At 39.8% G+C, this 288,358-nt stretch overlaps 2 protein-coding genes across 8 annotated transcripts in view; one reads left to right on the forward strand and one right to left on the reverse strand.

Moving 5' to 3' along the window:
* The first annotated feature begins 25,705 nt into the window (after positions 1-25,705).
* PAPPA2 (pappalysin 2) lies at positions 25,706-144,270 on the forward strand. The gene is made up of 22 exons (XM_075833075.1): positions 25,706-26,460; positions 53,564-54,620; positions 66,759-66,904; positions 69,388-69,681; positions 71,799-71,991; positions 72,845-72,966; positions 76,444-76,933; positions 80,441-80,569; positions 83,165-83,256; positions 83,347-83,537; positions 90,460-90,549; positions 93,464-93,599; positions 101,165-101,360; positions 101,632-101,770; positions 103,163-103,340; positions 109,269-109,482; positions 114,857-115,019; positions 129,634-129,766; positions 130,794-130,903; positions 133,035-133,106; positions 140,916-141,014; positions 143,746-144,270. Exons 1-22 carry the CDS (start codon positions 25,752-25,754, stop codon positions 143,893-143,895), a joined length of 5,103 nt encoding a protein of 1,700 aa, XP_075689190.1. The 5' UTR covers positions 25,706-25,751; the 3' UTR covers positions 143,896-144,270.
* Positions 144,271-163,128: 18,858 nt separating this feature from the next.
* The window catches only part of ASTN1 (astrotactin 1), a 348,098-nt gene continuing 222,868 nt past the window's right edge, over positions 163,129-288,358 (reverse strand). The window contains exons 6-24 of one of the 7 annotated variants that reach the window (XM_075833082.1): positions 251,617-251,748; positions 250,475-250,627; positions 249,498-249,665; positions 249,032-249,116; positions 247,729-247,803; positions 240,624-240,761; positions 240,058-240,208; positions 227,714-227,880; positions 220,987-221,181; positions 219,827-219,954; positions 208,957-209,061; positions 200,778-200,966; positions 190,602-190,873; positions 187,510-187,643; positions 184,452-184,615; positions 181,773-181,908; positions 181,139-181,239; positions 172,283-172,466; positions 163,129-169,580 (exon numbers count right to left, since the gene is read on the reverse strand). In XM_075833082.1, coding sequence (XP_075689197.1) covers positions 169,343-169,580; positions 172,283-172,466; positions 181,139-181,239; positions 181,773-181,908; positions 184,452-184,615; positions 187,510-187,643; positions 190,602-190,873; positions 200,778-200,966; positions 208,957-209,061; positions 219,827-219,954; positions 220,987-221,181; positions 227,714-227,880; positions 240,058-240,208; positions 240,624-240,761; positions 247,729-247,803; positions 249,032-249,116; positions 249,498-249,665; positions 250,475-250,627; positions 251,617-251,748 — 2,915 coding nt within the window. In that variant the 3' untranslated portion in view covers positions 163,129-169,342. The remainder of the gene's footprint in view (positions 169,581-172,282; positions 172,467-181,138; positions 181,240-181,772; positions 181,909-184,451; positions 184,616-187,509; positions 187,644-190,601; positions 190,874-200,777; positions 200,967-208,956; positions 209,062-219,826; positions 219,955-220,986; positions 221,182-227,713; positions 227,881-240,057; positions 240,209-240,623; positions 240,762-247,728; positions 247,804-249,031; positions 249,117-249,497; positions 249,666-250,474; positions 250,628-251,616; positions 251,749-288,358) is intronic. The other 6 variants (XM_075833076.1, XM_075833081.1, XM_075833080.1 and 3 more) reach the window with 6 other exon arrangements.

The following is a 288,358-nucleotide window of genomic DNA, read 5'->3' on the forward strand; positions in this document are numbered from 1 at the left end:
GAAAAAAGACTCAAAGAAGAGAGAGGAAAGAAAGAGGTATGTGAGCGAGAAGTAAGACAGGGAGAAGCCAGGCGGCGAGGAGCCTTCACCAGCCAAGCCCAGCAAAAAATTCTCAGGGGAGAGGAGAGAGAAGCACAGGGAGGCAAGCGGATAACATGCTGTGCAGGGAAGAGTCAGCGACGAAAAGGGAAAAAAACTGCAGCAGATATAGTGTCAGGATAGCAGAGGAGAATGGGAGTAATGAGTCTGATCATGTGCCCAATTACAGTATGCAGCTTTATATTCACGGCACTGGTGTGCCGTCATCTCCACTTCATTATTACACTGTAAAAAAAAAAAAAATGACTAATGTATACTGCAAAAAACAAAAACTATGCAAATGGATTTGCTTACTTATGTTTTTTGTTTAGGTTTATGTTTTTTGAGAGTTTTTAGTAATGGATCCTGCAAAAAAGTAAACAGTAAACTTTGGTAAACTTCAGATCTGTTTGAGACTCTCAGTGTATTATACTTCCGTCACAGGTTTCGAAATTTTTGACGACAATAGTAGCGTAGTCTGTAGCGCTATTACTGCTGTCAAAAATACTGGATACCTGATGGAAATCTGACTGATCCTATTATAAGGCAAAGGGTCTGCTGATCCCATTTGGAAACATATCCTGAGGCCGTCATGGTGGCTTTATGAATGGAAGCGATGATCGTAGTGGGAAAAGAGAATGACAGCTCTATTGATTTTTTTTAGGGTTAGAGGGGGAGTTCTTTGGCTGTTTACTATCAAACAATATACTGTACAAATGGATGCAGATATATATTATATTTGGATATGTCTGTCTGTTGGCTTCTATATTGGGAAAATAAAAGTTACCTTGCATAACTCAAAAGGCAGACATTTTTAGAGAAATATAGAATCCTATAAGAATGTTACTGTCAACATGTGCAGTACGGCATGTGCAGAGGCTTTCACTACCAAGTCTTCCGTTTGGGCCAAACGTGATGTGAACAGATCCTTAGGATAGGTTCACACCCGTGTTTGGGCTTTTTATTTCAATGGCAATGTTTGAAATGGTCTACCATATGTAGCCAGACATATACAGGACCTATAGAGTTGTATACCTCTGCCACTGGCTCCACTGATAAAAAAGAAACCATATACCACATTTTTTCCCGTATTAAAAAAATGCAGTCGACTACACTTTTCTATACAGTTGAGGCAAAGGTATAACGAAATATACAGGTCAGCGTGTTCTTTTAGTATACGTGTAACTAATGACAGCCTATGGGCGAAAATGCTGAACATTGACCCTAAACGTGGTGTGAGTAGACCCTTAGCTGTGCTGTAAATGGTATAACCCTATGTTTATAATGCCATTTATAGGGCACCTTTATTTGTTAACAATCAAGACGAATCGTAAAACTGATTGATGCATGTTTGTTTTTGTTTTTTTAATTCTGGTCATTAAATTAACAGACAAGTATAAAAAGACCTGATGATATAGATAAAATCCACGATAATCCATCAGTCCACTGAATGTAACGTAGACATTTTTTTTTTCTCATGTTATGTTATTTGACACCTGAAAAAACGAAGAAACAACTAAAAAAAAGAATGTCAATGGAATATATTCAAACTGAGGACAAAATGAAGTAAAACAACACCGTGTGGAGCAACATATGGCGGAACATGGAGCGCTATAACTCTTCTACAGTAGTAGTGAGCCACAGGGACTCTGTGTGCCTCTGTACAGCCTCCGTGCACATGGCATAGATGCTGTACAGTAGAATATTATACATACCCATACTACAGTCTATGTGACACCGTACGAGCTCCTTCGGGTGCCATATGTACAGAGCTATTCTCCCCTAGAAGCACTCTACATACGGCATGAAATGGCTCAATCATTTTGGTGTCGGATTTGTATGGAATTCAACAGGACATTCCTCTGAATGTCTCCATATGAAATCTGAGGCATACCGGGTCACTGTAAAGACCCCATGCACTTCTATAGGTGCTCTATTATACCTCTGTACAATAATATAACCGTGTGCACGAGGCCTTAAAATGACCCTCCAATTCTGAACTCTCCTGCACGATCTGATATTGAACTGAGGCAACTTTATGATGGCAAGAAAGTATTGTGCAAGGGTCGTATAAGTGAGAATGGGACCCGGGCATGATATTCTCCAAGTGTTGTCCGGTTGCCTCAGACGCTAGTGGATGTTGACGGCAGAGTTGCTGAGGTAACCGTACAACACTTGGAGAATATCACGCATTAGTCATGTTCTAACTATAGGACCTGTACATAATACTGTCTGGCTGTCGTACGATTGCCTCAAAAACTGTACCGCCCAGCGTGCCCTAGCTTCTCTCCACGGCCAATGTCAGATTGGACAGAAGATCAGATTAGGAGGGACACTTTAATGGGATATGTTAACTCATGAATTCCTTTTCACTAACATTTCACATGTGGCTGCGCTGTATTTAATGCCATGAAAATGCTGGATGTGAACAAGGTCCACAGGGCAAGCTAATAAAACAATAAAATGCTTTGAAGAAAAAGAAGACATCAGTATAAAAGGATAACAAGTCCTTCCTAAAATAAGCTCTGTCTTGTCAGCCGGCACTTGTCAACTGGTGGCTCTAATCCAGTCAGGTTTTTATCACCTGGATGATTGATGTTTGCTAAAGATCCATGTCTCAGATTATTGACTTGCACCCAGACTATGGAGACGTAAATTGGATTTACCTTAAAAAAGACGGCTATGTGGTTTACTCTGAGTGTTGGATATCTTTATTGCTTCTACATTTTACTGACATCTCCATTAAAATTGTATTTCTCCTGGACTTGAAAATGGTCCATGTATTTTAGAAATACAGATTTGAAGGACAGCCATTTAGTTTCTAGTTTCTCTAGGCTGGTATTGAGCTTAAAGGGGTTTTCCAGTTTTAAGTAAATCTTTGTATAACGGAAGCTCTGCAGCTAATATAATTATTTTAGTTCCTCAAAAATTAAAAAAAAAAAATGCTGCTTGCTGTCAGTGAACAGTGCACAAATCCATAGGCTAAATTCCTGAACCGATCTAAGGTTGGGTTCCCACAGTGCAGATTTTCTGCAGATTTTTCCTGCATATTGTAAGACAAAACTAGAATTAGATCCAGGAGAGCAGACCTATAAGATCTTTCTTTATATATTTCTTCTGTTTAGCTTACGTTCCTGGTTTTGGCTTAAAAAATTCATGCAAAATTTGCAGCAAATCTGTACTGTTGGAACCCAGCCTAATACTTTTTCTAATAGCCTCTTAGGCCACGTTCACACGTGGCTGAATTTTTCCGCTGCAAATGTTGGTGCAGATTCGGGGCAATTACGTAATGAATCTGCACCAACATTTGCATATTTGACAGGTAATTCAACAAAATTGGTATCGCTGCATCCGTAAAAGTTTGAACTATTGCAATATAGCATTATTTAACGTGCACGGTGAACGCCGTAAACAATAAAATAATCGCTGTTTTTTGGTCAACTTAGCTCTAAAAAAATTTTTTATAAAAAGTGATCAAAACGTCCTGCGTACCAAAAAATGGTACCAATAAAAATGACAGCTTGTCCCACAAAAATAAGCCCTCAGATCGCTCAATCGGTGAAAAAAATAAAAAAGTTATGGATCTCAGATTGTGGTGACACAAACATTTTTCTTTTTTAACAAAGAGTTTATTATCAATAAAAGTAGTAAAATATATAAAAAAAAACATATAAATTTGGTATCACTGTAATTGTATTGAGCCACAGAATAAAGATAAGTTGTCGTTTTTACCGCACGGTGGAAGCCGTAGAAACAAAACCCCAAAAACAATTGGGGAATCTCAGTTTTTTCCAACTTCAGCCCGCAAAGAATTTTTTTTCAGTTTCCCAGTACATTATATGGAAGTATAAATGGTACCAAAAGAAACTACAATTCGTCCCACAAAAAATAAGCCCTCACACCGCTCTATTGACGGAAAAATAAAAAAATTATGGCTCTTGGAATGCGGGGAGTGAAAAACGAAAATCAAAAATCAAAAAATGGCTTCGTCACGAAGGGGTTAAAGCAAAGTATATTAGAATGTTGTAAAAGAAGAGTATGTTCACACGCAAACGCAAAATACATCTCAAAATACGGAAAAACAGCTCCTGGATTTCAGACTTTTTTGCAAGTACTTGCGTTTTTCACGGCGTCTTTTACGGATGTCATTGGAGTCAATGAAAAACAGCTCCAAAAACGTCCCAAGAAGTGTCCTGCACTTCTTTGACGCGGGCGTATTTTTACGCGCCGTCTTTTGACTGCGACCCGTAAAATTACAACTCGTCTGAACAGAACATCGTAAAACCCATTGCAAGCAATGGAAAGATGTTTGCAGACATAATGGAGCCGGCTTTTCAGGCGTAATTCGAGGCGTAAAGCGCCAGAATTACGTCTGAAAATAGGCCGTGTGAACATACCCTTATAAATCCATTCGGCTGACATAGCTTGCTGGGAATTGTAGTGCAGAGTCACATGGTATGGGTCATGACACTGACCCGACAAGTCAAAACAAACAATTCAGTGAATCAGAAAATCCAAATGTATCTTTTCAGTTCACAGTAATTGCAGTTCTAATCCAGGTCGGAAATCTTCTGTGACACATAATTAGGAAGTTGCTTGTTATGTGGAAGAGCAGTGGTCTGTAACCTACGACCCAAAAACGGTTGTAAAACTACAACTCCTAACAAGTCCAGAAAGTTTATGTATATTAAGACATGCTGGGAGTTGTAGTCTTAACACAACTGGAGAGCAAGAAGCTGCAAACTACATTAAAAGTCTAGTTTATTGCTAATTATGGAACAGGAATCAGAGCAATATTTGGGTTCCTCAATTCTGTTGTATATCAGATCATATTGTGGATATAACACATGGATAACAGACCAACATTATCTACCGGAGCACAGTAAGACGTCCTTCACACGCAGAATTTATCTGGCAATTTAAGCTTCGGAAAAACATTCTAAAAACGCCAGCGTTATTAAAAGTAACGTGTTTCTTGTGGCATTTTTTATTTAGTGTCATTTTGTTAATGTTTTTTTATGGCTTTTTGGAGTTCCTATAGAGAAGCCTATGGGAAAACCTGCCAGAAAAAAACAGAAAACCCTGAGCTTGCTGCATTTGAAAGCAAACGCCACCGACCACAAAATTGCCACACAAACGCCACAAACCAGAATGTAGTTATATTTAGTGCATTTTATATTTCGCTACAGGCTTTAACGTAACATCTGGCTGCAGCAAGAAACCAAAAAATACTGTTAAAAATGGCATTGAAAAGTGCACAAAAATGCACTGTGTGTGAATCCAGCCTGAGGCAGGAGTCACACATGCAGTTTTGGTGGCAGTTTTTGATGCCAAAACCAGGAGTGGATCTAAAAAGAATAAAAAGTATAGAAAAAAATATATCCATTTCCCTTCTTTTGTATCCACTCCTGTGTTAGGCTCAAAAAACATAATAAAAAACTGCATGTGTGATTTCAGCATAAGGGCAAAGCCCCACGTGGCGGAATTGCTCTTGAATTCCGCTGCGGACACTCCGCAGCGTTAATCCGCAGCGGAGCCGTTTCTCCATTGCCTTCCACTTCTTTTTAGTAGGCTTAGTTTAGACGTGGCTGAAAATTCCGCTGCGGAGCATAGGCTGCGGTGCGGAATTTGGTGTCCGCAGCATACAATGGATGTTGCGGACCAGTGGCGGACTGGTTGCGGACTCATTGCGGAAGTTCTCCATTGACTTCAATGGAGATTCTAAATTCCGCAATGAAGTCCGCAGATGTCATGCACATGTTATGTGTGCTGCGGATGCATCTTGCTTTTTTGACATGACATTTCTTCATTCTGGCTGGACCTATGTATTTCTAGGTCTACAGCCAGACTGAGGAAGTCAATGGGGCTCCCGTAATTGCTAGGAGACGTCAGCAAATAGTCGCTGTCCAGGGTGCTGAAAGAGTTAAGCGATCGGCAGTAACTGTTTCTGCACCCTGGACAGTGACTACCGATCCCAATATACAGCAACCTGTCAAAAAAATAGAAGTTCATACTTACCGAGAACTCCCTGCTTCTGTCTCCAGTCCGGCTTCCCAGGATGACGTTTCAGTCTAAGTGACGGCTGCAGCCAATCACAGGCTGCAGCGGTCACATGGACTGCCGCGTCATCCAGGGAGGTCGGGCTGGATGCTGAAAGAGGGACGCGTCACCAAGACAACGGCCGGTAAGTATGAAATTCTTTTACTTTCACTAGGGAAAGTGCTGTCCCTTCTCTCTATCCTGCACTGATAGAGAGAAGGGAAGCACTTTTACCGCAGTACGCAGCAGCTAGTCCGCATCAATTTACTGCATATTTTGGGCAGATCCGCCGCAGAATCTGCAACGCAGATTCTGTGTGGCATTGATGCGGACAGCTGCGGAGGAAAACCGCCACGTGGGGCCATGCCCTAACAGAAGTCATACATTAAAGATCTCTAAGGCCTCATGCACACGACCGTAGCCATGTGCACGGCCGTGATTCTCGGGTCGGCCGGGGGCGGAGTGTCACCCACATCGCGGGCCGTGCACATTATTTCCTATGAGCCTGGACCGCAGAACACGGCCATCATAAGATTTGCCCGTTCTTTCTGCGGTCCGGGCTCCTGGGCCGTGCACGGACCGTGGAAACCACGGTCGTGTGCATGGGCCCATGGAAATGAATGGGGCCGCAATTCTCCCGTGGATTTTCGGGGGGAATTACTGCTGCAAAAGCACATTCGTGTGCATGAGGCCTAAATCTAGTACAAAGCCATTTATTCCAGGCTGCTATACAGTGTGCAAATAAGCATACCGTACAGTGCCTAATTATAAGCCCCATATAGTATGGTGCCCAAATAACAGTTCATACGTTGGCCACATAATACTTGCCTAAATAACAATACTCTAAAGTGCCGTCACCACCATTCACTGCAACAATTGTGTCTAAGTTTCAGTGCCACACAATATCTAAGCAAATAACAATATAAAGTTCTCAAATAATACCTTCATATAGTCCCCAAATAACAGCTCTATGCATGCCCCAGGTGCCAGGTCATCTGTGGCACTCCCTTCAGCTGTGGGACCACACAGGTGGCACACCCCTAAGGCCAGTCCTGTAAAAAGCTTATACAACTATTCAGTTATGGCTGAAAAAAAAAAAAGGAATCATGTGGTTCTAACGCAAGATAGGATATGGCTGCAGAAGCAAAGCACTAACTTCAATCTTAAGTCTAAATTTCACAATGGGATGGAAGTCAATTGTAAAAGATAATTTCCCAATGCTACAACTGCCATGGTGCTTAGGTTTTATACACATGCAGCATTTTTGCCATGGTATTTGCTGAAGATTTTCTACTTTTTTTTTGTTGTAACATCTATTGTATGGTGGCCTATTCTTATGAATGGGCGCCATGTAATACTACTTTTCCATGTAGCATATCCCTGTAGCCTTCCTTTTAAAAAAAGCTTGTGGTGTTGAGACAACCTCTTTAATTTAAAAAATTCTCCCACTGTTATATATTAGGAGATTCCACGCACACCAATTCTCTAAGGGTCTATACACACCGTGACCACGTCAATGGACTATGCTTGGATACATTTAGTTGGAAAACAAAAGTACTCGAAGTATGCTGTGATGTAGCTTCAGGACTATTGTGGCCAAATGTATGGCAAGAAATGGTCCGTGTGACATACTTTTGGCGGCTTAACATCTGGATATTGTTTCTTAACAGTATTGAACATCGATATTCAATACTGCAATAAAAATCAATGACAGACTTGTGTTACAGTTGCAAATGGTTTTAACATAAAGTCAAGCATAATTAAAAAATAAATAAAAAAATCCTACATTTATTTATCAACTGCATACCCCAAATGTGGTGTGAATAGAGCCATAGATAATCATTGTAACAGGTTGTGCCTTCCTACAAGACCTGTCAGAAGACATCAACTATTTATATTTGTTACATGTTTACATCCATACATTATTTCATTACATATATAAAGAACATATCTCAGTCCAGTCATAGACGCAACATGTAATTGAGCAAATTTTGGAAACATTAGATAGAGCATTAGCATTGATCTTTAAAAAAAAACAAAAAAAAAAAACATGCCTGAATTAATAAAGAGGGGGCCAAGTTTTAGACAAACTCTAAACATATTACATAGACATAATGGATGATCAAACACCCCAGTGTCCCCAGCGGGGGAAACATTTTTCACTTGGATCTGTCCTATAAGTTGAACTTAGAAGGGATGCCATGATTCTGGATAACCCATGTAAGTTTAAAGATGTATTAGGGTTTCAATCAATAAAAGTTATTCATTGTATATTTAAAAGATAGGAAATTTAGCACTATACTTGCTGTATCAATTCTTTGCAGTTTTCAAGATCTCTGCTTGCACTTCTTTGACAGGCACCTTCATTGGAAAAAAAAATATGTCCTGGTCTTGTGATGGACATACAGGTACACAGCATATTACAGGACAGTTATCAGAGCTGTCTCTTCCAATGAGCTGTGCTGCTATGTGATGATCTCATGACCAGAACAGATTTTCATACCTAAGTACACAAATGAGCTCTCCCTAGTGCCACCTATAGGTGACTACCCTGTAAGTCAATGTCCGACCCATTAAAGAGCCTTGTAATATGACTATTAATATTAGCCAAACCAGAAACACCCAACTGTAGACAGTGCTATTTCAGAACATTTACTTCTCATCAGTACAGTGTAGGGTTCTGGTTGGCTGGGTGAGATGCCGTCTGTGTGGCTCTTGGAAGGTACTGGTCCTCCATGCGGAAATCTATCTGGTGTGGGGAGCCTTACAGGCAATGCTCCCTGGGAAAAGGGTCAAATGAACTCTCCTCCAGAAGAGTGTCTCTCTTGTGCTACCTATAGGTTGCTACCCTGTAAGTCAATGTCTGACCCATTAAAGAGCTTTGAAACACAACTAGGAATATCAGCCAAACCAGAGGCACCCTTCTTTATACAGCACTGTTTCTGAGTTTTTTTCTCCTCATCAGTATAGAGTAGGGTTGCTGCATCAAAGGCATCTCACCCAGCCAACCATAACCCTATGCTTTGCTGATGAAGAGGAAAAACTCAGAAACAGTGGTGTCTACAGATGGGTGTTTCTGGATTGATATCCCTATTCTTGTTTCAAGGCTCTTTAATGTGCCGCACATTGACTTACCTACAGGTGGCACTAGAGAGACAGCTTTCTTCCTTCTGGTGCAGATCTAATTTGCATACCTTTTCCCTGGAGAGCATTGTCTGGAAGTGTCCCTACCCCACTGTCCGCAAGCAGAACCAGTACATTTCAAGAGTTTCAATTCCTCTGTCACTAAACAAGGACAGTTCCCAAGGAATAGGAAAGGCATTAAGTGAAAAAAAACAGGATTAATAATAATAATCTTTATTTATATATATATAGTGCCAACATATTCTGCAGCACTTTACCATTTAGAGGGAACATGAAATGACAATATCAGACATGACATAGTGACAAAGCTAATTTACAATTCAAATAAGAGGAGTGAGGACCCTGCTCGCAAGAGCTTACAATCTATGAGGATATAAGGGAGACACAAAATATAAAAAGTGCTTTTTTAGTACAATGGTCCAGCCATCTTTTATACACATGGGGTGGTACATAAAGCTGCATGAGCCGTCACCAGCCAGTATCTGTGTATGACAGACATGAAGTGTATTAGGGTGCAAGGAGTGTGGGGGGATATTGCTGAATGAGGTGGTTAAGTTCTCATGGCTAATGTAAAAGGGGGCCAGAGAAAGTAGTCAGATTAGGGAATGTTATAGGCCTGTTTAAAAAGATGTGTTTTCAGGGCACATTTAAATCTGTGCATATTGGGAATTAATCTGATTGTCAGGGGTAGCACATTCCAGAGGACTGGTGCAGCACGAGAAAAGTCTTGGAGACGGGAGTGGGAGGTTCGGATTATGGAGGATGTTAATCTAAGGTCATTGGCAGAACGTAGAGCATGGGTAGGGTGGTAGACAGAGATGAGGGAGGAGATGTAAGGAGGTGCAGCGCTGTGTAGAGCTTTGTGGGTGAGAATAATAAGCTTGAATTTAATTCTGAAGGGGATGAGCAACCAGTGCAGTGACTGGCAGACGGGTAGAAGCATTGGTATATTGGTCAAGTGCAGTGACTGGCAGAGGGTAGAGGCGTTGGTGTAGCGGTTGGTCAGAAAGATGAGCCTGGCTGCTGCATTAAGGATAGATTGGAGAGGGGAGAGAGTGATTAGTAATGAGTTACAGTAGTCAAGACGAGAGTGAATCAGAGCGACAGTGAGAGTTTTGGCTGTTTCCACAGTAAGAAAAGGGAGGATTCTGGAGATGTTTTTGAGGTGAAAGGGACAGGAGCGTGAAAGTGATTGAATGTGAGGAGTAAAGGAAAGATCATACATAACCCCAGGACAGCGGGCGTGCTGCCTAGGAGTTATGATAGTGATAGAGACAGCGGACGTGCTGCTTAGGAGTTATGGTAGTGCCACACACAGAGATACATGATGTTAGAGACAGCGGACAGACAATCACTGGTGTTCTGTATTAGAGCAGGGGTGATGTCATGGGAAGAGGTATATAATTGGGTGTCATCATGGAAGCCAAACCTGCTGATGGTTTGTCCCATAGGGGCTGTGTAGAGAGAGAAGAAGAGGAGTTTACCTAGGACTGATCCCTGAGGAACCCACAATAGCAAGAGGAAGAGGAGAAGAAGTAGAGACAGCAAATGACACACTGAACGAGCGGTCAGAGGGATAGGAGGAAAACCAAGAGAGAGCCACGTCCTGAAGGCCAATAGAGTGGAGAATATTAAGTAGGAGTTTGTGGTCTACAGTGTCAAAGACTGCAGAGAGATCCAGAAGAATCAGTAGAGATTAGATTAGATTTAGCTGCCAAGAGATCATTTGAGACTTTAGTGAGGGCAGTCTCTGTGGAGTGTAGAGTGCGGAAACCAGATTGTAAGGTGTCAAGAATGGAGTTAGCAGAGAGATAATGGATAAGGCGAGAATAGACCAAGCGTTCCAGGAGTTTGGAGATAAAGGGGAGATTAGAGACTGGTTGGTATTTAGCAGCGCTGGATGGGTCAAGAGTTGGTTTTTTCAGTAATGGGTTTATAATGGCATGTTTAAAAGAGGAGGGAAAGATTCCAGGAGAAAGAGAGAGGTTTCATATTTAATCAGGTGACTAGTGACAGCCAGGGAGAGGGACTGGATGAGGTGTGAGGGGATAGGATCACTAGGGCAGGTAGTAGGACGAGAAGAAGACAGTAACCTAGTGACGTCTTCTGTTATTGGGTCAAATGCTGAAAATGAAGATGAGGGAGTGCGGGAGGGAAGGGGATCGATGATACTGGGGGATTGGGAAGAATTGGGTGAAGACATTTATAAAAAAAATTCTAATATAAATAATTTTCAATTTGTTTATCAGAAGGACAAATAGTTATAGGGAGGTAAAGCAGGGACATGTAAAAATGCAAAAGTCCATTTTTTTCTGTCAACAGAAGATCTATTCAGATCTTCTTCAGATCTGTTCAAATATCTGTGTTTCCTTCATTGTGTTCAAGAGGTGATGGTTGCCATTACATCTCTTATAATGGTTGTTGTCACCCATCTTTCCCAGACTCTCGAATGGCAAACTTGCCTAGATCTGCCATTCAGGAGCCTGAAAAGCTTGGGAGAAAGTCCCTTAGAAAGCTATAAGGTACTGATTCTTTCGGCAGAGATCAAGCTGGTAATATAGGTAAGGTATCAGGCTGGTAAAATAGCTCACCCCTTTAAAGGAAAAAGTTCTCTCTCTAGTGCAACCTATAGGTGACTACCGTGTAAGTCAATGTGCAATCATTTTTTTGAGTTGTCAGCCGTAACTGCAACACTTTACTGCTGCCACTTTTGAAAAATAAAGAGGGAAGAAACTTTTATAACTAAGAAGTAGCTGAATTTCATTTTTAACAAGCTTAGGCTAGGTTCTCATCATATTTGGGCTCTATGTTCAGTGAGACCATTTGAAATCTTCTGCCGAGCCTTTACCCAAGACAGACGGCACTTTTCAATAGAGTTGTCATACAGTAATACAGACGTATATTGGCCAAGCGTATGCCAAAAGGGCACGCTTTTTGCAAATGTTTAGTTAATGATGGTCTAAAGGCACGTCAGATTGGGAGACATTCCTGCAGTATATGTTGAGCGTATAGCCCAAATGTGGTATGAATCTGGCCTGATACACTCATAGGACTTATTATATGTTAGTAAATATAAGTATAAGATGTATGTCTACATACAGGGGCTGTAGGGAAGGGGTTACATATAGGAATTTCAACATTTGGGACTTTGGTTCTGGGAATGACCCCATAATCAGGTGGGTTATCAGATAAACAGCATTGTTGGCAGTCCATTATTGGCTGCTGCAACAGTAACTTGGAATACAGAGAAAAGAAGTTTGCTGAATTATGCAACAAAACTGGAGAACTGAAGAAAGATATCAATAGAATCCAAAATTCATATCTATTATCATTTCTCTCGACACAGGCTTTACTTATAATGGGAAATGTTATAAGAATTAGACCTCCTGTACACAACAGAGCAATTCGCACTGAGCCTGTACAGAAGCACATGGGGTGCTTACATCTCCGTAGTACAGAACCATAAGACTACCAGTGTCACTGTATGATGCCTCGGTGTGACATTTTATTATGGAGGGACAGCTCTGGCAACTGATGGAAAATGGCACGAAAAAAAATCCTTTAAAATGAACACTCTGTATAAAAACTGAGGTATACAGAGATACAATATGGCACCCATAGACTTTTGTGGAAGTTGTAGTATGGCTCTGTACAACTCTTAGGTTATATGAAGCCTTATTATGCCTGTGTACATGAGGCCTTAGACTCAAGTAAACTGTGGAAATAATGGTTTTACCAGTCAGGGATTCAGCTACTGCCTATGATTAGTTGGAATGGGTAATCATTCATTTTTAGCGTAATAATTCTAATAATTTATTTTTAACACAGAATCTGTGTCCTCCAAACCTTGTGTTTATGTATTTAATAAACCCTGTGAGAAGATCATCCCTAAAATCCAAGGCTGCCAAACCATCCCCATTAAGTGTTTTTTCCACATATTCGAGAAACATCCATTGCGCTTCCATTAAAAACACGGTACACTGTGAGTGACGTAGTAAACAGCAGAGGTCCCATTAAAGGGAACTAAACTCCTAAAAAACTTTTGACATGTTGATCGGTGGAGTTCCAAGCAGTGAGATCCCCTACAATCGCTAAAACGAAGCGCTTGTGTGAGCGCTGTGCCACTTCGTTTCTGTTCAACTTTCCTTGGAAAGCCGAGTGAGCAGTGTACGGACTCATAGACTTTCTATTGAACCCGTATTGAGACTTTCTATTGAGTCTATCAGAAACGAAGCAGCACAGCGCTTCTGCCGCTTCGTTTTAGCTATCGGTGGGGGTCTCAGTGCTCTGACCCCCACCGATCAAAACTTCTGACATATCACTATGGCATGTCAAAAGTTTTTTAAAAGTTTAGTTACACTTTAAAGGTTGCTTCCATATGCCATATGTTCATATGCCAATCAATCTTCTTTGGCATTTTTGTCTCAATTTTTGTAAGGCTACTAAATTTTGTCGTGTGAGAGCCGTGTGCTAGGCAGCAATGACTTCTGTAAAATTTGCTGATTGCGACACCAAAAATGATAATTTTTATGGTGACGACACCGAAAATGATAATTTTTATGGTGACGACACCGAAAATGATAATTTTTATGGTGACAACACCAATCAAGATCAACGATAAATGATAGTTTTATTATATATTGCTGGTCATAGCTCGGAGACAAGTAAATTGTAAAGATGTTTGGCCAGATTAAATGAGTCCTTAGAAGTAGAGCTGCTGTGAATTTGTCCTAAGTCAATAATAATGCATTTTGCATGCTAATTTAACACTCGCTCTGAAATTCTATTTTGTTCGAGAATTTCTGTTTTTTTCTTCAATTTCTTTTCAAGTTCTATTTATTTTATTCCATTTTTACAACAATCATAATCCCCAGAATTATAAAACAATAAGAATCCAAAAGATGTTTTATACTGTATGCAGTTCTGCAATGAAAAGAAAAAAAGAAACCCAGTAGCAACAGGAAAGGATGGATTGGTTACAGTGTGGGCTCACGGACACAAGAATATTATGGCTCTGTGGATAAGCCAAGGACGGATTGAATCCCATTCTGTGAGATCAGGAAAGATATTTAGCTATAAATATATTGCTCATTCACAGAGCCATTTAATATACTGGTGTCCATTGACCATAAAGTGAATATTTCCCCTTTCAAATAGATACAGAAGTGCTTACGATATTGCATCCATAAGCAAGGGCTTTAACATGAACAGATTGACACTAATTATTGCAGTTTTGGATGGATGTATTCTATGCTTCCGATAAGCGGAATTTAAAGCTGCTTAGAGTGCTTGACCTTGTTAACTCAAATGAGAGATATTATAGACATACATTGGGTTAGGAGGTAGTGTAGTGGGTCATTGGTGAAAGATGAGGATTTACGATCAATTTTTTTTGCATTATAAATGATCCTTTGGGACGTGTTCACATGTGGCAGAAAATTCGTAAATCAATTTGCCATGTGTGAACATACCTTTACATGTCCAATTTCTGGGTCTTCTTGACTCCCCCCCAAAAAAAACTATGGCAAAAATGTATAATTGTATAAATGCCAAAAATGTATAATTCCCACTTTAGGCATTTATGGCATAATTAGAAGATATGCCATAAAGGTCTGATAGTTGGTGTCCCACCTCTGGCATCCTCAGCTATCAGTACACATGGCCCCCAAACCCATGCTCTACTAAGCCAGGTAGCCGCATCTAGACGTAGACTTAATGCAGAGGTGGACATGTTTGCGGCTCTCTCCATTGAAGTTTACGGGAGGTACAGAAAGAGCCAATGCAAGCGCAACTGTTTTTGCGGCCACCTCCGTGGCCTCTTGTCCATTCAGTGTACGTTTACTACCAGCCACCTTGCCTGGCGTAACAGGAGTCAGAAGATCAGACATAAATGTTTAAAGTTAGAAAACCCCTTTAAGTAAATATGATGGAAAGTAAATGTGACGTAGAACACTGTGCCGGCATCTTCTAACAGACGAAAGGAAGATGGTGCCATCACAGAATAAATCAAATTCTCATGGTCTCTTTCCCAGAATTATCTGCAATTTAAGACTTCCAATATTTTAGATTAGCACTGAGCAATTTAAGGAAAAAATCATAAAGAAAGTTAAAAGATGAAAACCAAGTCACTGTCTATATCCAGAATTTCAAAGAATGACACTAAACAAAAATATTTTAAATATCTCTCCCCATATTGCACACTGACCTTTTCAGAAATTAAGGTAGTGCTATTTCGAAATAATACTACAGGCCTCATGTAAGATGAACAGGCAATAATATTATTATACATTGTTTAGGTCTAAAAAATATTACACTCGCATTCACTCAAGAGCAGAGCCTCTTGTTTTTCAATGTTTTTTTTTTACTTGCGTTTTTGGGCCTTTTTTTTTTAATTTATGAAGTTATTTTTTACAGGAGTTTTCCTGCTTTTTAAAGTTCTATTAAGAAGCCTATAGAGAAAAACAAAAGAAAAATGTTATACCTGGAGAATTCAGCGTTTTTATAAAGCACCAATGGTTCCCAAAAACGCTTCAAAAAGTCCTCAAACCAAAACACTGTGTTCATAGACATTTTAAATGTTCTCTACAGTCTTCAAACTATCATCTGACTGCAAGTATATTAGCCCAAAAAAAAACAGCCAAAAAACTGAGAAAAAAGCCATGTACAGGGAGTATAGAGGATAAATGAGCAGGAAAAAAGCAGTGTAGTATGGAGTAACGGCGCCAGGCTCAGGAGGACAAGGAACGAGTTCACAGGTATATTTCATCAAGGTCATTTTTTATTTGAACGACGATGCGTTTCTGGACCGTTCCTTGTCCTCCTGAGCCTGGCGCCATTACTCGATACTACACTGCTTTTTTCCTGCTCATTTATCCTCTATATGCTCTGTACCCAGTACAAAGGAATCTACTACCGAGGTACCGCAGTGGGTGGCAGCCGGCAACCAACACCACTTCACTCCACGCGTAGCCTCGGAGGAGCGCCGTTGATCCCTCACCTTTTTCATCCCATTGTGCATTTACAGCGAGTGGCAGGGAGTCAGTACTGTCTGTAAATACTACAGGAAGTGGCAGGGAGGCAGCACTAATTGTGCTACATCATTTACAGGGAGTGGCCGGGAAGCAGTTCTATCTAAAAATACTATAGAACGTGACAGGGAGGCAGTACTATCTGTGCCTTCATCATTTACAGGGAATAGCAGGGATGCAGTACTATGTAAATACTACAGGGAGTTGCAGGGAGGCAGTACTATCTGTACCTACATAATTTACAGGGAGTGGCAGGGAGGCAGTTCTTTCGGTAAATTCTACAGAACGTGGCAGGGAGGCAGTACTATCTGTGCCTTCATCATTTACAGGGAATAGCAGGGATGCAGTACTATGTAAATAGTACAGGGAGTGACAGGGAGGCAATACTATCTGTACCTAGATAATTTACAGGGAGTGGCAGGGAGGCAGTTCTATCTGTATATACTACAGAACGTGGCAGGGAGGCAGTACTATCTGTGCCTTCATCATTTACAGGGAGAGACAGGGAGGCAGTAATATCTGTGAATACATCATCTAAATGGAGAGACAGGGAGGAAATACTATCTGGAAATACTAATTGTGCCTCCATATCCTTTTAGGTAAAATAATGCACTGCTCCTTTTAGCCACACGGCCACCACATTGCACTAAAACCTGAGCACAGAGATGATGGCCACCCTTCTGTTACACAGGCTGTTGCTATGCAATGGCCTCAAGCCCCCAGATATACATAATCTTATACACAAAAATAATAATGCAAAAAAGCTATGCAATTTAGGTAAATGTGAAAGAGATGAGTTATAGTGACCCAAACCCAACCAAGTAATTGAGTTTTTGTCTATTTTTCACCCGCAACTTTCCTCACGAATACATATATTTTCTATTTTACAAATGGTTAGTTCAATACAAAAAAAAAAATCAAAGGACGTCATCTCACTTTGAAATTAGGGTTAGAACATCAATCATTATATTGGGAAAACGAGGCAACCACAAGGGTCTGATACAAGAAGCCTCATTTTCTATTTAGGACATGAGCTGTAGTGATTTAAAGCAAGCGGTCATAGGCTAATGGCAGCCCGACTGTCCCACTATAGACCTCCCATTGACACTACACAGTCTGTGGCGGAATGCAGTAAATCCTGGAATAAGTGCTCCACACCAAGAAAAGCAACATCACCATGGCATTTTGGTCTTCATCATCGATGATAAAAACACAATTTAAGCAAATATATGTTGAGGTTGTCTATGCGCCAGCGTCCTGCTAATCTAAACAGCGGTGAAATAGAACCAGCTAAGTGTTAATTCCCACTTTTATTATGATCCACTTATAATATTCAATGACGAGCATTTAATAATGGAATAAAAAAAAAAGTCTACGAGAACAAAAAAAGAAAAATTTCCGATATTATACCGCATCAGTCATAACCTAATATTTTATAAATGCATGCGACGTTTATGGCTCCGATGCATAACGATCCATTAATGGTAATAAAAGAGAGCACGGTGGGCAGGGTACGGATAAGAAAGGGTGGACAGAGGAAGGGAAGAGAAAAGATAGGAGTGCTGAGGAGCAGAATGGGGATGTCAAAACAGAATTGCAAGACGAAGAAAACACTGAAATGTTTGAACATTTTTTGTTGTTCACTTTAAGCTGCCAAAAATTTGAAGTGGAGAGTGGTGAGCCGGGGAATGAAAGAGAGAAAGGGGTGGAGAGTAAGAGAGAGGGAGAGAAAGGAAGAGACAAGAGACTAAACAGCCCGTGATCTTGATGTGGAAATGATCAAACTTGTTATGAATGGATTAGTAGCAACAGCAGGAGAAGCTTCGCCGCCGGATAACACTGTGCCAATCTAGGTAATATAAGCACTTGCAAGCCTAGGTAAGAGCATGCTGCTGCTTTTATGAATGAGGTGATGTCCTCCCACGCACGCCTGACTGTCTGTGTCTGTGAACTGGTGACCCTGCATCTCTGTCCTATTTGGTGGCTCACCACCTTCTTCTTCTTTCTAACCCCCCCCCCAAACTTTAATTCTATGCCCCCCGTCCTTACCCTGATTGCTGAATTGACAATGTTTGGCAGAATAAAAGAACAGGTGTGCCCCTCAGGAAGACCTTTCACGGTCACGTTACCCTTTTTGTATGACAGATTAGAGTGCGAGCTCTTGCACACAACTTTTGCACTTTTTCTTTGAGATGCAAAGTGCATAATCAATCACTTATGAACTTCTGTGCCAGTGTGGAATGGGCAGGCGTTTGTAAATTGGCATAACCTACAAAGCAAGGTCTTAATCTTTATTCCACAAATATGAAATGACTACTGTGTTATCCTTTATTTTATTTCCATCAAACACATAATTGCTTCTGTTTGAATATACTTTTTCTTCTCCTCTCTGTTTGTTTTAGCAACACCTCCATGTGTCTGTCTTTTCCAGTATCTTTTTTTTTTTTTCTCTCTCTCACTCTCGTTACCTTTTTTTTTTTTTCTCCGGCAGGATGAATAAAGTAGTACAGTATGTGCAAACGTAAATCAGAGCTCAGAGTGGGGGTCTGTAGAGGGGCATGAAGATTTTATTTTTGTATTCGGTAACTGTGGTTTGTTCTTCACAGCACAGGCAGGTGTGAAAACAGACATGTTCTCTGGGATTTAAAAAAAAAAAAAAAAAAAGATCATCAAAACAAGTCGTGAGTGAACATAGTAAATTGTGACTAATTTAAGGCAAGCGAGAGCATTAGCTCATATGGATATGAAAAGCCCACCTGAATAGGGACCTGCTTCAGAGAGAGGGGGTTTCAAAGAGAGTGGGGAGGAGTCTGAAATTAAAAAGGGGAAAAAAAAGAAGAGCTCCTGATTATGAATAGGAGAAAGGGGAACAGAAAAAGGGGCGCCGGGAGGGGGCAGAGGGGAACACAAGAGGAAAACTGATATAAAAGGACAGAGGGATGTGGTCATAGAGGAGACAAGAGACCAAAAACAAGAGAGCTTGCAAGACGCTACCTAGCAGGAGTCCCAGGTAGGTGACTTGTAACTTGTGTGCAATATGATGCTGTAACTAATACGAGCCCAACAAAATCAGATGCACTGGCTGTTGAGTCATTTTCCAGATGAAGAGAACCAAGTATTGCTTATTCATTTGTATTCTGTCTGTACTGAGATCACTGGTGTTCACTCGGAAAGTGTTGAGAGTTTATCAATCAACTTGAAGGAACGTTCAAAATATTTTGATGACGGGTATGTAGAAAATATTCTTCCTGGCAGATATGAATACAATACTATTATAGGATTTCAGGGTAATTAGTCATGTCCTACAGTTGTATAGGATAAATGATAGATATAGAGATATGGGGGATGGGGATGGGGATGGAGATACGTCTCACACTTCTGGGTTCTGCTGAATGGATTTAAGTTCCCCAAAGATGTGTCTTTTTTAGGCAGTGAGAGGACAGGTTGGCATAAATAATCGTAGGACAATTTATAAAACTTCTCTATTGTAGTGAATGAATGTAGGTTACCTGAGACGTGTTTGAGAGTCCATGTTATTGGACAGGGTGACGTAAGTTACCAGTAAGACAGGACTATTATGACATAATTTTACAAAAATTATCAATTTTTTACGGCTGTATGTGATATTTGATAGACACAGAGGTGAGACGGATGGACAGGTGCCCCACACCTGCTGTAGTGAATGGATATAAGGTACTTGAGATTGTTAAATTGTTTTTAGTAATGATGAATAGAGGAAAGGTCAATGTAAGTGACCGGATAATGGACTCTGCTATACAATGGTGACTGTGCGGAGTTGTAATTTAGGAGACAACATGATAACTGAAGTGAGGATCAGTTATTAGTAAGATGGGACTTCTAGGATATAATTTGGAGTGGTGTCCTGCTCTGCTCTGAACTAGTGAATATGCTGAACCTACCTGAACTGTGTCTAAGTGTTTTATTAAAATATTAAAAAAACAGAGGATATGATGATTTAAAAAGACCAGGATATATTATATGGAACGGTGTACGGAAGGTGTCCTGCTCTGCTCTACTGAGTGTGTGGAAGCTACCGGAGATGTGTCCAGGAGTCTTTACTCAGGAGACAGCATTATAATGATGACACAGGAGACAGGTTGATGTCAGTGATCTAGTAGAGAAGTCATAGAGTAATGTAGGGAGAAGTTCTGTTCTACTGTTACATGTACTATGTTTTAGAGGAAACAAAGGAAATAGAGGACGGGTTATTAGAAGTGACCAGTTAGACGGGACATTATATGGACAAGTAATTGAGTGACCCATCTGCATTTTCTTAGAGAATATACTAAAGTTACTTGAGCTGTGCTTAAAAGTCAATATAATAGTGTAAGACGGGAAAGGCTGATGTAAGTGGTTGGTTAAATAGGGCATATGAAAGATATCGAGGGGGGCACCACTTGGGTGTTTACTTGTCAGACAACATAATAATAGTGGTATATAATCATTAAATGGAAAGGTTAAATGGGGTCAACAGACATAGCAGACATAAAGCTATAGGCGTAATGTGCATCTACTTCCATATCTACATTGCATATCCACATCGACAATGTTAAGGGATGTAGCTGTCTAAGAACAATGACTGATGCTTCAAACTTTAATTGGCTGTCAGCACAGTTACTGTAAAGCAGTGATCTCTAACCTGTCTGGAACATGCTGGGAGTTGTAGTTTTGCAACAGCTGGAGAGTCACAGATTGGAGAGCGCTGGTGTAAAGGGTAGGACAATGTTACTGTAGAAAAGGCATCATTTAATGAGAAGTAGATCAAGAGGACATAAAAACAATGCTGCAAATTCCTGAATGGAAGAGCTGTGAAATCATTCAGGAAAGTGTGAAGCAAATAACAAAACCATTATACTGTACAAGTAGCAGGAAAGTGAACACAAACCAAAGCTGAGTAATTGATCAGCGCGTCCATGAAACTGCTCGGAGTATTCTGTATCTCAACTGCTTGAGCATCCGAGCTGCCAACTTACGAAACTGGAAACTGTAGGATATCAGACAGTTGAGTAATGGGAGATTGTAGGCATCAAATAAACATTTCACTGTAAGGTCACAATATATATTATATGATGTATGTTGTATATATGATATGTTATATCAGAGGTGTAGCTAGGCTTTCCTCCACCTGGGGCACAATTTCAGATCAGTCTCAGCCCAGTATCTTAAAAACTTTGCAAAGGTAGAGTGACTTGTTGGCGACCCCCCTGGCACCCAGCACCCGGTGCACATGCCCAGTCTGCCCCCTATAGCTGCGCCCCTGGAAATATATTCATTAGAGATTTGTGTGCTTTTGTACTTCTTATACAAAAAGTTTGATCATACTCTAATGCAGTGATCTCCAACCAAGTTGTTGCAAAATGACAACTCCCAGCATGCTCTGACAGCTACAGGGCACTTGCTGGGTGTTGTAGTTTCTATTTTGTTTAAAAGGAAGCAATTGGGTATCCCACCTGTCGACCCCTCACCCCCCTTATACGCCTGGTGATCATGCCATACAATTATTTTGTCAAGGAAACCCCTTTAGTAACCATTTACACGGCAAAGCACAGAACCCCTATGTGGCACATGTATCCACTATGTTTCTGTATTACGGACCCATAGATGTTCAGTGTCTGCACTATCCCTCTCTCCAGCTTCCTTCCTGACTTGTCTTAGTAAATACTTGTATTCCCCATGTAATAATAATTCTGGAAACATACTTTCTTAGAACTCTACATTGTGCCGTTCCCCTGTTATTCCTCCTAGAAATGTATGAATAGATTAACATTTTGGTGCTACTATTCCCCTTGTCAGAGGGGTGTGTCCCCACAGAGTCTCGCTCTGTCAGCACTGATTGGACATTGTCAGTCTGTGTAGGGACACACCCCAAACTGGTAACACCCAGTTGTTAATTTATTCATTAATTTCTAGGATGAATAACAAAGGAACGGCACAACGTAGAGTTGTAAGAAAACATGCTCCAGAATTGATACTTCATGGGCAGTACAATTATTTACTAAAATAGGAGAGTTGACAGTATCTCTTTAACTCCTTGGCGACATCCAACATACTATTACAATGGATGTATGCCATCACAATACAGCGGCATGTACCGGCTGTTTAAAAACACCTGACACCCGCCTGCAATGGCTGGGATTGGAGATAACTCAGTTTCCAGTCATTTAATCCCTCAGATTCCGTGGTCAATAGGGACCACAGCATCTAAATGTGTAGAGGCAGAGGGAGGAGGCTCCCTCTGTCCCCTGTTCACCCCCCACAACGAAATTGCGGGTTGCCGATTGGACTGGCCATACACATTATATGTATGTCGGCTGAACATGTCAATTTTGGGGGTACTGGCAGACTATCTAATGCGTCTGACAGTGTCCTGACTCTTCCCCTACAGCAGATGTCGGGGAGAGAGGGGTCGGCATGTTGAATTTCAACATGCCGATCCATTTGTTCGTTTGGACATAAGCCGTCATTAGAGGAGTCTGACAGCAGATTTCTCCCTGAGAACACATGCACAGTCGACTGATTGTATGGAGGAGTCGTTAGGAATAGCTGTCGACCAAACGTTCTGAAGTGTATCTAAAGTGTATGGCCAGGTTTCCCAAAAGATTACAGCTTAAGGCCGGATTCACACGAGCGTGTCCGTTTTGCGCGTGCAAAAAAAGCGGCGTTTTGCGCGCGCAAAAGGTCCGTGTGTCAAATGATTTTCACGCAGCCGGCATCATTATGACACTCTGGTTTTATGTTTACAAACAGAAAAGCACGTGGTGCTTTTCTGTTTTCATGAATTCATTTTACAACTGTTGCGCGAATCACGTGTGGCACCCGGAAGTGCTTCCATGTGCCGAGCGCGATTTTCACGCACCCATTGTCTTCAATGGGTGCGTGCAGCGCGAAACACAGCCAAATATAGGACATGTCGTGCGTTTCACGCAGCGGACATACGCTGCATGAAATTCACTGATAGTCTGAACGGCCCCATTCAGTAACATAGGTCCGTGCGACGCACGTGAAAATCACGCACGTATCACGGACGTATTATACGTTTGTCTGAATAAGCCCTTACCATGCTAGTCCCATCAGGGGAACACTTTGTGGATCTTTTGAACAAGTAGGGATTGTCCAAAGCTGTGAACCCATTTCTGAAATGTTACAAAATATGTTAAAATGAAGGTCTACCGTAGGGATTAAAAAAACACCAAAATTCCTTTAATTCACCAATAATGGGACGGAATAGTTGCCGGATTTTCAATATTCTGGATTATGGAACGACATAAAACATTCACCTGTAAGGACATTAGGGCTACATGCACACGTTGTATATTTTGCTGAGGAAAATACGCATTAAAACCTGCAGCAATAGGCAGGACATTTTCAGGTAAAAACCGCACCAGATCTGCGTTCTTTGATGCGTTTCTCGTGCGGTTTTTACGTTTTGATGCGTAAATTGCGGCGTTTTCATGCTGCATATTTGGGTGTGATTTTCCTCTGCACTAGGCAGATAGAATTCACAAGCGGAAACGCAAGGTAAATTGCCATCCTGCGATTTTAAAATCTGCACTGCAGGTCAATATACGTGTGGGAAAATACTGCAGCGTGTACATGAGATTTCCTGTAATCTCATTGTCTATGCTGGTACTACCAATTATTACGCTGCGGTTTTGCCGCCCGCAAATATGCGCAGCAAAACCGCACGTAATACGCATTGTTTGCATTGACCTTATATGTATTCTGTCCAGAAGAATACGGTGCCGCACAGAGGCACCATAAAGCATCACATGGAGTACCAAGGGCAGATATATAGCCTGGGCAGCTGCGCAGGGGCCCGGGGGGGGGGGGGGGAGAGGGCCCACTCTAGTCACAGGTGGTGTTAAAACAATTCTCCTTTTTCTCTCGCCCCTTCCCCTGCACACGCTCTCTACGGTCTATCATAGATTACACAGATACTGCATCATCCCAGTCAGACAATTTTATTATTATCTCCTTTCCTGTCCTGGACCACCATGATATAACCATAAACCCCTTCACTTCCATAAACCACAAGGGATGTTATGACTATTCATCTGTTTTGCAGGGACATTTTTTCTCTTTAAATATGGGAAGATTGCAGGTATTGACAGGTATGCTGGTGAACAGTGGATCACATGCTATTTATGCACAGTTGGCCCCAGTTGTCTGCGTCCGCCCCTGCGGAGTGCCTACAGGTTTGGTGCAGGATCTGTGTACAAAACTTGCCTAAAGGTAAATGATTCTAGTTTTTCTTGAATGATTCTAGTTTTTTCTTCTGAACAAAATATTCTGTATGTCTCTAGATTCAAGCCTATATCTTTACTATAATCACATTACCATTCCTGTACCAGCTGGTGGCAATGATGCTTTATTCTTATCACAACTTTTTATGCATTAATTCAGTCTCCTTACTAGGTTTTCTCTTTTTATTTCCTATAGGGATTTGGAGCATCAGAGGTTCAGAAGAAAAGTGAAATCTGAGAAAATCCTGAGAAAATCTAACATTCTGGAGGACCACCCAGTCCAGCGGTCAACACTCCTGGTCCACCACTCAGTTCCTTTCATCTTTGACTTTTTTTTAGTACTTCTCAATAAGACTTCACACCAGCCAAACATTCATATGCAAGATCCCTATGCAAAATGTATCCAAATTCTCACATAAATGCATATACTTTATTATATCACAGGCAGTAATTTATTCGCCATCTTTGCTACATTTGGTTTTTGACTTCTTTCTCTGTTCGAAACACAGTACTTTCATGCTATTGGCTATGCATACCGCGTTACATACCGACTGTGTTCACATTACGTTCCTTTTGATCCTGTTGGTCCTGTAGCAATAGCATCTCTTTTTGCCACACAAACTGAAGAGAGGTGCTAAACAATTTTATAAATTCATGGATAAGAAATAGGGAAGACAAATTTTGCAAGAGATCTGTATGTGAAGTTTGAAAGGTGGAGAAATATGGATGTGGAGAGCATGTGTTAAACATATGCTACACGTGTCCGCTTAACATCTGGCCCTGGAACATATGTTAGGAATCTACTGGGGGATATAACATCACATTGACATCAGGCAAAAATCTTCATCCCTTAGCTCCTGCACTACGCAAAAAAACACAACAGGCTGCGAAAAGCAGAAAATGTAGAGAGGAAAAAGGGCAAGTAACTTGAAATAAGGGATGAAAACTGGACAGTCACCAAACAAGTTTATAATGAAACGAAGGCATGAATGTCCAACAGAGCAGAGGAACCAAGACCATATTCTACAACATGGAGGACAGTCCTACTTTTATTGATGCAAGTGAAGAAAAGCACCACAACCTAATAAAACAGGCGCACGTTGTATAAAGGTAGATGTATATGCTTTTCTATTGAAGTTGCTGTGGCCATTGTGTGTTCCTCCATCGTTTTAGGGGTGTTTGGGTGGTGAAGACCAAGATGCGATGCTTGAAGATACCTTTTTTGACCTTTTTCTTCTTGACATGTTGGGGAAGGCCGCATAGAGAAGACCCCGTTCTTCAATACAAGCAAGAACTGGTTTTGAGAGCGGAACGACTGAGGTTACTATCTATAAAAGATTCTTGTAGACTTGGTCAAGAAAGAAGAACCTTGGTTAATCTCCAACTCCGTCCTCGTGAAGTATACCCTAAACGAGAGTATTGGTTCAGGACAGTAGACAAGAGTGTGGAATGTCTATCAAGTGATGGATCAGATAATTGTAGATTAAAAATGAAAAACAGAGATAAAGGCAGTAATACAGCCAGTGACAGGTCAACTCAGTTAGAGGCTACCAATGACGGGAACATGATCCACAATAACAAATATAGACACCTTTTTGACATGTCCAGCAGACAGTCCCTCAAGCGAAGCACTAAAACTGTGTCGGAACATTTAGCTCCACTAAAAAGAAATAGAAGATACTCCAGAGATACAGAGTTAAGTCATTTGCAAAGGATATTATCAAATTACTCTGTACCCTTTTCACTACAAAAGAACAGTTCTGTTGAAGGCTCCATCTACTTTTCTGGTGCACACAACCGGTTGGTGCTAAATCCAGAAGCCGAGCAGCAAATACCTCGAGAAACTTTCACTGTAGAACTATGGGTGAAGCCAGAAGGAGGGCAAAATGGTCCAGCGGTCATAGCAAGTAAGATATAAATTTGTCTTTACATACAGTTTTGTAATCCTCAGATATTTGTACAAAGTTAAATATATAATGATGATGACACACATTATCGTCTTCTGTATACCCATAACTGCTAAAAAGAAATTACATGACCCTTATAGCAAAGGGGATGGTGTTTTTGATATTTTTATTCCTGTTATTATGTGTTATTATTATTACCATCCAGTGCCATAAAATAAAAACAAATTGGGAAAAGTCAATAATTATTAAATTAATTATTAATAATATTATCATCATTATATTACTATTACAATAATTGATGCAATAATAGTGTGAGTCACATTGTAAAAATGGTTAATAGTCGGGAATGGAAGCTGTATACTATATGATCGCGCTGTGTTGCTGGGCAGGGAAGGGGGAGAAGCTGTATGCTGATTGGACAGCGTCATACAGAAAATATTACACCGCCCAGAGTGAAAAGAAAGAGTCACCTCCCATTTGGCGAGCATAGCCAAATTAGCATATTTAGAGAAATGCTCATAACTTTGCAATGAATAAAAGTTTTTGAAAAAAAAATTACACTGTAGTTATCAGCATCATAGCGCCTATTAGATTAGTTAGGAGATAGGGCATTAATAAACTAGTTGCAGATCTTCTTTAAGGTTGTAAATAAGTCATTTTACTAACGAGTTTGTGAACTTCACCTTTTTAGCATCCTTTAGTTTTTAGGTCCAACATTCAATGCGGTTAATATCTTTATAGCAGTGTGATGCAGAACTCCAAATCCCCCGTATAAACGTAGAGTTAAATAATAACATTCTGGCTGCCGGCAGCTGCCACCAGGGGGAGTTTTAGTGCTTGTTGCAGACTGTTTTAGGATTGAGTTGAATGTATAACTTTTTAAAGAGGCTCTGTCACCAGATTTTCAAACCCCTATCTCGTATTGCAGCAGATCGGCGCTGCAATGTAGATTACAGTAACGTTTTTTTTTTTCAAAAACGAGCATTTTTGGCCAAGTTATGACCATTTTTATATTTATGCAAATGAGCCTTTCTTAAGTACAACTGGGCGTGTTTAAAGTTAAGTGCAAGTGGGCGTGTATTGTGTGTACATCTGGGCATTTTTACTTGTTTTACTAGCTGGGCGTTGTGAATAGAAGTGTATGATGCTGACGAATCAGCATCATTCACTTCTTTTCGTTAACACCCAGCTTCTGGCAGTGCACAGACACACAGCGTGTTCTCGAGAGATCACGCTGTGACGTCACTTCCTGCCCCAGGTCCGGCATCGTGTCGGACGAGCGAGGACACATCGGCACCAGGCGACAGAGGCTACAGTTGATTCTGCAGCAGCATCGGCATTTGCAGGTAAGTCGATGTAGCCTCTGTCGCCTGGTGCCGATGTGTCCTCGCTCGTCCGACACGATGCCGGACCTGGGGCAGGAAGTGACGTCACAGCGTGATCTCTCGAGAACACGCTGTGTGTCTGTGCACTGCCAGAAGCTGGGTGTTAACGAAGAGAAGTGGATGATGCTGATTCGTCAGCATCATACACTTCTATTCACAACGCCCAGCTAGTAAAACAAGTAAAAACGCCCAGATGTACACACATAATACACGCCCACTTGGACTTAACTTTAAACACGCCCAGTTGTACTTAAGAAAGGCTCATTTGCGTAAATATAAAAATGCTCATAACTTGGCCAAAAATGCTCGTTTTTGAAAAAAACAAAACGTTACTGTATTCTACATTGCAGCGCCGATCTGCTGCAATACGAGATAGGGGTTTGAAAATCTGGTGACAGAGCCTCTTTAAGCAGTCAGCTCCCCCTAGTGGCTGCTGCTGGCAGCCAGAACTTTATCATTCAACCGTATGGCTCAGATTTAAAATGTGATTTCCCCCAGTTTTCTAGCAGAAAAAATAGCAAATTTAGTTTTGTGCCCAAATTTTTTTATGAACATCACACATGTAGGTGTTCCCCTGCTTGGGCCTCCCCTTTGGTAGCCAGAACGTAAAGATGTGACTCCACATAGACATAGGCCAAAATGCGGCCAACCAATCATTTTCTGGATTTTGCATAAGTAAATTGGCTGATCAGGGAGTTCCTGGGGCCAGTGTAAAGTGGCAAATGATCAGCTGAATTCGGCCGATCATGCCATGCAGTTGTAGTTTCGGCCAGTCATGAACAAAATTTCCGAAACTGGCCGGTCACATTCTTTGCAGACAGCAGACTGCCATCGGCCATCTGTGAACGAATGTTCGCAGTAATTTAGCAACCGATGGTCGGCCAAAATGACCAAAGTTTACCATTTCAGCCGAATTTAATCACCCGCCAGCTTTAGAATTATCATTTAGTGAAGAGTTGTCCATATGGGACATCCCCTTTAAGTCCTAACCTAGAATAATAGATAATTCCCCCCAAAACATTTACTTATCTAACCGCTATTTAAGGTTATTTGAGTAGGAAATGGATCATTTTATTCTACTCGTGTTTTTTTGTGTTAAGGGACATGGTCAATGATCAATGTATATAAGCCCATGACCATTATTAATAATGTATTATCATCAGTTTCATGATTAAGTGTCCAATATTAAGTTGTATCTTATTGAACTGTAAATCTTTTCTACACACATAAAGGATGACTTTATCTCTGCTAACCATTCATAATTCATCCAAGGTATTTGAAAGTCACTCAATATAAAGCGTCTCTGTCAGGTCTAGGATAAGATAAACTGGAGATGCTGAGCTCGCGGATATATAGTTTTATATTATTTCATTAAAGGGAGTATCTCAAGATTAAATGTTATACCCCTAACCACGGGATAGGTGATAAAATGCTGACCGGTTGGGGCCGACCGCTGTGACGCCCACCAATCGCCAGAACGGTGATGCCGTTCCTCTGAATTAACAGAGCAGCAGGTTGCACATGCGCACTGCCGCTCCATTCACTGTCTATGAGACTGCCGGAGATAGTTGAGTACAGCTCTCGGCTATCTTTGGTAGTGACATAGAGAATGAATGGAACAGCTGGGCGCATGGATGACCTGCCGCTCCATTCATTCGGAGGAATGGGACCCCTGCTCTCATGATCTTTGGGGGTCCCAGCGGTTGGACTCCCACCAATCAGCATGTTATCCCCTATCAGCTGAGTTTACACAGGGCAGATACGCTGAGTAATAGCAGCAGCATATACGCCCTGTGCGCCGCAGGGAATTCCAGGTGAAAAGCGCACCAAAATGTGGTGCAGTTTTTCACCCGGAATGTCTGCTATGTAAAACTTTTCATCCCAGGAGACCGCTGCAGCCTGTGATTGGCTGCATCGGTCACATGGGATGAAACGTCATGGCTAACCCGTCGTAAAAAAACGCAACAACTGCTATTTGTTGCAGGATTTAGCTCCGCATTGAATTCAACTGGAATTCCCGCCATAAATAAGCAGCGTTTACGCAAAAACAATTGACATGCTGCGGAATAAATTTCCGCACCACAGGTCAATTTCTGAGTGTTTTTTCCGCTCAGTATTTACGCAGCGTGTGGATGTGATTTGTTCAATGAATCCACTTTGCTGCTACTGTGTTCTGCTGCGTTTCTTCCATCCGCAATTCCCATCCTGTTGTTAGGGGATAACATTTAATTTTGAGATAACACGTTTAAGTATTATCATGTAAAAAGCTGTTTAACTGCTGCCAGGACTCTCCCTGTATGAAAACTCATAGAGGAAAACCTGTCAGTCATTCTGTGTGTGTGTATGGGGGGTGGTCGTTCTACAGCTCCAGAAATGTCTTTTGTAACCCTTCTCACAGTTTTCTCATCATTTCTGGAATAGCCTTAATTTATAGGTTGGTGTCATTGTAGAAACTTTTTGGTGATTTCACTTTCATGGTAAGGCTCTATAATTAGTGAGGTTAAAGAGGCTCTGTCACCACATTATAAGTGCCCTATATTGTACATGATTTAATCGGTGCTGTAATGTAGATTACAGCAGTGTTTTATATTTAGAAAAACGATAATTTTTGACAGAATTATGACCTATATTAGCTTTATGCTAATGACTTTCATAATGAACAACTGGGTGTGTTTTACTTTTTGGCCAAGTGGGCGTTGTAGAGAGAAGTGTATGACGCTGACCAATCAGTGACCAATCAGCGTCATACATTTCTCTCCATTCATTTATATAGCACATAGCGATATAGCTATATCGCTATGTGCAGCCACATAAACACACTATAACATTACTGCAGTGTACTGACAATGAATATACATTACCTCCAGCCAGGACGTGATGTCTATTCAGAATTCTGACACTTCTGTAGCGTCTCTGTAATATTTACAGCAAGGCAAGCGTAATCTCGCGAGATTACGATGTAACCTGTCATTTCAAACGAGATTATGCTTGCCTTGCTGTAAATATAGGTGCACATTCACAGTTATCATTTGTAAGCACAATGAAGGGCATTGTCCTGTCAATGTGCCAACATGACATAATTAATATTGCTTCAGTGATAGAGAAGGTAATTGGACCAATAGATTACTTTTTACAGAACATCCCATAAACAAAATCATATTGTGTGATGTGAACCATATGGTTATGGAAAGCATACCACCACCCTTCTAGCACATGGCAATGGGGACACATATGTAGTGCTCCAAGCCAGTGAAGAAGCCACAACAAGGCTTGGATAGGTTTGCATATAGAACTCGGTCATAAAGTATCATGGTCCCTTTTTTAAGGATCATGATAAGACATTACAGGGAAGGTGTCATGATTTTTTGTAATTATATTGCTTTTTATATAATGTACACAAACATTTTTTTTATTTATGTTGTCACTTTCAACTTTTTAATGTATTCATACTTTTACTTCTCTAAGGGGGCTGCCATTTTTTTTCATCTCTATGTGTCGATTAAGGACACATACTAAGATGCTATACGGCACATACAATCCCATAGAGAACGCGAACGGGAGCCGTTCCATTCTCAGGAGCGTGCGCCGTCTGTGTGGGTACTGCACATGCGCAGTTCCCACACAGACCAGAACGAAGCTCGTTCGTAGAGCGAAATCCGGCGCCGTTTTCAGGTGGAACAGAAGCCGCTGCCGGACAGTAAGATGACGACTTTCGGCTGCGGCTTCCGGCAATATGTTCAACTAAGCGAAGGCGCAAGGAAGAGGAGCGTAGGCGGCAAAAAAAAAGGTTTAATTCGCGACACATTCCCTTTAACTCCTTCCCGACCGCCCACTGTCTTTTCACGTCAGGCGGTACAGGTCCACAGCCTACAACGACGTCTTTTGGCGTCGCTGTAGTTGAGGCTGATGAGCGTTCGTGTGAGCGCTCATCTTCTAAGCAGGAACTGTAACTAACAGCTCCTGATCCTAGAGAAGCCCCCTGAATACAGCTGGGGTCGGAAAACATTCGGACCCCAGCTGTTTAACCCTTTGATTGCCACGGTCCATGACCGCGGCATGATCAAAGGGAATTCCCCTCTTTGATCGCATCACCGGGATTCCGGTGATGCGATCAAACACCGGGGAATCCCTCTGCAGTCAGACCTGGGGACCTAGAAAGGACCCCAGGGCTGTCTGTTCTGTTTGCCTGCTGTTCGGGCACACTATGTGCTGCCCGATCAGCAGCCTGTGTCATAGTGACGCAGTGTAATGTATTAGCATACAGGAGTATACTAATACATTACAAGTAAAAAAAAAGTTAGAAATAAAGTTATCCCTTGAAGGGATTAAAAAAAAGTAACAAAAATTAAAAAATAAAAATTAAAAAAAAAGGTAGTTTTTTGCATAAAATACATTTTATTGCCCCTATACTAAATAAAAACAAAAAATTCTACACATATTAGGTATCAACACGACCGTAATAAACTTAAAAATTAATCTAACGGGTTATTTATCTTGAAACATGAACGGGATAAAAAATAATCAAGAAAAACAATGCCAAGAATCGCTTTTTCCTATATTCACGCCGTAAAAAAAAATTATTTTTTACCCCTAAGCTGTGGGGGAAAAAAATACTATTTCTCTTGCATAAAACAAGGCCTCATACAGCCACGTCAATGAAAAAATAAAAAAGTTATGGCTGCTGAAAGGCAGGGAGGCAAAAACAGAAAAATTTACCTAGTCATTAAGGTCTTTTCAGGCCCGGTCACTAAGGGGTTAAAGGTGGTTAGTCAGGATTTGAGAAAAGGGTCTCTTGTTTTTCCACGAACCAGCCTATCCATGGGCTGTTTCTGGTATTGCAGCTCAGTATAATCTACTTGAACGGGGATTACCTGCAGTACCAGACGTGGCAAATGGACAGGCTATTTCTGGAAAAGATTAGATCCTTTTTTCGAATTCTGAAAAACCTCTTTAAGGTGTGATTTTTTATTTTTTTTATTTGCCCCTGATACTATATTTGTACTTGAATACTGATTGTGTCCTTGTATAAATGTGCTCTGTATGACCACCGTACCAGCATTGCTCCGCAGAGAAGAATGATTCATGTAAATTGGCTGGTCCTCTTTATTATGGAAATTGTTGATTGGTAAAATACAGGTTAAATGTGCAAGGAATGGACTCTTGATTTTCAGATGGGAAAAGTTAAAAGGTGAGGCAGCCATTGCTATCATCAGTCTCATATGAGATCACACAAATGAGTTCCCTGGTACATCATTTTAATTCCAATTAGCTCTTTTACCTATTCTATGCATCATGTGGACTTATAATTTATTTTTTTAGGACTTTTCCTGATTAAAACAAGGACATATCCTTTGCTTCACAATGAATAATTCAGCAGCTATTGATCAAACTGCAAATGTTTCTGAGATATTTAATTCATAGGCTGATGTACTTTCTTGCATAAAAGCTCAAGAGCAACAGAATACAGCGCTTCACATAGACTGTAAGATGGTACTGCATACAAGCATGCTTTTTCACCACTTTATTTAAAGAGACAGACATACTTTGCTCAGACTGAGGCGGGGAAACTGCATCTCTGTTTAGGGATAGTGCCAGGGGTGTAACATCTTCCAAACCCCTTAATAAATGTATACCATTTATTATAGGCAAAGACAAAAGACGAATTTCCCTTTAGGAAGGGCAATAATTTGTATTTATTTAAAGGAAATGTTGCCTCAGTAAATGACCTACAAATCATTTTTTTTGTTAATTTTTTTTATTTTAAGTCATTCTCTCTATTATAAAAAATAATACTGAAAACTTGAAGTTCTCACTCTGGCCACTGAGCCTCACAATAGACTAACCCTTCCTGTTCTGTAGAGATCACTTCTCAGCAGTCATCTCATTATCATCACAGGCAAGATTACAATGACAGGTAGCGCCTACCGTATTTTTCGGACTATGAGACGCACCTGACTATAAGACACACCCAGGTTTTAGACAACAGAAAATAGGAAAAAAATATTTAATATTTTACTACTTTTACAAAGAAAAAACTTTTTGTTAAAAATAAATTTGTTCTGTTTCACCACATTCTGATAGCTATAACTTTTATAATTTTTGATCGATTGAGCGGTGTGAGGGCTTATTTTTTGCAGGACGAACTGTAGTTTTTATTGGCACTATTTTTTGGTACTTACAATTTTTTGATCACTTTTTATTTAATTTTTGTTAGCGCTAGAGTGACCAAAAAACAAAAGATTCTGGTGTTTTTAAATTAAATTTTTTATGCCGTTCACCGTGCGAGTTAAATAATGGTATATTCTAATAGTTCGGACTATTACGGACACAGCGATACCAATTTTTTTTCTTTTACATTGTGCTTGGGGAAAAATGGAAAAAGGTGTTTTTTTTTACGTTTAATATTTATAAAAAAAATTTACACTCCTGAAAATGTATCTAACTTTTTTTTTACACATTTTATTAGTTCCACTAAATGTCATAAATGTAATTTATGAAAAAAACGCTATAAATGCCGCGGTCGCTGTTCCTGGCCGTTAGAGCAGCGTGTCAGCTGTAAAACACAGCTGACACCTGCAGTGTATCGAGCGGGCTCAGTGCATGAGCCCGCTCCAAACATTATCCCCCCCCACTCCATGATGTTACGGCATGTCAGGGGTCGGGAAGGGGTTAAGTAACAAGCGGTCAGGGGACCTGGCGTTTCCGGGTCCCTTGACAGCCGACAATAAGACGCAGGGACTTTTTAGCAAGATTTATTCTTGCTAAAAACTGCGTCTAAGGGGGGATTCACACGAGCGTGATTTTCGTGCGTGCAGGCCGCATATTTTTCACGCGCCACGCACAGCCCTATAGAAGTCAATGGGGCAGTTCAAACAGTGCGTGATTTGTGCGCAGCGTTTGTTCGCTGCGTACAAAACGTGACAGGTTCAATATCTCCGCGTATTTCGCGCATCACGCACCCATTGAAGTCAATGGGTGCGTGAAAACCACGCAGGTCGCACGGAAGCACTTCCGTGCGAACCGACTGAAACAGCGCACCAGCTGTCAAAAGGATGAGTGTAAACAGAAAAGCACCACGTGCTTTTCTGTTTCCAAACATCCAAATGGAGTGTCTTTGAGATGAGCGAACCCGGACAATCGAACCGAACTTCACCGGGTTCGGCCGAACTCGTTTTGGCCGAACCCGGCAAAAAAAATTCCGGTACGCGACGTCAGGAGATAGTCACTGTCCAGGGTGCTGAAAGAGTTAAACTGTTTCAGCACCATGGACAGTGACTACCGATCCCAATAAACATGAACCTGTAAAAAAAAACGAAGTTCTGACTTACCGATAACTCCCGACTTCTTCCTCCAGTCTGACCTCCCGGGATGACAATTCAGTCCAAGTGACAGCTCCAGCCAATCACAGGCCAAGCACAGGCTGCAGCGGTCACATGGACTGCCGCGTCATCCAGGGAGGTGGGGCCAGATGTCGAGAGGCGCGCCACCAAGGACGCGTCACCAAGGCAACGGCCGGGAGAGAAGTTCTCGGTAAGTACAAACTTTTTCTTTTTTTTTAACAGGTTGCTCGATATTGTGTTCGGCATTCACTGTCGAGGGTGCTGAAAGAGTTACTGCCGATCAGTTAGCTCTTTCAGCACCTTGGACAGTGACGGGCGTCGACTAGCCTCATCTCTATGATGGCGGCTGCGCGAAAATCACGCAGCCGCGCATCATACACGGATGACACACGCAGCTGTCAAATGGTTTTTTGCGCGCGCAAAACGCAGCGTTGTTTGCGCGCGCAAAAACGCAACGTTCGTCTGAATCTGCCCTTATAGTCTGAAAAATACGGTATACATAGATAACGCAGGATCCACTATTGACAAGAGATGGACACAGCTCCCCTCCCACCCTGCACAATGACGTCTTCACTCATCACAGAGCATGCTTAGAAAACTCTCCCATAGAACTCAATGGGTCCCCTCCTGTTCACAGGTTTCTATAGTCCATGTGGCTACTGTAAAGCATATTTCCAATAGCCATTAAAAGCAGCTCAGGCAAGATGGCTGCCCCCATAATTAGTTACAGAAAATAGAATTGAAAAAATCTACAATAAAAAAATATAAACAGATTAAGAAAAAAACAATCATTTTTTTTTACAATTTGGTTTTCATTAGTAAAAAAATATAGGTGATACATTACCTTTAAAGAGACAGTAGCCCTGAAGTCTAATCTACATTTTAAAGGAATGTAATATAATTTTTTTCCATTTAAAGCTGATCTGTCACCTTAGTATGCTGCCCGATGTAAAAGCAGCAAATTACAGGTACAGGTTCGCTGTGCTGGTAGGCTAAATCTTAGAGAAAGATGTCCAGCTTCCTTTAAACTATTATGTAAAGCAGTACAGCAAATCAGTCTTCTTATGAGTCTCTTATATTCCTGAGCCTGGTGCTACCGTGCTACCCCCGCCTTCCCTTGCCCACCCCTGCCTGCCTTTCCCTACCCTCCTTCGGTTAATGCCCAGCTATTGGCCCATCAGCGCAGTAGACCTGTACTTTTTATAATCTGCTCTTTTTTAAGGTGATAGACCAGCTTTGATTAAATAATGCCCAAATAATGGAGTGTCCAAATATTTTACCCATATATTACTAACATATAGTCATTATACAGCGCTAAAATAACCATGTTGGAGGGTCATACTGTCCTTCACTTCTACAAAAAATGAGGTGAGGGTTTACAAGCACCAGGTACTGTGTGTTACCAGATGAGGGGTGTATGGTAGTTGCTATGGGGCTCTCTATTCTAGTAAGGTTCTGATTTGTCCTGGCGCAAACCGAGTCTTGCATAGATGACTATTCTCCTAAATGTACTCTACCGTTCAAAAGTTTAGGGTCACATAGAAATTTCCTTATTTTTGAAAGAAAAGCACCGTTTTTTTCAATGAAGATAACATTAAATTAATCAGAAATACACTCTATACATTGTTAATGTGCTAAATTACTATTCTAGCTGCAAACGTCTGGTTTTTAATGCAATATCTACATAGGTGTATAGAGGCCCATTTCCAGCAACCATCACTCCAGTGTTCTAATGGTACATTGTCTTTGCTAACTGTCTTAGAAGGCTAATGGATGATTAGAAAACACTTGAAGACCCTTGTGCAATTATGTTAGCACCGCTATAAACAGTTTTGCTGTTTAGAGGAGCTATAAAACTGACCTTCCTTTGAGCTAGTTGAGAATCTGGAGCATTACATTTGTGGGTTCGATTAAACTCTCCAAATGGCTAGAAAAAGAGAGCTTTCATGTGAAACTCGACAGTCTATTCTTGTTCTTAGAAATGAAGGCTATTCCATGTGAGAAATTGCCAAGAAACTGAAGATTTCCTACAACGGTGTGTACTACACCCTTCTGAGGACAGCACAAACAGGCTCTAACCAGAGTAGAAAGAGAAGTGGGAGGCCCCGCTGCACAACTGAGCAACAAGACAAGTACATTAGAGTCTCTAGTTTGAGAAATAGATGCCTCACAGGTCCTCAACTGGCAGCTTCATTAAATAGTACCCGCAAAACGCCAGTGTCAACGTCTACAGTGAAGAGGCGACTCCGGGATGCTGGCCTTCAGGGCAGAGTGGCAAAGAAAAAGCCATATCTGAGACTGGCTAATAAAAGGAAAAGATTAATATGGGCAAAAGCACACAGACATTGGGCAGAGGAAGATTGGAAAAAAGTGTTATGGACAGACGAATCGAAGTTTGAGGTGTTTGGATCACACAGAAGAACATTTGTGAGACGCAGAACAACTGAAAAGATGCTGGAAGAGTGCCTGACGCCATCTGTCAAGCATGGTGGAGGTAATGTGATGGTCTGGGGTTGCTTTGGTGCTGGTAAAGTGGGATATTTGTACAAGGTAAAAGGGATTTTGAATAAGGAAGGCTATCACTCCATTTTGCAACGCCATGCCATACCCTGTGGACAGCGCTTGATTGGAGCCAATTTCATCCTACAACAGGACAATGGCCCAAAGCACACCTCCAAATTATGCAAGAACTATTTAGGGAAGAAGCAGGCAGCTGGTATTCTATCTGTAATGGAGTGGCCAGCGCAGTCACCAGATCTCAACCCCATAGAGCTGTTGTGGGAGCAGCTTGACCGTATGGTACGCAAGAAGTGCCCATCAAGCCAATCCAACTTGTGGGAGGGGCTTCTGGAAGCATGGGGTGAAATTTCTCCCGATTACCTCAGCAAATTAACAGCTAGAATGCCAAAGGTCTGCAATGCTGTAATTGCTGCAAATGGAGCATTCTTTGACGAAAGCAAAGTTTGAAGGAGAAAATTATTATTTCAAATAAAAATCATTATTTCTAACCTTGTCAATGTCTTGACTATATTTTCTAGTCATTTTGCAACTCATTTGATAAATATAAGTGTGAGTGTTCATGGAAAACACAAAATTGTCTGGGTGACCCCAAACTTTTGAACGGTAGTGTATCTCCTGACATGTCATATAAACTTGTCAGAATATAACATCGGTGGGGATTTCAGCCACTGAAAAATCTTCCACACAAAACTCTTTTGCACTCAATGGTGATTTATGTTTGAGCGTGTACCCCTTTAACATAACCTTATCTGTTAGAGGCTACCAAACTAGTACTATTCTATCTGAAAAATATTGGGACCACTTTAGGTGCAAATTGGTGCTCACCTCTAGTTGCTTCTTGCAAATTGTTATTGTAGCTAAGGAGGGGATGCGTTTGGCAGTAGATGTAAATACTATATTTTTCCTGGTAACTCGGTAATGATTTCAATCTGCAATTTGGAACCACGCTCTTTATTCGTATGCACTTTCTGCAAATTCCAAACCATAAAATAAGGACCACATAGAGATAAATGATACTTGTGTTTTTCGTAAAACAGACCATTCCACTACATTCCACATACTTGCACAAATATGTTAAAAACAAAGTTAGATTATACCATTGTTATTAGGGTGATTATCTGTAAAGTTCTGGCAATTTCAAGCCCAGGCTGCTGAGTAATAGCGGTTGCGGGCTGCAGTAAACACATAGTTTGCTGTTTGTAAGTTGTAGAACTCGCGCACAACAAAAACCACATCCCTTGGCCTTAAGGCAGGTGCTAATTGACTTCGGAGATTGGTCAAACTGATCAAATAGCAAAAGTTCAGCTATTTGTTCGAGTCATTTCCATTCCGGCATATCAGGTTGTATCCTAATGTTTTTCAATTGATTACTATGTAAGAAATTCTGAAACCTGAGGCTTGACACATTAAATTTTTTTATGCAAAGCAATTAATTCTGATAGTATCCATGTATGATCACTGTGTATGAATGACCTGTAACAATCTATTCGATTGACGATAACTTCTGCCATTGTGATTGAAATGAATCTGACATTAAATATTTGTGTAATCAGTGGAAACCAATTGCAGTGATCACAGCATGTCAACTGGAGTCTTTTTCACTGATCACTCAGCATAGGAATGACTCCGGTCAATGGTAACATGGCCTGAACATGTTTATACAATTGCACTCATCATAATAATCAGATTGCAAGTCAGATCTTTGCTGAATTGTACTGTATAAACATGGTCGTAGGCCAATTTCAGATGACCATAATACGGCCGCATTTTAGGTCGCAACACCCAAACTCCACAAAGCTCTACTGAACCAAACTCATATCATCATAGGGTTCTATAGTAATGTAAGGTCAGTTCAGAACCACTAGGGGTCCAGGTGTCTGGAGAAATAATACAGACCCTAAAATTCATCCATATTATGGCTGTTGAATCTTAGATGCAGATCTAGCAGTCACTGCAGGGCCGTGGAGCCTGAGGAAACCCGAAAGCTCCTCTACTACTTAAAAATAAATTTTTATTATAAATGGCAAATGGTGGTTGGCGCCCTGTTACAGATTTTGCATTAGGACCCAGGAGCTTCAAGTTAAGCCTCTGAAACCGGCCTCAGTTCTAAAGGGGACCTGCTGCTAGGGGAAAAACCCGTAGAATAGGGAAACTCCATTTTTTAAAATAAAACAATGTTCTCATAGGACAATAAGAATTACCTTTCTGAATACGAATGTAGGATCTTAAAGGGGTTGCGTGGTTTCAGCAAATTAATGTTATTTTTTAAATATATTTAAAAGTTCTACAATTTTCCAATATACATTCTGTATCAATTCGTCGAGGTTTTCAAGATCTCTGCTTGCTTCCATTCAGTAGGAACATTCATTATTTACATCCAGTGGATAAAATTAGGTCCATTAACATATGATGAACACAGAGGCACTGGGCTCATTAGAATACGCAGTTCTGATACACATACTGTAACTGTAACGAGTCGTGCACCTGTGTGTCCATCACATGACCATAGACGCAATTTATCTGCTGGAAGTAATCAATAAATGTTCCTACTGAATAACAGCAAGCAAAGGTCTTAAAAACCATAACAAAGTAATACAGAAATTAAATTGGAAAATATATGTCATTAATGTGGTGAAACTGCACAACCCCTTTAAGCTACAGAAGTATGATTTCAAGGAAGGGGAGTTGCTTTTCTAGTATCTCTCAGAAGTCAGTCAGAAAAATGTTAGCCTACTTTGTGCAAAAAACATTCTCAAAAAGTTCAGTACACGCCATAAAGGCAGTCCACACCACTGCTCAGATGCCCTTGAATTAGGCAACTCAAGGTCAGATTCTCTATTCCAGAACTGTCACTTGCTGAAGGTCATTCTGGAGCCCCTTTCTTGGCTATGTCCCGAGATTGGCACTTTAAAACCACATAGACCTGAAATTGCTGCCAATCTAATTTTCTTCGTTGCAAGCAAAAGTTGTGCATGATAGCGAAGAAGAGCAAAGAGAATGCCCTGTTCCCAACCTCAATGTTTCAGTAGAGTTAAGGCCCTTTTACACCAGCCAATTCCAATTCGCTCGTTCCCGATAATTGCCCTGTGTAAACAGCGCAACGATCATCAGATGAACGAGTAAACGTTCAATCATCGGCTGATTGCATAACAAAACTATTATTGTTGTCGGCAGCACATCTTGGTGTGTAAACAGGGAGACGCTCTGCCGACATATTAGAAATGTATAGGGACGAGCAATCGGAGTAACGAGCGCTCGTCCCCATACTAGCGCCTTGTGAAAGGGGCAAACGAGCGCGGATCAATGAGCTGTCTCGTTGATCGGTGTTGGTTTACAAGGCCCACGTTGGCCCGTATAATATCACCCTTACTATAAAAACGAAAACAATAGATAGCAGATCTCTACTCCAGTTGATTTCCTAAGATACATTTTCTAGATATGAAAGGCGGCCACAACATCCCAAAGACCAATATTGTATACCACTGGAATAAAGCTGTACGTACTTTCCTAAGAAAAAATGGCCAACGTGCTCCAAAGAGGATCATAAACATCAGGTACATTTTATTGTTGAACTTTTTCGTCCATTGTTTCTATGGACATGCTATTAAACATTGTAAGCAAACCGCTCTTCACTTTTTGCAGCATTTGTGAATTGCAGATTTATCTGTTTGCCTTTTTTCATCACAGGAAAGACTTTGGCTCGGGACATATCTCTAGTCAGCACAAACAGTCTCAGTACAGCTCTAAATATATAAAAGGCTTTTCTGCTCAATAGCACATAACCCGCTAATAGCAGCTGAGCAGCCTCCAGTTAGAGGTATCAAGTATTTGTGTGTCATAAAGTGGCTGCAGTTTGTCATTACTCATTGAGGGATGAGGAAACCGCTTATTCCAATTCCCACTATTACAGAACAGCGGACTGTGTAAACGCGGAACACACATTTTTATCAATGACTTATTATTTATGAGTCAGGAGACTTGAACATTGATGCATTATAGTTCTTTTGTTCTATGTATAACATAATAACTTCCCTTATTGTGACGTATCCCACATCGGTGTCCAGGGGCGTAACTAAAGGGTGCTGGGCCACATACCACGCTTTTGAACCACCCCCCCCTCCCGGATCAGAACACAAACAGACCCCAGATAAGATATATATAAAAAAACAACAACTCCTCATTCCTCTTCACTTCTCTTGTCCTCTTGTCTTTTGGGCCCCTCTACATCAGGCCTGTGGATAGAGAGACTGTCACGGAGCCTGCAGAGGATGGTGTAAACCCACTTTTTCCACCAAGGGATTTGACATAGGGCTAAACCAGGGAGCAGAGTCTAAGGGGATCCCAGGTATTCACCCTTTAATCCCTATACAGGGATCTAAATTTAGTTGTGGGGGAACCCCAGGTCGCTACCCCCCAGAGTAGTGCCCCTTGGTGATGGCCAACGTAAACTGGCGTTTTACTAAAATTGGCAGATTATAATCAGGGTCTGGTATAGCAAAGATCAGAGCAGGTGGCAAACGGGCACTCACGGTCAGGGCAAGAGGTCAGGGCATGAGGCAGGGGCTCATCACGGGGTCACTAGCAAGAGGTCAGGGCAGGAGGCAGAGGCTCATCACGGGGTCACTAGCAAGAGGTCAGGGCAGGAGGCAGAGGCTCATCACGGGGTCACTAGCAAGAGGTCAAGGCAGGTGGCAGACAAGGATAGTCAAAGGTGCAGGCAAAGTGAAACAGGAAATCCAAACAAACGATCAGCAGGATATTAGTAGCAAGCTAGGATGAACCAGGCATGGTGTACAGAAAAAGAAGGATCGTTATACTTTAGTAAAACTGGGTGAATATTTTTGGAGTGTGCTGGCACTAGGCGCACTAGGTGCAGAAGGAGAGCATCGGCGGCATGGGAGGCCGCCAGAAGCAGAGATCATTGTAGAGCAGCCGCACCGGCAAGAAGCCAGAAGACGCCGGGACTTGGTAAGCATATGGTGGCGGGGAGCAGAGGCCATGACAGCTAGACTTTTCCTCTCCATAGAAAGTTGTCCCAACCAGTCCTTCAAGCTGTTTTAAAATGCCATAGCCCTGTAAATATTACCAGTAGTCCACAAGGGCATACAAACATACTGGCAAATACGATTGAGTATTCCCAGGACTGAAAATAGGGCAGCCAGGGGACCTAAATATGACAGCTAGAGTTAGTTTTATATTCATATCTGCCAGTGGGCCTAAACATTTTCTTTTGGCTACTTTATATGACTGAGCGGCACCTGAATGATGTTTTTCTTTTTTGTCTACCACATGTGTAGCATCAATTCTCAAACATGAGGCCAGCTGCGGGTTGGCAACGAGTGCACTTTAACTGAACTGATCTGTGCCTTTTACACAAAATTCTAATTTTACTTTACAACAGAAACTTTTGGAGCAAAATCACAATATTTGTCTAGTAATATTGCACGTCTGTTGACTCTGCTGGAATTTGCCAGAATTACATGAAAAAGTTGGATGGCTTTTCAGTATTCTTGGATAGATGAATATGGAAACAGAGAATGTTGACAGCAGTGGAGATCCTATAATAAGGCGGACCGAGGTACTTGTCTCAGGTAGCAGAAAATTGTAGGAAATTGACTTTAAAAAATAAATTTTCTCATTTCTATTGTTTGAATTAGTATTTTCTTCTCAGTAACTGAATGATCGATGGAACAGAAAGAAAATAGTTTCCTAGAATGAAATACTGAGAAGCAATGGTCTAACTAGGCAGCACTATAGTTTACAAAAGCAAGCAGAGATCTTCAGTTGCACATCCCTCCCAACATTTTACAGGGCCAGAAGGGGATACTTAAAGGGGTTGCCTATTTTGAACAGCCCCTTGCCATGTTGCAGATCTCCCTGTGACTAGATTATTGGTGGATTCCATCCCCATAATTAGATTGTTTGAGCGCTAGGACCCATATCAATCTCTAGAACAGGTGACCCCAGTCCTCTGTCCCTCATTACAGTGAACGAGCTGGCTGGGGAGGAACGGCGGACTTATGTGTCCTGTTCTAGCAATTTGGAGGGGGGGGGAGTCCAGTTTCAAACCTCCACTGATCTAAAATGTATCACCCATCCCACCAGTGATTGGTGCACTGCGCTAATTAGGTGTCTGACTGCAGGCGGTAGAGAGAAGAAGGGTTAACAGAGGATAGAATAAGACATAGGTACAATTTGCTCTTGGTTGGGATGGCCTCGTCTGAGCAGCATATAGTGTCAAGAATAGTGGGCTGGGGCCTCTTTGGCCTGCCGTCCTCCCAATATCCATATCGCTCATATAAAGAAAAAGTTAAAAATAAACAAAAGTACCCACTTAAAAGGAAAGAGAGCAGTGGACGAGGCCAGTGCAGTGAAAAGCAGCAGATGGGAGGTTCTGCGTGGGCGCATGCAGTGCGCGCTCATATGAATCTTGCATCCCTGTGTGCGGTCACATGCCGTCCAGGAGGGGGCTGGACAGGAATTCAACTCCACCAGGCCTATGGACGTTGCTAAGAGCGATAGCGCAGCATTCTTTAGAGCGGCAGGAAATTTGGTCTACCAAAAGTACAAGAGATTGCAAAGAATTAGTGATGACACCTTATGAGCAGGAACAATCATTTTTTATGACTGTGTAAGTCAGGAATTTGATTAAGCCATTCCCAGAATGTAATTTTTAAATTAAAAATGAAAACTTTTAAAAAACTTTTGACATGTTATAGTGACATGTCAGAAGTTTTGATTGGTGGGGGTCCGAGCACTGAGACCCCCACTGATCATCACTAAAACGAGGCGGCAGAAGCACTTGGGTGAGCGCGGTGCCTCTTAGTTTCTGATCGTGTTTTCTCGGAAAATCTACGAGCCCGCAAATTTGGAGGGAGTATGAGGGAGGGGGATCCATAACTGTTCTTCTCGCCTTCCTGCTACAATTCTTCTTCAGCTTTTAGTAAAACAATGAAACCTATTCAGCCTCATGTATACAAAAATACAGTAGTGTGTGATAAATATCACCAAGTTTTAAGTGGATGTGAACTGTATAGAAGTAATGATTGTCAACTATAAATATAATGGAACACTAAACCTACATTTACTACATCTGCTATGAACTTTGACACAATCTGTTATTCTCTGGTATCAGCCATTCCAGACTAGGGAGACGCTTACCGTAATGTTTTTTGAAATTCTCTGAAATCCATGATCACTACTTTATCTCACATATCTGGTCCTGAAAACCTGCAGGAACATTTACGCACATTACTCTTCTTTATACGCTTTGTATCTCAGTTTTAGTACTGCTTAATCCTTACTTTTATAGCAATACCCAACTTTAACCACTAGAGGGAATTATTGCTTTAAACATTCAGGTCTAAGAAATTCATATTTCCAGAAATTTGATTTTTTTCTTCTCCTTTTTTTAATAATATGGTAGCGCATATAGCCAGTAATGAAGCGCAGCCACTATTCTGGGACACCGATATCTATTACTTTGCTTTGACCTTTTCACTCATTCTAATTATGCATAAAAATTGACACAAGTCCCTGGCTTGTTAGGGCATCATACTAATGCCACTGCCAGCCGGGTCCGGTGGGCTTCTTGCTCTGTGGAAGTGAACATTTGGGGGAAGCTCTTGAAGATTCTGCCATATTGTGGCTTTCATTGTACAGGCAATAATATTTGTCATTGTCTAACATAATCCAGGCTCTTCAATAGGTGATGCTGTTATTTTAGAGAAGACCTCTAGGGGGCAGTATTAGTACTCTTTTGTGTTCATTTTATTTTGTGTTCTCAGGGTTTCTTTTACTGCACATCAGTTTTAGAAGAACTGTGACTTATGTCTAATAGGTATTAGGGCTCAGGATTTTCAATCAGGTTTGTAAGATATACAATTTGTATTGTGGCCATATGTGGTGTGCAGAATAACCACAAAAACTGCTTTTCAAGGTAAATCAACAGTTTGTATGAAATTAAAGGAACGCACAATGTAAGATGAAGCTGCCCCAGGTGGAGAGGAATAATGTCTCCTTCTATGCCCAGCACATTACGGCTTTTTTACTGTAAAATACTGAGCTATACAATATTTAAAGGAGTTTTTCTTACAGTGAAATGCATGTCAGCGCTGTCAGATCCAGACAAACAGCAGCCGCAGATTGTACGGTACTATAGAAGCCTCCTGAGTTTTCCATCCACATGCCAGTATACAGTACATGGAGCCTGTGCTCTGTATGGTGCCGCCGTACAACAATGCTTCTAGGGTGCAATATGTCTGTGATGTGGCTCTCCATGGATCATGGACCCTACGCTGAAGGCATATGGAGGTGCAGTATGGCCTCATAGATTTCTATAAGTACCGTGCTACAGTGTGCATGAGGCCTAACGCCCACTGAAGTTTTAAGTTATTTTAAATGACCATTAATGTTGTATTGCACGTGTGTGTTAGGACATTTTAACTGGAAATACCTTCTAAATTCATCCGTGCCCCAGTGTATAGGACCGGTGCAGCAGCAACTATACAATATAAGCTTTGCTATAATTGTTCTTGTATATAGCTGTATCTTCCTGTTTGATTCTCAGTATCTATCTATCTATCTATCTATCTATCTATCTATCTATCTATCTATCTATCTATCTATCTATCTATCTATCTATCTATCTATCTATCTATCTATCTGTCTGTCTGTCTGTCTATCTAGCGATCGATCGATCTATCTATCTATCTATCTATCTATCTATCTATCTATCTATCTATCTATCTATCTATCTATCTATCTATCTATCTATCATCTATCTATCTATCTATCTATCTATCTATCTATGTATCTATCTATCTATCTGTCTGTCTGTCTGTCTGTCTGTCTGTCTGTCTAGCGAGCGATCGATCGATCGATCGATCGATCGATCTATCTATCTATCTATCTATCTATCTATCTATCTATCTATCTATCTATCTATCTATCTATCTATCTATCTATCTATCATCTATCTATCTATTATCGATCGATCGATCTATCATCTATCTATCTATCTATCTATCTATCTATCTATCTATCTATCTATCTATCTATCTATCTATCTATCTATCTATCTATCTATCTATCTATCTATCTATCTATCATCTATCTATCTATCTATCTATCTATCTATCTATCTATCTATCTATCTATCTATCTATCTATCTATCTATCTATCTATCTATCTATCTATCATCTATCTATCTATCTATCTATCTATCTATCTATCTATCTATCTATCTATCTATCTATCTATCTATCTATCTATCTATCTATCTATCTATCTATCTATCTATCTATCTACAAAAAGTCTAATTAAAAGTTTTTGTAAATGAAGAGTGACAACCAATATCACTGGCCAGTTCAGCTCCCATGGGAGATGTCATCCAGCTATTCTAGACTTCTAAAAGGCAAATCTGCCTCATCCTATGTGGTTTCCATTTGAATTGTACAGCATTGAATTGTGAATTACACATGGTTACACCTCAAGCATTTTGCATAGTGTAAATATCATCCATAATAGATTAATAGGCTGGCTAGGATAAGGAATTTATTGGGCAGCTGAGGCAGAATAAATTCTAACACCCAAATATTTAATTTATATTGCTGAGCTGATGGCATTTGCAGTTGCCAGGGGTGTTTTTTCTGCATAGCAGATACATTTTGTCTTCATCTATGAGGATAAATAGACTGCATCCCACTATAATTCTCATAACACATCTATAATTTAGAGTAGTATTCAAACCTAGTCATATATATGCTACCCCTTGTCCCAAACTCCATGACCCCTTTTAAATCCTTGAAAAAAAATATACAAATCGTACATAGAGTTCCTTTTATCTGTTATTAACAGGACTGGCTGATTACATATACTGGACTACTAGACAGACATAAAAAAATGATATAACATGATCCAGGTACCAGTTTTTTAGTACTTTGTAGGACCCCTTTTTACATTGCCTCAGTACAGGCCAAAGAAGTGCTTCATTGAGTTCAAGTAGCAGAAACATCCCAACATCAGCTACTCGGAGGAGACAACAGGAGTCAGGACTTCATGGTAGATTTGTGCAAAAAAAAACAAAAACGACTACTGATGGAGAGAAATTAGAATAGGAGATTTGCATGGGCAAGGAAGACAGGCAGTGGACGTCAGATCAGTGGAAATCCAATCTTTCGTCCATTTTTAGTCCCAAAAGCCATCTTCTTAAGATCCAGGGAAAGTGAGCAGATGATGTCTGCATGTATGGCTCCCTCCATGAAGCATGTGTGAGGAGCTGTAATGGTGGGGGAGCTTTGCTAGTGACACTTGCAGATTTATTTAGAATTTCTGGTTTGTGTTTAGGGCCTGTTCTCTCCTGCGTTCAGTGTTTCCATTGCTCTCCTCTGTCAGAGGAGCAGAACAACAAAAATAACGGAAGCGCCGATTCTGTTGCATGACGGACACCATCAGCGCCCAACGGATCCCATTGACTTCATGATCTCCATCATTTTATCAAAAACAATATGCTGCGCTATTGCTTCTGGTATTTTGGGTCAGATCTACAATAGAGGCCCCTAACGAAACCTACAACGCAGATGTGAGCAGGCCCTTACCAGGCCATTATGTGGCCCTCATATTCACCTTAATCCAATTGGGATAGTGTTGGATGTGTTGGACAAGACAGTTAATAAAAATCAGCAGGTGCTCAGCATACATGGGTACTCCTTATACATTTTTGGAAGAGCACCCCAAGTGGCCACCTCATGAAGTTGGTTGAGAGAATACCAAGATTCTGAAATGCTGTCATCAAGACAATTGGCCATCCTTTTCCACGAAATCCCATAGGCGCTCGAGATCTGGTGATTGGAGGACACTAAACTCGTGTTGATGGAACAAGCTTGAGATGTTGTCCGCTTTGTGACATAACTTCTTATCCTGCTGGAAGTCGGAGATAGAAGAAGTAGACAGACTGACAGTAAAGGAATTCACGAGTTCAGTATCAATACTCAGATAGTCTGCGACATTTAAACATAATTGGTATTAAGCGGCCTAAGCTGTAACAAGAAAACATGTCCCACACCATTACACCACCACCAGCCTGAACTATCGACACAAGGCTAAAGGGATATTGAACCAATCTGGCCGTTCTCTACTGACTTCTCATATTAACAAGATGAAAACTTCTGTTCACTGGATGTGCTCACTATTCTCAAGAGCAGCGGTCCCCAACCTTTTATACCTCGTGAGCCACAATCAAATTTGAGCGATGTCCGGGAGCCACATTTAAGTAAAAATTTTAATATATTAAACGTAGAGAAACATAAAATCAGGAAATTTCAATTTCCAGGTAAATATTTTCGTTTGAAATTTGACACACTGATATTCCACTATTCAAATTTACGCTTTCCTGGGGATAGGACATGTCTGTAATATTGTTAATGTGGATGTTATAATGTATCAGGAGCATATGGTTACAACCTAGGGCTCCTTACAGTAGGGGGTTGCGAGTCATATGTGGCTCCCAAGCTACAGGTTGGGGACCACTGCTCTAGGCTTATTCTAAATGTATCTTTTATAATAATGTCGTTTATGCCAAAATCTAAGTTTACCATATGAGTAGTGCAGCAAAAGTCAAGATTCATCAGACTGGGCAACATTTTTCCAGTCTTCAACTACCCAATTTTGTTAAGCCTGTGCCCACTGTAGCTTCAGTATTCGGATCTTAGCTGTCAGGATCCATCTATCTGCATCTCATCCCCTTCAAAGTTGTAATTATTTTGTGCCACTATTATAACACATAGTTATTTGGGTCAGTGTTGCCTTCATATCAAAATGACCCAGTCAGGCCACTTAGCTATTACTTCTCTGCAGCTATACCTGTATGTGTGCTAATACGTAGAATATTCCCATAAACTGAATGTCCTCTATTATCTGCTCCAAGTGACCTTTTCTCTATGGTATTTTGTTGTGTTGTTTTTGTAGAAAAATATAGACAAATATTTCCGTAAACGTCACTATTAATTTTAATAGGATTTTTTTTCTGATGGAAAATTCCAACAGTTATTTTCAGCTCTATCAGATTTCAGTTGTTTCGGTGACCAGGATCATGCTGTCTGGTGTGGAAAGACAACCGTTTTTTCCTTACCATTAATGTTCCTAGTACTTCTTGGGCTTTCTTTTTTTCATGAATTTTATTTTTTTCGTAATGGGATTATAAATAGAAGCCTTGATGGAAAGTTCTTAAAAATGTACAGTCAAATTTGTACAATGTAGCCACGATTAGGCTGGCACAATTTAAGCAATGGGAAAAATAATACAGTTTTAATTTCACTCAGCCTTAAAGGGAACCTGTCACCAGAATTTCACCTATTAAACCAGCAATACCAGGTGGTAGTGGGTGAAACATCATTTCTATGTAACCTATAATTGTCTTCTAAGTTGCTCTGTACCTTTAGTATTCAGTTTTTTAGTGTTCCTGCACCGTATGCTAATGAGCATAAAAGAGTCATATCTTCGTTCGAAAAGTGTCATATCTTCATTCCTCAAGCCTTTCCAAATTAACTCCGTCTGGGAAGAGGAACGAACGAGACTACCGGATTATTGCCATAAAAGGTGCAAAATCTTTGCAGACCGTTATTTACGGTCGGAGGAGGAGTTTAGAAGAGAAATAACGGCAATTAACTTTTGATAGCAGCAGCCAGAGAGGGGTGAGTAGAGTTCAATTGGTGAAATGCTGGTGACAGGTTCCCTTTAAGTTTGAGTGAGTCGCAGGTTCTGTTAGATATAAGAGAATTGCTGTAAATCCTTAAAGTGTAGCTAAAGTTTGACAAACTTCTGACATGTCATAGTGACATGTCAGAAGTTTGGATTGGTGGGGGTCCGAGCACTGGGACCCCCACCAATCGCTAGAATGATGCAGCTGAACCACTTGTGTGAGCACTCAGCCGCTTCGTGTCTGTTCGAGTTTTTCCAGAGAGCCGATGTATCGGAGAATGGGCTCATAGACTTTCTATAGAGTCCGTACACTGATACATTTATTTCTAGAAACAGCCGAACAGGCACGAAGCGGCTGAGCGCTCACACGAGCGCTTCAGCTGCTTCGTTTTAGCGATTGGTGGGGGTTTCAGTGCTCGTACCCCCACCAATCCAAACTTCTGACATGTCACTATGACATGTCAGAAGTTTGTCAAACGTTTAGCTGCACTTTAATCAGGTGTGAGGTACTTCGGGAGGGACCAATAAGATAATCCTGCCTATTGCAGTTTATATGGGAGTATCTAATGTCCTCGAGACTGGCAGTAGAGGTTGTGGTGGTTGCTCATTTTCCTCTACCTTGTACATTAGGCAGTTTAAAGAGTCAGTGGGAAAAGCTTGTACTGTACTTAGGAGAAAAAAACAAGTCATTAGTAGAAAGGTGATGTTCTTTTACTTAGCTACAAAATGTATCATATCCAAATTAGCTTTATTAGTTTTAATAATTTCTCCGCAATAAAAGGGTTTTAGCTGTTCATGTCTTAAAGATTAGTAGAGAACTCGGCAGCTTTTCATGAAAGTCTGTAATAAATAAAAATATTCTCCTATAATTACAGAGGACTTAGATCAGTAAATTGCTGGAAACAGGGAAAGTAATGACCAGATAACGGTGAAAAGAAAGTTCTGTAACCAATAGAAAACACATTTACATTGATTTAGTAATCCTATATTCTACTAGGGAAGTTTGATGTAGAATCCCACTTACTGCCATCAGTTACATCATTTTTAAAACTACTATCCGATACAAAAATGTACAATTTCCGCTATATGTTCTTTCGTCAATAAGATGGCATGCAGAAGCCTTTGTATTTCTCACACGTTAGGTAAGAGGATGACTGGTATACCCTATGTTACATTTTGTTTTCTAAGCAGAATATTTGACTGTGTATGTTTCAGTCAGGGGGTCAACACAATAATGGCCAATAGGGCCCCTTACAGACAGTGAATAAACAGACTCTCAAACCTAACCTCTTTCTTTTACACTTTTAAGACCCTACAGTGTGCCAATATTGGGTAGGAGTTGTAAAACCCAGCTAAAGAAGAATGGTTCATCAAAATATGACATATTATTTTTTCCAAATGGCTATTCATAAAAAAAAATATTGAAATATTCAATTTTCACACTGGCCAATAGAGCACACAAAATAGGCTGATATTTCCTGTTTTCTTTAGCACACTAGTCAGCTTTGCAGTATAGAATGGGACACGATGAGCAGAGTCATATTTTATTATAAGTAGAGGGTGAAAGAGTCAAAGGGAATGTCTCATTTATTAATTAAATGTAAGTCTGTAAAAGAGAAATAATATGTTTATCATTTTGTGCTTTTTATTTTTAAAAACTTTCCTAGGGTGACCATATTGGAAACACCCCCCCCCCATTCCTCTATTATCTGGTATAGACAGTACAGTGGGGTATATGTGCTGAAATTAATGGGAGTCAATTAACAGAGGAATGTTTTAGAATATTACAGTCTCCAGTGGTGGAGTGATGGAGTAGCACTCCCCCAAAGACCAGGGAGTAACAGGGGAGAAGCAGAACGCCTCCAAACATCTGCCCAATGGGAAATACAGCGTTCTGATTTGACAAGGTGTTTTTTTACGCGGCCGTTTTTCAAAAGAAGTGCATGTCACTTCTTGAGCCGTTTTTGGAGCCGTTTTTAATTGACTCCATAGAAAAACAGCTCCAAAAATGGCCATAAATAACGCAGCAAAAAACGTGAGTTGCTAAAAAAACGGTTGAAAACAGCTCCGTATTTTCAGACGTTTTTAATTTTGTGTGTGCACATACCCTAAGGGTTTAGGAGGTGTAGTTATGGTCAGCCTAGCCAGCCCTGCCCTCTTACAGCTCCCGATCACAAAAACAGCCAAGACTATTCTGTTTCTGACTTAGTCATGCTTTAGTGTAAATTTTCCCTTTTTTTTTTGATAAATTTTTTAGAAAAAATGCAAATTATCGCAGCTAGGAAAAATCGATAAAACTTTCTTTGGAAGCGCTTTATTATTCTTAGGCTGATTATACACATTAGATTAAAATCAGCAGTACCCGATGATTTCAGATCATCCGGAGAAAGAGGAATCGGCATGTTGGGTTTTAACCAATCTAATCTTTAATCTATCTATCTATCTATCTATCTATCTATCTATCTATCTATCTATCTATCTATCTATCTATCTATCTATCTATCTATCTATATCTGACACTAGAAGTAACCATAGAGTTTCAAAAGGTGTATGGCAAGTTACGCATGTTCATGGATATTGATATGTATATCACTCTTTTAGCCAGTAAGTGATATTTTGCACTTATAATACATCTTTCTCCACAATCTCTATGTATGTCATATTTAATTTGTTAATTGTACTTGTCTGTATACCCTAAGGTTGTGAAAACTTTTACTTCTGCCTTAATTATAAAGGAAAGGTGATGTAGAATTAAAAAAAAAATCTACTTTAAAAAGTCAATTGTCATGCCGTTTTGACTTGTTAGGAACATGTTTATCAAAATCAGCAGATTGAAATAGTGTCTTTTTTTTTTGTTAATTGCAAAATGCACTTTTATTACAATGTGTTAATGAGGTCCTTGAGAAACTAATGATACTATGAATCCTGGAGACTACCTGCAAGTTCATGATAATTGCAATTCACAGTGAAGAAAGCTTTTTCTAGTCATTGGGACAAAAATCATATTGGCTTTATTACACAGCCATCTCTTACCTGCTCTCAGATGGTTATGGGTGAAGGTGATTTTCCTTCATCATGACCAATATTAATGGATTTAAAGCCAACGATGGATTTTGTAAGTTCCTTACCCATTCTCTCTCTTTTATTTCCTCTACCAGGCATGTTTGATAATTGCTCTCATGTAGCAAGTGACCGTGGCTGGTCTATTGGAATACGGCCAGCTGTACCAGATGCAAAGAGAGATGCACGTTTCTACTTCTCACTCCGAACTGACCGCTCTCAGAGTGCCACGGTCTTGATGTCTCCCCATCGCTACAAGCCTGGTACCTGGACTCACCTTGCTGCCATTTATGATGGACAAGAAATTTTGCTCTACATTGATGGTTCTCAGGTTTCTAGCGCAAAAGGTCAATTGGGTCCCCTTCATAGTCCATTTATTTCATTATGTAGATCCCTTATGCTTGGAGGAGACAACTCAGATATTGGTAACTACTACCGGGGTCATCTTTTCTCCTTACGCCTGTGGTCAGAGGTTAGAACTCAACATCAGTTAAGATTAGAAACCTTGAGGAGATCCTCTAAAACTTTACCACTGAAGCAAAGTCGCTCAAAACTGTCCGGTAATATATGGAGTTTATATAAAGATGGAGTACATCCAGAAGTTATACCAGGTCTTATGCCAGAAAAGGAAATCATCTCCACCATTTCACTCCCTCCTTGTGGTAGAACACTTTGTGATTCGCCTGATGTGACTACTGGGTATAGCAGGCCGGGAGTAAAATGGGAAAAAGTAGTCCATTACCGGGTGGTAAACGTGTGTGAAAATGATGGATCCAGACCCTTGGTAAGCACTGAACAGGTTCAGAGACAGCATGAGGGCTTGTCCAATGCTTACAGTCAACATGGCATCCATTGGCAACTTAATGTAGTAGAGATTCATAATTCCAGCTTACGAAATCGAGTAGTATTACCTGGATGTGAACCAGGCAGAGTTGGCAATGATCAGTGTGACCCTGAATGTAAACATCCCCTTACTGGCTATGACGGTGGAGATTGTGGTTTCTTCAGGCCTTGTAGTTCCAGTAAGAAGGGTGATGGGGTGTGCCACCTTGAATGCAACACAGCAAGGGATGACTATGATGATGGAGACTGTTGTCCAAGCAAAGAATCTGGAAATAGTGCAAAGACATGCTTTGATCCTGATGCAAGGGGAAGGTAAGGAATAGTTATAATCTTACTTTGGTTGGTTTATTTATTTATTTTTGGTTGGTTTATTTATTTATTTTATTTATTTATTTTCATATCATTTTCACATAATTATTTAAAAATGTTTAGAACTTGTATTTCGCATTCTACAGGGTGGGCCATTTATATGGATACACCTAAATAAAATGGGAATGGTTGGTGATATTAACTTCCTGTTTGTGGCACATTAGTATATGGGAGGGGGGAAACTTTTCAAGCTGGGTGTTGACCATGGCGGCCATTTTGAAGTCGGCCATTTTGTATCCAACTTTAGTTTTTTCAATGGGAAGAGGGTCATGTGACACATCAAACTTATCGAGAATTTCACAAGAAAAACAATGGTGTGCTTGGTTTTAACATTACTTTATTCTTTCATGAGTTATTTATGTCATTATGGGTGTCTTGTCTGAGCATTCCTAGATGAACAGTTTCCTGGAAAGTGGATTGGTCGTCGTGGGCCAGTTGAATGGCCCCCTAGGTCTCCCGATCTGACCCCCTTAGACTTTTATCTTTGGGGTCATCTGAAGGCAATTGTCTATGCTGTGAAGATACGAGATGTGCAGCAACTGAAACTACGGATACTGGAAGCCTGTGCTAGCATTTCTTCTGCGGTGTTGCTATCAGAGTGTGAAGAGTGGGAGAAGAGGGTTGCATTGACAATCCAACACAATGGGCAGCACTTTGAACACATTTTATAAGTGGTCAGAAACTTGTAAATAACTCATGAAAGAATAAAGTAACGTTAAAACCAAGCACACCATTGTTTTTCTTGTGAAATTCTCGATGAGTTTGATGTGTCACATGACCCTCTTCCCATTGAAAAAACTAAAGTTGGATACAAAATGGCCGACTTCAAAATGGCCACCATGGTCAACACCCAGCTTGAAAAGTTTCCCCCCTCCCATATACTAATGTGCCACAAACAGGAAGTTAATATCACCAACCATTCCCATTTTATTTAGGTGTATCCATATAAATGGCCCACCCTGTAAATCATGTTTACATGTGACCTATATCATGCATCTAAAATGTTTTTGTGTTATGGGTGAATGTGAAGACTCTTTTAGAAACTTCTTTTATAGTGGACTTTCTATGTATCTGCAGACTTGTAACATGTTGCTCATCGACAGGTAAACCTTCAGGGTTTTAACTATTTACATCGATGTGCAGTATATCTGCTTAAGGCTCCTTCAAGCAAGATGCAGGTGTTGTTGATGGCAAGTCTGCAGATCTATTCTTGCTGTCAAAAACAGGACTGGCCTTGCTGACGGACCCCATTATAAGTCAGTGGGATCATTCAGAACTCATTAGGATCTATTTAAAAACAGATCTATGACACCTACTGTATCATGGCTCCACTAAGAATGACAGTAGAGTTAACAAGCCTTATGTGTAGTTTTGCGTAGTAAAAAGATATTTCTACAATGAAAAAGTAATTACAAATATACCAATTACATATAGATACTAATAATAGCAAATACAACATCACAATAAATAATAATAATAATAATTATTATTATTATTATTATAATTTTTCAGTACACGGCACCTGATGGCAATTGCTAACCCCTTAAAGACCAGGCCAATTTGAGTTTTTCATTTTTGTTTTTACCTTCCTGCCTTCCAAAAGCCATAACTTTTCTATTTCTGCGTCGCCATAGACATATGAGGTCTTATTTTTTTGTGGGACAAGTTTATGTTTTTTATGGCACCATTTATTGTACTGCATAATGTAATGGGAATCTGAAAAAAAAATTTGTGGGGTGAAATGGGCAAAAAACAGCAATTACACCAATTTTTGGGGGTTTTGTTTTTACGGCGTCCATCAGGCGGTAAAAACTATATATTCACCTTATTCTAAAGGTTATTATGGTTACGGCAATACCAAATTTATATGTTTTGTTTTATGTTTGACTACTTTTAGAAAATTAAAACTACATGCTCCTTGTGTCGCCATAACTTTTTTATTTTTCCATCAATTTGGAGGGCTTTCATTTTGCGGGTCGAGCTGTGGTTTTCACCGATACCATTGTGGGGTACATGCAACTTTTTGATCACTTTTTATTCCTTTTTTTTGAAGAGCTAAGGCGACCAAAAAACAGCAATTTGCATGTTTTATTTATATTTTTTTACGTCGTTCACCGAGCGGGTTGAATAATGCTATATTGTGATAGTTTGGACTTTTACGGACACGGCTATACCAGTTATGTTAACTTTTAGTTTTTTTCAACATTGCATTAGGCAAAAAATGAAAAAAGTTTTTTTTTGAACTTTTAATTTTATTTTTTTTGGAACATTATAAAAATCTTTATTTAACAGTTTTTTTACTTTTTTTGTTATTAGTCCCCATAAGAGACTTGAAGCAGCGATCATTGGATCGCTTGCATGATATACTGCAATACTAATGTATTGCAGTATATCATGATTCTGACAGTCTCCTTTGAAGCCCTGCTGGAGGCAGTGCTTCAAAGGAGTACAAAGATGGCAGACCTGGGGGCCTTTATTAGGCCCCCAGGCTGCCATAACAACCACTGTAAATGGGCGATCGTGCCGCCGGGGGGAGGGGGCGATGGCATGTTTGAGGGTGGTGCCCCACTGAGTCTAACAATTTAAATGCTGCGGTCGAAATTGACCGCGGCATTTAAGGTGTTAAACGGGCGGAAGAATCCCAAGATCTCTTTGTTTTCGGGATCTGTAGGGAGAAGACCAAAATTGCACCATTCGACATGCTCTGCCCATGTCACAGTTAACAAGACTCAGAATGCTGCAACAAAATAAACAATTAACCCTAATATTGTGTAGGTCTTCTTTGTGCCACCAAAACAGATCTGACCCATCAAGGCATGGGCTACTCAAGAGCTCTAAAGGTGTCCTGTGGTATCTGGCACTAAAACATTAGCAGCAGATTCTTTAAGTCATGTAATTTGCAATGCGGGGCCTTCATGGATCGTACTTGTTTTTCCAGCACATCCCACAGATGCTCGATCGGATTGAGATTTGGGGAAGTTGGAGGCCAAGGCAACACCTTGAACTCCTTATCATGTTCCTCAAATTAACCCTGAACAAGTTTTGCAGTGTGGCCGTTCGCATTATCCTGCTTAAAGAGGGCATTTCCATTAAGTGATACATTACCATGAAGGGATGTACTTGGTCTGCAACAATATTTAGGAAGGTGATACATGTCAAAGTAAGGGTATGTTCACACGAAAACGCAAAATACGTCTGAAAATACGGAGCTGTTTTCAGGCGAAAACAGCTCTTGATTTTCAGACGTTTTTTAACAACTCGCGTTTTTTGCGGCGTATTTTACGGACGTTATTGGTGCTGTTTTTCAATGGAGTCAATTAAAAATGGCTCCAAAAACATCCTAAGAAGTGTCCTGCACGTCTTTGACGCGGGCGTCTTTTAACGCGCCATCTTTTGACAGTGACGCGTAAAATTACACCTCGTGGGAACAGAACACCATAAAACCCATTTCAAGCAATGGGCAGATGTTTGTAGGCGTAATGGAGCCGTTTTTTTCAGGCGTAATTCGAGGCATAAAACGCCCGAATTACGTCTGAAACAACTGCATGTGAACATACCATTATAGCCACGTGAATGCCAGGACACAAGGTTTCTCAGCAGAACATTGCCCAGAGTATCACACTGCCTTCTCCCATAGTGCATCCTGGTGCCATCTTTTCCCCAGGTAAGTGATGCACACTCACCTGGCCGACCACATGATGTAAAAGAAAACGTGATTTATAAGACCAGGCCACCTTCCTTTATTGCTTTATGGTCCAGTTCTGATTCTCACATGAGCATTGCAGACACTTTTGACAGTGGACAGGGGTCAGCATGAGCATTCTGACCGGTCTGCGGCTTCACAATCCCAAAAACAGCAAGCTGCAATGCACTGTGTGCTCCGACAACTTTCTATCATAGCCAGCAATTTGTGCTACAGTAGCTCTTCTGTGGGATCGGACCAGAAGGTCATGTGCATCATTTAGCCTTCGGTGCCCATGACCCAGTCACCGATTTAGAGGTTGTTCTTTCTTGGACCACCCTATAAGACCTGGCATTTTGGAGATGCTCTGACCTAGTCGTCTAGCATTCATAATTGAAAGGTGCCATTGTAACGAGATAATCAGTGTTATTCAGTTCAGCTGTCAATTGTTTTAATGTTATGGCTGGACGGCGTATATATATATATATATATATATATATACTGTCCAGAGTAGATGAACACAGCACTCCAATGCTATAACAAATCAGGCCATGTGCACGTTACCTGGGGGTGAATCAATTCCCCAAAATCCAATAGAGAAAGATATAGAGCGCAGTAACGGCACCAGGACTTCAAGGTAGATGAAAGCAAAAGTGGATTTATTTCACCTCAACACAGCAACGTTTCGGTTCAACAGGAACCTTTTGAACCGAAACGTTGCTGTGTTGAGGTGAAATAAATCCACTTTTGCTTTCATCTACCTTGAAGTCCTGGTGCCGTTACTGCGCTCTATATCTTTCTCTATATATATATATATATACACATATATATATACACATATATATATATATATATATATATATATATATATATATATATATATATATATATATATATATATATATACAGTGAAGGAAATAAGTATTTGATCCCTTGCTGATTTTGTAAGTTTGCCCACTGTCAAAGACATGAACAGTCTAGAATTTTTAGGCTAGGTTAATTTTACCAGTGAGAGATAGATTATGTAAAAAAATAAATAAAAAAATCACATTGTCAAAATTATATATATTTATTTGCATTGTGCACAGAGAAATAAGTATTTGATCCCTTTGACAAACAAGACTTAATACTTGGTGGCAAAACCCTTGTTGGCAAGCACAGCAGTCAGACATTTTTAGTAGTTGATGATGAGGTTTGCACACATGTTAGATGGAATTTTGGCCCACTCCTCTTTGCAGATCATCTGTAAATCATTAATATTTCTAGGCTGTCGCTTGGCAACTCGGATCTTCAGCTCCCTCCATAAGTTTTCGATGGGATTAAGGTCTGGAGACTGGCTAGGCCACTCCATGACCTAAATGTGCTTCTTTTTGAGCCACTCCTTTGTTGCCTTGGCTGTATGTTTCGGGTAATTGTCGTGCTGGAAGACCCAGCCACGAGCCATTATTAATGTCCTGGTGGAGGGAAGGAGGTTGTCACTCAAGATTTGACGGTACATGGCTCCATCCATTCTCCCATTGATGCGGTGAAGTAGTCCTGTGCCCTTAGCAGAGAAACACCCCCAAAACATAATGTTTCCACCTCCATGCTTGACAGTGGGGACGGTGTTCTTTGGGTCATAGGCAGCATTTCTCTTCCTCCAAACACGGCGAGTTGAGTTAATGCCAAGAGCTCAATTTTAGTCTCATCTGACCACAGCACCTTCTCCCAATCACTCTCAGAATCATCCAGATGTTCATTTGAAAACTTCAGATGGGCCTGTACATGTGCCTTCTTGAGCAGGGGGACCTTGCGGGCACTGCAGGATTTTAATCCATTATGGCGTACTGTGTTACCAATGGTTTTCTTGGTGACTGTGGTTCCAGCTGCCTTGAGATCATTAACAAGTTCCCCCCGTGTAGTTTTCGGCTGAGCTCTCACCTTCCTCAGGATCAAGGATACCCCACGAGGTGAGATTTTGCATGGAGCCCCAGATCGATGTCGATTGACAGTCATTTTGTATGTCTTCCATTTTCTTATTATTGCACCAACAGTTGTCTCCTTCTCACCCAGCATCTTACTTATGGTTTTGTAGCCCATTCCAGCCTTGTGCAGGTCTATGATCTTGTCCCTGACATCCTTAGAAAGCTCTTTGGTCTTGCCCATGTTGTAGAGGTTAGAGTCAGACTGATTAATTGAGTCTGTGGACAGGATTCTTTTATACAGGTGACCATGTAAGAGCTGTCTTTAATGCAGGCACCAAGTTGATTTGGAGCGTGTAACTGGTCTGGAGGAGGCTGAACTCTTAATGGTTGGTAGGGGATCAAATACTTATTTCTCTGTGCACAATGCAAATAAATATATATAATTTTGACTATGTGATTTTCTTTTTTTTTTTTTTATATAATCTCTCTCTCACTGGTAAAATTAACCTAGCCTAAAAATTCTAGACTGTTCATGACTTTGACAGTGGGCAAACTTACAAAATCAGCAAGGGATCAAATACTTATTTCCTCCACTGTATATATATATATATATGTGTGTGTGTGTGTGTGTGTGTGTGTGTGTGTGTGTGTGTGTGTATAGAAGGGACTGAAAATCTAGGATTGCTTTGGCTGTTTAAGTCTTTTGTGTGCTAACAGGATAAAAATCCAAGTAGCAACTACCGAGGAATTTTTAAGGCTGATATTCTCCTATTCGTTTTTTCTTTTCCCATTGAAAAAGGTGCCAGGATGATGTTGCACTGACTTACCAGGTAGAGTTGTGTAATACAATTTGAAACAGCCCCCCTGTTTGGCTTTACATTCTCAGGATTTTGCATAAGGGAGAACAGCCCGATTTTGATACAATTCTTAAACCTAGAGAAAGTTTTCGCTTCTTTCTAGATAATGTCTAAAATGTCTATTATTTAGAAAATGTATTACAAATTGCATAATCCCTCACTATGTGTAAGAGAAAATCTTATGACCATAACATAATACAACAATAATCCTGAATAGGATTTGAGAAGATAAAAACCTATGCTCACTTGCCCTCCCTATAGGTCATTTTACATTGAAAAGTCCATGCATGTGTTCTTGTATCCGATATTAACTGAAAGTTCTACCGAATAGCTGAATTTTGATATGTTGTATTAGTAACGCAGCTCGTTCATTGTTCCTGCCATACAAATAAAGATAAACATATACACATAAAAGAGATCTAAACAAACAATTTGTATTGCTAATTTACACACATTTTAACCGAATCTCAATGCATGAAATGAATATACACTATATGACAAATATGCTGACGCTTTGTTTTTTCTTTCTTTGCCGGATGCTATTTCATTGACTTTCCCATCTATTAAATTTAAGGCATTTATTAATTCAGCTGAACCAAGAAATAAATGAATCAAGTCAGCAATAGTTTTCTAGCCAATTGCAATGAATTTAGCAAGTTTGGAATAACAATGAGCCACCTGACTAGGGATGAGTTAAGGCGTTAATGACATTGACCGGCAAATCATTAATTTCTAATATTTTGCCAATAGAATACATATTGAGAAAGAATTCAGTACTGGATCTTAAAGGGGCTCTCTAAGAAAATATAAATATTGCAAGGAGAACATTAGAAGTTCTCTAATGTTATTATACAATTTTCTTCGAAACAGACAGATTTGGTGCATAGAACTCTATGGAAAAATCACATCGCAGCTTTTCTGGAATTTTAAATAAACCTCCACCCTCTCAAGTCTTATCGGGTATTGAGTATGCAAAATCTGCATATAATGTATGTGACATGAGTTTTTTGACAATTATGGCACCTTTCCTGTTCAAAGTAGACAGACATTGTGTCATGCTCTGCCCCTAGCTCTGTTCCATGCTTTTTTTTTTTTTTTAATGTATGCTATGTTTTATATATTCTAAAGGGAAAATGCATGGCACACTGTGCTTTGTGCCTGGTATGAATGCCACAGAGAAAGATGGTATAACAGACAGATATGAGCCAACCTCTCCCATAGGTTTTGGAAATGTGGGCAGTGTCGGACTAGGGTTCCTTAAGCCCACCAGCGGAAATTATACATTGAGCCCACACTCCATCTATATAGAATCTGTGTACATCCACTTTTAACCTAATTTTACACTTTTCTGTTATCTTTACACACACACACACACACACACACACACACACACACACACACACACACACACACACACACACACACACACGGCAATAAGGTCTTATAGGTGACTTGTGAATAAATCCATATGAAACAGACCCTAGTGGGAAGTGATTGACTCCAAAGTCAGCTCCAAATTGAGTTGTCGTCTCCTGGACCTTTAAGATCCATTATTGTGTCAGAGCAAGGGTCCAACTCTGGTGCTCTGGTGGACCAGTCTTATCCCAATTGGGGGGGGGGGATCCTGATATAGGTGAGACTTGTCGGGATAAGGAGAAAGACCTACCATTTAAATCTTTAGAAGTCATTGGAGATTAGACAAATCTATGCAAGGATTGTCACTGAGCAGTTAAACTCAGATCCTTCTCTTTTACATCTGGTGAAAAAGAGCTTCCAATATTTTATGGATATAATTAAAAATAAAACTCTTTCCTACAGACACAAATTAATAATATTCTAGCGATAGAGCAGAGGCGGAATCCATGTAACTAAAGTACTCAGAGCTGAATTGATTTAAAGAACAGCTATGCTAATATGAAATGTTTCTTTTGTTTGAAAATGCTATTTGAAATCCATCTATGTGTTATAAGTTTTGTTCAAAATCTAGGTAATGTCACAAAATATGCATCTGGTACTCAGTTTGCCAGGCTGGCAAAGATGGCTCCAGGAAGTCTGCTCTTTGGTCCACAGGGTTGTGGTAGGATTAAGGTTTGGGTTAGATCCCAGTGCTCTTCTTGCAATTCCCTGGAAGGAGCAAAAACCAGCATCCAAAGGAATTTTGTAAAATAAAAATGTGACCAAATTCTAATACCACTACAGTTCTACTGACCCTCAAATCCACATCAGACCTCCTGGAGCCTCCTCACCTGGCATCGTCCTTTACACACAACCAAGCAATGCAAAATCTTAGGCTTTAAAGGAAATGAGGTTCCCCAAACCCAACATTAGGCAAAATGCCATTGTAATGTGTAATATATTATTATTTTGTAACATAAATATGAATAAATATCTAAACACTATGTTACACAACGATAATAATGTGCTGTAGCCTGTTATGGACAACAGTAAAGGAAAAAAACTTCTACAAATTGGATTCTGTCCACAAAAGGAAAAATCTATGTCAAACAATTATTTATGCATCAAATAAAGTTTTTCTGTGCAAAAGTCTGGAATGAAAACTCAGTTTTAGGAAATGAAAAATCAGTTTCTGATTTTTGCAATTTTTTTTAAAATGTTTTCCTCAATGGTGATTACCCATGGTAGATGTGTCAGGGGTGTCCTCTCTTTTGGAGATATCTTTGTCAGTCATATTAGTTAACTCTAGCCTCAGTCAGATAGCACTGAGTTGTCATACAATAACACCAGCTCCATGTCTATAAGGCTGGGTTCACACGACCTATTTTCAGACGTAAACGAGGTGTATTATGCCTCTTTTTACGTCTGAAAATAGGGCTACAATACGTCGGCAAACATCTGCCCATTCATTTGAATGGGTTTGCCGACGTACTGTGCAGACGACCTGTCATTTACGCGTCGTCGTTTGACAGCTGTCAAACGACGACGCGTAAATTGACTGCCTCGTCAAAGAAGTGCAGGGCACTTCTTTGGACGTTTTTGGAGCCGTTTTCTCATAGACTCCAATGAAAACAGCTAAAAAAACGCAGTGAAAACGCAGCGAAAAATGCAGCGAAAAACGCGAGTTGCTCAAAAAACGTCTGAAAATCAGGGGCTGTTTTCCCTTGAAAACAGCTCCGTATTTTCAGAAGTTTTTGGTCACTACGTGTGCACATACCCTAAGGCTGGGTTCACACGAGCACATTAACGTCCGTAATGGACGGACGTATTTCGGGCGGAAGTCCCGGACCGAACTCACTGCAGGGAGCCGGGCTCCTAGCATCATAGTTATGTACGACGCTAGGAGTCCCTGCCTCTCCGTGGAACTACTGTCCCGTACTGAAAACATGATTACAGTACGGGACAGTTGTCCGGCAGAGAGGCAGGGACTCCTAGCATCGTACATAACTATGATGCTAGGAGCCCGGCTCCCCGCACTTAGTTCGGTCCGGGACTTCCGCCCGAAATACGTCCGTCCATTACGGACGTTAATGTGCTCGTGTGAACCCAGCCGTACAGGAATGACTCTGCGCGGTCCTCAAAGGTTTTGGGGGAGTTTCTTATGAGAACATGGCCAAAGTACATAGATAATCAAAACAGGGGATTTAAATGAAAGCAAAGTTTCAATTGCTATAAAGATATAGTAAAAAAATAATCAATGAAGATTTTTTTAACCTATTTTGATCAAAAAACAAAAAACAAAAAACAAAGTAGTGTTTAATGATTGACTTTAACCCCTTCCCCCTGCTTACATTCTGGGCCCTAATGACCAAGCCATTTTTTACGTTTTTCCATCGTCACATTCCAAGAGCTATAACTTTTTTATTTTTGCATCGACATAGGTGTATAAGGTCTTGTTTTTTGCGGGACAAGTTGTACTTTTTAAAAGCACCATTTTGGGGTACATATTATTTATTCATTAACTTTTAATAACTTTTTTTTGGGGGGATAGAAGAAATTTTGCCACTCTTTTTTTGCGTCCTCAATCTACGTCGTTTACCGTGTGGAATAAATAACACAATAACTTTATTCAGCGGGTTGTTACAATTGCAAAGATACCAAATTTGTATAGATTTTGTATGTTTTACTACTTACACAGTAAAAACACTTTTTTTTCAAAATTATTTGTTTTTGTGTCTCCATATTTGAAGAGCCAAAACTTTTTTATTGTTCCGCCGATGCAGTTGTATGAGGGCTTTTTTTTTTGCGGGACGACTTGTAGTTTTTATTGGTACCATTTTAGAGTAGATGTGACTTTTTGATCACTTTTTATCACATTTTTTTAAAGTCAGGATTAACAAAAAACAGCAATTTTTCCATTGTTTTTAATTATATTTTATACGGCGTTCACCGTGTGGGTTAAATAATGTAACAGCTTTATAGTCGGGGTCGTTACGGACACGGCGATACCAAATATTATCAACAGTTTTCAATGACAACCAGCAGAATTGTGAATGCAGCTCTGGACTATAATGCAGGCTGTTATTCAGAATCAGTGCAAAATAAGTAAAGTAATGCATTTATAAACTTGCTGAATTTTTTATGTAGATTATATCTGTATGTTAACTGTAATATGGTGAACACACCCTTTAAGTTTATAACCAGTTGGTTCATATAACCCTTTAAAGTAAACTGTGTATATAGGTCTCACTAATAGCGATAAGTCTGCAGGTTATGCTGAAAATTAGGTTTTTATTTCTTAAAGGGGTTGTCTAGTTTATATAAGAAAACATTTTCATATACCCTATTAGGGAATTGTGAGTTAATAAAGGGAGTCCTTTGTTCAGGATTCTCGTCTCTTGGCCAGAGCAGAGAGCAGTTATCTCCAGTGTGAGTGCCTCTCACACTGGAGGACTTGTCCTGCATTACACTGACAACTCATTTATTTTAATGCGCACTGTGCAATGCTTGTTTTTTCCTGTGGTGGTGCTGCAGAGAAATTGAACACTTACTGCCAGGATCAACAAAGATTGTAGTTGATCGCTAGGGGTTCTAACAGGCAGACACTCTATGATCAGCTATATGTCAAGGCATCCTTCTAACAAGTGGACAACCCCTTGAAGTGAATGATTATGATAATATTATATTAGGGAATTTCTATTAATGCAGTTCCCTAGTAATATATTCTTTAAAATAGCTCAAAAGGTGGACCTTCACATTATTCCAAGCCACTGATCTAGAAAAATTATAAACCTAACTGAAAATGGCTTCATTCCATTGTTTTCGGGTAACGTTCTGCACCCTTTGTAACATAGGATGTAAATGAGAATTTTTAATAAATAAGACTTTTTTTTTTGTGTGTATTCAATAGTGAACAGACCTTAGTTTCAGCACTCAGCCTCCTGTTCCCTGGATGGCTGTATTCGTCCTAATTGTATGCCTTTTTGCATCACTTCACTGCATTTCTTTTGCTCTACTGCTTCCCTTTTTAGCAAATTTATTATTGAAAAATGTCACCATATTGACTGTTCTGCTAGCCTACGTTGTTACCGTTATGACTTGATTTAATTTGAGAGATTGTCACTAGATCTTGTGATACTAATAAACTTAAAGTTTCTTAATTGCCGACTAAATAAAACTGTTCTATAGAGACAACTTTCGTTTAATGACCATTTGCTCCATCTTCTCTTTTGCATCCTAATAGGGCATATATGAGTGTAAAGGAACTGAGAGATGCCTTGCAGTTGAACAGCACCTTGTTCCTGAATATTTTCTTTGCTGGTTCTGCAGGGGATGAGCTAGCTGGAGCTGCAACTTGGCCATGGGACAAAGATGCCCTTGGTTTTCAAGGTGAATGGTGGTAATAATTTATACAAGTGGTTGACACTGGTTATCTTATGCAGCCCTGAAAATGCATATTGTCTGCTCTCCTACCTCTCCTGACATAGTAATGTCGTCCAAACGGTATTGTAGCGATTGATGGTCTTTTTAATAGTTGATTAGATATCCAGACTCTTAGTTCACATTCATAACATAAAACACAACAGCTACTGTAATGGAAAAAGCAGGTTCCCAGTTTACTGCAGGACCCCATGCCGTCCAGCAGGACAAACCACCTGTTGATTTAGGGTCCTGATTGAGGAGCAGATATGGATGAGCGACGACTTAGTGAGTCATTTGCGTTCCAAAGACGGTTTATTACACGTGACAATAGTTGCTAAAGATTTTCACTGTTCAGCCGTTACTGCGATCGTTGCTCGTTTGCCCACGCCTCATTTTTTAACTACTAGCGACTGGAAGCTTTCTGAATAGACGAGGGGATGTGGCGGCAACGAATGATAATCTTTCACTTAGGTAAATGTGGCTGATCCATGGAGACCCAGTGATTTATTGTTCCACGTTCAATCGTTGCACGCAATTACCTCTTTCATTCGAATGATTATACAAAAATGTGTATGATAATTGATCCCATCTAACAGGGCCTTTAAGATTGTCCCAACCACAAAATCACACTTTAGTGTTGGACTAGGGTTCCTTGAGCCCACCTGAGAAAATCATTCAGAGGGCCTATCATCCATACCCAGAGAACACATGTATTATAAACTTTGCTGTTATCATTCAATGCACAGGACAATAAGGTTGAATAAGTTCTATAAGAAATCAGCTCTGAAGTAAGCACCAAATGTCAGAGGCAAAGCCCATCAGAGGATCCTCTGTTGGGTCAGTCCAACCGTAGTCAAGTTGCACCAATTGAACTCCTGTGCTTAAAGGAGTTTTCCAGTTTCAAATATCCTATTAAATATAACTGAGTTTATAGGGTGTTCCCTGTTCAGGATTCTCATCTCTTGAGCAGAATAGAGAGCGGTTACAAATGTCTCTCCCTGGAGGACCTGTCCTGCATTACACAGACAACCTATTGATTGGAATGGGCACTGTGTAATTCTAAATTTCTCCTTTAAATTAAAAGCTGCTTGGACCTTTTCCATATTGTGCATTCTGAACCATGATTTTTAATATGAAATTAAATTACAATTTAATCATAGGGTTCAAGAGATATTTCGGTTCACACAAATAGAGCATCTATTGTCCATAGTTACCAGTCATATATATTTGTTTGCTTTAAATCATGGTTTTTCCGGCTCCAACTCAGTGTATATATCAGTTTGCTAGTCTGGTGTGCATTACCAAGCCTTTCATCGGATGTTAATTTAGCCGGGCTCCTTCTTTTAAGTGCCAGACATATTAATTACATAGCAATCGCTTTATGCAACTTTGTTCCTTCTTATTTTAAATAAAAAGTAACAGAAACTTCTTGGCAGGCAAGATAACAGCCAAAACAAAACACTGTTTCTTTAAGTAATGGGTAAATTTCATCCTATAATAAGTAATGGTTTTCTAAGTGCCTGCTGATTTATTTCTTTGTATTATTCAGTCTTCTTTTGGAAATGTCCCTATTTAAATTATAGACACGCTATTTAATTTCACACTTCTAAAAAAACACTGACTCTGTAATTACAGCTGGAAGGGAAGTTACTGGAATATGACCAGATCAGTGGACAATGTAGAGCCAATTTAATTACATCAAGAGGGATGGATGCTCGAGACATTAAGCATTTCATTGTGGTTAAAAGTCGCTTTGTATTGCACTAAATGACCATCAGGATGCTTCAGGTTTAAAGCACATGAAGCTTCAATGTCATATGTAGTGTCCCTATCTATATTTATTAGAAAACTGGTCAGTTCTATCCTACTCTGCAATTTGTGACTGTACTGTCAAGGGAAGAAGTTGCATACAAATTTTCTTGTAGAACTTTGTTCATTTACTTCTCCACTATATGTTATTTTAGTCTTCAGGGCTTGGCTACCTAGGGTCTGATTGACCCACCAGAGTCCCAAAGGATCATCTGGTGACCACTGGTTTTGACACATTAATGTGCCCCAAAAGTCGAACAGAAGACAATTCAATTTGGATATAACTTTGTCCACTTGCCACTAGGGTCAATGCCCTTTGGTTTGATCCAAAAATAACCTTAAAGATATATAACCTAAATAAGACCTTATTGGTGATATGTCCTGTGTGTTCAATGATAATAACAGAATGTATGATGCATCTAAAAGGGGGCATCTACATGTTCTGCCTAGATGTGGTATTGGCCCCATTTCCTCTGGTGTGCCCCAGTCTGACAGTGACCACCTATGTTCTTGGTTAGCTTTTAAGAGATCAATTTCTTTGCCGCAAGGGGTAAAAGGTTGCATAACTCCCAATATCACTGATGGTTGACAGTGTAGCCTTCAGAAAAAGCAAAAAAATAAACTCCCATTGTTTTTTGCAGGAGGGATAGTCTTGAACCCATCTTATTACGGAATGCCAGGCCACACTAACACAATGATTCACGAGGTGGGTCATGCCCTGGGACTTTACCATGTGTTTAAAGGAGTCAGTGAACGGGAATCTTGTGATGACCCCTGCAGTGAAACTGAACCTTCCATGGAAACCGGAGACCTCTGTGCAGACACTGCACCTACACCGAAAAATAAGCTTTGCCGTGATCCTGACCCGACAAATGACACCTGCGGACCAATGTTTTACACTGAAACTCCTTATAACAACTACATGAGCTACACGGGTGAGACTGCTGACAATATTTTCATATTTAACTTTAATATATTTCATGATGTTCGTGATGTATAGGTAAATAAATCAGATTCTAGCTTTAGTATCCCCTCATAGGTGAACATCTAGAAGGTAACATGGAAAGCTTACATGGAGCCAGGTTTATCTGTTTCTTGCTGTGGAAAAATCTCAGAAAACCTGTAGGGATAAGAGGGGGGGGGGGGGCGGTCGACTAATTGGGAGCCCCCACTATTACCCAGAACAAAGAGCCCCGGCAAATAACAGCTTCATCTCTGAAGTAAGAGCAATCATGTATTACATGGTTTCCCTTTCATTTGAATGGGCACCATGTAATAACACAATCCTCCTGCAGAAGCCGACTGCAGCATCGTACTCCACTCTCCGCACCCTGATAACAGGTCAATCACCACTTGCAATAGAGTTTGTCTAGATTAACTTTTTTCCAAGGTCTCAGTTTCAATACATTTTGCATTAAACTGGATCCATAGGCGAAAACATTGAAAATGAATACAAAGCTTAAAACAAATAATGCTGCCACTTTTATATACTATGTCATTGAACTATATGACATTTTCATAGATTCAGTGACACATTATACAATAAAAATGCTTTCATTACAGATTCCCATTAGTGATACACAACAAGCAATAATGGTTTTCATTACCTCACTGAGCTATTTTAATTTGCCATGCTGTGTTATTTAGATATTACTGAATTCAGGCTTTCTGCCACCCTAGTTTCTCGGCCCCATAGTCTTATATTTTGGGACAGAACAGCGTTCCTGCTGTGTTTTAGAATTGTATTTTCTATAGATGTATTAAATTAGTGCTGTACTTACATGATGGAGGCCTTATATATAAAATATGTTAACATTATGCTCATAGCGTGAGAGCTATAAAAAGTGGAGCCATGAAATATAGATTTTGGTGAGTTTCGCAGAATAAGCCTTTAATTTCACATATGGTGTTCAGACCACCGACCGTTCCTCTCTGTCGTATCATAATTCTTATAATCAACCCACATGGTTGGTGGAAATGAACTCACCACGGACATATTTCATGGCAGGCTGACCTAGTTATTATGAGTGATTATGCTATATGTCTATCTTTATGTTTCCCATATGCTCAAGTGCCTCTATCATTTAAAGGGGCTGATCCGGGACTAAACAATAGGGCTAACTGTAACATATTTCTGAAATTTAGTTCCTTAAGCCCAGATTTCGGAGTGTGCTCTCTACAGAATGTATGTCTGTGTGTTTGCCTACACATGCATGTCTATATAGTGATGTTATGGACAAGTTGCTTACATAGACGTTAATGTATTCACCTAATGGATAGAGACAATGTATGGCCATATCTCCATACCTCCAAACGCTGGGGGCCCCAAATTCTTGATTTCAGTATTGAAGTGACTCAAGGAGTGGCTATACAGAAGTATATGGACTCTTTGTGTTAAAGGAAATCAGACCTATTGTTTATTCATAGACAATTCCTTTAAGCGCCCTTTGACATTTCATGGAGGAATCAGAAGGTTCATCAAATTAGAAATAATAAAAGAGAAAACGGATTTAAAATCTATAGGAACCAATTTCTGTTCTCTCTTCTTGTCTGAGCGGACCTTGCCGTGACATACAGTACAATTCCATTCCATCTCTAGGTCTGTTGTGGTACTGAATTAGCAGATCTTCTGAATTGTTGTTGGTCATAATGCAGGAATTTTAGGCTTCCAGGTTCAGGATGTTAGTCCTCCAGTAGTCCACAAAGATTTGTCAAAAGCAAATCTATATTTAATTGATTTTCGGCTTGGACATAAAAATAGTACTGACAAAAATCAGGTCACCTTTCATTTCCAAGACTGTGTTAGAATAAGAGCTGGAATCTGAGGGGCTGCTGTGGGCCACCTCCACTTTTTTTCTAAACTGCTTTTATACATGAGGCCAAGTATGTTCCAGCAAACCATTGGATTACAATATTAATATGGATAACAGATAATACTAAATTGTGTTTCTTTTCTCATTTATTAAAAATTGAGCAAAGTGTACAGTTAATTCTAGAACTTGAACTTACTAATGACTGCGTATCCTCACTATCTCTTCCAATTTAATATCAGATGATGACTGTGCCAACAGCTTTACTCCAAACCAGGTTGCCCGGATGCACTGTTACCTTGATCTAAAATATCAAGGATGGACTCGATTTCACAAGCCTTCACCTGTTCCTTTGGCCCCGATAGTAATTAAACAGGGTCCAGACTTTCTCACCATTCAGTGGCTGCCTCCTATCAGCGGGGAACTGTATGAAAGGTAATAGAAATCATGCAATGGAATAAATTGTTCCACAAATCCACTCAGAAATTGGTTCTGTATAATAAGCATATAACAGCATGAAATCCTATAGTTTATTACAGTTTAATATCTTCTGCATCAATACAATGGTCAAATTGTACAGTCGGTCAGTATGTCGTGGTGGCCATGGCTTGGATGCAACCAATCAGAATAGCAAAGAACACAGAAGGAAATAGCATTATAATAACTTAAATATATAACTGTATAATAAATATATTTATTTGTGATCGATATTATTAACGGATGGCGAGTATCCCTTTGAGGGCCATTACAAACGTGACAAAAATGCTCCATTGAAGCTCATTGGCATCAGTGATACATTTCAAAAAATGTGGAGCATTGGAACAATGTTATATTCTATAAAGTGGCATATATAGAAGAGAGAAGGCCCTATAAATAAGATAAATGATGTTCCTCTATTATGACACCATGCTCCGCCAGCCAAGACAGAAGAACCTGGTGTTTATTTCTACTCTACACCCTTTCTATGAACCTTGAGCAATTAACCCACCCCATTGTTTTATAACAATGTCCTGTCCAGGTTTGTTGACACTCATTAGTAAAGTGACCAACTAGGGCTAGGATCTCTCGCTACAAGGGGTCCATAGCAGACACATGGTCTGCCTCTATAGTATGTAGGCCCATGCTCAGGTAGAAGGGGCAGTGGAATTCACCCAGCAAACATAAAGTCCCCTCCTAATGTCATAGATGCAACTTGGACTTCAGATCATTTTATTAGAGGCTTTTACTTAGTGGACCCTAATACCTCCTCCCAATTCATAAACTCAACATCTTCTTTTCATTTCTGCAGGGATTCAGGATCTATTTGTGAGTCCTGTACAGCTGATGGGTCTTTTAAGCAGTATGCACATCAGGCCTCTTCACCCCGTGCCTGTGACAACTCTGGGTACTGGACTCCGGAAGAGGCAGTGGGTTTGTATTTTGCATACTTTTACTATGCCAGATTGGCAGTGTTAAAATTAGTTTATATTCATAGTGAGGTCTTCTTTTAAGAAGTTTAGTAATAGGAATGTAGAACAAAAATATCTGTAAATTTTAACATCTTCTCACTGAGTTTCACACACTGTTGCTCCACTCCATGATTTAACTAAAGGGTAATATCCTAAACTGCTAAAAGTGTAGAAGTATGAAGAGAAATGTACAAGTAGTTTGAGAGTTTAGCCCTAGAGGTATTACATATTTAAGACAAATGAGAAGCAACAGATGATTCCTACCGCAGAATTGATTGCAGGTTCCAAATAAATTCAGTCTAATACTGAGGCCTACTTTGGGCCATGGGCCATTCTTAACAGGAACTTTCTCAAAATTATGTTGTTTGTTGTACAAAATGTATAATAGGGCATGTTGGAAAAGTTGGTGACAGTCAACAGCTGTGGTCTGTCAACTGCCCAAACACTTCCATTATGTTGGTCATCAACTTATTTTGTTGCGTGCCAATCATGTAGGGTGGTTGAACCATGTATGACCATCTTTTCAATGTTAATATTTTTGGTTTAGTGAAAACAGGAAGGAGCCGATAAAAAAGACTCTTCTTGGATCTTCCCTGTACCTTACTTCACTAGGTTTCCCTTGTTTAAAGGGGTATTCCCACCTATGACATTTATGGCGTATCCTGTGGATATGCCATAAATGTCTGACAGATGCGGGTCCCAGCTCTTGGACCCACACCTGTTTCCAGAAGTCCCACCTTGACCGCTACATCCAGATGGAGAATGAATGGAGAGTTGGCCACACATGAGCGCGGCTCTCTCCGTTCTATTCTATGGGAGTTATGGTAACAGTTGAGCATGCTTGCCTCCAGAGAAATTAATGGAAATACCTGCACGTATGAGTTGCCACCTCTCCATCTCAATTCATTGTCTGTCTAGATGAGGCAGCCGTCATCTGCCTCACCAGGCAGGACAGGGGTTGGATGATCCTGTGGATATTCCATGGATGTCTTAGGTGGAAATAGTAAAGCAAGGTCCAAGCAAGAACCAAGAAAAGTCTTTTTTATCTGCTACATTCTGTTTTGACTAAGTAAAAAAAAATAGATAATTGAATAATGTTCATATGTGATTTTACTATGCTACATGATTAGCAAGTGACTAGATAACTTGATGACCAACACAAATAAAGTGTTTGTGCAATTGGAAGACCACAGCTCAGCAAACTCATATGACCCCCGACCTTTCTGGTGAGGCAGAAGCCGGTCGCCGCATCCAGATGGAGATGGAATGGTGAGATGGCCATGCATATGCCCAGCTATCTTCATTAATTTCTCTGGTAGTTAGGCCACCATGGTCAGCTGTTACTGTAACTCTAATAGAGCAGAATAAAGAGGGCCACACTAATGCGTGGGACTTCTAGAGATAGGTGCGGGTTCCAGAGTTGGGACCTGCAACTGTCAGAAATTTATGGCATATACTTTGGATAAGCCATAAATGTCGTAGGTAACAATACCCCTTTAAAGGCTGCTGAACTACTCTGGTGTTTTTAATATATACCAGGGAACTAAAGAGGGATCTAAGCACTTATATTTGCATAGTATTACCTATCTATTAATAAATCTTGCCTGCATCTTATTAAATCCACTGTGTTATATCTCTAGGTTACCAGCTTGAGCAATGTATCTGAGGTCTCACAGTTTACAGTATCCATTACCCCAATAGAAAATAATAAAAAGTACTAAGGGAATAATACTGAGATTCATTTGACAGGCTAAGTTTCCAGGAAATCTGACTCATTGGGTGGATTATAGAGCAGTGTATTTGCTTTCCAATAACATTTCCATTAAATGTCATATTTATTATTGTTTTGGCTTTCCATGCTGTTTTGTTTCTCGGGTGATGTACTATTGTAGCTCATTTAGAGGACAATTATTTTTCTTAGTGTTTATACCATTGAGACAGGTTTCAAAATAGGTAGAGAAGGCCGCTGACCTCTCATCCATGACAGTTGATCTTAAGAATGGGGACAATCCAAAGAGATAGAATGGCTGCATGGTTACAATATTAATCTGAAAGCCCCTGTGGGTGCTCTATTCTGCCAACATTCTTGGTGGTCTATTGCAGTGAAAGAGTTGAGTATTACATTCCTGGTGGTCTAGGGCAGTGAAAAGATTAAGAATAACACCTCTGGTGATCTAGGGCAGTAAAAGGTTTAAGGATAACATCCCTACTGCTCTTTTGCAATAAAAGTTTTAAGGATAACATCCCTGGTGGTCTAGGGCAGTAAAAATTTTGAGGATAACATCCCTGGTGATCTAGGGCAGTGAAAGGGTTGACAATACCATTCATGGTGGTCTAGGACAGAGACGGGGTTGCTGATAACATTCCTAGTGGTCTGGGGTTGTGTAGTAGAGGGGTTAATATTGTGGTCAACATAGAAAGCTGAGAGCCCCTGTGGGTGCTCTATTCTGCCAACATTCCCACAACATACACCTTGATGGTCTAGTGCAGTGAAAGATTTGAGGATTACATCCCTGGTGGTCTAGGGCAGTGAAAAGATTGAGAATAACATCCCTGGTGGTCTAGGGCAGTAAAAGGTTTAAGGATAATATCCCTGGTGGTCTAGGGCAATAAAAGGTTTGAGGATAACATCCCTGTTGGTCTAGCGCAGTAAAAGGTTTGAGGATAACATCCCTGGTGGTCTAGCACAGTAAAAGGTTTGAGGATACCATCCCTGGTGGTCTAGCGCAGTAAAAGGTTTGAGGATAACATCACTGCCCTAGGTCACTAGGGACGGGGTTGATGATAACATCCCTGGTTGTCTAGGGTAGTGCAGTGAAGGGGTTAACTACCTGTACTAGAGGCTGCAGGATGATGCAGTATCTGTGTAATATAAGACATAACTATGGAGAGTGTGAGCAGGTGTATGAGACGAGAGAATCAGGATACTTTATTTGAAACCCCCTGTGGCCAGAGGGGGCATCACTGGTATGGAGAAACCGTGGGATAACTGAATGCGTTTTCTGCTTGTAGTTTTGGCACTATAGCTGTAGCTTTGATAATTTCCTAACCATGCAGTACGACATTGGTCATTTGCTGTTTTTCAGGAATTCTGATGACTTCTCAGAGTTGACCATGAGAAACAATGAACAAAATTCACCCAATAAAAAAAATCTATTCGGTCAATGTGCCACCAGTGTGGGTGAAGGTATCTCCAAATAACATACACAACTAAAACAATATATGTAAAATAAATATTATTATCCCTCTAGCATATTAGGTTTAGTAGACATCTTTGTCTAGTTCATCTGTAACAAGTTTTCCCAGTAAATGTTAATAAGTCCAAATATCAATTTAGATGAGCTACAAATGTCCAGTGTTCATACTGTGTGTATAACTGAGAGTCGACAATGTATTAAGAGAGGACTTATGTTCACAGAGTTCTGTATTTTTTATCCAGGCCCCCCTGATGTGGACCAGCCTTGCCAGCCAAGCTTACAGGCATGGAGTCCCGAAATTCACTTGTTTACCAATATGTCTGTCCCGTGTACTGAGCCTCATGGATGTATGCTGGATCTCCATTTCTTAAAACCGGTTCGACCTCAGTCCCTTACCATATGGATAACGTACTTGTCCCCTAACTTACCTAACTCCTTATCAGATATTGAATTAGTAACAGAACATAATGAATCGTTACATCTGGGAAGTATGGAAGCCTTTTGTGATACTCCGTTGACCATAAGACTGACCACTGATCAAAAAGTTTCAAGAGTCCGTGTATATACGTTTGATGCAAGCATGGAGATAGATGCAGCCCTCCTTGTGTCCATGCCTCATGATCCTCTTTGCTCATCCTGCAGACCTGTGAATTATAAAATAGCCAGGAACCCTCCTTTTCTGATAGATTCCCAAGTTACAAAGACCCAAACACAGCGCACCTTCACGGACACGTGAGTAGAACCAATGATAATCGCTTAGTACTGACCTGCCTCTTAATTATGTATTTTTTGCATTCGTATGCACCACTGGTATATACCAAGAGAAGAAAAGTGTTCCGTGGAGTCCTGGTCACATTGGAGGAAGCAGTGGCTACTGGTAACTCTCTTCTTTCCTGTGACTTTGCCTGCACAGTATAAATGTAGCAGTGTCAAGGGTATACGTGCCATAGAACCATCAATGCGTCTACTATGAGGCCACACAAGTAAGAGCATGTTCCAGGTTGGTCTTGTCCCTGTATTAAAGGGTGGTGAGAACCTACAGAGGGATGAGGTCTTAAAAGGTGCTGCAATGTTAGCAAACAAGAAAGCTAAAAATGTATTGTAATGAGTCATGAAATTAGGATGGGGCATCAGGACCTCTGGTCGCAGATGGTTAGGTGTATGGTGGTGTTATGCAGAACTGGAAAGAGCCCTAATTTTTATTTGTGCTATGGGTCCCCCATCCTCTATGTACTCCACTGAACAGGGCTACACATGTCATATAACTCTGGGACTGCTTTGCTGCCATAGTGATATCTAATAACACATAGTAATGTAATGATCAAGTAATAGATATATGTGATGATCAAGAAATATATAGATAAACCAAACTTTGTAGGCACACTGCAGGCAAAATATGTACACTGTATTATGCCGACTGTAGAGCCTTAGGGGAAGGGCATGACCCAAAGAACACCAATGAGAGAAACCTTGTGTCATGCACCGCCCCCTCAGAACCTGCTCAACAGTCTTGCCTGGATTCTTCCTTTAAAGGGAACCTGTCAGTGACTTTATGCTGCTCACCCTGAGGGCAGCATAAAGTTGTGACGGATACGCTGATTTCAGCGATGGTTTAGTGTTTTTAGAGAACTTACATTTTGAATGCTTCAGCGCGATGCGAGCATTGGGGGAAAGGAGTCCGGTATATTCATGAGCTGCCGCTCTCTCCGCAGATGATTAACAGCTTCCTTCCTATTACTGTGCATAGCGAGAAATCTGTCAATTATCAAGCAGCTGGGCAGGAGGAGCGCCAGAAAAGGAGTACGCAGGACTCCTCCCTCCCAGTGCTCGCATCGTGCTGCAACATTTAGAATGTAAGTTCTTCTAAATCACTAAACTATCAGGCATGCGCGACAGACCGCTGAAAGAGACGGCAGCATAAAGTCAGTGACAGGCTCAATATAATGTTTTTACTTCTTATTTTAAATTAGTATTATTATGGTCTCAATATATTTTTGGGGAATTTTTATGCCTCCTGGTACAGCCCAGGACCTCGAGTTTAAATGAACACTTTTGGGTAATTGGGACTTCAGAAAGGGTCCAACTAATTTGGCCACCATTGCACATATTGCCATTAGTGCTTTTAGCTTTCTGTTAGTCTTGCCACCCCCTCTTCAAATTTTATGCACATGCACAGGTCATCTTATCTTTAACACTCTGTGCTTCTGTTGGTGTGCTGTCATTAACAGTTTAATGCTCTGGTTGGGCAAATATTTACCTACTTAATCTCCTGTACATCCGTGTGTAAACAGGTATGGAGGATGAATACATTAGGGGTCTGACCACAGACATTCGCAACTGCGGAGGGTTAGCACATCAGACTCGTAGAACATATGACAGAGATAAATTCCAGCCCATTATTAGACTGATGTGAATGACTAATGCGTCTGTGTGTGAGGAATAGTGTAGGACACAGTGGGTGGGGATCGGTGATGAAGATAATAAGTCATTATCCTTGAAACTAATGAACCATACTGAATGTGGGTGGTATATTTTTTAAGATAATTTCTGTGATTAATTTCACTTTAAACTAGTAATTGTATTTTTCTTAACTAATGTGGTAACTCCTGACGGAAGATTGAATCTCAGAAAATGTGAGCTCCGTAAAATACCTTTTGCAATTTCATGAAAATATACCTTGGTGCGTCGACATTTAATGGAAGTGAAAGCTTAGGGTCACTTGAGGTGAGCCTACAGGAATACATTAAGGAAATTCCTAAAATAACAATTCCCTATTGTGGTGTTATTATTGGAATTTAGTTGTTGGGCTAGTACTAGTGGATCCTTCGGTGTGCCCATGCTCTGACACAATAATGGGCTCCTGAGGTTCAGTAGAATCAACCACAGTTGGATCTGACTATGTAGGGTCAATTTCTAGTGGGTTGCAAATAACCTATTAGGCCTATTGATGATAAATCCTGCAGGGGCAATGATAACAGCAAAGTGTAGGATGTAATTAAAAATAGATAGGTGAGTCCTTAGAATAATTTTCTCTGGTGGGCCCAAGGACCCCAATCCTGATACTGCTCCCAAGTTACTTCCAGTAGTATAACAAAGCTCTTGGGGAAATGAATGTGTACAGTAGAAATGCGCAAAATGTCCTTGAATGAACCCCCCTTAAGGTCCTCTTACTCGACCTGACATGACCCGTGTAAACAAGCGCCGGTCAACAAGACAGCTTGTTGATCGGCGCTCGTTTGCTCCTTTCACAAGAAGCAATGAATGGAGACAAGCGAACGTTACTAGGATCGCTCGTCCTCATACATTTCTATCATGTCAGCAGCGCATCTCCCTGTATACACAGGGAGATGCGCTGCCGACAACAATAATATTTATTGGTACATAAATTATACGATCAGCCAATGAACGAGCATTTACTCGTTCATTGGCTGATCGTTGCCCTGTTTGCCCTGATATGAACGCTTGTTTGCCTGATAATTGGCCCGTGTAAAAGGGCCTTAAGACTATGGTGCAGAATTACTAATACTGTCGAAGTTTTAGACAGCGTAACCTTAGACAGGGAATTCAGACAATACGCCAAATTTATCAAAGTGGCACTGGTTATATGATAAATTGAGTGCATCTTGCTACAAATAGACACTGCTCTCTTCCTTATACCACCTATTAGTTGGGTTAGATTACGCCAGTTTTTATGCCAAAAGTTTGCCACATTTTTGGTGCACAGTCTTGCATTTAAACCGCGCCTATCCCTGAGAGAACACGCACTTCTCTGCTAAGCCCTTGTAGGGCATGTTGAGAAAAGTGTATATAAATATGGTATGCCGGAATTCTGGCTCAATTTGAATAGTAAATTGGCAATTGGCCTATTATTTACTTCTACGGGATGAAATTCAGTCCTGGTCACATGATGGTCACACTGCAACGAGTAGTGCACCTGTGTGTCCATGACATGGCCAGGAAAGATTTTTATCCCCTGGAAGTAAACAATCAAGGTTCCTATTGAATACCAGCAAGCAGAGATCTTTTCAAACCATGAGGAATGTATATAGAAAGGTTATTATAAAATAGCATAACGTAGCAGTAAGCTTTCTCAACACTTTAGGACACAGATACTGTTGAAAAGATAGATATGTAACGTGGCTATTTTGAGGTTGTGGTATTTGAATAATGGCATTTTGGCATTATCCTTTTAAAATCACAGTCTTTATGTTAACCTATGTGTTCCTGTCTTCTCTGCAGGGAGGTGAAAATGGGCCATAAATATCAATACCAGGTCCACGTGGTTGGTGGGACCTCAATAGGAGAACCTTCCCCTGTGCTGACTCACATACATGGCGCTCCGTTTTGTGGAGATGGAGAAGTTAATGAGTAAGTAGTTATATTTAAAGGGTAAAATAACCTCACATTTCACTTATGTTTTGCCAGGGGTAAGGAGAACCCAGGACCAGAGGCATAAATATAGGGAATGTAGAGACTGTGGTTGTACCCGGGCCTTGGAGCCTAAGGGGTCCCCATATGAGGAGATCATTATTATAAATTACGCATAAGAGTTGGGGGGCTCTTACAGGTAATGCACTGGAGCTTAGGAGCTTCAAGTTAAAGGGGAACTAAACTTTAAAAAAAATAATTGACATGCCATAGTGACATGTCAGAAGTTTTGATCGGTGGGGGTGTGAGTATTGAGACCCCCACTGATCGCCAAAATGAAGTGGCAGAATTGCTCAGATGAGCGCTGTGCTGCTTCGTTTCTGATTGTCTTTCTTTGGAAAGCAGAGTAAGCAGTGCATGGACTCATAGACTTTCTATTGAGCCCATCGGTAGGGATCTCAGTGCTCGGATCCCACCGATCAAAACTTCTGACATGTGACAGTGATGTCTCAAAAGTTTTTTAAAAATTTAGTTACCCTTTAAATCTCTACCATGGGCTATAAATCTTTTAAATGGTTTCATGTTTTTGCCCAATTCATTTGCTGATGTGTGATCCTTGAAGTGATATGTGAGCATGGGCAGCGCTTCTCTATCTACAGGAATGTTGTAGTTGCCTTCAAAGTCACTATAAAACATCACTATAATGGTCACCTTAAATTTACATATTTTTACAAATCTCTATTATCCTTTTTAATCTTCAGTACTGGACTATTATATTATCATTTATATTGCTATCCAAGGTGCCTTTCATTATGCCTTGACTTTGTGGAATATATTTGCTAGTTCTTACCTGAATATATTCTCAATAAACTACTACTGGTAGAAGTAGACATGAGTACTTGGCTCTTGGCTCTTTAGAGATTATGTCTTCCCCTGTTCTGTGGCTCCCATAACTCACCATAAATACTACTGATGACCCTATCCGAGATCACAATCCAATAAGATGTTATAATGAAAAATTAACTTAGAGTTCTCCAGGATTTTAAAACGTCTATCATTAAGACAAAATAACACTTAAAGAGAACCTGTCACCTCGTCTGGCTTTTATATTTTAGTAAATAATTTTATACTCCATGAAATAACAATTCTGGAAAATCTTTTCTTAGAACTCTGTGTTGTTATTCTTCATGGAAATTTTTGAATTAATTGACAACTGGGTGTTACTATTCCCCTTCTCAAAGGGGCGTTTCCCCACATAGTCTCACTGTGTCAGCACTGATTGGTCAGTGTCAGTCTGTGTAGAGACACACCCCCAACTGGTAACACCCAGTTGTCAATTACTTCATAAATTTCTAGGAGGAAAAAAACAGTGGAACGGCACAACGTAGAGTTCTATGAAAATATTCCCCAAAATTGTTCTTTCAAGGGGAATAAAAATATTTACTATATACAGACATGTCAGGAGAGGTGACAGGTCCTCTTTAAAACCTTCGGGGGTGGGGGTTATTAAGAATAACGCTTCATATGCACGTCTAAGTATAAAGAAAGATTGAGTAAAATGGGCCTAATTTATTAAATTAGGTGCATCTCTGTCCGTCCTTGCCCCAGAAAGGGAAATCTACGCCACAGATTATCTGACCTTTAATTTGATTTGTCCCCATATTTTATGCCAGTTTCTGGTGTAGATTATGATTAATGTGTCTGACTACAAGTGGCAATGCCCCCTTTTGTTAAGTGCGACCCACTTTTAAGAAAAGTGCCGCGAACGGTGGAAAGGGCACAAAACTTGCAATTTTTACAATAAATTGCGACTTTTGTGCCATTTGCAACTTTTTTACGCCAGTAAACTAACATAGAAAAGTTAATTTATTCCCCCTTATATGTTTTGTTAGCACTCTGGAAATTACTGACTTCCTTTAGCATTAAAGGTATCCCTATTTAGCCCTTTTGCTGAATTAAAGAGGCATCACTATACAACTCCTGATTGGCAGATTGTAGGGTGATTGCCCCAAAAAGGGCATCCCAACCTCACCCTATCCTTATCAGTTCATGCAACGCAGAATTTTAGATGCGGTGAAAAATCTGCCCTGTCAACATAGTCTAAGACTCCCTATGATTTACTTAATAAAGTAACATTTAATTGCCTATACTCCAAGGCATTCCACCATTCTCGAAAACGGTAATCTAGGTTCATCAAGGAGACTGGTATGAGACAAGCATGATATATCGGGTGCAAGTGGCACTGGTCGATGAGTCCAAAATTGCTCTTATACGATTTAGCATGGAAACTTTCCAATATACATTGTACTCTGTTGGAATTTAATAATTATCTATGTCAATTGTAAGAGTATTTTTGTTATTATTTTTAATACCAGCAACATTTTTGGTTCTGAAAAATTTTCTTTCTCCTTCAGTCTCCTACCATAAAAAAAAAACAAAAACATATTTGTCGATTTATGCCTATAAATCATTTAATAAACATATAGTTTACAAATAAAACTTATAGTGGGAAGATATGAACTGCCACATTTATGAGACCTTTACGGGCCCACAATCATCTCAAAGTTTCTGCTCTTGTCCATATTATGACTTCAGGGAACTCGGAGAAGAATGTGATGATGGCGCAATGCAAAATGGTGATGGCTGTTCTCAAAAGTGTCAACTGGAAGAAAATTATATTTGCAGAGGTTCGTACTGTGCATTGTACATGCAAACAAACATTTTGCTTTCTGAGACTTCGCCAGCTGCTTTATTGACATGGTGTTTTGTATTGGCAGGAAGGCCTAGTCTTTGTTACATATCCCATGAAGACAATGATTTTCTTGATGAAGGGATAGAAATGTCTGCTGATTGTAATGAGTTCACATCTCAGAGATACAATGATCAGTGGGCTTCTCATGCTGCTACTTCGCATGAAGACCTAAGGAAGTGTCCAGTTTCTGCAGTGATTGGAGAACCCATACAAAAGGTAATACTCCTTGCTGTAGAGTCAAATTATGGAATCCCCAAAACTAGTCCCACTTTTAGGCCTCATGAACTCTACCATATTAAGGATCTGGGTTGTTTATATCCATAATACGGCATGCATAGACTGCTATGGGCCCATAAAATACATTAAAGGCTATGTACAACTTTGAATGGATTTTTTTTTTAATTAAATAAAAAAATTGTTAGTTTTTAGGCACTTTTCTAATTGATTTTTATTAAAAAAATATGTATCTTGTATACATAGAAGTATTATCGTTCCCTCTCAGCCGATTCCATCAGTTCATCTGAACTGAAAGCTCGGCTGAGAACAGGTCCTGCTTGTCTCTGATACACAGGATCCACCTAATATAGATCACATCTACACTACCATTTAAAAGTTTGGGGTCACCCAGACAATTTTGTGTTTTCCATGAAAACTCACACTTATATTTATCAAATGAGTTGCAAAATTACTAGAAAATATAGTCAAGACATTGACCAGGTTAGAAATAATGATTTTTATTTGAAATAATAATTTTCTCCTTCAAACTTTGCTTTCGTCAAAGAATGCTCCATTTGAAGCAATTACAGCATTGCAGACCTTTGGCATTCTAGCTGTTAATTTGCTGAGGTAATCGGGAGAAATTTCACCCCATGCTCCAAGAAGCCCCTCCCACAAGTTGGATTGGCTTGATGGGCACTTCTTGCGTACCATACGGTCAAGCTGCTCCCACAACAGCTGTATGGGGTTGAGATCTGGTGACTGCGCTGGCCACTCCATTACAGATAGAATACCAGCTGCCTGCTTCTTCCCTAAATAGTTCTTGCATAATTTGGAGGTGTGCTTTGGGTCATTGTCCTGTTGTAGGATGAAATTGGCTCCAATCAAGCGTTGTCCACAGGGTATGGCATGGCGTTGCAAAATGGAGTAATAGCCTTCCTTATTCAAAATCCCTTTTACCTTGTACAAATCTCCCACTTTACCAGCACCAAAGCAACCCCAGACCATCACATTACCTCCACCATGCTTGACAGATGGCGTCAGGCACTCTTCCAGCATCTTTTCAGTTGTTCTGCGTCTCACAAATGTTCTTCTGTGTGATCCAAACACCTCAAACTTCGATTCGTCTGTCCATAACACTTTTTTCCAATCTTCCTCTGTCCAATGTCTGTGTGCTTTTGCCCATATTAATCTTTTCCTTTTATTAGCCAGTCTCAGATATGGCTTTTTCTTTGCCACTCTGCCCTGAAGGCCAGCATCCCGGAGTCGCCTCTTCACTGTAGACGTTGACACTGGCGTTTTGCGGGTACTATTTAATGAAGCTGCCAGTTGAGGACCTGTGAGGCATCTATTTCTCAAACTAGAGACTCTAATGTACTTGTCTTGTTGCTCAGTTGTGCAGCGGGGCCTCCCACTTCTCTTTCTACTCTGGTTAGAGCCTGTTTATGCTGTCCTCTGAAGGGAGTAGTACACACCGTTGTAGGAAATCTTCAGTTTCTTGGCAATTTCTCGCATGGAATAGCCTTAATTTCTAAGAACAAGAATAGACTGTCGAGTTACACATGAAAGCTCTCTTTTTCTAGCCATTTTGAGCGTTTAATCGAACCCACAAATGTAATGCTCCAGATTCTCAACTAGCTCAAAGGAAGGTCCGTTTTATAGCTCCTTTAAACAGCAAAACTGTTTACAGCGGTGCTAACATAATTGCACAAGGGATTTCAAGTGTTTTTTCTAATCATCCATTAGCCTTCTAAGACAGTTAGCAAACACAATGTACCATTAGAACACTGGAGTGATGGTTGCTGGAAATGGGCCTCTATACACCTATGTAGATATTGCTTTAAAAACCAGACATTTGCAGGTAGAATAGTCATTTAGCACATTAACAATGTATGGAGTGTATTTCTGATTAATTTAATGTTATCTTCATTGAAAAAAACGGTGCTTTTCTTTCAAAAATAAGGAAATTTCTAAGTGACCCTAAACTTTTGAATGGTAGTGTAAGTTCATCACATAGAAGTACACATCAAGTACATAGAAGCTATATCGTAAAAAGTAAAAACATTTTTTAATAAAAGTCAATTATAAAAGTGTTTGAAAAGACAAAAATATTTGATTCATAAAAGCAAAATCCATTTAAAAGTGTACATAGCCTTTAAAGAGGACTTCACCTCTCCTGACTTGTATATTTTAGTAAATACTTGTATTCCTCATGAAACAACAATTCTGTAACATCTTTTCTTAAAACTCTACATTGTGCAATTCCTCTATTATTCCTGTTAGAAACTTCTAGGAGGAATAACAGAGGAATGGCATAACGCAGAGTTCTAAGAAAATATCTTCCAGAATTGTTGTTTCCTGAGGAATACAAGTATTTACTAAAATATACATTTTAGGAGAGGTAACCGATCCCCTTTAATGTGGATCCTATTTTATACAGAAGCACAGAGAGGTTATTTTCTCATGGATTAATACAGATTACGGAATACATGAGAAAAAGAAAGCATGTTCCAAGGCATGCTATATCATAGAGGCGGTACACAGAGTGCCTACGAATTATAAAATACGGACCCGGTGGTACCATAGTGTGTCTGTGCAAATAGCATGAGCCCTTAACTTGCAATTCACCTACAGAAAAAAAATTCAGTAGCCTTAGAAAAATTGATCATACACATGAAGGGTCAGTAATAAAACGGTAGTAGAGGGATGGTAATAAATATCCGTAGGGATAGTGTCCATGGACACGTCAAAGCCTGGAATTACAGGCTTTAGTAAAGTGTTCCAAATATTAGAATATCAGGTTGAAACCATGAAACCTAAATTGCTTGAATTTTGGTTGAACATTGGTTGTCATCAAATTTGGAAATTTACATTATGTAAAACTGCTAAAGGGAATAGCACCGTACCTGATATGAATGTGTCTTGAAATAAATAATAAAACATGAAGATGAACATCGCGTCCGATTCAACACACGCGGGGTACAAACCACATAAAGGCTGAATAGTCGAAATAAGACGTAAAAGCAGCTCACCAGCGAGTAGGACTTATTACAATATTTATCTATAAAGTTAAACAGCTTCCATGGAAAATATTTTCAAGCTGTCACAGATGTAAAATCTTTCATGTTTTCACAGATTTTGAGGTAATGGCATTGAATGTGTTTGAACATTCTGGTTCATTTGTGTAGGTCACCCATGGAGATGTTCCTACTGCGATCTGTAGCATCTTTCATCAAATTACGGTAAAGACGTTGGTGCCCAGCTAGGAACTTCAAATACTTTCATGCGTCCACCAAACTTACTTGATTGTCTGTAATTTTGTGACACAATTGATTTAATAGAACCATATTTGCTGCATACGGTATATCGACCTCCAGGAAAAAACTTTGACGGCTGTGGGTGAATGCAGCAATAATATCACTGATCGTGAAAACCTAAAGTAAAATAAACGAGTAGACACAGAGTAGATGCTGATTCTGGAAATCTAGGCGTGCGGGTTCCTTCTTTATTAGTTTGACTGGTTCCCTTCCAGCTGTGTGTATGCTAGCAATTTATTTAGCGGCGATACGGCAATTGTTGAGTTGCACTTTTCAAAGGAAGGTAAAATAATGTTGATAAAGCACGCTAGCATATAACGGGACCATTTCCATACTCTACACTTTAGGTTGGCGATGCAGTCACTCAGCGATATTTAGCAAGTAACATATACTGTCACGTTTTAGTTGATCACATACAGGCTTAGTTTACAATAGTAATGTAATAATTATTTCTCCCTTCTGTATTTTTATTTTTTTTGCTATTGGGAAAAGTTTACAGATTTTTTTACTTTTTTAGGCTGGAATTAATTTTCATTTTTTGTTAAAAAACGGTGGACAGGATGGTGGATGCCTGTAACCCTAGTGTGAACTGAACCTAAATTATATATTAAAATATCAATCATTTCTACCCCTGATGATAACGCTATACTACAGGCCCATGTACATGTCTGTACTACAGATCCATGTTTATAGATCTGAATTTCGGCCTCTGATCTTATACCAAGGCACATTTAAGTTTTTTCTTATTTTTTCATATGAAAAAATAATGGCCTTTCATGTTCTATTACATGCAATACTTCAGAAGTATTCTACCCTAGAATCATTGCTTCTATGGGAAAATATGATGCCATACAACATCACATGGAGTGCCTATGGCTCTGTAATACAAACCCATAGGGACTACCGGTGCTACTGTACCGGGTCCATGCAAACAACAAAGACATATATATGAGCCCTTCAGGTATGGACAAACATACAATATATGGGCCCCTTGCTCTCTAATAGCCCATCATAGAGCAACTCTCTTATGTCTCTTTAATAATCCACCAGTAGTTGTGAGGCGTTAAATCCATTCCTTTAAATGTAATCTAATAGACAGCAGGAATCTGCTCTTAAAGAGGACTTGTCACCTCTTCTGACATGTCTGTTTTAGTAAATTATTGTATCCCCTATGAATTAACAAATATGGAGCATCTTTTCTTAGAACTCTGTGTTGTACCATTCCAATGTTATTCCTCCTAGAAGTATATGAATAAATTGATAACTGGGTGTTACCATTCCCCTTGCCAAAGGGGCATGTCCCTACACAGTCTGAGACTGTGAGCACTGATTGGACAATGTCAGACTGTTGGGGACACACCCCCAACTGGTAACATCCAACTGTCAATCCATTCATACATTTTTAGGAGGAATAACAGAGGAACGGCACAAAAAAGATTTATTAGAAAAGATGCTCCAGAATTGTTATTTCATGGGGAATACAATTATTACTAAAACAGACATGTCAGGACAGAGGACAGGTTCTCTTAATGGTAGCAGTGGGCCCCCTACCCACTGGGCCCCTGTGGAGCTGCACAAGTTGCAGATATGCTATGTCCTCCTTAAACTAGAATTGAACAAATAATAAAAAAAATTCTGTACTTTAGTTAAATGGTGCAAGTATTCAGTGAAACAAAAACTCGTCAGAAAAGTGTCAAAAAGATTTTCTTTAATTAAATTGAATAAGAATGGCCAAATCCTCTGCCATTTTCATGACCAACCGAAATTCAAGTAATAGAAATTCCATGATTTCAACCTGATTTGGTTGGCCATTAAAATGTCAGAGGATTTGGCCATTCTTATTCAATTTAATTAAAGAAAATCTTTTTGACGCTTTCTGACGTGTTTGTGTTAATTGGAAACCACATAATTCATAGATAAAATCGAAAGACAAACTACAAATAAAAAAACCCAAATAAAGCATAACAAACGCTTATCGCCCATGTCTTGTATATGTGACAGCTCTTCGTTGCTGTCACAAGTTTTTCCATGTTTGCAGCACTTCTCCACACTACATTTTAATGTGACTTCACAGTACATTGATTGAATTCTTCTGAGGCAGCCCACAGATCACTACATTCTGTATGGCACTGCAAACTATGACTTCTTAAGTCGTTAGATGGTCTATTTGTGCAGAATTCCAAGGACCCCTGTAGAGAATTCATGTTTGGCCTCTTTATTCTGCATTCTTCTTCCCTAATTATTTTCATTGCATGCATATAAGCGCTGTTTAAGTCGTAAGTTGGACTTATTTTATCCCATTATGATTGAAACTATATGAATGCTGAGGTGATCAGTGTCTAATAGGTAATTATAGTCAATGCCATGTAGTCAAGCATGCCAAAAAGCACCCAGAACAATACCCTATATAACACCAAATACCTACTCCAAATAAACAGGATAACCTAAAAGTAGGAGCATTCCATTTTTCTAAGTTGTATTTAACACTTCAGCTTTCAAGATGGTGGACAGGGTAGGGTAGTGTGCGTAATTGGTAAACCTATTGGTCCTATGCATATTAGTAATGATTAAATTAATCTTACTTCAGCATCATTCAAATATTTGGTTGGCTCCTGTCTTGCTTTCTTACAGGGGTTATCCGGGATGTGAACAGTTTTTATTAGGGGCTGCAAATGAAATAAATCAGTAAAGAAATTCTTATCCTTGTCCTTGGCGATCCAGCGCTGTCACTCTGGCAGCATTCCCAGTGGTTGTTTACATGCACATAGCATGTAACTACTGCAGCCAATCAGCGGGGCTCAATGGTGACCAATCGTATTTGTGGCATAATGGCAGAAATATAACATATGGCCACTGAGCCAACTGATTGGCCACAACGGTCACATACTTTGTGCATGTAAACAAACACCGGGACTGACAGTCCTGGATTACCAGGGGCAAGGATAGGTAAGTATAGCTTTTTTGGTTTATTTACTTAATTTTCAGCCCCTAATAAAAAAATTCACATCCCAGATATACATAGCGGGAGATTTTTCAAAAGTAGGGAAATGTTGAGGAGTTACATAGTAACCAATCAAAATCCAGATCTCATTTTTTAGGGGAAAATTAAAACCACAAACTGATTGGCTACTGTGGGAAATATGGTTACTTTTCCCTTGTACTATGCTTGATAAATATCTATCTATATTACAATCCCAGGTATCATAATGGTGGGGGGGAGGGACCCCACTTGTAGAACAATATAACAATATTTCCTAAGTTATCAACATCCCCACGTTGTCCAGATTCTGTCCTAGAAACATTGCATAATGTAATATTCACACATAAACTGGCTGCAGTTCTATTATTCTAATTATTTGGGTTTTGTAAATGAATATTTATTCAACGGGATAATTTAAAATGCTAAATATCTACGGTTGGTAAACATGTTTTGATGGATAGTTTAGCACACCATGGTCCATCGCCAGATAATACAGCTTATTATGTGCTTGGATGCTTTGTACAAAATTGAAGTGTCCCTGGAAAAAAAATGTCTAAACTATTGGCAATTGAGGTGGAAAAAAAGAAGATTATTTTTCTAGACGTGTCTTGTATTTTGTTTGTAGAATTGCCTGCCGTTCAACATGGTACCTGGAAATCAGATGCTTTCATGGGTTCCCTGTAATGTGTTTCCTGAACAGACTGTATGGTTAAAGGTAATATAAGTCTTCAAAACTGTGGCAACAATTATAACTTTTTTATTTACTATTTTTTTTTACCATATTAATCAGATATTTTAAAATATAACATATAATCTGGTAATCTGGTGATCTAGAAGTCCTGCTAATCCATCGTTGGGCATAAATAGTCCCACTACCAAATTACCAAGACATTTTCTTATGGTCCAGCATTTTTCCTGGGAGGAGATGGGTGAAAAGAACTCATCAGCCTCCATTCTTTCCTGTGCGGCAGTAGTTTAGCTGAGTTGAGTGTCAGACCTAAAGAAAAGTGAGTTAAAGAGGCTCTGTCACCGCATTATAAGTGCCCTGTCTCTTATATAAGGAGATCGGGGCTGTAATGTAGGTGACAGTAATGCTTTTTATTTAATAAAACGATCTATTTTCACCACTTTATTAGCGATTTTAGATTTATACTAATGAGTTGCTTAATGCCCAAGTGGGCGTGTTTTTACTTTAGACCAAGTGGGCGTTGTACAGAGGAGTGTATGTCGCTGACCAATCAGCGTCATGCACTCCTCTCCATTCATTTAGTCAGCGCATAGGGATCCTGCTAGATCCTTATGTGCTGTCTTATACGAACACATTAACAATACTGAAGTGTTTAGACAGTGAATAGACATTCCACGGGATGTCTATTCACAATCTCTGCACTTCGTTACTGTTTCTGTGGTAGTTACAGCAGAGCAAAGCGTAATCTCGTTATAACCTGTCATCTACAGCGTAATCTCGCGAGATTACGCTTGCTCTGCTGTAAATACTACGGAAACAGTAACAAAGTGCAGAGATTGTGAATAGACATCCCGTGGAGTGTCTATTCACTGTCTAAACACTTCAGTATCGTTAATGTTTTAGTATAAGACAGCACATAGCGATCTAACAGGATCCCTATGCGCTGACTAAATGAGTGGAGGGGAGTGCATGACGCTGATTGGTCACTGATTGGTCACTGATTGGTCAGCGTCATACACTCCTCTGTACAACTCCCACTTGGTGTAAAGTAAAAATACACCCACTTGGGCATTAAGCAACTCATTAGTATAAATCTAAAATCGCTAATAAAGTGGTGAAAACAGATCGTTTTTTTTAAATAAAAAGCATTACTGTCACCTACATTACAGCCCCGATCTCCTTATATAGGAGATAGGGCACTTATAATGTGGTGACAGAGCCTCTTTAAGACAGTATTGAGGACCTAAGAGAATATTTTCTTCCTTGTGTCTCCAGAGGTGGTGGATTATTAGAATTGCACTTTAAATACAGATGAAGCAGAGCTGGGTTTGTTGTTTTTTTTAGAATCTAATGTGATATCACAATGATTCGTAGTTTTCTATAGAAGATCTAATAGTGACCAAAAGAAAAGTTGATCTCAGGTTCCTGATTGGCTCTGTGAAGCTCTGTGTAATCGAATGAGATCACAGGATCCTACGCTCATTTCTCAGCTATCCTCGGACAGGACATTGCTAAATGTTAGGAACTAACATAGATGGGGAAAAAAAGCTGAGACCCCTCACTTATTTCCAGAATGAAAAGGGGATGTCTTGCTCATTAATATGAAATCTTCTGAAATTGGTCCGGGATGTCCATAATAACATAAAATCCTAGACACAGCAATACTTGAAAGTATTACTAATGTGAGATAAGCACCATTAAAAATTAACAAATATCATAGTTTCATTGAGAAGATAATCTGTCAACAATTTTACCCCAATGAAATACTCATATTGTAGTGTACAGTTCCTGTACACATTGCTAGGGATAACTCCTTTCCATTTTACACATTACAGATTATCAGAACCCCACACATTTTCAACCAATGCACATTATTCTTACCAGAGTCCCAGGCAGCGATAAGTTTGTCATGTCCACATTTAAGCCAATTCCATGGCAAAAAAATAATGCTACTTATTATTCGTTTGGATAAAAAGCTACATATGGCTAGGCAATAATAATTTGCATTAGCAGAATAAAACTTCATAAAGTAAATGTCTACCCTTGGACCTTATCTAAGAAGGTAGAAAATTCTGAGCTGATTTATTTTATAATAAAAATTTGTAGAAGTTGGAGCTCAACTTTTCAGATAGAGCTCCAAATCTCCTGCATAGCCAAAGAGTTTAAAGATACATTTCTAACTAACTGCAACCACCACTAGGGGGCGCTCAGAAGTTTCCTGCCTAGTACTTACACATTATCTTTTAACTCTATGGGGGACACTTACTTAGTCTGGTGTTTCATATACAAGTCTAAAAACAAAATAAATATGGCAAATCTTTGGCTGTCCGTACGCTAGTGTAAATTTGTGGCATAATTTATGCCAATATCTGGTGTAAATTATGGTAAATCTGTTAAACCAACAGTTACCCAACCCCTTGTCTCGCTACTTTGGAAAAGTGGCAAGAGAAACAGAAAATAAACAGCAAAAAAAGTCACAAATTATAGTCCAAATATAGTGTATGCCATAATTTGTGACTTTTCAATGCCAGAATTATGGTGCAACATTAGTAATAAGTTTCCCCCTATGTCTATTCAGGAGATTTGGAGCTCCGTATAAGTAAAACGGAGCTCCGACTGCTATAAAGATATATTAAGAAATCATGTTGAGCCTTAACATTGACATGGTGTTAAAAGGTGGACATTCACTGTACAGTGTTCCCCAGCATTGTGCAGAGGACCTGTGTACTCCCCTATGTTTATTCACAGAGGAACTAGTAATAACGGTCCACTTTAATGCCGGTGTCATACAGTAAAGCTTCATTCACTTGTTACAGTTAGATCTGGACTTTCCTAACTGTGTGACAGATGTCATTTTACGTTATCAACCTGGTATATGAACAGATTGTGACTCTCCATGTGTTAAATGTTAACTTCTCCATATTTATCCGCCCTCGCTTAGGTTAGCTTTGATAAACACAGTCTTGCAGATTCATTCCTCGTTTACCTCTCCACTGATGGCGACCTTCCTAACAGCGCCCCGAAGGCCACAGTCACTGCTCATCTGACAGATGTGACAGGACACAACCATTCGCTTGGTGAGTAAAGTGGATATAAAGATTTTTTTTTTTTTCAATACTAGCACTGTATTATAGAAATATATATTGTAAATTGCATTAAATTTACTGACTTTCAGTAAAACAAATTGAATCAAGGTGGTACATGCCATAGATGATGCACGTGTAGCTTCCATGGGGCCATTAGAGAGAGGACGCCTTTGCCTTGGTTGTCCCAATCCCTTTGCTACTGGGTGGCGAGATGCTATGCAATACGCTCCTCTCCAGAGGAATTACATACTAACCAAAAAATGGGGTAGGGCGTCAGCCCAAGGGTCGCGGAAAACTGTTATTCACATCACGTTGGCTCCTGCGGTGAGTCCCAAAAGGTGGCCTTGTCTAGTTGCTAAACCTCCTCTCCAGCGACTGGATGAAATAATTAAAATGTAATAGATTTCATATAGTATCATACAGAATAGGGCATATTATAAAGCAGCAGGTATAATAAGCAACTTGAGTATTTCATGTATCTGCAGTCATCAAAAGATAACTATACTGTGTAATAAATATATATCCTTCCCCTTTAATACAACAGTGCACATATATAATAACTGTCCAAAATCTGGATATATAAATGCCGTAGTAATGGATAACTCCAAGCTTACAATGTAAGACATAAGATTGTCACGTAGCAATCTCCCGGGCTCTGCACGTTCTGCATGTCATAGGTGTTATCATATGATCTCACCGGTATTTTTAATGATTAAGTCATGCCATCTGGTGTTTTTTTTTTTTGCTTCATTAGTGTCACGTTAGTTATTACTTAACAACTCGTGAAGGTATTTATAGATATAAAAGCAATAACAAAACACTGTGTCATTGTCAGTGAATCGCTAACATGGGGGAGACATCTGGATCGGGCTTCAAGTCACAATCACGTGGTGAACATATGGACAAAGTTTCTTATGTTATCACCCTATAAATGCTTATTCACCCAATGTTCAAGCAACGTTTCACCTTCCCATTGAAAATATTATCAAGGATTTTTTTTAAACTTATTTGGAGTGCTGCCTCCTTCCTTGGATTATGACTTTATAACTTGAAGGGGACTTGGTCAAAACTCTTTGAGGCTAGCACCCGCCATGTTTTGGATCTTATTACAGTGCCATATGTATAAAAACTGGTGCACTCAACAGCAACCAACTAGAACCTTGGTTTCTATCACCACGACATCCGCTTTGAGCCTATACCAACTTTTATACATTATGAGAATTTCCTTTAGAAAGGACAATTATAAACTGATTTAAAGGATAAAGAGGATTAAAGAGGTTTTCCCATGAAAGACATTTATGACATATCCACATTATATGTCATAAATGTCAGATAGATGCGGGTCCCACCTCTGGGACCTTCACCTATTTCTAGAACGGGGTCCCCTAATCTCTATTCTAGCTTTTTATGCTCAAGCTGACTCCCAGACACTTCCTTATTACATGGTTGGGACATGGTCAGGAGTTACAGAAACAGCGTAACTCGCTGAGCTCTGCTGTTTCCATAACTCCCATAGTAGTGAATCGCAGTGACGGAAGCAGTGTAGCATGCGAGCTACGCTGTTTCTGTAACTACTATTCAGTTCTATGTTATGGAAACAGCGTAGCTCAGCGAGTTAGGCAGTTTCAGTAACTCCCGACCATGTAATCAGTAGGTGGCCGGGAGGCAGCGTGAGCACAAAAAGCTAGAACAGGATTTAGGGGACCCCGTTCTAGAGATAGGTGAGGGTCCCAGATGTGGAACCCGCATCTATCTTACATTTATGACATATCCTGTGGATATGTCATAAATGTCCTTCATGGGAACCCCTTTAAGGATAACAAGAAAGACAACCAGGAACAAGATGGATGGATGCAACCACTGTAGCAGAATTGGGTTATAACATGGGAAAATGGACTGTTTCCTTAGGACCTACACTATTTAGAGGCCTCCGCCACCATATCTCCACCCTTTCTCCACTATGCATGCCATGGCAGGGGCTGTGATATAGTTTAGGCAGTGGGTAATTTGGCATTGTATTGCATTAATTATGTAGACCATTATTAGGCAGAGTATGGTGATATTATTTTGGTAACATTATGGTACTATATTTCTCCATGTCCCCTTCCAAGAAAATGGCAGGTGTTCTGGCAAGAAAGATTTTCATCCAGCTTTGAATAGCATGCACAGACATCATGAACACACCATTGATAAGATACAACATCCAAGCAGCAGACAAGACATTGTAAAGGAAGACTAACCCCAGAAGTTGACACCAAGGGGATTGTATCGTTAAGACAACTCCTTGTATTGCTGAACCCCTGACATAAGCTAACTGAATGTGGTCTTGATGTTATGGTCGCGTGTGGTCAGGGATTATGTTAGCTTGAGCTGCTTTGAAAATGCCCAATTTCCTATCATGGCTGAATAGAGGACCTGTCAGGGTTATTCAGTTTGTTTTATAATAGTCTATAATCCAGACCTCAGGTTATTATCACATTGTTCCCTCAGCTAAAGGAAGTATTATGTTTCTCATCAGAGAAGTGGATCCTCAAAGCTGTAATCGGTTTAGCGCTGCCTTGACTGGAGTGCAGTCTAAGGAATTCCCCGTTTTACACCCTAAACTCCCGCAAGGAGGTATGGACTTTCCCAGGTTGTGGTACCCGGGGTAGTCACCGATGAGACAGAACCGTAGTCAATAGTCATTCCAGGAGTTGATACCAGGAGTAGAACCACAGGAACCAAGCGACAAATCCATGGCAAGACAGGAGCTTAATCCAGGAACAAGGCCGAGGTCAAGGTCAAGTCAAATAGCATTAGGATCAATAGCCCCAAAAAGGTGTGGGCATGACAGGCTGATTCCCCTTTAAATAGGCCGCAGGCCTGACGTCCTCAGCGGGTGCCAGTTGCTCCAGTAACCAGAAGTTTCCAGCCGTGGTGAAAAGGATAGCTGCGGCCGGATCCCACAGGACTGCGTATCTATATGGGACCACAGGAGGAGGCATCTGGTTTCCTAGAAACCAGCGTGTTCATTGATATGAGCCACGGCCGCTCGGTGGAACTCGTCGCTGGTGCCAGACGAAATGAGTAACAGGAAGTAAACCCAATAATAACATATTTTTGTTAGTTAAAGGGGTTGCCCGCTTTGAGAATCCCTAATTGTTAGAAAGGGCCATTAGCAATAAGCAGAGAACATATTGTTTCCCTGCTTGGACCCCCAGCGTTCAGCTGTTATCTGTGGGGAAACCAGGCAATGAGCGTTCAATTTCCCAAAAGAGCCACTACAGGGGAAATTAAGCATTACACAGTCCCTATTCATATCAATGGGTTGTTAGTGTAATGCAGGACAGGCCAGATCCTCCCAACCGAGAGACGCTCTTTGTAACTGTTCTCCACTCCACTGGCCAACAGATGAAGATCATGAACAACCCCTTTAAGCAATTCCATAATATATAAAAGTATAGGATGAGAGTTGCCCTACATTGTAATACAGAACAGGACAATAATCTAATTTTCTCATTCCTTTCTCAAGTGATCAGTGTATTGGTTTTCAGATGGAAATGTCTAAGTGCAGTTGAATTCTTGACCTTACATGGGATGGGTAGTTTTGTGGTATGTTATAGTACAAAGCATTATCCTCTCTGGAATAAATATTTCAAGTTCTTCCACTGGCAACAGCCTTGATGTAGTCTGAAGATGATTATATAACAGACATTTAAGCTTGCAGAATTTTTAGAAATTGTAGAATTTGAAGATAATGAACTGAACTGGAAGCTAAAAGCTTTATTTAAGTGATAGCATTGCCAATGTATTATAGGGATGATTTAAATGGTAAAAGGTTTCTCTATGTGCCAATAAAGATATTCAAATGTTCCTAAACCTCCTTCTGCTTAGTAAAACTGAACAGTAAGGCACATAACTTGCTCGTTTATTAACAAGGTAAAGGTTCAAGGTCAACTGGCCAACCAGAGAACCAGAGGATCTTCTGGTAGGCCCAGGGTCTTACATGATGGAGGGGCCAATCACAACAGGGTCATGAGGCCCAGCTAAGGCCTATCTCAACTGAAGATGATGGCTGAAAGGATAGCTGACTTCTGGGAATTACGATTTTTTTTTTTTATACTAATAACATATTAATTTTTTATGAAGATGGTCAGTATTTACTATGCACTTAATAGTGGGCATATATTTGGTCTGTACAGTTGGAGTCAGAATGATTTTTTCGCCAAAAATGGATAGATTAGGTTATGGTAGAATAAATTAGTGATTGATGAAGAGGGTGAAACATTTATATTTTTTGAACCACAACATGTAGACAGCCTCCCCAGCCCTGCTTTGTGTTATCAGTATATCCTAAATCAGGAATTATCAAAACTGTCCATAAGGAATCCCCATAGGCCATGTCTTGAGGACTTTTTTAAAAGGGTATTCCAAACTAAGACATTTATGGCATATCAACAGGATACGCCATAAATATCTGATAGATGCAGGTCCTAGCTCTAGAACCTATATCGAGAACAGGGATCACCTCGTCCCTGTTTTGCCTGGTGTGACAGCCGCAAGCTACAGATTCAAGGCAGGGACTAGTAGAGAGGAGGCTGCACATGCTCTATCTATTCTGTTGTATGGAAGTTACGGAAACAGCCTCGCAGTGTAACTCTACACCAGACCCTGCCTGGAAGCTGCGGCCAGCGGCTGCTGCAGCAGGTGGTACCGGACCAGAGCTGGTACCCGCAACTATCAGACATTATGGCATATCCTGTGGATATCCCATAAATGTCTAAGTTCGAAATACCCTTTTAATGTTACACTGGTAATTTAATTAGTTTCACTAAATTAATAAATAACATTTGTGTTTTTTCTATGGGAAATCCTCAGATTAGACTAGACCTGATGGGGCTCCTTGTTTGGAAAGATTGTTCTAAATTAATATCTTCTCTCTGTCTTATTACAGCTGATGATGCCACTTACTTTGATTATGGGCAGTGGCGTACCTACCATAGAGGTAGATGCCGCCACTCCTATGGGGCGAGAGGGAGGGAACCCACATTTTCGCTTGAAGACACATTTGCATTTACCTGCAGATGCCACTAGGAGGCGCTCACTGCATACAGATTTATACAGCTACCATTGAAAACTAGCTGTACAAATCCATATGCAGTTAGCTCCGCTAGTTAGAAAAAAGGGTCTGTTTTGTTTACAGAAACAGCACCACACCATACAGCATGTCCGCTGGCTTTTTGGCATTGCAGCTCACCCTATTCAAGTGAATCAAACTGAGCTAGAGCCAGCGGAAATGTTTCTGGTAAAAAACATTTTGGTCAATTCTTGGACAACTTTAATAAAGGTGTAATGCATTTGGTGGAACTTTTAGTAGGGAATTATGCTTATTCTGAGTTTTGCTTTGTTGTTGATTTCTATGTATGCCCCTGCCATACAGATTGGCGGTACCCCTCCCAACAAGCTTTTAAGATTTCTGGGCATGCTGCGACTTATACTGTCTATTGCTTACTAAATAGCAAATTGTTCTTTTCATGCGGATCTCTTATAAAGTGCATTTTTTATATCTCCTGTGTACAACAAGAGGTTAATAGTTCCAGTGCAGTTAAATGGTTTTCCTAATTGCTGACATGTTTAGCAGATAAGGTCAGAAATATCATCTCAGTTCTGTTATTCTCTTACCTGTCACATATAGTCTTTGCTTACCGTTCTTTATGAGTAATTATTTGTCATTTTTGCCTCTTGATATCACTGTGTCTTACATTACAGAAATGAAATCAATGTCATGAGATTACGCAATAAATCATATTGTATTCATTGAACAGATGACATAACTTTAGCATGCACTTGATTTACCAAAATACAAAACTAGAAATACAGACTCTTAGACGAATTAGACGAAATGCATGTTACCGTCGAATAAAGTAAAGGACCTTTTACCTGGGCCAATGATCGACAAACAATCGTATGGTTTATGCAGCAATAAATATAGTTGTCGGCAGCACATCTCTACGTGTAAACAGGGGATGTGCTGCCAACATGATGGAAATGTATGGACCGATCGCTCATCCCCATACATAACCAATCATTGCTCCTGCTGTCTCATTGATCGGCGCTCGTGCTGACGGCCCATATTGGCCAGTGTAAAACGACCTTAAAAAGTGCTCGATGAGGATGATAATTTATGTAGGAAAAGCTTGTCCTAGTATATTTATTTGACTTGTTCTGGGACAGGTACAAATTTGTCAATTTTTAGATAGGAGTTGTTTTGCTGGTAAAACATTGAATTCCTTAAATCCTGCTTGATAGTCCAGAAAGTCTGATAACCCAGCACTTTTCACCATGAAACTGCAATATAATATTGAATTTCATAAAACCAGAAGCCGAAGATTGAGCAGAGACAACTAATTATTAAAAACCTCTGATTAAAAAATTTGCTGTAATTAATAAAAAACACGGGGGCATTACCATGGAATGATATCAGGAAAATGGGGGTGACATCTTCTCGCCAATGAGTATTATACAAAATAAAGGAACCTGTTTGATCCTGAAACACATTGTGATGAATATATAAAAAAATGTTTAATCGAGAGAAGCTTCCTCTCTGTGTTTCTTCCATTTTAAGTGGTCAGCACTGAGGACTGTTAATCTACTCATTGAGTTAATAGAGGGGGAGCCTCTCTTGGTCTGGGTGGAGAGTTGTTACAGGAGCGTCTCTCACTCTGGAGGACCTGTCCTGTCCTGCATTAAACAGACAACCCATTGATTTGAATGGGCACTGTGTAATGCTTAATTTTCCCTGTGGTGGCGCTGCAGGGAAACTGAACACTTACTGCCAGGATTTCCCACAGATTACAGATGATCGCCGGTGTTGCCAGTAGGGGACAAACTTTCTGATCAGCGTACTGTCAGAGGATACTTATAAACTGTAGGCATTGACCAAAGTGGAGAACCCTTTTAAATAACCTGTAATGCTGGTGCTGACATCTTTCTGTACCATTGTATTGGTTATTTAAAACTACATTGAGGATCAAATGAGGAGAGAACATGGAAAAATTTAACTGATTACAGGAGTTATAAAAGTAATAGCAATTCGAAGACAAGTCTGTATTATTTTCATTGTGTATATTCTCGGAAAATGATCACTCAAAGCACTTGCAAAGCACTTCCCAGAGGTGGGGAATGGGAGTGAATGCACTGCAGGTATACAAAAGTGCTCATATAACATCATCAGAACAAAAGTATACGCTCTGCGTGGAGGCCTTATTTCTGCTGCTGTAAAATGACCCTTCAGAATCAGAGGTCACCTGCACAAGAAAATAACAAACGTTTGCCTTTAAATTTGCTTTCTACATCAAAAATAATAACTTGCAAGGCAAACGCTTCAATTATACGTATTCTGTATTTAATGCTTTTCATATTTTTGCCATTGATAACAACATTATTCTCAGCATTACAGATCCCGATCCTTTCTCCATTTAAATATAAAACCCCAGCATGTATATTCCGGCACTTTGATATCCTCATATCCCATAGAACAACCAGCTAAAGCCGTTATCACTTCTGTGTTTTCCTAGGAACCCACCAACTTTTATGTCAGAATAATCCTGTGTTCTTGAGATGTCCCAAAAGTCCATTGTACAGAGCGGTGTCTCTCACATTGACATTCTCCTCCCCACTCATTGGGGTTCATGGAGTGGCACTTAGGTCCCCAGTTAGCATCAGCGACTCATCTATGGGGGGAAATCAGCATCCCATTGGAAAGAATTGCAGGTAATTGTTGAATTGCTATAATGTGTATATATAAGACTCTATTCACATTAGTATCGCGGCTTCCGTTCTTAGAGGAGCCATGACAGCTATACTGAGTCCTATGTTGAAGTAGACCTACTATTGCTGACAGATCTCATTGACTTGTAATGGGGTCCGCCAAGTTTCCATCTGGGTTCCGGTATTTTTGGCGGCCAGATTAGATATAGAATAGTTATTTATTTGGAAATGGTACCTTAGTCATGTCATTTATGGTGTCCATTTAATTCACTAGCTCATGCCCTGCTCTGCATGTGGTACATGGGACGACCCATTGTTCCACAGATCTGGATGGAGAAACCTTGTGTTTGGTGACATGTCATGAGGGCTACGTTCTCCATACAGTCAGTAAGACCGGACATAACATCTTACAGGTAAGAAAGAACCTCAGGTAAGAATCATCTACAAAATGGAGAATTGCAGTTAGGCAGAAGATCTAGATTAAATTCCCTTGTGTCCTTTTAAAATATAGGGGATAATGCGTTTCTCTTATTAAGATACTGAATTATCAGACGCTGATGTTACAGGGGAGGGTCAGCCTCTGTTCCCAAATAATACTTCCTGCCCATGAACTTTGACAGCTCCATTTGATCATAGGGATACTGGGACTCATAGCAGTCAATCAAAATTCAACTTTGTTGAATCCAATGATTTTGTAATCCAATGTCCCTACAGTGCTATGAAAAAAAGTATATTATTATTTCTGATGTCCTATTATAGCATACAGTATGTAATGCAAGGGGTGCAGGGACAGTACCTAATAAATGCAGTTCAGCAAACAGGGGTGAGCTAAAATTCTGCACCAGCAAATACCGATATTCTGGGGGGTAGTTAGTTTTTTATCACGTAGGTAATATGAGTGTTTGTTCCTTAAAGGGGTATTGCCAACTATGATATTTATGGCATATCCACATATCTAGAACGGGGCACCCTGACCCCCCAAACTACCTTCTGTCGCTGGGCTCCAGCTACTGAATTACGAGGTAGCCGGCCTTTCCGGTAAAGGCTGAGCACATTTAGCTGGGCTGTTTCCAGAACTCACAAATAAGTGAATGGGAGTTATGGAAACAGCATACGGTTTTATAGATCTGTAACTAGACTTTTAACGCGTTAAACTCATTGTGAGAAAAAACTGTAACTTGACTTTTTCAATGGTTTTCAATGGCTTAAGTGATAAGTTCTCATGCTACAGCAAGTTATCAGAGCCGAGATAAGGATTGCTGCATCTATAGCACAGTGAGTTCTGCAAACAGCGTAGCTCAGCCAGAGCCCAGCGAGAGCGGCAGAAAGTAAGACGGGTCAAGAGGCCCCTTCTTGAGATAGGTCCCGTCTGTTGGATATGCCATAAATGTCCGAGATGAGAATACTCATTAAAATGCATTTATAATTCAAATTCTGTGTCAAGTTTTAGGGTGCCCATACAGATAGCCGCTGTGCTGCATTAGTATGCCACGCAGCCGAGATCCACGTGGCAAAACGCATGGTTTCAGAACATGAAAGCCTTGAGATTATTTTGGTCTCCACTGCTATTTGTATAAAATTTGCCACTGCCAGCTGCATGGCCCCAAGCTGCTTTGTATGCTACCCTGATAGTTATGCCCATGCAAGCACACTATAAACATTTCAGGTCTGTTTGATGTCAGAGTTGATGCCAAGGAATTATACTTTAGATTTACAATGGGTATAGATGATTGTTATCATAATTCTGTTTTCATGATTACTATACTTATCTTTACTTAAGCGTTATGTTATTTTAATATTTATAGCAGGGTGCTTCTTTAAAGTGCTTGGCCGGGCACTGGAACCTAAGTGTAACGTGTGAGTTTTTGGATTGTGGACCTCCTCCTCCATCACTGGTATTCCATGCTAGTTTCTTCTGTCCAGACGGAATGGGTCTAGGAAACCGTTGCTTCTTCACTTGTCTTCATCCTGCCAAGTTCCGAGGTACATATCTACAGCTTCAATGAAATTGTATTTCTAATCAGATGGTCATTCCAGTAATCATTTATTGGGTTGATATTGTAAATCAGACAGTTATGCAACTAATATCGTTCCAGAAATTGTTTTCACCTTGTAGCTAAATAAAATCTTGCTACTCCACATAATGAGATTTGTCCCTCTCATCAGTGTCACACATGCAGTGATATCGCTGACTACATTGGAAAAACCTTTGTACAGTTCTGGTGATGATGGATCTCAAGAGTTTGATTTTTGCTAGGAACTGATACTTTTAGCCGGAATGTAATGAATGGGAACTCGGCAGTTTTCGTCATTCCCGTAGAATTTTAATAGAGCGGCCGCTCCACTCAATGTCCACCTTTCTGCAGTAGAGCAGTGAGGAGAAACCAGAGTTCGCACGATTGGTGGGGGTTCCAGCGATGGGGCCCCTATTGATCAGAAAATGATCACCGTGCCTGTGAATAGCTCATAATTTATGATTCTGGAAAAAACTCCTTAAGACTGGCGTTCACACGTCAGTTTCTTAATATTAAGAGCACTGGAATAAAATGCGCCTAATTTCGAATCTCTGGATGTCCGTGAGCCAAAAAAGGCAATCTACTTTTTAAGTGTGGCAGAGGCAACATAAAAAAGTTACAAACAATTGCACAAATATGACATGGGCTACAATTCGCGACTTTTTTACGCCATAATATTGGCGTATAATCATTAATATATTCCCCTTATGTGTTAACCAACCTATATAGGGTCTACTCGGAAAATGACAGATAGTCACAGGTAGCAATACTACAAGAAGTTTCTACTCTAGCTCTACCTTGCATCCAGAGTAGTATAATGGCAGGGCCAGATCTCTCTTTAGGACAAGGACACCAATACCCATAGGCAGAGGAATCTTGTTAGCACAATCATTTGTAGCTCTGTTATTTATACCCTGTGTGGCCCTAAAATTTGCTCCCTGTATTGCCCTGGTATTTGCACCCTGTATGGGTCTGTTATTTGCACTTTGTGTAACCTTGAAGCACCTGGACCCGATGCAAGATCTGTAACAGGGTTCTTATCCACCATGTGCCATTTATAATGCTGTTGCCTTCTCTTGGCAGAGGGGCCTTTGGGCCCTTTTTAGGCACCATCGCCTAGGTCTTACTCCTACCTCTGTACGAGTAACTTGTTAGATAGACTAGTTAAAAGCTTGTCAGAAAGAATCATAAAAATGTCAATAAGAAAATTTAATTTAAGATTTCATAGATACTTCAGGTTATATGGTTGGGTTTCCACGTCGCACCTGCACCTTGTTACAATTCATCCAGTGTTATACAGAATCTGCTATCATGTTCTTGGGTTGAACTACTGGGTTATATGTCGGGTCTGATGCCAACCAGACCAAAAGCCCATACCTATTAATGCACCATTTTGCATTCAAAGTACTAAACATATAAACATACTGTATGAATAACAGATCCATCAACAGCAGCTTTTCCATGGTTTCTAAATATCAGCAGGACACTTTTTCTTAACCATAGAAAGAATAGAAAACAACCAAAATAATGAAGATACATTACAAATGTGCTGGATTTACATATGGTGTTTTATATTGTATTCAATATTAATAGAAGGTTATATGGTTGGGTTTCCACGTCGCACCTGCACCTTGTTACAATTCATCCAGTGTTATACAGAATCTGCTATCATGTTCTTGGGTTGAACTACTGGGTTATATTTTGGGTCTGATGCCAACCAGACCAAAAGCCCATACCTATCAATGCACCATTTTGCATTCAAAGTACTAAACATATAAACATACTGTATGAATAACAGATCCATCAACAGCAGCTTTTCCATGGTTTCTAAATATCAGCAGGACACTTTTTCTAAACCATAGAAAGAATAGAAAACAACCAAAATAATGAAGATAAATTACAAATGTGCTGGATTTACATATGGTGTTTTATATTGTATTCAATATTAATAGAAGGTGGAGCATCAATTTTTTTAAAGAGGTCATATAAGTTGAACTGACCTGAATAGCGCTGTCTCCCTGATTCCAGCGTGTTTTTTTTCCCTGGACCACCCTGTTCCAGAGATACAGCCCACTGTTGTGTTCCTTCTATGCTAATTTACTGTAGTTAGCCAACAGGGCGTGAACTACCCTCAAGCTGCCTTGTGCTGATTGGTCAGCATCAGAGGCAGGGAAGTTAGCACCACCCCATTGGCTAACTACAGCAAATTAGGATGTAGGCAGCCAACAAAACAGTGGTTCATATCTCTGGAACGGGGGGTCCAAGAAAAAAAGAAAATCTGGGAGACAGCGCTATTCAGGTCAGTTAACCAGTTCAACTTATATGACCTTGTGACAGGTCCTCTTTATGTGTTCTGTTCATTTGTACATTCATTTCTGACTCCACCACACCAGTGTTACTTTGAAAAATAATATTTACAAAAGCTACAGCTCCGGGGCCATTGAATGTAATTTGGAGCAGTGAGGTTGCAGCACCATTTTGCAGCCTGTAGATGGTACTTTTGTTATTAGTGTGTAAAAATATTTGATTACTTTTTGAAAAATATCTCCAGTGACAGTAATGGAATGCAGCATCTACTATATGTTATGACAGTGTACTGTATTTAATCAGTGACATTTCTGCAAAACAATGGCAATTTATTTTACGACTTTCAAAACAAGCATTATCCACCCTGGAGTTCTTGCCTGGTAATGATCACAAAGATCGCCGTTACACAAGTGACATTATATTTAAGGATAATTTCCTGTAGCCTCCAGGATCACGAAATGCTGGTATACTTATTTTAATGTAACTTACATAAAAATATAATTGCTTACCTGCTTCTTCTAGAATCATGGTTTAGAAAAAGATCCAAGACACATCTGCTACCTGATTCATATCGGGTCTCCGGGGTCTTCTGCACCTCTTCTATAGTGTATACAGCACTACTGCTCTAAACAATCATCAATTATTTGTTTCTCATGGAAATTTAAAAAAACATTCGTTATATAATACAAACTACATCCTTTTCTTTATGGAAAATGAATTAATGGAAAACTCAATCGTAAGTGAAGAAGGTTTCATTGACCTCTGAACTTCCATGTTTGAGATTAATTGGAGGTTTCTCCTCTGATGATTCCTTCTTGCCTGATGTAATTTGCTTTTTTATGGACGACCTCTTCAAACTTCAGTGGTGTGTGCAGGACTTTCTTGTGGAGGTTGCTATTCATAGATTGGCAGGGCAAGGAAGAAATTCAGCAAAGTCCTAGAAGCCTGTCCACTTTCTCTGGCTTGGCGCACCTGAAACCGAGCAAGATGAGATGCTAGACAGCACATGCAGCCAATCACAACATAGCCTGCATTAGTCATTACTGCCACCTGTTTGGTGCCAGTTAAAGGGAATGTGTCATCAGATAATGACTTATTGTTTAAAGCAAGTTTTTATGCTAAACATATATATTTTTTCAAAAAGAATCCTAAAATCTTCCAGTTTCCACTCTGGCTACTGAGCCTCATAATAGACTGATCCTTCCTGTTCTGTAGAGATCACTTCTCAGCCGTCATCTCATTATCATTACAGGCAGAATTACAATGACGTGTAACACCTATATATAGATAACACAAGATCCACCATTGACAATAAGTGATGGACATCTCCCTCCTCCCCCTCCCTGCACAATAACCTCTACACAGGTCACAGAGCACGCCTAGAAAACTCTCCCATAGAAATCAATGGGTTCCCTCCTGTTTACAGGATTCTATGGTCCATGTGGCTTCTGTAAAGCATATCTCTAAATGCTCTTAATAGCAGCTCAAGCAAGATGGCTGCTCCCATAATCATGTACAAAAAGTAGAATACAAAAAGTCTGCAATCAGAAAATGAAAAATAAATACAGATTAGATAAAAAAAGATTATGTTTCACTATCTGTTTTTTTTATTAGTAAAAAAAAAAATCTAGGTGAAACATTCCCTTTAAAATTGTTTGTGCCCTGTAAAAAGTATTCACAGTTTGTTTGTAACTTGCCTATGTATGACTGTCAATGACCATTGGAAACCACTTGTTATATTGAGTCTTCCTTCTTTGGTCTCAAACTATATCTATCCAGGGATTTTAACACTGGCGAACCAACTTGCCCCAAAGTCCAGCAGAGTAGCAAGACTCAAACCAAATTGCCATTCCTTTATACAAGGAGGTAAAAAATGTAGCAGGAAATAAAGAGATGGACACTTTATGGGATGATGTTGTCTGTACTAACAAAAAGTAATATTGGGCCGTATAAACGAGTTCCGATCAACGATCGTTGATCGGTGCTCGTTTGATCCTTTCACACGGAGCAATAATTGCTTATGTATGGGGATGAGCGCTCGTTACTCGTTACTCTCATCGCTCGTCCCCATAAATTTTCATCATGTCGGCAGTGCATCTCCCTGTATACACAGGGAGATGTGCTGCCGACAACGATAATATTTAATTCTGCATAAAAAACAGATCAGCCAATAAATGAGAATTTTGTCGTTCATCGACTGATCGTTGACCTGATTACACATATCAACATTCGGGAACGAGCGTTCATATGAACGCTCGTTTGCCCGATCACTGGCCCATGCAATAGGACCTTAAGGGTCCTCTTAATCTTCAGTTGATTAATGGAATTTTCTTTTCATGCTTTATATAGTTTTTTTTGTATATTAGTTATTCATAATAATATATATGAAGAAATTGAAGTTTGAGCTATAGGATGTATGCCAGATAGGTCACCTGAATGTGCAAATCGAAACTTGTAAAATGAGAAAATAATAATATTTCATTTCTATTAGTACCTCTTATATCATTAATAATATTTACAGACATACCAACTATTACTAAATTCTAGTGCTTAAACTTACTGAGGGGAAGATTACAGATATCTAAACATTATCATTTCTATAGGCTCAGTGCCAAATGTTTTCTGTTCTATTAAAGAAAACAACATACAAAAATAACATATTCTCAGCAATTTAACGTGTTACTATAGATACCTGAATAATGTAAGTATGCAGAAATATATTCAGTCCACTAGAGAAATGTAGATACTTATACATTTGTATATGTATCTTATAGGCACTGGGCATGAATAAATCCTAAAGTATCATCGTTCATTATCTATGGGTCATCATGGTGTCTCAGTGGTTAACACTGTTGCTTTGAAGGTCTGGAGCAGGATAACATCTGCTTAGATTCTGCATGTTCTTGCCCTATTTATATGGGTTTTCTCTAGATACTCCAGATTCCTCCCATACTCCATTATAATTGACCCCATATATGAATTAATACATTCTCTGTGAAACACTACAGAATAGGTTAAAATGGCTATAAAAATAGAAAATTACTAAATGACACCTGATTCTACATATTTTATTTGTGAAAAGAAGAAATTGGATCTTTAGCAGTAAGGAATGCAAAAACAGATACAAAAAATTCTTAACAAATGCAATTAACTGCTTTTTATTTAAGACCCTCATCTATTATTAGCTAAAACAGCTATAAAGAGTATCCCTCTGTTGGGAGGACCTGGCATGTGCATTACATGGACAGCCGATTGATTTAACGGAAAATGCTTAATTTCCCTTGTGGTGGCGCTGCAGGGGAACTGAACACTTGCTGTCGGGTTCCCCACATATTGGGTCCCAGCAGCAAGGCACCCCGTGATCAGCTTATCTTTGGAGGACTCCTCTAACATAAAGGGATTGTCCAAAGCAGACAATCCCTTTAAGGCTTAAGGAATACAAGGGCCACCATCCCTCTATGTCTGCTTCATGATAAAACACCAGAGCCTGACTTTTATTTTAAGAAAATCAAACTTTTGTATATTACATTATGTAACACTTATAAATATTGGTTGAACTAAAAGTTGATTTCTCTTCCCTGGGTTGAAGGCATGAGCCAGTTAGTGACGTGCATGTGGGATGGCCATTGGTCTCTTCCTGAAGGATATTGCAAGATTGAGTGTGATGGTCCACCAGCCATAGCCAATGCCAGACTACTCACTCCACGCTGCAATCTGGATAACCATGACGTGGGGTCAACGTGCAGGTACAGATGTAAGCTGGGCTATCACGTAGCAGAAGTTTCAGAAAGACGGCCAAGAAGGTTTGTGATAAAAAAAATAATCTTATAATTTAGTAATTTTTTGCATTTGTACTGTACTGTATTTGCAAAATGTAACATTTATATTACTGTAACAATTATGAAATTATATTCTTATCCTAAATGCTTCTCACCTTCAGCTGTCACATCTACACTCCTCATAAAAGTAACAGTTCCCGGTTACTTCTCATCTGTACCACCAACTGTTAGATCTCATGACTGAGAACACATTAACACGTACAGGATGAACATTTCTAAATCAGATGTTTTACCCATTCCCTCTATAGACTATGGAAATAATTCATCATGCCACCCACCTCTCAAGCCCACATATGTATGTGTAATTTTTTGCTCTCTATTGTCACATTTGCAAAATGTATAACTTTCTAGGTACATTCAAAGCACAAAACTAAAACAATATAGTTTCCCCACTTCCTATCCCACAATAGCTACTGGAACTTTATTATGCAATACTTTTCTATAACCACTAGGGGCTTAGTCACCTACTGATATCCAACAAGGTCAAGTTAGACTAGATTAAAGGATTGTGAAAAGACTATGAAATCCGCACAGAAATGAACTGAATAATTTATTGACTGACATACAACACCCCTATGTGGCTATAATAAATGCCCAAAGGGGTGATGACAAAGTTTTACCACAAATGCTATTATCAGATTCACTCTCTTTAGCTATGGGCAGTTGCACACTTAGAGAAAAGGGGACCCCATAACACAGATAAAAATGAGGCCCCTTTTAGGATCTGATTGACAACCCCAAACTAACCCACTGTGATAGGAAGTCCTGTTGCCCCATCCAATTTTAATGACCTTTGCCCTTCCTTGCCTGCTAACATTACAACACCTGTAGATGTCCCTGTGCAGGTTCTCACCACCTACTAAAATAGGGACAAGTCAAACCTGGAATAGGCCCCCTCTCTCCAGGGGTCCATTGCTACACATGGACTCAGGGCCGATTCTAGCTTTTCTGCTGCCTGAGGCGAAGATTGAAACGGAGCCCCCAGATCTTGATTGACATCCCCATGGCTGTTCTACATCACTAGCAGCCTCACAAAAAAATCATTCTACCCATTATCTCGCTGCAGATTACTACAGTACTGATTAGAGGCAGAATAAACATTTACATTAAGTGACTCACAGGTGACATCTCCATCCGATCCAGACCTCTATGATGTATTCTCCCTGCCACAGCTCATTTCTGCAGTTTTCCGCTTAGCTGTCTTCAGCTTCTCATTTTTCAAACATTTCTGCACCTATAAACGAAGATAAAATTCTCATAGTGCCGCACACAACACGCCTAAATATAATAGCGCCATACACTGCACCTCTAAATATAGTAGTGCCTTACACTGTGTCCCTGATTATAATAGCAACATACACTGTGTCCCTGATTATAATAGCAACATACACTGTGTCCCTGATAATAATAGCACCATACACTTTGTCCTACACACACACACACACGTACGTACGTACGTACGTACGTACGTACGTACGTACGTACGTACGCACGCACGCACGCACGCACGCACGCACGCACGCACACACACACACACACACACACACACCCTGCCCCTTGTAGATAGTGCCCCCTGTGGACAGTGCCCCCATAGAGCTCCCTGTAGACAGTGCCCCCTGTAGATCCCCCTGTAGACAGTGCCCTACATAGAGCCCCCTGTGGACAGTGCCCCACATAGAGCGCACTGTAGACAGTGCCCCACATACATAGTGTCCCCTATAGAGCCTCCTGTAGATACTGCCCCCAGAGAGCTTCCTGTAGACAGTTCCCCACGTAGTGCCCCGTGTAGACAGTGCCCCCATAGAGCTCCCTGTAGACAGTGCCCCACGTAGAGCCCCCTGTAGACAGTGCCCCACATAGAGCCCCCTGTAGACATTGCCCTACATAGAGCCCCCTGTAGACAGTGCCCTACATAGAGCCCCCTGTAGACAGTGCCCCACATAGAGCCCAATGTAGACAGTGCCCCACATACATAGTGTCCCCTATAGAGCCTCCTGTAGATACTGCCCCCATAGAGCCCCTGTAGATAGTGCACCCTGTATATAGTGCCCAACATAGATCCCCCTGTAGAGAGTAGCCTCTGTAGATAGTGCTCCACATATAGCCCCCACATATAGCCATCCCTATAGATAGTGCCCCACCTATAGCCCCCACATACAGCCCCCTGTAGATAATGCTCCACATATAGCCCCCACATACACCCCCCATAGGTAGTGCTCCACACATAGCCCCCACATACAGCCGCCCCCATAGGTAGTGCTCCACATATAGCCCCTCACACTTTTAACAGAAAAACACAAACTTTACATACTCACCTAAACCCGCTCCTGTGCTGTCCTCTACTGGTCTGCTCTCTTCTGAGCAGGTCTGCTGGGGCTGACCGAAGGCATTGCATCGTTGAAAGGTGCTGATTGGCAGGCTGCCTTGCCCTGTCTATAAACGGCGCAACCACATGATGACTTAAGACTTAAGTCATTGAAGGGCGCTGAATAGCGGGGCACGGAACGTTTAGCACTTATGCATGTAATTGTATCTGCATCCAAGAGACGCAGGTACAATTATAGTGCAGGAGGGTGTGGTGGTGACTGGTTTTTAGTGGCGCCGCCACCCCCTCAGAGAGGCAGCAGGCCACTGCCTGAGGCGAGATGCTTATCTCGTCTCATGGATGGTGCGGCCCCGCATGGCCTGCCTATATGGTACGTACGCCCTTGGTTATGGAAGCATTCCAATAAAAATCTGCATGATAGGTTGCCAGGCAGGTCTCTCAGAAAGGACGTCACTATAGACTGCTTGTGGCTAGCTTCAAAGCTGCAAGGGATTTTATATTGCTTGTAGCTCTATTTGTTATAAAAATCTGAAACAAAGACCCACATCTATTAAGCAGTGTTTGCCAGGCTTTGGTGAACACTGTGCCACTAAAATGTCACATGTGTTGCTTGCCAAATTTTTGCAAGCGGAAAAAAAAAAGGATATCACCAAAGGAGATGTAGTTTAGATCACGTTTATTATGTGGAGTAGGAGGAATTGTCGCAAATTTTTGTGCCATTCTAAGCCTGGTCATAGCAGGCATAGATTTAATTTTCTCACTGTCAGGCAGTAAAAAATATTTCAGATGTAGTAAGAGGCGCTGCGACTTTTACCAATTTTGCGAAAATCGACAGTCTCAGTAAATGTGGGTCACAGAGTTTACTTTTTAATACCTCAAGATATACAGCATGGAGTTCATATGTTCTTTTATTTGTATGGGCTTTCTCTGACTCAAACATACTGTACATATTGTTCTTGTAGCTTAGTTGGCTCCCATAAGTGAGTCCTTGTACACCAGCAGATTTTCACCAGCACATTTCAAGCGGGTGCCAATCGATGATGCAGCACATTGATCGTCTCTTGTTTAGTTCCATTAACATGGAGCAACAATTCTACTGTAAGTGGACGAACGAGACTGCATCACTGTCAGCAGTACATACCTTGCCTACACAAGATTTTTACTGCCGCATAAAATATGCAATAAGCCAACAAACGAGCGTCCCTTTTTCGGATCATTGGCCAGTGTGAAAGCACCTTTATAGTGGCTGTCTCCAGGTAAAAGTTACCTCTACTAATGGGTGATGCAGTTGAATCTCCACAATTTTGTGCAGATATGGTGGGATCCCAAACGGTATTGTAAAAAGGCTGAAGGTGTGTAAAGATATATGCCACCGTCACCCCCCCCAAAGGAAAAGATTGCTGTTGGTCCCCTATTGTGAAGTATATTATATATACACATACTGTTATGTTAATATTACTATGTTATTTTTTGTCTACCAAGTTTCCCATGCCACCTTCCATAAAATATACCTATTGTATAATAAGAACGGCGGTCCTTCCAGTAATAGATATAATAAAAACTTTATTTGCACAATTACAATACAAAAGGTAAAAATCCATAGTGAGTAGAGTCCTGGGAGTTACTTTCTACATTCTGTATTTTTGTGTTGTATTGTGGTCGGATAAAGTCTATTTATATTTATTACTGAAAGGCGTATGATGCTCATCATTGTTTTCTATGATGTTAGTAGTAGAATAATGGCTGCCTTAATGTAGATTTTGGAAAGCATTTTCAGCAGTAGCTGGTGTAGATAAGAGGAAAGTAAGTAAACATTTCCCAATGGTGTCCAAATATACCCACGGGAATTCTCCATCATTCTACATATTCAATTTAGTGTAGTAAACCCTCAACATCTTAATGGCCTGAGGTCTCTAGATTTTGAGATCTCAGGGGGTCTCAATGTCTGCTTCTTCTCAATCATGACACATACATGACTTATTAGTCACCCACATCTTATGCTTGAGAGCAAGCATGTCAAGAAAACCCCTGCATCTCCACATTCGGTGATCCTTGGTAAATAAGCGGTGGGAGTCGGAAGTGTTAGATCGCTCCGATCTAAGAAACAGGAATCACAGACTGCTCCAGAAATGGAGACTAAATATTGTATGTAACTTCTTCATGTAAAATAGTTAGATCAATGTAATTATTGTCCAAAATATTTAGGAAATAATGAACCATGGATTTGTTTGATCTTTTTCCAGCAATACAATCTACTATAGGTCTAGAGAAAGTTAAACAGGTCATACACATTAGATAAAAGAGGGATCTGCCAGCAATCAAATCTGTATACAGGCAGTCCGACTGTATTGTGATGTCTGGTACAGTTGGAAAAAAGGATCGTCATGTTGGATTTCAAAATGGCTGAACCTATGTTCTCCCCAGGAGATAAGCGTAGCCAGAGGTGTCAGTCTGTCTGTAGCTTATCTCTCCTGGGGCAGGTAGCTGTTGACTGACAGCTCAGGTGTATGGGCAGCAATATAAAGGGGTTTTACCGTTGGATCTACTTTAATAGATTATACAATCACATTGTAAACTATTCTCTAATATGCATCTGTTACAAAAAAAAATAAAAAAATGGCATTGGAGCTAAATAGAATTTTTTTATTATTGTACACTAGAGATGAGCAAATAGATTATACACGAACATGGCCACTGATGGTGGGCATGTGACCAGGCGCGTCCATCATCGGCCTCTATTGCCGTGCCACATAATGCTATTTCTCACACATTTGTAAAAAAAATATAAATTGACCAACCCGAAAGGGGTTGGATACAGTCCTAGAAGTCAATGTCAGACACCAGTTTTCAGGGCAATCGTCTCAATTAGGATTCGCAGCAAATTTATTCAGACAGGATTGAATCTGACGGACGATATGGTCGAATCGGACCCAAAATAAATTTTGGCAAATTCGCTCATCTCAAATGTACACATCTATTAAACTTTGGATTCTTTTCTTATTTGATTTGCAGGAAGTTCCTGAAAATACACTGTCGGCAGACAGGACTATGGGCAACTGGCCGATGTATTCCTATTACGTGTGAACCATTGCCTCTCATCCTCCGGGGAATGTACAACTGTACCCGCGGTGTGGAGGTGGACAGCAAGTGTACACTGCACTGCAGATCTTATACAGTATGATTCACGGGATTTTCTTCTACTACGTTTTTTATTTTCTATATGCCGAAGCAGCGTGTTTCTGCTTTGTGTGGCAGTAATGTAAATTTACAATTGTAGTTTATTAACATCTTAGCGAAATTAATGATTTGCATATGATAACTAACAATTAATTTAGCATGGTACTGATTTTAATAAGCTTCTATCTTCTCCAAGTCGCATATGCTAATACTTGATGATTATATTCACAGTCTCTATGCCACTGATTTAGGCAGAACAAAGATACACCCACATGGCATCTCATTGGCATACACATACTCTCACTACAAAGTGCCTGAAAATGAATGTTCAAGCATGAATACACATATTATGCCATAAGACTGGTTATACAATTGTATTTTTGAACATATTTTGAATAATTGTAAGTTTAATGCTCCTGAACAGGAAAATATTAGGTAACTAGTAAAACAATTCAGATTAAAAATTGTAACAGGGTTTACTTCGAAGCATACCAACACCACAGCCAGATTCTAGTATGAACAAACAGGAAAATTATACAGGGCCTACACAATTTAGGGGCCACTAGCACATGTAATCCTCTATAAGCCTTACTGTCTGACAGCTTGTTGCACACTTACATGGTACCACTTGCTGTATTATTTGGCTTGCGTGGCTCTAACATATATGCACTGTATGGCAGTATTATCTATACACTATATGGCTACGTGGGCAGTATTGTGGCAGTATAATTCCCCATTTAAATACCCTATTATTGCATTTATCTTTTATAGTGAGGGGCATCTCTCAAACATTTGACAGTTAAAATCTTTATATGGATCTGTTCACATCTCGTTTTTGCTTTCCGTCAAAAGTATAAACGTCAGGCGTTGCCATAGAGAATGAATGGACCGGCAGTGCGCATGATCGACCTGCCGCTCGGTTCAAACTTGGGGTTCGGACAACTTCGGGCTCCCTGTTCTGGTAAACGGTGGGGGTCCGAGCTGTCGGCCACCCACAGATCAGCAAGTTACCCCTTACCCTACTGATAGGGAGTAACTTGTTGTAACCGGAATACCCCTTTAACATTAAGATTTTGCTTGGGAGCCCCTGTTCTTGGAAGTGTTGACCACTTAAGACCAAAGCACCTTTATTGTGTAGACGATACAAGAGTTGTGCCTATTACGCAACTAATCCAGGTGAGCAGAGGGGCTTCTACCATTATTGAAATAAAGGGGTTGTCCAGGCACGGGACGGTTTTTAAAATTAATGTTCCATTCACTTGAATAGGAGCAGAGCTGCAGTTACCCAGCACGGCCGCTATACTGTGACCAGAGTCTCTTGCTTCCGACACCGACCACTGCATAACATTCAGGGAACATCTGATCAGTGCGGGGTCCAGGGGTCGGACCCCCGCCGATCATTTACTGTTGACCTATCCTATGTAAAATGGCCCTGTACCCGGGCTACGCTTATATTCCTATGTAGTGCTCTGCTTCTTTCTTTAAGTCCCAGTTTTAGTTTTTCTATTCTAGGGCATCCAACAAAGAAACAGACGAGCAAGTGCTCCTATAGCAACTACGATTTTGGATTGGGCAGCAACCTAAATGTGCGCTCCGTATATTAACTGAGCATCGCCCTCTCAAGCAGGCAGCATCAAACCATCAATTAATATACAGGGAATGCCTTTTTTTTGCGACATCTTGAATAGGAATTGTCCTGGCGACAGATTTCTCTTAACTTCCAAATTCATATTCTGCTTACCTGACAAAAATCACAATTTTAAATAATGTTGGATCAGTTTTCATCGATTTGTTGGATTATATCCATCTACTTTGGTACTGCGGATTTATAAATGATAAAAGTGAAATGTATTGGATAAGGAAAAGTTTTGCAATGTTTTAATATGCTTTGTGAATAGATTTCTCATAGGTTTTTTTGTTGTTTTTTTGGTACTGTCCTTTATTGAAATGTCAAGATTTTAGAAAACAATTTGTAAAAGAAAAAAAGTTATACATTGACTTCATAATAAGGACAATCCTTAAAGGGACATGATCATCAATTTCTGGCCTATACTGAGAACCTTTTGTTTCATTGTATTGCAACAGTAATGAAATTTCCTACAGGAATTCATATAAATAACGATACACAATTCCGTTTGCAACTAAGCATAAAATAGGTTTTTAAGATATCTGTTTGTAGTAATTGCATGGAAATTATTGTTGTTTGCGTTTAAATGCTGAAAATCTGTCCTGGTCATGTGTTGGTCACAAAGGGGCACGGATGTAAGGCCAGTTTCACACGAGTGTAGCATAGGGACCTATGATGCTACCCACCGTTCTGTCATTTGGGACTTGTGGCCAAAATACTGGCACGGAGGTGTGAAACTGACCTAATTACATTTGCAGGTTTTGTTTAGGCTTTTTTATGTAGTTTTTGAAGGCAAGCCAAGAGTGGATACAAATAAGAGAGGAAGTAGTATCGGCCTTTATATTTGCTCTCTCTTTATGAACCACACCTGGTTTTGGCTTCCAAAACTGCATAAAAAAACATGAACAAACATGAACAAAACCTGCAAGTGTGAATACAGCTTAAGGGCTTGTTTACACGAGCGTGTTATTCGTCCGTGCAACGCACGTGATTTTCACGCGTGTCGTACGGACATATATATGGGGCCGTGCAGACAGTCCGTGAATTTTGTGCAACGTGAGTCCGTTGCAAAAAACTCACGACCTGTTCTATATTTGTGCGCTGTTCGCGCATCACGCACCCATTGAAGTCAATGGGTGCGTGAAAACCACGCATGTCACACGGAAGCACTTCCGTGTGAACAGCGTGATTCGCGCAACAGCAGTGAAAAGGATGAATGAAAACAGAAAAGCACCACGTGCTTTTCTGTTTACAAACATCCAAACGGAGTGTCATAATGATGGCGGCTGCGCGAAAATCACGCAGACGAGCATCATATGGTGATGACACATGGAGCTGTTAAGTGCCTTTTGCGCACGCAAAACGGCGCGTTTTTTGCGTGTGCAAAACGCACACGCTCGTGTAAATCAGGCCTTACTGTAACAAGCTATGACAGATAATTACATGACTAAAACAGGTTCTCATCCTTTAGAATTAAAAAATGAAGGTTTCTATTCAATTACTACAAACGGTAGAAGGTAAAATGCAGGAATGCAACTGGCGCTACCACCATCGTGTAGATGAATAAATGGACATTTATTCAAACATACAATGGTGTCAAGGCTGGTCGGACATCTAAATCAGGTAAATATAAAAATAATAGCTTTGTATTTAAACCACAGATCCGACAGTAAACCGGAAATTACATATTTTCGTTTGTAACAGTCAAATGTAACAAATAGTTTCATATAGATTATATAAATACATATGCTAAACAAAACATCACATCAAATAAAATAAAATGAAATGAAATAAAATAAAAAAATATAATGAAATAATAATCACATTACAAGTATAGCAAGTGCATAGGAGGAACGGGATATAGGATGTCATGTATCGCTCCATCTATAAACACATACATACATATTAACCATATATAAAAAGCCTGTCTTAAAACATTAAAATGTATGTATACACTTTATACACTCAAATATATCACCTAATTGTGAAGTGCTCTGATTTATATATCCTATATTATTGTACTCTGGTGTTCTTCATCGTTTCGTTAAAGGGAATGTGACGTTTAGTTAAACAATTAGTGTATAGGTGATTAAACATTTTTCTAATTTTTTTAATTTTTTTCACGAGTCAGGAAATATTATAAATTAGATTCTAATTTATAATATTTCCCAGTGCTGGTCACTAGATGGAGCAATTCCCAAAATTGCAGCATTGCATGTGGTAAAGCAACCACATTGGTTTATGCTGCAAAATTTGAGAAAACTCACTCGCTCTAGTGAGCTCTCAGAATCCCCCCACCTTTATCCTGGCTAGTGCCGGGAGAAACGAGGGGATTGAACGGTCAAACCTCCTACACTGTGTGTCGCCATTTTTTGAGCTAACACACAGTGTAGTAGGTTTACATACACTAGTAAACACACAGTAAAACACTTACATACACAGAAATAACTTACCTGCTCCAGTCGCCGCCGCTCCCTCCGGTCCGTCCGCTCCGTCTGCTACCGCCGCTCCAAGTGCACAAGTCCGGAAGCCGCGACCGGAAGTAGTAATCTTACTGTCCGGCCGCGACTTCCGGTCTACAGGAAAATGGCGCCGGACGGCGCACAGTTCAACTTGGACTGTGTGGGAGCGGCGCATGCGCCGTTCCCACACAGACGTCGTACAGCATAGTGGATGGAACGGGCCCCGTTCGCAATCACTATGGGACTGTAGCTGCCGTATTCCATGTCTGTATGTGTCGTTAATCGACACATACAGAAATGGAAAAAAAAATGGCAGCCCCCATAGGGAAGAAAAAGTGAAAAAATAAAAAAAAGTAAAACACAAACACACAAATAAATATAAAAGTTTTTAATAAAACACTAAAATCAAACTGATGTAAAAATACAAGTTTATGGTGACGAGAGGAGGGAGCAGAGAGAGAGAGAGAGAGAGAGAGAAAGAGAAAGACTCCGGCATGCTGCCAATACAAGTCTATGGAGAGGGGAGGATGGAGAAGTGAGACAAAAAAAAAAAAAGACACAGATATGCTGCCCATTAAAGTCTAAGGAGAGGGGAGGGGGAGCAGGAGCAGAGTAAGAAATATAGAGACAGATGTGCTGTAGCTTCCTGTTAAGTGTTACTCTCTCACTCCAGTGCTGGATTCTCAGCTGCACTGCTCATTACTGCTGTATAAGAAATATATATATATATATATATATATATATATATATATATATATATATATATGTTTGTGTGTGATAGATAGAGATGGGAGAGCAAGATTCTCCTCTTCTATGTGTGCAGTGTATAGAAGACTTGATAGCCGTTATTCCTCGCCTACTAGATCAGAAACAACTGCGAATTAGAGATAGATCCTGCAGAGGGGAAACTGCTAAAAAGATGCCAGATGCAAATCATATAATGTCCAGAAATAGTGTTATTCCTTGTGTACACACATATGACAGCTTTTTCTGAAAAGTCACCTGAAAAGTTAGGTAAAAGTTAAACATGATACAGATGTAGTAGAGCTGAATATGTCAATTGGCATGACAACTGGTTCCATAAGTTATCACAGTTTTCAAATGAAATCGGTTCATCTGCTATATCTATATACATATCTGGAAATGCTTATGGGATTTCCAGGAGTCATGTCTAACCTTGAAGTTTAGTGTCAGATGCGTGTAGTACAGCTCATCTTTAATGTTATCCTTTTGCTGAGAAAACAGCTTAGCTCTAATACATTGACACTATAACCCCACCACGCAGCTAACTTAATATTCTCTGCCCTCTCTCTCTCTCGAGTAGTTTACGTTAAATAGGGATGAGTTCTATGGCCCCTGGGTTTTGCAATTCTGCAGGTGCAGAAAATAGAATAATACAAAATGTATTATTTTCCCAAATTGCTCATCCAGCACAAAATATAACTTTTTTCTTATTTGGAAAAGTATATTTTGATGGAGTCTTCCATGTACAGCAAAATTTAAAAATAGCAGTGGCAAAAATGCAAGAGTGATATTCTCGTGCTCGGGTAATAAAACTAATTTTGATTGTGTGCAGATATAGTCACTTTTCATTTTAACAGTGAAACATAATTAACACCTAATTAAGTTGATTATCTGTGACAGTGATGAGAGTGCTGGAATAAATTTGTTTTTCACACCTTTGCTAGAAGTGCTTAGTTCACAATGTGCTGAACGAGAATTTTAATTGAACTTTGTGTCCCTTGTCTGTTTTAAAACGATCAGTCATTTAAATCTTTTAAATTGGATTACAAGAGGTACAGATTCACAAAAGAAAGTCTAGCACACCATTCAGCATATGGACCTTCCTTTTTTCATCAACTCGCAAAAGCGCCTAGACTTCAGATCTTCTTCCCTTTATTCTTTCATTAAAGTAGTAGTCCACCTTCCAATGACCTTCAGTATTAGCTGGTATATGCACTACTGCAACTTCTGCTGAATGCATTACATTACATTGCGCTGGTTTCCTTCAATGTTTGTTGAATGAGTCTGTACCTTAGGCAGAAATAATTACTTTCTAAGCTCAAAGTAGATTTTGGGTTACAATGATATCCTTTGTAAAATGGGCCATACGTATAAGTAGAACTGTTAACTATATGACATATTCATCCTTCAACACTGTTTTGCTTTTAAAATTTGAATAAGTTCAAATTTCTGCGCTGTTTAATTTTTTAATATATCTTTATACAAATCTGAGCTCCGATTTTTTTTAATGCAGAGCTTCAAGTCCCCTGCATAGATATAGAGTCAAATGCTAAAATTCTTGCTGCCTGCATCCACCACTAGGGGGAGCTTAGGAACTTACTGCATGCTGTTTTATTATTGAGTTGAATGTTGCGTGCAGTAAGCCTCTAAGCTCCCTCTAGGGGTGGATACAGGCAGAACAAAGTTTTATTATTTACTTCTATAGGGAAAGCTTATCAACCTATCTACGCTGGTTTTCTGTCGTGGAAAAGTCGCAAAAAGGCCCCAAAGTAGCAATTACTGTTAAGAATTGCTACATCTGGGCCTTTTCCACTGCCCTCACAACTTTTTAGAAAAGGAGCGTAGTTTATAAGGGGCTGGGTCATCGTAGCCCATCTAATTTATTATAATTTACGCTATTAAACTAGCATAAAGTATAGCGGAAATGTATGCCGGTTCCTAGCTGGTATAGATTTAACTCTATTGGGCATAGAAAGCTAAATGACAGTGCCATGTTCCCGTACCTTGCCACCCCGACGATCAGACAACCCCCCATCAGATTATCCCCCTAATCGGACAATAAAAAAAATAAATGTATACTCACCTCACTCCTCCACTTCTTCCCTCCAAATCCCCTCAAGCTCCCACAGAATGCCGCAGGTCATACAAGGCAGTAACACTGGGCAGCGTCAGGACATGGTATGTGACGCAGCACTCAGGATGTTTAGCACTAATTCGCATATGAGGCCCCGGTGCTACTCGGCCTCAGGACCTTGTATTAGCTGTGGCCGGTAGTAAGAACCTAAAGGGACCCAGTGGGGAGGAGTGGTGAGGTGCATATACATCTTATGTCCGATAGGAGGGGAGGGGAATGGATGGCGCATGGCAGTTAGACAATTCCATATATGAATCTGACAGAAAAAGGACTTGTGGCATGCTCCATTGAATGCTATATTACGGAGGTATTCTCCACAAGAAGTAACATGGCAGCACACATGGGGCACCTATGACTTTGTACTGTGCAGCTGCAGGGTATATATTATTCCATATAAATCATCCTAAAAATAACCATTAAAGGGGTTTTCCCTGAATGGACAACTATCACCTATCCACAAAATAAGTGATAATTGCCTGATTGCTATGGGACCCCCACCAATCATGAGAATGTGGGTCCCAAACTCCCTGTTACACCTCACTGCACCTCCTGCAAAGAGGAGGAGCTGGAATAAAGCAGCGGTCAAGCATGCACCCGCCGCTTCATTCAATGTCTTTCAGACTGACGGAAACAGTGCTGTACTCAGCTGTTTCCGTCATTCCTATAGAACTTGAATAGAGTGGCAGCACCATTTCATTTAATGTTCTCCAATTGCGCTCTAGCAGGGAGGAGGAACAGTGGGTTCGGGACCTTTGTTCTGGCAATTGGTGGGGTTTCAAGCGATGGGGCACCCAACAACTAGACAATTAAGATAGGTGATAATTATCGATCCTGGTACAACCCTTTAAATATTCATCTGTTGTCTATGTTACAGCTAGTCTAATCATTTTTGCATGTTGCCCATACTATCTCAATGCTTCTGCCTTCTTTACTCTCTACCTAAGAATCTTAGACATCATGCACGCGACCATTTCCATTTTGCGGACTGCAAAACAAGGATTCTAATGACTTCCGTGTGCTGTCTGTTTTTTTTTTGTAGACCCATACACTAGAATGGGTGAGACGGACCGCATGGAACTGCAAAAAAAAAAATGGATGTGTGCATGGCCCCATAGAAATAAATGGTTCAGTATACTATCCGCAAAAAAACGAATAGGACACCTCAGAAAACAACAGTCATGTTCATGAGCCCTTATACTGTAGATGATAGGTTCTTACCTTATTTTTCTCTAACCTTCTGCTACCAGACTAATTCCGTTTATTACAATATTGTATCTAAACTTGACATTACTGAGTGATCTACATTATGATGAGATCCTGGGTATTACACTAACATAATTAGATTTATGTTTACTACATTATCTCACAAGCTCTAGCTATAATAGTCTAGACTATTGTAAAGTGTCATAGTATAATGTCATAATCAAATAACCAATTCATTGAAGTGTTGGGTTAACAGTCCCGCTGGCTGACTCTTCAGGGGGTTTTACATTGGCCAATTATCGGGCAGACAATAGTTCATAGAACGCTCGTTCCCGATAATTGTCCTGTGTAAACAGGGCACCGATCAGCATATGAACGAGCAAACGCTTGTTCATCTGCTGATCGTATTGTTTTAAAAAAGTTAATTATTATCGTTGTCGGAAGCACATCTCCCTATGTAAACAGGGAGACGCACTGCCGACATGATAATAATGTATGGGGACCAGCGATCGGAGTAACGACCGCTCGTCCCAATCCATAGCTCTGTGTGACAGGAGCAAACGAGCGCCGATCAACAATGTCTCATTGAACAGCGCGCGCTGCACCGGCCAAAATCGGCCAGTGTAATAGGGCCTTTCGGGTACCTCTTGTGTATTCGCACTGCCCTGTTTTGTACTTGGTACAATCTTAGTATCTATACATTATGCTCTCTCCCACTTTGCACTTGTATTGAATGTATCCAGCATATCTAGTGAGATGTCATCTTAGTCATCCTACAGGAGCCTCCAGCCTTTTCGAGTATTGTCATATGGCAGGCAACACAACTCTATTAGACGTAGAGGCTGAATCAGTTATCTAGTCGCTCATCTAGTGTTACTTTGGAGTGTAGAGGGTAGACGTCCTCCTTTCCACGTGAGAGCACTTACAATATGGTGTAGGAGACCACTGCTCAGTTGCTGCCATACAAGAGCTCCCATAGGATTTCATATAATTGCAGATAATGGTCTGTTGGTATGTGGCGTAATTGATTCTATCTAATGTGCATCTCTGTCCCTTTTGTTTCTAGGGCTTACTTTGTGTCTTTCTTTCTGAAATTATATCAAATCATTTTGTCATGATTTAGATATTTTTTATATTTAAATATGAATATTATTCCGTTTTCCATAGACGTATACAGCACATACTATAAATACAAAGTTTACTGATGATAGTCCTGCTAAAGCATAGATAAAATGAGTGTCCTCATCATATATTGTCCTAGACAATCTGGAAATTATCGTGTTGCTAGATTACCGGATGTTAGTATTAATAACTACAATTAAGTTCCATGAGACTTACGGAAACAGCGTAGCTCAGCGAGTTACGCTGTTAACGTAACTCACGACCATATAACATTTTTCGTGGTCGGAATTTAACTCATTCAACCGCAACACACAAATTTATTAAGACTGGCATTTCATATGCCAGTCTTAGGGGGGAGTTTTATACGACAGTCTTAATATGAAGAGCACTGGCGTAAAATGTGCCTAATTTATTAACAGGCGCGTGCATCTTAATAAATACAGTGCATATGTGGCTGTCTATGCACTAAAAAGAGAACACTGCGCCGGGCACGAGCTGGCGTAGATTTGCACTGCAATTTAAGTCAGCAAGCTAGCGGGAAAAAGAAGCCTCCTGCGCGATCTTTGGGCAGTTTCCGCCCAAACCTCCCATTGAAGTCAACGAGAGGTGGAATCTTCCTGCCGACGGCAGGAATAGTTCCGCGGCGGATTTCGTGCAGGACCCGCAACGCAAAATTCACCATGTGAACTGACCCTAACAGATCATGTCCTTTATTTACCTATCATTGCTCATCATTTCAGTCCCTTTTCAAGCCTCTGGGTAGCCACAGGGTCACACAAAGATGGATGAATAAGGGATGACATTATTGTTTACTTGGCTAGCGATGCGCCGGTTCCTTCTGAGCCTACATTGATTAGAAAATAAGGGAGAACTCTTCTACATTGTGCTAGTAATGCTTACATGACTGCCTGCATGGGGGTTAACAATTCGATCCATTCATTTCCATGAAGCTATAATAATATGGTAAGAAATTGAATTTTAAATAGAAATATGGTGGCATAATAATGTATCCTGAGGCACAACTCTACGCAAGAGTATTATACGAATAACTGGAGATCTGCTTTAAGTACTCTATCATGTAAAGGTGTCCTTCAGTATGCCGAGGGTTATGTATCTGTAGAATGTAAACTAAACATAACCATAAAATCAGCTGAGCCCACTGTTGTCTCTGCACAAATAGACAGCGCTAATACAAGAAATTATAATGGGACCAATTAAACACAGGACACAACTGAACTGATTTAATCTCTCCGCCTGTGTTTCCCTCTGGCAGCATATTGATTCCTGGCTACGTGTTTGGAATCCAGTAGGGATGCATTTAAACTGTGTTTTATTTCATGTATTTATATCTCTATTGTGAGGTGGAAGAAAATAACGCTGTGCTGGGTAAGCCATTAGATCATCCCATCTGCGTGAGTAAAATCCATCGAATATTGATGAGTGACAGATCGTGGAGGAGTCATGTGGACTTTACACGTCTCTATGTGCAGGAAGTGATACTGCTTCCTGTTGTGAAAGTATTTTTAATAAAACTTTCGATCTGCCAGGGAGCGTGATTCCCTTGTATGTCTTACCATGGCGTATTGATATTTGGCAGCTGCACTGTGGATTACATTGAATTCCGCTGCTAGAGTCAATCATCTTACTAAACGCTCTGCTCCACCAGTTCTTGTAAGACACATAGGTGATTACCACCCTCAGTGCATACCCTTAAGTTTGAGGATCTTTTTATGTAATGTAGGACTTACACTTTGTTTACTTACAATTATAATGAAGCCATGACAGCTATGCCGGATCCGTTCTGCAAAAAGTATACGGACTGATCCGGACCGACTCCATAGCTGCAAACTACACTATTTTTGCCTGGTAGACTTGCAAAAACACGGGTGTGAAAAGAGTCTTAGAGGGGAGTGATACAATAAAGGAGTTATCCTATGAGGATACGTCCTATTAGGGCATAGGGATTTTAACGGGGTGTTCTCGCATTACATGGTACACCCGGTGCATCCTTGCATTACATGGATGACCATTCATTTCAATGGCTGGCATGTAATGCTAAATTTCCCCAGTAGCGGCCACTGCTGGGTATATGTGTGGCTGACAGCAGCCTTCCCCGACGATAATGATCACTGACGATTATCTTCATGAGACAACCCCTTTAGGTTCACAGATGCCAAATCATGTATCCATAGCTAGGAATGGGTGCATATGGGTGAATATATAGTTCTTATATTAAAATGAATGGAATCTTTAAGAGGAGGCGTTTACATGGCTAGCGCTTGGGTGTCTCAGTTATGTAGAAAGAGCATCTTGAGACCACAAACTGCTGTTCAAATGAAATGCAGCAGACTTAGAGCATGTTCAGACATGGCGGGTTTGCTGCGGTGTTCACCTGCGGAGAGGCTGCAATGAAAATCCACAGCAGACTTTTTTTTTCTCATTGGTTTCTATAGCTTTTTAGTTAACTTAGCGCAGATGCTGCAGAAAACAGCAGTGCGGAAACTTGCTTGCGGTGCAGAATTTACATTCCACAGCATGCACGTTCTGTTACGGAGAAGCAGCGGATTTTCACTGCAGATTTCAGCCTATGCAATGCAAAGGTTGAAATCTGCGCCAAGCCTGCTGCAAAATCGGCCACGTCAGGACGAACCTTAGAATATGCAAATTTAGCATCAGAACTGTTACGTAATTGCCGTTAATTTTCAGCAAAAACGTAAGCGTAAACTTAGGCAGATACAAAATGTGCCAAATTTATCACAGTGGTGCATGCTGCATGATCATTTTGGTGCATCTTACATTAACTGTTAGACACTTTTCACTTCCTTATACCACATTTGATTTGGCTTATTATCCGCTCTAATTTTGTGTTAGCTATTTAGTGCATTTGTGGCGCATATTGGCACACATCAGCCATACCCCTTTCTGGCAATCTACGTGACTTTCCCACTAAGCTGTGCCCTTTTTACCGAACACTTTTAAAAAGTAACTAGCGAGGAGCAAGCATCGAAACTGCCAAACTGCGCTAATTTGTGTCAAAATGTGGCAAATTTTTTGACACTTTCTAGACCCAGACACAGTAGTAAATCCGCTCCAATGTATCAGTTTTGCAGTGTTGCATTTCCTACCTGCCGATGTACGTGCATCCCCCATATATGAACTACAGACAATCTCGTATAATCAATGTTATTGGTTAAATACAATTATAATGTGCAGATTTTAATCCTATATTGGTGAGTATGTAAGAATTTGAAGGTGGTCATATTCAAACAAAAAAAAAACAAAAGAAAAACGTCCAATTTAGGTATATTTTTCTGGAAGAACGCTAATACACTTCCTAAATGAGTATGACCTGCTAATTGGAAGCTAATTTTTCCGAAGATTGCGTTTGATCTTCTCATGACAGGAAACCAGTAGGTGGTTTCTGCAAGTGTAAAAGCTTCAGATCACACTTCGTTCAATGAGCCATTAAAAACCTTCAATGTGGCAGTTTTAATCATATGATCTAAATGATTAATAAACATTATTGATATAAAATGGTTCTAATGGAAATATAAACAGACATATTGGTCTAGTAATGAAGGTCAGCAGGAGACTGGTGTATGCAGCAGGGCACAGAGATCTGCATCTCTCCGCTGTCTGACTGTCACATCTAGTGATGGCGCGTCTTTGACGTGGACCACTTAATAACAGCGGGAGGGAGGTGTTCAAAAGGATATGATTTTAATATAACAGTTTTAGCACTCAAGTGTCACCACTGCTTGACATATCTGAACCGTGGGATAATTTGGTGCTGTTTTATCATCCTGTCAACTAAAGGAAGTGGAGAGTTATATGAAATGATATTGATGTTTATACAGTTCAAATTCTACTTTTTTTGCTTCATAAATGATATTACTGAGCAGACAACGTGGCAGAAATGTGGTTTACTTCCAGATGTAATATTACATCTTTTTTAAGAAGTATTAGGCAAATGTATCTAAAGTTTGATATAGATATAGAATGAAGATGGAATTAACAAACAAATAATACTGCCACACAGTGCCCAAATAATATCAAAATCCAGTACCCGGTATAGAAAAAAAAGCACAGCTTATATCGCCATACAGTGCTGAAGTAAAACAGTGCCCAGATAAATAGTGGATCTGGTGCCTATAAAAATAGTGCCTGATAGTGCCATATAGTAACCAGATAAATAGTGCATCCATGATAAAGCACACATCACACATTCAGATATTTTATTAAGTATGTCTTTTACATGTTTCAAACTGTTTTAGACTTATTAGGGTATGTTCACACGGCCTATTTTCAGCCATTTTTCGGGACGTAAAATGCCCGAGAAATGGCTGAAAAAACGGAAGCAGAATGCCTACAAACATCCGCCCATTGATTTCAATGGGAAATACAGCGTTCTGTTCCAACGGGGCGTTATTTAATGCATCATTTTCAAAGAACAGCGCGTAAAAAAAAATACGTAAAAAGAAGTGCATGTCACTTCTTGAGACGGTTTTGGAGCCGTTTTTCATTGCCTCAATAGAAAAACAGCTCCAAAAACGCCACAAAAAAGCAAGTTGCTTAAAAAATGGCTGAAAATCAGAGGCTGTTTTCGCTTGAAAACAGCTCCGTATTTTCAGCCATTTTTTGTTAAGCGTGTGAACATAGCCTTAGTATTTCCACGAAAAAAAGTATTCACTTATAGATACATGAGCTTTCATCTTGGCTCTGGGTGTAGCCTACAATTTGCATTCCTGGAAGACTCTGTTACAGAATGATAGCAATGAGAGATTCAGATGCAACTCCAGAAAGACATTCTATAGAAACGGGATGACTTTGATTGTATGGTGCAATTATACAGGAACAATGTGAAAGTATGGGTATACCAGGCAATGTATCCCGAATCTATTAAGAAACTGTAAGCTCATTAGCCGAGCACACTCCTTTATAACTATGTATGTTTCTTAACTGCATGTGTCTTGCCAATCACGGCTAAAGGGAACCACTGGTTACCACGGTAAATCACTTTGAAGTCCAAACTTTTTTCCTTGCTACAACAACTTTTTCTAATGCATGCTTTACCTTCCTCCCTTTAACAGGGAGTCAAATCTCACAGAGGGATGAGACATTAACCCTAAACCAGGCCATATATAGTGTTCCGAATCGGACTAAATTTGAGCACCCTCTCATATTTGGGGTGTCAGGTTTTATTAGATTTAGATATTCGTGCTGGATGTACCACTGTATATATCTTGGATGCCTTTGTGTTGTTTGTTATTTTGCAGTGCAACAGCTTTGATAAATGTCCTAAACTATATATGTTATTCAGGTATCTACAGTATGCAGCAAAGATGGCACCTGGACAGAAAAACTGAGCCTCTGCAAGGATCTAACAGGGACATGTCCTCCACCTCCAGAAGTCAATGGTATCCACTACATATGTGACCATGGACATGCAATTGGTAAGGTCAGAGGCGTAAAAAGGATTTTCCCAAGGAGAGGGGGTTTAAAAATATTTATTATGAATCTTTGGCCGGACTCGAAGTGTTGTGCAAACTGCACTACCCCCTCATCCCCTACTACAGGAGGCCGTGCAGAGGACGTGGCTGCCGGTGATTGAGGAGAAAGGTTCCCAGTATCTTCTTTTGTGGAAGAGTAGGGATCCGTTCTCCCCAAATACCGGCAGCCACGTCCTCTGCTCAGCCCTCCTGCCCTCCCTGTCCTAGTGCCACCGTGCTGGGCTGGAACACTTAATAACAGTAGTAGTTAGCAAGTGTTCTCTCCCAGCACCAAGACTGGCAGAGCAGACTATGTACAGTGCAGAAGACTCAGATCAGCAGAGGACGTGAATGCCGGTGCTCAGAGAGAAAAGCTCAGCAGAATCTTCTGTAGTGTACAAAGCCTATAAATAATACAGTCATACACTTACCATGTAATACCACCAAACAAGGGCAAGATAATGCCTCAACAGCATGACCACACGTTACCACCGCATAGTGATTGGGTAATACCACCATACTGTTACTGAAAAAAAAACACTATACAAAGACCAATATAACCACCATACAGTGACCATATAGAGGTAGTTACCAATTCTACAAAGGCACTTTGCAGAGGACGCGGATTCAGTTGAAAGGGACACTAAGAGGGTAGTTTTAACTGTGTAATCCCCTTGCGTACCCCCCTGGGTGAGGTGATCTTTAGATGTTCACACTATACAGGGAGGACATTCACAGTTTCTCTGCACAAGCCTTATTAGTATATTATTCTTAGAAAGTTGACTCATGTTTAGTATCACGCTCTTATATCTTTCTTGTAACATGGTAAATGTGCGTCAGAGTCACTTCTGTTGCCAGAGCTCAAATCAAAGAATAACACGCCTTTGCAAATATGAATCACTGTTTTCTTCTTCCCTGTCCTTTTTTTATTATCAGTTTTGATTTAATAGCCCAAAAAAATTGAAAATATTTTGGTATCATTTTTCTACAGGGGCTAACTGCACAGCCTATTGTAACTACCCACCAAATGACCCAGTAATTCTACCCAAGAACATGACAGCAGATTCTGTAGAACACTGGATGAATCCTAACAAGGTTCAGGTATGATGTGGACGCCTGCCAAGATAATCTATGAAATCTCAAATTTGATTTTCCCACTGACACTTTTTAAGATTCCTTATAGTAAGAATTTAACTAGCCTTAATTCTGGGGCATAGCTATAGTAAGGCAGAGATAGAAGTAAGACCCAGGCCCTAGTGCCTAAAGGGGGCCCAAAAGCCCCTCTGCCATGTGGAGACACAAGCAATAAAATGGCACATGGTAGGAGGTGGGCCCTGTTACAGATCTTGCACTGGGGTCCAGGAGCTTCAATTAATACTATATGTCATGAATACTAATTATAAGCATTAAAGAGAATCTGGCATGGGGCATCTATTGAATGTTTTACTTATCCCCTTAATGACCGCCCATTCGCCTTTTTACGGTGGTCATTAGAGGCACTTATGCCACAGCGCAGCCTTTACATGGCGATGTGTCATAAGCCCAGCACGGGTGCCCCGTGCTAGTTAGAGTGGGTGTCTGGCTATCTAAAGACAGCCAGGCTCCTGCTCTCTGGCCCGGGATCAGAGTTACTGATTCTGGCTTTATAACCCCTTAGATGCCACGGTCAATAGCTGCCTCTGTCACCCCATCAGTACTCCCAGTCCATCAGTACTCCCATGATGTGATCGTGGCGCACCAATGGTTTTCATTGTAGCCGGGGTGCTATTAAAGGCCTCTAGGTCTGCCCCCAGTGTACGCCAGGGCCCTATAGAATGCCTGTCAGTTTTACACAGAAGTATTGCAGTGTAAAATAAAGTGATCAAGAATCGCATAGGCAAGGTCCTATAGTGGGACATAAAAAAAGAAAAATTTGATTAATAAAGTTAATAATAAATAAAAAAAATTATAAGTAAAAAACGCCTTTTCCCCTTACTTTATGCTTTGTTATGAAAAAAAGTAAAAAAAAACTACACATACTTGGTATTGCTGCATCTGTAACTACCTGAACAATAAATCCGTTACATTATTTAACCCGCACTGTGAGCAACATAAACAAAATAAAAAACAATGACAGAACTCCTGTTTTATGTACATCCTGCCTTTGAAAAAATACAATAAAAAGCGATAAAAAGTCGTCTGTAAGCCAAAATGGTACCAACAAAAACTATAAGTCGTCCTGCAAAAAATAAGACCGGTTCAGCTACATCGGTGGAAAAATAGAACAAAAAGTTATGGTTCTTAGTATATTGCGACACAAAAACAAATACTTTTAAAAATAAGTGTTTTTATTGTGAAAGTACTAAAGCATAAATAACTATATAAATTTACTATCGCCATAATCGTAGCGACCCGCAGAATAAATTTTTTGTTATTTATACCACACGATAAATGGTGTAAATTTAAGACACAAACAAGTTAATAAAAGTTCATCAATAAATTATATGTACCCCAAAATGGTGTCATTAAACAATACAAATTGTCCCACAAAAAATAAGGACTCACACGGCTATATGTATGGAAAAATAAAGTAATGGCTTTTGAAATGCGAGGATCAAAAAAATGAAAAACTGCGTTCCGTCATTAAGACTTAAAATAGACTGGAAACTAAAGGGTTAAACAGTGCATTCAAAACTTAAAGAGGAAGAGGGTCGGAGTTGTCACTGTATGAACCTGCTCGTACAATCAACCAAGAGGGATTTTCTGATTGGTGCAGTTTCACCTATAGACAAAGGCAAAACCTGAAGATTTTGGGCACCAATGAAAAAATATTAAATAGGGTCCCACCTACCATGTTCCATATATAATACTGGTGTCTTCTTATGAGCTAGAGGGTCCTTTGGGTCTCCTCAAGCACCAGGTCCTGGGTGTGACTATCTCTGCAATCCCTATAGATTTGCCCCTGCCTATAGGCATTGTTCTTAGGTAGGACATCTAAGGGAGGGCCTAAATAAAAAAAGGACTATCCCTTAGAAGATCCCCTTTAAGTAACTGTCCAGTTTACCTCAGCTAGAACTTGCCATTAGGTGATCTCTACGTTTTAAACGTATACTATGATTGTGGTTATATGGCATATTCATGGTTAAAAACTAGTATGTCTATCTCAAAACACCATTTTTTTAACAAAAAGATTGTAGAGTGTAAGTGGAGATCTGATTCTAAACTTATAACTATTTTTCCTTTTTATTGTCAGGATATTATGTGCACAGGAATTCTTCGGTGGTACCCAGAGCCTTCTACTTTGCACTGTATCCCATCCTGTGAGGTAAGTCTGCTATATTTCAACCACCATTGTATAAATATCAATGTACTCTGTAATTCTGAAGGATATAATCATAATCTTGAAATATATATTAACCTTCACATAACATGAGGTTTTTATACTTTTTTTTAACCAAGTCAAATTTCCCCTTTTTAATGCTATAGCGTAGATCAGATCATCGCTACTTTAGCTAGAACTGGAATTAGTAATAGAATTACTGGTAGAGGTTGTGGCAACTCTCACGATCTTACCTGAGGACAGGGAGTGGATCTACTATCCATCAGACTAGCTATCGGATTTAACTAGGGCTAAACTGGAGGGATTTAGCATTTTTTACTTTAAAATGCCCCTCACGAGGATTTGGACTTTGCACAGGGAACCCCAACTGGTTGTGTTCTCGGAGTAGTCTCTAATAGCAACTACTGATGGCTCACAGATGATGTACAGACGTGAGGTACAAAATCTCAGAACTGGCAGAGTTCAATCAGTACGGGTACATAATTACCCGTCAGTGCGTCAATAAAAAGACAATTCAAATATAGCAAACAATAATCACAAGGTGGAGGTGGAAAACTCAGATTTAAATAGGCAGACATGCTCAACCATTGGCTTAGCAGAAACTATTTGCTACACGCTGGTCATTTAGGAGAACGGGTGAAGCGAGCACCCATCCCTATAACAGCCAGTACATGGCCATCGCAGTGGTGGCCGAGAGCAAAGAGAGGGACATTAGTCACGTGGCAAGGTAAGCGGCTGGAGTCCCGTTCCAATATCACTTGCAATACTGGAAACTAACAATGAGTACTGGTATGTGAGAGCCCTTTACAAATATAGCGGACCACTATTTGGTCAGTTCAGACATTTATCCTGTCATTCAACTCTCGGTATAAGAACCAGCTGTTATGACCATCTATAATGTATATGTAATTGCTAATTTAGTATATTCCAAATTGTGTTTTGATTTTTATTGATGTCTTTACTGAAGACATACTATATTGACAATGACTATACCAAATTAGAAAGCTTCATTCAGGACCAAGGCTAATGAAGAATAAACAAAATAACAGATTTAGCAGCCTAGAAAATATTGGGACTTTTATGAATAATAAAATATTATGCTTCCCAAGCCAAGAATCGGAATAAAAGCCACATATATTGCTTTTTAATGTAGATTTCCTCAAAGGTAGTATGGCCATGCCTGAAGTACTCTGGTTAGGTCAAGGTGAGGTTGTCCTCCACTGCTACAGTGACTTCAATCCTTCTGGACACTGGCACTATGAATAGATCATGGGCATTTAGGTGCAATCTTCTAATATAATATGTGGACAGCTTTGTAGTGAGCAAAGGTTGTGTTTGGGGTAAATGATGTTGACTTAAGGTGGGAAAGCTTAAAGGAAAACGTAATGGATATTCTGTAAGGAGTCCAGGGATATGCTTTATTCTATTCTATTACTATTCATATATTCCATTGCTGATAGTAATGGTAGTTTGTAATCAACTACATTTATCACAACTGTATGACAAGTACACTTCAAGGAGCTTCAAGCTACCTTCACCATTAAAGGGAATCATCAGAAACTAACATATTATTTAAGTCAGGTTTTTTACGAAATATATATTTTTAAAATATATTTAGTAGTATTTTTTCTATTGTATATAAAAAACATTGCAGTTTTTATACTGGTCATTGGAGCACACACAATAGGCATAAATGTCCTATTTCCTGCAGCCTACGTTTCAATTTTGCTGTGTAGACAGGGATAGGGTCAGCAGAGTCATCTCATTGTCATTACAGAATGTTGGTTTAATGAAAGATTGCTGTTCTATTTTAATGCTGGTGGCCTAGAAAAAGGTAATAAGGTATATATACGTAAGAAAACAAAACAGGGAATCTGTTGCAAAATTCACATTTTACATGTGGATTTTGCTGCGGATTTGCCACGGATTACACCCTATATATTGCAAAGTGTGAAATGTGCAATTAAACATTTTTTTAAATTCCATCCACATGTATTTTACTGTAAATTGCTGCAGATTGTGTTGTGGAATCATTCACTGCAAATCTGCAGCAATTCCACAGGGTGTTAATTCACCGTAAGCTTCTGTATGCAGCTCCCCTGTTACTCTCTGGTCTTTCGGGAAGGGCGGCATCATGTAATCTCTTCCTGGAAACTATATTGGTCTATTAAAGGGTAACTAAACTTTCAGAAAACTTCTGACATGTCATAGTGACATATATGGATGTTCAGATAGCACCAGCACTGGGGGGAGGGGGTGCACGGATAACCCGAATCTGTATATGAAAAAAGTATCCGGCACACAAATTGGAGTAAAACTAATATTTTTAGTTTTATTATTAATCTTAGATGCCAGTGGCAGAGTGCAACGTTTCGGTCTAAACGACCTTCTTCAGGCTCTGTGCCGTGCTGGGGATGGGAAAACGTGTGCTTTGCTTTTTAGAAGTGGCTGGCCGCATGTGTTTGCATGTGTCATGTCATAGTGACATGTCGGAAGTTTTGATCAGTGGGGGTGCGAGCACTGAGACCCCCACGGATTGCTAAATCGAATATGTAGCATCGCTCGGGTGAGCGCTGAGCTGATTAGTTTCTGATCGGCTACTTTCGGAAAGCCGATGTAACAGTGTATGGGCCCATAGACTTTCTATTGAGTCCGTACATCGATACATCAGGCGTTCAGAAACCAAGCAGCTCAGTACTCACCCGAGCGCTTCTGCAACTTTGTTTTAGCGATCGGTGGGGTCTCAGTGCTCAAACCCCCACCGATAAAAACTTCTGACATGTCACTATGACATGTCAGAAGTTTTCTGAAAGTTTAGTTACCCTTTAAAGCTTTACTGACCATCACCTCCCATTCACTGCAGCTACCATAAAGCAGCTGCCAGTGAGATATTCTTTTAAAATAAATAGCTCTTATACAGACTTATCTCTAATTACTTCAACTAAAATTAAACACATGAGACGTTCCCATTAACTAAGTAACTAGAGGAAGTGCCACTATTGGAAATTTCAATACTACTTTTTAGAAATACTACTTCCTCCCATACAACACACACAGATTGGAATTATCTTAATCTCAGCCAACAATTATCCACTGTACTATAGGCTGCCAGTATAAGAGAAAATTACTTATTTTTTTCGAAAAATCATCTGTAGTTTTCCCTCGAACAATCTTCTCTAAGCCGACACATGCTCTGTCTGCTTTATTAGCATTAAATTTCTTTTTAATATTTTCATGTAGGATTTATGTTTTGTTAATTCGGGCAAAATGAGATCACCACAAAGTCTTTTGTTTTTGTGCTCTTGAAGCTGCTGAACTCGAAAAATCCTCTGCGCTGACAAAGATGAGACTTTCTGGCAGTAATACAGCTTTGAAAGTACGAAGCCATATGTCAGCTCAACTGACGGGTTTATAAGCACATGTTCTGGGATTTACTAAGTGTCAATGACTTGCGTGGCAATTTATTTCCAAATCAGGGTGTGATATCTCTCATTAGTGCCTGGTGAATCTGCTCCGTGGAGAGTGATTTACTTCTGCAAGGAGATCGAATGATCTTTGAAAAGGAAATTAAACACAACCATCTTTTTTAAGTAAAATCTTGCAACATTTTCAAAGAATATAAATTCCTGTGAAATAGAGCACATTAGGTGAAATTTTGGTTGGGGGATCATTTGATTTTGACTAGTGCCATATATAATGTTTTATGTTCATTGTTTTGCAAGAGTATGGGACATATTAAAATATTTTAAATCATAATTAGGGAACTTTATGTCTGGCTCATCTGTAACTTAGTTCTTTTTTAAATGTCAGTTAGTAATCATGTTGGACCGAGGTTGTCAAGTGGAATATAAGCTGCAGACACCTGTCTAGGTCATATTGTTATTGATGGTGCCTGATCAAACGGCCAACGATGCAAATAGCAAATTCACTCACATAAGTTATATGGAGGTTCATACAGAAAGGGAGATGGTCAGCTAGACAGGGGTAGGATTAAGACGATTGACTGAGAGCGCCAATGTCATGAGTAACCTGCTGGACTAAGGGATTGAATGGAGTTAGTAACCAAACAACAATGATAACTATATGAGAAGCTGATGAGATCTGTATAACATGGGCTACCTTATTATTCCCTAAAACCAATGCAAAACAACAAGCTTTCTCAAGTGTTTCCATAGCTTCTATGGGCTAAAATGTAGAGAGACACGTACATGCATGGCCACCTCTCTATTTAGTTTCTGCTTGAATGTACTCACTGCCAACCTCCTCAACGTGAATAAAACGTGAGCCAGGCGACTCCCATTCTCCCAATCGGTGGAGGACCAAAAGTGGGACCTTCCCCTGTTAGACATTTATATTATATCCTATGGGTATGCCATAGAGGTCTAAGGTGGCAAAATGCCTTTTAATGAGATCCAGATATGGGGCTGTTCTAAATTTGGCTAGTCCATAACTCGAGTGGGAGAGCAAGATCAGATGTTTTAAATATGAAATACAGAAAGGGAAGATCAGACCTGCTGCCCGTGGAGAATTTCTTGGAAAAAGACAGTATATTGAAGAAATGCTAGTTATGTAGCTTACTACATATTTGTGCACAATATAACTCGAATGTGGAGCAACACTTTAAAGGGGTTTAGCAATTCATTTTTATATACAGTATATTATTGGGAAATTCTCAGTTTACACAAGGGATTGTCTGTACAGGATCCTCATCTCTTGACCAGAGTGGACAACAGTTACAAAGCACATCTCACTCTGGAGGACCTGTCCTGCTCTGCATTACAGAAATTACCTATTGAAGGAATAGACACTATGTAATGCTTCAATCTCCCTGTGGTGGCACTGCAGGAAAATTTAGCACTTACTGCCCTGTTTCCCCACAGAGTACAGCTGATTGATGGAGGTCCCAGCAGGGGGGGACACTTGAGATCTGCTTATTATCAAGGGACCCTTCTAACAGGTAGGGATAGTCTAAAGCGGGCAAACCGTTTAGAGGAGGTTTTCTCATTTTAGGAATTTATTGCATATTCACAGAATATCTCATAGGTGAAGTTTCCGTTAACTGAGGTGGTCACATCCCGGAGGCAACTGAATGGAGACATGGCTGAACATGTTTGCGACTCTCTCAGTTTATGTTTATGGATGTTATGGAAAAAAATAGCAAGATTGCAGGGGACCCATCAACACCAATTTTCTAAGAATCGATAAGTTTGCAAATTCTGCCAATACGTGAGGATCCTAGAGTTGGGAACCTCACCTAGCAGACATTCTTGGCGTATCCTGTGGAAATGCCATAAATGTCTAAGGTTGGAAACCCCCTTTAAAGTGGGTCTCCAATTATATTTGGTATAATAAGAAACCATCATTTCCAGAATGTGTTTTTTACACTACATGTAGACTTGAGTACTTTCTTATATCAAACTACAGAGACTTTTAAATGTTCACTTGGAATATTTTATGCGTAAGTAATTTTCCTTTAGTACTGCACTAATCTCAGTAAAGAAATTTAATTGTAGAACTGGTGATAAAAGAATTTTTGTTTGGAAACTGCTTGTGTTCTTGCTGGTACAACCATATTTTTTTTGCATCTGTAGCCTGAAGCAGAATCAACTTGTTCCATTGCAAATGATCTTGCGTGAGCTGCACACAAATGTGATTTATTAACTTCATTAATGCATTTTCTATTCAGATCAGTTCCTACTAGTTTAACATCTTTAATTTCTGAATCTTTTGTATGTTCAACAACATTTTTCAGTATTGTACATTTATAGATATATATTGTATCTGCTGTTCAATAAATATCCAAACTATATGGCCGTGTTAATAGTTTATGAAGCTTTTATCAGCATTATTATTTTATTACAGAATACGTATGCTTTTCAAAGTACTTTGGCTGAAATATTAGGAAATTACATTATATGTAGTCAAATAAATAATTATTAGTTGAATCACGCATGCTGCAAGCAAGAATGACCCGAACAAATGCCAGAAAAAGAATTCTAATCGTTTCTATGCAGCCAGTAAACTGACTATAGACTGTGTTTCAAGCGTCTATAGACCCAATCTCATTGGCAGATTATAGCCACTCTAAGAAGAGGTATATAGTTTGCTTGATGTGCGCTGAAGGCTTTCTTGCTCTATGTAAGGGCCGGTTCACATCAGCGTTCACTTTCCGTTCAGGGGTTCCGTCGGAGGTTTCCATCGTGGAACCCTGCAACGGAAACTCAAACGGAAACCACAGCTTCTGTTTACATCACCATTGATATCAATGGTGACAGAAACATTGCTAATGGTTTCCGTTTGTCACCGTTCTGGCAGGTTTAAGTTTTTTCGACGGAATCAATAGCGCAGTATACAATATACATTTTATTAAAAGATAGATTAAAAAACAGAATTAGATAAGGATATAGTAACAACTCTAAACCGGTATACACTCGAGTTGTACAGGAGGCCTCTGAGGAAAACTTTAGTGAAACACGTGTTGAGGTGGCCGGTCACAATCCGTACACATTCCCTTGGTAAGCCACCATCTTACTTTCTTTCACTTTTAAGCTACCACTGTCTAAAAAAACTTTGTTGTACTCACCCATTAAATAGCGGAAATAGTGATTTTTACATAAATCTAAACCTAGCCGTTGTCACTGTGTATATATTACGATATTTTGCTATTTTTGGTCATTGACTGGGTATTTTCTCATGCCTATACTACAGCTCATTCATTTGTTGGCGCACAATAGTTCTCTCACTTGTGATTTTTCTTACCTAGGTATGTATAGACATCCACATGTCTGTAGGTGGACATAAATATATATAGTTCATTTGGGGGCTACCAATATGTATTTCCCATTTTTCTGGGTCAGCATCAGTATTTTTGCATCATCACCTTCTTTCATTCTTTCATGTTATACATACATCAAGATGACTGATTCATAGAGATTTTACAGTATTGACGTTGTACAACTAGAGTGTATACAGGTTTAGAGTTGTTACTATATCCTTATGTAATTCTGTTTTTTAATCTATCTAATAAAATTTATATTTTAAATGAATAAAAACTTGTTTTTCATGCATTTGAGGGCTATATGACTTCTATTTTTCCAGTAGGTATACATATATATATATATATATATATATATATATATATACATGAAGTTGTTTGGAACCACTCTCTAATAATTTTGGACCATTGTCTAAGTAATTAAAAATAGCATTTTACAGATTTTTCCTCTGAATATCTATACTTTAGACCACTTCCAAATAATTATAGTAATTTATATCAGACATACAGTACATCTTACAATTGGAGCTTTCTCTGCTAAAGTACTGTCTCTTTTTGGGACCCAGGACCCTGGTGAGGTCTCTGAATACATTATGTTGTCCAGCTAATGTTTTCGGCTGCAAAGTCTCCTGTTATCTCTATAAAAACAGATTGCGGTGCGCAGAGCATTGGGTCTTACCACATCCAGCTTTTTACCTTCCCTCTGACAAGCAATTTGGATTTTCCTATTGTTTGTACACTATGTAAATGTCTGTGTTCAGTTTTGAATTCTTTTCTTTTCTACAAGATGACATAACAGATGATGAAGCTCTTATTCTGCTTACAGTGTCTCACATTTATCCCCCTACACATCAGGAATGTATCTAATAGACAAAGCATTTCATCTTAACAATTTTCTGCGAGTAATGGAAAAAAAATATTCTTCCCTCTATACCCTGAGAGTCAAAGCTGTAAAGGTTACGTACTTTCTATTGATTTCCTTGGTGTATTGTGGTGACTGACTCTGTGTTCCTGTGTAGCCCTTTCAAGCAGATGGCTGGTGTGACACAATTAATAACCGAGCGTATTGTCAGTATGACGGAGGGGACTGCTGCGCCTCTACTTTGTCCTCACACAAGGTAAGGAAACAATTCAACTAGCAGGTCATTTCCTATTCCACAATGTACCCTTTCTGTATGCACACAATTGTATCATTCTGGCACAATTGCCTTTCAGCTGGTAGAAAATGAAAATATTTTTTTCTGTTAGAGATATGTAGAATTGGGATTGCAGGCCATTTTTATGAGCAACAGTGATGTAGTTAATTCTGTATAGAGAAAAGCCGCCATTTTTTGGGTTGGGCCGGTATTCGTTCACTCGTCTATTATAATGCTAATAACGTTTCCAGTGTATAAATAAACCATCAGGATATTATTTTTGTACAATGGAATAACTGAAAAAGGTATTCAGTACTATCACATTGTGCAGTGGTTCTATGATATGCCATCCTAATGGTACAATGATGGAAATATGCAAGATGGAGCTATATCACCATACAAAGAAATGCTTTATTTTTGTAGCTAATACAGTTCCTATATGGCAGTGTTTCCCAATCAGTCACTCATGAGCCAAATGTGACTCTTAGCTTTCCTGGCTGTGGCTTCCAGGCTTTTGGCAAGTACAGGTACTATCGTGCCTCAATGGCTGTAGCAAATTTGTTAGGGTCCTTTTATACAGCCCGACATGGGCCGTGTAAACAAGTGCCGATCAACGAGACAGCTCGTTGCTCGGCGCTCATTTGCTCCTTTCACACGCAGCAATGATTGCTTATGTATAGGGATGAGCGATCGTTACTCTGATCGCTCGTTCCAATACATTTTCATAATGTTGGCAGCGCATCTCCCTGATTACACAGAGAGATGTGCTGCCAACATTGATGATTTTTAATTCTTATTAAAAGAACAGATTAGCCGAGCGTTTGCTCGTTCATCAGCTGATCGTTGCCCTGATTACACGGGACAATGATCGGGAATGAGCGTTCAAATGAACACTCGTTTGCTCAATCATAGGCACTTGGTAATAGGTAATAGGTCATAGGTAATAGGGCCTTAAGTTAGTAATAAAGTTCTTTCAAAGGGGTCAAGGATCTTCAGCCTATACTTCTACAAATAAGTTGACTTTACCAGGGAGCTGTCGTACTATAAATGTAATAGAGAAAGTTATCAAATGGTGGATATATTTAAAAAATGTCTGAATCCATCTAATGGAAGGTAAATTTCAAAGGCTATTGTTAAATGTAACAATTGAGGCCACCTCTTTTTCAAATGAAGCCACCCTTTAATCAACTGATTGGCCATGGGTTAGGCTTCTTTAACCCCCGTAGATCAGCTGTTATGGCCTGGGGAACCTCAGGCAGCCACTAATTTCCACTTTAATGGCCTCTACAGTAAATGTAGCAATACATATGCTCATTCAAATTAAGGTGAGTCTGATAGAGCGAGAGCCTCCTCACTGTTGACAATGAGAAGCTACAATGGCTTCTACATACAATGGCAGAAGTATTTGGTGATACTATCATACAGTACTTGTATCAGGGTTAATTTGGCCCACTAGAGTACCAGAGTATCCTTTGGTGAACTAAGCAGAAGACAACCCAATTTAGAGCTCACATTGGAGCCAATCACTTGCCACTAGGTTACATTTCTTATGGGTTGATTCACAACTAACCTATTAGACCTTATTGATCCGTCCTGTATGTGCAATAATAACAATAATGACTTGCACTGCAGTTAAAAGTAGACGTGCACATGTTCTGTATAGATGGAGGATGGCTCCTCACTCCTCAGAATCATTTTCTCTGGTGGGCCCAAGTTACCCAGGTCCACCACTGACCTCTATATATAAAGGCATCTTCATCATTATATTATATATAGTCCTACTTAGACTTAAAGGAACAGTGTCACCACAATTTTTTTTTTTAATATGTTAAAGATGTTAGTGCTTTATTAAAAACGTTTGGATTAATTAGTGTGTTTGTGTGTTACTTTTTTTTATTTTTACACTTTTTCTTCCCTATGGGGGCTGCCATTTTTTTTTCCATTTCTGTATGTGTCGATTAACGACACATACAGACATGGAATACGGCAGCTCCAGTCCCATAGGGACTGCGAACGGGGCCCGTTCCATCCACTATCATGTTCGCCGCTGTGTGGAAACGGCGCATGCGCCGCTCCCACACAGTTCAATTTGAAATGCGCGCCGTCCGGCGCCATTTTCCTGTGGACCGGAAGTCGCGGCCGGACAGTAATATTACTACTTCCGGTCGCGGCTTCCGGACTTGTGCACATGGAGCAACGGCAGCAGACGGAGCGGATGGACCGGAGTGAGCGGCGGCGACTGGAGCAGGTAAGGGATTTCTATGTATGTTCGTGTTTCAGTGTGTTTTACTACTGTATGTAAACCTACTACACTGTGTGTTAGCTCAAAAAATGGCGACACACAGTGTAGGAGGTGAGACCGTTCAAACCCCTCGTTTCTCCCGGCACTAGCCAGGATAAAGGAGGGGAGGATTCTGAGAGCTCACTAGAGCGAGGGATTTTTACCCAATTTTGCAGCATAAAGCAATGTGGTTGCTTTACCACATGCAATGCTGCAATTTTGGGAATGGCTCCATCTAGTGACCAGCAATGGAAAATATTATAAATTAGAATCCAATTGAATCCAATTTATAATATTTTCTGACTCGTGAAAAAAATAAATAAAATTAGAACAATGTTTAATCACCTACACACTAATTGTTTAACTAAAAAAACAAAAACATGTTTTGCTGGCAACACATTCCCTTTAATGTCCTACTGTTCCCTGCTGCAGGGCCAAGTCATTCCTTTTGGGGCCGAGTGCGAGAAGGATGAGTGTACATGTCGTGACCCAGAAGCTGTGGAGAACAGATCTCAAAGAACTAACTGGTCTGCGCTCCCTCCACCAGAAATTGGGGAGATATTGCATCCACCCCCGACTTGATGAACCTTTAGTAAAAAAAAATTCATGGTCAACAGTTGTGTCTTCATCAATGCCTCCTACCAACACAGAGGGATTGCGCTACTAAAACATTTCAAACAGATCCATACATCAAGATGACCGGATAGAACATGGAAGCGGAAATGGGAGTTTAGAGCATGTGTTCTCGTTATCCTTACCTCCATCTGTTATTTACTAAATGTAGACTGATATTCCAGAGCACTTTTATTCATTGCATTCCGTCATCTGCCCATTCAGTATAAACTAAGACGTAGTAATCAAAGGCAGATATCATACCATAAGTGTCTGAGTATTTTGTCCAATCATTTGCATGACCAAAGTATGTTGTGTATATTGGATTTCTATTGGATTAGCAATTGTCAGTATCTCTGCAGTCCAAGGTATTTTATAAGATTATAATATATGAATAAATACACAGATATTAATATAGATCTGTTTGTTATATATATATTTTTGTTGGTCTTTATTATCATTGCATGTTAAAGGAGCTTTGTACCTTTGTGGAGATTCTTGTGGTTGGTTCCTAGCAGCTGTGATCACATGCACTGTTAACAATTGTTAAAAGTAGATCATTAAAGCCTATTGATTAGTAGTCATAACAGTAATACCACAATGCAGGCTAATAGTATGACGCAACCATGAGATTATTGAGTGGAGATGACATTATTGTGCATTCTGAGAGGCAGATTATTAGTATTGCTCCAGGTATGGTCTTGAAATCTTATTTGTTTTCTTTTCAAAAGTCCTTTTTAACAATGGAATCATATAGTGGTATGTTATACACATCAAATATAACATACCTTTTACAAAGTACACAAATATTCCAAAAAGATCACAAGGAATTGGTGCCACCGGTAGAATACGTGTAACAAGTATGTGTCAACAAATGGACAACAGTACCCAGTGGATGCAATGGGATATCATTAGGTAACATTGTAAGAGCTTGAGGGTATGTTCACACGGCAGCGTCCATTACGGCTGAAATTACGGTGCTGTTTTAGCTCCGTAATTTCAGCCGTAAAGGCACGTGCAGGCGTCTTTCGCTGCGTCAATTACGGACGTAATTGGAGCTGTTTTTCCATGGAGTCAATGGAAAACGGCTCCATTTACGTCTGAAGAAGTGACAGGCAAAGTGAAAATTACCGTCGGCACACAACATCGCAAAGCCCATTCAAATGAATGGGCAGATGTTTGCCGACGCTTTTGGGCTGCATTTTCGGACGGAATTCGGGGCTAAAACGCCCGAATTACGTCTGTAAATAGTGTGTGTGAACCCAGCCTGAAAGTAAATATGAATACATCTGAAAGTAGAATCAAACCTTATGTAACTATATAAAGATGGGGAGGAAGATCCAACTTGGAATGGAATAAATATCTCTGGTAGTGAAGTGATATTAATCCAGAACCACTCACTAGTCACCTCTAGTGAAAATGCGGTTTCTATTGATGGCTGCTTTTTACAAGGATTGAGAACCAGTAATGTTTATCTTTTGTTCTATATAGTTGGCATCTTAAATGTTTTTGTAACTTGTGGATGCTTACCCTTTCCTATTTTACTAGTCTTAAGTTACATCATGTTGTTGTTTTTTTTCCAAAGTAGCATTAAAAAAATTCTGCTAGTTTCCAGTTAGCTCTCAGGTCGCAGAACCTGGAATCTCTCAGCACCTCCTTGCTCCTCTCAGTTCAATGTCTATATAGATAAAGTGGTATTACATGGCCCGACGTGGGCAGTGTGAACGAGCACCGAGCAAGTAGACAGCTCGTTGATCGGCGCTCGTTTGCTCCTTTCACAAGAAGCTAGTATGCGGGCAAGCGCTCGCTCCCATCGCTCATCGCCATATATTTCTATCATGTCGGCAGCACATAGGGAAATGTCTTTTCCGACAAAGATAATATTTTCGGTATTTAAAACGATACAATGAGCCGATGAACGAGCGTTTGCTCATGAATCGGCTGATCGCTCCCCTGTTTACATAGGACAATTATCGGGAATGAGCGTTCTGTCAACACTCATTTGCCCAATAATTGGCCGCTGTAAAAGGGCCTTTAGAGAAGATGTAGTGTTTACCACAAGCAACAAAAAATAATACACTATATTCTCTTCGCTGTCCTGCAACAAGCTGACTGATTCTATGCAACAAGCAGCAAGATCCTCAGTGCCATCTAGGATGTGAGTGGGGTATCATATATTGACAAAAGCCACCCACAACTTGAATGCTGTCATTCCGGAGATCAAATACTTTACTAGGCTGCAAGTAAGACCTGTACAGGTAGCATAGGAAATACTACAAGTGCCTTTCACTTCAGCTGTATTATTTGTTATACTGCCTATATAGTGGTCCATGCTACTCTTTTGTCATTTAGCCATGGCCAGCAGAGGCTACGGTCGTGGCTTATTAGACAGTAGGTAATCTCTGAATTGGCCCCATTTAAGTAAGTAAAACCTTAGGGAGATATAGAACTGTATGAGACTGGCTAAAAGTCAATTTTTCAGGGTTTTTTTGCCCGTAATTTGGCTTCATTAAATTCGTTTTGCAGCTTTTACTGCTTATATAGTCATTTTTTGTACTATAGTGATTTTTACTATTTTTTACTTGTGTTCTTTTAGCCTGATATTTATATTATCAAACAGAGTTGCTTATTTTTTGCTCTTGAAGACGAAACAACTACATCTGCACTCTTTACATTGGATATAGCTTTCCTAAAGGGGAATCACTTTTTATAAATCCTTTTTTTTATTCTTAAAATATACAATAAAGTGGTAAATATTCATGTACTAATTGAGAATATAAAATAAATTTTTAATATATTGCTTTTTATTAGGTGCAATTACTACATCTATAGCCCCTATAATTTCACCCCTGGGATTCTTACATGGACAAATTTTTTTCCGTTACAACCAAATTCCCAAATGTAAAAACAATACAAAAGCTTAGAAAGAAAAAGAAAAAATGACCTAAAAAAATGTACAAGACATAACTTCAAATATTCCAATTAAAGGAAACCCTTGCAAAGAAATTGAAGGACTTACAATACTGACGAGACTAGACATTTTTATTTCTTGGGTTTATCATAAAGAATATGTTAATAACATTTTGCATCTTTTCAACTAAAATCTAATTTTATCAGCAATTATAGTTTATAATTTAAAATTGTTGATCTACATCAAAGCAAAGCAAGTATCAGTCCTATCAATTAAAGATGAAAAATGCATGTGTACTATCTTTAACTAGACTAATAGATAATCCGTGTTTTCTGATGTATCAGCATTATTTCCAATAATTATTACTTTATGAGAAATGCATTCCCAAATCTTAGGTAAAGTTATTTCAGAAAACAAACATAATTGTTACCTCAATGGGATAAAATTTGAGGAAGAGGAAAACATTGAAAGATGTAGGACAAGAATTGCATACAAATTGCCACTTACATTTTAAAGAGCGTCTGTCTCCAAAATACTCCTGTTCTATGTTTTTACACAAATCATGTTAGAATAATATAATAAATATTATCTGCCCCATGAAAAAGTTATTATCTTCATATAACTCAGACTATGATCCTCCTGAATATTATCTGTGTATTTTGATCAAAATGGCTGCTCATGAATATTTGTTGGCATTCTGCTCTTATAGAATACATAATTTAGCAGCTTTCTCTACAAGATGACAGCTGATTGGCATGTCCTGTGACCTCCTATTCATGTCTGGGGATGTGATTGGATGGTGATTATAAATGTGGATGTGATTGGTCAAATCCATGACTGAAGCTTTGACCTTTAGATTCATTCAGAGACAAGAAATCTCCTTAGCCCGGGTTCCCGCGGTTCAGATATGCTGCGTGAAAATCACGCCGCGTGTCCGACCTGGAAGATTGTGGTAACTCTTCACTGCGCGTAGTCCGGCCACCTACGATGACGTTGCAGGCCATGTGACGCTGCAGCCTGTGATTTGGCTGCAGCGGTCACATGGCATGAAATGTCATCCCAGGAGGTCGGACCTCGGGAAGAAGGAGAAGGTTCTGGGTAAGAAGGATTATTTTTTTGTTTTACGGAATTGCAATTTTTGCGGCGTAATCGTTGTGATTACACCGCAAAAGCGACAACACTTGGCTTTGTGTTGCGAGTTTTGCATCCCCATTGAATTCAATGGGGGAAACCTGCAACAGAAAATAAACAAAAACGCAGCATAAGTTGACGTGCTGCGGAAATAAATACTGCACCGCAGGTCACTTTATTAATATTTACGTTGCGTTTTTTCCCGCAGAGTGGGCATGAAATTTTCTAAATCTCATCCACTTTGCTGCTACTGTAAATGCTACGGAATTTCTGCACACGACTCCGTTATGGAAATTCCGCGGCGTTTACGCTACATGGGAACCCGGCCGTATACTCATTCGTAGTAAAATTTTCTGAGAAAATCAACAAGACACTGAAAATAGCAAGAGACTTAATTTCATAGAATCCTTCCATGAGAATATATTGTAAAATACACTGACAGATTACTATAAAATTCTTCTAGTGCTTTGTGAACAGTTCATCTTTCAAGCTACAAGAGTGGCACCATTTCATGTCAACGAATGTCTAAAACTGGATTACGATAACCTAAGCTTATGCCCCAACCGTTCATTCATGTATAAATTCACGCTACAATGATTTCATATTAAACCACTTAGAATTAGTTTTTGGTAGCAATATATGGTAGCAATTTATACATGTATATTTGTATCATGGGGGGGGGGGGGTAAGCCACGAGACTACTTTGGGTCTCGTAGAAGGGAACAGCTCAGTTGGCCCTATGACTTTTCCCTTTGACATTATGATTTATGAAGCCACACAAAGCTCAATCTCTCCATAGGGCACCACACAATTAGCAAACAATGGATGGGAAGTGGGGTGGGAGAACAAGCTCTGGGTCTCATGAGGATAGCCTTCAGTAAGAGTTGGCCCCACATTAATTAAAATAAATGGATATGCATATAGATCTCTTTAGATGTAGGTGGGAAGTGGGTACTATTTAAATTCCTTTTTCCATATAGATGGGACATATCCTTGGATGATCATTATATAGTCTATGAGAGCTACACAAACAGCCAATTAGGCTTACATGGCTATTTCTCTATCCAGATAGACTTGAATGAAGGGAGCATGTGAATGGGAGGCCAGCTATCTAGTCTCCTCCTTCCCTCTCTTCTCGACTTAAAGGTGTTCAACAAAGGGCATTGTACCCACTTTCTAGTGATGAAAATGTCCCAGCAGTTCGACGCCCACCCATCAGCTGATAGTTTTAGGAATAGCGGAAATCTTTCTGTACAGGTATTCATGTCAATCACTTTTTCAACAAATTAACAATTCATTTTGATGAAATGCAAATTTATTCGTGTACAAGTTGTGCAAAGGGGAATATTTTCATGATAACAGAGAATTATTCATGTGACATAGTAATACTGTTTAGCAAAACCCATGTGTAGCAGATCTTGCCTAAAGAGAACAAGCACTTTTATAGGTCGTAATGTGGTAATTCATATATTACAGAAGGAACTTTACTATAGTTTATTATATAGTATATTTATTTAAAGGGAATGTGTTGCCAGCAAAACATGTTTTTTTTTTTAGTTAAACAATTAGTGTGTAGGTGATTAAACATTGTTCTAATTTTTTATTTTTTTTCACAAGTCAGGAAATATTATAAATTGGATTCATTTTATAATATTTCCCAGCACTGGTCACTAGATGGAGCCATTCCCAAAATTGCAGCATTGCATGTGGTAAAGCAACCACATTGCTTTATGCTGCAAAATTGGGTAAAAATCCCTCGCTCTAGTGAGCTCTCAGAATCCCCCCTCCTTTATCCTGGCTAGTGCCGGGAGAAACGAGGGGTTTGAACGGTCTAACCTCCTACACTGTGTGTCGCCATTTTTTGAGCAAACACACAGTGTAGAAGGTTTACATACAGTAGTAAACACACACTGAAACACGAACATACATAGAAATAACTTACCTGCTCCAGTCGCCGCCGCTCCCTCCGGTCCATCCGCTCCGTCTGCTGCCGCTGCTCCATGTGCACAAGTCCGGAAGCCGCGACCGGAAGTAGTAATCTTACTGTTCGGCCGCGACTTCCGGTCCACAGGAAAATGGCGCCGGACGGTGCGCATTTCAAATTGAACTGTGTGGGAGCGGCGCATGTGCCGTTCCCACACAGCGGCATACACGATAGTGGATGGAACGGGCCCCGTTCGCAGTCCCTATGGGACTGGAGCTGCCGTATTCCATGTCTGTATGTGTCGTTAATCGACACATACAGAAATGGAAAAAAAAATGGCAGCCCCCATAGGGAAGAAAAAGTGTAAAAATAAAAAAAAGTAACACACAAACACACAAATTAATCCAAACGTTTTTAATAAAGCACTAACATCTTTAACATATTAAAATAAAAATTTGGGTGACACTGTTCCTTTAAGGGAGAAACTATTACCTTTCATTTTTTCTCTTTATCAGTAACTTGTATCAGCCTTATATTTTTTTAACCATTTTGTTTTCAATAAAATCTATAACAGTATTTTCTACACCAGTAGCACACATGAAATGAGTGGCACCATTGTAAATATACAAATGTGCAGACTCACAAAAACACTTGTCCTGCCAAGCTTCTTCTCTAGTGCACACCCAGTCATTGAATGCATCCAAAAAAATTAGCCAACATTGCAAATCATCCTGACGAAACTTATTTTCTGTTTGTGTCTCCATGGTTACAGACTACAAACAAACCCTCCGTAGTCAGATTTTGCAGTCATGCTCCATGCCTTGTTCCTTGATAACATACATTTTATAGGTTGTCAAGAAGTAGGGGACAGATTGGAGGGAGTGTGACTACAGTATCAGACTACACAGGGTTTGAAGTTCATAATTAATGAGACACAAAGGTCTGCACAGGAGCTGTGTACCCAAACGGTCTAAAAAAAATTTTTAGCAGGACTATTTGCAAAGCTCCTTTTTTATTTTTATTTTTTTATGTTAGATGCGTTGGAACAAAAGGAAAACTTTTTCAAAAGGTGGATATATCCTTTAAAGCCTTATGGGGATGTTTAGCAATGAAAGTATATGCTGTCCATGTCTCATAAGTCTGAGAAAGCTAATAATAAAAAAAAAGAAAAATAAACAAAAATAAAAGGGAAAGGAGTACTTTAAATTTGTCTTTTCTTTCTATGTAAAGTAAACTGTGATGTCATTAATAACATTGATGATGAACAACACAAAATTCATCGTCTCTCCATAACCTGAGAAGTCATTGTTCTATAGGTGAAAAATATGTGCACATAACACATCCCATCAGACTGCAAAAGTAAGGCTTCGTTCACATCTGCACAAGGGTCCCATTCCGTCAGAACTTTCCGTCGCAACGGGACCCTGACTGACACAAACGGAAACGAGAGGTTTCCGTCTCCATCCCTATTGATTTCAATGGTGACGGATCCGGTGCCAGTGGTTTCCATTTGTCTCAGTTGTGCCGGGGTTCCATCGTTTTGATGAAATCAATAGAGTAGTCGACTACAGAACCCTTGCACAACTGAGACAAACGGAAACCATTGGCACCGGATCCGTCACCATTGAAATCAATGGTGATGGAAACAGAAACCTCTGGTTTCCATATGTGTCAGTCAGGGTCCTGTTCCGACGGAAAGCTGAGACGGAACGGGACCCTAGCACAGATGTGAACGAAGCCTAACATGCATAAAAGAACACAGATTGTTAAAGAAAGCCAATTACCATCTAGAGATAAAAAGATGTTGGACAGATTGTCATGATGACAGGTTTACTAAGGTAATACTGTATCAGTAGCTGACTTATCTAGCTTTACGGGAAATATTTTATCATCTACCATTGAGTTTAACAGTAGCTGTACCCGAACTACATATTTATGAAAATGATGCATAGAAAATGCTGTCCCCTGTAGCCCATAGTCATGTCATTTCTAAGTAACAGTAAACAATTTGACAGGATTCTTAGAAATGCCCCTACTGCCAATCTAGAGCTTGACTGCAGAAAATTAGTCCATTGAAATGGAGCTGTATACAGTAAGTGTTAAAGTTCAGCCTAGCGGAAGCTAGAATTTTATCAGTTTACTCTGTCTCCATAAGGAATTTGTATAAATCTGTATAGGAAAACCAGAACTCCTCAAGCTAGCCATACATTTTAATTGTCAGTAGATCTAATGTGTATTGGGCAGCCAACCTAGGAAACACGAATTGTTGGGTTTTGTTACCCTGGGAGGTAAGCAGCAACAGAGGGGTTTGGTAGCCACTTATTGCCCATCCCCTATTGCAGTAAGCAAGCATGTTTATGGTGAAGATGACTCTCATTCAGCAAACATCTGAAGTATATGTCAATGTAATGACCTTTAAAGTTTCACCTTTAAATGGACACTAATATTTCAAACAATTTATGCTAATCTAGTAGTATACCGGAATTAAATCAACTTTGTAATTTACTTACTGTTAAAATTTAGTTGTTTTATCAATGCAAATTCTGTGTGAAGTTACTGCCACTAGGTGTCTCGCTTCCTTTAATCTGTTGTTCACCCCCTGTTATCAAGCAAAGTCTGTCCCTGGTTACAGAGCAGAGGAGACGGACTACAGGAATTGGGAATGTTTCACTTCACTGCCTCCCTACACAAGTCTATGGAGAAGGGAGGGGTGAGCAGGGGGAGGGAGCAGAGAGAAAGCGAGTCAGCAAACACACACGCTGCATATAAGTCTATGGAAAGGGGAGGATGAAGCAGGAGCAGAGTGAGAAATTCACAGGCTGCTGGTAAGATTTCTATGTCACCCCAGTGCTGGATTCTTAGCTACACTCTCATTGCTGTATAATCTCTTCCATGCTGCTTCTGCTTTTATATATATATATATATATATATATATATATATATATATATATGTTTGTAAAGCAAAAAATCAGGGGTACTTTATTACTCTCTGTGCACTGGGGGGGGGGGTAATAAAGCACCCCTGATTTTCTCACTTGAATCTACGGAGTGCTGCTTATTTTTTGCTTTCTATATACACGGGGTGTTGGTCTGTTCCCCAGGGCTTTGCACCCAAATACTGCTTGTGCTGCTGGACTTTTGATTGTCTGTATGTATATATATATATAAAATAGATAGAGATAGGAGTGCAGGATTCTCCTCTTCTATGTGTGCAGTGTATAAAAGACATGACAGCTTTTAGGCTTCACCCGCTAGCTCAGAGACAACTGAGAACTAGAGCTAGATCCTGTAGGGGGGAAAACTGCTAAATAATTCAGAATACAAGTCATATAATGGCCAGAAATTGTGTTATTCCTCATGTACACACATATTCAGCTTATTCTGAAAAGTCACCTGAAAGTTAGGTATGATTTAAGCTAATACGCCAATTGTTTAATTACCCTAACTGTCAGATGTTGGATACCCTACACAGGAAATCAGCCCCCCAGTGACATTAAGGATTGGAAGTTGCAAATATCACAATGTACCACACATTTTATTTGAAGCAGAGAAGACTTTCAAGGAAAGAATTATCCCTGCCCAATGCACATCTTCACTATTCGTCCTACAATGTGATGGCCTAAACCATTATTGTGGGAATTTTCCTAAACAGACAGTGGTCATATACCAAAATAGGTTTAGCATGTCTGTACACAATTTAACAAAATGCATGTTTGCATACTATGGAGAGAATTTATTAAAGGGGTTATCCAGGATGGGGGCTGTTTTTTATACTGATGACCTATCCCCAGAACCCCGCACCGACCAGATATTATGCAGGGACGGTGCTGGAAGCTGATGGCTCCAACCAGGGTATAGCGGCCGTGCTGGGTTACTGCAGCTCTGCTTTTACTCAAGTGACTCCGCTGTCCAGTGTTCGGAGCCATCTGTTTCCGGCCCCGACCCTGAATGGCTGACCCGGCCTGGAGGAAGCCAGTACAGCTGTTCGGTGCGGGGTCAGGGTGTCGGACCACCACCGATCATATACTGATGACCTATCCTGTGGATAGGTCATCAGTATAAAAAACAGCCCTCAGGCTGGACAATCCCTTTAGGACTGGTGTTTAATACGCCAGTATTAATAGGAAACAAGCCGGAGTAAGATACAACAAATTTATTAAGAGGCGCATGCATCTTCAGCTGTCCATGCACCTCTGAAAATGAGGGGTGTAATCTGTCATAAATGGTAAAATTAGTTATATGACCCAGGTAGGTGGACACCTTATTTGAAAAAGAAAAAAAAAAGAAAATAAATCACCTAAATGGCAGATGTAATTGATGATGAAGGGGATGGGAGGAGTAATGCGGGTATGTGTATATTAATGTGACTTCTAATCTTTAAGTACGTGAGTTAGCACATAACAACCCACAATTGGCTATTCTGTCATGGAACCTTCATTAAGATATTTCCTCCTTTGTTTCATTACTTGACACCAGAGCCCAAACGTCTTAAATTTTCAGTAAACAGCCATAAAGAGAGATGCAGTTTATTGCTTCTAAACATGAAAATCCACCAGAGATTTGAATACCTCATCATTTTAAATATCCATAAGAGCATGAAGTATTCCGATATTTATTTACAGTTTATCAAATATACAGGGAATATCATACACTTTTATAGAGTAATCATAAAACAATCAGGATCATTTTTTTTTAACATAATACGCCAACAATAAACATTAGAAACAATATCGAAGGGTAAAAAGCCTCACAAATTATTGGCAGAGTATTCAATTGAGCTCAGATCTTAAGGCAGCAATTAATTAGAAAGAAAGGCCTGCTTTTTTTTTCCATAAACAGCACAACTTTTGTCTATGGGTTGTGTATGGTATTGCAGCTCTGCCCCAATCACTTGAAGCAGACCCTTTTTTCTAATCCTTTGAAACTACTATTGTATGTAGGATCAGCCACCATCTACCTGCTACCTGATCATAATACAAAGTATAAAAATGGAAAACTTGTCAAAGTTCCCAGCGCTATCCCCCATTAACGTCATATACTCGGAGAGGAAGCTTTTATGTTCTGTCACATGGCTGATTCTTTGCAGAGGTTTGATGTTATCCATGGCAGCCTGTCAAATCCAATACTCTGAAATCTTAAACTATAGCTAGAGTAGAAAAAAATCATATGCTGTTATAGTAAGTTGTCATTTTTTTACTATTACAGTCAAGGCTACTGTCAACTACATAGTATAAAGGCTGAATATCCCTAATACTGCACATAAAAGATATTCTTATACGGACTATAAGAATCTAAGTGTATATATCCTTATAGAAAAATTATTATTTTCTACTCCTCTGGTAGTAATAGATTGCATTTTATGCCAGTGTTGGACTGAATCACCAGGGGCTGACAAGAAGAAACGATTGAGGGTCCACATGTATCATTAACTCTTCTGTTATTATGCTACCTAAATTAAAGCAACCCAAATAATTGGAAAGCACCATTGGCAGCTTCAGATAGGGTTGAAGGGTTGTTCCCTATAGGGCCTCATGGACCCTTTAGTGGCTGAGACACATTATCATGTCATTCTCTGGTCAATCTAAATCTCTTTCTTATGCAAAAAGATGTTGGCAACTTGTTGGGAACAGGAAGGCCAGTGAGTAGATTTTACTTAAGACCTGTCCTGTGAGCCGAACTTAGGACTTCATAATCAACAATAGTATATAGCACATCTTATGGCTTGGATGATGTACTGCAACCAATGATGGATATTCTGATTTTGCAAATGTGTGGAATAAAATGGTTATGTATTTTCTAAGAAATAATTACGTTTTACTAATAAATTCTTGGATAATCAACACAATAAGTATTAATGTGAATTATTTTGTAAGGCCAATCTTGTTACAACCTGGGGAAACTAATTAATTTGTATGTTCATAGTTAGACTCTCCTTAAGTGGGCTTCACTGTATTCAAGTCACTTCATTATGTTGTAATTAGTATATACTTAATTATAAACTGGTGGCAGACATGCGGATTTAACAGCATTGGTATTTCAAATACAACAATTCAGAAACATTAATTGGATTTGACTGTAAATGCTGTTTTAAAATGCGGATATATCTGTTTAATGGGATTGTCCTCTTTACACAAGATTACCTTTAAAAAAAAGAAGTAATCAGTTGTAATCTGTGGGGCAATCCCTCTTCATTTGTTCAATTTTCCTGCAGCACCACCTCACAGGAAATGAAAAATCACATATGAAATCGATGGAAGGTTCGTGTATTGCATGGACATGCCGAGGACTCCAGAGTGAACAATGCCATTGGTAGCCACTCTCTGGCTTGGCTAATAGATGGGGGCACTGCACAGGGAATTCCCCTCTATTAACTAAAAATTTCCTAATAGAGTATTTGAAAATAAATATATATGTTTTTCAACACAGACAACCCCTTTTTGGGTTTAAGGCCAGCAGTGAATATTTGTATATATATATATATATATATATATATATATATATATATATATATATAATTTTTTTTTCTCCTTTATATTTTATATATATATATATCTATATATATATAATATCTAAAAAATAAATTATATATATATATATATATATATATATATATATATATATATATATACACACAATTTCACCACAGGTAAGTTTACTGTTTTTCTCTATATGTTACTCCTGTGTCAACATGCATTTTGGTTAACTATTTTACCATATAACAAGTACTTAAGTTTACCAGTGAATGGCCGAGGTATGTGAATATTTTTGTACCTTGGTCATGAATAAATAGGTAAAGTGGAGCAAAATTATTTCTCCAGTCACATAGGCATTCATTTATATATAAAGGCTTACGGAAATGTACAAAAGAATTTGCTGATAGAGAGAAGGTGAGTACTAAGATTCTGAAGTGTATCACAATAGCCATAGGAAATTGGTATGGAAGTTTGACATAAGCAAAACCTATAGTTTCCCTGCTGGCTGGGAAATGGCACTGCACATTTGTCATTAAAGTAATACTAATGAACAAAATGCAAATAGAAAAAAATATCCAGCACTTTCTCCTCTATAAGCTTGCTTTACTTTGCTCCTATTTAATCTCATATTACAATTAGTACTGAAAAATGTATAAAATAATTACCTGTGCTTCAAGAGATCAGCAATTTACCTCTCCTTCTTTCAATCCTCTGTCTGGCTATAAGACAACTGTCTGTAGCAGGAACCTCCCCCTCTGCTCTGACTGCAGTAGGTAACAAGGACTGTTAAAGCCCTGCCCATTTGCTTAGCTCTAATCCCTCCACCATTAACAACAATGGAAGTGTTCTCCGCAGGATCTCTACGAGACAGCTTGTTTCAAGATCATGCAGAAAATCCTGCAAACTGGCAATCACTGGATACCCATTTATATCCTGTTTACTTTTATCGTTCATTTCTAAATTTAGTGTTCCTTTAAATAACTTTCATATGAATGTTCATGGCTGGGACACCCTCTTTTTCAGTATTCATTAGACAGCCTGTAACTTGTAATACTGCTCCAGCTGAATTATTAATAAACTCCATACTTCTAAAAGATATATATATAAATAATAAAATTTTCTTCCTTTTTTTAAAATAATAATAATAAAATATTTCCTATAAATACAATAAAGCAGCCTACAGTTGTAAATGATCAAAATGATTCCTCCAATATATTTATTGACACTAATATTTAATCTTTTTCACAATGTTCAAACTTGAAGGAGAATGTAACATTTATTTGCACCAGATTTTGTTGAGGATGTCCGGTCACTAGATTCTCAAGATTGTAGGTTAACATTTGTTTGAGCATTTTAATCTGATCATACACTCTAGATCAATGGTTCTCAATGGACCTAAGCAAAGAACCTCCATATCAAATAAATAACATCAAAGTACATCAAAGGTCTATTGTCATATACTGTGCTGCACCTATCAAAAGCACAGCCTCAGGACACTCTGAACACCGCTAGCACATGACCACATACCACAAGTTGAAAAATAACTTGCAGTTTGTGCCCTCTGTAGATAGTGCCACACAACCCCCCTCCCAGGTAATGCCACACAGCCCCCCCCCCAGGTAATGCCACACAGCTCCCCCTCCCACTAATGGTGAAGGAATCAAGTTGGGCAGTGCAAGGAAGTTTTTTGGAGAGTGAAATATCAAGAGCAATCCCACTCAAAACTCGATTCTCATTTTTTTTTTTTAACTCCTAATTTAATCTTGTTAGAAATAAAAAATAGTCTCTGATCATTCTGTATTTCTGTTATGTTTTAGTGTGTGTTATTTCACCCCCTGTATGGTGCAGCTCTTCTTACCAGCTATAATTACTTTGATACCTACATTCACTTCTAAATATTCCATCTATGAAACTGCCTTGTTGTCAGTATAATTTTTTACTATCATTTTACTATTTGGTCTCTAATTCTCTGTTATTCCAATTTAAGTTATGTTTTTTTATGTTTGCTGCAAATTTTTCAAAACATATTTCTATTCATTTCTACATTTCCATTTGAAAAAAGTTTGGATTCTGTTCACGATTTCACAAATGTTTGTTTTGCTGAAGAACTCAAGTGCATTTTTAATGGCATCTACATAGAGAAAAATATGATTGCAAAGGAATAATCTTGCAAATTTCAGGCTTCCTCTAGCATGGACAAACGACTAAAATCCATCCGCTTTATTTTACGCCAACATATGAAAGCTTTGTAATCTGCACACAATGCTCCTAAAAGCTTCTTTTAAGTAGAATGAGCTGCATTGCATGGTATATATAGTTATTTATACCTGACTAATGTGTATAATCAGAGGTACACATGCAATTTTATTAGTGGTACTGAACTACTCCACTAGAGATGAATGAATAGATGTATCAAACTATTGGGTTGTTATTCAGTATCATATGAGCATATTATTTGTATAAGAACTCAATCAGATAAACAGTTAGATACCTACCAAGTATCCCCTCTTGAACTGCATAAAGACAAACAAATATTGAGGTATACTGACGATAGGACATTTTTCCTACACAGGCAGCGGTGACCGGAAGTAATGGTGGCACGTATTAATTTGTACCCCCGCCTCACCACAAGAGTCTGAGGATCAAACATGTTTTGTACTGACCATGACTTCTTTTGCTAAGCAACAACCCCAACATATTCAGTCGCTCCTTAATTTGAAGCATTCTGTAAGGAATAGTCACAATAGAAAGTCGGGTTACCCTTTAATTCAGCAATGCAGTCAAATCTTTTACTATACAAGCCAAATTTGCGGAAAGAAGATCAAGCATGATTGAAAGGTGGCTTACACTCAGGGGCACAAATATAATGGGCACTGTATTTGCAGTCGCGTCTGGGTCCTGAAGGCGCCTTAAAGGTCCTTCTGCCCCATTTCTGGAGACCTTTACTATTAAATATGTGTTATTTCAGGGTACTATTACAGATTTCGAATTGGGATCCAGGAACTTCAAGCTACGCCACTGCTTACATTATATTCTTGAGTTTCATACCCCTTAAGCCGATTTCAATCGGCTCTGTGGTGGAGCCATATCGAAAACAGAATCTTGCTTTAAGAAAGGATGGGTTAAATATTATAGGATAGGATTTAACCCCATTCTGGCGCTAAATACTGTATATGACTCCTGCATGGATCCTTAATAAGCTCATGTAAAAGCAGCCTTATAGTGAAACCCCTTCTCACTTTTACCAACATCACTGAGTAGTTACAATCCTGCCTTATATGCACTTTTCAAACTATTTACCAGCTATGATTCTTCTTTCACCTGCAAAATATAGTTGTGGGTGTATAGCATTTGAGTATAAGATGAATTAATTATCTGAATGGAACACATTTCTATATATCTAGCATTAAGAAAGAAAAACACAAAGAGATGATGACAAACATTATTAAATACCAATTAAATACTGCTAACCATAGTAATTATTTAATCTAAAATCATCTTGTCGTTCTTCTTCAAATTTGTTTTTAGAATAATCTAATTATAGTAAATTATGGAGAAAAGATTGGCTTAAGGACTAAAGAGTTCCTATTCTCCGTTCTTAACTCAGTGACAATTCAGTCTTGAGTTTAAGACTTGTGTAATCTGAGACAGACTGGTTGCTAGGGAGATGTGATGCCTGACAAACTGTCTCAAATGGCAGCTGTCAAAAATCTATTCAGTTGAGGTATCTCTTTGGTGTCCCATATTACAGCCTGTTTTCAAGCTGTTCTATGTACCGTTTTTTTCGGACTATAAGACGCAGTTTTTAGCAAGAATAAATCATAAATAAAGGTCAGATAGAAGCGGGTTCCACCTCTGGAACCAGCACCTATCTCTAGAACAGGGCCCCCTAAACCCCGTTCTAGCTTACTCGCTCCACTGTCTCCCGGCCGCTTCCTGGTTAGGTGGTCGGGAGTTACGGAAACAGCCGAGTGCTCGCTGAGCTATGCGGTTTCCGTAACTACCATAGAAGTGAATGGGAGTAACGTTAACAGCGTAGCACTGCGAGCTATGCTGTTTCTGGAACTCGGCAGCTCAGAAAACAGCGTACATGGTCGAGTTACGGAAACAGCGTAACTCGTTGAGCAACGCTGTTTCCGGAATTCCCATAGAACTGAATAGTAGTTACAGAAACAGCGTAGCATGCTACGCTGCTTCTGTAACTGCCATTCACTACTATGGGAGTTGCGAAAAAAGCATAGCTCAGCGAGTTACGCTATTTCCATAACTCATCCATGTAGTGCAGTGTATTGTACCAGCGATCTAATGATCGCTGGTTCAAGTCCTCTAGGGGAACTAATAAAAGGTGGAAAAAAAAGTTAGATACATTTTTAGGAGTGTAAAAAAAATATTAAAAGTTAAAAAAAAAAAACTTTTCCCATTTTTCTCCAAGCACAATGTAAAAAAATAAAAAAAAAGGAATGAAATAAAAAGTGCTAGAAAAAAATCGTATGTACCAAAAAATGCCTCTCAATGTGTTGAAACAGAACAAATTATTTTTTTTAACACCAGTTTTTGCTTTGTAAAACTAATAAAAGTAGTAAAATCTGATTTTTTTTTCCTATTTTCTGCTGTCTAAAACCTGGGTGCGTCTTATAGTCGGAAAAATACGGTAGTTTGGGTCTTTATGGTGTACATATATTACTTCTTTGTTACAAACAACCCCTTCTTCAATTATGATTACTATAATCATTCTATAAACATTGCCATGATATCGGTAGATTCTTAGTTTTCAGTTTATAATGTAGAATATTTCAAGTAAATAATATGACTAATTCTGACTCTAGTTAATAGCTTATTTTATTATGTCTAGTGTGTTTAAATATATGACTGCTTCTTTGCTTAATACGCTGGAATAAAGTACAGCTGATTTTTCAAAAAAAATTTCAGTATAAGTTGTGGTGGGCTATTTAAACTTTTATTCAGTTTTAATTAGCATATATGTCATTAACCTTTGATTTTGAGTACAAAATTTTTTTTTTACTCTAGAGAAATCTTGACACATGTAATGAAACATATCAAGTAGTAGAAAAACTAAATTAAAGAGGCTCTGTCACCAGATTTTGCAACCCCTATCTGCTATTGCAGCAGATAGGCGCTGCAATGTAGATTACAGTAACGTTTTTATTTTTAAAAAACGAGCATTTTTGGCCAAGTTATGACCATTTTTGTAGTTATGCAAATGAGGCTTGCAAAAGTCCAAGTGGGTGTGTTTAAAAGTAAAAGTCCAAGTGGGCGTGTATTATGTGCGTACATCGGGGCGTGTTTACTTCTTTTACTAGCTGGGCGTTCTGAAGAGAAGTATCATCCACTTCTCTTCAGAACGCCCAGCTTCTGCCAGATCACGCGGTGACGTCACTCACAGGTCCTGCATCGTGTCAGATGAGCGAGGACACATCGGCACCAGAGGCTACAGTTGATTCTGCAGCAGCATCGGTGTTTGCAGGTAAATAGCTACATCGACTTACCTGCTAACGCCGATGCTGCTGCAGAATCAACTGAAGCCTCTGGTGCCGATGTGTCCTCGCTCGTCTGACACGATGAAGGACCTGTGAGTGACGTCACAGCGTGATCTGGCAGAAGCTGGGCGTTCTGAAGAGAAGTGGATGATACTTCTCTTCAGAACGCCCAGCTAGTAAAAGTAGTTTAAACGCCCCGATGTACGCACATAATATACGCCCACTTGGACTTTTACATTTAAACACACCCACTTGGACTTTTGCAAGCCTCATTTGCATAACTACAAAAATGGTCATAACTTGGCTAAAAACGCTCGTTTTTTAAAAATAAAAACGTTACTCTTATCTACATTGCAGCGCCTATCTGCTGCAATAGCAGATAGGGGTTGCAAAATCTGGTGACAGAGCCTCTTTAAGTGAGGGAAACCTTGGAGAAATTTTAACACTCATTCAAGCACGAGTGCTATAAATCTTTTTCCAACCTTTACCCATATGGTTTATTCCATTACCGTTATCCAATGACCAATGAACCTTATAGAGGATAGTTTTAATTTTTTTGATTGAAAATGGAATACAAAGTCAGAAGGGTTAATGTGATAGTGTGGTTACAATGTATTTGTAAGGACGGGCAAGAAGTAATATCTGATGTTTAACGCAGAAGACCTACATAAATTGATAATATTACAATCTCCATGAATAGGTTCACTGTGTCTCCAGGCTAACATCTCTTTTGGATTGGAGGAAAGACTATTATAGGTAAATAAAATAATAAAAGAGTTGAGTATAAGTATGATAATAAGCTGATCACAATGTGCCCCCCTGCTGGCACCCAAGTGATCAGCTGTAATCCACGGGAAACTTGGCAGCAAGTGTTCAATCGTCCTGCAGTGCCACAACAGGTGAAATGAAGCATTACACATTGCCCATGCAAATCAATGAGTTGTCTGAGTAATGCAGGACCGGAAAGGTCCTCCAGAGTGACAAAGACTCTCTATAACCACTCTCCATCTATATCTCTACGCTCAATCCACTCTCTATAACCACCCCTTCTAATAACTGAGAATTTCCTAATAGGATACATGCACCTGGGATTTCTAAACTAGACAACCCCTTTCACCTCACATTAGTGTAGTCATCATGCTATGACTGCCTATTTCTATATAAAAACATTAGAAAAATGTATGTTACAGCCAAAAGAACATGTTAACAGAATTTTTTATTGCACATGCAATTGTACTTTTTTAATCTAGTAAATAATTACAAGTCAAATAAATTCAGGTAATGTAAAAATACACATGATTGATCTAAAATGATATTAAAATATTTAAATAATAAATTCAGGTCATTTAAAAATACACATGATTGATCTAAAATGGTATTCAAATATTTATATGTAGTGAAAAGTCCAAAACATCCAGATCTTTATTTTTCTGCTGTTAAATATAATGGCAATTAAAATAAGTTTTCTGCAAAAAATAAATTAATTTAGGTGTATGACTGCAAAATGGGAAAATCTTATTTTTTTTGTTATATTCACCTTAGGGATTACTTTCCATTCCATTGCCGCAACTACCAACCTGTCCTTGCCTGTGGCTGTTTACTCCTGCACTCGATGTGTTTGTATGCATACACGTTATTGCAGTGGACTGCGATTGGACACTGTGGCAGGTGATATGCTGTCGGGATGGATGACATTATCCCGTACAGGAGTAAAAAGCTACAGGTGGGAATGTGCGGGGAACAGAGTCGAAGCCCTAAGGTGACTATATGGACATTTTGTTTAATTTTCCCATTTTGCAGCTTAGATGTTAATTTCAATTTTCCTGATTAACCTATTTAATCTTTATAAACAAAAAGGTGCAACAAGTAGTTAAAAGAATCATGTGACTTTCCCTGACCGTGTGACCGCTAATAAATAGTTTCTTTATCACAGTGTAGTTCTCTGATGTAAGAACAGAACTTCCAATATGAAACACTCCTTTGGAACACAAAACAGTGGGTATGAAATAAAAAAATAGCAAAATAATTGGTAAAGTAAAACCTGGGATATTTAACCCGTCAGTTTTTATCAATTTATTTTTTTTTATGTTACTGAGACACTGGCGATATACAGTAATTTGGAATTAACAAATATGTGCAATTTATAGGCACCTTACATATTTAAGAAAGCTAAAAATTTAATTCTGAAATTAACTCAAATTTGAAGATACAAATGTGTCGACCTTTACTTTTTCTTGATTTGCATTAAGTCATACAATTTGTCATAATACATATTCAATTCAATCTCCCGCCATTCAGTAAAAAATCATTTATGTAAGGCTCTGTTCATACTTGCATCATAATTTCCATTTTTGTAGGAGCCATGGTGATCAGTTATGACGGATATGTTTTTTTTTCTCCGTTGGCGTTCATATAATGGATCAGTCATGTTTCCGTATCAGTTTTCGTGTTTTTTTTTTTTGCTGACTACAATACTGCAGCATGCTACGCTATCCTGACCCTCAAAAAGCAACTGAAGCCTGACGGAAAAGAACTAACAGAGCACATACACTAGTTTTTAACAAGGGAGTCTACGGGCGATGGATGGCCGGCGCATGCCTCTGATGGATGCCATTTGTAGGCAAACCATTGCTCATAACCCCAATGTTAAAAAAAAATGTTTAGGTTTGACGTATATACATTTTTAATGAATAGTTGTGACAAATACGTCTTTTTGACATGGGAGTCTATAGGCGATGAATGGTATCCGTCAAAGTTTTATGTTTTATTTTACATCTTTGTTTCACATCTCGCGCCATATTTCTTCAGTTATGTCGGATTTAGATAGAAAGTAAAGGGATTCTCAGGCGAATTTATAATGATGGACTCTATTTAGGATAGTTCATCAATATCAGATCGGTGGGGTTCGACTCTTGCATGCCCACCAATCTGCTGATGGATGGGGCCCGGCATTCGTCATCATGGCCTTTTCACAGTTTACAGACACAGCACCATACACATTCGTAGCAGCTGTACCTGGGATTGAAGTTCTGGTGCCATTCAACTGAATAGGACTGAGCTGCAATCTAAGGCGCAGCCTCTACGGATATGTACAACGCTGTGCCTGGTAAACACTGAAGAGGCCACGCCGTTCAATCAGCCGATCAACGGGGATCCTGGGAGTCAGACCCCCACCGATCTGATATTGATGACTTATCCTAAGGATAGGTTATAAACCCCTTTAAGAATTGACACATCTGTATGTTTAAATTACCTAAACCCTATTTACTATTGCCTATTTTGCTTAATATTTTGCATTAGTATTTGTAAGCCAAAGCCAGGAATGGGTCTAAACATGGAAGAGGTGCCAATCTTTCTATTATACTTTTTGTTTGTGTAGGTTAAACTCCTGGTTTTGATGCAAAATACTGAGCAAAATACCCAAGTGTGAATAAGACTTTAGACAGATTCTCTCACTATATATTGAGTATTGCCAGTGGAGCTGTCATTGTAGACCCAATTAGGTCCCTCTAACATTTTAGAAGAATATTTACAGGAGTGATGATCATCTTGATCCCATATGCAATGCAATTGAATGCAGCATTATACTGTATATGACCAGGTATCAAGATTGGTGAGTCTAGCCAAAGATAGAATGTTGTCTAGGTATCAAAGGAAGTTATTTCTCAACACTGTTTCATTGGTAGATTTCCATAAGGAGCGTTATAGAGCGCAACCAATCACAATAAAATGTTTGTACAGTTTATACATTAAGAAACATTCGATTGGTTGAATTTTACAAACAGTCAACACATTTCTCAAAAATGTCTATTACCATGCTATATTTGAACGAAATATTATGCAATCGAGCATGTTCACAAACAGAAATCTTAATTGAAGAAGCTATGATTAAAGGTTGGTTGACCTAGGTAAGCTGAATTGTTTTGAAGAAAATGTCCCCATGAAAGCAATTGGAAATATGATTTTATTCACACTAGCATCATGGCATGCTATGATAGTTCTGACGGACCCTTTGGGTAATAAATCTTAACAGATCCTCTTAACTTGGTTCTGTCTGTATTTTCATCAGGGTTTTGTTTTTTTACTGGAAAGATATTGCAGAAGACTACACTATTCTGGCCATTGAAAAGCAACAGTAACCCGACAGAATGGACCCTAAAGGCAGAGTGAACAGAGCCATTCAAATTATAGAAAAGTTTATGGTGGGACACTAAATTTAAAGTGGCCCCTGACTAAATTGCAGCATTTATTATATTGCAGGTAGTGGCCGGTCTTTACATGTAATAATGCAATATGCTAATGTTTTTTTTTAGTATAAAAATGAATTAGAAACAAAATGTGTGTATGACTAAGCCATTGAGAAGCACCAAATTCACATACTGTAATTTGCTTACCCCAATTCAAAGACCAGAATATTGATTGTCAACTCTGTGGCCGTAAGATGGCATGTGTCATTGTGTAAGTACCGTAGATCCTTCTAGTACAGGACAGTATACAATATTTTCCATTGCTAACTACAATACTCTTTCATTTGTTATTAACAGCCATGGTTTGTATTTTTGAAAGGGTTAAACAATTTATAAATTTATGATAAAATATGATTTATGAACTGAGGTGTAAAACAGCAGATGAGAACGATGGATACTACACCGCCGTCACCTCCTCACCCAATTAATTAAAGTTTAAGAAATACGTGTTTCCTCTGAGCTCTTCTCCGAGACTGCACTGCTTGTAATTTCCCTTATTTGCTACAAAACAGTGTAAAGTAAAAAATTAAATGTCGTTTTTGGCAGGATGATTCGGTTTCCGGATAACTTCATCTTCAGAAAAATAGTTTTTTTTACTTGACATCTATTGACAAGCAACTGCTGATCCCGGTTTTGGTTCAGCTCATTATACCTGCTGTTCTCATTAATGGCCCAAGGAAAGGGCTCTTCACATTTTATTGACTAAAAGATCTTGTACTTTAGTTCTATGAAACGAATGTGCTAACTAATATTTGAACCCAAAAGACCAGGAGTTAAAGTGAATCTTAAGATCACTGACATGTCAATTGAAAAACCATCGTAAATAAAATAGATTTTTTGGCTTTCATTTATCTTTTCTTTAAAAAAAAAATTATTCTAAATGGTCCAAAAAGAATGATGCATGTTACCTACATATGCTATATAGTTGTTCTGTTTAGTGTGTCTTGAAGAAGCCATAAATACTGTGCGTTAACTCCACAGCTACCTTCTGTGCTTTTTGCATAACTTGCATGTATTATATAAGCAAATTGGAAATGTTAGATTAATATATCCATGGTATAAAATATACTAAACTCTCAATTAAAACTTCAAGACTAACTGAGGCCTCATACACATGACCGTGTTCGGTCCGTGATATACGAACCGCATGTTGGCCGCATTTCCGGATCCGAACACAGTTCAATTAGCCAGGCTCCTAGCATCATAGTTATGTATGACGCTGTGAGTCACTGACTCACCACGGGACTACTGTCCCGTACTACGAACATATTTCAGTATGGGCAATATTCCCATGAGGAGGCAGGGACACCTTGCGTCATACATAACTATGATGCGAGGAGCCCGGCTCCCTGAACTGTGTTCGGTCCGGGAAATGCAGCCGACATGCGATCCATATATGACGGATTGAACACGGTCGTGCATGATGCCTTATATAAAGTTGAAAATTATTGAATTTCTTTCTGAAATCCACTAACTTACTAATGAATGTTTTATCACTTTATTAATATTTTTTAAAGATATACTTGACCACACATGGTGCAATCTTATTCTTTAAAGTAAACATCAGAGTAATCCCCATTTCTTCTTATATGATGATTAAGTAAATAAAATAGATTGCTAATCTTCACTACTACAAGCTGACTTAATTTCTTTTGGATGTAAAAAGTGCAGAGGGGCAAATGGACATTATTGCTTGAAGTGGGGAAAGTGTAATATATTGAACTACTGAAATAAATGATGGGTGATGAATGGTTGGTTCTGAATTCCATTGGTGATGTGTTGATAGAAGTGTTGGTCCGTAATTATAGGAGGTAAAATAATTTATTTGGAGGACACACTGAGAAGTAAAAGAGAGCAACACATAATACTAGTGGTAGGAAACATATGTAGGTGAAATGCCAAACAATTGTTTGGAGAGAAAATAAAGAACAAGGGCAACAATGAAGCCACTGGTAATGATAAACTTGCAAGGCTTGGACATTTTAAAAGGATTTATTTTTTAAAGAAAATGTCATGACAAATGAAAAGAAAGAACAGTAAGGTATTTAGAGGAAAACCAGCATACCAAAGACTTGAATAAATGATGGAAATGTAACCATGAGTGGGGTGAATGGTTCTGAATGAAAAGACACAAAAGATATACTAAAACTTCACAATCCTATAGTGTCGCTGTAATAATCGAATCATGTATACAGAATGGACGCTGTTAACTTTTTTACCAACTCAGTGTCCCATGGAATATACAATAAAGTTGAACCTCACTAAAAGTGACATGTTTGACACTGGCCGAAGAGAAATTAACTATTCACATAACTCCTCTTGGCTTTAAGGTCCTGGTCTCTTGAGATCATAAAAAAAATATATACAAACTCATTTTGATAGAAAACAAAAAGTTAATTGTAAAAAAGGCCTTTCTTGTTCATGTCAAATTATTGAGTGGAAAAGGGACTTGGACCTTCTTCCTGGGTTAAAGCTACTACTGAACCAGTTGTTGCAGTTGTGCAGCTGGAAGACACCGATAAATAGACCAAACCCTTCAAGAATCAGGCACAGTGTGATCAGCTCTGCTGCTACTAGGCTCTTTTTAAGAGAGAGAAAAAAATCAGAGCTTCAACAAGGTTAGAGTTACTGAACACATGAAGAGAACTCTCAATGTGTAATTATCCTTTGTTCTCACTTGTAGGAATTGTATGGGAAAGAAGGGGTTCATTTTATAATTTAAAGAGTTGGACATTCTTAAACAAGCAGAACACTTACTCTTGCTACCAACGTACCATAGAAAAAAAACATTTCCATTGGTTTGGTAAATTTTGGTAAACATTGGACAGATCTCATGGCATAATGGGGTAAACATCTTCATAACATAGAGCCTGAGTTACATCATTGTTGACATTGTTTTGTCCATGACATTGGGTGCAGTACATTAGGCCATTACATAATATACAACGGGGGGCGTGGGGAGGGGGGTCTGGGATTCCGGTATTATGCTTGCTTTGTGTTTAGTGCACCATGACTGAGGAGGTCATGACATCTCTTGCCATGCTCATACATCCAGAAACTAACAAGTGGCAGTCAATAATGTTGTCCAGTTTAATTTCTGTTGTAAGATCAGAACTTGACTCAGGACTAGTTGATCAACAAGTCTTTTTTTGTACAATTACGAATTCAGCTTGCTTTTATTCGAAGCACAATCCTTTCCTGAGTCCTGGTACCGGACGGAGCACCAGTGACTTTCAGTTGTCTTTGCTGTCTCCATAATCATTGCTCAGCACTATAAGTATTTGTTCCTCACAGTTCTTCCTCAGATCTCTACTAAGTTCAGTCCAGTTCATTGCATTAGGTTTGGGCTCACTGTAACGACAGGCTAGGTAGCGCAGTGAAGAGCGCCGTAAGCTGATTTTTGGCTCCCCTAGGAGATAGCTGCATCGTGGACTCAAGGCTTCTAGCTGAGATAACACCAGACCAGCTTTCCTGCAAAAGGGGCAAGAAGTATGACAAATATTCTTTGTACAGCATATGTTTTATTTTATTTAAAATTATTTTGATGAGTTAAACGGTCAAAGAAGTGCTAAGTAAACCTGAGGTACTGCTATAAGATTAGTATAGACATTCTGCGAATGTATCTATGTGGTTCAGCTGTACTGTAGGCTCATATAGTTCCAACATGAACCAACAGATACAGTGAACAATAAATTCATTACACCATGTATATGATATAATTGTAGTATATATCACTCTAATTTGCAGCATTACAATTGAGAAAGATCTTGTTTTAAAGAGGCTCTGTCACATTATAAGTGCCCTACCTTCCACATAATGTGAGCAGAGCTGTAATGTAGATTACAACAGTGTTTTTTATTTAGAAAAACGATAACTTTTGACGGAGTTATGACCTATATTAGATTTATGCTAATGACTTTATTAATGCCCAACAGGGCGTGTTTTTACTTTTTAACCAAGTGCGCGTTGTGGAGAGAAGTGTATGACGCTGACCAATCAGTGTCATACACTTCTCTCCATTCAATTACTCTGCACATAGTGATCTTGCTGGATCATGATGTGCAGTCACATACTCACACATTAACTTTACTGAAGTGTCTTGACAGTAAATAGACATCACCTCCAGCCAGGACGCAATGTCTATTCACAATCCCGACACTTCGGTAATGTTTGTGTGGGACTTACAGCACAGCAAGCATGACCTCGCGAGATCACATTGTAAATGACAGCTTACAGCGAGATCACGTTTGCTGTGCTGTAAGTCCCACACAAACTTTAGCGAAGTGTCGGGATTGTGAATAGACATCGCTTCCTGGCTGGAAGTGATGTCTATTTACTGTCAAGACGCTTCAGTAACGTTAATGTGTGAGTAAGTGACAGCACATAGTGATCTAGCAAGATCGCTATGTGCTGAGTACATGAATGGAGAGAAGTGTATGACGCTGATTGGTCAGCGTCATACACTTCTCTCCACAACGCCCACTTGGTCAAAAAGTAATAACATGCCTAGTTGGGTATTAAGAAAGTAATTAGCATAAAGCTAAAATAGGTCAAAATTGATTGTTTTTCTAAATAAAAAACACTGCTGTGATCTACATTACAGTGCCGATCACATTATGTACAAGATAGGGAACTTATAATGTGGTGACACAGCCTCTTTAAAAAGAGACATTCTTATACTCACATATGCACTTGCAAATTTACAGATTTGCCATGCAAATTATAGTAAAAGGTCACAAAAAAACAACAAACACAAAGCACCACAACATGTAATAATTACACAATTACTATCATTCACTAATGAATAGAAAAAAACTGTTCATGGAATCACCAGTTGGCATATTGGTGAATTTCACTTATTTCCTATCAAGGAAATGCATTTTCCCAATTAAAGACAATGGAGCTCAGATAGAAAGCCATTTAAGCCATCATTGTGTTAAAAGGAGCAAATACTGCCCCAAAACAGAACATTTGCCAATAGACAGATTAGCAAAATTGGTAATTTTCAGCCCTCATTTCTGCTCTACAGATAAACATAAAAACAAATATTCAGAAGACAAGGAAGAAATTTAATGTTTTTTTTTTAAGTCAATGGAACGGTTTACACAAACTTAGATAACCTATTGCCAATAGGCTACCTTATATTTAAATGTTGATACTTAACCCCTTAAAGGAGTTTTCTCATTATGATCATTTACCACCTTTCCCTAGGATAGCTGATAAATGTCTGATCAGTGGGGTCTCCGACCACTGGGAACTCCACCGATTCTGAGAACAGAGGTCCCGAAGTACCCTATGTGAAAGGAGCAATACTGTGCATGCTCAGCCACCGATCCATTTACTATCTATGGGGCTGCCTCTGGATCGGAAGGGGTCCCAGCAGTGGGACGCCCACTGATCAAATATTTATCACCTATCCTGTGGATGGGTGATAAATTATAATTTTGAGAAAACCCAGGATGTGGCCTATATTGGCCTTCAGGACGCATATATTTTTATTAGTTTTTCTCATTCCAAAAGCCATAATTTTTTCATTTTTCCATTTCTTTACCCGCATGTGAACTTATTTTTTATGGGAGGAGTTTTATTTTTTGATGCCACTATTTTGGGCTACATATAATGTTTTGTATAACTTGTATTATTTTTTTGGGGAGGGGTAGAATAAAAAAACAGTGATTCCAATGTTGTTTTTTGTGTTTACCGTGCTGTATAAATACTATGTTAGGGCCTGTTCACATCAGCGTTGGGCTTCCGTTCATAGGTTCTGTTAGACCTTCCTGTCAGAGGAACCCATGAATGGAAAGCCAGTTTGCATTACCATTGATTTCAATGCTAATGCTTCAGTTTCAAATGGTTTCCGTCTGTTTACGTTCCGTAAGGTATCCGTTTTCTTAGTGGAAACAATAGCGCAGTCGACTGCGCTGCTAAACTGCGAAGTTGCTTGGAGCAAAATGCCCTTCACAGATCGCCTTCCTTATGGCTCTCTTACTGGTAGTGAACCCATTTCTCTAGTGGATTGTGATCAACTAGTAATTTTGAAGTTTGGGGACCATTATTGTAGTAATTATTTAACCAAGCCAAAAATATCTTTGTCCTTCCATCAAAAAATTCACTCTGCCAATTTAAGGTCGTACACCCACACAAGGAAGCTTAAACTTTAATGAAAATAATACCTGGGCCCAAGTTCATCTTCACAACGCCAAGTAAACTCCCCAAAACTTTGAAAGTGTTGGTTGTAGTGGAATCGTACACGGTGTAGACTGGGCGACCCCAGTTCCAGCAAGGTGCTGTATGCTGTCTGCTGCTCCTTACCGCTGGTGTAGCCATTGAAAAGGTTGTAGATTTTATCAGCCACCTCTGGGTTGGAGTAAAGTTTAAAAAAAAAAGTTTAAATTACTAGCTAATTTTCACTGCAATGACCAAGTTGTATCCTACATTACTCAGATTAGCCCTTAATTCTCACATTTATTCCCAAACTCATTGTATTTTTAATGGCAGAATTTAAAATACAACACAGAATATTCAGGAGATTCACTGAGACACAACAATAACCCATTGTAAGTGTTCTCTATCATCTTTAACAGTTTATTAACTTCAGTCTTAATTATATTTAATTGGTTTGCCGTAGAAGCTAAACTGCAGGAATTGCTGTAACAAATATCACTGAATATACAAAATATAACAGTTAAGGTCATGTAACTCAACAAAGAACTTTGCAGCAATTTATTACATTTAATTAATTAGAATTACCAAGAAATTTGATCTCGGTTTCTAGAATGTTCTTTTGGAGATTTCATGAGCCGAAACTAGTTCTGTTCTGGGCATTTAAGTTTCTTTTTCTTTTTTTACTGTTTTTATACTGAAGATCTGGAAGCAACAGAATTATTGAAGAGCCTGGTAAGCATTTCAGCAGTAGTGAAGTCCATTGATGTACAAATCAAGGGCTCATGCACAAGGCAATGCCATGTGCACAGATCCTGTACAGTGGCACATAGAGTAGATATGGACCAGTAGGGACTCCGTGTGATACTGTATGGTGCCACTGTAATATTTCCACATTTCCATAATAGGGCATGGAATGCAGTATGGTAAAAAAATTATAATTGTGAATTCTCACGGAACGCGGCCTATAGAATTTACAGATTCTCACGGTACAGTTTGGGCTCATAGAATTCTTTACCAACACGGATAGGATTCATACACATGGATCTGTAATATGGCCGAAACAACTTTTGTATTAGCAAACTTTTATTTTTTGCCACTACTATTTCTTGTTTACTCTCCCAACTGAAGTTCTGCAAATATAAGTGATTTTATCTAACTTGATTCTCTAAATATATGTGTAAAGGAAGACATATAGCCATCCAACCAAGGTATAACTAGAACTCAAGCCAAATTGTCATCTTCTCATTTTGCCAGTATAACACCATATATCATTTGGCAGCTTCTTTCTTGATTGTTTTATTTGTTCTTTATGTTGCATGTACTTCAATATGTTTTCCTTGTCTATCTAAACTGTTTCGTAAACATTAAGATTATAACTTTGCGTGAAGGTGGCCGTAGATAAAATTCTGCGAGTTAGACAAAGAATGGTTGGATAGATAATTGGTCCTTTTATGGTGGAAAAAAAAAAAGAATTTGGACCTTTAAAAATCTATTGGCCATTCTCAGACTTTTTTCTTGGTAGCTAATTATTCAGCAATACAGAAGGTATGTGATTCAAGAATGAACATTACAATACTGAAACTTTCATTACACCACGGGATATGTGTATTTACAGCCATCTAAAGTAAGAAAATACATAAAAACTAACAGAAAGTATAAAAAAATTTAAGTTATTTGCATTGCTAGTGGTGATAGCTTAATCTTATCCCTAAACAACATGAGACAGACCCTTTAACAATACCATGAAGGGAACAGGAATATGCACTTTCCAAATGCCATAGTGATAGACCACAATTGAATAAGTTAATATTTAAAAGTCTCAGTGTGAAAATATGGTACCAATTCTAAAAAGCTTTTCCTGAAACAATAAAAAACATTCTACTTTGTGTTACATGAATTTTTGACTACTTTATTTAATCCTGATCTCCCTGTAACAGGGAATGAACAGAGGGGGAGGATGTGGGCTACAAAATCTCTCCTGGGTGCCAAAGCTAATCTCACTATAACACATCAATCAACTTCTTTTTACTTCTCAGATTCGTCTTATATTTCGTGATGCATTTTATATGTTTTTTTTTCTTTTAACACAGTCTACCTCTTAATTTATTTACAACACAGTGCATTTCGTTATGAAATATGCAGAAGATGGAAGGAAGCTTATCATAGTTCTAAGTAAACATACTAACTTATATCTCAGTAAGAGGAAGACAAACACAAACATAAAAGAACCAGAGTACTGAGCTTAATATAATCCAATGCATAAGTATAACGAAAGTACAGTCATTCCCCTAGGTATCATTGTCGTTTTCTATCTATATGAAAAAAATCACACGACTATCCAAAATGGTTTTTATTCTGCAATTAAAAAAGCATATATATAATATCATAAAATATATGTCAAAGTCCTATTAACGCATTTTGTCACATGCGTAACTTGAATCTGCTAAGTCCCAATGAAAAATCTAACTAACAGCGCCCTCCTATGTGACAAGTATTAGACTGGTATAAAAATTGTTCAATACAGCACTTACGTCCAGTATAATATAGAAAAATATTGACTGGTCCAAGATTTAGAACATAGTGACTGTCACGATCTGTGGGTGTGTGGACCCACAGGGCCGCACCGCCGTAGCGGGATAGTAGCTGGCCAAACAACAGTGTACCAAGTCAATATATATATATAGTCTAAGCACAAGGGTACCTGTGATAGTCCAGACAGTAGTAACCGCTAAGCACGGACGGGACCCTGGCAGCAGGTGATGCAAAACGTGGCAGAGGACACCAGGCATGGTGTAACACAGCAGGCATAATAGGCAGCACAACACGACTCCACACTAGAGATGGCCCAGGAACAAGATACAGGATACGGGTAGTAGGGCACGGGAACACAGGGAATAGGAATACAACTACAGGACCATTTGCAAGACTAACAGAGGAATACAGACAACCCTCGGGTAAGGAGTAAAAGGGAAGAGCCCTTCTTATAGTCCATGGTGCTCATCGGCTAATTACTGATGATTTACATGTGCGCGCAGTGGCCCTTTAAGACCGGGAGCGAGAGTGCAAGCGCACCCTACAGGACACAGCAGGGTGGAGCCGAAGTGAGCGCTGCAGTCTCCTGGGGAGGAGATGGGAAACAAGTCCATGGCTGTCGAGGGGTGAGTAATCCTGATGTTCCGCGGCCATGGATGTAACAGTATCCCCCCTCTTAAGCCCCCTCTTCTTGGGACCAGAGCGAGAGAGGAACTACTTAATGAGGGTAGGGGCATTGAGGTTCTCTTCTGGCTCCCAGGAACTCTCCTCTGGACCAAACCCTTTCCAATCCATCAAATAAAAAGTCCTTCCTCCTACTCTCTTGAAGTCCAGGATCTCCTTTACTTCAAACACATCGGAAGAACCTGCTGGGAGCAACTAGAGAGCTATGAGTTTTAGTGTAGCAGTTCAGGACCACAGGCTTCAGGAGGGACACATGAAAAAGTTTGGGATTGTGAGGGTAGGCGGCAGCCGAAGCTTATAGGAGACTGGGTTCATTTGATGCAGGATCTCAAAAGGTCAGAGGAACCTGGGAGCAAATTTGTATGAAGGCATCTTCAGACAGATATTTCTTGAGGACAGCCAAACTTTGGTAACCGGAACATACTGAGGCGGCTCTCTTCTTCTTGTATCCGCCTTTCGTTTCATGCGATCGACTGCCAGCAGAATAGAGGAACAGGTCTGTTGCCAGATTTGCAGAAAGTCCCCAAATGCAGAGTCGGCTGCGGGTACCTGAGATGTAGCCGCCACAGGAAGAGGGATTTGTGGATGTAGGCCATAGACAATGAAGAACGGTGTGGAAGTGGTGGACTCACTGGAGTGGTTGTTATGCAAGAGCTTGGCCCATGGAAGAAGCTGTACCCAGTCATCCTGCTGCATGGAGATGAAGTGGCGAAGATAATTCTCCATGATCTGGTTAATCCTCTCGACTTGACCATTGGACTGGGGGTGATAGGCTGAGGAAAAGTCGAACCTCACATCCAGGAGTTTACAGAGGGCTCTCCAGAATCTTGAGATAAATTGAACCCCCCCCCCCCCCGATCAGGCACGATATAAAGAGGCAAGCCATGCAAGCTGAAGAAGTGCTGAATAAAGAGATTTGCCAGGCGAGGATCAGAAGGTAAACTGGTCAGCGGGATAAAATGTGCAATCTTCGAAAACCGGTCCACCACCACCCAGACAGTATTGCATCCTACTGAGGGGGGGGGGGGGGTCGGTCTGTGACAAACTTCATTGCAATGTGCTGCCAAGGGGTATTGAGTACAGGCAGAGGCTGAAGAAAAGCGGCAGGTTCGGAGTGAGCAACATTGTTAGAAGCACACACAGTGCAGGAAGAGAAAAAGTCCACAATATCTTTGGGCAGCATGGGCCACCAGAAATGACGAGTTATCAGGTCTTGAGTCTTGCGAACACTAGCGTGCCCCACCAGTTTGGAGCTGTGTCCCCAGCGGAGAATTCTTCTCCTATTTGCCACCCGAACAAAAGTCCTCCCCGGAGGGATGTCTCTAACTTGCAAAGGATTGGCAGAACAAGTCTTTGATACTTTGAGGGGACTCCACAGTGTCCTGCGTTTCAAATGACCTGGACAGGACATCGGTCTTCACATTTTTGTCAGTGGGACGGTAGTGGAGCACAAATTGGAAACGGATGAAGAACAGCGACCACCTGGCTTGACGGGTGTTTAGCCGTTGTGCCGACTGGAGATAGGTGAGGTTCTTATGGTCGAGGTATATCAGGATAGAGTGAGCTGCGCCCTCGAGCAGATGTCTCCACTCCTCCAGAGCCAATTTGATGACCAGTAACTCCTGATCCCCAATAGAGTAATTGCGCTCTGCGGAGGAAAAAAGTCTCTAGTAATAGCCACATAGTACTGCCTTTCCTTTGATTCCTCTCTAAAACAGAAGTGCATCTGCACCAACAGAGGAAGCGTCCACCTCCAACGAGAACTGTCGAGACACGTCAGGATGATGGAGGATCGAGGCTGAAGTGAACGCATTCTTGAGGCTATTGAATGCTGATTCTGCCTCTGGAGTCCTCACCTTGACGTTCATACATTTCTTAGTAAGGGTAGAGATGAGGGCCGTCAGTGAAGAGAAATTTGAGATAAACTGCCGGTAAAAGTTAGCGAATCCCCAAAAATTCTGTATGGCCCGCAGGCCCTGGCCACTCCAGGATGTACTTTACTTCCTCAGGGTCCATCTTGAGACGCTGATCCGAGATGATGTAGCCCAAGAAGGGCAAAGAATTTTTTCCAAAAGTACATTTCTCCAACTTGGCATACAGGCGATTCTCCCTTAATCGCAGCAGGACTTGACAGACATGCCTTCGATGTGTCGTCGAATCTGGGGAGAAGATCAAAATGTCATCAAGATAGACTACAACACAGACATATAGGAGATCTTGGAAGATATCATTGACAAATTCTTGGAAGACCGCGGGAGCGTTACACAAGCTGAAGGGCATCACCAGATATTCATAGTGCTCATCTCGAGTGTTAAATGCCGTCTTCCACTCGTCACCTTGACGGATTCGGATAAGGTTGTAGGCCCAACACAAGTCTAGTTTAGAGAAGATCTTGTCTCCTCGTATACGATCAAATAATTAAGAGATCAGTGGTAAAGGGTATGTGTTTTTGACCGTGATCTGGTTGAGACCACGGTAGTCAATGCGTGGTCGAAGAGATCCGTCTGTTTTCTTTACGAAGAAGAACCCGGCGCTGGCCGGGGAGGAGGATTTTCGTATGAAACCCCTCTCCAGATTCTCCTTGATAAAGGCTGACATGGACTGGGTCTCTGGCAAGGAGAGGGGCTATACACATCCGCGGGGAGGTGAAGCATCAGGAACCAGTTCAATCGGACAGTAATACGCCCGGTGTGGGGAAGTATCTCAGCCTCCTTCATGCCAAAGACATCCACAAACTGTGAAAAATTAGTAGGTAGTCCTGTCAATGACTGAGGCATTGGAGACTGAACAGGATGAACCTGTAACAGGCAGCGGTGGAGACATTTGGAGCCCCACTGGAGAACCTCTCTGGATTCCAGTCCAAGACTGGGGCATGAAGCCGGAGCCAGGGCAGGCCCAGCAACACCGGATTGATGGCTTTGGGCAAGAGGAGAAATTGAATCTGCCCGGCATGAAGTGCTCCCACTTGGAGCTTCAGTGGCTTGGTCTTGGACACGATGGGTTCGGGCAGAGGAAGACCGTTCACCGAGGCAACAGCCAGGGGTGTCTCCAAGGGAGCCATCGGAAATTGGAGCTGATCCACTACGTCCTGTTGGATGAAGTTTGCCGCGGATCCGGAGTCCAGTTTGGCAGAGACCCGGTGTGTCACCGGACACTATGGTCACGGGAATGGCCAATTTTGGAGAGAGTCTTTTAGCGCTGTTCCGCCCAAGGTTGTCTCTCCAACCAAATCTAGGCACTGGAGTTTTCTGTGTTTTGGGGGCACAGACACACAAAATGGCCTCCGACAGACAGAGACCCGAAGTGCGTCTGCGTTGTTTCTCTTGGACAGACAATTTGAGGCGGTCTATTTGCATAGGCTCCTCAGGTGGAGCAGCTGATGAGGATTAATAGGGGTTGCTGGAATGTAGGATTGAGCCTAGGAAGTCTTCTGGCCTGGCGAACCTCTTGAGACCGTTCCTGAAGCTGCATGTCAATCCGGGTAACTAGAAGAATGAGGTCATCTAGGTTAGAAGGCAGATCTCGAGCGGCAAGCTCGTCCTTGATATCATAGAATAGCCCCTGCCAGAATGTGGCCACCAAGGCGTCGTTGTTCCAGGTCAGCTCTGCCGCTAGGGTACGGAACTGAATGGCGTACTCGCCCACAGATGTGTCTCCTTGGTGCAGGGTCAGCAAGGATGCAGCTGCTGAAGAGACCCGTCCAGTTTCCTCAAATACTGTCCGAAAAGTTTGAAGGAAATACTGCAAGTCACGGATCTCTGGTCCTTGACGTTCCCAGATGGGATTTGCCCATGCCAGGGCCTTGCCAGTAAGGGTATGGATGCGATCTTAGCGCCATCAGAAGGAAATGCTCTGGCATGTAGGCTGAAGTGGATCTGGCACTGGTTCATAAATCCCCTGCAGGCCCTCGCGTCTCCGTCATAACGAGGCGGTAGTGGCAGTGGGAATCGGAAGTCGGTACTGCCATTGACAGGAGGTGTAGCAGGAGGAACAGCCGGAGCAACAGGAACAGGTGCTGTGGCGACTACAGCTTGCGCATCCAGCCGATGTGCAATGGAATTCACCGGCAGGAGTTGGTCCTGTCGTGACCGAAGGTCACGTATGTCTGCCTGCATGGCTTTTGACGTCATCCTGGTCTTGGGTTGGTCAGCGGTGTCCATGGCCTGAGCGTACTGTCACGATCTGTGGGTGTGTGGACCCACCGGGCCACACCTCCATAGCGGGATAGCAGCTGGCCAAACAACAGTGTACCAAGTCAATATATATATAGTCCAAGCACAAGGGTACCTGTGATAGTCCAGACAGTAGTAATGGTTAGGCACAGATGGGACTGTGGCAGCAGATGATGCAAAACGTGGTGGAGGACACCAGACGTGGTGTAACACAGCAGGCATGATAGGCAGCACAACACGACTCCACACTAGAGATGGCACAGGAACAAATACAGCACAGGATACAGGATACGGGTAGTAGGGCACGGGAACACAGCGAACAGGATACGACTACGGGACCATTTGCAAGACTATCAGAGGAATACAAACAACGCTCAGGCAAGGAGTAAGGCCCTTTAAGGCAGAGCGGACTGGAAGTGAGCACTGGCGTCTCCTGGGGAGGAGATGGAGACCAGCGCTCACAAGTCCATGGCTGTGGCCGTCGAAGGGTGAGTAATCCCGATGGTCTGCGGCCGTGGATGTAACAGTGAATTTTCAGCCCTTTAGAAAAAGATTTGAAAAAGCTCTGACAACCATATGGGCCGAAATGTTGTTATGGTTTAGATGTTGGAAAAATAATTATATTTCTAGAATATACCGGACATGAGTGCTGCAGTCAACAGTTATTGGGGTATTATAGGCCTGGAAAGGGATTTTTCTGCAAGTGACGAGTGCTGCTCCATGAACTTTATTTTGTTATATATTATACTGGTGTCATCTTATGCGGCAGAGACACCTTTGGGCCCCCCTCAGGTGCCAGAACTCAGGGGCAACTGCTACCACTGCACCAGCTATAACTATGCCTCTGCCTACAGCTCCATTGGTTGGATATGTATACTGTGGCTACCAGTGATCCAAACTATACCAGCTGTGATCAACTTATACGCATGTACTGCCAAGCAATAAATACTGTACCTTGGGCTTGGTAATGATGGAACTATTTATGACTGTCAAATATCAGAAGACAAACATTATATCCTTAAATAAAAATCAACAGTAAATATAGATCTTGAGTTGTCCTCAAGTTTTTGTAAAGTTATTAAAAATTCTATCCAGTTAAATCTTCATTTTTGCTGTATATACTGCGTTACAACCTGCAGAGCAAATAGGCCTATTTACGAGGTATACATCCCTTGCCCCCAAATCCCTCTAGGAAAGCTAGTTAACACCCAAACCTTACCCAGAAACTAATATAACTAAGATCTTATCAATGCAGTGTGCACATGGAGTATCTTTTAGTCTATGTTATGTGAAGCACCACTTGTAGTGGGGAATTACTGTTCACTTAAGAGCAGAATTATGAATGCAGCTCTGGAACATAACACAGCATCAGTACAAAATTAATAAAATAAAGTATTTACAAAGTTATTTAACTTTTTTTTTATAACCCATAAAACTATGTTGAACATATACTGTAAATATCCCCATTCTCTTTACCTTGTGACTTTATATCATCCACCTCTGGACAGGGCATTCGCACAGTCACATGACTCGGCTCAGATCGTCTGCCTGTGTTATCAACTCCCCATAATGAGAACCTAATCAAACCAGGAGACAACACTATTTTATTTTAATCAATGCACAAGACATGCTGCAAGATTTCTTAAGTCTGGGAATAAGAGGGGTTAAGCTACAAAACCTGTCTATGATGAAGACTGCAAATTATATTACCAACTACAATTTATAGAGCGGAACCCCGAGGCAGGGTGCAAAGCTTATCATACTTTGGCCAAACTAAGATCTCAACTTGAATCGATATTACCAAAGATGATTAAATGGGAGTAATATGAAAAGATTAATTTACCAAACCGGGGTTATTAACAGGCCCATAAGTCCTAAGGCAACAGCATGTCACCTGTTAAATAATGCGGGCACTATTAATAGCAAAATCTATTAACCTTTTTTTCCCACAATGCTCCATAATAATTCACTTCACTGATTCACTTCACTAATGTTAAAGATGGTCAATTTAAATGAAAATAGCATCAGAGCACTTTAACCGGCAGAGTCTGACTCCATTATATCCCTGATAATCAAATAACAGTGTGGAGCAGCGGAGGATAGCTCTCACGTGTAAGAAGTGTCAGACTCCAGGCAGCGGATGACAATCGATATAACGGAGGAATGTTTGTCGGGTACTTGGGCTGGCATCACACAGGGAGATTTTGCTCCTGAGATTATATCTTCCGCGAAACTTAGCACAGTATCTGATGATGGAAATGATAGGGAAAAATAAGAAAATTAGGGAATAATTGGTACAATAATAAAGTGATGTAATTATGTAAGAACACTGTATAAAGTGCAGAACTACTTCACATCAATAGAACAGAATCTATTTCTGATTTCAATAGTATAGATGAAATAAAGAGCATTGGTGCCAGCAATGTTGTTATTTTTGGGACTGTACAACTCGGACCACAAAAGGGTGAAGTTTTAGCAAATTTGAATTAAATGAGGGTTTCTGGTAGGTTTGTGGGCATTCCTGTACAAGACAGAGCTTACAAATGTCCCACGGTTTGGAATTTAAATATTATTAAGTATAAATGTTGTTTCAATTCACTGAATTAGGGTGGCTTCAGACATGGAAGACTTTTTTAGTTACGTGTGGATTTTGTAGAATTTGCAGAATGCCCTGAACTCCATGTCGATTTTTTCTTCTATGCATGGGTGGGGTTTTTAAAACCCCATTTACATTCATTATACTGTAAATTATTTGTGGGTTTTCGGTGCCGAATCCACACCCAAAATCTGTGACAATTCCGTTACATCTGAACTCACCCTTATAGTGTCATTTTAAAAGTATAAGTAAAAATTGGTCTTGAAGGAGAAATTTTATCAATATTTTACAGTGAATTTGCTATTGGTCCATGTATCCATATTGTCACTCGTACAAATTGACACATTGCTTAGAACTTTTGCTTTGGTTGTCAGTCTGTACATGGCATTCCTCAAAATGTCACCTGATGCTTAATGAAAAGGTGTATGATACTGTATGAAACTCTCATACATGAAGTGGCTATGACAAGTCTAGTCTGCCATATGGCACATATCTTTGATCAATTGTCCAAATTAAAAGGATTACCTACACTCATGTACATAGAAAGGGGAAGCTCTCATTATGGTAATGGACGGGTTTTGCCACCCAGGACAGAAGGTTGTGGTGCTTGTGTGCACTCCATGCCCCTATCCAGTGTAAGATGTGCCCAGGAAGAGACTGCCAATAACAGCTGCCATGTTGTTTGCCAGTTAACATGTTGTCTTAGGTATGTGATAAGCTGATTATTGTCAGGAGAGAAGAGTAGACCTGATGGACTGTGTTATGTAACATTATACTGTATAAATTGGGTTGTTGTTGCAGACAGGCGGTTGTAGGCAGTTTGTGACATGGCGCTTGGGAAATAACCACCCTTGCGCGCCATGTTACCCTGAGAGAAATAGAGTACTATATTAGGATATGCCATAGTTCTTCATACAGGCAGCGAGTGGCTCGGTCGTTACATGAGAGGGGTGAAGTAATTGAGCCAATAAAACCAGGTGGGTTTCCCGCCCAGGTTTGTTGAGCTCTAGTGTTGTACCAGACCTCCTCAACTGGCAAAGGGTTCCGTGTTCCTTCCCCTTTCCTAGATCCACTTCGTACAACTATTTGTACTTCTACACGTTCTTCTAGACAAGAGTGGTGCAGGGCGCTGGGCCTTTAAATATGTGGGGCAAGACCTCACTTGCACCATCACCTTACACCATGACCCTTTGATCAATTTCCTACGACATTGTTTGCTAACAGAGCCAGAAACATAGGGTAGGTTGTCACAATAGGAATCAGTGTTGTTTGCTGCCATTGGGGCAATTTTTTGTAACTAAATAAAGGTGAGACAAAAAACTCTGTCTAGGGCACTCACCAACCATATACACTGAGGGAAAATTGATTTCAGAAGGCGCGGAGGTAGGATTTCACATATACAGGCCGACTCCACAGTTGTATGTTGATCATAAATACACTACATTTGTATCCTGAATGAAAAAGAGGTGCCCCAGAAGAAGTTGTGAATAGGTGAACCCAGAGTTGGGCTGTACTCAGCATGCCACATGTTTTATTATCAGAGTTATAATATACAAATGGCTTGTGATATTGTTTGCGAGTATATGGAAAAAATAACCCTTTCCTTATTCAAACGGCTAGAAGGTGTCTGCACTATATTGTCTTTTCCATCTAAAATACAGGGCTATTACAGGTAGTGAATTTGTGATCAACGTGAAACTATGTGGTTGCCGGTGTATGTGAAAAGTTACTGAATAGGAGTGGACACCTTTGCAGCTTCCAAAATCCACCCCCCCATATATATATATATATATATATGTGGTGAGTGACATTGATGGAGTTTATTGTCTTACCTTTATTTCTAGTGTTCAGCCATGGAGTTGCCTATTTGACAAGTTGGTGAATTAGTCTCCATTAGTCTCTAGTTTCTTAGTATCCATTTGGCTCCATTGAGGACAGATTACTGCTAATATTATATTAAGACATTCTCTTATAGCCTGTACAGAAAGGCTGATCAGCAGCAACCTAGCATTTACACATTTAAAAAAATAAACTAGCCATAAACTGACCACAATTTCACCTCATTGCTTAGTGGGATACACTTAGTTTTTAAGTGCTTTACTGAAATGGCCAAATAAAGCTACCAAGCAATATATATTAACAACAATAGTTATCTAAAATTCATGTTATTTACTGGGAAAGAGCTCTTCTCACCATCATTGTTACCTGCTTCCATTTTGGAATGGTCAAGTTTGTCAGAAACCTTCTCCTGGCTGATGAGGTAGTCTACTATCCGTGCTCCGATAGGGGATTCGTAATGCATCCAGTCGAGCACCAGGAGGGAACTGCTGGGCTCCTGCAGCATAGACAGATGTAACCTGTGAGGATATGAAAGAGGGTCTTCAAGACTTAAAGAATAAAAATAAATGAATAATCCACCGATAACTAATGAGAAAGTACAGCCATAGTGTGGTATATCTCATACATGCTATATTGTATACAGGAGAAACAATGTTGGCTACTTTTTGTATATATTACATGTTTGTGCATTTAACTTAACAATACTTATACGATTATATTTTAATAGTCAGTGACTAAATGTGCTGGATGCCTATTTTAACACAACCCAAGGTATCTTATAACTTTACTTTGATCACGTCCTTTTTGGATCAAGTTATCAGTGGTAGGGCTTGAAACTGTACAATCAAAAGGCATTACACTTTTTATTCAACTCCCATCAAACCTAGTGAGGCAGCCTTTGGCTTCCGCATCCAGGTGGAGAATCAAAGTGCGGCTCTCTCCATTGATTCCTATGGTAGTTATGCAAACAACCGTGCAAGTGGACGCCTCACCAAGTGGGATGGGGTTCGGATGACCCCCATTCTGGATATATAGGAGCAGGTCCCATTACTGGGACACGAATCTATCAGAAATTGATGGCATATTCCGTGGATATGTTATCAATGTCTTAGATAGGAATACCCCTTGAGGTTGTGCTTCTGGACAACAAAAAAAATATTAGAATGGAGAGTAAAGAGTACATACAGTAGTAGATAGAATGGTTCAGGATCGAACAATAACTTGGACTCCATCCCACAACTTGTGTGTCTTTAATGTCTTGCAAATACTTTGCAAAGCAAACATTAAAGCAATTTTTTTTTATTTTTAAAAAGTGGGCCATACACAGTGATACATCTCACTGACAACTATGGTCGATAAGATATCTCCCAGCTCCCATCTCCCCTATGCTATTGGAACCACCAGTGACAAGAAAATCCAATCTTCCCATTTTCTATAAGAAATCTATGGAGACTTCCTTTTGATCAATATTCAGCGCTTTTAATCATTAAAGCAGCTGATATTAGGCTATACTCAGCACAGTTATTGGCCCCGTGTATATTGAATACTGTAGGGTAATTCTAATTCAATCCACTGCTCAGCCTAACAGTGTCAGGGTAGAAGCATGGAACAAGAATGCATAGAGCTACTTTACACACCATTCATAATAGGTTAATGTTTAGTGTTTCACTGTAATAGACCCAGCTTTTCACCTTCTCCAAAAAAATAAATACTATTTAAGTCAATTGCATTTAAGGGATAGCCCCATTTAAGACGATGGCAGCTAAAATATGGATCCAAAACATTGTTTGGTGAATAAACTTATACAAGCAAACATGCTTATCTCTAAGGGTGTACTTCTCAGATAACCAAGATCCACTTTAATTAGGAGAATGTTAAGGGTTAGACCTCATACACATGGCAGCATTAAAGGAGTCTTCTGAGACTTTGATATTGATGACCTTTTCTTAGGATAGGTCTTCGGTTTCAGATCATTGGTGGACCGACTCCCGGTACTCCCACTGATCAGCTAATTGAAGTGGACAAGGCACTCCATTGAATGCTGCGGCCCTTGAATGCTTACCAGGCACAGCTACATACATTCAGAAGTGGCTGTGCCCGGTACTGCAGCTCTTTGCAGCGCAGTTCCATTCAAATGAATGGGTCCCAGCTGCAGTACTAGGTATAGCCACTACCAAATATACAGAGCTGTACCCTGTAAGCATTGAAGAAGCCGCAGCGCTTACCAAGCCACCTCAGCCTCTTCATTAATCTGATCGGTGGGGTACCGGGAGTCGGATCCCCACCCATCTAATATCGATGACCTATCCTAGGGAGAATGCCTTTAAGGATTTGTGTCATATAGCTCTGTAATACAGCACCCATTGAAAATCTTTAGCTGCCTCCAATTTCATACAGAGTATTTTTTTTTCAAAGTTTCATATGAAATCTGAATAAATTGGTATGTGTTGACTTTTTACCCTAAGTTTATGCACTAGAGGTATCAGCATGTCCTGTCATTAGATCTAAAGAAAATCTGATTTCTTACTTCTCCAGTCACTTTACTGAAGACTCCTTGTAGTTCCATTTTTTATTGACTTATCATATTTGTAATGATTTGCGCTTATGAATCATTGGCACAACCCTATAGATCAGATTATCGAGCAGCTAGAGAGCTTTATAGCACATGAAACATACAGAGGGTACACGCGCTGCACACATCTTACAAAATTGGTTTAGCAAGCTGTGATCCATAACTTAATAAAAAGAAAATTATTACTCATATCCCACAAAGCTCAGAGATGTGTGAAACAGAACATGAGACTGGGAACTGTGGAGACATAATTATCAATAAAATATGTTTTATTGCATCATATAAAAGATTAGACAGCAACAAACAATATCCTGTTAGGGAGACAAGAATTGTAACTCGCCAGCATGGAGGATGACGGTAATCAGAGAAAGGTGCCATGAAGGATGGATACAGAACTCACCAAAAAATATGCAAGAACTCACTCTCCAGGTTTTATACTGGACGAAGTTGCTATCATCAGCTCATTTCCCATGCAACGGACTCTACAGGGAAAATGTAACATTACATGTGGCCATCAAAATACGGCTCTCCTTGTAAATATATGTGGACCAAGTCCGCCAGAGCTGAAGCTGCTGATCTGGCTCGTAGAGGTAGGTCCCAAATAGGGGACCCTCTTCTATAATGCCCAAATGCTCTGATAACCCATATGTCCAAATAGATTTGCCAAAAATTAAGCTGATTGGGCTCCTGGAGAATCATTGGAAATTTTTTAAAGGTTTGCTGATCTCATAAGTATGAGAGAAGAAGGAGATATGTAAAAATGGACATATTGCATGCATGACAGTACAACGTGATAGAATGTAACAAAAAGATCCAGAAGTCTAGAACTTAGAACCTTACATTGGTTGTGGTAGAGGGGCACAGGTCGGAAGTCCATCTACGCCAAATGCTGTGGAGTCACATCGACACCAGTCCTCAATCACATCACCACGGCCTGAGCACCAAAGAGAGCTGAGCACCGCTTCCTGCAGCAACTGAGAGACAGACAGACAGACAGCTGAGCACAGAATCCTGCAGTAACAGAAAGACAGACGGACAGCTGAGCACAGAATCCTGCAGGAACAGAAGGACAGACAGCTGAGCACTGACCCTGAACAGCAGGATGGAGACACACAAGCAACCTAACATGTAAAAATCAGTGGGTAATCCAGCATTGCAATAATTATCTCATCATAGAACCTACTATTTATAATGACATATAGACAGATCTGCTACACTGATAAGTAAGGCAGTATGCAGACCTACAGTTACATAGATGCTGATAATGCAGTATAGACAGCATCAGTATAGACGGCTTGTTAGAGGACACAGCTCTGATACACATACTGTAACTGTAACGAGCTGTGCACCTGTGTGTCCCTCACATGACCATGGACAGAATTTTATCCACTGGAAGTAAACAATGAATGTTCCTACTGAATAACAACAAGCAGAGATCTTGAAAAACGTGAGGAATTAATACAGAAATCATATTGGAAAACGGTAAAACCTTTAATTATATATGTATATATATATATATATATATATATATATATATATAAAGAAAGAAAATTTGCAGCACTCCAATGTGAAAAAAAATGGTGGTTTATTCAATCCAAGAACAACAGCAACGTTTCAATCCTACAATAGGATCTTTATCAAGCCAAATAATATGATAATATGATAAAGATCCTATTGTAGGATTGAAACGTTGCTGTTGTTCTTGGATTGAATAAACCACCATTTTTTTTCACATTGGAGTGCTGCAAATTTTCTTTCTTTATATACTACTACACGTCCGAGGATCGGGACGTTTTGCTAGGCACCTGATCGATCGATTCTGTGTGAGTGCTGCTGCTTTCATGTTTGCTATATATATATATATATATATATATATATATATATATATATATATATATATATATATATATATATATATATATATATATATAAAAATAACATTAATTTGCTGAAAGTGGACAACCCCTTTAATAATTCTAAATGGCTGGTCTATACGTGCCCTGTAGATTTCTATAGACATGGCCTGTATGACACAATTATCCTTTTATTTAATTTGCCTGGTATATAATAATTGTATTACTGTTGCATACAGGACTATGAGTTAATAAGCCATATTATAGCGGCATCAGTCACGCTATTTGAGCAATGTTTTTCTATTTTTCAGTTATTATCAGTTCAATCAAAGAGGCTTGTTTTAAATAAGTTAAGGGCATGAAATGAGTTTATGTATTTGATAATATAAAGTCTACAGTGCAATGTAAGCATATCAAGAAGTCGTGTGCTTGAATAAAAGCACGGAGCTGAACTCTTTTTTCGTGGGGCGTAAATTATTCTTTATATGAATAAGTTGGTTTTGAAAAAAACATTTAAACATTTAATAATTTCTAGGTTACAATAAGATCAAGGATAAGATGTATTCAAGAGCATTACTAAAACAAGAATAAAAACCTTGTTAAATTGTGCTGTTTGTACACTGGTTTTTAATAATTTTCTATCAAGCTTTTTTAATTTTTTAGATTCAATTCGCCAATGATTCATTTGGGTTGGGCTGCCTTTATTTTTGCAGTTCTATTACATCGGCAGTCATTGGCATAACTACCATGGCAAGATAAAGCCTAGCACTGTACTCTCCGCTGCACCCCTTCATAGCTTTACTGGGTGAAATGATAAATGATAAAATTCTCTCTTCTATATATATATATGCACACACACACACACACACACACACACACACACACATTTACACACACTGTATACAACACACAAAAAGCACACACACATAAATATATAGTTATCTTTTTTGTTTATTTACAAATCACACAAAAAGCACACTGTAGATAAATAAATATAGTGTGTGCTTTTTGTGTTTTTGTGTATATATGTGTGTATATTTATACATACATACATACATATATATATATATATATATATATATATATATAAAAACTAAATAAACCTAAATAAATATATATATATATATATATATATATATATATATATATATATATATATATATATATAGGGGTTTCATAGCAAAGATGGTGAATACATATGCACTCACAACTTTTTTTTTTAACAAGATTTTTTTTTTTCATTCTACTGTAACAATTGGGATTCTTTTGTCATATCCATAACATAAAATCTAATGTACAATCCATTTTATTTCCAGGTTATAATGCAACAAAGTAGAAAAAAAAAACCAAGGGAGGCATGTGTGAATACTTTCGCAAGGCACTATATATATATATATATATATATATATATATATATACACACACAGCTTTCGTTCCTTTAGTATGACTCTTGATTCTTGTTTCTTCTTTTTTTTTCTTAATATTTTGCAGTTGTGGCCCATGCTGGGATTTGTTATGGGGTCTTATGATTTTTGGGTATTCCCCTAACAGCAGTTATGGCAACTGTCTACGTTGGGCCCATACAAAACGACTTGTTAAAGGCTATGTACCCGCTGACACTGAACCCGTCAGTGCCGATGACCTGACAGATACAGGTTTCAGTGCTAGATACAGCTGCTCTGTATATAGGATACAAAGCAGCTGTATCTCAAAAAGTAAAAATAATTTTTAATAAAAAGTATTTTGAAAGTTGCACCAATCACATTGATAGACATTTTTGTTAAGAAAAAAAGCAACAAAGATTTCAAATGTGTACATAGCCTTTAAGGAGTTATACTACCGTATATACACTCTTTAGCCAAGTGAGCATTCCAATTATACCCTGCAGGGTCAGATCGGATTTCATATTCCCCATGTAGCCCCCAGACCTGCTTGTGGTAAACCATCCAGTCTGCTGATGTACTAGCTTGTAAACTGTAGGGATTTGATGAGATGTCTGCTTTTATATCACTAAACCATGGCAGCTAAAATCAAATATGTCAAAACTGTAGCTTTTTTTTTCCACTAAAAGCACCTTACCTGCTGGGTTACATTGTTGCTTGTGACCAGCTCATATATCGGGACTGCCTTTGTGACTTCTAGAAGAACAGGTTCAGGTGGAGCATCAGGGCTAGAAGTAACATGGCACAGCTGGCAATAAGAGGAGCACCGTCCACGACTTTGACACTCCATGCGCAAACCTTGAATTAGCCGCCTGGTGCCAGTATCAAGAAGACTATTGATGTATTCAGGGAATGTCAGCACTTTTGGTTCTCTCTCTCTTTCTTCTGACTCATCTGATGGTGTATTTCCTGTGAAAAGAGAGTCTATGGGAGATACGGAAACAGCTGAGTGAGGAAAAGACAAAGTCTGGGGGTCAGGCACCCTCGTTTTCGGGATTATAGGGGTTTACAAGAGATAGACCCAACAGACATCCATGGCATATTCAATACATCTGCTATGAAGTTACTTAATGTACATTAGTTACATGCCGTTTGCCCCATATTAGGGAGATAATGTCCTACCCAACTGCAAATATGGCAATAAGAGTAAAACCCTGGATCAACGTCCCATCTCGAAAATCTAATACCCTCTCTGGAATCTAGTACCCTCTCCGGAATCTAGTACCCTCTCCGGAATCTAGTACCCTCTCCGGAGTCTAGTACCCTCTCCAAAATCTAGCAACCTCTCCGGAATCTAGCATCCTCTCCGGAATCTAGTACCCTCTCCGGAATCTTGTACCCTCTCTGGAATCTAGTACACTCTGCGGAATCTAGTACCCTCTCCAAAATCTAGTACCCCCTCCGGAATCTAGTACCCTCTCCAAAATCTAGTCCTCTCTCCAGAATCTAGTACACTCTCTGAAATCTAGTACTTTCTGTAGACTCTAGTGCCCTCTCCAGAACCTAGTACCCTCTCCGGAATCTAGTACCCTCTCCAGAATCTAGTGCCCTCTCCGGAATCTAGTACCCTCTCCAAAATCTAGTACCCTCTCCGGAATCTAGTATTCTCTCCAGAATCTAGTCATCTCTCCAGAATCTAGTACCCTCTCCAGAATCTGGTACCCTCTCTGGAATCTAGTACCCTCTCCAGAATCTAGTACCCTCTCCAGAACCTAGTACCTTCTCCAGAATCTAGTACCCTCTCCAGAACCTAGTGCCTTCTCCAGAATCTAGTACCCTCTCCAGAATCTAGTGCCCTCTCCAGAATCTAGTACCCTCTCCAAAATCTAGTACCCTCTCCAAAATCTAGTACCCTCTCTGGAATCTAGTATCCTCTCTGGAATCTAGTATCCTCTCCAGAATCTAGTCATCTCTCCAGAATCTAGTACCCTCTCTGGAATCTAGTACCCTCTCCAGAATCTGGTACCCTCTCCAGAATCTAGTACCCTCTCCAGAATCTAGTACCTTCTCCAGAATCTAGTACCAGCTCTGGAATCTAGTACCATCTCCAGAATCGAGTACCCTCTCTGAAATCTAGTACCTTCTACAGAATCTGGTACCCTGGCCATACAAAGGTAAATGTATCCCCAATGGTAGCTCTTGTTATTATACACAGCCCAAGTTTTCCCTGATTCCAGGTATAATATGAGAAGTATGACCATACCAAAATAATCCTCTACAGTATATTTTTGCAGATGTAAAAGGAACATAATATAACATAGTATATTACAAGCCACATTATAATGGGGTGAACAGCAGAACATAATTTGAAGGCACATTGTTTTTGGTGCTCTTAACACATCTGAGGAGTAACGAATCACACATGCAAATAAACTGCTGACATTCTAGTCAAAAATGAACCAGACAGATGCACAATATGGGAACTTGTGTTTTGAGCTCTGTCTGTGTTGGAAACTGTAAGATGTGAGAGCTCTCACGGCTGGATCGTAGGATTGAGATAGATATTACACCTTAGCAGTGCTGAGGCTAAATAACCACAAGACTTTAGAAAGCAACACTTTCCATCTTGTTAAAGATTACACAGCTTGTTCTGTACTTTGTTGTTTTTTCGTCTTTTTATGTGTGGAAATGTACAGTGTGAAGAATAGACATTCTGGAATTCGAACTGTGTATAGATTGTATTAAAAAGTATAATAATTACATTTTATGCCAATTACTAAACGTGTAAATTTTCCTCACAACATTATACAGAAGGTCCCAGCGTGAAGAATAGATGCATTTTGGTCATGGACCACATCTCCTTCCTCCCCAGATGTGCAGCACTGCACTGACTTGTCCATAATAAAGCTGGTGATGGGCGCATGTAGAGAAGGGGCATGATTGGCAGAAGATGGCTTTTGGGTAGCGGTAGAAGCTGCTGGTTCACCATGAATGGGGGACAAGTTTTTTAAAATTTTGCTATAGGGCTCTTCCAACCAGATTACATGCCTTCTAAAATCTGTATCCCCATTCGCAGAACAATTTTAAGCCTTTTCCCCGATCCACCCAAGAATGGCTATAAAACATCCTGCAAACACACACTTTGATATAAAAATCTGCATCAGCCCCATCTATTTTGCAACCAGTTTGGTACAGTTGGGCGGTATGAGATTACAACTGGTATTTTTCGAAGGTACAATAGCAAATGAAAGAGAATGAAAATAAATGTGATAGGTGGCTATGGTAAGCTTTTTAACTTTCCCATGTATTGCATTTCACTGTGAACCCTAAAAACTTTCTATTGTGCTATACAAGTACCTCAAAGTACGCCTCTTTCCTCTCATTATCTCCAACATTCAAAACTGGAAAATAGATAAAACCTCCCCAACGCACTACCCCTAAAACTAGCAATGTGGAGCTCTGGGCCCACTATACACATAATTTTCGTTATCAATTTTATTAACACCTACATTTTTTAGGGTAAGTCATAGAGCTTTCCTTAGAGAAGACCTGTCACCTCTCCTGACATGACGGTTTTAGTTAATAATTGTATTCCACATAAAAAAAACTTCTGGAGCATATTTTCTTTAAACTCTACATTGTGTCGTTCCTCTGTTATTCCTCCTCCAAATTAATGAATACACTGACAATTAGGTGTTATCAGTTGGGGGTGTGTCCTTACACAGACTGACAATGTCCAATCAGTGCTGACAGTGTGACTGTGTAGGGATACGCCCTTTAATAAGGGAAATGGTAACACCCAGTTGTCAAATTATTCATTAATTTCTGAGAGAAATAACAGAGGAACAGCACAACGCAAAGTTCTAAGAAAAGAATCTCCAGAATTGTTGTTTTAAGGGGAATATAAATATTTACTAAAATAGATTTGTTAGGAGTGGTGACAGGTCCTCTTGCCTTATATTTAGACACCCCTATCGGTGCATCAGGTGGCACTGCTACTGCAGGAGATGCCTCCATCAGTGACTCAGCCTCATATGGACCCCATCAGTGCCTGCCACATGTGCCCCATAAGTACCAAACACAGATATCACTAGAAGAACACCTCAGTTACAGTGAAGGGACCAGGGGGAAGGCCATCTTTAATTCGGGCGCTTGATACAGCTGAATTAAAGAAAATCGGTAAAAGCAGTACCAGGATTTTTGCCTATCAATACCGCCAAAACATTGCAACCCGAGGGAATGCAAATTCCATATTTCATTTTTTCAGTGCAATTAAGAAAGTAAAAGCTGAACCCTGATTAGTTTCTGTGGGCAATCAGGTCGTCTTGTCTGAGATATTCTTGATAAATGAGATCTAGTATTTGCAAATCACCACATAGAATCTATAATTGAGTCTTGCACCGCAGACAGTATTTTACTATCATGTCATTTGCTTCGTCATATTTCCCAGCCATCTATTTTACTTATGGGAAAGTTCCTAAAATAAATGTGTGTAGTTGACTTTGTCAGTATCGCTAAATCAGATCAGTTACATATTTGGAGAGAATTTACTGCCACAACTAATAAAGAGCAGATCCATCTCTTAGACATCTCTTTAGTATGCACAGGGAGCTGTCTTTTACTGATACTTATAATAGGAATAGCATTGTACACATTGTACCCACAGAGGTTTATCCATAGGACTCTTTACAATAGTCAGAGACGGAGCTTTGTCAATGGTGCCACATCATCTGATATCAGGATTAATGAGACAGGGCATCTTAGATACAGCTAAGTGCAGACAATCCCGGAGTGACAGTGCATTCACAATTACTGGCTCCTAAAACGTAGCTCAGAGATCTATCAAGGGCTCCACTCCAGAGTATGAGCTCAGAGCTTTACATAGTCCTTAAAATAACGCGAACCTGGAAGGAAACAAATGTAATATATACAATTGTATATAAAAATCTGTACACTGCTTCTCCTTATACAAAAACAGAAATCAGCAGACAAGGGGCCTCCTTAACCCCAAGTGATGAGCCTATTTTGGACCTTAATCCCTTAAATCCAAGCCATTTTTTTTATTTTTCATTTTCGTTTCGCACTCCCCGCCTTCTATGAGCCATTTTTAATTATTTTTCCGTCAACGGAGTGGTGTGAGGGCTTGTTTTTTTTCAGGAGAAATTGTAGTTTCAATTGGCAACATTTAAAGTACCATATAAAGTGCTGGGAAACTGAAAAAAAAATCTATGTGGGATGAAATTGGAAAACTATGATTCCTCCATTTTCTTTTGGGTTTCGTTTTTACATCTTTCACCGTGTGGTAAAAATGACCCATATAATTAATTAAATGGTCAATACGATTACGGCGATGCCAAATTTATATAGGTTTTTTTACATTTTCACTCATTTGACAAAGAAAAAACAATTTGTTAGAAAAAAGAAATATATTTTTTCCACATTCTGAAAGCCATAACTTTTTTATTTTTTGTCAATTGAGCAGTGCGAAGGCTAATTTTTTGCGACATGAGCTGTGGTTCTTACTGGTACCATTGTTCGGTACATACGACTTTATGATCAATTTTTATTACATATTTTTCACCTCTAAGTTGACCAAAAAACAGCAATTCTAGCATTTTATATTTTTCATTTTTACAGTGTTCACCGTGCATATTAAATAATAATATATTGTAATAGCTCAGACTTTTACGGATGCAGCCATACCAATTTTGTTTATTTTTTATTTTTTACATTACTTCAAAGGAAAAATGGGAAAAGTTTTTTTTTTTACACATTCTACTAGTCCCCCTAGGGGACTTGAACCAGTGATTGTTAGATTGCTGGTGCAAAACACTGCAATACTAATGTATTGCACTGTATAGTCATTTTTACAGGCTTCTATTAATCCCTGCCACAAACCTCAGGCACGGCTTAACAGAGGCAGTGTGAAGGCAGTCCTTGGGGCCTTCATTAGCCCCCTGAGCTGACATGACAACCATCTGCACCCCACGATCGCGTTGTGGCGGCGCCGATGAGCTGTCAGAGGGGGCCGCCCCCTCTATATAACTCCTCAGATGCTGTGGTCGCTATTGATCGCAGCATTTGAGGGGTTAAATGGGATTGCTGTTCCTGGCCGTTGGTGCCGGGTGTCAGCTGTAACACACAGCTGACACCCCCAGCGTATGGAGTGGGTTTAGCACGTGATCCATAGTTCTCCCCCTGCCCCATGATGTGCACTTACGTCATGGTGCGTGAAGGGGTTAATGACCAAGCAAATTTTGTTTAGTTTTTTCATCAACGCATTTCAAGAGCAATAACTTTTTATTTTTCCATCAACATAGTCGTACATATAACTTATTGATTAACTCTTTCTGGCAAAAACAGCAATTCTGACATAATATTTAGTGTTTTAAATTTACACCGTTCGGCGTAATTAATGTGTTACCTGTATTCTATGAGTCGATACGATTATGACGATACCAAATATTTTTTAGATAATTTGTTTTTGTGTCACCGCATTTTAGGGTATATGAAACTCCCTGATTCACATTTGTTATTTTTGTGGAGGGGGATGGAAAATTAATTGATTCTGCTTTTTGTAAGGCATTCACCATGTGGTTTCAATGAAGTGTTAACTTTATTGTGCGGGTAATTATGATCACATGGATACCATATTTTTTTATTTTACTAAATACCCTTTTGTTTACAGAAATTATGTTTTTTTTTTCTTGATTGTGCACTTTTTTTATACATTTTATTTCACTTTCTTTCATTATTTTTTTTTTAATTCCACTAGTGGACTTGACAAAGTGATTTTCTGATAGCGTATATAATAATTTGGTATAGCAATGAAATAGTGCCTGTCCGTGTAAAACTTAATAGGCATACAGCCATGACAGGCCTGGAGGCCTTTGTTACACCCCAACTGCTATGGCAACCCATCAGTGGCCCACGTTGTGCGGCAGAGGGAACCCCTTTCACCCTGTCGAAACACAAATGTCATGGTTGCTATTGACCGCAGCATTTAAGGGGTTAAATGGTCGGGATTGTAGTTTATCGCCGATCCCGGCTTTCAGTGAAAGCCGGGCTGCCCTTATAATCCCATGACATAACTGTAAGCCCTGGTGGTTTAATGTAAGTCAATCCATAACGTACAATTAGGTAACAGTGCCTTAATGGGTTAATATAATCTTTTTTATTTCTGTACCACAAATTAGTACTGTATGCATTTGCTTCTCAGTTGAAACTTTCAATTCAATTTCCCTACCACAGTCACACAAGCACCTGCTACTAAGGCCAACTTTTTGGGAAGTCAATTAACCTACCAGTGTAAACCGCAGTTATGTGGCAAATATAATGTGTACTGCAAATCACTTGGGTTTTGTACAGGGTGCCTCAATGGTCTGTTCAGTGCATGGCAATCAGAATTGGAAATACAACTATGGTGCTAAGAAATGTCTCCGTAAAGTGAAGTGCGTGCAGAGGAACAAAAATGAATATTTTTTCCTTACATAACATTAGTTATGTCCCATTTTTAGATTATTCCTTGCATCTTTTACATTTCTGATCACATGTGACTTCCTGTGGAAGTAGTGGAGAACCATTCAGGAGATAAATGTGTCGTATTATATAGTGGGGCTGGCACATTTGTATGTGTAATTCTCTAGGTAGGTCATTGTATGGGCAATGTTTTGTAGCAGTAAATACCCTACGGGCACTGTTATGAGATTGGAATAATTTTATGGGCACTACTATGTGATGGGTACAATAATATGGTTACATTAGTGTGGGTGCTTCTGTACCATATGACTATAGTGTTCCTAGGAATCACTATTTGGAACATTTTAGGGCCATCATTTGCCTCAGTAGCTTTGGGCACATCCAGGGTTAATGCGGCCAGGATTGGATTCGAGTAGAGCATACATGTAAAAAGTGAGATGTGGCATGTGCTTTAATGCTTCAATAATTGAGGCTTTTAAATACAGCTATCCATTATCATGACCGCACAAAAAGCATCTATCTGGCGATCCCTGGTAGAGAAGCACTATAAGTAGGCAATAAAGAGATTCAAGGCACATTGATGATGTGATTACAGACTAGACAGAGCTGCCTCACTATACAAATGAATATTTGGTCCCTGAGTGGAGATTATATGAGCATAAATAGCATAAAATCTTGATTTACCACAGTCTTTAAGATTATTGGTGGTTAGAGTTCATTACTTTTGGACCAGGACCAAAGTGCTTCCACCTACACCTCTGACGGTAACCAATCAAAATTACACAATCTCTAAGATCTGTGCCGATCCCTGTAGAACTATTTTCCTGGTAAGGAGCTGAACAGATGAAGGGTTCGCAGCCTTGGCCTGAACTGTCTCTTTTCCCTTATTTGATCCTGACTATTATCTGTGGGGCACGACCGCTGTTAAGATTGCAATTATTACTGTCCCCCTCGCTATTATTCATTATAGATAAGGACTTAACTGAACAAATAGATAAGTATCTGCAGAAGACGTCAAGAAGAACAAAAGAAACAATTAATGCTTCAGTAAAACTTACAATTTGATATCTCTGTTAAATAAATCAGTTCACACAGCAAGGACATAAATGACATGATTTGGTTGGAAATAATCCTGTATTATAGACAGAATGCGTTCTCAGCCAATATGTCTCAGAAGTTTTGTAGCTGGAACATGATGATTTAAATGTCATTGGATTGCCCCACTTGCCCCATACTAACAGTTGGTTTGAAAGATATAACCAGGGAAATACTGACCCACCAAAGAATCAGGGGACTCTCATATGTGACAAAACAATGGTACCCAAAGCAGAAGACAACCCCATTTGGAGTTAACTGGAGCCAATCACTTGTTTCACTAGGGTCTATTGCCTTTGGGTTGATTCGCAAATAATGTATTAGACCTTATCAATGGTATGTCCTGCGTATCCAATGATAACGTTTAGTGTGTAACTAAATATGTACGTGCACATGTTCAGTATAGAACCCAAGGAACCCCAGATGTCATCCAATAAATAAATATATAACATGTTAGCTATAACTATACAGTTATTGTGTTCATTACAAAATCTGATTAACAATTGAAACAATATCATACACCCTTGACTATGTACTGAAAATCCAGAACCAATATATTAACTGTACCTTCCAATCGATGCTTCATGACTTGTCAGACTACAGAATACATGTCAAGGTTGCACATTTACGATCAGCAAAAATTTTCAGACATGTCCGAAAAATTTTCCAATGACAAAGGTTTTCAATTAATTGTATATAAATACTTTGGAACAGAAATGCAACAATTCTCACTATCAGGGCTTATTATAGATTGTCCATACCTTCGTTTTTGCCCTGCAGTTAAATCTTTGTATTATGCTGCAATATACTGTACAGTAATGCCAAGATTATACAGAAACATATAGACTAGATTTATAAATGTAGTGGATTCTGGTTCGTGATGCGCCAAGATGTAACAAGTCTATCAAACAGCGTGCGCGTCATTGAAATATTTGGCACATCTTCATCCTAGCACTTCTAGCTTTAAGCCATTATTAATAGATCTACCCCATATTGTATCCCCGTGCTAAAATAATCGCAACATGTACAAAGGCAAAACTTGCTACTCTACATAACTGCAATAATAAGTAAAAATATTTTGACAGGCGTATTATGCTTTTTTATATATGAATAAATATGGCTAAACTACTAGAACACATAATGCAGTTCTCTAACTTCCTAATATAGTCTTTGTTACATTGTGGTCCTGGAGCGAAGAACTGGGGACCATGACTGTTTTGGGACTAGTCCATTTTATTGACAGTAAAAACACATTTTAGTGGAACCTAAAACTAATTTGATTTGAGAATTTAAAGGTTAGCAACTATTCAATGGAGTATTGCGACAAGACTGCATACATATTATTATTTATTTTATAACGGCATTAACTTCCAGTACATATGAAATACATAACGGATTAAATACACCACATATTAACAAATGATACACACAAGACATGAGCTTACAGAATGACAGACTCGTACAGAACGAGAGAGTGCTCTGCCCATGTGGGCTTACAGTCTACAAGGGGAAAGCAAAAGAGACAGAAGGTGATGGTTGAAGATGCTTAGAGCCTGTTCACATCAGCATTGTCTTTCCATTGAGGGGTTCCATCTGAGCTTTCCATCAGGGGAACCCCTCAACGGAAAGGCAAACGGAAACCATAGCTTCTGTTTGCAGTCGACTGCGCTATTGATTCCATAAAAAAAATGGAACCCTTTCACAATGGTGATAAACGGAAACAATTAGCAAAGTATCCATCACCATTGAGATCAATGGTGATGCAAACGAAAGCCATGGTTTCCGTTTGTCTTTCTGTTGAGGGGTTCCCCCGACGAAAAGCTCCAACAGAACCCCCCAACGGAAAGACACGCTGATGTGAACAGGCCCTAACACAGTTGTGTAGTGGAGACAGGGTTATTGCAGATTGCAGGTTGCTTTTGAAATCTTAGCTGGTGGGAGAGAGTCTAATGTGTTATGGTAGTGAGTTCCAGAGTATGAAGGGTGCATGGGAGAAATTTAGGAGACAATGATATAAGGAGATCTTGCAAGGAGTGGAAATAACATGTGGGGAGGTATCGGGGGATTAGGGCAGAGATGTATAGAGGGGACAGGTTGTAGAATGCATGTCGTTATCAACATTCTGAAATGTATGGGCGATGGGTAGCCATAAAGGGTCTGGCAGAGAGAAGAAGAAGAAGCAGGAGAGGAATGATTGAGTAGGTGGGATAACTGGGTGGTGGAGTTATTGATGGATTGGTAGGGTGCAAAAGTATTATTATGAAGGTTACATTTGGAGATATTACAGGATATCTCTTACCTTTGCTTATATCTTCAAATTCAAGCCACAGTTGTCTCTGAATTTGCCGATTGGGATACCAGATAGAGCAGATTTCCTCAAATCCATACACAGCCTCCTGAATGTAATGGTTCCCGAATTGTTCTAGCAGTGGCATGAATTCTAGACGGGACGTAGCTCCATCAAGAGCATGAAGGGCATGAGTAAAGGCTGATGGGGAAAATAACAAAATTTAAGAGAAATAACTTAAAACATAATGAAAAGTTTATTAAAGTACATAAAAGACAAATTAAAATGTAGATATGTAAAATGTATTATGCCAGTTGCACACGACCAATGTGCCACTCGGGCTGTTTTAACAGAATCCAAGTGGCACCCGACAGTTTTCACAGAACCATTCACTTTACCTATCTTTCCATGGATCACTGACGGGACTCGGCCAGCGCACTCTGTCGTGTGCATGAGGCATAAGTGTTAAAAACATCTAAGTGTTGCAAGACCTCTTCACCATATTATTAGAAATACTTTGCCTGTAGTCACTAACATCCTAGAACAAGCATAACCCCAGAATAACAGAGTTGTCCCAGTCAGACCTTTTACATTTCTGCTCACTATGCAGAAAATTCTGTCATCTGGGTGGTGTTATATAGGTCATCTGATCGCCAAGTCAATTTTAAAGTCATCCATGACACAAGAGCAGTTCATATATTGACCTGAGGAAGAAGACAATCTGACTTTGAAATGTGTTGTCTGGTTTATGTCAATAAAATCCTATCAAGTCTATATATACAATTGTCTTTACATCTCTACTCTTATGGTTCAGATCAGCCCTCCCCATCCTTTCTTAAGACATGTTAACTCCCACCATTGGTCCATTCAAACTGGTTCTATGTACAATTGTTGGCACAAGAAGAGCAGCGGCCAACCAAATGTAATAAACCCTGAATGTTGTATACATATTCACATGCCCACAATGGGCTTTTTTTTTTTTTTAGGTTTTATTCTATGGTGTGCTGTGTGGATTTTGCTTCTTACAACTACTCAACAAGATTCTATTTATTTTTGGGATTTGGTATTGTCAGCCATAACAGGGGAAACGATTTACTCCAAAACATTCCGTAAATCCATCACAGGATACACCATCTTACATGCTAAAAGCAGCCATCCCAAACACACCATCTCTTCAATTCCAGTAGGAGAGATGATTAGAGCTAGGAGAAACTGTAGTCAAGATCAGAGCTACAATATGGAACAAACACAAATTTGTCATAGACTTCAGAACAGAGGTTATAAGAATTGGACTCTTGATAGAGCCAAATCCATAGTGAAATCTAAATCTCGAGACCAATTGTTATTTAACAAGAAATCATCCCATGTTCAGGGTCTAGTCAAACCTACGTTGGATCTCCAATATAGTAACCAATTCCTACAGATTAGGGATATTGTATGTAAATACATTCCCATCCTTTTTGAAGATGAGCAATTGGAAGCAATATTTGAACAACGATACCGCACTGTGTCACGTAGACCACTTACACTAGGCAATATACTCTCTCCCTCTGTTTTTTCATCATGCAAAACTAAAACCACATGGCTGCAACATAGAGAATGCTATAGATGTGGTTCCAACCCTTGTAAAGTCTGTTCATTTGTTCAGCCTACCAACATTTTTCATGACTCGGTTGAGTTAAGCATTTTCCTATTAAGACATACATTAACTGCAACAGTGAATTTGTAATATATATCATTGAATATATCGAATGCAGTTTAATGTATGTCAGCTGCACAACAAGAACACTTAAAATTAGAATCCTTGAACATCTTGGGTATGTCAGGAATCCTGCTATTCCTAACATCTCCAATGCAGCCAGACACATTACGTGTCATAACAGGTCAGTTAATTCATTTAGGACATACGCTATCGAGAGAATTACAGGTTCGGCACGAGGTGGTAATTTGAAGCATACCTTACTTGATAGGGAGGCATTTTGGATTTATAATCTCAAAACCAGATTTCCAACAGGCCTTAATCTACAAAAGGATTTAATGTTCCACTATTGAATAAGGCGGGATCATTCAAAATTAACATTCTTTTTCCCTTTTCTGTTATGTCTAAATACATCATCCATTAGTTAACAAAGCTACCTGGTATACTGCAATTGGTTAGTCATGGGACTAGTGCTGTGATTCTATCACTTTACACACTGACGTGGGTAATATACAATATGGAGTATTTGTAACATTGGGAACATATCTCTATTACTGGCAATGATGGTGCACGACGCTATGTGACTTGGTGTAGCTAGACAGTCTAATACACCACATAAATTATCTAATGTAAAATAATGCATATATTATAAGATGGTGCTTATACTGCCAATAATACCAACACAATTCGGTATATAGTTCCGACCAATTCATTTATGTTTTGTTTTAGCTAATATGTAATTTTTTCGCTTATATTTTTACAGTTTTTCAATATTGTGTTTAAGATATGTGACTCCCGGTATGTTTATATCCGGTCTCTGATCAAATTGGATCCCAGGCATGAGTTATGATCACATCACATATGGATGAAAATGATAATATATTTTTCACATACAAAGTCTGTTGAGTAAGAACTGCACTCATACTGTACTCATACTGTAAGAAATGAGTAATTCTCATGCTGTAAAAAGGGTAAGAACTATAAAGAGTCTCACAGGGTGAATGGAGACACATTGCTTAGCACTGTTGCCTTAAATTGATTGTAGACCATTGTCAACCACGTTTATTTTTTGTATTTTATACTTGATGTGCATAGTACTGTTGCACTCCGGTTTCTTTGTATATCCGGAAATCACAGGTGTCATGAACCTTGATTTTGTTCTAACCACACTGACCGGATGTAAACTTGGGGAGTTTGTATCAACATTGACCACATGCCATGAGTAAGGACACGAGCTGTGTCTGAAACGCGTAGGCAAAATATCATTGCAAACCACCCCTTTCACATATTGAAAATTGTAACTTGTTTGCGCTATATCAAAATTCCTCCTTTCTTCTGTAACTACTAACCTACTATACATTTTACAACCCAAGCTTTTACCTCAGTCTGGCCCCTGAAAATTTGAGATTTCATTTAAGTTTGGAACCATTAAGATTGTCAAGTCATACTGGTCTACAGAAGCTGGGCAAATTCACATGCTGCAGAATTGCTGCAGACTTTCAGTTCAGATTCCGCACTGAAAATCTACAGCAGTTTACATTACAATACATGTAGATGAGGCTTAAAAAAAACCATACACATGTAGTGAAAAATAATCTGTGCGGAATCAACGGCAATGAGCTGGAATTCTCCATCCACAGCATGTCAATTCTGTCGAGGATTTGTCATGGATTATCAAAGCGAATTTCACCGTTTTCAATGCATAGGGTGTAATCCGCACTAAAATCAATCAGCAGAGAACAATTAGGATGTGTTCGCATTCAGACGATTTTTCCGCTTAGGCATCATCATGGAAAACGCCTCTTTTTTTGGCCCCATTGTTTTCAATGGGAATCAGTGGCGTAGTTTACACAATGCTGAATTTTCCACGCCTTGAGTCAAAATCAGTGGTAATAAAAAAAAGAGTACTGACCAACTAGGCATGGAATCCACCCAAAAATTCCCATTGAAATAAATGGGAAGCAGAAAAACGTATACCTTGAATGCTGAACAGTGCTAAAAACTGTGTGCTGCTTTTACTATTCAAAGTCAAAGTCTCAAGTAAGCTGTTTTCAAAAACCGTGCCAAAAAAGGTCAAAATCAGCGTGTATTTTGTAATCAGTGTCCAAAATCTGCAGTGTAAATGCTCTGATTTTGGAGGCAGATTCAGCATCTGATATTTCAGCCTAAACTTAATACTGTGTGAACATACCCTTACAATTGCCTTGCTTCAAAGCAAATCCACAATGGAAAAAGTCTGCCATGTGTGCCTTAGGGCCCTTTTACACCGACCAAATATCGGGCAAACGAGCATTCATTGAACAGTCGTTCCCAATGATTGCCCTGTGTGAACAGGGCAACGATCAGTCAATGAACAAGCAAACACTCGTTCATCAGCTGATTGTATAGTTATCAATGCCTTAAACATTATCATTGTCGGCAGCACATCTCGCTGGGTAATCAGTTCGATGCACTGCCAACATGATAGAAATGTATGAGGACGAGCATTCGTCCCCATGCTTGTGAAAGGAGAAAAAGAGCGCTGATCAACGAGCTGTCTCGTTGATCGGCACGCTCGTTTACACGGCCCACGTCGGGCCGTGTCAAAGTACCTTAACTGTACCTTCCATTTTAACTATTTTCGGCTCATGGGATCTGCCAGTCCTTAATGATGCTGATAAGATTGTTTGAATAGAATTTGTATTACTTGCTTTTCACATTTGCAGTATGTAAAGATGATATACCTGACCTTTTCCAACAACATTTTGACACTTTGAAAAAAGCAAACAAGGACTGCTTTGACATAAACTAGAACTAGAAACTACTGTCTAATCTGATATGTAAGTTATTTCCGGAGCACAATGTGTAATCTGTGTGTCTGAAGATCAGATGTTCACAATAAACGACAGATAAAACCCAGTACAGATAATGCTCTAAGATGAAATTTTGATTCTTTTTTTTTATAAAGATTGTCAATATTTTCCAAGAAATTTGTAATTCTCATACTGTAAAAAGGGAAAGAACCATAAAGAGTCTCATAGGGTGAATGGAGACATGTTGCTTAGCACTGTTGCCTTAAATTGATTGTAGACCATTGTCCACAAAACAATGTATAACTAGTCATTAACATCACCTCATTATCATATATGAATGTGGATATAGAATCCTATAGAGACAGGACTCGCTGGTAGTCATCTCTCATTGTTTTGTATCCCCATTTGCATTCGATAGTTGGCCGTCAATTATCTAATGTATATTATGGTCTTTTGAGTGGCCGTAAGTAGATAGTCGCCTCGAAAACATCAAAGATTGGAGATACATTTGCTTGTCCTCAGACACCTAAGCTTTGAACACCATTCATCAAGTTTTATCTTTTATCATCCTAGTTCTAAGCTCCTGTTCAGTAAGATACTTTCTTGTTACATGTGGAATTGGGTTATCAGGCATGGTCACAAACGCAGCAATAGGAGCCCTGGGCTTGACTCAAACCAAGATGCCTTGTGCGGTGCTTATATGTTATTGTTTAGTTTCCTAAAAGTTCTCAGTAATTCTGGCTATAGATACGAGCAAGCAGTTGATCAAATAATCAGTCAACAACTATTAGTCCAGATTTCTATTATTAATATGGATGTTTGGCTTAAAAAGGTTCTGTCACCACATTATAAGTCCCTTATCTCCTACATAATGTGATTGGTGCTGTAATGTAGATAACAACACTGTTTTTTATTTTGAAAAACCATAATTTTTGAGGGAGTTATGCACAATTTAAGATTTATGCTAATTAGTTTGTTAATGCCCAATTGGGTGTTTTTTTTAACTTTTGACCAAGTGGGCATTGTAAAGAGGAGTGTATGACGCTGACCAATCAGCATCATACACTTCTCTCCATTCATACTCAGCACAGCGTGATCTAGCGAGATCATGCTGTGCTTTCACATACACCCACATTAACTTTACTGAAGTGTCTTGACAGTGAATAGACATCACCTCCAGCCAGGACGCGATGTCTATTCACAATCCCGACACTTCGGTAAAGTTTGTGTGGGACTTAGTCGCTGTACAGCAGTGATTAAGTCCCACACAAACTTTACAGCGCCATTCACATTATGTAGGAGGGCACTTATAATGTGGGGACAGATCCTCTCTAAATTTGCATGTTATTTCAGTGGAGCAGGGAGGTAAAGGACTGCAAAATGGAGCATCTTATCTCTGGAGCAAACACGTCAGATGAATCAGATGTTGGGGAACATGTGGTAACCCCATACACTAAGGACGTAGCTAGGGTGGGCTAGTGGGGCAAGTGCCCTGGGTGCCAGGTTGTAGATCTAGGCATCAACAAGCAACTCTGCCTTGGCCAAGGTATTTAGATACAGGACTAGGGCAGCAAACTGAATCTTTGACCCCGCTGAAGGAAAGCGTAACTACCACTCTGCCATAGACATTAAGTTGTTGGGGAATATGCCAACAAAAATATAATGTTTGCTATCAGCTGAAGTTAATTGGTTTTCCTTAAAGTGAATTTATTAGTACGTTTTTGAACTCGTGGCACATGGTTAGTTTGTTAGTGTAATACATCAAGGCTTTTTAAAAAAAATAAAAAATTCATGTTTTTATAAATTTATTACTAAAAGTTATTTTATCAAAAATTCCTCTGCCACTGAAACGGCAACATAGAAGCCTTTTAAGAATTTACTTTTATTTATTTTTATTTTGGTACAAACAACTCATTAATACAGCTACAGTTGTATCTGTAGAAAAATAAAGATAGCATGTTTTTGTCTTGTATAAATATGTTACAATTGATCAGCCCTTTTCTTAGTGATATTTTTCCTTTCCCACATCCAAGAACACAAGGTCAATTTTAATGAGTGGGATTATTGCATCAAATAACTCACGTCCTCATCAAGAAGCCTTAGCGGGCCAGGTTACATGACATACGCAGGCAGGGCTGAACCAATTAGCGGCTTTGACATTTTCACTCACTGATTGTGGTTTTAGGACTACTCTATAAAGAATGCATTATTTTTACATTTTCTTAAATAATATTCTGATTGGTCAAGGTATGATGAACTTGCTCAACACTTATAGCGTTCGGTCAGGCAGGTCAGCTGTGGTCGTCGCAGAGGTATCATTAAAGTCTGGGCAATCACTCTGTTTTTAAAGCTTTATTGACAATATCTCAGAAGAGTGCAGAGTAAGCACCGCACCTTCATTTAAAGATCCCATGCTAATGTTCCTTTGAGGACTAACAGTTAGCTGTTAAAGCAACCAGTTCTACTGTCTTACGAAGGCCTGGAGCAGTATCATTGAATCAGTTTTTCAATACAAATGCGATGGCTGCTGCGTTTATGAGTCTAGACTATTTGCTGCCTGAGTCGAAAAGTAAACCGAGGAAAGAGGAATGGATATGTCAAGACGATTGTTTCGGCCTCACCAGCGAATACTCTACTCAACAAACTATCTAGACTAATAATGGTTATAATCTCTAGAAAATACTGATATTCCTCATAATTATGCCCATTGTTCCAGCCTCATAATATTAAATAAGGATCAGCTTCACAGTAGTCTCCACAATGCCCACAGTGCCAGCCTCATACTGAAGCACAATGCACTTGAACTATGCTTCGATGCTGCTCCCACTTCTACCGTCCGCCGCCAAGAATTTAGTGATCATCCTATCAGCGGTGGTTGCATGAAACTTCTTCCATTGCTGATCTCTTTTATAAGAGATTGGCACAGAAGAAGGGTATCCATGCAGCCGGAGAGCTCTATTAATGATAACTTCCTAGGACAGAACAAAAAGAGCTTCAATGGGCATCATATCTGCCTCTTGGAGTAAGGGAAGGGTGCTGCCTAAAATGCCCACCTCATGGATAGTGGGCGGACATACTATCGGTGCAACCTGTGCAGCTGAACAGGGGCAGAGTAGGTAAGGGGATCCATTGCCTTAATGCTGTTTCCTTCTGTCTATTAGATTACATGTAAATATCGGAGCTGATGAATTTCATGGCTAACAATTACTGGTGGATTATTAGAGCGACATAAGGGGTGATCAATGATGAGATATTGGAGAGCAAGGAGCCATATATTGTTCTTGCATAGAGCCCCCCAGCTGTCTGTGTCTGCCCCTGGTGCACCCTGCTGGTCATATATGGACAAATATCTCGCCAATATATGTAACTAAAACTCCCCAGCCTATTAACATTTTGGGCTATTGATTTAGCCTTGTCAGATTTTACACACTCCATTACTGGTTATCAGGCACAACAGGAAGAGAAGAGAAAAATAAATATTCACAAAACGTGCAGAACATGACGTTTTAATTTATGGATATATGGATTGATTCAATGTATAGAGCTCAATGCAAGCAGTAGGTTCATATATAGACAGGAGCGTCTATATAAAGTGAAGTTGGGCACGTTTTTTGTCAGGTTGAATGATTTGAATTTCGTTAAAACTTGGGTCCCATTTAGATGATGTTTGCAGCGGTAAACATGCTGAGATCTTCTTTACCTTGGGAGACAGTTGGCTGGTTGAGCCGAATGTGGTACATAATAGATCGTACAGTCCAGTGCTGGATTAGAGGATAACCAGTTACTTCACTGAAGTTGACCATGCCTGTAAGGAAAGAAAACATGGCATTTTTTAATAGGTTTGGTTTAACTTGATGGACATATGTCTTTTTTCACTCCTATCTATCTATCTATCTATCTATCTATCTATCTATCTATCTATCTATCTATCTATCTATCTATCTATCTATCTATCTATCTATCTATCTATCTATCTATCTATCTATCTATCTAAAGTCCAAATACAATGTCAGCCACACAGCCTTGTAAATCATAGGTGGGTGCCGACCTGCCCAGGTCAGGGCTAACAGACCTGCTGTAGTAGAATCCAAAAATCAGGCAGCACTCCAAGGTATAAGCAAGGTAGAAAAAGGTGCTTTATTTACGTTTCTCATAATGTGAAAACCCGATCCTGCTCAACTCAAAGAATAAGCCATCTGTATACTAGAGAAGATGTCCTGTTTAAGTCTGAAGTTGTGTGATGGAAAGAGAAAGTGAACCAAATATATCTATCTATCTATCTATCTATCTATCTATCTATCTATCTATCTATCTATCTATCTATCTATCTATCTATCTATCTATCTATCTATCTATCTATCTATCTATCTATCCATCCATCCATCCATCCATCCATCCATCCATCCATCCATCCATCCATCCATCCATCCATCCATCTATCTATCTATCTATCTATCTATCTATCTATCTATCTATCTATCTATCTATCTATCTATCTATCTATCTATCTATGTAGTACACAAGAAAATAGCAACAGCACACTGCGAACATCAATGGCACCTAAACACTATAAATAAATAATTATGCATTGCTGCTGAATCTACTTACAATAGTGAGGTTCTTAGCGCACATTTTGATCAAATTGTGTGAGCCCACCCACCACGAAAAGGCGACCTCTATAAGGTGGGTCTCTAATGCTGCTCATACACACAGATCTATCTATCTATCTATCTATCTATCTATCTATCTATCTATCTATCTATCTATCTATCTATCTATCTATCTATCTATCTATCTATCTATCTATCTATCTATCATCTATAGTGAAATTAATTTAGTCATACATGAAGGGAACCTGATAGGTACAAGATTATCAGACATTTGAAATTATTGGACAGACATAGAAAGTTATATAAAACGCACTCATTAGGGCAGAAAAACTTCATGAAGAAAGCTCAAAATAAAATCATAAAACTTAAGCTACTGTGTTTTTTTTTTTAAATCAGAGGAGCCTCATAAATGATTTTCTTTGTTCAATCTAGTGCTTCTGGTCTTGTAGAATTCAATATTATATTGCAGTTCTGTGCTGGAAATAAGTATTGGATTACTAGACTTTCTGGATTTTTGGATCATATTAAATGAATATTACTTAATTAATTAGATAGATAGATAGATAGATAGATAGATAGATAGATAGATAGATAGATAGATAGATAGATAGATAGATAGATAGATAGATAGATAGATAGATAGATAGATAGACCCTCTGGGAGCTGTATTGGCTGGCAAATTGATTGCCACCCAGATTTTGCATAATCAGGTATAAGTAAAATATATCTTACTAGGATTTTTAACAACTTGACAGAGTAGAATTTATCAAAGTATTAAGTTTATGCAAATAATTTGTAAAAAAATAGATAGATATATAGATAGATAGCTTGTACGATCAATAGATATATAGATGAATAGTTAGATATGAGATAGATATATAGATAGATAGATAGATAGATAGATAGATAGATAGATAGATAGATAGATAGATAGATAGATAGATAGATAGATAGATATATAGATAGATAGATAGATAGATAGATAGATAGATTTTTTATTTTTCCAATTGTGTGATTCGAGTGACAAAGGAATAAAGTAGAAACATGGAAATCTATCAGCTGCCAAAGTTGCATTTGGAAGAATGGTATTTTTATGCTTCCCATTTTATGCATGACAATAGAAGTGTGCCAGTCCACCTTCAGCCCCTGGATCATGGAGATGAGCAAATAAATCAGGGACCTTGCCATGAGGACAGGGATAATGTGCACTATCAAATAACAGGAGACGGAACAATGTTTAATTTAGAAATTGAAAGTCACTGTACATAAAAATGACTGAAACAAAATGAACTGTCTTAAATTTAGAGATGTGATGGATGAAGGCTCTGATAATATTTATGTATCTGCTATGGTTTTATAGACCTTAATCTGTATTTATCAGCCTCATATGTGTAAAGACTTGCAGTGCAGAGGTAGCAGTCGCACCTGGGTCCTGGGAACTTATAGGCGGCCCAGAAACATACCTGTATCATAAATAGCACATTATTAGCAGGGGGCCCTGTTACATATTTTGCAGGAGCTTCGGTACACATCTGCATGGCAACGAAAAAAAAACAAATCTCTATAAACTATATATTCTAAATTTTGGTCCAAAGAAGAAATTAAATTTCTGCGGTCTGGTCTTTTCATTCACTTTTTGCCTCCAAGTAATGGATGAGAGAATGTAGAGAAGTAAGAACCATGCACCAGGAAGGTCATACACCATTACTGTGTGTACCCTCAACAATTGCTTAGGGTAGCGCCAGGTAGACATCATACAATAATGTTGCTTCCCTGAATATTTATACAAAATTTTATCAATGAAAAAAAAAAAGAAAGATTTTTCCCTTTGTGTAAATGAATGAAAGGTGGTGAAGAGTCTTCATTTAGTAGGACCCTCACAGTTGTGCAGGAAAACCTTTAGCACTGGTTAAATATAAGTTGTAAGATTCAAAAACAGCAATTTTTTAGACGCAAATGTCTATTTCCCATGAGAAAAAAAATTACAGAGATATTCTCCTTAGAAGCTTTGCTTCTAGGGGAGAGATCGGTAACTGATAGGGGCAACAAACGGAGGTTCACATAGTGCCTGTGGGCCTGTAATGCTGATACATAAGTATTCTGAGTGCTGCCATAGAATCTTCGTGCACGTGGATTTACCATGAGTAAGAACCGTAAGTCATGTGCTCATTGGCTGGAGTGTAGCCAGGTGTGTTTTTGGATTTTTACACTCACTGAAGTGTTTAATCAGTGCAAAAAGTATTTTTGTGTTTTCTTTATTTGCACTAGCCTTTCTTTATTCTGATCTTTCTGACCTTGCATCTGACATCGCCAACTATAAACTACTCCTAAACAACAAATTAAGACATATTATTTGTGATTTTTTTCACCTACCCTCCAGAAAAATAAGATTTATTCACTACATGATATATGGTGTTATACACAAAGACCAGTAAGAGATGATTGTTAACTCTATGATAATCAATGTGAAGATAAATCCAAAGAACTGTGAAATTACCCCTCTAGCACAAATAAGATTAGAAACTTGAATCCATTAATTTAGGTCTTAATTGATGGAAATCATAAAATAAGCCACTCTGCAAAGTTGTGATATCACATAATCCATCTGAAAACCGGTATGTGTCAAATGGTGCTAGAATTATGATTAGCACAATACATAATCCGATTTAGGTAATGCTGTCCCAAAACACATCAATAAAATATTATTTTTTCTGTTGGAACAATGTATTGTTAAGAGGTAAGGGGATGAGTTTATCAATAACAACCTGAGAAAACACCCTTTATTTATCTACCCCCCCCCCCACAAACACGCAGGGGATGATTGATAAATAAAACATAGACGTTATTTCTGTGAGTATATAGAGGAAAGCAAAGAACGGAATGTAGCACCTGCCAATTATTCCAATCAGGTCCTCCTAGTAGGGGGTCCTACTAACATTAATGCATTGACCAAAGCAGATAACGCCTTTAAAGAGTATCTGTCACCTCTCCTGACATGTCTGTTTTAGTAATAATTGTATTCCCCATAAAATAACAATTCTGGAACAACTTTTTTTTAGAACTCTGTGTTGTACCGTTCTTCTGTTATTCCTCCAACAAATTTATGAATAAATTGACAACTGGGTGTTACCAGTTGGGGGTGTGTCCCTACACAGTTGGACATCGTCCAATCAGTGCTCATACTCCCAGACTGTGTAGGGACATGCCCCTTTGGCAAGGGCAGTGGTAACACCCAGTTTTATATTTATTCATAACTTTCCAGGAGAAATAACAGAGGAACAGCACAATGCAGAATTCTGAGAACAAATACTCCAAAATTTTTATTTTATGGAGATTACAAGTATTTACTAAAACAGACATGTCAGGGAAGGTGACAGGTCCTCTTTAAGGGTATGTTCGCACGGGCTATTTTCAGCCGTTTTTCAGCCTGTAAATGCCGTGAAAAACGGCTAAAGATGCGGGGGCTGAATGCCTCCAAACCTCTGCCCATTGATTTCAATGGGAAAAACGGCGTTCCGTTCCCAAGGGGTGTTTTTTATTGGCTCAATAGAAAAACAGCTGTAAAAAACGCCGCAAAGAAAAGCAAGTTGCTTAAAAAACAGCTGAAAATCAGGAGCTGTTTACCATTGCAAACAGCTCCGTATTTTTCAGACATTTTTTGTTAAGCGTGTGAACATACCCTAAAGGGATTATCTGCTTTGGTCAATGCAGTAGTGTCCCATAAAAAGAAGCTAAACCCAGGTTAATCGACTACTAAAACCCCAAGCGATAAGAAACAATCTGTGAGGGAACCTGGCAGCAAGTGTTAAATTCCCCTACAACACCACCACAGGAGAAATTAAGCATTACATGGTGCTCGTTGAAATCAATGGGCTGTGCATGTGGTGCATGAACTTGACGGGTCCTCCAGAGAGAGTGAGGCGCTGTTTCTAGCTGCTCTGCATTCTGGCTAACAGATGGATGTTCTGAATGAGAAACTTCCTTCTTTTCTAAACAGGACAGTCCATTTACATTAGAACAAGCCTAAGTTTTTGAGTTGTTCCCTATTGTAAGTTTTCAAAATTTCTGTCCGGCTGCTCCTTTTCTGGGAAAACCAATATGTAACAATCAATATGTCCCTATTCAGCTACTAGCTTTTTCAAAGTCCTGAAATGAAAATCAGTCTAGTCATGTAGCGATATATGTATCCGAAATGTATCACTTCATATTTTTCATGAGTCTGGTAAAGACGGGTCAGCTATTATAAGGGACATATTGGACCTCACCCGAGCTTCTTCCTGAAATAAAACTAAGAAATTGATAAACATCTATTTTTAACACTTTTTTTTTTCAATAATTTTGGTTGTAAATGTCCCTTTAAGTCACCCCAATTGTGTTATTTAATCGTTTTATGAACGTTATCTTCTGTTTTGTTGTTCAATTTCATCCAAAGGTGCTTTGCCGCACTTGGCTTTCCTAAAACGAAGTGATGATAAATTACACTACTCTGATATTTGTCAAAACGATTTCTACTGTACATCAAACTATTGTTCGGAGGTCATACCTCTAAGGCAATGACTGATCAATATTTGGGTCAGATAAATGTATTGTCAATAGAAAATAAGAAGAATGGAAGTTTACACAATAGTGGATTTACATGAGTATTTAAACAACTAGTACTACAACCAGGATTATACTGTAGATCATGCATCCCAATAATGCATTTTATCAAATCCAGCAAAGGCACCTTATTCCATTTCAGTCTGCTTAAATCATCCCAAATTCCACTGATATAGAACAGGGGCAATATTATAGAACAATACACATATAGGTAATATTAATTGGTCTTGTGGAAAGATGGCAACAGCCATTCATCTTCCAACTGCAAAGATAATTGGTCGTGCCACAAAGGCTATATTCTCCAATAATGATTTTGTGGTTTTAAAGGAGTTTTTCACAGAGACTTTTATGATATTTAGATTTCACAAGTCTGGCAGCTGGTAGTGAGAGGTATCTATAACTTCAATTGTTTTCACATGTAAACTCTTCTTTAAAATGGTTGCCAGGACTTATTTGTTCTCGACATCTCCAGAGGTTCCTGCCAATACCAACCAGCCCCTATAACCTCTATTTCTTTGAATTAATTATATTAAAGGTGTCCCTAAACTTGTGGCCCACCAGAGGCTCTTTTGTAATTGTGTGTGTAGATTCGATTTAAAATTGAAAGTTATTTCAGATTTGAAGTTGATTGTTGCACAGCAGTTGAGTGTGTTATAAGGAGTAAAGCATAAAATCATTGATATAGTATTGAACATGCCTTTTGCTCAAGGCATCATGTCTGCTAGCTCCCCTTAAATATTAAAGTGCCAGCAGATCCCGGAAAAATTTTGACATTTCCCCCAAAAAAAATCTATGGACAACTCAACTCATTCACATTAAATGTCCCAAGTGAAGAAGTTCACTTACTTGTAGTGTTTGTCTAGTTTCTCACAATACTTCTACTTGTAGTGTTTGTTACACAATTTGGGCAGCACCAGCGATGCATTTGCCCGTTTTTGGACAGTCCATGTGAAACTGGCCACACATATTACATAAACAGCCATCAATCTAAAGTGTATGAGGGCAGCCCAACAGTCAATCTACCGTCTGCGTAAAGAAGGATCAGATATTTCGGGATTTCAATATGCTAATACTTCGTTCCTCCCAGGAGATAAGATGCCATCAGAGGTGCTTGACAGCAGTTTATTCCCCTCTGCTTATTGAAATAACCTTACAGTAATGCTTGCGCACTCCGGGCATGCATGACTTTGGGCGAGTCTGGACACAGCTGTCGAACAAACGAATGCTTTTAATGTTGGACTGTATCTCCTCAATTATGATCCAATTCTTTGGTCAGGCTTTGTATAGCCAGGTGATGCCATTTCCTGAACAAAGTAGTCCCCAACATGAAAGTGATGGCCATGGGTGATTCTCTCTGCTCTGAAGTTCGGTTTCACTCTACTGCACGATGGATTATTTCAGAGAAGATCTTGAAGTACAACTGATAGAATCAGAGCTTTCCTGGGCACAATAAGATGTGGTAAGCTTTGGCAAGAGCATGGTATCCACTATGTTTACGGCACAGTCAGCAAACTTTGCAGAGCCAATATATTCTTAGTATCCTTTTATCATATTAATAGAAGGTCAACTTCATCTGTTTAAGTCATGTTACCAATTTACATAAAAGAAAGATAATGTATGTGTGCATAAGGTTACAGCATGAGCTAAAGAGAAGAATGTAGACAGCTATGGTAATAGGTGAGTGGAGAGTAATGACAGATCCCGTTTATCTATGAAAGCTGCTAATTAGATAGAGTTCATACAATATCGGAGCGCTGGCTACGCAGCATATGTTAGAGTGGGATAAGAAGGTGTCTAAGAAAAGCGTAATGGTTCGATAATGTCACCGTGCTGATTAGTAATGACTTCAACTGAAATTGTCTGCCTGTGAAATTCGGAGACTGAACATTTTGACATTAACTGTTTGCAACCAAAACTCCACAGCTATTTATAATAATGGTAACACCTATTAGAAATTCCATATATACCACAGTCCAAACTGCATGATATGTGTGCAACACGCCAACCAGAAATACATGCAGGACCAAAAAAGACCAATAAAATTCACATATTTATAAATTCATCCTTAAAAAAATTAAATATAAACATATGATAAAGTAAAAAAAATGCCACACAAAAACGAAGAATAACAATGAGTAACCTGTGGAAAGAAGTACAGCACTGTATGAAAGAATATGCTCTTTAAAAAAATAGTGTCAAGAGGCAATAGATCAAGATATGAAGGCTCAAAGAGGTAGAGAATCCATCAAGATCATGGTCATATACTCGGAACCTACGGTGATCAAGCACAACAGTATATTCCCAAAATTCAGTACAGAGCATTAAAGTAAATGGCAATGAGCTAGAAAAACACCGGAGACCAGCCACAACCAATGTGCGTTTCGTATCAACGCTTTGTCTTGGAATGGTTGGTCTAGGGGAGGGATTAATATTTAAGTAAAACAATTCCAATCAGAGACTTTAGACCATTTTTACATGACAGTATTTTGAATCCGTTTTTGGAAGCCAAAACCAAGAATGGATCCATAAGAGCACATTCAGACATGGCGGAATTGCTGTTGAATTCCGCTGCGGACAGTCCGCAGTGGAATTCTGCAGCAACCGGTTTTTACATTTGCTTCTATACATTTTAGGAAACTCAGTTCAGACGTTGCGGAAAATAACTGTGCGGAATTTAGGCTGCGGTGTAGAATTTTCCCTCCACAGCATGCACATTATGTTGCGGAGAAGCAGCGGAATTTCACTGCGAATTTCAGCCTTTGCATTGCAGAGGGTATGTTCACACGCTAGCTGGCTTTTACAGCTGAAATGACAGACTGTTTTCAGGAGAAAACAGCTGCCTCGTTTCAGCCGTAAAAGCAGCTCCTCGTATTATGCGAGGCGTCTTTGACGCCTGTAATCTTGAGCTGCTCTTCATTGAGTTCAATGAAGAACGGCTCAAATTACGTTGCAAAGAAGTGCCCTGCACTTCTTTGCCGAGGCAGTCAATTTACGCGTCGTCGTTTGACAGCTGTCAAACGACGACGCGTAAATTACAGGTCGTCTGCACAGTACATCGGCAAACCCATTCAAATAAATGGGCAGATGTTTGCCGACGTATTGTAGCCCTATTTTCAGACGTAAAACGAGGCATAATACGCCTCGATTACGTCTGAAAATAGGTCGTGTGAACCCAGCCAAAGGCTGAAATCTGCAGCAAGACCGCTGTGATATCCACAACGTCTGAATTACCGGTCAAATATGCAAATGTTGCTGCAAATTCGCAACGAATCTGCAGCAACATTTTCAGCAAAAAAATTCCGTCATGTCTGAACATGGCCTAACACGAATGATGTTTAAATCTAACCATTATACTTTTCTCTGTGTAGGTTCCGCTCCCGGTTTTGAATTTCAAGTACTTATGCAAAATACTGATTAAAATACGGCTATGTGAAAAATCTGTGAACAATTAAGGATGTGGCTACATGTATCGGAGAGACCAGTACAGAGGTGCACACAAAGCCACCAACGACACATTTTCTTATACACTGTTGTACTTATTTCCATTAGATTAACCAATACCATTCTCCTTTTAATGAGTGGACTCTTTCTAACTCTATCATATGCCTATATTTATTTTTTGAAGTATGAACTAATAAATATGTGAATGTTTTTGGACTTTGCGCCTGCATGTTATTCTTGTTAATGTGTTGCATTTAAATATTAGTGTAAATGCTGTAAACTACAGCACAAAATACTTGACATTGGAAATCCCTGTCAGATACAAGTTAAAAAAAACCATTAGTTAACGTTTTAGGTCTTGGGACAAGCAGGACAATATTTTAAATGCTTTCGAATTAAAAGAGGACCTGACAACTTTCCTGACTTGTCTGTTTTAGTAGATAGTATTCCTCATGAAATAACCAATCTGGAGAACCTTTACTTAGAGCTCCGCGTTCTACCATTCCTCTGTTATTCCTCCTAGAAATGTATGATTAGATTGATAACTTGTACCATTTCACTTTTCAGAGGAGTCGTCCATGATGAAAAAATATATATTTTTTGTTTAGCATTGGCTAATTTAGCTGTCTAATTTAGTTGCATTAAAAATTCTGCTTCCTTTTTATTGCTAGAACTCCCTTCCTGGCTGAGGCTGTATGTAAACATAAGCCAAATCTTTATTTCAACTTCGCTAGTTGATTTATTTACATGGCTACTTACGGCCAATGGTAAAAAAAAATGAAAGGCCTATTCCCACATATACATTTCTGGCAGACCTATGCAATATGCCAAAAATGCCTGAGAGATGTGAGTCTCAGTTCTGGGACCCACACCTATCTCCAGAGCTGGAGTTAACCCATGCTGCATCCAGGTGGATAATGAATGAAGAGGTGGCCACACATGTTCGCAGATCACTCCATAGATTCCTATGGGAGCTACTGAAACAGTTGAGACCGGTTGGGTGACCCCGTTCTGGGCATAGGTGCAGGTTCCAGAGCTGGGATCCACATCTATAACACATTTATGGCATATTCCGTGGATATGCCAGAAATGTCTAATGTGGTAATACCCTTTTAATCCCAAGAAGATGGAGTGTTAACCCCCCCACTCCCACATATCACTTACCGTCTCCCATTATCAAAACTGGGCGGGTTAGATGAGTTATGTTATAGTTGATTAGTTAATGTTAGAGTATAATAGTTGATTAGTTAATGTTAGAGCATCCCATCGACTTGATATGTCGCAGAAATATTTACTAGGCCTTACGTTTGCTCATTATTATTACTACATTCCATTTTTAAGCCTATAGACTTATCAATTAAGGTTACATTTTATCCAAGTCTTCATTTTTCTCATCATGTTATTGTTCCTCTTCTGACATGACTATTTCCATCTACATTTACAAACACGTCAAGATTAGATTTCCTTTTGCATGACTTAAAAACCAGCCACCGTCAACTGCATCTGACTTCTAAGAACATGTAATGTATGTTTCACAAAATTGTCTAAGACATTAGTACCTGGGGGTGAGGTTTCATCGATCTTTACTGGATGTGTTATCATCTGATATTATCACCTTTTAATGGCGTATCCGACTTTTTACACACAAATAGCATAAATGGGCGAGAGTGCCATGTGATAACACATTAAGGGGTGTTAATAAAGCTTTAACACAACCAATAAACAATGTTCTCCCTTGTGTTAGCTAATAATGCTAAAATAGGCATAAAAATACACTAAACCACAGCAATCACATAAGTCCTGGTGACAACATGACATTCGCAGCACCTCGATTTCTATTACATATCTCTTCATCGGTTCTTCTGTAGCACTGTATGAAGTCACCATTGAGGTGATGCAGAAATAAAGGAATTTACTGACCTGTCAGGAAATCGGGGTCAGGAATCGGCTCTGATATCTCTTCATGACATTGGGTTTCTGAGGGTATGGTGGATACAATTAGACCATCTGGTAGTTGATGCTCCAGTCCACGAGCAAAATTATTCTGCCTACAATAGCAGAAATATGAATATGTAAGAGGTCCCTCAGTCCACATAAACTTCCACTTTAGAAGTGGAGGAGGGGATCAGCTGAGCGAGACTCAAACTTTTCACAAGGGATAGAAAAGTACAAGCATGAAGCCCTCCTGTTTCTCTTCTGACATATGAGCATGAACCAGTACCAGGAGAAGCCCCCTTTATGCTTTTGATACAGAGCATCCTCTCATCTATGCACATTCATGGCTATGATCATAGCATATAAACAGTTATTGGAAAGGAAACCCAATATAATTTTTTTTTTAAATGTTCCCATTCTAGCAAAATATGCTACCATATATAGTTTAGATGTCCCCTTCAAACCGAATCCTTGATAATGAATTATACAAGTCATGTTTTATTTTTCAGAAATCTGCAAATTGTCATAAATAATGAACAAGGTCAAAACAATGATAAAACTCCATAAATGAAGGTTGATCATAATTTTCCCTGTAACCTCAATAACTTTTATATACATTATTCCATAAAAGGAAAAGCTTCAAAGAAATTAATGAAATTATTAAACTCTTAGGCTACCTTCTGCAGAATATAGAGAGGTGCAATGCACATATTAATAGATGCTTCCTATATTTCAGAGTACACATTGGAAGAAGTGGGTAGATCATCAGTAGAGACCAATGTGATGTTTGCTTTAAAACATTTCCTACTAAAATATAAATGTAAAGCCTTCAGTTGGCTTTTTCTGTCAAGTTGCAGAGTTTTGTCTTAGTTATATCAATTTCTAGCACAATCAGGCAACTTTCCCAGAATTCTGAGTAATATCCCTAGTGGGATTTGTAATAACAGCAATTATGGTGGTCTTTCAGCTTTCCCCAAAATGCTCCTTTTTTGGGTCGTAAGAACTCCTTAGACTGCTATCTCACATATGTCTGCAATTATCTGATCTTAGTATCATTTTCTTAATTCGACACAATGGTAGGCTATCTCAACATACAATAGATATACAGTACTTCTCTATGGATTCATAAAATTAGTATTATTCACCTAAATGATCCTTTCAGCAGCTGGTTTGGTGGAATTTCCTTGGTCTGGTTGTTGTAACCATAAAAGAGCTCCCCAAAAAGTGTCTGGTTCATTGGCACCTCTGGACTCTCCCCGCAGTGTGCTCCGCCAGGACATGATTCCGTGACCAGATGACATGACAACCCATCTGGACCTAGTTTATAGTCTTCAATACAGCTGGAGGGAAACCACAAAATTGGTCAAGTCAATAATAGATTCCCCACACAGAACTAAAGACTTAATCATTCTTTGCCGTCAGCAGATCTGTCTCCTCTTTGTTTTATTGGGATTAGTGATCTGCAATAAAGGAAAGCAACTCTATAATTGCTGGGTGCCTTCCACGAGACCGCACAAGAACACTGGCCTGACCTTCATGCCAATTACAGCAGAAAATAGTCAAATAAAATCCATATACTAAATAAAAGTAAACTTGACATTTACATGTAATAAGGTGCAAGAACTGTAACAGTAAAACCGGTGGAGGCAACATTTGTTGGCTAATAGGGATATAGACTATCAATTATCTTTTCCTTATTCTCTATTATATTGATCTTTTCAAATGAAGATCCTTGGAAGAAATTTCTTAACTTCCTCAAATTAACAACTTACATAAACCATTAAATATGTTCTTCTCATTATTCTCCTGGACGTGAATGAGGCCAATATGCTGTGCACCGCAGACCTGAAGAATCAATTATAGCCTTTCTAGTAGAGGGTGAAGATAGGGCATGTCATGAAGGGTGCACACACTCTTATAGATTATCCAAAAGTATCCATATCTGCCCTGTGTGTCTATGTAGATATGTAGATGTACATGAAGTAATTTAACCTTGGCCTTACGATGGACATTGCCCATCCAGAAAGAGCTCCTCATTACGGTTATTCATAAAGAGGTTCTTAATTCTCCCTGCTGAATAACGTTGCAGGTACTGTGTTTGCAAGGTAGTACCCAGGTTTGCAGCTCATGTTTAGGTTTTTAGTGTTTTTTACTATTAGTGCTTAAAATCTTTGAGACAGTGAAGAAAACATGTAGTTGGTGTACAAGGAACTCTACCCAACTATGTTCATATTGACTTATGGATTTTTAGATATAAAATGGTAGTCACTGCCTCATCCCTCTTACTAACCATTATCAATTAGCAACACAACCCTACTAAGGCTAGGGCTGTATGATAACACAGTGTCGCCCGCAAGTTACAGTATAATCATACCGCAAACTCAATCTTTTCCCATGGAAAACTTCTACAAGTGAACTTGTGACCATCGTATTGTGTGTCACCATGTTGCTCTAGCCTTAAAGAGGCTCTGTCACCAGATTTTGCAACCCCTATCTGCTATTGCAGCAGATAGGCGCTGCAATATAGATTACAGTAACGTTTTTATTTTTAAAAAACGAGCATTTTTGGCCAAGTTATGACCATTTTTGTAGTTATGCAAATGAGGCTTGCAAAAGTCCAAGTGGGTGTGTTTAAAAGTAAAAGTCCAAGTGGACGTGTATTATGTGCGTACATCGGGGCGTTTTTAATACTTTTACTAGCTGGGCTTTCTGACGAGAAGTATCATCCACTTCTCTTCAGAACGCCCAGCTTCTGCCAGATCACGCTGTGACGTCACTCACAGGTCCTGCATCGTGTCGGACGAGCGAGTACACATCGGCACCAGAGGCTACAGATGATTCTGCAGCAGCATCGGCGTTAGCAGGTAAGTCGATGTAGCTACTTACCTGCAAACGCTGATGCTGCTGCAGAATCAACTGTAGCATCTGGTGCCGATGTGTCCTCGCTCGTCTGACACGATGCAGGACCTGTGAGTGACGTCACAGCGTGATCTGGCAGAAGCTGGGCGTTCTGAAGAGAAGTGGATGATACTTCTCGTCAGAAAGCCCAGCTAGTAAAAGTATTAAAAACGCCCCGATGTACGCACATAATACACGCCCACTTGGACTTTTACTTTTAAACACGCCCACTTGGACTTTTGCAAGCCTCATTTGCATAACTACAAAAATGGTCATAACTTGGCCAAAAATGCTCGTTTTTTAAAAATAAAAACGTTACTGTAATCTACATTGCAGCGCCTATCTGCTGCAATAGCAGATAGGGGTTGCAAAATCTGGTGACAGAGCCTCTTTAAGGCTCTTTTACACGGGCCAATAATTTGGCAAATAAGCATTCATAGGAACGCTCCTTCCCGATCATTGCCCTGTGTTAACAGACAATTGTCAGCCAATGAACGAGCAAACGCATGTTCATCGCGTGATTGTTTTTTTTATGGGGCCAAAAAGATGGTCGTTAGTCAGCAGCACATCTCTCCGTGTAAACAGAGAGAAGTGGTTCTGACATAATGCTAATGCATGGCGACGAATGATCGTATTAACAATTGTTCTTTTCTATACTTTAACAATTGTTTCTCCTTGTAAATGGATTTAATGATCACTGATCGATGTGCTGTATGGTCATATTTCCGGCCAGTATCAGGCCATGTAAATCTACCTTTAAAGCACTGCTGTTTAAGGTCTAAAATACAAACAAGATGTTGGAACTGCACTGTAGCAGGACCCAGAAACTGGTGGGTGATATCCTCAGAGGAATCTTGACAAAAATCCTCATATGAACGTCAGAACACAATCCAAGAGAAGAGGCATTGACAATGCCTTCAATGGGAAGGTATAATCAAAGGCAAGAAGAAAAATGAAATCCCCTTTAGTGGCGCCTTTCCTGTGTAGATTACCTTGGATGTTCTTTACACTTCCATTTTGTAGAATTGGGTGATCAAGAAAAGAGGGTAATCTGTAGTATAAAATTCAATGGGAAGGGGAAATTTAAAAAAATCCTTGGGAAAGGAAACGGATTATCAGTTACATGCTGCCCATATAATTCTATGGAGAGGATTTTTCTATTATATTGGAGTGCTGCCTCTTCTCTTGGATTGTGTTCTGCTGTTTAAGGTCTGAAGTTGTGACAAGTCCTGCAACTCTAACAGCATGATACAACTGTTGTCCCTGCTCCAGTCACAGTACCTTGGTCTCTTTTCACTTCTATTGTAGGGTGACCATCTCCCAACTGTTCTAAGTTATTTCAAAGACTCAACCTCCATGTGTCTTTTCTTTGTTGAAGTTTCCTTAATTCCTGTGGATGTTTCTGTTGCATGATTGAAGTTGTTGTTCAGCCCGAGTTTTAGTATATAACCATGATTAAGTGATAATTAACCCCAAACCATTCATTAAACTATTGCTCAACTTTAAAAGTTCTATGAAATTTCCGGTTATACCAATCTTTGTCCAGGATTTGTATAGTCTTCTTTTTGTATCAGTTTCCTCTGGTTACACAAGTTTTTTCAGACACTCCACAAATGTATTGAGCTCATAGTATAACAATGGCAATTATTACATGCTACAATTTTTAGTAATTATTTTAAAAGAAGGTGATTTACGGTCATGGCAAAAAACAATTTGCTCCATTCTTGATAGATCTTTAGAAATTGTATGGTCCAGGCTACATGACAACTTTACAAGTGAAATGTTGGGTTGCATCTAAAGAAGCAATGGTCACATCTGTAGAAATATATATAGTGGCACAAAAATATGTGTGAACAAATTAGACAGCAACCACTTTTAGGGGTTGCATATGACCCCTATATACTGCACACTGAACAACCAAAGTTGTATTATAACCAAGAGCTTAATATCCAATATGTACAGAAATACAAAGTGTTTGCATGTTTTGGAATTTAGCTCCTCTTCATGCTGCATTGTTTGTTTCAAGGTAATAATTCTGCGCTCACATTTGAAGCACTTCTTACTGATGCAATATATGCAGAGGTGAATCTTTGTCAGCTGAAATGTGTTTGGTTTACATGACAATTATAAGTGCCACTCAACAGCTAATTTTGCTGCGACAGAAAAACACAGAGGACTTGACAAAGCAGAAACTATTAAAGGTTACAGATATTAATAATATTACACAATTATCTCATTTCAGTAATTATGTTACATTTATACGTGCTGTGTACACAATGGTCTTATTTGCCATAACTAGTGCAGAGGACAAACACAGCAACCAGTCATTTTCTAAACTGCAGTTTGAAATGGAAAATCCATTCTGATTGGTGATAAAAGGCAATAATAATAATAATAATAATAATAATAATAATAATAATAATAATAATAATAATAATAATAATAATAATATCATTTTCTCATTTTCAGCTGTTTTCTGAAGTATTCTACATTTTGCATTTCAGTCCCGTTACACTGTAATATAGAAAAACAGGTTTAGAAAACCCATTTCAAATATCCTACTGTACTAAGGAAATCTGAATTAATAGTCCTAAAGTGGAAAGTGGCTATATTTTGCTCTGGAGGACCTGCCATGTTTGTGCATTACGCATACAGCCTATTGATTTCAATGGGCCTCATGTAATTCTTCATTTCTCCTGCGGTGGCACTGCAGGAAAATTGAATATTTGCTGATGATTTTCCGCCAAAGATTATAATCCCTGTGATCTGCTTATCATCTGTGAATACTTCCAACAAAAAGGCATTATCCAAAGTGGATAACCCGTTTAATGACAATTTGTTTATTCTGAAGCCTGCGAAACAGCGCCATAAAACTTGAATGGCACTATGTGATTTTATGTGATTTAAGTTGTATGATTTTCTTTTTTTATTAATAGGTATCAGTGACAATGTCATGTTTTTCCACTGACGTCTATGTAGTCTTACTGTCATGAAACAGCGACAAAGTTGTAGAGCTACAGTCCTGCTGCTATTTTGTCCAGGGTTTGTACGATCGTCCTTTTGTGTCAATTTCTTCTGGGTACAAACTTTTCTCAGACACTCAAAGTAATTATTTTAAAAGGAAGATATGTCATCACATGTTAGTCTGTCATATCAAAATCTCTGTCATCAGACAAGCCAAATTGTGGTGATCACCAGGAGTCTTTTACGTTATCAGCATAGAAATGACTGAACTCCAAAAGCTCGATGCTGACAATGTGATTTCTTCACATTCTATACAAACACTGCTATGTATCAACACTCTTTGTACAATTCTTCAAAATCATAATAATAACAGGATCGCAAGTTGGGCAATTGTTGCATGTAAACTTTGCCCTGTATAATATGTGATAATAACTACAAGCTGAGCTGGATTCACCAGGAGTCACCAAATAAATAAAATCCCCAAAGGGAAGGACGTATAAAGGCAGTGCCAGCCTTATATTGGATGGTGCCTTGTCCTGTACCTTCTGTTGGTGCCCCTCTACCCCATATGGTATTTTGTTATACAGTATACAAATAACCATAGCAAACAGTATTAATACAGTGCCAAACTGTTGCCTAAATACAGTACATAATAATAGTACTATATAATAATATTACTATATAATATAATAAGTACAATACATAATAGTACTATATAATATACATAATATACTACAGGGTGGGCCATTTATATGGATACACCTAAATAAAATGGGAAAGGTTGGTGATATTAACTTCCTGTTTGTGGCACATTAGTATATGGGAGGGGGGAAACTTTTCAAGCTGGGTGTTGACCATGGCGGCCATTTTGAAGTCGGCCATTTTGTTTCTGACCACTTATGTTCAAAGTGCTGCCCATTGTGTTGGATTGTCAATGCAACCCTCTTCTCCCACTCTTCACACACTGATAGCAACACCGCAGAAGAAATGCCTCCCGATCTGACCCCCTTAGACTTTTATCTTTGGGGTCATCTGAAGGCAATTGTCTATGCTGTGAAGACACGAGATATGCAGCAACTGAAACTACGGATACTGGAAGCCTGTGCTAGCATTTATTCTGCGGTGTTGCTATCAGTGTGTGAAGAGTGGGAGAAGAGGGTTGCATTGACAATCCAACACAATGGGCAGCACTTTGAACACATTTTATAAGTGGTCAGAAACTTGTAAATAACTCATGAAAGAATAAAGTAACGTTAAAACCAAGCACATCATTGTTTTTCTTGTGAAATTCTCGATAAGTTTGATGTGTCACATGACCCTCTTCCCATTGAAAAAACTAAAGTTGGATAGAAAATGGCCGACTTCAAAATGGCCGCCATGGTCAACACCCAGCTTGAAAAGTTTCCCCCCTCCCATATACTAATGTGCCACAAACAGGAAGTTAATATCACCAACCATTCCCATTTTATTTAGGTGTATCCATATAAATGGCCCACCCTGTATACATAAGTACAATACAGTGCCATACAGTTGCCTAAATAATAATAATATACAGTGAGCCAAACTATACACTGTAAATATAATATACTGTACAGTGCCTAAGTGCCACACAATGATTAAGTAAATACTAGCATTTAATGTTCAATTAATACCAACATATAGTGGCCAAATACAGGTCCATGTGTGATTTAATAATAGTGCTAAACAATTCATAATAAATGATGGTCACAGGCCCCTCAGACCCTCGCAATAGTAGGGCTGGCTGAGGCGCACAGGATGCACACCCCTAAGACTGGCCCGGAAGGAGGCTGCAGCTTTGGAGAAATGCAGGTATAGATTGGTTAACCTAATAGATTCCGTTCCATGATATTTGTGGGGGTTTGGGTGAATTGGGACAATATTTTCCTCTTATTTGATTGAATTTGGGAAGGTTATGATGGATCAGCAGAAATATTTTTCTAGAATATATGACATTATTGTAAAAAAGTTAGCAGACCATAAGAATCTTACCCACAAACCATTAAGATGTTGTACATTTCTGGGTCATCTGGAAAGGGGACTTCTTTTTGAAGGCACAGTTGTTCACAGCCTCCATTGAAACCATCTGAGCAGTCAACACCCACTTGACGATTGTAGCAGCCGGACAAGTCTTTCATAGGACTAAGTCCTGGCGGGCACTGTCGAGAGATAAGATTAATGCACCAGACTTCCATTGTAATAACCACTATTTTATTATTGTTCGTGTATCTGATTTTATCCTGCATATGATGTTCTACATCCATTTATTCCCAGGCTTTTTGATTCCTTTCTACATTTCGAGAGTGCATTATGAAAAATGAAGTGTTTATTATTTATTCGCGTGATGCTCTGCCAAATATAAAACATTTTAATCAAGTGTCTGAAAAATTGATCTGCCGGCTGCAGAAGTTCACATCTTTTCTTTTCGTTTTAAGAGTTCAGTTTATGGAATACAAACTACTTTTTAGTAGAAATAGTGACACAGAGCTACAGAAAATCAGGTTGCTAAGCAATATATGAGACGGAAAAAAACTTCAAAAACAAGTTTGGCTACTTGAAATCTAGAATACTCAGATCCTGCAGAAAACCAAGTTGAAACCAAGCCAATGATCAAATAGAGAAAATCTAAAAACAAAAACAAAACCAAAAATACAGGTTTGACAGATTAGTGTCATCGTTCCTTTGAACTTGATGGGTGATAAATCCTAAGAGCTCAGCTCAGACATTAAGATAGACGTCTTCACTCATACAAATGAATACAAAATAACAGCTTAGCACCAAGGAGAAGGTTATGGATGCATAAAAGCCTCTACAATACATGCTACTTAATGTAAACCTTGGATATGATGAAGACAAAATTGGTCATCAATATTCCAGCTTGGTTAGGAAAGCACTTTGTGATATACTTCATGTTTGAATCCATTACAGTATTAATATAAGGGGTCAATATATCAAACCTGCCAATATTATAATATCCTTACACGTATCCAGTTTGACCATTTTGACTATTCTGTTCGTCTACACTTTTTGGCAAAGTAATAATGGCACTGTCTCAAAAAATGTCAACAGAATTGTATAACTGAAGTATTTTTTGTATCAATTAGTCATTTTAAGACCCAACCCTATAGACAGAATAAATAAAAACTGGGAGAACAGATTTTAAACTGGAAAAAATTAGTGAAGTGTATGTGCTATGTTAATGCACTTGTGAACTTGTCCTTAAAATGGGACGCATGCAATTTCCCTACAGGTATGGTTGCGTTTAAAGGCATGCATATTTCTAAGAGGACACTCTAGCAGCCTGCAGATATTTTTATATGATGAAAAAAGTCAAGAACTGTCAAGATACGGATAACATTTTGTAGATTTTGTCTCTCTTCACAGTAAATTCTGATGTCGTTGAGTATCATCTGTTACTTTCCATGTCGTAACAGAGGCGATGTCGAATAAACATGGGATATACACACTTCGTACGATCATAGATTTTAGGCCTTATGTGCATGCCAAAGACATGTGCACTGACTCTGTACGGGTATGGGTCCAAATCACAGACCTGCAGGTACTCCATGTAACATTGTATTCTCGGTGGTAAAATACTCAGATCCTGAAGTAAACGTATTGAAACCAAGCCAATGATCACAGAGGTACAGTATGGCTCCATAGTAGGCCATAGGTGTCATATTAGGGATCCATACAAACCAAATCCTCAAAATGTCAATGTGCATGAGGCGTATTGAATTGGTTTGTATATACTTGGACTTGATTAAGATATGATCAACCTCTATTATTCTTTAAATACAAAGGCTTCAACATCACCATCATCAAGACTATGATCAGGAACATACGTAGCTATAGGAGGTACAGAGGTAGCAGTCGCACACTTGCCCCTGGTGCCTGAGGGGACTCAGAGGCCGCTCTGCCGAAGGCAACAGCAATATAAATGGTACATAGTAGTTGGGGAGGTCCTGGTATAGATTTTGCAATCTTCAAGTTATATCTCGGCTTATAAGCACATTGTTGAAGTCCCCTTCTGGAGCTGCAATGTAACCAAGTTATTAAATGGGAAACCATAATGGCTATGACTGACAAATAAACCAGCCTGATCCTTGTACGTTGGTCTATAGATCTCAATGGTCAAGTCGATTAACCAAGTTACACTTTGATTCGCCAATGATCAATCCTAAGAGCAACATATTGATTTTGTGAATGTATCCCAATAGGGGTTACATTGTAAACCTTGTTAGGAACTGTCAAAATTGTATAACTCTATCATAATGATGATATCTCTGCAAAATGAGGAACATTTACACCTATATATTTCAGTGATTCCAATTGAATACATACAACTGAATTTTGGTTGCTGAGCATGGACACCATAGGTACATTTTTAGAATAAAAAAAGCTTACTAGGACAAACTTTACGATTCGGACAGTGCCTATTCAGTACAAAAAGCTTTTCAGATACAGATACAACATCTATAGCTTTCTATATGATCTGTTATCATTTATACTGGGCAAGCGAGCCGAAACTAGTACAATGCATTCACTGGCCTTTATGGCATATCTTGGTTTACCCACATTATATCACTGCATGCATCACATACTGTATATGCTCCCGCTATAGCTCTCTTCAGGCTAAACCAAGCATTAAATGGTTATTTAGCAGCATTCAATGACCAGTGAACATAAGTTGCTGATGTAGCCACAGTAAGACATTAAGCTTCAGCACTTTCACATCCAACTATCACTTCTAATTTATTATTTATTTTTTGTCCTCTGTCCTCTATCCTATTGCCCTGGTCATTATTTCAGGACATCACAGTTTTTCTTTTAGACCCCAATTAGATGTTATGATATATCTCAATGTAAAGTTAGAAACCTGCTTAAAGTGGGATTCCCCTTTTAAAAGCATCCCCACCCATGAAGAATTTCTTACAGCAAGATACAGATGCAGCCATGACTTTTAACAGATTAAATACACGGTGGCCATATCCTTTATCTTGACTTTTTCAATGACTTTTCAACGGCTTTTATTGTTTGATATCACGCTGCAGCAAGTTATCAGAGTCAAGACAAAGATGGCTACATCCGTATCTAAGTTAAAGAGAACTACACTATGTTTCTTTAACTATATTTAACTTTTTTATTAGTCCTACTAGGGGACTTGAACCAGCGATTGTTGGATCGCTTGCATGATATACTGCAATACTAATGTATCGCAGTATATCGTGATACTGACAGTTTCCTATTAAGCCCTGCCGGAGACAAAGTAGTAGGAGGACAAAGATGGCAGACTTGGGGCTCCCACGCCATCAATCGGCACCCCACGATCGTGTTACAGGGGGCCGTCTCACCGGTTTCTAATGGCTTTGATGCCGCGGTCACTTTTGACTGTGGCATGTAAGGGGTTAAACTAGTGGCATCCCGCTTGTTACACTGAAGTGTCGGCTGTTACATACAGTCAACACGCTTGGTTTATGGAGCAGGTTCAGCCCGTGAGCCCGCTCCACGTTTCCACAACCAGACCTCAGCTGTATATATATATATATATATATATATATATATATATATATATATATATATATATATGGCAGATGTCGGGAAGGGGTTAAACCTGGGAGAAATAACAAGAATATATGTTAGAAAATGGCACCCTGCCATAATGTAACCAGTTCCAGTATCTCTGGGCTAAGTTTGCATTATTTATTCGCCCCAGAGCAAATAAATGCCTTTTACATTCATGTATAAATATAAAGTAGATGGCCTCAAATTGATAATATAGGTGCCAGTTCAACAATAAACTCTTGGGCTCAATGGCTTAAATGCAAACTGCTGTCTCATTTTTAATGGCATTGTTTATCTTGCACATTATTCCTCTACTCATTCACTGGTATGCAATAAACCTATCCATATGAGCTATATACACTGAAGAGACCCCCAGCTAGTAGCACATTGGACCTCCTTTGGCCTTCAAAATTGCAACAATACATGGTGGCATATATTCCACCAAGTTTTGAAATTGTTCTGCAGGAAACTTAGCCCATGGGGACTGGATAGTTTCTTGCTGTTGCCGCTAAAGTGTCCTCCTGCACTAGGGTAAACAGCTACCATTAAGGGATGCACTTGGTCGGCCACAATGCTTAAGTTAGGCTCCATACACACGACCGCAAAATCGCCCATAATTACGGACTGTAATTACGGGCCTATTCATTTCTATGGCCGACGGATACCTTCCCGTGTATTTACTTACGGGTCATAATTACGGGCACCATCGTGTGCATGGAGCACAGTTCCAACGTCCATCTGCGGGTATTAAAGGACCCAGAGTGTACCAAGAGAACATTCTGCACACCATTACACACCAGACTTCCATCACCTCCACCAGTCTGAACTGTGGGCACCTGACAGGAAAGGTTCATTGATTCATGCTGCTTGCACCAATTTTTCACTCTCCCATCAGCATGGTGCAGCAGAAATCTGGATTCATCTGACCAGGCGATGCTTTTCCACTACTCAGTGATCCAATTTTTGCACACTTTTGCCTAGTGGAGTCTCGCCGTTCTGTTTCCCTTAGACAGCAAAGGCACTCGAACTGGTCGTCTGCTGTTACAGCCCATCCGTGCTAAGAAGTGACGAGTTGCGTGTTTTCGGACATGTTAGTTGGAGCACCAGTGTTGTATTCGGCCTCAATTTTCTTGACTGTGAAGCGCCTGTTCATCAGAATGATTCTTGACATCCTCCTCTGACTATCGATGAGTTGCTGACGTCTACAGGATCCACTTTTGCTGGATGTTTTTTCTCGATCACACCATTCTCAGTATGCTCCTGACAACTTTGCACAGGAAAACCCCAACAATGTTGGTGCCTGTCAAGGGGTGGGATATATTAGGCAGCAAGTGAACAGTTAGTTCTTGAGTTATGGTGTTGGAAGCAGGAAAAATGGGCAAATGTAAGGATCTGAGCGACTTTGACAAGGGATAAATTATGATGGCTAGACAACTGGGTCAGAGGAATGGCGAAGGACATCCAGTGAACGACAGGGTCATTGAAGCCCAAAGCTTATTAATGTGCATGAGTAGCAAAGGCTCACCCATCTGGTCTGATCCCACAGAAGAGCTACTGTAGGACAAATTGCCAAAAATGTACTACTGGGTATTATAGAAAGGTGTTGGAACACACATTGCCTCACTGCTTGCTTTGTATGGGGCTGCGTAGCCGCAGACCGATCTGAGTGCCCAGGCTTACCCCTGTATACCGCTGAAAGCACCTTCAATAGGCACATGAGCATCAGAACTGGACAATGGAGCAATGGAAGAAGGCGGCCTGGTCTGATGAAGCATCTTTTTTTTTCCATTTTGTGCATGGCTGGGTGCGTTTGCGTCGCTTACCTGGGGAAGAGATCCTGGATGCACTATGGAAAGAAGGCAAACTGTCAGAGTCAGCATAATGCTCTGGGCAATGTTCTGCTGGGAAACCTCGGGTTCTGGCATTCATGTGACTGTTACTTTGACATGTACCACCTACCTAAACATTGTTGCAGACCAAGTATACCCCTTAATGGGAATGTATTTCCTAATAGTAGTGCCTTCTTTCAGCAGGATAATGCCCCTGCTACACTGCAAATATCTGCGCATCTGTCGGATGTTCTGGAAAAACAAGTCTGATCCATGGAGGCCGCACCTCATAACTTGCAGGACTTAAATTATCTGCTGCTAACATTTTAGTGACAAATACACCAGGATACATTCGAGGGTCTTGTGTAGCCCGTGCCTCAATGGGTCAGAGCTGTTTTAACAGCACAAGGGGGACCTCTACAATATTCGTCAGGAAGTCTAATATTATGGCTGATCACTGTATATATACTGTACTGTATGTCTATCGTGTCTGACCAACTGTTATATTGATGTATTCACCCCTGCATTCCCTTACAACTCTGTATGATCAATGCAACCCTCCCTTTTGTGAGCCAGTTATTGGGTAAATATCTTAGGTGTTGATAAATCGCTTTCTATGCACTGCATTATGCAGAATTTACAGTAGTAAAGACATATACACGGTATCAGAGTATATATATATATATATATATATATATATATATATATATATATATATATATATAAAAAGTAATCCCACAGCACTCCGGTATGGCAAATAACCATGCTTGAAAAAGGTCCTGAGGTTGGACAGAAACGTTGCACCCTGTTTGTTTGAAATAAATATATATATATGTATGGGAAATAAAACGAATGCAACAGCTTGGAGAATATTTTTCCTGCTTTGAACTGTGATTTACCACTTAAGTCTCACCTGGCTATCACGTATAGAACATTTCCATTGCTTATCATACAATTGTACTAGTATGTGCATGGTGGACAAAAGAGTAAGGCCCCATGCACATGTCTGTATTATAGCTCTCTATAACCTCGGGATTGTACGCAGCTGTAATACAGCGCACACAGAAGCCCTAATGTACCTTTATATGCCTCCAATTTCATACAGAGGCCTAAATCGTTATCTTTCTTTCTTCCTTTCTTTCTTTCTTTCTTTCTTTCTTTCTTTCTTTCTTTCTTTCTTTCTTTCTTTCTTTCTTTCTTTCTTTCTTTCTTTCTATATGAATCCAACATAAAAAAAAATGGTGCCATGCCCCTTTGGATGACGTGTAACAGAGGTATTCTTTCCTGAAAACATTGTTTCTAGAAGAGATTATCCCTGAAATACGCCACTACATAGTATCATATAAGTATCACAGAGTGCCTATGACTCCATAGTATAGAGCCACAGGCATTATGTGTGCCGCAGTACAGCCACCGATGATGAAATCCGCGCATATTTAGGCAGGAGGGAACACATATGATGTATTGGTTGATAAAATAACAGTAATGCAAAACTGTCATTCATCTTCTGCCCTTATTCTGAGGCAGGCTATTACTTACACTTTTGTCATTATTGTCTAGTGCTGCTAACCTGGGCATGTATTTATCAAGTGTCAGCAATGCCTGTGCCATAGGGTAAATAGGGACACACTGACGCTTTGACCACTTTGTTTCAGGATGGTTTTGCAACCTTGTATTATCCTTGTTATGATAAATTGTTAGCAAGGTGAGATCTAGGTTAAAAAAAAAATAAAAAAACACAACACATACTTCATATGGCGCCAAGACTATAATGCCTATTGATTGACATGTCCCAGCTAAATAAAAGCTAAATGCATGTTTCATGGCTCTAAACGTGTGACTGTTGCTTTTTCTTTCTCCCTGCACCTGACTTTTATTTCACTGGCATTTTTTTGCCATCATTTGAAAGTTGCACGCTGAGCTCCTTTATATTTGCCTGCCACGCAATCCTTCATTTCTAAATATACTCTTCTCTTCTCTCCTGGCGTCTTTCTTACAATACTCATTCTCACCTCCCTTCCCCTGTTATCCTGTTCTCTGTTTCACAATCACAGTCTGCTTGTGATTCGATTTCTCTTGTTAACAGATCTGGTTCCCTCAGAGGGGAACAAAATACCACTGACACTTTTTCTTTCTGCATTTGCCTGTCTTTGATAAAGCAGGTGCAATGAGGTGTTACATACTAAATAAGGGGATGTGTGATCACAAGTCCCCCCTCCCTTCCCACCAGTGTCAACGGAGAGCGCCAGGTGCTACATTTTACCTAAAGTTTGGTGCATGATGATTGTTGAATATCCTTATTTATGGAGACAAGCATATGTTGCGCCGCTAAATTGTATAAAAAAGTTAATGTGGATTGTAAGTAATGTTTCGTTTGATGTTTCAGTTGTATATTTTTCTGTAGCACTGAATTTACTAACATTAAAAGATCTCTCAGTATTATGTGGCATTAGGATTTATTATTTGTGTGGTTTTTGGGGTTCTGCCTTAACAGATATGACTGTTCCCCGCACACAGTGCCATGTTATTTTCCATTGTGGGCAGTATTTTAATAGTTAGTGCTGGATTGGTATTGTAGAGATATTCAGCTTGGTTTGAAGGTCCCACTGCTGAATGGGCTTGAGTAGTGACTAGGAAATGCGCCCAGTTCATACCCTTCACAAATGGCATTTAATATCAATGGTTTGCCAGTGGGAGGGGATCTCATAAAAGAAAATCAGTAATACTCCCCATCTCAATACAGATACAGAACTCTAAATCCCCTGCATAGATATATAGAGTTAAATGATGAAATTCTTGCTGCCTGAAGCCACCACCAGAGGGATCGTAATGTATACTGTTTTAGTAGAGCTCGTCCACACGCTGGAAGGTGTCCGCCGGCCATAGAAATGAATGGGCCCGTAATTACAGGCGATTTTACGGTGGTGTGAATGGGCCCTAACTATAAAGAAAATCCACTAGACACTTCTAAAATTATCCCATATTAAAACCATAAAAGACCAAGTAGATGTCTTTAACATAGGATATAAAGTCAGGCAATAACATTGGGGAAAAGTTGAGCTGTTTTCCATCATAGCAGTTGGAGAAGTCTGGGGATTATGATTCATTTAAAAATCACTGCAGAGGTGGTCTGGGTGTTTAATGTCTATTAAATAGTATAATATGTACTACTGTGCCCGATTACTCCTTGTGCATGCCTTATGACCCAGTTAACTGAACCAGATGACTGTGATGTATTAAAGCCATTAGAAGCGGCATATTGTGGAAGAGTTTGCAAATCTCTAAGTTCCTAACCTCTCCAATGTCATACGGTCAGCAGGAAATCGCTCAGATTTATATTACTGACCCCCCTCCCGCTGAAGGGAAAGGGTTAAGATTGCAACTTGTTAGGGCTGGGGTGAGGTCTATTATATTCGGACTATCTCTGCCAATTCCCATGATGCTTAGAGACAACACTTTTATATGTTATCGTAGCACTTTCTTGGCCACATTCAATTCCGAAATACAAAACTGATTGTATACTGCCCTGCAATTACATTCTTCCTGTCCTTTTAGCACACTTTTATTCCTGCTACATGGCTCGAAACGTTACAGTTAACCGATCACTGCTAGCGGGAAAAAAGGAAATTATTTTGTTGCTGCTGTAGCTGGTGGAAAAATATATTTCATTACAATGTTAATATCTTTTAGCTGGAATATGGAGTGGCACGGTTAACTTATTTATACCGTTTTCCCATTTTATTCTGATCCCTGTAACTGAGAGATCTCTTGCCTTGCAGTACTGGGGACCTGGGTTCGAATCCGACCAAGAACAACATCTGCATGGAGTTTGTATATTCTCCCCATATCTGCATGGGTTCTCTCCAGGTTCTCTGATTCAGACTCCAAAACATACTGATAGTTTAATTGGCTTCCAATAAAATTGGTCCTAGTGTGCGTGTTTGAGATAAGGAAATTAGATTGTGAGCCCCATTGGGCACAGGGACTGATGTAAATGGTGACAATCTCTGTACAGCGCTTAAGTTGTATGCTGCTGCTATAACAATGGGAAATAAATAAACAAACCGTTTTCAAAGATTGCTTCTTAATTGAAACCATCTCCGGCCAAAGCTGAACTGAGGATTAACTTTTTTTTTGTTGACCCACCAGATTCCCAAACAGAAAATAAGGCGTTTGATCGGTATCCTTTGATAAATTTTTCGAGCAGTGTTGCAACCATATCCTCTGTATTCACAAGGATTCTGGATTTACTAATTGCATTTCTAACAAATGACCTATAATCTTTAAACTCCTGGGTTTATAATAACCACCGACCAGCTATCTACATAGTTTTACATTTCAGTCATTTGCTTTCAAATTTACAGGTTTGCACATCACTTACTAGTTTTTAGACCAGTTTATTAACTACAAAAATCCCAAAAATGCTAATGAATTGGTAAAAAGTTCCCTTCACCGTCATTTTGTTGGTAAGCAAGTTTCCTAGTATGGACCCAATCGTATATATATCCCACATACAAGACGAAGTAGTTTGAATGCAGATCCCTATTTCAGATTTTCTTATGCCACTGAAATATTCTCTGTAATAAAGAATCCGCCAGTTGGCAAACCGTTAGTGAAGCGAGATTTCGAAGATTCGCTGATCTATATTAGACAGTATTTTTAGACTTAAGACAAACAGTGTGAATCCACTCATTAATTCTGCCTTTTACATTTCAGAGGCATCAAGTCACAGTTGAAGTCAGTATTTCAAAACCATGTACAGTGCACTATATGCTCGTGGCTCCTTAAAGGGGTTTTCCTATGAAGGACATTTATGAAATATATCCATAGGATATGTCAGAAATATCAGATAGATGCGGGTCCCACCTCTGGGACCCGGCACCTATCTCTAGAACGGGCCCCCTAATCCCCATTCTAGCTGTTTGTGCTCACGCTGCCTCCCGGCCACTTAGTGATTACATGGTCGAGAGTTACGGAAACCGTGTAACTCGCTAAGCTATGCTGTTTCCGTAACTCCCATAGTAGTGAATGGCAGTTACAGAAGCAGAGTAGCATGCGAGCGACGCTGTTTCCGTAACTATTGAAAACTATTTTATTATTTGAATACAGAATTAAGCTACATAAAAAGTTGAGCAACTTTCTAAATACATTGTATTATTTATCCTGGACTGATCCTGAATTACAGCATGTATTATAGACCAGATCAACTTTTATAGTTCTACTGGTTGCCATTGGATACAGTCGACACCTGTTGTCAGATGAATGCATAACAGCTGAACTGTGATCCTATTATGCAGTGGGACAGTTACTTTGTCTACATAGGATTACTGCACATTACATGATATAATGTCTTTACTTCCTAGAATGCCAATCACCAGAAGTATCTCTGTATATACATTGAGCTAGCAAGGAGGGAAGGAACTACAATTATGTAGATTCACTCTTTATGGAAAATGATATTCAAAGGTGAAAATATGCTTTAAATTCATTTGACAAACCAAAGAAATCTTGTCAATGAAAGTCAACCACAATGTTCCCACACAGACAACTACTTTACCTCCACTAATCTTCCAAGGGGGGTTGTCCACATGTCCCAAGACGACAGTCAGTAGGAGTTTTCTATTACAACCTTCTGTTTTAATAATGAGTTACCAATTGCAAAATTTCCGTAAAGGCTATGTACACCTTTGAAAAACAATTTCAAAGGTGTACATAGCCTTTAAAGTCATGAAAAGGTTTGTGGGATTGATGCCATCATACTAATGGGCACATCCAGTATTATGAAGCACAGATGAATAATATCAGATATTTACAAAATATTTTTGGTTAACTTTGAAATGCAAATTCCCATTTCCAATATGGCACCTAGCTGTTATTGCAGCTCAGTCTCATTCAAGCAAATGTGGCTGAGCTGCAATACCAGACACAGAAAAATGCACAAAAAAATGCGCTATTTCGGGTAAAATAAAAACATTTCATTTTTTTCTACTCTTTTAAATCCAAAATTAAATTCAAAATGAATCATATTGAAGAATAAACTATTTAAGGTCAGTCTCTCTCTAGCCTTAAAGGCGTTACCCGGTTTCAGTTAAATATTATTTTGTTTTGTTTTTGTTCAATTAAAAGCTATACAACTTTCCAATATATTATCCGTATTAATTCATCATGTATTTATTTCCATTGGATACAATTCTGTTCATGGTCATGTGATGGACACACAGGTGCAGGGCTTGTTACAATATGTGTATCAGAGCTGTGTCTTTTAACGATCCCAGCACCTGTGTGTCCATCACATGACCATGGACAGAATTATATCCACCAAAAGTAAACAATGAATGTTCCTGCTAAATAACAACAAGCAGAGATCTTAAAACCGTGAGGAATTAATAACAAAAAAGTATATTGCAACATTTTATAACATTTAATAATACAAAAAATTAAAACAATAATATGCTGTAACCCCTTTAAGTGCAAACTTACAGGGGAAAGAACATTGGGTGAGATTTACCATGCTAAATGCAGCATCATTCTGGATCAATTTGCTCCAAAAAGTGGCATACTGTACATTGAATGCACCAAATTTTTGTGATTTAAAAACTTTTTACGCCTCTCTTAATGGTCTTAAAAAGTGTCTAAAAAAATCTAATTGAAATGCGCCATATTTAATAACGGTGTGCCTTGCTTTGGCACAAAGTATTAATGTAAAGTACACCAGCCAAGGAAGACAAAGGTGTCTATGATGTTTAATGAGTTCCGGCATGTGCCATTGTGATTAATTTGGCACAGTTTCTGCCTGTCTAGTCTAATTTTATCCTGTCTAAATGTAGGATAGAATTAATAAATCTGCCCTACTATATTTAATTGCCCAGAAAATGGAGATACAATAGACTTTAGTGTCCCTATATAGTTTATTTTATCAGAAATAGAAGCAGCCAAACTTACCACACAGCCACTGGAATCCAACTTGCGGTCAGAAACACAACGGAAGTTCTTGCTACATCCCCCATTCCCTTTGGAGCAATCCCGAACTGGTCCAAATGAGTCGAGCAGAATCTCAAGGTTATCAAATGAGGAGGAGGTCATGAGCTCCTCTCTGTGGGTAAAGCAAACAATAGGGAAGAAGGCAGGGAGTAGGATGATAGATAGGAAGAGACAGGAGGGAAATCCATCAAATCAAGGAAAGCTAGAAAAAAAGGCTGCATATCAGTGCAAGGGGCAAGACGGAGGTCAGGGCGAGGGGGAAATAGATTAAGAAGAAGGAAAGGTTTGAGATAGAGGCAAAAAAGTGAGAGATGTGTTGGTGAGATCATACAAATCATTGGGCACAAATGCTGCCTCTGTAAGATAGTAACTGTTTATGAGAGCGAGCTGCAAAGCATGCATTCAATATATAGCCATTATTTACCAGCACAACATGTCCCTGATACAAGCGGGCACATTAATCAGAGCGCGGGCAGAGGTTCTGCTCAGTGACACTATGTCTCCCCCGTGTATCCCCACGCACTCACCTGACCTCAACAGCATCCTCCATAACACTCATGTCTGTTTTACACTTGGCTGATGGATTAATGGCCAGTTCGGCTGGGGGTATGACAAAGCTCTTGCTGAGAGGAAGCCACATACCTTCTCCCAGGGTATAAGTAAATCTGTGTCAAAAAAGAAAATGTGTTCAAATATATACAGGTAATGAAGCCTTTATTGCAGCGTTTAACTCTTGTGGCTAACAAATCAGCACAACTTTTTCTACACTGGGATAAGCATAATATTCAGTATTTACAGATTGGATATAACGTTTTATACTAGACACTATATTTAAGAATAATGCCCATGAATGACTTCTTGGGGAAAATATACTGTACATAGTGCTCAATGTGTGAACAATCTTCCAATATACTCACTTGTTTCCAAGTATTGAACTTCAAGGAGCATATTGTTTGTTACGTAGGACGGAACCGCTCAAATAAACAAGTAATGTAATATAAATAAATATATATATATATATATATACTATTCGGACAAAAGTGTTGGGACACATCTCTTAACCCCTTAAGGACTGAGCCATTTTTTTCATTTTTGTTTCTCACTCCCTGCCTTCCAAAAGCCATAACGTTTTAATTCTTCAATCAATAGAGCGATGTGAGGGCTTATTTTTTGCAGGAGGAGTTGTAGTTTCTATTAGTAACATTTAAAGTACCATATAATGTACTGGGAAAATGCTTTGCGGGCTGAAATTGGAAAAAACTGTGATTCCTCCATTGTTTTTTGGCATTCGTTTTTGCGGCTTTCACCATGCGGTAAAAGTGACCACTTAACTTTGTTACTCAATACAATTACAGTGATACCAAATTTATAGACTTTTCTTTATATTTTACTAATTTTACAAAGAAAAAACAATTTGTTAAAAAAAAAATTTTTGTGTGTCATAACTTTTTAATGTTTGCGTGGATTGAGCGGTGTGAGGTCTTATTTTCTTGTGGGACGAGCTGTAGTTTTTATTGGTAACATTTTTTGATGCATACAACTTTTTCATTATTTTTTATTGCATTTTTTTCTAGCAAAGGTGACCAAAAAACTGAGATTTTGACGGTTTAAATTTTTGGTTTTTCACGGCGTTCACTGTACAAGTTAAATAATGGTATATTGTAATAGTTCGGCCTTTTACGGACGCAACGATACCAATTTAGTTTAATTTTTTAATTTTTGGCTGCCATGATAACTATCATCACTCCCCGATCGTGGCGTCCCCTTCTATTCAACGCCTCAGATGCTGCAGTCACGATTGACCGCAGAGATTGAGGGGTTAAACGGCCAGGAACAGCAAGATTGCCGTTCCTGGACGTTAGTCCTGGGTGTCAGTTGTAATACACAGTTGACACATGCTGAGTGTGGAACGCGTTCAGCCCGTGAGTGCCCTCCATACTTCCGTTGACACTTATCATGTACGTGATAATGTGTCAAGGGGTTAATCATTGAATTCAGGTGTTTCAGATGCCACAGGTGTATAAAATCCAGCACCAAGCCATACAGTCGCCTTTACAAACATTTGTCAAAAATTGGGTCGTTTTAAAGAGCTCCCTGAATTCCAGCGTGGTTGTAAAGGATCTGCCAGGCACAACTTCTGTGTATACGCCCATAGGTAATCAGTCTGCACCTGAGTCTATGCCTCTGAGACTGACTCCATCTTCCACCACTCAGGATGGCAGGCTTAGGAGTGGGAGAGCCTATCGCAGCCTGGCCAGACGGAGCTAGCTCCCGCCCTCTGTCTATTTATACCTGCCTTTCCTGTTCCTCCTTTGCTTGTGATTCTTCTCGTGTGGTTTCCTGGCCCAGCTACAGCTTCTGACTATTTGATCCTGCTCCATACTGACCCTGGCTTTCTGACTACTCTCCTGCTCTGCGTTTGGTACCTCGTTCACTCCTGGTTTGACTCGGCTCGTTCACCACTCTTGTTGCTCACAGTGTTGCCGTGGGCAACTGCCCCATTTCCCTTAGCTTTGTGTACCCTTGTCTGTTTGTCTCGTGCACTTACTGAGCGTAGGGACCGCCGCCCAGTTGTACCCCGTCGCCTAGGGCGGGTCGTTGCAAGTAGGCAGGGACAGAGTGGCGGGTAGATTAGGGCTCACTTGTCCGTTTACCTACCCCCAGCATTACATAATCACAAGCCTAATACCTAGTCTACCCTGGTCCCTGACACTACTATGGACCCCCTTGAGACCCTGGCCCAGCAAATGCAGGGTCTCTCCCTACAGGTCCAGGCCCTGGCTCAGAGGGTCAACCAGCCTGACGCTACCATGGTAGTGCCCCTCACCTCTTGAACCCCACCTCAAGTTGCCTGACCGGTTCTCAGGGGACCGGAGGACTTTTCTCTCCTTTCGGGAGAGTTGTAGGCTCTACTTTTGCTTAAAGCCTCACTCCTCAGGTTCTGAGAGCCAGCGGGTGGGTATAATTATGTCCCGGCTCCAGGAAGGGCCCCAAGAGTGGGCCTTCTCCTTGGCTCCTGACGCCCCTGAACTTTCCTCCGTTGATCGTTCCTTTTCTGCTCTCGGACTAATTTATGACGAGACTGACAGGACTGCCTTTGCTGAGAGTCAGCTGGTGACCTTACGTCAGGGTAAGAGACCTGTTGAGGAGTATTGTGCTGACTTTAGGAAGTGGTGCGTAGCTTCTCGGTGGAATCCCTCTTCTGATTCCCTTGACCAGGTTATGGCTTTAGCGGTACGACTTGACCGACGTCTCAGGGAACGACAACTTGAACGTTTTTGTGTTTTCCCCTCTGACTCCCCCATGATGCCTCCCGAGGTCCCGTTGCTTCGCTCTTCCACGGAAGACTCGGAGGTACCTATGCAACTCGGGGCCTAAGTGTCCCCCCGACAACGTAGAGAGTTCCACAGGAAGAATGGTCTCTGCTTCTATTGTGGGGATGACAAGCATCAAGTGAACACCTGTCCTAGGAGTAAGAATAAGCAGCCGGAAAAGTTCCGCGCCTAAGTGATCATCGGGGAGGTCACTTGGGCGCACAGGTATTTCCCGTAAATATGAAACGTAATAAAATCTTGCTTCCCTTTCAGGTCTCTTTTGGTGGTAGGTCTGCTACCGGCAGTGCCTTCGTGGATTCAGGGTCTTCTGCTAATATCATGTCTGTGGAATTTGCTATGTCTCTAGCTATGCCTTTGATTGATTTGCCTAAACCTGTCCCTGTAGTGGGTATCGACTCCACTCCTCTTGCTAATGGTTATTTTACACAGCATACCCCTGTTTTTTAACTCCTTGTTGGCTCCATGCATTTGGAGCAGTGCTCTGTACTGTTGATGCAGGGATTATCGTCCGATTTGGTTTTAGGCCTTCCCTGGTTGCAGTTGCATAATCCCACGTTTGACTGGAATACTGGGGAGCTTACCAAATGGGGTAATGAATGCTTGACGTCATGTTTTTCTGTTAATTCTATTTCTCCCCCTGAGGAGGTGAACACGCTACCTGAGTTTGTTCAGGACTTCGCTGATGTTTTCTCTAAGGAGGCCTCCGAAGTGTTACCTCCTCATAGAGAATACGATTGCGCTATCGAATTGGTACCAGGAGCTAAGCTCCCTAAGGGTAGGATATTTAATCTTTCTTGTCCCGAACGTGAAGCCATGAGAGAGTATATCCAGGAATGCCTGGCCAAGGGTTACATTCGCCCCTCTACTTCCCCGGTAGGTGCTGGCCTCTTCTTTGTAGGGAAGAAGGATGGTGGTCTTAGGCCATGCATTGACTACCGTAACTTGAATAAGGTCACTGTAAGGAACCAGTATCCCCTTCCTTTGATTCCTGATCTCTTTAATCAGGTTCAGGGGGCCCAATGGTTTGATCTACGGGGGGCGTATAACCTTATCCGCATCAAAGAGGGGGATGAGTGGAAGACTGCGTTCAACACGCCCGAAGGTCATTTCGAATACCTCGTCATGCCCTTTGGGTTGTGTAATGCTCCTGCGGTCTTCCAGAATTTCATAAATGAGATTTTAAGAGATTACCTGGGGGTATTTCTTGTAGTGTACCTTGACGACATACTGGTGTTTTCCAAGGACTTGTCCTCCCACATTGAGCATGTCAGGAAGGTGCTCCAGGTCCTTCGGGAAAACAAACTGTTTGCGAAGACCGAAAAATGTGTGTTTGGGGTACAGGAGATACCATTTTTGGGTCAAATCCTTACTCCTCATGAATTCCGCATGGACCCCGCCAAGGTCCAGGCTGTGGCGGAATGGGTCCCACCTGCCTCCCTGAAGGCGTTACAGTGTTTCTTGGGGTTCGCTAATTATTACAGGAGATTTATTGCTAACTTCTCGGTCATCGCTAAGCCTCTTACGGACCTCACTCGCAAAGGTGCTGATCTCCTCCACTGGCCTCCTGAGGCTATCCAGGCTTTTGAGGTCCTTAAGAAGTGCTTTATCTCGGCCCCGGTGCTGGTTCAGCCCAACCAAATGGAGCCATTTATTGTGGAAGTTGACGCATCTGAGGTGGGAGTGGGGGCTGTCTTGTCCCAGGGTACCAGGTCCCTCACCGATCTCCGTCCCTGTGCCTACTTCTCCAGGAAGTTTTCGCCCACTGAGAGTAACTATGATATTGGCAACCGCGAACTCTTAGCCATTAAATGGACATTTGAAGAGTGGCGCCACTTCCTGGAGGGGGCTAGGCACCAGGTAACGGTCCTTACCGACCACAAGAATCTAGTTTTCCTAGAATCTGCCCGGAGGCTAAACCCGAGACAAGCTCGATGGGCGCTATTTTTTACCAGATTCAACTTTTTGGTTACCTATAGGGCTGGGTCTAAAAATATTAAGGCCGATGCTCTGTCGCGTAGCTTCATGGCCAGCCCTCCTTCGGAGGAGGATCCTGCTTGTATTTTGCCTCCTGGTATAATCATTTTTTCTATTGATTCTGATTTAGTCTCTGAAATTGCGGCCGATCAAGGTTCAGCTCCCGGGAACCTTCCTGAGGACAAGCTGTTTGTTCCCCTGCAATTCCGGCTAAGGGTACTTAGGGAGAATCATGACTCCGCACTATCGGGTCATACAGGTCTTAAAGACGTTAAGGCTTACGTCGCCGCTTGTGAGGTTTGTGCTAGGTCCAAGACTCCCAGGTCCCGACCAGCGGGCTTACTACGTTCTTTGCCCATTCTCCAGAGACCTTGGACCCATATCTCCATGGATTTTATCACCGATTTGCCTCCATCTCAAGGCAAGTCGGTGGTGTGGGTTGTAGTAGACCGCTTCAGTAAGATGTGACACTTTGTGCCCCTCAAGAAACTACCCAATGCCAAGACGTTAGCTACCTTGTTTGTCAAACACATCCTGCGTCTCCATGGGGCCCCTGTCAATATTGTTTCGGACAGAGGGGTACAATTTGTTTCATTGTTTTGGAGAGCCTTCTGTAAAAAGTTGGAGATTGATCTGTCCTTCTCCTCTGCCTTCCATCCGGAAACTAATGGCCAAACGGAGAGGACTAATCAATCTCTAGAACAATATTTAAGGTGTTTTGTCTCTGACTGTCAATATGATTGGGTTTCATTCATTCCGCTCGCCGAATTTTTCCTTAATAACCGGGTCAGTAACTTATCAGGGGTCTCCCCCTTTTTCTGTAATTTTGGGTTTAATCCACGGTTCTCCTCCGTTTCACCTGGTAGTTCCAACAATCCCGAGGTAGAGGTCGTTCATCGGGAACTGTGCACAGTCTGGGCCCAGGTTCAGAAGAACCTAGAGGCGTCCCAGAGCGTACAAAAAACTCAGGCTGATAGAAGAAGTTCTGCTAACCCCTTGTTTATGGTCGGGGATCTGGTGGGTTTCTATGGCCGAGCAGCTGCATGCCAGGCTTACATCACCAAGCACAATGCCAAGCGTTGGATGAGTGGTGTAAAGCCGCCGCCACTGCACTCTGCAGCAGTGGAAACGTGTTCTGTGGAGAGATCAATCACGCTTCTCTATCTGGCGGTCTGATGGACGAGTCTGGATTTGGTGAATGCCAGGAGAACGTTACCTGCCTGACTACATTGTGCCAGCTATAAAGTTTGGAGGAGGAGCGATACTGTTATGGGGTTGTTTTTTAGGGATTAGCCAGTTCCAGTGAAGGAAAATCTTAATGTTTCAGCACACCAAGACATTTTGGACAATTGTATGATTCCAAGTTTGTGTGAAGAGTTTGGGGTTAGTCCCTTTTCTGCTCCAGCATGACTGTGCATTCAACGGACTTTGCACAATTCTTTTTCCCAAGGATTTCTTATGAATTAATGATAAAAAAAACTTTATATGTCCCTATATAAAATTGAAATCATGTCGTGGTAGAAGATAACAGCATATGGGCATCGTATTATGGATCCCTACTATACAGATTTGTACTACAGCAATATACATAACACCTAATCTCATTTAATAAATGAACACAAGAATGCTTTTCTTAAGTGGCAATGTGATTAATGTAAAAGTAGATTAAAATAGTAAACAATAAAAGAAAAACTGCAGTTTTTCATATCTTTGAATATTCATTCAATCTTTTATATTAGGCTTTTACTAGACTGTATAAAAAAAAGTGACTGCAAATATATCTCACTTGTAATAAGAAAATTCTAGCACAGACAAAAAAAAACAGTATATTCTACAGAAAATTCGGAAATATATTGTGACATGATATGATTCATTGAGGAGCACCCTGGACCTTGAGGTCATGACTGTTATGCTAGACCTTGGTGTCTGTCAGACTGCGAGACATTACAAATGAAGGTGATGGGCAAATATGACTGTGAGAGGCTCCTCGGGCAGTTGATAGAAGATGCTGGTTGCAGTCAAGGTCATAGGCTAGGTTGACAACCACAATGTCGACTGTCGTAATATATTATAGGCGTATATATGAAACATAATGCAAAATAAAGTAGAGGTGTTGCCCCTAACAAACATTCATAATTGAGTTGTCATTTCCTAGAATAAGGTCAGAAAATAGTAATGACATGATAAGTTCCTATGGGCAATACCGCCTTGTGTAATTCCCTTTTGCATTCTTTTTCATGAATATCTTGGTCAAATGTTTTTTACTTTAAAAAATTCTTATTGTAGGCATTAGATTCATTGCACTAAACAATTTATACTGTACCTGAATATTTTGTCTGCTGGCTGCTCCCCTAAGACCAGATCGAATCCTCTCTGGAACATGGTGTATGGCCAGGGACTGCTCGAAAAGACAATAACAGTATACGTGAGAATACAAGATAAAAGTTGTGGACCTTGAGGTAAGCAGTATTTTAACTGTAACCTAACAGGATTGTTTGAGATTAGAAAAACGTGGTTGCATTCTTCCAAAAATAGTGCCACCATTGTCCAAAGCCTGTGTCTGGTATTGCAGCTCATTCTTTTTCAAGTGAATTGAGCTCCACAGATACAACCACTTGAACTTTCAATAATTTCATTTTGGTGATAGTCTTACTCACTTACTATACATATACATGGTGCTTAAAGCGAACCTGTCACCTTATAGTTTTTTTTATTTTAATCACTTACTAACATTGAACTAATATTCATAATTATATATATATATATATATATATATATATATATATATATATATATATATATATATATATATATATAATTTAAATAATATCGACAGAGTTGTTTTTGGTACCTATGACTACTATGCAATATGTTCCTCCATTTTGAATATATGAACGTTGGGCATGCGCTGTAAGAAAGCACTTGGCATACCCATCCTCTACTCAAATTTCTATTCAATAAAGACAAAAAATCAACTCAAGATAGAACATTTAAGAACGGGGGAAGGGCAGCCTGAGCGAGTGATCCTGAGCCTCCCAAGTTATAAAGGTCATGGACCCCTTACAAACTCCAAATGTGTCCGTCCTTACATTTCCTCTTATCTCAACATATCCTGAGATATGGCCCGAGATGACCACCTTTGTAAAAGAAAAACATGATTTTGCGATACTCTGTCACAAGATGTCTAGGCTATACGTATGTGTCTATGTGTGGCCACTCAGTGGTTGTGATGTCATGGTTTTTACTAGCATGTTGCGATAGTGTATTAAAATGGTTTAATGAGAATTGGAGTCCTTAACCAAATTCAAGCAAAGGTAAGGTGGACACATCTTTATCATATGTGAGATGGTTAATACATTGCATTTCATCTGAACTAAAGACTTACAAGTGCTGCATTAGACACATGGATTATAGCCCTTTTGTGGACATGGGCCCTTAGGCACTGCCCTAGTCCCGAATGGTCAGTCCACCCCTGGTCACAGGTGCTCTTGAATCAATGATCACATCTTGAACTACGCAGGATGTATGTGTCCTAAGAGACTTATTTGTACCCAACCCCAGAACTTAAAACCACATATCCACATAAGAAATACAAACACATCAGGAATTTTGTTTCTGGTACGTACCCCTGGTTTGTTCCCCACTCATTTCGTATACATAGGTGTTTATGTACTGGATCCCTCATATAACCTTCATGACATAAACACTCGCCTGTAAGTAGAAAGCAAAGTACTATCTAATACATCCGTCATCACTGGTGCATTTAATGGAGGTATTTGGCTTTTTCAAAAAGGATTCAAAAATTTGGTCTGATTCAAAAACTTTTCAGGCTAACAGAAAGAGTTTCATAGGACTTTATATTGTCTTATGCTCTGTTAAGTTGAATATAGGCAGAATTTAGCAAGCAGCAACTCTGTGTCACATAAGCCTAAATATCCACCATTTCTTCCTTAGTCTTTTCCCATTGGGAAAAATGGATCGGTCAGATGGTTGATACTACTGTATTTTATATGGAATTAGGTAACACAATTATGAATTTTGTTATCTAATATAAATTAACACAAAGACTGTGCAGAACCAGAGATGTGTTACCTGTCTCAGGGTCGCATAAATGCTCACAAGGGTCCAGAATTCTTTTTGCACAAAGGTCTAAGGCCCAGGGACCGCTGGAGTTCATCTGGGAGAAGAGAACTACCTGTGCAGGGTTCAGCCAATCACTGGCATCTAACTGGCTGCCCTCCAAAAGTATAAAGCGACTTCCTAAATTGAAGGGAAATGTATTTGAGTTACGTCACATTATGCAATATAATATATACTATATACTATTACACACTCATTGTTATCCCATGTACACATAACAAATACATGGATACAAATAATCATGTGACAGAATTTATTTGTATTAAATGGACTAAATGCCGTGTAAACCATCATTGGTAACACTACTGTGGAGTAGGAATTCATTGACCAAGTTTTTTTGGACATCTGTTTGGGCGTTTTGTTTGGTAAAGTGAATCACAGCTTATGGATGGTAAATAGCTGTGAAGGTCTTATTGTATTGAGTAGCGTAAGTCTCAGATATTGGCGAGCTTTATCAATAGTGGTGAAATGTGGCACAATTTAAGACATAATTCTGGTGTATATGGGTAAGTAAATTTCACAACAAAGACCAATTGGCAAAACAAGACATATAGTATATTTTACTGTATATTATAGATTGTACATATTTTATACAAAACCTAGTAAACTAGAATATCATGTAGTCACATCTTTGGATTCTAGAAGAACTATTACAATAAACATTTCACAAAAACAGAGAACAGCTATATATATATATATATATATATATATATATATATATATATATATATATATATATATTTCTTTATTTATTTCTTTATTTATTTTTTAAATTATTTCTATTTTTTTTTTCTTAGAGTGGTCTGTATGGCTTTCAATTTTACACCTACACATATTTTTTGTAATCATACAATTTGTCATTTCCCTCTCCTTGTCAGAAAACCCTTTCAGTGTTATAAGGACAATGTTGCTTTGAAGTATATCCTCACCGTCAGCAATAAGATGTTCTGGAACATGAAGTGTAATCCTGACAATCAAAGGGCAACTGATATGGGATGAACAGACCAAACCAATAACACAGCTGGTTATACTAAGGAGGGTCATAGTCATCTTGTTGACAGGACTGCGGGGTGAACCTACTGCTGAAATAAAAAGAATTGCAGTATTAATATGAGCATGAACCAACTCAACATCCTACATGACATGGACCGCTAACAGTAATGTATATATAACTCCACATACAAGAAAATTCCACCATGAGGATTTTGGTTGCATAATAGCAACTAAAAATAAAAAAATGGCTTAATATTTCCGTGGGATCTACTTATGTGAAGCATACTGTGTTCAGTCCATGAGATATGGACCGTATGTCAAACGTATTTCCCGGACCGAACACAGTTCAGGGAGCCGTACTCCTAGCACTATAGTTTTGTATAATGCTAGGTGTCTTTCACTGCGGAACTACTGTCCTGTACTGAGGCAGGGACTCCAGGGACTAATCATAGAAACTATGATGCGAGGAGCGCGGCTCCCTTAACTGTGTGCGGTCCGGGAGATATGGCCGACTTACGGTTTGTATCTCACGGACCGAACACGGCCGCATGAAGCAGGCCTTAGAGATCAGCTGATCGCCAGGTCAGCTTCAATTTAAAAAGGGTTTGTCTCGATGAGACATCCCCTGTAATCGAATAGAGTGTTTTTATTATATAATGAAAAGTAATGCAAATTTCTAACTTGATCATGTAATGATCATGCGCAGGACCGATAACATTTACAGCACCGTTATTAGATATCGCTTTTGTAACAAGCCGATCACCTGTGTGATTATCACATGACCAGGACAGATTTTTAGCCTTTGGAATGAAACAATGAAGCGTTATGTTCACTGACAGCAAGCAGAGATCAAGGATTGAGAAATTGATACAGAAAGTATATTGGAAAATGTCATACATTATCATTATATAATAAATACAAATATTTTAAATATATCTATTCCCCTTATCATTCAATGTTATCCAAATAAAATCTGTGGTTTTAGTAAAAGCATCAAGCTTTAGAGATTCCAACAGGAATAAAATCTGAGAATAACACCGGTAAAAGTATACAGAATATATCAATTTATTTCACTGACCTCGACTGCGTCTCCGGCTGCGAGAAGGGTCTGTATAGAAGGTTAGCTGCGTTTCACTATCCATCTCTCCACCGCACTCTCCTTCGGGGTTCAGAAAGGCTGAGCCCGCTGTAAGATATAAGTCAGCGTCTTCTGATAAGCAAAATTAAAATGGGGCAGCACAGGGAGGAAGAGTGTAGGATCAATGAAATAATCTGATGAAATATAAATAAACTCTCACAAACATATTCTACAGCTTGAGGGGAAGGCAACAAATTACAAAATGACATACTTCCAAAGCCTCTGGCAGTCAAGAGATTAAAGGAAGCACAAAAGAATATGTCAAGAAATCTTAAGTAGCTGGTAGCATTTGTCTCTTCATTTGCTGTCTCTTACTCATCTGATTTTAAGAACAGTGGCTGGGGTCACTCTTGGATGGTGACCTGCAGGCGATTGGATGATAGCCATTGGCTATATGTTTAAATGTTAACACAGCAGAAATTACACTTATTAGCACATCTACATTTTTGAGCTAAATTATTCTCAATTCCAGGACACCAGAAGGACAACACACCGCAGCAGCAGCAATCATAGGATTGGATTGCTGTTGCCTTGAAACTACAAAGAACATTTTAATCTAGGATAAATTGCAGAGTGATTTAGCTAAACGTGTATTGTTCCAGCATATAGGAACATATTTTTAATTTCAGAATGAGAAATTAGGAAAATAATAACAAACAGATGAAGGCTCCATTTATTTTTTTCTTGTGCATTCCCAGAAAATATAATAGCCAAAAAAGAGGTGTGGAACACAGGCAGTATTGGTGACAGATAGGATCTGCCCAATTGTATTGCACCCTGTTGTCTTATTTCAATATGATGAAATGAAGAGAACTCCTTTTGCAATGGCAGCCGAACTGCCTGACTTGAGGAACCCCCTGCAATCACCTGTTTTCACCGGGGCAAGCTGTGGCCAGTCAAATGTTTGGAGGAATGATATTTAGATGAATGGTCATCCATGTAATACATGAACATGCCCTTTTTGCAGAGTGAGAGCCACTCTTTATTAGTGGCTCTTCACTCTGGCTCAAAGAGATGGGATCCCGAGCAGGGGACCCCTCTATGATTTACATATGCCCTAATAGGTTATATAGAACAGCAAGAAAACACATTTTAAGCCCCTGAAACCACCGGTGATAGGCTGAATATTACATGGCACCCATTAAAATTAATGTGCGACCATGTAGTGTATAGTCATGCTGAGTCCACCAGAGAAGGAGCTACCTTTGCAGGGAACCCCCTCTATAAACTCCATATGCCCTAAAAGGCTATTTAGACTGAGATCTTTCCATTGGGATAACCCATTTATTTTAAAGGAATTATTTTTTTCTGTTTTTATTACAGCTCTTAAAGGAGTGAAAAGCAAGACAACCACAATGAATAAAAAAGTGTTATCAGCACTACTTTGTATAATTATCTATAATGTTGTGTAAATGGAGAACAAACACATTAAAGAGATACAAATATTTGTTTTATGGTGTTCATTATCCCAAAATCAAGGAAGGTCTAAGTAATTTTTCTATAGTTAAAAGAGTTGTCTCATAAGGACAACTCCTGACTATATGCCCAATGGACGTCATAGAGGGGATCCTTTGTTTAGGACGCCCCTATGAGCCAGAGCTGGGACCCACTAAGAAAGAGTAGCTCCCACTCTGTCAGACCTGACAAATGTTACGGACCCACGACCCATGTAATACATGGTTGGCCATTCCTTTCAAATGTATGGCCAGTGGCAACATCCCTTAGCAATACCTGATCGTTGTCTTCATGGGACTTGCTCTTTAAGAGTTCCCCACTAAAAATATATGAAGTTACTTTACAATAGTCTGAAGTGTAGCTACAGGAAAATGTAGCTAAAGCTTCTCATGGATCATGCACTGATTTATTGGGTTGGTAAGTTTATTTATCTGTTCATCAAATCTTTTCAGATTGACTTTGGAATATTCATGTATATATTTATTACCAATTATTATTCTTATATCGCCTCATATAATGCATTTTTAGACAAATTAATCTATAGACAATAAATTCACATATATTACATGTACAGTATTTTCCTTCTAAACTAAATTTAATCTAAATTACAGCATCATAAAATATTCAGAGAAAGCCACAAAATGAGTGTATCCTACAAAAAGTCCTAAATGGACTCATTAACCTTTCATCAAATTATTAGCTTAATATTTCATTTAGTAAATGCACCAGTTCTGGAGAAGTTTAAGAGACCAATTAAGTGAAGCTTCACAATATTGACTTTGAATTAGCATTGATGATTTATCTACAGATTACTGGGCAGTGATAAACAACTGACCGTTTCTGATTAATTGGGCAATTCCGTCATTAAAAAAATAAATTGATCTGAGCAACAAGTAGGTGGTTCTTTTATATTACCCAAGTCACCAGTGTTACATTTCAGATCCACTAAAAAAAAGTGGAATTGCTTAGGCTCTGTTCCCACTAGCATCAATGGAGTTATAATTGTGAAGAAGAAAATGATCACTCCTGGTTGAAGGTGCTGCTGCACTTGTGGAGTAAATTCAACTGAAATCACAGTTGGCACAAGATATCAATTGAGAAAAAATATATATTTATTTTTAAAAGACATACATGACGGGACAATGTATGTCATAAAATTGGAATAAAAGCTATGCGTTTCGAACCTGAACCAGGATCTTTCTCAGGCTTGTATATTTTTTTTCTCAATTGATATCTTGTCCCAACTGGGATTTCAGTTGAATTTACGCCACAAGTGCAGGAGCGCCTTCTACCAGGAGTAATAATTTTCTTCTTCACAATTTGGACTTCATCCACATCGACTTCCGCTGATTTCTCAGCCGCCGGTGTTCACTCAGAGGGCTAGCAGACTGCTTACACACGGAGCACCGAGGCTCCATTGGTTTGATGATCGAGTTGTGTTGACCATCTAGCGCAACTCAAAAAGGTGAGTATACATCTCATATACAGCACGTTACTGTTGACCACCCTGCAACTACGACAATACCCCAGAGGGGCGCTCTCTGTCTTCTTTTTTCTTCCCATATCATTGTCATCAATGGAGTTATGACAGTCTTGCTGTAACCCTTTTCGAACAGAATCCTGGCAGCTCCCATTGACTTATAATGAAGTCCATCAAGCTTCCCTCAGGGTTCTGGCATTTTTTAAAGTAAGAATAGCACTCCAGACTACACCATCCTTGCTGTCACAAAATGCCGAAAAACCCTGACAGTATATGATGCAAATATGAACAGAGTCTTAGGGCTTGTCCACACATAACAAAAATGCTTTGTGTTTTCCATCCGGAATTGGGGGTGGAAAATACACAGTGGAATACAGTAGTAGCAAAGTGGATGAAATTCAACAAATCTCATCCACACGCTGCGTAAAATTTTAATCCTGAAATTCACCTGTGGTGCGCATTTTTCGTTCTACAGCATGTCAATTCCTGCTGCGGAAAGTGGACGGAATTGCTGAGTTTTTCAGAGGAGATATCGCCATCTCACAGACTTAAAAAACATGCAGCAAAATCCGCACCATTTTCTGCAGTAAAAAATGCAGCGGATGGTCTGCTAGTTTTAGCAGAATTGCTGCAAATTCCGTTATGTGCGGACAAGCCCTTAGATGTGCAATTAATTCTCCAGAGGTATAAATGATTGATGGAAAAGAGAGTGATTAAGTAGAAGGGAGGCCAATGTATGGAGAATATTGTATTAATGCAAGCACAGAATTATGCACAGGATATAGGGGAGAAGTGATTTAGTAATGGTGTAAGTTGGGCAGGTTTTTTGAGCTGGACATGAAACGATTTAATTAGATTTTTAATATGTCCACTAATATGCCAGAATATCAGGCAATTCCGAGGCGCTGAACAGTGGGGGGATGGAGACATTGTGGTGTGGTCAATTGCATTAGAATATCTGCAAGGAAGATGGCGGGAAAATGATTAATTCAGTTTGGGCTAGATTTAATTTGAGATAATTGGAAGACATCCAGGAAGAGATGGATTTAAGGCAATTTGCAATAAAATAAGAAGATATGATGCAAGTGGAAATATACATTAATGTATCATCAGCATATAGATGGTGATTTAAACTGTAAGAGTTGATTAGTTTGCCTAAGGAGTATATGGAGAGCAGAAGGGGGCCAAGGAGATAACTTGACAAAATCTGAATGAAAGATGTAGGAGGTAGAGAAAGATTTTTTACTTGATGAAAAAAAGTAAACGAAAAAAAGGCAAAATGCTAAAGAAATGTTACAAAGACCAGACAAGCCACAAAAAGTTACTAAGTCAACATGAAAGTGAATTGAAAATTCAGCATTTGGCCAGTCCCATGGAGCTCTACATATTTTCCAAATTTTACTTACCTGAAAGCTGCTATTTCAAGGATCACCTATTGTCCTATACAATGCCAACCAAGTCGCACTGCAACGAGCCATATAACAGGCAGAATAGGAAATACTACAATGGTCAGGGATTGGAAATTATAGCATTTTCTTTGCTGTCTGCTTTTTGGGTCATGCCGGTGCTGTTGGGTTGTCATGTTGTCATGTCCAGCACAGGCTTCATTTGCAGCCTAGTAGACCATAGTCGGGGTCCTTTGGCATGATGGCATTCAGGTAAGTGAAATATTGTGGAGATGCAGAATTTACATATTTGACATAGAGTTACACGTCAACAACAATGACTGCAATTCAGCCTAATATCTCATTAAAAAAAATAATCAAATGACTAAGGTTCTTCACTTTTCAACAGCCTTTATGTTTGGTTTCTAGTCAATCCTATAATCTCTTACTGCCACTTGACTGTCATGGTAACTCACTCCAATGTATTACTTTTTGTTTAAGTACAGCACCAATGAACATAAAAGTGAGCAAATACTCTAGGTTCAAAGTACATACCGAGCTATGGGAAAACTATTGAATTAACACTCAAACAAATTCAATAAAGGTTAAAAGAATTACAGATGTAGCCACCTTTAACTTGATTCTGATAACTTGCTGCAGGGTGATATCACACAACAAAAGCCATTGAAAAGTCATTGAAAAAGTCAAGCCAAGAGATCTAGTCACTGTATATTTAATGCGTTAAAAGTCAAGGTAAAGACGGCTACATCTGTACATATACTAGATACATTGAGTGCATTAACCCTTAGATCTCATTCACATGGCCTTATTACGTATCCGTGTTTTATGAATCTGTAATACGGTGCAAAATAATTGCTGTGGGCCCATGCTGAGTTTTTTTTCACATGGATTAATATCAAATCCTTGAGAAAGAAAACAATTGTGGCATGTTCCAATGCTGTTTTATGAAGGTATTAGCTGTTAGGGGAAAATATGGTACCAAATAATATAGACCCATATGGACTTCATGTGTCTCTGTACAAGGTCCATGCACTCTATGGGCTTGATCCCTTGGCCTCCCTGTTTTAAGGTTTAATACCTATAGGAATAGGTATAACATCATAACAAAACTAATTGTCTTCAGATCTTCGGATATTACAAAAAGATTCAAGAACATTCACCTTGTCTATCCTAATTTCCTCAACTAGAACGATGGCAATGAAATTGAATATTTTTAATTGTTTTGAACAGGTTGAGCATTTACGCAATGTACTCTGTCTTTAGAGAAGTTCAGGGGCATATTTATAAGAGGTGCAGAGATGTCATTTGTACCTAGGCCGAGGGGACCCAATACTATTAGGGCGGGTTCACACATGGCGGAATTGCACTTAAATTCCGCTGCGGACACTCCGCAGCGTTAATCCGCAGCGGAGCCGTTTCTACATTGACTTTCACTTTAATTTAGCAGTGTTCGTTTACACGATGCGTACAATTCCGCTGCGGAGCATAGGCTGCGGAGCGGAATTTGGTGTCCGCAGCATGCTCTGTCTGTTGCGGAGCAGTGGCGGACTCATGGCGGAATTTCTCCATTGACTTCAATGGAGATTCAAAGTTCCGCAATGAAGTCCGCAGCTGTCATGCACATGTCATGTGTGCTGCGGATGCGTCTTGCTTTTTTTACTTGACATTTCTTCATTCTGGCTGGACCTATGTATTTCTAGGTCTACAGCCAGACTGAGGAAGTCAATGGGGCTCCCGTAATGACGGGAGCGTTGCTAGGAGACGTCAGTAAATAGTCACTGTCCAGGGTGCTGAAAGAGTTAAGCGATCGGCAGTAACTGTTTCTGCACCCGGGACAGTGACTACCGATCCCAATATACATGTATCTGTAAAAAAAAATGAAGTTCGTACTTACCGAGAACTCCCTGTTTCTGTCTCCAGTCCGGCCTCCCAGGATGACGTTTCAGACTAAGTGACGGCTGCAGCCAATCACAGGCTAATAACAGGCTGCAGCGGTCACATGGACTGGCGCGTCATCCAGGGAGGTCGGGCTGGATGCCGAAGGAGGGACGCGTCATAAAGACAACGGGCGGTAAGTATGAATTTCTTTTACTTTCACTAGGGAAAGTGCTGTCCCTTCTCTCTATCCTGCACTGATAGGGAGAAGGGAAGCACTTTTCCCGCAGTCCGCAGCAGCTAGTCCGCATCAATTTTCTGCACATTTTGTGCAGATCCGCAGCCGTAATCCGCAACCCGGATTAGGTGCGGCATTGATGCGGACAGTTGCGGAGGAATTCCGCCATGTGTGGTCATGCCCTTAATGTCATTGAAAAGTTTAGTGGCCCAATTATGGATTTTGTATTGGGGCCCAGAAGCTTCATTTTATGCTCTGGATAAATTGGTTCAACCAACTACCAGGTCAAGGTCAGTGAGCCAAAAGAATAGCCGACTTTTGCTATCTCCATAATGGGGAAGCATAGCAATATGACATTATGTTACATGTAACAGTGGAAGCTTTACATGCATCAGTTTATATTTTTAGAATACATAGCTAGTTTTATAGATAGAGGGCATCAGGAAGTCATCTTCGTCTCTGCCATAACAACTGTTTTATGAGCCATAATCTTAGACCCCAATTTGGACAATGTGTAGAATGATTTTTGCAATTATGAGTATCTGAATTGGATAGTTTAAATTAGTTGTGATATGTGCTACAGGAATAGACTGATAATATAATAATGTGATAATGATATAATGGTGAAAAGAATAGTTCCTGCAATTATTACATTTATTATTTAATTGTAGGTGCAAAAACTTGTGTGCTATTAGAACTGATCAGAGAAGTCTAATGCTGTAACATAATACAACAGCTTTTACTGTATCTACCTATTATTTACTGATTGCCTGGCATTGTATACCCTCCAACAACTTTAACATCATATGTAAGCTCTCCCTCTGTTTGCATTTACTATTGCGAGTTCTTTTCATTTCACAGCTGACTTTTACACATTATATAGAAATGAGGAATTTGTGCTATTTCCAAAGACAATAGCAAAAAATTCCTAAGGATTTTATCAGCTTTAAGTAAATAATTGTAAAATGAAAAAATATTCAACTTTCTTACCTACCATGTGCTTCAATACCTTGCAGTTTTGAAGACTTCTGTTTGCTGGTTACTAGAGGTGACCCATTCAGACTTATAAGGGTTTTCCCTTTAAAGAGGCTCTGTCACCACATTATAAGTGCTCTATCGTCTACATAATGTGATCGGCGCTGTAATGTAGATAACAACACTGTTTTTTATTTTGAAAAACTATCATTTTTGAGGAAGTTTATGCTAATTACTTTCTTAATGCCCAACTGGGCGTTTTTTTACTGTTGACCAAGTGGGCATTGTAAAGAGAAGTGCATGACGCTGACCAATCAGCGTTATACCATTCTCTCCATTCATGTCCATTCATACTTAGCACAGCGCGATCTAGCGAGATCATGCTGTGCAGTCACAATCTCTGCACTTTGTTACTCTGTCTGCGGTAGTTACAGCAGAGGAAGCGTAATCTCGCGAGATTACGCGGTAAATGACAGGTTACAACGAGATTACGCTTCCTCTGCTGTAACTACCACAGACAGAGAAACGAAGTGCAGAGATTGTGAATAGACATCCCGTGGAATGTCTATTCACTGTCTAAACACTTCAGTATCGTTAATGTGTTAGTATAAGACGGCGCATAGCAATCTAAAAGGATCCCTATGCGCTGCCTAAATGAATGGAGAGGAGTGCATGACGCTGATTGGTCAGCGTCATACATTCCTCTGTACAACACCCACTTGGTCGAAAGTAAAAACACGCCCACTTGTGCATTAAGACACTCATTAGCATAAATCTAAAATCGCTAATAAAGTGGTGAAAATAGATTGTTTTATTAAATAAAAAGCACTGCTGTCACCTACATTATAGCGCCCATCTCCTTATGTAGGAGATAGGCCACTTATAATGTGGCGACAGAGCCTCTTTAAATGCTCTGTGTGAACATACCCTAAGGGCATGACCACACGTGGCGGATTTCCTCCGCAACTGTCCGCATCAATGCCGCACAGAATCTGCGTTGCAGATTCTGCTGCGGATCTGCACAAAATGTGCAGTACATTGATGCGGACTAGCTGCTGCGGACTGCGGGAAAAGTGCTTCCCTTCTCCCTATCAGTGCAGGATAGAGAGAAGGGACAGCACTTTCCCTAGTGAAAGTAAACGAATTTCATACTTACCGGCCGTTGTCTTGGTGACGCGTCCCTCTTTCGGCATCCAGCCCGACCTCCCTGGATGACGCGCCAGTCCATGTGACCGCTGCAGCCTGTGCTTGGCCTGTGATTGGCTGCAGCCGTCACTTACACTGAAACGTCATCCTGGGAGGCCGGACTGGAGACAGAAGCAGGGAGTTCTCGGTAAGTATGAACTTATATGTTTTTTTACAGATACATGTATATTGAGATCGGTAGTCACTGTCCCGGGTGCAGAAACAGTTACTGCCGATCGCTTAACTCTTTCAGCACCCTGGACAGTGACTATTTACAGACGTCTCCTAGCAACGCTCCCGTCATTACGGGAGCCCCATTGACTTCCTCAGTCTGGCTGTAGACCTAGAAATACATAGGTCCAGCCAGAATGAAGAAATGTCATGGTAGTAAAACCAATACGCTCCGCAGCACACATAATATCTGCGGACTTCATTGCGGAATTTTGACTCTCCATTGAAGTCAATGGAGAAATTCCGCCATGAGTCCGCCACTGCTCCGCAACAGACAGAGCATGCTGCGGACACCAAATTCCGCTCCGCAGCCTATGCTCCGCAGCGGAATTTTACGCCTCGTCTAAACGAACACTGCTAAATTAAAGTGTAAGTCAATGGACAAACGGCACCGCTGCGGATTAACGCTGCGGAGTGTCCGCAGCGGAATTTAAGTGAAATTCCGCCACGTGTGAACCCGCCCTAAGTCTTCTTTGGTATTTAGTCTCTGTATGTAAATAAGAATACTACTATGTGCCATTGCCCCAGTTGTATACATAAAATCTCAACACAAACTAATCCTGAAATTATGAAAATGTTCTCATATCCATATAAATATCTTACATCAGTTTTCAGATTGTATAATTTTTTTTACATTTTAAGGCTTTGTTTGCTAAGACAGTGATGTTTCCTGGAGGTAGAAGAAAAAAATTAAACCAAGTTTTGACATGGTTAAAGGCTCTGTACGCCTTTGAAAGTGATTTTTTTTTTATAAAATTGTCAGTCGGTATGTTCGGTGCAACTTTCAAATTAGTTTTTATTAAAACGTATTTTTATTTTTTGAGATACAGCTGCTCTGTATTCTGTATACAGAGCAGCTGTATCGTTCACTGAATCCTGTACCCGTCAGGTTTGCAGGACTGACGGGTTCAGTGAAAGCGGGTCCTGCGTGTTATGAACTTAGATGCAGTGGCGGATTATCATATGGGCGATTCGGGCGGCCGCCCGGGGCCCGAGGCTCCCAGGGGGCCCATGGCAGCCCGAACCGCACATCATTTTACAAACCTATTCAGCGCGCTAGCGCTGCTACAAGCCGAAGATGAGAAGGGGAGGAGCAGGGAATTGGCCGGGATCCAGGGGTAGGACACGCCTCCCTGACAAGTGCGAGCGCCGCCATTGAGTAACAGAACAGCGACGGACGGCTGTTCTGTTACTCCAAAGCTGCAAGAAGAGCCGGGCGGGCGGTCACCGGCGCTGAGGTTAGTTGGCTTATCCTCCTGCCCAACTGGTTCCCGACCGCTGGCTGTATTTTTACGGCCAGCGGTCAGGGACGGGTCCTTAAAACCCGAGCCATAGACTTTCTACGGCTCGGGTTTTAACTTGTTGCCCGCGCGATCGGGCAGCTGAATGTCGGGTCTCTGGCTGTCAGTGACTGCCGGGGACCCTGAGGAGAAGACAGAAGCAGCTATTCTGCTTCTGTCTTCTCCGATGTCTTCTTACCAATGAACTTCTTACGATGTCTTCTTTCAATGAACGCTGTGTATAGGAATAGAGACAGCAGCAGCGGCGCTGTCTCTATTCCTCCCAGTGATCATGTGACTGGTCACATGATCGCCGGGTGCCGTTAGTGGCAGACTGTTGCTGGGTCTAACTAGACCCAGCACAGCCCTATTAGTGACAATCGTCACTATGAGAGGGCTGATTTCCCCTGTAACTGGGGCTGCTGTGCAGCTCCAGTTACAGTGGAAAAACATGGTGTAAAAGAAAGAAAAAATATATATAAAGTTCCCCAAAGGTCTTTTTTGACCTTTGAGGATCAGACCACAGTAATAAAAAAATAGTAAAGTAAAGTGCAAAAAAAAATTAAATAATAAATACACATAAAATACCCACCCCAAAAAAAAACGTTCCCCCCGCCAATCATTGTTGTAACGCTAGCGCTGACCCAATTACCCTAATATATAAAAATTTCCGGTAGACAATGACGATCACAAATAAAAGGTCTATTTTAGGGTAAAACTATGTTATTACCCAAAAAAATAGCTGAAACGTAAAAAAGCTTATTTTTTTACTATTATTTTCAAACTTTATGAATAAAAATTCTAAAATAGCAAAAAAGGTGTGCATAAAAACGATAAAAAACGAAACCTGCATTGTCTACGGAAAAAACGTCGCAAAAATCACGTCGTTTTTATTTATTTTTTATAAAAATGTGTGTTTGGTGCAACTTTGTAATTACGTTTTATTAAAAAATATTTTCACTTTTTGAGATACAGCTGCTTTGTATCCTGTATCCGTCAGGTCAGCAGGACTGACGGGATCAGTGAAACGAGCCCTGCGCTAAATTATAATCTTAGATGTGATAGATTTGAGGTGGATCCTGCGTGTCACTGATCCTGTCAGTCCTGCTGACCTGACGGATACAGGATACAAAGCAGCTGTATCTCAAAAAGTGAAAATATTTTTTAATAAAATCAATCAATCACACACATACTAATATATATATATATATATATATATATATATATATATATAAAATTATGATATAAAGTTTTTAAATGTGTACATAACCTTGTGGCACTATATACAAGGGGGGGCGCTGTGTGCCACTATATACAAGGGGGAGAGCTGTGTTCCACTATATACAAGGGGGAGCGCTGTGTGGCACTATATACAAGGAGAGTGCTGTGTGGCACTATATACAAGGGGGGCGCTGTGTGGCACTATATACAAGGGGAGTGCTGTGTGGCACTATATACAAGGGGGGCGCTGTGTGGCACTATATACAAGGGGGAGCGCTGTGTGGCACTATATACAAGGGGGGGCTGTGTAGTGCTATCCACAGTGGTATGTGTGTGGCGCTCTTTATAGGGGGGGCTTTTTGGTGCTATTTACAAGAGGGGGAGGGCTGTGTGGCGCTCTCTACAGGGGGCTGTATGGCACTATCTATATGGGGCTGTGTGTAACGCTCTCTACGGGGGGGATGTGTGATATATAGAGGGGGCTGTGTATGGCGATATCTATGGGGGTGTGTAATATCTACAGGGGCTGTGTGTGGCACTATGTACAGGGGGCTGTGTGTATGTGGTGTTTTACAGTGTGTGGTATTATTATATTCAGTCGCGCAGTGTTTGGTGCTATTATATTTAGGGGTACAGTATGTGGCACCATGATAACTTTATTTTCATTTATAGGTGTGGAAATGTTGGAAAAGTGAGGAGACGTCTGAGTGGCAAATTCTGCAGAAATGAGTCATGGCCGGGAGAAGTCGTCATGAGCGCTGGACCGGATGGAGAAGAAAAGAGGAAAAAAACGACTAGAATCTGAGACGTCGTCACCTGTGAGTCACTAGATTTATAGAGAATCTGTCACCTCTCCTGACATGTTTATTATAGGAATCCTTGTATTTCACAAAAAGTCTTTCTGCAGTCCAGGACTGATAGACAATTCCCCTTGTCAGGAGGTTGTGTCCCTGCACAGTGTGATACTCTCAGTATGTATGGACACAGCCCTGTGACAAGGGAAATCGTAACACTGTTAATGCTTGCCCAAAAAGGTAGTGTTAAAAATAGTTACGGCGCGGCAGGGCGGCGGTGAGGAAGGGGGGCCCAAGTTTGGGTAACAGCCCAGCGCCCATGGTCTACTTAATCCGCCACTGCTTAGATGTGATCGATAGCAGCTCGATCCTGCGTGACTAAACCTGCTGATACTGAACCTATCAGTACTGTGGACCTGACGGATTCAGGTCTTAGTGAATGATACAGCTGCTCTGTCTACAGGATACAAAGCAGCTGTATCTCAAAAAGCAAAAATATTTTTTGGATAAAAACTAATTTGAAAGTTGCACCAACCAAACGGACTGACATTTTTATTTAAAAAATAAAAAATCACTTTCGAAGGTGTTCATAGGCTTTAATGAAACATTCACTATTGAAGCACTGGTTAAATTTAGCCACTTTCATTTATCACGACTTTCTATTGGCTGCACACTGTATGTCACAATGACACTATCCAGTGAATCATTTTAAATTGCAGTTCATAGATAGAAGAGAAAGTTTAGAATTTAAACCCTTTAGGTCGAATTTTCTTAAAAATGACTTGAAATCTGAGTACTAGTTCCAAAACTGCTCGTCCCGATGCTGAGAACAGCAATGCTTTACTCATCAATTACAGCACTTAAATATAAGTGTTTGGTGACAGAAGGTTAATAACCCTTTTATAATAAGATATAGCTGTGTGGCATAGGGATCATTTTACCCTTACACAATTGATTCATTTACATTTAAAAAGCTAATGATGCTGCTTATTGCCAATTGATATATGAGGCATGCAAAGGCAGAAAAAACTTTACACCCCAAAAAATTATTATGAAACTAACAATCTTGACTTTACATGACATTCATTATTCCCGTGTTAAAATAACCTTGCATAGAAATACAGCGGTACAGACCGGCTTTAGAACTTGGCCCCAAGAATCCTTCTTTATCTGTTTCTCATAAAATTATCCCCTTAAAGGACCAGTGTCACGGAATTTTTTTTTTTTACATCAGTTTGATTTTAGTGTTTTATTAAAAACTTTTATATTTATTTGTGTGTTTGTGTTTAACTTTTTTTATTTTTGAACTTTTTCTTCCCTATGGGGGCTGCCATTTTTTTTTCCATTTCTGTATGTGTCGATTAACGACACATACAGACATGGAATACGGCACATACAGACCCATAGTGAATGCGAACGGGGCCCGTTCCATCCACTATGCTGTACGCCGTCTGTGTGGGAACGGCGCATGCGCCGCTCCCACACAGTCCAAGTTGAACTGTGCGACGTCCGGCGCCATTTTCCTGTGGACCGGAAGTCGCAGCCGGACAGTAAGATTACTACTTCCGGTCGCGGCTTCCGGACTTGTGCACTTGGAGCGGGAGGTAGTAGACGGAGCAGACGGACCGGAGGGAGCGGCGGCGGCTGGAGCAGGTAAGTTATTTCTGTGTATGTAAGTGTTTTACTGTGTGTTTACTACTGTATGTAAACCTACTACACTGTGTGTTAGCTCAAAAAATGGCGACACACAGTGTAGGAGGTTTGACCGTTCAATCCCCTCGTTTCTCCCGGCACTAGCCAGGATAAAGGAGGGGGGGATTCTCAGAGCTCACTAGAGCGAGTGAGTTTTCTCAAATTTTGCAGCATAAAGCAATGTGGTTGCTTTACCACATGCAATGCTGCAATTTTGGGAATTGCTCCATCTAGTGACCAGTACTGGGAAATATTATAAATTAGAATCTAATTTATAATATTTCCTGACTCGTGAAATTTTTAAAAAAAATTAGAACAATGTTTAATCACCTATACACGAATTGTTTAACTAAAAAAAAAATACATTTTTTTCTAGCGTCACATTCCCTTTAAGGACGCAGACCGTTTTAGTCTTAATTTTTTCCATTAACGTAGCAATATGAGGGCTTGTTTTTTTATGGGACGAGTCTTTTTTTTTATATCGCTATTTTGGGGTACATATAAAGTATTGTATAACTTTGATATATAAAATATTTGAGGAGGTGGAAAAAATAGCAATTCTACTATTGTTTTTGATATGTTAATGTTGCGCCTTTCTCCAGACGGCATAAATAATTCTATAGGCCATTACATTTATGTCGATACCAAATATGTACGCATTTGTTTTTTTTGTTTTGTTTTCTTTACAGCTTTCGTCGTGTTGTATAAATGACATGTGAACTTTATTCTATGGTTCAGTATGACGACGGCGGTACCAAATCTATATAGTTTTGTTTTACTAATTTTGCACAATAAAATCATGCCTTTAAATATCTTGTTTTTGTCTTTTTTATTTTTCCGGCGATACAGCTGTGTGAGGGCTTCTATTTTGCGGGATGAGTTATTGTTTTTATTGGTACTATTTTTGGGTACATACAACATTTTGTTACTTTTTATTATATTTTTTTAAGGATAAGATAACCATAAAACAGCAATTCAAGATTTATTTGTATTTTTTTTACGCCTTTCACCGTGCGGGTTAAATAACATCATAAATTTAGAATGTGGGTCGTTACATACATGGCTATACTAAAGAAGTATACATTTTTTTCTTTATATTTTTTACATAATAAAGACGTTTTATTGGAAAAAGTTTTTTTTGTGTTTTATTTCAATACTTTAAACATTTTAGTTCACAAAAAATAAAACATAAATTGTTTAGCTCCACTAGGGAACTATGCTATCTCTTGATCACTTCTAAAATACATTACAATACTTCTATATTGCAGTGTATTACGGCTGTCTCTGGCAGGGCCTAATAGGTAAGATAACAGACCGAGGGGGGAGGGGGCACTGGTAAGCCGCTCTCTGCCTAAGCAACCTATCGGATGAGATGGTACTGGCTCAGTACGTCATGGGGCGGGATGTGATTTTATCAGAACTATCTAAGATTAAAAAGGGAACTCTGGGGGAAAGCCATGGTACTACATGCAAATTCTCACTTGTAATTGTGATGTCTGATGTCAGCACAGAATTTAACTGGGCTGTTGCATTGCATTAATCCAAGAAGCACAAATGTGCTTAGTCCTGAGCTGATTCCTGTTTATTATGTAAGGCCATTGCCAATCAATCATCTTTGCTCCTTCCTGAAATTGGGCTAAAGTTTGCACACTGCCTGTGACATGAATGCTGCTGGAGGGCACGGTCTCTGCAGCCTCTCCTGTGCATTAGGCCTGCATATGTGGCTCTCCAGCTTCCTGCCCACAATTTGAATGAGCTATATAACTATGACTTCTGATAGATGTGACATACCACAGCTCCTATTATGTGTTAGAATGTGGCTATATAGTTACTGTATCCATTGCCTGATAGCAAAGAGAAGCTGGATTATTATTTTTTAAATGCAAATTGCAGGTTACATGGGGGAATTTTTTTTTTGTTTGGGTGCATTTTGGGAGCACATTGCTTGCTTAATTTTATTGCACTTTAGTACTCATCGAGAAACGCTTGGCAGGTTTGATGAAATAAATATCCCTGAGTTAAAAATGTAATAAAGCGTGATAATCATCAATAGTGACCTTACTATTTACAGGTTTGCTCCCCGCCATTCATTCTGTCTACATCCTTCATCTATATGCTTGCGGTCACTGAATGGGAACCTTGATTGTTTATTTTCTTAGGCTAGACAGAAGAGAGCAAAGTCCTCAGGCTTGACATTCATAGCAAATTGTGCCTTAGGATTCTGCTCCAGTTTCCATCTCTGTGCTGAAAAGTATGTTACTTTTCAGAAAAAAATATCAAATCAACCCTAGAGTATTTTGTTAGGTTTTCCATGTCCTGGTTCTTAATGCACACATAAAATATTGAAGTGCATTTGACTAGGCTCAGAGTTTACTTTTATTACCTGTGCCGACCTCCTGTTTGCCTGTGGATACTCAGTTTAAGGGAATCATAAGGGAATTATAAGATCACACTACTTCAGTACTTTAAGAGATTGCTTCTCTGATTTTGGCGGAGGCAATGACATTTCTACGTATAAAGTTTTGGTTTTTTAGCAATGCCAAGCAGAGGCATAGCTAAAGGCTCCTAATGGAAAAGTTCATGTTGAGCCCCCCCCCAACCCCTCAACCACCATCACTTACCACCAAACTAAATTTTTCCTCTTACAATTGAATCCAATTTCATACAGAGGCAGATAAAGATTTCTCCTGTTGGTTTCCGTACATTGTAAATCCGTTTTATGGAGGTATTCAATACTTCTAGGGGGAAATATATCTGTAATACAGCACTATACAAAAGCACTAGACAGTAGCACACGGAGTGCGCCAGAGGCTCTGTGTGCCACTGTAGTGCCCTATTTATATGTCTCTTCAATCATAATACGTCATATAATGGAGCATGCTGCAAAAACAAAATTCGAATTCGAATCTTAGCACCGTGTAAAGAACTTTAAATCCCAGAAGGGTGCTCCGCTCACCAGGTTGACCTCCAAACCTGGATCATAACAAAATACGTCAAAGCGTGAGAGGCACTCCAAATATTATGTTTATTCACCCATAGTGGACACGCAACATTTTGACCCTACCATAGAGTCATTAGCTTTCTAAGTTATCTCGGAAGTTTGGTGGACGTCTATATGACATTAATGGATTGTATTGTAACAATTACAGATAATATTAGGAGAAGAGACGCTATTCATGATCCATTCTGAAATTATTCATAGTCATCCAAACTTACATGTATATTATGTTTATTCATATGGATACGAGTTTGAATGATTGAGTCTGGTGGCTTCTATCTTTCTCTTATTTCTCCCTTTTTTCTTCCTTTTTACTTCTCAGAAGGGGCTTACTGGTATATTAATATAAAATTTATTGTCACATTTCTATTATGTTACTGTAAAAAAAAAAAATACCATCAAAGATATGGACCCCAGAATTTGGACTGGTACTGCTCGGTAGCATTGCTCCCCCTGGTGATAAGAAGTGTGACACAGGTTGTGCACACGAAAGTGGGGTACACCCTGGTCAAACGCTCCCCTCCCATATGACTACTGCTCCACATAAAAGGTGGACAGAATCTAGTGGGATCACATGAAATAGGGGTTGTCATAGGGGAGAGCGTATGTACATCTCACTGCAATATACTTCTGTGTAGTCAAACGAATCTATTCTGACCACTGTGTCTTTAAGAATATTTTTTTTTTCTATATTACTCATTATATCCCATAGATTTATATAGCAGCTAAAATCTCCCTTTGTTTATTGCTTACAATATAGATATAATGGTGTCTCTATTATATATCTTGCTCATTTTATACTTCTTTAAAGATGGCTGCCACTGGACTTAATGGAGGAAGGGCGCTTGTGTCACTCCTTCATTACTTCCTATATACACAGAGGGCTTTCCAATTTATCCACGTGTGTTGTCAGGAGGGTGAACAGCACATGTGCTGTGAGTCACACTGCAGCCGACTTTGTTTAGCATAAGGCCCTGTTCACACAGAGTTTTTTTACACTTTTTTTTTTACGCGGAAATCGCGTTGGAAAACGCGGCAAAAAATTTCCGAATATGCCTCCCATTGATTTCAATGGGAGGCGGATGCGTTTTTTTACCGCATGCGGGAAAAAACGCTCGTGGTAAAAAGATGTGTTATGTCCTATCTTCGGGCGTTTACGCCTCTGACCTCCCATTGACATCAATGGGAGGCAGAGAAAGCGAATTTGATTGAGTTTTTTGCCCGTAGCAATCAATGGGCGCGAGCGAAAAACGCAGCGAAAATCGCGGCAAACGGCGTGCAGGAGGGGCAAAATCTGCCTCAAAATCCCAAATGGAATTTTGAAGCAGAATTTTCCTCCTGCAAAAAACTGTGTGAACAGGGCTTTACCATGTCAGTGCATAACATCAGCATCCTGCCTATTGGCTGTGCATCCAAGATTGCTGATTGGTTATACAGCTTAGTATGTTAATTGGCTCTATAGCGGAGCATGCTCAGTTCAGTTTTCAGAATGTCATGACATAGCACATGGCTGTTTTATACACATGATCTCTATAATTCTCTATGAATCGGTGAGTGAATGGCCGTCCGTCCTCCACCACAGATGTATACAGCTGTCAATAATGATTAGTTAATGTTTTTAATATTTTGACCACTGTTATGTACACTATGCACTTGCTTTATATTCACTATATGATTGTTATGCACTTTATACATTGACCATATTTATGATGTATATGAACTCCTATGACTGTATGCACTGTGTCACTTTAATGTTTTAATTATTACTAATGATGTAACTAGTTCACATGTCTTAAATACTCTGCTCACATGTATCACTTTGCTTGAAAAAAGTTCCATGGTAAAACTGAAATGTCGCTTGGCTTTAATGACCAGGACCGTTTGTGCATTAATGACCAAAGATTATTTTTTGTCTTTTCACTGTCGCATCCTAAGGCCATTTTCAGACGTGGCGGAATTTTTCCGCTGAAAATGTTGCTGCAGATTAGTTGCGAATTTGCAGCAAACATTTTCATATTTGACCGGTAATTCAGACGTTGTGGCTATCACAGCAGACTTGCTGCAGATTTCAGCCTTTGCAATGCAAATATTGAAATCCGCATGGAAATTCCGCTTCTTCTCCGCAACAAAATGTGCATGCTGCGGAGAGAAAATTCTGCACCGCAGCCTAATTTTCGCACAGTTATTTTCCGAAACGTCTGAACTTAGTTTCCTAAAAATGTATAGAAACAAATGTAAAAAACGGCTGCTGCAGAATTTCACTAAGGACTGTCCGCTGCGGAATTCAACAGCAATTCCACCACGTCTGAATGTGCCATAAGAGTTGTAACTTTTTTTTTTGTTGTATCGACATAGCCGTATAAGGGCTTGTTTTTTGCAGGACAAGTTGTATTTTTTAATTGCACTGTTTTGGGGTGCATATAATATATTCATTAACTTTTATTAACTTTATTTTAGCAAAGAATTGAAAATAAAAATGTATTGCAGCATTGTTTTTCATGTTCTAAATTTACACCGTTCACTATGCGGCATAAATAACGTTACCTTTATTCTATGGGTCGGCACTATTATGGGGATACCAAATATGTAAAGGTTTTATGTTTTCCTACGTTTGCAAAATAAAAACCCTTTTAAAAAGAAAATTACTTGTTTTTGCATCGCCGCATTTCAAGAGCCGTAACTTTTTTATTTCTCCGTCAGTGTAGCCATATGTGGGCTAGTTTTTTGCGGGACAAGGTGTAGTTTTCATCAGTAGTATTTTGGGGTACATGGGACTTATTGATTAACTTTTATTTTAATTTTTATGAGGGGAATGGGAGAAAAAAAGGAATTTTGCCGTTGTTTTTTCGGGTTTTCTTTATGCTGTTCACCTGACGGTTTAATTAATGTATTAACTTTATTGTTTGAGTTGTGATCGTAGCGATACCATATATGTGTATGTTATTAATTTTAACCTTTACTAAATAAAACTTTTTGGGGAAAAAGTGGTTTTATTTATTTTTACTGTAAATAATTTTTTTCTTTTATATAAACATTATTTAACTATTTGACTTTTTTTTCCACTAGGGAACTTTACTTTGCGATCTTTAGATCGCAGATATAATGCTTTGGTATACTTAGTATATAATAGCATTATTACCTGTTAGTGTAAAACTGACAGGCAATCTATTAGGCCATGCCAGTTGCTGAAGGCAGACCTGGGGCCTTTGTTAGGCCCCCGGCTGCCATGGAAACCCAATGGCGCCCTGCAATTTCTTTGTGGGGGCGCCGATGGGGTGACAGAAGGAGCTCCCTGCCTCTGTCAAACACATTAGATGCTGCTTTCGCTATTTACAGCAGCATCAAATGGGTTAAACTGCCGGAATTGGAGAGTGCTTAGATTCTGCAGTTGAGGCAGGAGCCAGGCTGTGTATAACAGCCGTGCTCCTGCCACTGATCGCGTGGGTACACCGGCAGGAAATATCCGTCGCTATGCAGGAACTAGCACCTGCTTGTATATCCATCGCTCGTCGTAAAGGGATTAAACAGGCAAATAAAACTACAGATTTTCCAAACATCTGCACATTCATTTCAATGGGAAATACGGCATTCTGTTCCGATGGGGTGTTTCTTTACTCCTCGTTTTCCAAAAACGGCACGTAAAAAGATGCCCGCAAAAAAGAAGTGCATGTCACTTTTTGGGACGTTTTTGGAGCCGTTTTTCATTGACTATCGAAAAACAGCTCCAAAAACGGCCGTAAAAACGCAGCGAAAATGGCGAGTGGCTTAAAAAACTTCTGAAAAGCCTCTGTATTTTCAGACGTTTTTGATTTTGTGTGTGCACATACCCTAAATCTTCTCTTGGAGATTTCCACTGTGAGGGGAGGAGATGATTCTATACAACATCTGTATTAAAAAGTGGAGCAAGTGCTCAGATAGGGCCAGGATTCGGAGCGAGCGATTCCATCTGCCTGTTTCGCCATTTTGTTGGTTTGCTGATTCATAGAATACAATGGGAACATGCAAATAGATGGGAGAATTGATTCCCCTATTTTTCTCATAAATTCGTCAAAAGTGAATCTCAATCCTGGTGAATTAATTCCACAATGCATTGCAATGGGAGCTGAATCAGCGAAAAGTCAAATTGGACGAAAAATTGGCTAACCTCTAGCCAGCAGCCTGAATTTTACTTTATACAGAATATTGTTAGTTTATCAGCAATGTAATAACATTTCCCTGTAAACTATGCAGCTCAACTAGGAGGAGGAGGAGGATAAAGTTGCTTTTAAAGAGTTAATCTGCTAGAGGTGGAGACAGCTGCTTGTAAAAGGTTAAGGGGAGCCTGTCATCACATATTCTTACCTCCCAAACTGCTAATACCGCTATATAGGGAAGGATGATCGTTTTTCAAACATATTTATGTTCCCCAAGTCAGTCCATCGTAAACCATAAAAATTTGCCTTGATTCCTCCGGGTGCCATATGCAAATGAGAATTGAAGAGTCCTGCAACCAAGGAAGTGTCCTGTATTCTAAGAAGAAACCACCAGCATGCAGGACACTTCATGGATTGCAGGACTCTACAGTGCTTATTTGCATATGGCACCCAGAGGAATCAAAGCAAGTTTTTATGGTTTACGATGGACTGACTTGGGCAACATAGATATGTTTGGAAAACTATCATCCTTCCCTATATAGCGGTATTAGTGATTTGGGAGGTGAGTATTGCGGTATATCATGCAAGCGATCACTGGTTCAAATCCCCTACGGGGACAAGTTAAAAACAGTAAAATAAAGTTTTTTAAAGAAAATATAAAAAGTTAATTTTTTCTCATTTTTTCCCATTTTCTCAAGCACAATGTAAAAAAAAAAAAAAAGTTAACATTACTGGTATCAACATGTCCGTAAAAGTCTGAACTATTACAATTTATCATTATTTAGTTCACACGGTGAACATCGTAAAAAAAAGGATCGCTGTTTTTTGGTCACTTCATCTCCCACAAAAAATTTAATAAAAAGTGATCAAAAAGTCCCATGTACCCTAAATGGTACTAATACAAACTACAGCTGGCCCCACAAAAAGTAAGCCCTCATACCGGTCAATCGACGGAAAAATAAAAAGTTATAGCTCTCAGAATATGGCGACAAAACACAAATATTATTTTTAACAATCAGTTTTTTCCTTGTAAAACTAGTAAAACAAAAAAAACTATAGAAATTTGGTATCGCCGTAATCCTTTTGACCCGCATAGTTAACATGCCGTTTTTTTTTCCAGCTTCCCCCTACATTACATGGTACAATAACTGGTACCGTGGTACCGTGAAAATCTAGAACTCGTCCTGCAAAACACAAGCCCTCATACGGCAATATTGATGGACAAATAAAAAAGTTATGGCTTTTGGAAGGTGGGGAGGAAAAAAATAAAGTGAAAATGCGAAAAATGGCTGCAGCGGGAAATATGAGTTTAGCCCAAAAAAATAAAATTCAGTTATTGTAAACACAATGCCATTGTGGTGCGCCAGGTGTAGTAAAGGCTCCTACATGTTGGTTGGGGCATATTGTGAGGTCCGCGCTACACATGTCCAGCTAAATTTAGCGGATCCTGTAAAGCTGCCATATTCCTTCTAACAGCCGACATCCAAACCTTGTTGCTCTGCAATAAAAGCAACTCTCATTTTTTGCTGTGATCATTCAGTGGTGATGATCAAAATACAGCAGAACAAGGAATGCAGTACATGGAGGGATTCAAGGAAAATTGCAATATTTGTTTCTATAAAGGTACGTGTTTCTGTGAGCTGAGATATTGCTGTGGGAGGCAGAAGACTATATCACAGCTAAAGTAATTAAATAGCAAGAAAAGTAAAAAGTTACTTCAAGTAATATAATGAAAATATAATATTGCAAAACGATAAAACAACCCTCAAGTTTTGAGCCTCCTTTGAAATGTGGCGCTGTCTCTCTTCTCCAAACATTTTTTTTGTATCCAACTTTGTACTACACATAAGGTACTTTTACATAGGCTGTGTAAATGAGCGCCGATCAATGAGACAGCTCATTGATCGGCGCTCGTTCGCTCCTTTCACAAGGAGCTAGTATGGGGACGAGCGCTCGTTACTCTGATAGTTCGTCCTCATACATTTCTATGATGTCGGCAGCGCGTCTCCCTATTTACACACCAAGATGTGCTGCCAACAACGATAATAGTTTCGGCATTTAAAATGATGCGATCAGCTGATGAACGAGCGTACTGTGAATGCTCGTTTGCCCGATAATTGACTGGTGTAAAAGCGGCTTTAGTCACCACCACTGATATGAGACCTTCCACGTTTGTTCAACATGCAAAAAGTGTACAAAATACCAGCGCTAAAAATCGACAGTAAGATGCATTCAGCTACTAAAATGACATAAAACAGACATAAAATAAAAGCATGAGTTTGCCTTAACCCTTTCACTTCGCAGACAATTTTAATTTTTTCATTTTCGTTTTTTATTTTTTCGTCAACATAACCATATGAGGGCTTGTTTTTTCCGGGACAAGTTTTAGTTTTTGATAACACCATTTATTGTACCATATAATGTACTGGGAACCTGAAAAATAAATCTTTGTGGTGTCAAGTAGAAAAAAAACTGTGATTGCGCCATATTTTGGATGATTTCGTTTTTACGGCGTTCATTCTACGGTAAAAACTATATGTGTCGCCATTACTTTTTTATTTTTCTGTCGATTGAGCGGTGTGAGGGCTTATTTTTTGTGGTGCTAGCTGTAGTTTTTATTGGTACTATTTTGGGGTACATGAGATTTTTTTTATCACTTTTCATTCCATTTTTTTGGGGGAGCTAAGGTAACCAAAAAACAGAAATTATTTTTTTTAATTATTTTTTTTACAGTGTTCACCGAGCGGGTTAAATAACATTATATTGTAATAGTTCAGACTTTTACGGACGCGGCGATTCCAGTTATGTTAACTTTACTTTAGGGAAAAAATGGGAAACGTTTTTTTATTAACTTTTAATATTTTTTTTTATTTCCGCTATTAAAAACTTTATTAACTTTTTTTTACACTTTTTATTAGTCCCCCTAGGGGACTTGAACTAGTGATCGTCAGATCGCTGGTGCAATACACCACAATACTAATGTCAGTTTTACTGGCTTCTGTTAAGGGTAGGGCTTAACAGAGGCAGACAGAAGGCAGTCCTGAGGGTCTTCATTAGGCTCCCGACCTGCCATAACAACCAGCGGCAACCTGTCGCAAGGGGTCCGATGGACTGTCGGAGGGGGTCGCCTCTCTTTCTAACGGATTAAATGCTGCGGTCGCTATTGACCGCGGCATTTAAGTGGGTAAACTGCCAGGAACTGTACGATCGTTGTTCCTGGCCATTAGTTAAGGGTGTCAGCTGTAATACACAGCTAACACCCGGAGCGTATGGAGCAGGCTGAGTGTGTGAGCCCGCTCCATACATCACCCCCCGCACCATGATGTACCTGGCATGCCATTTTGCGAAAAAGGATTAAGATATCATAAGAGAAACTTTGAAATACTATATTCTGTGATAAACACTTTTACGGGTATTCTAGCCCCAAACATTATCAGCTATCCACTGGATAGATGATAAATGTTAGATCGGTGGGGGCAGACTCCATCCCCCCAACTGCATGATCATTAGGAGTAGTTTAAATGCAGGTCAAGCATGCACTCATTCAACTTCAACTGGAGTTATGGAAGAAAACAAGTGTGGTGCCCCACCGCAGTGGTGCGTTTGGCGAGATGTTCCATTCTAGCGATTGGTCGGGGTAGCAGTGGTCTTATATAAATACGTCCTGCTTTGAGCAAACAAATCCCATGACAACAAGCAAATTTCTAGAAATTGGTGAGGAATTTAAATTGAATGTAAATTAAAAAGCTGTGTAACTTATTATTATACAAAAATTAGGTATTTCATTTATTATATAAACCTAATATATTTCATCACAGAACAGCATTATCCATTCTGTATGTAAAGATCATATACGCCTTATAACTGTGGGTTATGTCTGTTCTGTGTCCTGAAACACGACATGAACGCTCCACTTCCTACAGGCAGCTCTTTCTTCTTTTTTTGTAACATTCAAACCAATTAAAGGGCACCAAGCTGGGATAATGCCAGCCTCTCTCCCACAACCCTAGTCAAGATATTCATGTTGTAGACAGAGATTAACACTTATAAGAAGCTTTTTATAAATAGAAAAAAAAATATTCCTCTTGTACCTTAATTATTTATTAAAAGGGTAAAACAGTTTATGTCATTGATATCACTAATACTGACAGGTGGGAGAAATCATCCCTTCAGACGAAGTTATAGTGCAGCTTACAATTCAAACTGTGACTTCTTTCTTTATGCCACTAAGTAAACCCTAAGGGACGCTTCACCTAAAGTCTACATTTTCCTGCTATTCAGATTACTGTTTCCATTTCGGGCTGCAGATGAGATGACTGTGATTTAGGGATGCTGTATACACTATCTGGCTGTTGTATACACTGTTTATCAGGTTGCTGTATACACTGTTTATCAGGTTGCTGTATACACTATTTATCTGGTTGCTGTATACACTATTTATCAGGTTGCTGTATACACTATTTATCTGGTTGCTGTATACACTGTTTATCAGGTTGCTGTATACACTGTTTATCTAGTTGCTGTATACACTATTTATTTGGCTATTGTATACACTATTTATCTGGTTGCTGTATACACTGTTTATCTGGTTGCTGTATACACTATTTATCTGGTTGCTGTATACATTATTTATCTGGATGTTGTATACACTGTTTATCTGTTTGCTATATACACTATTTATCTAGTTGCTGTATACACTATTTATCTGGTTGTTGTATACACTATTTATCTGGTTGCTGTATACACTATTTATCTGGTTGTTGTATACACTATTTATCTGGTTGCTGTATACACTATTTATCTAGTAGCTGTATACACTATTTATCTGATTGATGTATACTCTGTTTATCTGGTTGCTGTATGCACTATTTATCTTGTTGCTGTATACACTACGTATCTGGCTGTTGTATACACTGTTTATCTGGTTTCTGTATACACTGTGTATCTGGTTGCTGTATACATTATTTATCTGGACACTGTATACACTATTTATCTGGTTGCTGTATACCCTATTTATCTGGTTGCTGTATACACTGTTTATCTGGTTGATGTATACACTATTTATCTAGTTACTGTATACACTATTTATCTGGTTGCTGTATATATTATTTAGTTGGTTGCTGTATACACTATTTATCTGGTTGCTATATACACTATTTATCTGGTTGATGTATACTCTGTTTATCTGGTTGCTGTATACACTATTTATCTGGTTGCTGTATACACTATTTATCTGGTTGCTGTATACACTATTTATCTGGTTGTTGTATACACTGTTTATCTGTTTGATGTATACACTATTTATCTAGTTGCTGTATACACTGTTTATCTGGTTGCTGTATACACTATTTATCTGGTTGCTGTATACATTATTTAGTTGGTTGCTGTATACACTATTTACCTGGTTGTTGTATACATTATTTATCTGGACACTGTATACACTATTTATCTGGTTGATGTATACACTGTTTATCTGGTTGCTGTATACACTATTTATCTGGTTGCTGTATACATTATTTAGTTGGTTGCTGTATACACTATTTATCTGGTTGCTGTATACATTATTTATCTGGACACTGTATACACTATTCATCTGGTTGATGTATACTCTGTTTATCTGGTTGTTGTATACACTATTTATCTGGTTGCTGTATACACTACTTATCTGGCTGTTGTATACACTGTTTATCTAGTTGCTGTATACACTGTGTATCTGGTTGCTGTATACATTATTTATCTGGACACTGTATACACTGTTTATCTGGTTGCTGTATACACTATTTATCTGTTTGCTGTATACACTTTATCTGGTTGCTGTATACACTATTTATCTGGTTGATGTATACTCTGTTTATCTGGTTGTTGTATACACTATTTATCTGGTTGCTGTATACACTACTTATCTGGCTGTTGTATACACTGTTTATCTAGTTGCTGTATACACTGTGTATCTGGTTGCTGTATACATTATTTATCTGGACACTGTATACACTGTTTATCTGGTTGCTGTATACACTATTTATCTGTTTGCTGTATACACTTTATCTGGTTGCTGTATACACTATTTATCTGGTTGATGTATACTCTGTTTATCTGGTTGCTGTATACATTATTTATGTGGTTGCTATATACACTATTTATCTGTTTGCTGTATACACTATTTATCTGATTGATGTATACTCTGTTTATCTGGTTGCTGTATGCACTATTTATCTTGTTGCTGTATACACTACGTATCTGGCTGTTGTATACACTGTTTATCTGGTTGCTGTATACACTGTGTATCTGGTTTCTGTATACATTATTTATCTGGACACTGTATACACTATTTATCTGGTTGCTGTATACCCTATTTATCTGGTTGCTGTATACACTGTTTATCTGGTTGCTGTATACACTATTTATTTGGTTGCAGTATACACTGTTTATCTGGTTGATGTATACACTATTTATCTAGTTGCTGTATACACTGTTTATCTGGTTGCTGTTTACACTATTTATCTGGTTGCTGTATACACTATTTATCTGGTTGCTGTATACACTATATATTTGGTTGCTGTATACACTTTATCTTGTTGATGTATACACTATTTATCTGGTTGCTGTATACACTGTTTATCTGGTTGCTGTATACACTGTTTATTTGGTTGCTGTATACACTATTTATCTGGTTGCTGTATACACTATTTATCTCGTTGCTGTATACACTGTTTATCTGTTTGCTGTATACACTGTTTATCTGGACACTGTATACACTATTTATCTGGTTGCTGTATAAACTTTATCTAGTTGCTGTATACACTATTTATCTGTTTGCTGTATACACTGTTTATCTGTTTGCTGTATACACTATTTATCTGGTTGCTGTATACACTGTTTATCTGGTTGCTGTATACACTATTTATCTGGACACTGTATACACTATTTATCTGCTTGCTGTATACACTATTTATCTGGTTGATGTATACACTATCTGGTTGATGTATACACTATTTATCTGGTTGCTGTATACACTATGTATCTGGTTGATGTATACACTATTTATCTGGTTGCTGTATACACTATGTATCTGGTTGCTGTATACACTATTTATCTAGTAGCTGTATACACTATTTATCTGGTTGCTGTATAGACTATTTATCTAGTTGCTGTATACACTGTTTATCTGTTTGCTGTATACACTATTTATCTGGTTACTGTATAAACTTTATCTGGTTGTTGTATACATTATTTATCTGGTTGCTGTATACACTGTTTATCGGGTTGCTGTATACACTGTTTATTTGGTTGATGTATACACTGTTTATCTCTTTTTTGTATACACCTTTTATCTGGTTGCTGTATACACTGTTTATCTGTTTGCTGTATACACTGTTTATCTGGTTGATGTATACACTATTTATCTAGTAGCTGTATACACTATTTATCTGGTTGCTGTATACACTATTTATCTAGTTAACTGTTTATGTTAAGGATCTGCCAGGCACAGCTTCTGTATCCACGCCCATAGGTAATCAGTCTGCACCTGAGTCTATGTCTGTGAGACTGACTCCATCTTCCACCACTCAGGATGGCAGGCTTAGGAGTGGGAGAACCTATCACAGCCTGGCCAGACGGAGCTAGCTCCCGCCCTCTGTCTATTTATACCTGCCTTTCCTGTTCCTGCTTGCGTGTGATTCTTCTCTGTTGGTTTCCTGGCCCTGCTGCAGCTACTTGAACTACTTGTCCCTGCTCCATACTGACCCTGGCTTACTGACTACTCTTCTGCTCTGCGTTTGGCACCTCGTACTCTCCTGGTTTGACTCGGCTCGTTTACTACTCTTGTTGCTCACGGTGTTGCCGTGGGCAACTGACCCGTTTCCCTTTGTTCTGTGTTTCCTTGTCTGTTGTCTGTCGTGCACTTATTGAGTGTAGGGACCGTCGCCCAGTTGTACCCCGTCGCCTAGAGCGGGTCGTTGCATGTAGGCAGGGACTGAGTGGCGGGTAGATTAGGGCTCACTTGTCTGTTTCCCTATCCCTGTCATTACAGTTTATCTGTTTGCTGTATACACTGTTTATCTGGACACTGTATACACTATTTATCTGGTTGCTGTATACACTGTTTATCTGGACACTGTATACACTATTTATCTGGTTGCTGTATAAACTTTATCTGGTTGTTGTATACATTATTTATCTGGTTGCTGTATACACTATTTATCTCGTTGCTGTATACACTGTTTATCTGGACACTGTATACACTATTTATCTGGTTGCTGTATACACTATTTATCTGGTTGCTGTATACACTATTTATCTGGTTGCTGTATACACTATTTATCTAGTAGCTGTATACACTATTTATCTGGTTGCTGTATACACTGTTTATCTGGTTGCTGTATACACTATTTATCTGGTTGCTGTATACACTATTTATCTGGACACTGTATACACTATTTATCTGAAGGCTGTATACACTTGCACCTTGTATATACTATTTCTTTTTTGGATTATTTGTATTGGTGATGTAGGATAGTATTTATCTGGATGCTGTATGAGGCCTTGTTCACACGGCGCTCAAAAGAAACGAGATGTAAACTTGTCAAAAACGCTAGCGTTTTTGCAAATTGCTTTTTAAAGTATTGGCGTTTTTCGCTGCATTGTTTTTACGCCTTTTTGGCCGAGTAATTAGGAATCCCATTGACTATGGGGCGTTTTAGAATTTACCTGATGCTGCTTTTTTTACACAACGCGTTTTATGAACACGCGAGTGCAAAAAAACCGCGTCGTATGGACTACAATGCATTTTCCCATTGATGTTAATGGGAAGCTTAAAGGGCTTTCTTTGGCGCGTAAAAAGCAACAAAAACGCGTCAAATACATGCCGTGTGCACAAGGCCTAGCACTAATTTCTGTACTTGGATGCTGTATCACACTATTAATCTGGTTACTGTATACACAATTTTTCCAGACAATGTGTGACACTTTGGATGCTGTAGGGCACCAATTATTTTGGCGCGGTATGGCAATGTTTATCTGGGCGTTGTTTCAGCTAGTTTAGATAGAACAGGCTTCTAACTATTCTGCATGTTAACTACAATAGCTAAAGCTGCCCGTACACATAAGATTAATGTTGTCTGAACCTGAAGGATCATCTAATGTGAATGGGGGCAGCCTGATGGTCCCCCTACTACTGCTGTTAGGGATCGGAACTCTTTCTCTGGCAGCAGCTTATTGCCCTCTCTCTACTATACCTACCTAATTATATACATTTCCAGTTCGGACAACCTCTAGAAACATTTACAAAATCTTAAAACCTCACAACGTTATATATCTTCATAGGTTTTTATCTGACGTTAGGATTTATCCTTAAAACATTCTATTCTTCCCAAAATAACATGGTCCCGTAAAATCTCTCTAATACAGACTCCCATTATAAGACGTTTGAGAGATATTCCATTATTATGTGGCTCATAAGGCTATTGACGATTATTGCATTATACTCCCACACCCCAAAAGTCATTGTGGTTATTTAATGGACTCCCTATGCAATTTGATCTAGTAGAAATATACATGTATATAGCAGAGATAAGGACGTTAGGTTGTGAGTCCCAGTTGGGCTGATGTGAGTGAATATACAATACCAGAATCACAGACGTACATAGACCGTCATCAGTCAAAACTGTCTTAGAGTATAATGTAAAACTCTGATCTGATATTCTCTGAGACACTGCTGATACACAAGGAATTTTTTTTTCTGTATCTTATAAAGTTATGTTTTCTCAGGCCTCATGCACATGGTAGAGCCGTGTCCACAGAACCTGTCCATGTGGCTCTGTATGTGTAATGGCAGGAAGGAGGTGAAGGGAAAGTGAGCCCTAATCTACCCACCGCCCTGTCCCTGCCTACTTGCAACGACCCGCCCTAGGCGACGAGGTACAACTGGGCGGCGGTCCCTACGCTGGCTAAGTGCACAGGAAGACAAACAGGGAACACGCAAGGGAAGGGGCAGTAGCCACGGAACGCCACGAGGAAACGGGGCGGCGAACGAACAGTCAGGACCAGGACGAAGTGAGTACACCCGAGCAGGCACAGAGACAGAAGCAAGCCAGGGCAAGCAAGCAGGTCAAGCAGAACTGCAGCAAGGCAGAAGCACGGCAGAAGCAGGCTGGAGCAAGCAGCAGAGGCCAGGAATCCAAAAGAATTACAAGCACTGAGGGAGAGCACAGGGCAGGTAATAAAGGGCAGGGGGCGGAGCTAACTCCGAGAGACCAGGCCGCGATAGGCTCTCCCACTCCTGAGCCTGCCACCCTGGTTGGTGGGAGATGGTGTCAGTCGAGCAGGTCTGGCCTCAGGTGTGGATTGATTAATCCCAGGAGTATAGCTAGATGAAGTACCTGGCAGATCCCTAACAGTACTCCCCCTTTTATGAGGGGCCACCGGACCCTTACTAAGGGGACCCGGTTTAGTGGGGAAGAGGAGGTGGAACCTCCTGATCAATACCCCAGCATGAACATCACGGGCAGGTACCCAAGTCCTCTCCTCCGGCCCGTATCCTCTCCAATGGACCAGGTACTGGAGGGAGCCCTGGACCATCCTACTGTCCATAATCTTGGCCACCTCGAATTCCACCCCCTCAGGGGTGAGAACGGGAACAGGAGGTATCCTCGAGGGGGACCAGGACGGGGAGCAGCGTTTAAGGAGGGAGGCATGGAAGACGTCATGTATGCGAAAGGATGGGGGGAGCTCCAGACGGAAGGATACAGGGTTGAGGACTTCAATGATCTTATAAGGTCCAATAAATCGGGGAGCAAACTTCCTGGACGGGACCTTAAGGCGCAAGTTCCTGGACGACAACCAGACCAAATCCCCGACGACAAACCGGGGGTTAGCAGAACGTCTACTATCCGCCTGAATCTTTTGTGCGCTCTGGGACGCCTCTAGGTTCTTCTGAACCTGGGCCCAGACAGTGCACAGTTCCCGATGAACCTCCTCTACCTCAGGATTATTGGAACAACCAGGGGAGACGGAGGAGAACCTTGGGTTAAACCCGAAATTACAGAAAAACGGGGAGACACCTGACGAGTTACTGACCCGGTTATTCAGGGAAAATTCAGCAAGGGGAAGGAATGAGACCCAATCGAATTGACAGTCAGAGATGAAACACCTTAAATATTGTTCCAGGGATTGGTTGGTCCTTTCCGTTTGGCCATTAGTTTCGGGATGGAAGGCAGAGGAGAAGGACAGATCAATCTCCAACTTTTTGCAAAAAGCTCTCCAAAATAAGGAAACAAATTGTACCCCTCTGTCAGAAACGATATTGACTGGGGCCCCATGGAGACGCAGGATGTGTTTGACAAACAAAGAAGCTAACGTCTTGGCGTTAGGTAGCTTCTTAAGGGGCACAAAGTGGCACATCTTGCTGAAGCGGTCGACTACCACCCACACCACCGACTTGCCCTGAGATGGAGGCAAATCGGTGATAAAATCCATGGAGATATGGGTCCAAGGTCTCTGGGGAATGGGCAAGGAATGTAGTAGGCCCGCAGGTCGGGACCTAGTGGTTTTGGACCTAGCGCAAACCTCACAAGCGGCGACGTAAGCCCTAACATCTTTAGGCAACCCAGGCCACCAATAGTTTCTGGTAATGAGGTGTTTGGTGCCCAAGATGCCAGGATGACCAGATAGAGCGGAGTCATGGTTTTCCCTGAGTACCCTCAGCCGGTATTGCAGGGGAACAAACAGTTTGTCCCCAGGGGCGTTCCCGGGAGCTGCACCCTGATCAGCCGCGATATCAGAAGCTAAATCAGAATCCGTGGCAGAGACGATTATACCAGGGGGTAAAATACAAGCGGGATCCTTCTCGGAAGGAGGATTGGCCATGAAACTACGTGACAGAGCGTCAGCCTTAATATTCTTGGACCCAGCCCTATAGGTAACCAAGAAATTAAATCTGGTAAAGAATAGTGCCCACCGAGCTTGTCTAGGATTAAGCCTCCGGGCCGATTCTAGGAAAACCAGATTCTTGTGATCCGTAAGGACCGTTACCTGGTGTCTGGCCCCCTCCAGGAAGTGCCGCCACTCCTCAAAAGCCCATTTAATGGCTAGAAGTTCGCGGTTACCAATATCATAGTTACTCTCCGTGGGCGAAAACTTCCTAGAGAAGTAAGCACAGGGGCGGAGATGGGTGAGGGAGCTGGTACCCTGGGACAAGACGGCCCCTACTCCCACCTCGGAAGCGTCAACCTCCACAATAAATGGCTCCTCTTGGTTGGGCTGAATCAGCACGGGGGCCGAGATAAAGCACTTCTTGAGAGTCTCAAAGGCCTGGACGGCCTCAGGGGGCCAATGGAGGACATCGGCACCCTTGCGGGTAAGGTCCGTAAGAGGCTTAGCGACGACCGAGAAGTTGGCAATAAATCTCCTGTAATAGTTGGCGAACCCTAAAAAACACTGTAACGCCTTAAGGGAGGCAGGTTGGACCCATTCCGCCACAGCTTGAACCTTGGCAGGGTCCATGCGGAATTCATGAGGAGTGAGGATTTGCCCTAAAAATGGTATCTCCTGTACCCCAAAGACACATTTTTCAGTCTTAGCAAACAGATTATTCTCCCGAAGGACCTGGAGCACCTTCCTGACATGCTCCACGTGGGAGGACCAGTCCTTGGAAAACACCAGTATGTCATCAAGGTACACAACAAGAAAATTACCCAGGTACTCTCTCAGGATTTCATTAATAAAATTCTGGAAGACAGCAGGGGCATTACACAACCCAAAGGGCATGACCAGGTATTCGAAATGACCCTCGGGTGTGTTGAACGCAGTTTTCCACTCATCCCCCTCTTTGATGCGGATAAGGTTATATGCCCCCCGTAGATCGAACTTAGAAAACCATTGGGCTCCCTGAACCTGATTAAAAAGATCCGGAATCAAAGGAAGTGGGTACTGGTTCCTTACGGTGACCTTATTCAGGTTACGATAATCAATGCACGGCCTAAGACCACCATCCTTCTTCCCCACGAAGAAGAAGCCAGCACCTACAGGAGAAGTCGAGGGGCGAATGAAACCCTTGGCCAGGCATTCTTGGATATACACCCTCATCGCTTCACGTTCAGGACATGAAAGATTAAATATCCTACCCTTAGGAAGCTTGGCACCAGGCACCAAATCGATAGCGCAATCGTAATCTCTATGGGGGGGCAACACCTCGGAGGCCTCCTTAGAAAACACATCGGCGAAGTCCTGAACAAACTCAGGAAGCGTGTTTACCTCCTCCCGGGGAGAAATAGTGTTAACAGAAAGACATGACATAAGACATTCATTACCCCATTTGGTGAGATCCCCAGTATTCCAATCAAATGTGGGATTATGCAACTGCAACCAGGGAAGACCTAATACCAGATCAGACGATAATCCCTGCATCACCAGTACAGAGCACTGCTCCAAATGCATGGAGCCAACCAGGAGTTCAAAAACAGGAGTATGCTGAGTAAAATAACCATTAGCAAGGGGGGTTGAGTCGATTCCTACTACAGGGATGGGATAAGGTAAATCAATACAAGGCATCTTTAGAGACATAGCAAAATCCACAGACATGATATTAGCAGATGAGCCAGAATCCACGAAAGCACTGCCCGTGGCAGACCGGCCAGCAAACGAGACCTGAAAGGGAAGCAAAATTTTATTGTGTTTCACATTAACGGGAAATACCTGTGCGCCCAAGTGACCTCCCCGATGATCACTTAGGCGCGGAAGTTTTCCGGCTTCTTATTCTTGCGCCTGGGGCAGGTGTTCAGTAGATGCTTGTCGTCCCCACAGTAGAAGCAGAGACCATTCATTCTGCGAAACTCTCTACGTTGTCGAGGGGACATGGAGGCCCCGAGTTGCATAGGTACCTCCGAGTCCTCCGTGGAGGGGCGAGGAGACGGGACCTCGGGGGGAATCACAGAAAAGTCAGAGGGGAGCACACTGAAGCGTTCTAGCTGACGTTCCCTGAGACGTCGGTCAAGTCGTACTGCTAGGGCCATAACCTGGTCAAGGGAGTCAGGCGAGGGGTAGCTAACCAGCAGATCCTTCAGGGCGTCAGATAATCCTAACCTAAACTGGCACCTTAGGGCCGGATCGTTCCACTGAGAAGCTACGCACCACTTCCTAAAATCAGAACAGTATTCCTCAACCGGTCTCCTACCCTGACGTAAGGTCACCAGCTGACTCTCGGCTAAAGCAGTCCTGTCAGTCTCGTCGTAAATGAGTCCGAGGGCAGAGAAAAAACGATCAACAGAGGAAAGTTCAGGGGCGTCAGGAGCCAAGGAGAAGGCCCACTCTTGGGGCCCTTCCTGGAGTCGGGATATGATGATACCCACCCGCTGGTTCTCGGAACCTGAGGAGTGGGGCTTTAGGCGGAAATACAGTCTGCAACTCTCCCGGAAGGAGAGAAACATCTTACGGTCCCCTGAAAACCGGTCAGGTAACTTGAGGTCGGGTTCTAGAGGTGAGGTGAGGGGTACTACTAAAGCAGCGTCACCCTGATTGACCCTTTGGGCCAGGGCCTGGACCTGTAGGGAGAGGCCCTGCATCTGCTGGGTCAGGGTCTCAAGGGGGTCCATGATAGCGTCAGCGTAGGAGAAATGGTAGACTAGGTAAGGGCTTGTAATTATGTAATGGCAGGAAGGAGGTGAAGGGAAAGTGAGCCCTAATCTACCCACCGCCCTGTCCCTGCCTACTTGCAACGACCCGCCCTAGGCGACGAGGTACAACTGGGCGGTGGTCCCTACGCTGGCTAAGTGCACAGGAAGACAAACAGGGAACACGCAAGGGAAGGGGCAGTAGCCACGGAACGCCACGAGGAAACGGGGCGGCGAACGAACAGTCAGGACCAGGACGAAGTGAGTACACCCGAGCAGGCACAGAGACAGAAGCAAGCCAGGGCAAGCAAGCAGGTCAAGCAGAACTGCAGCAAGGCAGAAGCACGGCAGAAGCAGGCTGGAGCAAGCAGCAGAGGCCAGGAATCCAAAAGAATTACAAGCACTGAGGGAGAGCACAGGGCAGGTAATAAAGGGCAGGGGGCGGAGCTAACTCCGAGAGACCAGGCCGCGATAGGCTCTCCCACTCCTGAGCCTGCCACCCTGGTTGGTGGGAGATGGTGTCAGTCGAGCAGGTCTGGCCTCAGGTGTGGATTGATTAATCCCAGGAGTATAGCTAGATGAAGTACCTGGCAGATCCCTAACAGTATGACAGAAAAAACATCAATACGCCACTGTATAAAAAAATCGGAGGCATAAAGAGATACAGTATGACCCGTGTTGGATTCTATGGAGGTTGTATGGAGCCGCAATACGCCTGTGTACATGGGTCCTAAGTAACATACAGTAGTAAGTAGCACAGAAAAAACACACAATTCAATCAAAATGTCACACCTTGAGCATGCTGCACGAATGGGAATTCATATTATTCCATGCAACACTTGACAACTTGGAGAAATGGGATCATTGAGTAATATAAGGATACATTTATATTCAGCACTAGAATACAATGTTATTTCTTCTTCTTTATAATGGCATGCTCCATATAAAATAAAAAAGAAGCTGCATGACGTCATCCCTGGTATTTTTGTTCTTTTTCCCCATTTACTACAATGGGAAAATCTACAAACCAAACTCGGTTATGGATTTCAATGCAGTATCATTATATGGCATATCATACACTATACAATCATTACAAAACTACGTGCATTAACTACA

This window comes from Rhinoderma darwinii, chromosome 7, assembly GCF_050947455.1.
Source record: "Rhinoderma darwinii isolate aRhiDar2 chromosome 7, aRhiDar2.hap1, whole genome shotgun sequence".
NCBI classification, from domain to species: domain Eukaryota; kingdom Metazoa; phylum Chordata; class Amphibia; order Anura; family Rhinodermatidae; genus Rhinoderma; species Rhinoderma darwinii.

What these genes read in the sequence shown, in the direction of transcription:
- PAPPA2 (XM_075833075.1), top strand. Translation starts at nt 25,752, where the DNA reads ATGCGATGCTTGAAGATACCTTTTTTGACCTTTTTCTTCTTGACATGT. An exon ending in AGGACACAACCATTCGCTTG is followed by an intron (nt 93,600 to 101,164) that starts GTGAGTAAAGTG and finishes GTGTTTTCCTAG; the next exon opens with GAACCCACCAACTTTTATGT. An exon ending in CCCATTGGAAAGAATTGCAG is followed by an intron (nt 101,361 to 101,631) that starts GTAATTGTTGAA and finishes TTAATTCACTAG; the next exon opens with CTCATGCCCTGCTCTGCATG.